The sequence below is a fragment of the Amphiura filiformis genome, chromosome 11 (assembly GCF_039555335.1).
Source record: "Amphiura filiformis chromosome 11, Afil_fr2py, whole genome shotgun sequence".
NCBI lineage: Eukaryota > Metazoa > Echinodermata > Ophiuroidea > Amphilepidida > Amphiuridae > Amphiura > Amphiura filiformis.
In genome coordinates this window covers 30,510,689-30,799,046 of record NC_092638.1, presented here as the reverse complement: position 1 = coordinate 30,799,046, position 288,358 = coordinate 30,510,689, and the positions used below count along the sequence as shown (strand labels likewise).

The 288,358-nt window shown below is 37.5% G+C and overlaps 4 protein-coding genes across 6 annotated transcripts; 2 read left to right on the top strand and 2 right to left on the bottom strand.

The window, feature by feature from the left end:
* Nucleotides 1-21,318: 21,318 nt before the first annotated feature.
* Nucleotides 21,319-51,774, bottom strand: LOC140164716 (large ribosomal subunit protein mL44-like). Its single transcript, XM_072188073.1, has 9 exons — nucleotides 51,663-51,774; nucleotides 43,243-43,363; nucleotides 41,607-41,788; nucleotides 40,445-40,520; nucleotides 29,832-29,916; nucleotides 27,625-27,696; nucleotides 26,735-26,883; nucleotides 24,075-24,157; nucleotides 21,319-23,662 (listed from the first exon to the last, which is right to left on the bottom strand). The coding sequence occupies exons 1-9, from the start codon at nucleotides 51,766-51,768 to the stop codon at nucleotides 23,487-23,489; spliced, it is 1,050 nt and encodes a 349-aa protein (XP_072044174.1). The 5' UTR covers nucleotides 51,769-51,774; the 3' UTR covers nucleotides 21,319-23,486.
* A 5,552-nt stretch (nucleotides 51,775-57,326) lies between these two features.
* On the top strand, nucleotides 57,327-215,991 carry LOC140164715 (uncharacterized). Of its 2 annotated transcripts, none has more exons than XM_072188070.1 (5): nucleotides 57,327-57,650; nucleotides 192,693-193,866; nucleotides 196,051-197,319; nucleotides 212,727-212,805; nucleotides 214,977-215,991. In XM_072188070.1, the coding sequence occupies exons 1-5, from the start codon at nucleotides 57,578-57,580 to the stop codon at nucleotides 215,160-215,162; spliced, it is 2,781 nt and encodes a 926-aa protein (XP_072044171.1). In that variant the 5' UTR covers nucleotides 57,327-57,577; the 3' UTR covers nucleotides 215,163-215,991. The 2 variants fall into 2 exon arrangements, with proteins under 2 accessions (XP_072044171.1, XP_072044173.1); XM_072188072.1 differs by lacking the exon at nucleotides 57,327-57,650 and adding an exon at nucleotides 181,778-182,142.
* A 20,724-nt stretch (nucleotides 215,992-236,715) lies between these two features.
* LOC140164714 (derlin-2-like) lies at nucleotides 236,716-252,442 on the bottom strand. Its single transcript, XM_072188069.1, has 7 exons — nucleotides 252,311-252,442; nucleotides 246,727-246,847; nucleotides 245,682-245,747; nucleotides 244,209-244,376; nucleotides 242,939-243,134; nucleotides 242,227-242,317; nucleotides 236,716-237,026 (listed from the first exon to the last, which is right to left on the bottom strand). The coding sequence occupies exons 2-7, from the start codon at nucleotides 246,817-246,819 to the stop codon at nucleotides 236,861-236,863; spliced, it is 780 nt and encodes a 259-aa protein (XP_072044170.1). The 5' UTR covers nucleotides 246,820-246,847; nucleotides 252,311-252,442; the 3' UTR covers nucleotides 236,716-236,860.
* Nucleotides 252,443-252,485: 43 nt separating this feature from the next.
* LOC140164713 (sin3 histone deacetylase corepressor complex component SDS3-like) lies at nucleotides 252,486-276,448 on the top strand. Of its 2 annotated transcripts, none has more exons than XM_072188067.1 (10): nucleotides 252,486-252,684; nucleotides 262,775-262,841; nucleotides 264,940-265,087; nucleotides 265,910-265,969; nucleotides 267,577-267,700; nucleotides 270,816-270,917; nucleotides 271,964-272,025; nucleotides 273,013-273,040; nucleotides 274,174-274,364; nucleotides 275,024-276,448. In XM_072188067.1, the coding sequence occupies exons 1-10, from the start codon at nucleotides 252,561-252,563 to the stop codon at nucleotides 275,117-275,119; spliced, it is 1,002 nt and encodes a 333-aa protein (XP_072044168.1). In that variant the 5' UTR covers nucleotides 252,486-252,560; the 3' UTR covers nucleotides 275,120-276,448. The 2 variants fall into 2 exon arrangements, with proteins under 2 accessions (XP_072044168.1, XP_072044169.1); XM_072188068.1 differs by having other exon boundaries at nucleotides 252,487-252,684; nucleotides 267,577-267,673.
* Nucleotides 276,449-288,358: the final 11,910 nt, after the last annotated feature.

The window sequence follows — 288,358 nt, the reverse complement described above, 5'->3', positions numbered from 1 at the left end:
TTGTTCTTCCACATGTCCGTGTGGATATTAAAAATATTACTAACAAACACAAGTTAATTTAAAATATAATATATTAGTGTACATAGACTAAAAACTAAAATTAATACGATCTTTTACTAAAAGACAAATATTATAATAAATAAAATAGTAACCCTGCATTCTTCCTCATACAGTCACACTCTCACATGCACTCCTCTCTCACCCTCTCAACACACATCCTCCATACATCTTTCACAATAAAACGTTATAATATGATTTATGTACAAGTTATATTTAAATTATTAAAACACATCATCAAGACCACTATTGCACAAAAACATACAAAATGATAAATTATTCAAAAATATTTTTAGGAAATAAATTATTAAAACACATCGTGATAATTTGCAGGCCCACTATTGCACAAATACAGAAATTTCATATTAATATAAAATACTATAAAAGTAGCACCTACGTTCATCTTCATACAAGCACACACATTCCCACCATGAAACAACATACACTCCACTCACTTACATACACGCACACCCAACTCACCCCACCCTTTCATCCCCTCAACACGCATCATCCATACCCAAGATCCATACATCATATACGATTTATATACAAATTAAATTTAACTTATTAAAACACATCAAGATCACTATTACATAAATAATACAGATATTAAACAATATAAAATATACAAAATGATAAATTATTCACAAATATTAAGAAATAAGTTGTTTAAAATGTTTCACATTGCACATGCTTCTAGCATTGTCATCAATCGAGTTCCACAGTTGAGCACCTCTATAACTAAAGCTACGCTTCTTAAAGTCAGTATTTGGCTTATCCATGATAAAAACATCTTTATTTCTGGTGTTATAACAAGTTTCTTTTTTAACAAATCTATTGCACAGATATTTTGGTGCTTGATTGTTTACAATTTTATGCATTGTAACTGCTTCGTTTATGTATAACTTTCCTTCAAGATTTGTCCAGTTTAAAACATTTAAAGTTTCTGTACTTGACTCATATCTACTTACACCTGTAATAATTTCATAAGATCATTATAGCAAGAACTTTTCGTATAGTTTGAGCAAGTACCAGAAACTTATATTTTGCGCTATATTTTATTGGAAATTAAGTCTAGCTCAGAGAACATCTTACGGCGCAGGTAGCTACAAAATTAAATAAAATGTTTACCACTCACACACGCCCTGCAGATAAAAGCTTTTAGAGTTTTGTTTCTTCCGTAAAGCAAGTTTTGCCTTATATTATCTGAAATTAAGTTCAGTTCAGAGCACATATTACGTCTCATTTCATGTAGCTAGCTGTAAAATTAAATATAATTTTGCTATTACCATACAGATAAAGCTTTTAGAGGTTGGTTCCTTCTTTCGTGAAAAACGTGACAAACATCGTCATGTGGGAATGACAATGAAAAGGTATCCACATATATACGTCTAGCCCTTTTCTATTCACAGATTATCCATTGTATTTCTTTTGTTCAAGGTTCGCTTCACAGACCATTATCTAGAGTAATGGAGGTGGCTAGCAGAGAGTTGATATTCTTGAGAGGGCACTCTATTCACGTGGTTTCTTTTCCAACGCTAAAAGATCACGAATTTTGGTGGTTTGCAAATGAAAAGTGTCCGCACTATCGATTGATTACGTAACTGTTATGAATAATGTATTAGGTTTTCAATGCAATCGCCTCGACCCATCAATACATATTATCTGTATTTATCAAAGTACTTGGAATAGCAATCTGGTGAGTTCACTGAACTACGCCCTAATACTGATGGAGTTTTAATGGCGTTTAATGGCGCTAATCCTCTCCATACACAGATGAACAAATACAATAGGAGAAGGTCAACACATATGACCTCCTATATGACATGTTATATGAGATGTACAACAACCTGAATATCATAAAGATCAGTGTTCGTTTGTGCATATGAACTGCATATTTACAATACTAAATATTAGTCGTTATATATTATGCCAAATATTGGTATTATGACAACACGGTATATGCATTGTATATAAAACAACTAATAGATCCTGCTATCATGGCGTCAGGTCATTGGTTCATCATATCCCGTATGTTTCTTAAAATTCATTCATATTTGAGACAAATTTCTGTGCCCATTTTATAGGCGTACAGGTGGATCCGGTTTTTTTGGTCATTTTCATTTCTTTTTGATGAAAGAATTAAGGTTTTCCACTGCACGGAGGCCACTATGTGATACTAATTTAATGCTATTTGTAAATGAATGCGGATTCCCGGTTGTTGTTTTTCCACAGTGTGACAACTGTCCACCCATCCAGACAACATCATAACATTATAAAACGTCTGTATTTGTACGATGAGTAAATATTAAACTGAACTTTGCCTTGGAACATTGTGTAAGACGGTGTAAGATTTTGTGGGCGCCCTCAACATTATTATCCTCTTTGTATCCGTAAATGACATGGCATAGACTGTGTGAATTCTATGAAGACTACTTATACATAGGGTCATATCCATGGACACAAGTAACGATAATTGACAACACGATACGCGACTGTATTTAGGGGCTAACCACTAATAATTAATAATGCCGGGTAGGGCCTACTCCTGGGCGACTCGTGTGGGCAAGGACGCTTAGGACGGTGACCAAATGAGTCCCAAATTTCACCGGGGGTGGGGGGGCACTCAAGTATGATAGTGTAGGCCTAAACGCATGACGTGTTTAAACACCCGCTAAAACGCGTTTTAGGGGTGGTGCAATAATTATGTGTACCCCGGGGTGAATTCTCAAAATGGTCTGCCAAAATCGCTTGCCCCCCCCTTGGGCCGTGCCAAAAAACCTGTGCCCCCCCCTTTCGACGTGCCAAAAACCTTTGCCCCCCTTTTGACGTGCCAAAAATCTTTGCCCCCCCCTTACACATGCAAGATTTTGGGGAACCCGAATTTAAAACCTTAAATTGTCTTAACATATAATGCGAGCGCAGCGAGCAGGAAATTGCATATTTGAACGTGTTCGTAACGTTTTCCTACGCCTTTTTAGGGCGTAATATAGAAACAGTGCCCAAAATATCTGTGCAAAAAATTGCTTGCCCCCCCTTTCGACCTGCCAAAAATCGCTTGACCCCCCCTTTCGACCTGCCAAAAATGCTTGCCCCCCTTTTGTCTGCCAAAAATCTTTGCCCCCCTATAATTCACCCCGGGGTACACATAATTATTGCACCACCCTTACCCTACTAGCAAATTTAGGATCAATTCAGCATCGAAGTGGTTACGTAATCCTCTTGGTTACCGGATCACGCTATGTTGGTATGCCTTTGAGTGCCATATACTTTGTGTGGTGATCGTTTCGATCGTGGTTCATTACTCAAGAGCGTGATCCCGTTGACATAGTAACATTACGTAACTTTGATACTGAATAGGCCTAAGCTAACTTAATATACTAAAGGAAGTTTTGGACTCCAGCACATGTTAATGACGCAAAGACAGTTGTGGTAACACCATGGTCGCAGACATGCAAAAAAGCTCAAAAACAGATAGTAATGAAACCAGTTTTTATTTTCCTTGCTCTAGCGAATTCACAGAGAAGGTGTTTCTAGTACAATACAGCGTCGGACTCTAGCTGAGAGCGTAGCCTAAGTCCAAACAGACTCCAAGAAGGGCTCTCCATACACAAATGAACAAACACAAAGGAAGGTAGTCTCCTCCGTGACCAGCTTGATTTCGATGGAGCGAAAACAAATTGGCTGCAGAGGAGACGGGTAATTTTGCCATGCAAATGAGGTGAGTGTCATCCCCCTGGTGGCTAGCTGCCCAGAGACCATTATCAACATAATAGCTCAAGATAACGGTCTCGGGCAGCGAGCTAAACAAAAGGAATACTAAGACGCTCTAGAAACACTATGGAAAGGATCACAATATACATGTATAATCTTAGTTATAGTCTTCGGTAGAATTACAACCGGAACAAATGCATTTAAAGCTCGATTTATATGCAAATGTTACATGGCAAGAGAAAATGATAGAGGGCTACTGCAGTCCGTATAACATTTTATATAACACCACTTGTGCTCAATTAATAAACATAAGTTTAATTTATGCAAATTAAAATTTAATTAACATGATGAAGTAATATTCGTAAATTAAAAGTAACTGTTTCATTGAATGTATACTCAGTACATGTATATAAACTTGCCATTGGGTTTTTAGAAGGGAATCTGTCTTTATCCTTACCCAACCCAAAAACGCTCAACGGTCCATGCAAATTAGCTACTAGGCAAGAACCCCCGGGATATTACCCGACCAGGGGAGCTTCGCAACTACTCTGCAGTACTCATTACAAGTCAAGAGGCTGGGGGTGCAAAGCCTTACTATGACCTACCCATAATGGGGAGTACCATTGAACACTGCGTTAATAGGTTTTTGCAAATAACAGCTTAATCATATTTTACTAAGATATAAATTTCATGGTGTTGAAACAGATCCGTACGTAGTCCAAACCAAGGGGGTGACACTAAATTCACGGTTGTTCTATTAGCAACGCAAAATCTATGAAAAATTCAGCTGGTTTACGTAGCTAGAAAGTGAGGCCAGTTATCGATCCGTTATAGCTCGTTATGAATAATTCATGTTCGACCCCTTGGATCATGTTAATTGAGTTTGGCAAATAACAACGTTGTTAGTTTTGCGAACTCTGCCTGTTCAATGAGAGTATAGCGCGCCCCCAATACATCTGGGCACAAAACAGGCGAAAACGATCCAGTTTAATGAAATGGCGGACGGGTATTCCCATCAGGCACCAGTGATATGGTTTTTCAAAGAAAGTCTACTAATTTGATAAGAAATGACATTTTGCAATAGCAAAGTCAAAATTAGGACTTGCTGTCAATAATATGAAGGAAATATGTGACAGAGGCAAGGTGGGAAATACAAGTAGTATTTAAGTTATAATAATAGGGTTGGGCAAATCACCATACTTTTTTTGAAACGAGTGTTTTCTATGGCCAAATTTAGTGTAGAGTCCAAATCTGCTAACCGTTTTTACGTATGATGACGTTTGATACCACTAAAGTTCAAAAATTCAAAATGGCCGCCAAAATCACATTTTTAAGCACTAAATTGCTTATTTTCATACTTTACCAACATGTGACATGTCTTTTCATAGGTTATCAGGGTCAAGAAACACATTTTTATCACTTTTAACATCAATTTCTGTACATGAAGGGTGTTAAGTGGTAAATATTTTTTTTAAACATCCCCAAAACACCAAAAATGTTGTTTTTCCAACATTTTTACACCATTAATATACCTTGTATGATTTTGTACTGTCCAATATTTAGCTGATTACATTACAAGTCAGCCCCAGAGTTTTATCTGGTATTATTGTCCAAACAGCCAATATTATTTTTGGTCAAGATTGCGAAGAAATAAGTGAAAAGGAGGAGTGGGATAGTGAAGATGATGAAACATCAGAAGACGATACAGCAAAGCGTCGGAAATTTGCTAAGGACTTAACTTATGTCTTTCCAAGTCGCAGAACTGTGAATCGATATCTAGAGGATGCTTCCTGCTGAACACTTTAAGAGTGATGATGAAATTACTGTAGATCTTGACGACACAACCAAAGCAGCAGGGCATCAAAATAATGTATGATGTGAAAGCTGATCACATTACCATATCAGGTCCTAACATGTCTCGAAAGACCATGACAACAGTCTACAGAAAATATCAGTCACTCAGGAGCTGATGGTGCTGTTGCATAATGATCTAAAACTGAACTGCCTTGCACTTTGCAGCGCTGGCTGACTGTGACATTGACAACATAAAATGCTCAATAGACTTTTGGATGTCAGGCGGTTGTTCCAAGCTCTGGCAAAGTCTCGGGTGACTAAAGAGAAAATCCTCAAATGCAGTACACACACTATATTAGGCGCGACTCACGTAGCTGACAAAGTCTTTAAGAACAGAAAATCAGCGTTCAAAAACTGTTAAATGTGACAGCTGGTGAGAAGGTCTTCACATCACCAGGATCAAGTGTCCACACACTGGCCCTCATTGCAATATCAAAGCTCCTAGCCATGCTGCGCACTCCATATCACTGTATAACATATATCATGGATGGAGATGGAAGACATCGAACATACCGGTTTCAAGGGCTTCACTGGTAATAGATTCGGTAGAATTGCAGAGATCGCAAAGCAATATTTCCTGCAAAATAGAGCTAAGCTTGTCATAGGTCTGCCAACGAATGCGTATATGAAGATCATCGTATATTCAGCCATTGAGCCACTGCAGGGCAGTTGGAGCAGCCACGCTCTTCCATTGTATGTTTTACAAGGAGGGCCCTGAGTTATTATGCCAGCTGATGCCAGACATCAATGTCCATGACCCCAGGTTGCGACGGTCTGTGAGATCCCATGACCTAGCAGTGGCAGATAAAACCTTGTCAGCCATGAAAGATCATTTCTACCATCTACAGCTCAATTATGGAATTCTCTAACTGCCCAAAATTCCAGCCATTAGATCGAGGGCCAGCTTCAGCAGGGAGGTTAAACGCTTTCTGAGTGCTTCCTCGTCAGCAGCTTCTAAATGATTTTTTTTTTGTCTCTGCTGTTAATGCCCAGTTATGCCATGTCGTAAAGAAACAAAAAAATGCTAGCTAAAAAGCTAGTTTTGGCAGTGTCAACGTATATTCAGAATGACTGGTTATTGTGTTGCGCTAAAATCTACTCAAAATTGGGAGATGCTTTCATTTTCCCTCTCATGGATCGCTTAGGAATAGATGACAGAGGCAGCAATGTTGATAGAAGTGAGCGTACCTGGTTAGGAGTGCGCAAGTTCTTTGAACGAAAGCTACCCGAGCTTAAGCAAGTCAGAGATGAGTCTATGGATAGTGATGATGGCAAGAGTAGACTGTACGGTGCGGTGCTTGATGAAGTGATTGATACGTTAGAGAGACAGTTATCTGAAATGGCATTCTTCCGCAGTGGTGAGGATATGGATGTAGAGATCGATGAAGACAAGATGGAATTTTCACCTCTTACAAATCTAGGGTGTGAATCAGAATTCGCCAAACTGGAGGTACGCATTGTTGCAAGTGGTGAATCTACATCAGTTCAAACCCATTCACGTAAAAACATCGTAACGACAAATTGGTTACTTTCTGATCCGTCTTTTATGACACTTAGCAATGCTGAAAAATGCAACAAGTGGAAATGGGCAAGGACCTATTAAGGAATGTGCTAAAACGCCGAGTTTGGCATGGATTAACAGCCAAATAAGGTGTCCACTTTAAAGTAAACTACCATAGTGACACTAGAAAGAACACTGTTACATCACCTTGCTCTGGTGAAAAAGACGATTTTGGCACAATTTGTGCTGAAAATTGGATTGAATTTAATATAAACTCCACATAACTTGTTACAGGTACATCTATTCACTTTTTAAGCTTAATATTTGGGTTTCTTGACACCAAAAACCTATAACAAGACATACTGGATGCCATATAAGTGTAAAATTTACAATTTATTGGCAAAATTTCGTAATTTTGGCGGCCATTTTGAATTTTTGAACTTTAGCGGTATCAAACATCATTGGAGGTCAAAAATTTCACCAGATTTGTGTTCTACGCAAAATTTCGCCATAGAAACAATATGTTTTATATTAATATTGATAAAAAAGTTGATGTATGCCCAACCCTAATAATAACCTTTGATACCCGACCTGACCTTCAAACATGGCGCCTTATTCGTCTTTATGTATTTCTATTATGCTCTCAAGTAAAATAAAATACCAACTGCACTGAGCAGACAATGTTACTTGGCTCCCAGCATGAATTATTGATTTTATACGGAAGTAAAGAAATGCACAGTGTATGTGCATGATGTGCAAGCATACTCCAAATATTTACGGTAAATCTGAATAGTGGTCACATGATGACATATCATGTGTTCGGGAAATCACGTGGCAACATTTTAAGATTTCAGGCTTGTTTACTAGTTAATTGCCATTTGTACTCTTTATTATTTATCTTTGTTAATTAACATATATTTTAAATGCTGATAAATCGTGGTTGGCTACCCATGATATCTGTTAAATTCAATGTTTTATGAATATAATTCTACCACGCAGAGGGGGTCACGCAGCAGAATTTCACATCACCTGACTTAGCTACATTTCGAAGCTCTGCTCTTCAAATTCATGTAAATTTCAAAGTTTATGCATTTAATATATTTAATATGATACTACTGAATTTTTTGTTATAACCAACTGGCACACGAAATATACTAGCTTATTACCTATACAGAAAGGTGATTATCAGCCTTCACTCAGCAAATTGACATGCCCGGCATATGCAGCCATTCTCCGTCTGGATAACTTGACTGTCGCCCTCAATACGTCTGGGCACAAATTTAAATAACAATACGCTATTTACATATCAATGCGGCCTCATGCTAATTAAAGCTGCCCCATCCAGGAGTTCATCTATGTCCAAACGTTGACAAAACTTTGCATTTGCATTATTCATTAATCATTTGAATAACAATTGTCACGGGGTGAATACACTCCAGCGGATTAACTAACTATGCAAGTGAATAACCTATGTACTGATGTCAATAATTGAGATCAATACTGTATTGATTTGATAATGCTGGCGTCTGAGGTGTTAGTGTTTTTAATTCAAGAAACTAAATTTTGGCATTAAATTTCTTTTTAAACTATTATATCTACATATTTTGATGCAAACAATTTAATTTTGCTCACCGTATATGTAAGATAAACGGTTCAAAACAGACCATTACCAGAAATAATGGGCGTGTTGTTCATGACTGGCTCAATGTTAGTTGGTTTGAGGTTTCGACCCCTACCGGGGTCTCAACCTCAAACCAACTAACATCTCACCAGTCATGAACAACACGCCCATTATTTCTGATAATGGTCTGTTTCTCACCCTTTATCTACTACATAATGAGTGAACTATCCCTACCCTCTGTTATGACAATCATGTTTTGCAAATTAGAATACAATGTAGGTAAATTCTTAATCATGATGTATATAATCTTAATTTTTGATTTAAAAGACTATAAGATACAATTAACTTAAGAATCGGTTATAACTTAACCGGTAATAGATCATCTCTCAAAATGCATGATATTGTTCATAAATTTCCATCAAGCGATCAATATTGATTTAAACTATACATGCTATAAGATAATGACGCATAGATTCGTGCATACTTTGTATAAAGTGCTTAAAAATTCTGCATATTTTGAGATCGTCTTTTAAGCAGTGGCGTATAGCCAACATCATTTGCGAGCACTAACCAAAGCGGTTTTCGTATATAATTACTGCATTAGTTCGAAAGATTAGAATGAATGCTATTATAGACAATTTACATTAAGAGTTGGTATTTTTGACAATTCCTATTGTTTTTTTAATAAAAATGACAATTACTTTTCCGTACGTTAATAATCCAAGCTACAATTGTACTAAAATCAATTTTAATCAGAATACAAATTACATGAAATATTTAGAATTGGTCATTATGGCATTTGAATATAAAAATAAAGTTATAAAATTTCATAAAGTTTCATATTATAATTTGAAATAAAATCATTCCATATTTTCGTGCAGCAATTTTAATCATGTTTGATAGTTCCTATGGGCTAAAACACTGTCAAGATATTGTTACCTAGAGATTCGTGGGTAACTAAAATATTCATGGTTAACACTATATACTTATCTACTGCTGATATTGGTGTTGATGAAGTAACTACCAATTGCTAATTGGTGTTGATGAAGTAGCTACCAATTGCTGATTGCTGCGGAGTTAGCCATCTACTGCTGATATTGGTGTTGATGAAGTAACTTCCAATTGCTGCTGCTGTTGGGTTAGCTGTCTACTGCTGATATCATGGATATTTAGTAGTTTATTGTTGCTGTTTGGTGTTGATGAAGAAGCTGCCAATTGCTGATTGTTGCTAAGTTACCTATCTACTGCTGATATTGGTGTTAATGAAGTAACCTCATATCGTTGATTGTGTTGTTGAAGCAGCTTTCAATTGAATACCTGAGCGGAAGAAGGGCCCAACTCCATCAAAACTGTTTTTGAGATACTAGTACATGTATTAAGAAAAAACTTAATATTTGGAAAAGTTTTATAGACGGAATGTTTTCATCTTCAGGGGACCTTTAATACATGAACATACAATATTACACATTCGAAATTATATATGATGTTGCCATGGCAACGGTACAGGTCTTAATACGGGCTGGAGTTGGGCCCTTCTTCCACTAATATGCTGCAAGTGCCAGTTCTGTAAGCAGATCGATGTGTTATAAATAGCTACAGAAATTTGATAATTATCCATTAATTGCACAAGTAGAAGCATGTAATATGTTAGCAAGAAAGATTATTGTAGTGAAAAACAGATTTCATGGATGAACAAAAGTCCTCTTCAACCCATTATTTATGGAAGAAGGGTCCAACTCCATGGAGTTGGGCCTTTCTTCTCCATTCAAGAAAACCATGGGTAAGTGTACGTGGAAGTCTATTTAGAGAGTGGATTTTGTCTCATCGTTCACACACTAGGAAGAACAGTCTGGCAATAAATTACTGGGTCTAATGCATTTTTGTACAAAATTGGAGTTGGGCCCTTTTTCCACTCAGGTATTCAATTGTTTATTGGTGCTAAGGTAGCCAGCTACAGCTAATATTGGTGTTGATGAAGCAGCTTCTTATTGCTGATTGTTGCTGGGTTAGCTATCTATTGCTGATGTTAGTGTGCAAGTAGCTTCCTGTTGCTGATTGGTGCTGCGTTAGCTATCTACTGCTGATATTGGTGTTGATGAAGCAGCTTTCATTATTGTTCATTGGCGCTAAGGTAGCCATCTACTGCTGATGTTGGTGTTGACGACATAGCTTCATATTGCTGATTAGTGTTTGGGCATATATTTACAGCTGATATTGGTGTTGATGAAGTAGCTACCAATTGCTGATTGGTGCTGGGTAAGTCATCTACTGCTGATATCGGTATTGATAAGGTAGCTTCCTATTGCTCGGTTAACCATCTACTGCTGATATTGGCGTTGATGAAGTAACTTCCTATTGGTGATTGCATTGTTGTTGGGTTAGCTATCTACTGCTGATATTGGTGTTGATGAAGTAACTTCCTATTGCTGATGGTTGCTAGGTTAGCTATCTACTGCTGATATTGGTGTTGATGAAGTAACTTCCTATTACTGATTGGTGCTGGGTTAGCTATCTACTGCTGATATTGGTGTTGATGAAGTAACTTCCTATTGCTGATGGGTTAGCTATCTACTGCTGATATTGGTGTTGATGAAGTAACTTCCAATTGCTAATTGTTGTTGGGTTAGCTATATACTGCTGATATTGGTGTTAATGAAGTAACTTCCTATTGCTGATTGTTGCTGGGTTAGCCATCTACTGCTGATATTGGTGTTGATGAAGTAACTTCCTATTACTGATTGGTGCTCTAATGCTGATATTGGTGTTGAAGTAACTTCCAATTGCTGATTGTTGCTGGGTTAGCTATCTAATGCTGATATTGGTGTTGATGAAGTAACTTCCAATTGCTGATTGTTGCTTGGTTAGCTATCTAATGCTGATATTGGTGTTGATGAAGTAACTTCCTATTGCTGATTGCTGCTGGGTTAGCTATCTACTGCTGATATTGGTGTTGATGAAGTAACTTCCTATTGCTGATGGGTGAGCTATCTACTGCTGGTATTGGTGTTGATGAAGTAGCTTCCAATTGCTGATTGTTGCTGGGTTAGCTATATACTGCTGATATTGGTGTTAATGAAGTAGCTTCCAATTGCTGATTGTTGCTGGGTTAGCTATCTACTGCTGATATTGGTGTTGATGAAGTAACTTCCAATGCTGATTGCTGCTGGGTTAGCTATCTACTGCTGATATTGGTGTTGATGAAGTAACTTCCAATTGCTGATTGTTGCTGGGTTAGCTATATACTGCTAGTATTGGTGTTGATGAAGTAGCTTCCAATTGCTGATTGTTGCTGGGTTAGCTATATACTCATGATACTGCTGATATTGGTGTTGATGAAGTAACTTCCTATTACTGATTGGTGCTGGGTTAGCTATCTACTGCTGATATTGGTGTTGATGAAGTAACTTCCTATTACTGATTGGTGCTGGGTTAGCTATCTACTGCTGATATTGGTGTTGATGAAGTAACTTCCAATTGCTGATTGCTGCTGGGTTAGCTATCTAATGCTGATATTGGTGTTGATGAAGTAACTTCCAATTGCTGATTGTTGCTGAGTTAGCTATATACTGCTGGTATTGGTGTTGATGAAGTAGCTTCCAATTGCTGATTGTTGCTGGGTTAGCTATATACTGCTGATATTGGTGTTGATGAAGTAACTTCCTATTACTGATTGGTGCTGGTTAGCTATCTAATGCTGATATTGGTGTTGATGAAGTAACTTCCTATTGCTGATTGTTGCTGGCTTTGCTATCTAATGCTGATATTGGTGTTGATGAAGTAGCTTCCAATTGCTGATTGGTGCTGGGTTAGCTATCTACTGCTGATATTGGTGTTGATGAAGTAACTTCCTATTACTGATTGGTGCTGGGTTAGGTATCTAATGCTGATATTGGTGTTGATGAAGTAACTTCCAATTGCTGATTGTTGCTGGGTTAGCTATCTAATGCTGATATTGGTGTTGATGAAGTAACTTCCAATTGCTGATTGTTGCTGGGTTAGCTCCCGGGGGTTAGCTATCTAATGCTGATATTGGTGTTGATGAAGTAACTTCCTATTGCTGATTGCTGCTGGGTTAGCTATCTACTGCTGATATTGGTGTTGATGAAGTAGCTTCCTGTTGCTGACTGGTGCTTGGTTATCGGTGCCCGAAGAGGTACCGATGGCACTTTTTTATCATACCCTGAACATTTGTACAGAGCATTTGTTTTTTAATTAAATGAAAAACAATAACAGTTAACACTATGCAACAGTTAATTATTATGTTTGATACAATTTATTATATCTCTAGGGAGTGGTATTAAGAGTCATCGGTACCTAACCGGGCACCGATAGTTCTATGGGACCAAATTTGATGTGGTGCCTAAGGTAGTCATCTACTGCTGATATTGGTGTTGAAATAGTAGCTTCCTTTTGGCATACAATAATATTATATAGGTAAGATTGTGTCAATTCTTCGAGCACTAATCAAAGCGGTTGTCGTGTATAATTACTGCATTAGTTCAAAAGATTAGAATGAATGCTTTATAAAAATTTTAAATAAGAGTTGGTATTTTTGACAATCCTATTGGTTTTTCTTTTTTAATACAATGGCAATTACTTTTCCATACATTAATAATCCAAGCTACAATCGTACTAACATAAATTTTAATCAGAATACAAACTACATGAAATATTTAGAATTGGTCATTATGGTATTTGAATATAAAAATGAAGTTATAAAATTCAAATAAACACAACAAACAGTTTCATATTATAATTTGAAATAAAATCATTCCATATTTTCGTGCAGCAATATTTAATCATGCTTGATAGTTCCTATGGGATAAAACACTGTCAAGATATTGTTACCTATAATCTAAGTAGAGATTCGTGGGTAACTAAAATATTCGTGGTTAACACATGTATTGGGCCGGGATACTATCTACCTGCTATTATACTATATACCTATCTATTGCTGATATTGGTGTTGATGAAGTAGCTTCCTATTAATATTGTTGATAGGTGTTGGGGTATCTATCTGCAGCTGATATTGGTGTTGATGAAGTAATTACCAATTGCTGATTGGTGTTGATGAAGTTGCTACCAATTGCTGATTGCTTTGGAGTTAGCCATCTACTGCTGATATTGGTGTAGATGAAGTAACTTCCAATTACTGATTGCTGTTGGGTTAGCTGTCTACTGCTGATATCATGGATATTACTTTACATCCCGACCTGCCAGGACTGACACGACTGACGAACCTAGGCCTAATGCTACTGTTATCTTGCCGTACGTAGCTGGGACCTCTGAAGCTATATGCAAAGTTCTTCGAAAGAAAAACCTTCGTGTTTACTTCAAAACGACCAATACTCTTAAACAGCAACTTGTACACCCCAAGGACCCAATTCCCAAGGATCTCCAGCCAGGAGCTATCTATTCTATTCCTTGTGGATCTTGTGACCAAGTTTACATTGGCGAAACTGGCAGAACTTTGAATAAGAGAACTAGTGAACACCAAAGAGACACCAACTCTGGCAACACACAAAAATCAGCCGTCGCTGAGCATGTGTGGCAAAACCAACACGACATTGACTGGGACAATACCAAGATTTTGGACATGAACACCAAGTGGTCTGAAAGGAAGTTCATGGAAGCTTGTCATATCCATTCCAATCCAGACAATTTCAATAGGGACAAAGGAGTGGACATTCCTGCTGAATGGAATAGATTATTCAAAAGGACCTCTGACCAAGTTAATTAGCTTTTTTTCTCCACACAGGAAGTTCTCCTTATTGACACTTCCTGTCTATCATTTTGACATCCCTCCTCTTAACATTTTATGTCAATCACTTTGACATGTCCCATTGACAGTTCCCCCTAGTGTATATAAGGCGCTTGTTCATGCTTATTTAGTTGCTCTGAAGATGGCACTCTTGAGTTCCGAAAGCTCAGCCCTCTCAAAAGGACTTCTCTAGGGAAAGATCAAATCTTACTCATGTTTACCGACCTAGAGTACCAAGTAATTTCAAATCGTACCTTCGTGGAACTAATATGGATGAAGTAGCTACTATTGCTGATTGCTGCGGAGTTAGCCATCTACTGCTGATATTGGTGTTGATGAAGTAACTTCCAATTGCTGCTGCTGTTGGGTTAGCTGTCTACTGCTGATATCATGGATATTGGTGTTCATTTAGTAGTTTCCTGTTGCTGTTTGGTGTTGATGAAAAAGCTGCCAATTGCTGATTGTTGCCAAGTTACCTATCTACTGCTGATATTGGTGTCAATTGTTGCTTCGTGTTGTTGAAGCAGCTTTCAATTGTTCATTGGTGCCAAGGTAGCCAGCTACAGCTGATATTGGTATGAAGCAGCTTCAGAGATGCCAGTCAGTTTCACTCAAAAAACCTGAAAAGTGCGTGAATGCAGGCCAAAAAGCCCAAAAACAGGCTGAAAATAAATAAAACCGCGGGAATTTGAATTCACAAAAAACCTGAATTCAGGTTAAAACCTGAAAACTGGCATCTCTGGGCTTCCTATTGCTGATTGTTGCTGGGTTAGCTATACTGCTGATGTTGGTGTTGATGAAGTAGCTTCCTGTTGCTGATTGGTGCTGGGTTTAATAGCTATCTACTGTTGATATCGGTGTTGATGAAGCAGCTTTCAACTGGTAGCCAGCTATTGCTGATGTTGGTGTTGACGACGTAGCCTCATAGTGTTGGGGCATCTATTTGCCATTGTTTACAGCTGATATTGGTCTTGATGAAGTAACTTCCTATTGCTGATTGGTGCTGGGTTAGCTATCTACTGCTGATATTGGTGTTCATGAAGTAGCTTCCAATTGCTGATTGGTGCTGGGTAAGTCATCTACTGCTGATATTGGCGTTGATGAAGTAGCTTCTGATTGTTGCTGGGTTAGCCATCTACTGCTGATATTGGTGTTGATAAAGTAACTCGTCGGCTGTATTCCATAGTGGCGTATAGTAGGCATATCACCTCAAAAATAAGCACAGCTGAAACACGTTATTTAATGTTTCTACATGAATGAGCTTTATTAAAGCATCAAAAATCAAAAAACGGAATTGAAATCGGTCAATGCATTGTGATGTAGTGTCAAATTTTAAGATGCTCGTAAATGGAATTAAAACCTGCCACAAATGGCTATAATGACAAAATTGGCACATTTCGAGATTTTGAAGGTTTATTTGGACGCTTGCTTGAAAAAGCAGCGTTAATTTAAGTATCACAGGTTAAATCTTTCCTAACTTCATTAAAGAAAATAAAATTAAAAAAACCTATCATTGAATAATTATAATAAATTAACCAAATATACTATTTTAGCAAATTCAGCCAATCTGCAGACAAATTAAAGGTGAAAAAATGACTAAGTTCAGCTAATTAATATGCAAAATTGATGCCAATAGAAAACCGTACATGATATCAGGGTGCGGTTTTTTTTGCACACATATGTATACAAAGTTATTTCAATTAATAACAAAAAATACACAAAAAACGTAACACCCCTCTAAATCTTCATTCTGTGTTTTGGCATACAGTCGTATCATAGTCGTATCATGATATGTCGCCATAGGCCACCGTGTAACTGCAGTTGCCTATTGTTTTGGCATACTGTCTTATCACATATTAATACATAGGTTGTCAAATTGTGCATATTTTGGTATACTGCCGTATGAGTTTGCAGATTAATTACTTCTAATTAGTGAATAAATAAAAAGTTTGTATTATGTTGAGAACAAAGACAAATATATTATTGATTATATTCTTTAATAATAATAAACATATATTACTTTGGTGCTTCCAGTGGAAAATTGGAAAAAACTTTAAATGCGATTTTCTCAAAACTGCATTTTTCGTCATACAACAGTATGCCACATCAGCGACGAATTAATTGAATGTGGCGTCTAGTTACAAAGTGAAATTTTATGTTTTCGACTATACACCTCTTTTTATACACATTTTATAATTAAGAAATATCGGAAAAAATGAAAAACATTGTATGTCATAGTGGCGTACACCTCGCTACATGTCATAGTGACGTATCGGACCTATACGCCACTATGGAATGAAGCCAACAAAAAGTAACACCATAGGGATTACACGGCGATCGAGGTGGTGTAAGGTTAACGTTAGGTTAGGGTATTGCGTTTTGCGTGTTTTCCATAGTGACGTATAGTTTTGCACTTATTGTTTTCAGTTTGCCAGCAAAATTATGTATTTATTTCTTTTGAAAAATATATAAAAATTAAAACTATTTAATTTACTACAGATATGTCACATCATTTACAAAATATGATGAATGTCTGATTTACACAACTCGCTTTTAAATTGGAATTTCTTCAAACCCGATTTTCTCGAAAAGTTGTTTATTCGCGGTGCCCCACAATATATGCCACTATGAAATACAGCCGACAAACTTTCTATTGCTGATGGTTGCTAGGTTAGCTATCTACTGCTGATATTGGTGTTGATGAAATAACTTCCTATTGCTGATTGGTGCTGGTTAGCTATCTACTGCTGATATTGGTGTTGATGAAGTAACATCCTGTTGCTGATTTTTGCTGGCTTAGCTATCTACTGCTGATATTGGTGTTGATGAAGTAACTTCCTATTGCTGATTGTTGCTGGGTTAGCTATCTACTGCTGATATCGGTGTTGATGAAGTAGCTTCCAAATGCTGATTGTTGCTGGGTTAGCCATCTACTGCTGATATTGTTGTTGATTAAGTAACTTACTATTGTTTATGGTTGCTAGGTTAGCTATCTACTGCTGGTATTGGTGTTGATGAAGTAGCTTCCATTTGCTGATGGTTGCTGGGTTAGCTATCTACTGCTGATATTGATGTTGATGAAGTAGCTTCCTATTGCGTTGATGAAGGAGCTTTCAAATTGTTCATTGGTGCTAAGGTAGCCATCTACTCCTGATATTGGTGTTGACGAAGTAGCTTCCTGTATTGATTGGTGCTTGGTTAGCTATCTACTGCTGATATTGGTGTTGATGAAGTAGCTACCAATTGCTGATTGCTGCTGGGTTAGCTATCTACTGCTGATATTAGTGTTGATGAAGTAGCTTCCTATTGCTGATTGTTACTGGGTTAGCTATCTACTGGTGATATTAGTGTTGACGAAGTAGCTTTCAACTGCCGATTCCTGCTGGGTTAGCTAACTACTGCTGATATTGGTGTTGATGAAGTAACTTTCTATTACTGATTGGTGCTGGGTTAGCTATCTACTGCTGGTATTGGTGTTGACGAAGTAGCTTTCAATAATTATTGCTGATTGTTGCTGGGTTAGCCATCTACTGCTGATACTGATGTTGATGAAGTAGCTTCCTGTTGCTGACTGGTGCTTGGTAAGCTATCTATACTGCTGATATTGGTGTTGATGAAGTAGCTTCTTCATTGGTGCTCAGGCACAACATCTTTTTTGGTCCTATAGCTTTATCGGTGCCCGAAGAGGTACCGATGGCACTTTTTATCATACCCTGAACATTAGTACAGAGCATTTGTTTTTTTATTTAAATAAAAAACAATAACAGTTAACACTATGCAACAGTTAATTATTATGTTTGATACAATTTATTAAGAGTCATCGGTACCAAACCGGGCACCGATAGTTCTATGGGACCAAATTGGATGTGGTGCCTAAGGTAGCCATCTACTGCTGATATTGGTGTTGAAATAAACTGAGCTCAAAAAGAAACTTATAATTTTTACAACTTGTGAATCACAAGGTCATATCTTAAAATACTGTCAATCAAAATGAACCAAAATTACACACAGGATTACCTTAATACTCTACTCAAAACACATGTCAGTAACCAAGCAGTTGTCCAACTGACACAACAGCAAAATGCACTGTCATGGGACAGCTTCCTGGACTTCCTTCACTTTCACAGCCCAACATTTGGCACCCAGGACAAAAAAATTGTGAGAATGCACACAAGATCCTTGCACAGATGATAAAACGGTGCTGCTTTCTGCTTCTCATACACTTTTTTCATGAAACAGGGCTGGGCTGTGAATGTGGTCCAGGAAGCTGTCCCATGTCAGTGCATTTTGCTGTTGTGTCAGTTGGATAACTGCTTGGTTACTGACGTGTTAAAAGTAGAGTATTGAAGTAAATCTGTGTGTAATTTTGGTTCAATTTGATGGACAGGATTTCAAGATATGACCTTGTGAAAAATTATAAGTTTCTTTTTGAGCTCAGTTTAGTAGCTTCCTGTTGCCGATTAGTGCTGGGTTATCTATCTACTGCTGATATTGGTGTTGATGAAGTAGCTTTTAAATGCTGATGGTTGCTGGGTTAGCGATCTACTGCTGATATTAGCGCTGATGAAGTAACTTCCTATTGCTGATTGGTGCTGATGAAGGAGCTTTCAAATTGTTCATTGGTGCTAACGTAGCCATCTACTGCTGATATTGGTGTTGACGAAGTAGCTTCCTGTTGCTGATTATTGCTAATGTAGCTATCCACTGCTGATATCGGTGTTGATGATACACCCAACGATAATCTTTATTATAGATCCTACCAAATAACCCAAACGGAACGGTATACCAATTGAAATGACAGCCATGTTGGTGGGCAGTTCAAAGTGTCAGAGGGACAGGTCTCTAGCTTGATTCCACAAACATGTATACCTAACACCTGTTTTTATTGTACTATCATGCAAATTGGCCTGTGGCAGCCTCCTGGTGGACAGAATTTTATGATGAGTTGACGTAGTTCGTATTCGATAGGGTCTATACAGTTTTGATTCATTTTCATTCCTACATTCACATTAGTACACAAAAGTACTTTCCACTTCAAGGTAGCATAGAGGCAAGTGCATTTTCAGTGATTGCAGCACTGAAGATTGTGTGTTGACCAAAATGTAGATGCTCACATAAAACACCATAGAGAAGTACTGTACAATTTAGCAGAGTGATTGTATTTTATTTACATTGATCGGCAAATCACTTCTGAAAGATAAAGTGTTACACTAGGTATCTGTAATAGATTTCTGTTAACATTGGGGCTGAAGTTGGTCTATTTTTGGGAGGGCGGAGAGTGCTTAGAAATGATGAAATGGAAATCAAATTGGAAATTTACACACAGAAACATTCGAAATACAATGCATCCGAGGTTGTAATCGGCAATAGTCCTAAGTTACAAGGTGTAAAGGGTCAATGTATATTTATCAAAGCCCATTGAGAAGGGGACATTTAGACAATTGAATTCCTAAGTGGAAGAAGGGCCCAACTCCATCAGACAGTTTTCCGGGGTCTCCCAATCAGTCTGAAACACCGTCAGTCCGAATTTTTAGGGTTATGGTTAGGGTTAGCATTAGGGTAAGGAACCGTAGCCCTTAAAATTCGGACTGACAGTGGTTCGACTGATGGTGTTTCGGACTGACGGGGAGACCCCGGAAGAACTGTCTGATAGATTTGGGCCCTTCTTCCACTTAGGAATTCAATTGCCTAAATGTCGTTCTTCCTTGTGTGTGAAAGAAGGACTCAAATCCAGTCTCCTAAATAGTCTTCCAAGTACACATAATTATGGTTTCCGTGGAAGAAAGGCCCAACTACGGCTTATATTAAAACCTGTACCGTTGCCATGGAAACATCATATATCATTTCAGTAATATTTAAGTAATAATGTATATTCATATATTAAGGCCAGAGTAATGGAAGACACATTCGTCCACGACCGAATTTGAGATTTTTTGATATTTATCAACACTAAGATGTATTCTTTCACTCGAAACTGATAAAATACAACTTGCCAATATTTATTCGTATTTTTGCTTGATTTATTTCACTCTTTTCAACTCTAAAAAGTCACATGGCTCAAGACAGCTTAGTAAATTGGCGGAAATAATGAGTCAGAAATGCGCGAATGCAAAATATTGCGATTACGCGCGCGATTCGCGGCGCGTGACGCGGCACAACTCTGCGCGTATATCCAACGCAGTCAAGGCGCATTCGGTATGTTGTTAACGCCAGCAAATGTGATGTAAACAAAACAAAAATTTGTAGTGAAAAAGCCACTTAGATTTGTTAATTATTTTGAATTTTGGCGTACTAAAACCAGACATTATAGATTCATTGGTGCAAAAAGATGCATATTTAGACCATGCACCAGATGCATCTTTTACAAGCGTGAAAGTCTTACCGTTTTAAAATATACGGACGTTTTGTGCATTATTTTGACATTTTTTTACTAAAACGACGATTTCTCAGAGTTCATTTTTGACAATATTGCACGATTTTTGTGACAAGATAACTCGAAAATATGCAAGCAAAAGGTAAACTTTTGCACTATCGCTTAGAGCACATCAAAGTCTGGGGAAGGTTTTCTCATTTTTTCAAAATATTTGTTTTGAACAAAATATACACCATTATGTGCAATTTTTAGCTTAATAGAGTGACAAAATTGCTTTTTTCACATGTTTTTGCAATATTTCAAAAATAAGACGAATTTCAAAAAATTAAAAAACCTTCCCTAAGTTCATGTCTCTTCTCCATGAAAAACTAACTAAAATTTTTTACTCGAGCGGATTTTTTTTAAGTTGTCACAAAAAATTGGGGTAAAAAGTGTATTTTTGTGATTTTCTCAAAAACTCGATATTTTTGAACAAATCTGACGTCACCATGGGATTCCTTGACTCATTTCCTTTCCAAAAATGTATAGTTTTATATACTTTGGACATACAATTCAAAAATAATGATGCTCGAAAAGGTCCATGTTCTCTCCCATTACTCTGCCCTTAAAGATCCCCTGAAGATGAAAATATTCTGGCTCTAAAGCTTTTCCAAATATCTTTTCTCAATACCTTATCTCAAAAACAGTTTTGATGGAGTTGGGCCCTTCTGCCTCTAAGGTATTCAATTATCACTTGCAAAATTTCATAGTGGCAATTATTAGGGGAAGGGTACTAATTAGCTCAAATACAGTGCTACTCAGGTCTTCTAAAAAAAATCATTATTGCGAGGGCCAATTATACCATTCAGCAAATTACTTCAGCGGTGTTCGACTGCCCTGTCTGATTATCGCGTAAAAATGACATGGTCACGCGTTGCTACGCAGCTTGACCAGCAGGTGCCGATGTGATGATGACATGATTCAATTAACCAATCAAAATCCCACTTCCGTAGTACGCCATAAACTGCGCGAAATTTACTGACCGCTTAAGTTTTCTGCTGAAACCTATAATATGACATTAGTCCATGAAAAGCTGTCAGCGTAATCATGTGCATCAGCACAATCTACACATTGTACTTCTCTAACATGATTCTAAGAAATAGTTTTCTAATTAATTTACGCAAGAATGAACAACAGTTGTTATAATTTGCCTATAATAATTAATTCCTATTAAAAGGGCATTTTGTGATCCACAGCATTATCCCCACTTTTCTCAAAAAAAGTTGAGTCTTTTATACCACTGGAAACCTCTGGCTATATAATGTTCATGCACAAAAAATTTCTTTCAGATTAATTCTTTTAACAAAAATATCATGAAATGTGAATTACGTTCTGGTACAACAGAACAAAATTACAACACATTGCCTATGAAGAAGTAAAATGCACATACTCATGCATAACATGCAAATCGGAATCAACTGAAAAATGTTATAAAAAGAGGATGCTAGGATCACGAAATACTCCTTTAAATAGACCCTTTCATTCATTTGAAAACCAATCTAGCTCCCCACTCAGTCACCTTTTAAAGCTTATAAGGCCCAAAAAAAGGTTTGTCTCAAAGCTCGCTTGCACGCATTTGTAAAATCAGAGTTTTTTCTCAAAACACCACAAGTCAGGAATAAAAAAAATCACATTTTGCATTTGTTTTCAAACCACTTGTGAGCTTTGAGACAAACCTTTTTTTTTTTGCCTAATCATGATAAGCTCCCGCAACCCTCCCCCCTAAATCTCGGTGATTGTTGACAAGTTATAGATGATGTGACATCCGTTTACACTTAAAGCGCCCTCTGTTGTTTTGTAACAAGAACTGGCAGGCATAATACACTGCTGAATACATGGGGCAGCGGTATACTGACTTCGTTGGGCAGGAAAAACCTCAAATGTGTCTTTGGCCCCTGAGCATGTTTAAAGCAAAACCTCTTCTGTAACCTATTATATAACCTATTATGTTGGCAGTTTTGTTTAAAACATGTTCAGGGGTCAAAAGCACATGAGAGGTTTTTCCTGCCCAACAACAAATTTATTTATAGACACTATACAGTGTTTTCCTCATCAAACGCTTCCGAGTTGAAATACCACCTGACTTAGGCGCACAAATTCAAATGTGCGTAGACAGGGATGATGAACCAGCTGGTGGTTGAAAATAAAGCAAATCCTGGGAATAAACGAGCAGTGATATGAGGTACTCCTTTGAAACATGCAGCTTGGAGTCTCTGACAGAGTCATCCTTCATCAACCTGCCATCATTGCATCCGGCCAAAAAAAAAACCAATTGTTTGTTTGTCCAAACCTAACCTTGAAATTCAAGGGGAAAGTTTTTAACGCACAAAAGAATATATGACCCTAGTTCGGAAATTTAAGAAAATTGTTGTTTTTTTCTTTCAGAATTTTCCAATCCCAAGTTATAGGACACAAAAGTTTCTTTGAACAGAACTGTTACCTTTCTATACTGTTCAGATACTTTTTTCACATTTCTACACTGTTTCACACAATTTTTGATCTGATCAACTGACCCTACCTCTTAAAAGGGTCTATGGACAAACAAACAATCACTATTTTCACGGCCTCACAGACTTGCAACAGACTTCATTTTACTTTGAAGAGTTCTAACTACATCAGCATTTACACATCGAGTTCTAGGATCAAGCGGCAGAGGTGGTGTGTTTTCTGTCGTTCCAAAGTAGTTCTTGAGAGCAACTCTAGTGGCTTCTTCTTCTGCTTCTGGTAATGTGTTCCCTGGTGCTGTTGATATAGACAAACAATAACATAGTACTTTGTCAAATTTCACATTTTTAAATCTTTTAAATTTTTAAATACCTATTTTGCTACTTAGTCAATAATAAATGTGCACTATCTATTTTGAGGTAATTGTGTGAAATCAGATCAGGTCGGAGGTATTTTTCCGAAAGAGTGGTAGCTCCAGAGGAAAAATATTAAGGGCCAAACCAAAACCGACAATTTCACATGACATTTTCAACAAATTACTATAACAGCATCCATGACATGCTACTTTGGTTTTTAATATTCACAACTTACTTCTAGGTGATGTTCCATTACAACTACTTAATGGCATTTAAAACCATTTAACAGCATTTTGGTTGGGAAAACATATTTTATGGCTTAAACAGAATTAAGTAGATAAAATAAAACCTACCCCATCCTAATAATTTCTGATCGCTGTATATTCCCACCATGTACAAAGCCACCACAGTGTTCCTTCCTGTCTCTCTTAATAATCTGTACAAAAGAAGAAGATATCATCAAAAGATATGTATTTATTTCTCTATAATCAAAGACCGAATTAAAAAGACTAGTTTGCATCTGACGTCAGGGTAAAGGTGCGATGTGATTGGTTACTGACCTGCGCAGTAGAGCATTTTCGGTCTGGTTGACAGGACATCATACGCAAACTAGTCTTTTTAATTAAGGCTTGATTTATAGCCCAGTGGTCCCACAAAAGTCATAAGGTGCGTGATTAGCACAGGGCTGAGTTGCCAGTAATTGGTGCAAAGCCTTCCAGGAAGAACAAAGAAACAGGAGGATTTTCTGTCCAATTAAACCATTTATTAATATTTTTGGCCCAAGTCTTTGGCCAAAACAGGAACAATGCTCTACTTTGCTTTTTACTCTTTACATCCTACCTGAAACATAATGCACAAAGCAGAACAAAAGGTATGCATCGTAACACCAAATTTAGGTAATTACTTTATGAAGAGCTTTGTTGCAAAACCCCTTACATCCACTTGAGTAATTTTCAGAAAACATCAAAAAATCAACAAAAAAGTACTGATATATGGGGGTTTCCTACAAAAGCAGTTTTTGGCGGATAGGATGAGCATCCCGCCCAAACTGATTTTGTTGAAAACCTACTTATATCAGTGATTTTTTTTTTGATTTTTTGATGTGTTCTCAAAATTGTTCAAGCGGATGTAAGGGGTCTTGCATCAAAGCTCTTCATATAATTATCATCCAATTGTATTAAATATAATCATTATTATGAGGAGAATCAAAATGGGCTTCTCCAGTTGAAATCCATACACCCTGTATGGAATACATGACCACAAGGTGTCATTCAAACCCTGCATGTTTTGGGTAAATTTTGAATTTTGTACTGTATCCCCCCCCCAAACACACACATCCCAACCCCCATATACATTTGTTAGATTTATGAGTGCTCTGGGCCAAAATAAAGTTGGGTCACCAATTCACAACTTCTGTTGGCCAAAAAATTTTCGTTGGTACATTTACAAGTTCCAAAAACCTGGCTACACCAAAAAGATGCCAAGTAGCCCTGCATATACCACAATATTTTTGCGTAGTGATAATGCCCTCATCTTCTGTTTTGTGTTATCCATATGCAATATCATCACGATAGAGGGCTCAGTATCAGATTGTGATATGTGCAAAATGAGAATGTTTTGTGTTGTCCAGCACCCAAACCAGAAGTGAGCCCTCTATATATCTGAAGTTCCATCAATATAAACACAGCCAAAAAAGAAAGTCTCCAGTAGTTCCATCCCCATTTAATCAGATTCTGATGAGTTTATGGCAAAATAATTTATATAATAATTTTTTATACACTTTCCTTCGAAGATTGATACCAAATTTGATATCAAAAGTTTAATCATCATGAGCAAAGGAACCGTTGTTTGGAAATTCGTGCAATTTTAAAAATGACAAATTACTAATTGACCACGCAAAAGTCAATGCATGGTATCAGCGTATTATGTGGCCCAAGCAACCCGTTACAGGAATCATTATACACTTGCCATGCTTGCTCATGCACAATAAAAAGAGCGGGTATTTGATTTGCATTTTGACATGCATGGGTAAACCTTTAATGACAATGAATTTAGACCTCTCAGATGCGTGTAGATGTGTAGATGTAAAAATACTTTTTTATAATGTCGTAAAAGAAGCCATTGCAGATAATGTTGTATGAATGCTGATAATTTTATATTTTATGTTGATGATGCTTACAAGAAAACGTATTGAAAAAAATCTGTCTCATTACTTATTTTGAAGTCTGCGCACACTGTTTAGAACTTGAACTCAATAAATCTCCCGGTAAAGAACTTTACAACAACGCCGAAAGGTGTGTAACAGCTGCACATACAACCCGACATGTTATACCCCATTTGAAATTCCCGCAGTCACAAACAGTCACGCTTTATCGATTAACCTGCCGCCTATTCAGGCGACGTAATTCTTAGGCACACACGCTAGCTCCGCCACGCGTCCATACAACTCCCTATGTCATTTTAAAATTGCACGAATTTCCAAAGATCGGTTCCCATGCTCACGATGATTAAACTTTTGATATCAAATTTGGTATCAATCTTCGAAGGAGAGTGTATAGAAAATTATTATATAAATCATTTTGCCATAAACTCATCAGAATCTGATTAAATGGGGATGGAACTACTGGAGACTTTCTTTTTTGGCTGTGTTTAGTATGAGCATTGATGATGAACAATCTCTAAATGTGACCAGCTCTGACAAAATCATGAACAAGTCGCATTTTTGACATTTCATGAATACAATGTACGCACCAGACAAAAAGCTTCAAAATGATACAAAAATTATATAAACAGCATCAATACTTTTCAAGATATGGATAATTTTGTAAATGATACCTTGATATTCTTGCCAAATTGCTATTCTGAGTAATGGGCCAATTAGTTTCCTGCCTTACACAGGATTGAATAGGGATTATCATAGTTCAACTGGTATTTATTGATTATATAAACCTCTTTTTAATAAGTACTACAAGAATGACACATTATTTGCACACAAAAAATTGCCTCAACTTACCTTGCTTCTGGTGGTCCCCTGTCTTCTTTCTTCAAGATATCACTCAACAGACCCATAGGATCCTCATAGTGACACAGGGCACCAATATCTTGACTAATTAGATGTGCTATGATGAAGTCACACACAAACTGTCCAGCTTGCCCCAAATCCTGGCAACAAAATGTAAGAACAAGAAAGCATGAGATATATCAAATAATATCAAGGCTCTATGTGTTACTTTTAAACCACTTGATATCAAGAACTAGTTTAATGTAGGCAAGCACTAACATTAGATCTCCAATTAGCCTTTTACATGTATGGCAGACACACCAGGATAGCGATGCACAGTACAAACTAATACATAAAGTTCTTACCAGGCAGTTCACAAACCAATATATCTCCACCCTCCCCGGGTCACAGGGAGGAATTCCACTGAAATTGCTGGATTAACCCAGGACAATGTTTAAGCGATTATTGACCCTAATTGACCCCATTTGACCTTTACACACTTCCAAACTCAACCAGCGCCTACTTGAGATACATCTTTGCTGCAAGATGGACACCAACACTCCCTTAGATAAAATAAATACCACGTTATCAGGCATGCAAACAGAGGGACGAACATACGCATGCAAGCACGGATATACACACTATAGCCCCCTTCACCAATTCTTACCGGGGGACTAATTAACCCTTTGGGTAAATCCCATAAGACTTTGTGAGTATACCTGAGGAGTTGTCATTTGACGTCACATTGACTTGCAATGCACAGTAACGATGTTCGCTAAACAATGTGCACATCAGCGCAGATCGGCGTGACGTCAAATGACAACATCTCAGGTGTACTCACAAAGGCTTATGGAATTTACCAAAAAGGTCTATTAAACATGTATATTGAACTTTGACCTTACCTGATCTTTAACAATAGCACCTATGACTGCAAGAAAGCTCCTGTGTAAAACAGCATCAGGAATAGGAAATTCCTACAAGGCGGGAATTAGAAAACATATACATAAGATTTCAAACCACCATAAACATGACAATCACAGTATTCTGGTTTAAAACAAAGCATTACTTGCACCATACTTACAACAAGTTACTGCTTGATGCAATAAAACACAAGATAAATATGTTTTAAGGTAAAGGGCATGATCCTATCCGATGGCCTCATCCCTCATTTTCTTCATAAAAATTGAAATTTTGTAAGGCATGTTATGTTTTTTCTCATTACTCAAGTAAAATTAGCACCGAAGATATGTTTTGTTTAGATGGTGTGAACAAACACATGGTGAATTGTGGAAATAACCACAACCGGAATATGTACTATCCTTTGGGGAATTGTTGCACACGTTTTTGCTTCCAGATCAAAACCGCTTAAACAAATATACAGCTCAAAAATTTGGAATCATATTGTTTTACTACTGTAAAAACTCAATAGTTATAATGTGCTTACTATCAAGCACTTTGGAAAACATGAAATTATACTAAAGTCTGGTGCTTTACCAACTGAGCTAGTGGGGTTGAGACACAAATTTGCAGGTTTACTTGTTTGTATGTATCGATGATTTGCTCAAAACGCTTTACACTTTCGTGGATGGCGCACTTCATGTTTGCATGTTTTAAGAAAAGCGCTCGATTGTAAGCACATATGCTATCTATCAAGTTTTTACGGTAGTAGGCCTCAATTTAAGATAGAAAACAGAGCATTAAACACTCAGACCACATCCCTTTAACTAATGTACACTGAGGGCTCAGTGCAAAACTGCCTTATCTCCATCTTCAGATTTCAATCCCACTTGACCTGTGTTGGCAAAAACAGTCACATTTTAATATCTGGCCAATTTTTGGACATAAGGGCCAAAAACATGCGTTTTTTGGGTGCTTTTCGTATACTGTGACAATCAAGCCCAATTTGTAATGCTCATAATTTTAAAAATTGCAAATTATCATAAAAAAAACCCACAACAGATACACTATTGAGCGACAAAGTGGCAGATTTACTATAGCATTATAAACTAGGCAATTTTGAGTTGGCACTCTTTGGGTAAAATCTATAGGCTTCTGCTATATTTTGTTCAATAGTTAATAGGCAGCACTCTTAACGATTGTGGATTGATAGAGAAAGAAATATGACACAGTGTCATGTGTGCTTTAGATTTTGTGTAACTGATGCATACATTTATGTGTATTCACACACACATTAAGGGATCTAAAATGAGCATTTATTATGCTTTCGACAGTATTTTTGTGGGACATGAGAGCACCTCGGACCTATCGAATTGCATTCTGAATACGAAGCATGTCTTTCTGATATCAAATAATTTTCATTTTTTGAAAATCACAATATAATACAAATTTTATGACAAATTATTAAAATTTGATATTTTTCAAATTTTAGATATATAATTGTCCTCAAGTAAATTATATAAATCTAATGATATATTCTTAAAGTGTATGTAGCAGGGAGGAAAAGCCGACGGTCAATTGAAAATTTTGACCTTTCATATTGAAGATATGGATTTTTTCCTAAAAAGACGTAATTTTTTTTGGTGTTTTGAATTTCAAAAATCAAAATTATTTGATATCAGAAGGACATTCTTCGTATTCAGAATGCAATTCGATATGTCTGATGTGCTCTGATGTCCCAAAATAAATACTTCCAAACGTTCATACCCCAGCCCTTAAGTTGGGACTTTATGCAACATTGCAAGTAATTTTCATACAATTTATATAGGATATAAGGTGGGTTTATTCTGGTTTCATACTTTATGCCGCTTCCCGCGGTGTGATGCTTCATCAAGCAGCTTGCACTTGTCTGCAAGCTGAGTGGCACAACGCTGATGAGCAGCAGCGGCATGACTCTGAAAGCCAATGTTGCCACAAAGCACCGCTCCAAAATCGTATTTTGTTCTCATATGTCAGAGCGGCACCACTCTGGGTTGACTTGAATTCAACTCCCAGCGGTGCTGCCGCTTGGGCAAAGCGGTGGAGTGATCGATATATCGGCTTGCTGCTGGTCACCGTTAGCGTTTCTGGTGCGACTGCGCAATGAAGCAAAATCATCTTCAGAGCGGCAAAGCGGCAAGCAGCAGGAAAGTATGAAACTAGCATTACTTACAGCACACAGGATGAGGTCTACAAGTCCCAGATTCTTGGCAATATGTAACATTACATCTTCAGACATCAGATAGTCATGGATACCACTGTAAATGACAAATATGTCAGAAAAGAAAATGGTATAAAACATGAATAATTGAATAATGAATAATGAATAATTGTCAGAACAAAACCAATGTACATTATATACATCATTGCATGTACCCAAACTACAAATGTTACACTGCATGAGCACATAAACAAGCATATAGTACATGACAACAAATAAGAGGGGACTTTGCAAGCGAAGTCAATTTGGAGTTCAGCATTTCTGCATTTTCCAAGCTTTAAAATGACCCCTCATTTGTAAAAATTGATCTAGGCATTCAAATTTTATAAGTGAAAAAGCATCCTAAATTCTCATTATTTTCTTTTTTAGCTGTCAATTTTAATCTACTAGCGGTCACCCATCTTTTGCGGTTCATAAATAAATGCAATTTTACCACAGAATTGTCTCTAATTCCGTGAATTTTACACATACATCACCATCCTCCAAGTTTTTATTGCGAACAATTTTACCAACTCCCTAATTAATTACCGATTGACAGTCTTTCATTTAATTCATTTTAATCAACTTCTTCTTTGTTTCCCCCCCTGTTGTCCCCTATCCTCCCGCTCTTTCCACTGTTCCCCTCTTTAGCTCATATCCCTGTTCTCCCTCTTATCCGCTCTGCCTTTTACTGTCCATAGTATCATGGTTTTAGTACTTCTCTTGTGAATGTGAAACATAAAATGTACAATTTTTAAGTGAGTATAAGTAGCTCCTATGCAAAAATGTTTGAGGGTCACCCATGCATCGCGGATTGTTAAATACATTTGTAATATCGCCAACCCATGGCACTCATGCACTCTCCTCACTCATTTTGATATTCCCATGTTTATTATTCCCACTTGCTTTAGAAGCAGCGTGTTGATACGCGATGTCGCAAACTAAATGATACGCTTTTTTTTTTTTTTTTGTGTGTTGATACGCGAAGACGCAGGATTTTTTTTTGTTTGACGCGATGTAGTTGTTAGGCGGACATAGTAACTCACTATTTTGAGGTCCCTGGATGTTTTTTCCAAGGTATTTTTGCTCATTTTTAGACTTTAGTGACTTAGATTGAAAAAAATGAGGTGAATATGCAGCGTAACACGGTGAATGATTAGGTTTGCAAAAGTGAAATTTGCAGTTGCATCAGCACCGTTCGAGTTTTTATCACGAAAAGTTTTGCAACTCAGTAATTTATTATAGATATCTTGAAAAACAATTTGCAGCAAAGTCCCCTCTGTTGATGTGCTGCATCACACATAAGTTTTTAAGATCCTCTTCCTCCTGGGCCACTAAAACTCAAGTCACGTCACCTGTTGCCTTCCTCCACAAAATACATTTAAGGGGTACATGTACTACACCCCTTGATAAATTTGTGACTATTTTTGCATTTTTCTCAAAAACTAATAACACACTGGTAACAAAAGTTATGTATATTATAGGTGCAAGGAATCCAGTTACTACACTGGAATTTCAGTGACTCAAGACATGTAGTTATTGATTTATTGATCAAATATTGTTTTATTTTTACTGTAACTCCACAACTGTTGTCTGTGCCAAATAAAATTTCCAGTGCAGTAGTTGTAGTCTTTGCCCCTATAATATACATGTACATATCTTAACTTGTCACCAATGCGCTAAAATTTTTGAGAAAATGTAAAATAGGCACAAATTGGCCAGGGGTGTAGTACCACCTTAACATGTCTATCTCCACACCCCTCCCTCCCAGTGTTGTAGGACAAACAAACATAGCCCTTTTGCATGGTCTATGTGCTTTGAAGCACATCCAAATTATCATGATGACTATAAAACATGACAAGTTGCTTGTAATATCAGACATGTTCACAGGGTCATTTTCAACCCAATTCAATGAAGTTTACAGTGGTGTGATTCAAAGCTTGTGTTCACTCCTGAAAGTAGTAGACAATTTTGATAAGCAAGTGTGAAAATGGGCTAAAATACCCCCTACCCCGAAAACTGGCTGAAAATCAATACAATTGCATAAATTTTTGCCCCAAAAAATCCTGAAATCAGCAAAACAGCAGAATCACACCCTGAATTTTACGCTTTTCCTTGTCTCAAGCAATGCTAGGCTTGAGTCTTCATGTGGACACTGCATTTTGCAGGGAATACCTGAATTTGTATACTTGCCCATGCCATTTGTCTTTCGGTCTAGTTTAATCAGCTCTTCTCCTAATCACAAGCCCAGCTAAACATAGCATCCCTTCCCTTCCATAACTTGGGTGCAGTGGCTCGAATACCCTTCAAGCCCTGCACCTAATTTTGACCATCTTTTGCCTAATCTTCTGAAACCAAGAGGGGTAACCCCTCCCCTCAGGTACCCCTAGAATGGGTCCTCAACAAAATTTAGTTTTGTCATCCCCCAATTTCGAAAATCTTTCAAAGCCACTGGGGAATATCCCCCCAAGAGTTTGTGTACTTACTCACACCCCAGGACCATAATCATCTGTATTAATTTAGCTTTCCCTAGACTCAAACATAGCTAGACTTTCAAATAGTCTTTGTGTACACATCTTTTTTTGCAGTGCAGGGAATACCTGGGTTTGTGTATTGGCACATGCCACCTGTATTATCAGTTTCAACCTCCTGAGCACTACCTTCCGATCTAACACTGCCTCTAATTGGTCAATTACATGATATCTTCAGTTTAATCACCAATCAGAATGGAGCTTTGCAAATAATTCACCCCAATTTTTTTGCGTGGTGAAATTATTCTAACAATGTTGCTGATTGGTCCAATTGATAATGAAAACTTCTTTTTGGCCAATCGGCGGATGGGGTTAACCTGCAATAATTCCGACAATCTCAAAGAGTAGCTAGACTTCAGCCAACCGCCATCATGTGAAAACCACTTTTTGCAGGGAATACCTTGGTTCGTGTATTTGCTCATACCATCTGTATTAGATTATCCAGCTTTCCCCTTGATACCCAGAGTTGTCTTTGGCAATTATGTTAACACCCCATCAACACAACAGAGAAGTAGGCCAGGGCAAATCAACAAGAGTTTAACTTCAGTTGAAAATTTGCTAATAATAATACAGGGTATTCACAACAAATCTGTGTGTTGCTTCCAACTTCGGTCATGGTTGCCAGAAATTTTCAGCCCAAATTGCGGGTCAAATAATCAAACAAGTAGCCCAATTTTTTCCCTTAACCACTGCTTATAATGGGACAGGATGTGATTGCCAGAAACTTTCAGCCCAAATTGTGGGTCAATATTAATCAAACAAAATTCCCCTGCTTTATGGGACAAGACACTTATGGTAAATCATGGCAGCCAATCCAGCAGGAGCTCTCAGCTTTGGTTTGCTCTGGGATCCTATGGGCAAGTAGCATAGGCCCCCCCCCCCAATAACTTGGACCAGGTGCCATTCCCCCCCCCAATATTTAAAATCTTACGGAGTCTCTGTCTGATGTGTGGTTGGAACTCCGACAAATGACCAGACTTTAAACCAAAACAAAAACATGACCCAAAATTATACCAATTTTGGAACATTTTTAACAATTTTGCTAAAAAACTACGAGAAATTTACACTTTTTGAGAAAATTTGAAAAAAAAAAACACCACCTATTCTTAAACCAAATTTTCATAAAATTTAGGGCCATCAATAAACCAAAATAGCTGAAAATGCACCCCAAATGTACACTTAATTAATGGCTGAAATTGCACCCAAATCTGCCACATATCCCATACCCTCATTTCCACTAAGAACTCCCATCCCCAGCCAATCTCTTAAACATTACTTTCATATTTCAATGAGACAGGGAGTGATCAAAAATCATCAAGAATCACCCAATTGGGCCCTCATTTTGTCAGTTTAGCAACCCTGTTTCTGGTTGTCGTAGGTGTCACTGCAAAATGTTGTGTCAATTTCCGATTTGTAGAATTGAAGTCAAATTTGACACCTTGCTGAACATTTCATTAATAGGTTTTGTGTACAAAGGTGGGAAAATTGGGATGTAATTTACAAAGGTACTGTATTCTGATTCAAATTTCACTGATAATTTACTTCTTTTCTCTGAAACTGAAATATTAAACTAGTATGATCATGTCTTACTAATGGGCTACAAGGCAATTCCACTTCAGCCATCAAAGTGGGACTTAGCCTTCAAAATATTGGTAAAGTTGTAGAACTCCCACCCCACATAATATCAAATTGACGCGAAAGCTTCATTCCATGAAGCATTTCTCTTGTATTTGATCATCTTCTACTCTTCCCTAGAAAAAGTCATTATAATACCAAATCTAATCACCATGGAATTCACCATATCACGTCCAGCTCACAATGGGCGCCCCATTCCTTTTTTAAAGGAATTTTTATTTTGTTTATAATTAATGTCATGAGGAGGCAAATATATACCAAATAGATTGGTTTTCAAAGTCAATTGTTTTTGCGCAATTGCAACAAAAAACTAGACCGATTCTTTAATGTATTAAGTGTAAATCTAGAGGCTAAACACAGTGACTTATGGTGCAATTTCTAGGGATACCCACCCACCCCTTTGCTGACAACTGTGACCTAAAATATACCATAATTCGCTGTTGTAGTGCATGTTAGAATATGACAGTTACTAGGTCAACTGGATCACGCTTTCTTTGTAATGAACCACTGATCGAAATGATCACAACACAAATCCAATGGCATATAAAAATTTGGAACAGGTGTATGAGCCCATGCTTGGAACAGTAACCAATGGTTACTAATGTGCACTACGACAGCGAATACAAAGTGCACTGGAACAAGTGATGAAAATCACTATGCACATAAGCAGACATGAAGAACCAAACAACCAATGTAGGTACAGGCAAAGTTTGAAGGCCAGAAATGGCCAATTAGACCACAGAAGTGTCTGGAAAACAGTACAAAAGTGTACTTGTGATGAAAATCACTGTGCACATATAAGCAGACCAAACAGACAACAACAACAAAAACGATGTTTCGAGCAGATAAACTGCTCTTCTTCGGGGACAGACAACAAAATGTAAAATCAAGCAGCGAAAACTACATGCTGTAGTTTAAAAACAAATTCAAGTCAAAAACTGAAGGCAAGTTCAAATAGATTTCAGTAGCAAACACAACAACATACCATAACATAAGGAAGCGCCCCCATCACAACCCTGTGCGGGACGGTGTCATTCAGAGAGTAATGTATCAGTAACTAGAGCGGTTCTCGGCTTGCGCGGTTCTCGACGCAAAGCGTCGGCCACAATGCCTCCACCTTGAGGCGTATCATGTTGAATGTACCCAACCAAGTGTCATGCCCATACGACGGTTTTTAGTAATTTGACCTCAGATGACCCCTGTGTGAACCCAGATGACCCCAAAATGTCCATCCAAAAATTTAACTTTAAATGTTGACTGTATCCACCAAGTTTCATGCCCATACGACAGTTGTAAGTTATTTGACCTCAGATGACCCCAAAATGACCTTCCAAGAATTTAACTCTAAATGTTGACTGTACCCACCAAGTTTCATGCCCATACGACAGTTTTAAATTATTTGACCTCAGATGACCCCTGGGTGACCCCGGATGACCCCAAAATGACCGTCCAAGAATTTGACTCTAAATGTTGACTGTACCCACCAAGTTTCATGCCCATACAACAGGTTATTTGACCTCAGATGACCTCTGGGTGACCCCAGATGACCCCAAAATGACCTTCAAAAAATTTGATTCTAAATGTTTACAGTACCCACCAAGGTTAATGCCCATACGACGGTTTTTGCTAATTTGACCTAAGATGACCCCTAGATGACCTTGGGTGACCTGGACCCACTAACCAAACCTACTGGAATTTGAAGACCGCCAACGACCATCCCTCCACCAAATTGCATCACTGTACACCAAGGTTCATGCCCATACGACGGTTTTTTTTTTTTTGACCTCAGATGACCCCTAGATGACCTTGGGTGACCTTGACCCACTAACCAAACCTACTGGAATTTGAAGACTGCCAACGACCATCCCTCCACCAAATTGCATCACTGTACACCAAGGTTCATGCCCATACAACGGTTTTTGCTAATTTGACCTCAGATGACCCCTAGATGACCTTGGGTGACCTTGACCCACTAACCAAACCTACTGAATTTGAAGATCGCTAACGACCATCCCCCGTCAAATTGCATCAATGTACATCTTACCAGTTACAAGATATTGCACCCGCAAGCTCGGACGGACGGACGGACGGACAGATGGACGGACGGACAGATGGACGGACGGACGGACAACCAGGAAACATAATACCTCCGGTGGAGGCATAAAAATGCACAATACATATTCAGTTGTCAAAAGGGGCATTCTATTGCAGATAATGCTCATATGTGGACTACAGACAACCTACAAAACATGCTACTAAATCACATATTATTATGATATCTGTTTACACTGACCTCGTCATGTGCAATGAACAATTAGCACAGATGTCAGGCCAGGAATAAATAACTTGTCGTTCTAAATTGTGATGTGTGATCAAATGAAATTAATCAGTATTTTATTCAGCGGAATAAATTCTTCTTTTGTCTCCTAAAATACTATCTCATTCTGCAGTTCCTCTGAAAAAAGTCTCCCCTCTCACAATTTCAAATCAGTGTTCCTGAAAACAATGAGATACAGTAAGTGCTAGTAGCTGTGAAGCCATAAAGTAAAGGAGACGATCCTGTATATAAACAGTGATCGGAGTGCCCATCTCTCTTTCATTGGCGATTGGGCCAGATTCCTCCATGTAATGTTGCTATAGGGGGATCGCTACACCTCATCTACAGCGAGTCTGTTACCTTCCCAGCATTTAAGAATGCCGGTACCCATTTAAACACCTGGGTGGAGAGGAGTAATCGAGATAAAGTGCCTTACTCAAGGGCACAACACGATGGCGTCACCGGGGCTCGAACCCGCAACCTTCCGATTATGAGTCAGTGCCCTTTCCGCTAGGCCACCGTGCTCCCGTTCTAGCATCAAAAGCCTCATTTTGCACCTTTACATATTCCATCTTCACTCCGGCGATGATGCCTCAATTTGTTCACACCAAAGTCCAAAGGCAAAGCGGCCAAAGCCTACTTGAAATCAACTTTCCTGTGTATACACACCCAAAATCCTAATATGTGACCCATCACATCGAAGCACGGCAGTTGTCGTCAAAAATGAACTTACAGGTTTCTTTACCAGACTAAAGGACTGCTTTTAAGCTTTAAAATGACACCTTATCCATTGATGTCGCATGTAGAATGGTGATTTTATGGGACAAATAGAATTCAAATTCCTTATTATTTCCTTTATTTTTCGGGGCACATTTTCTTTATTATCTTTATATGTGGGTTTCCGACAACTGCTGTGTTTCGATGTGATGGGTCACATATAGAACTCACCCAAATGGGTGGATAACACCTAGATTTGCAACACTTCCTACAAAAACTGATCGATCAATACAATGGCCATAAAATACTTAAAAAGGGAATGTAAACTTTTGAATTGACGTTTCCAGGGGGTGGATATTTGATATACGCACCCAAAATCCTAACGTTGGGTGTATTTAGTCATTATACTAGTAAAGAATTCACCTTATTGGGTGGATAACACCTAGGTTGGCAACACTTCCAACAGAAACTGATCAATCAATACACTGAATGGCCATAAAATACTTTAATAGGAAAATTCTTGAATTGACATTTCCAGGGGGTGGCTATTTGGTACACACACCCAAAATCCTAATATTTGAGTGTATTTAATCATTATAGCGTAAAATTTGCCCAATTTGGTGGATAACACTTAAATTGGCAACATTTCCTACAAAAAGTGATCAATATAATGACCAAACAATACTTTATAGGGGAAAATCAACTTCCAAAATTAACGTGTCCAGGGGGTCGTCTAATCGTATTTTCATGAATTTATTTTGGGCCCAGCTAAAGGCCCACCACATACACACACCGGGCCCCACTGCACAGGGTAGCCGGTTTCTGGACACGCTTATGTTTTGGAGGCACCGGGGGAGAGACAAAAGGCTGTGAAAATTAGCAAAACTAAAGAACCCCATCATGTCTTGATACTGGCTGTGATTTGTCACAAAAATGCAATGTTACAGTTAGCCCAATTGGGCTCATAAGGCACTTTGTGGCAACACTGCTCCACTCTCACCTTAATCCACATCCAACATCATTCAACATAGTTACACACATAAAAAATGTACAGAATTGAAAAATACTTGAAAATGACAAATTGAGATTAAATGCTTTTTTCCTAAAGTGTGACAAAGCATTTAGAGGTGACAAATTAAAGCCAGATGGAGCCTGGGAGAGAAGTAGGCCGGTATTCGGTGAGTTCACCAAATAAAACATCCATCTTGACATTAGTCTGGCAATCATGATATGTGCCCTGTTGTTGCGGTGAGATATAGACCTATCTTTGGTTTTGAAGATATGAATTTTAGTGAATATACTAAATTTAGGGTACTTGCACCCCCCCCCCCCACACACACACACCAAAGTTAGTGGGGGTGCCAGGCCCCCTCTCCTTACCCCAGTTCCAGAGCCACTGATATATATGAATGAGATATGATAACCCTAAGCAAAAGTTTAAGGATAAGACACATCAATTGGGGCGAAAATACCATCTTGGCTATAGCAACATAAAATACTGCTAGGCCTATGTGGAACCCCCTTCTCTCACAGTCACACCCCATCCCCCACCCACCCACACACACAACAAAGTGGACAAAACCAAAAATGACTGCCAACTTTAAGGTTTAGGAAATGGAGGAGACAAGAGTGCAGCAACTGATCCATGTTCAATAATTACAAGTCCATGTAAGGAAAAACAAATACTGGGGAAGCATCACAACAAACATACAATGAAACAAGAAATAATTTCCGATTCTAACCGCTATTAATATGACTTTCATGTGAGCACAGAACTGATGAAAAGATGATCGGTGTTCGGTTGTTGTTACCGCTATTAATTAAACCAACCCATGCATATTAAACCAAAGTTTACTTTGATTAACAAGCCCAAACCACTGCCCCCTGGTCTGCACTAATTGGGTGTATCTAAGCATACCATAATATGGACATAACTGTTGACCTTCGGTGACAAGCTATTGTGTTTTATTAGTGGCTTTATCAATGGGTCATTATGAATGAGTTGACCTTGGCGACCTTCCCCCTAACCTCTGTCACTTCCTGCTCTTTGGGGCGTAGTGAATGAATAGAAATACCAACATGTTTTGTTGTGGCTTTTTTTACTTGTAACGAAAACACTTGTGTATGGAGAGGGGTTCACTCCCCTTCCCCTTGTTGACTTAGTACATTGATGCCATGGAGTCTATGTATTGTGAATGTAATTTGATTCACTTGAACAAGTACTGAGATTCTATATGGGTGTCTTTATTACATGTTGCTCATTATAGGGGTAGAGTTCATCTACCTATGCACTTTTCTATGAATCAATTTGATTGCCCATTATTTTGGTCTGCGATTCCTACAAACTATTCAAACTGATTGCAGTATTAATGATTTTTTTAAATAAAAATAAAGACTATATACTTAATATAGATGGATGTGTCCTTGCTTTGAAGAATGTAAAGACAATTGATTTACTTAATTTAATTGTTACGAATAGTAATATTTAACAGAAACATGCAGCAATCAGTTGATCTGGACCTTCACTTTTTTCAGGCCCATACCCATACGCAGGATTTTTGGGGGTCCTGATTTTGAAAAAGTGGGTCTTTTTCCAAGGGGGAGGCGCTAAAGGCATTAGTTAGACATGGTGAAGGGGAGATTCCCTATTGCATAGTATAGAAGCAGGCGATATAATATACACACATCTGATTCCACAATATCTAACTGGGTAATACACACATGATTTTTTCCAGCAAAGTGGGGGTGTATCCACACATGCATAGAAACATAGCATGGTCACGGTTGGATAGTCCCAGTTGAACTTGATGCTTCACTATCCTACTGAGAGACCTGACTCTAATTGGCAAAAGATACATGGTTTTTTAAAAGCATTTTATACATTGTTTGCAATACAATTGTGGGGGGAAAGGAAGTGAGGATGTCCACAGTTGGTTTGTGTCCGCGGTTATCAGAGTGTATCCTGGTGTGCGTCCTCATATGGTGGTGCTTAAAAACATATACAATGCACCCACCCAATACCCCAACATACTAGGCACACACACACCTACTTGTAAGATGTGTGAGTCAGGTCTCTCAGTAGGATAGTGAAGCATCAAGTTCAAGTGGGTCTATGGTCTGGTGCACAGTTTAAGCTGTCCATAGAAAGTCCTCATTTCACTTAGGAGTCACCTCAAAGGTCTTCAGTTTGAAAATTCTAGGTCCTCATTTGCTGTGTTTACAAGTAGGGGTGTGTCTGTCCCGGCATTCAGAGCGAGGACAAGAGTGAGTTTCACACATTCAAAGTGAGGACACTTTGTCCGCACACACGTAGGTGTGTGTGGGGTGGAGATGGGGGAGGTGGGGGTGCACACAAATGTGCATGTATGTGTATTTATTTTGCTTACTTGATGCCTTCCTCTGGTAATCTTGGATAGACCACTCTGAAATATTCCCTGATGTAGTCCGACATAAACACATCACCTGCAACAAAATATAATACAAATTGCATCTATTCAGTGGTGACATTCATGAGTGGGGAGACAAGATGCAGAGTCCCCCCCTTCCCCCAAAAAATAAATAAATAAAAGCACTGTGCTTTGCACATGGCAACACGTGGGGTCCACGGGCCTGCCTTATTGCACCCTCTGAAGTTCCAGGATTTTAGCTTTTCAAAACCTTGAAGGAAATCTGTATATAGTTATATATCCCTAAATTAAACATACCAGACGGTCTATATGAATTTCGGAATATTCCTAACAAAGAAAAAGCACTTTTAATCCTTTGTTTCTGCGATTCAAGGAAGCCGCCATGATAGCTGCTCGCGAATCCTTTATGCCACAAGTGGTAGTGTAACCTTTCACACAGACCTGTGTCACCATGGTCACCTTCGGCTACCTTCGGCGAGCGTGTGTTGACTGTGTTGCTGACAGTATGGCATTCGCGACGCCACAGCGAATTTTGGTTTTTAGTGCTGTTTTTACACTTTTCGTTCTCAAAAGACATTGTTAATCATAAATATTACATTTTTTTATGTTCTTCTGTACTTTTATGGGTAAAAATTGTCACCAAAGTTCACGAGGGACGAGGCTTGTGGCACGGATTTCGCTGGTTTCAAAATCGGGGACCGTTACAGTGTAATAAAAAAATACATCGGGTATCAATATGGCAGCCACCATGGATTGCAAACTTAACGCTGATCGTCGTAAGGAATTAAGAATTTTTCCTTTATTTGGGCGTATAAGCTTGGGACTTTTACTGTTTGTCGTTTTTATTATTACTGCAACTATATAGCCATTGATTAGTTTATGGTACAGATTTCCTTTAAAAGTTGGCTACTTTGATAGAGCTTCCAACTATTTGTGTTGAGACTTGAGCCCACATTTTCATAATATACATGTAGAACGTTTAACCAATATTTTTTTACATTTTTTACATTTTTTACCGACTTCATATGAAAGACCAGTCCCATTTTGTCCAACAGATTCATTTTTCTCCTTAACAAACCAAATCTTCCCCAGGGTAACTGACTAAAGGGGGGGGGGGGCATTACACTTTGGTCCATCATACCTATCTGTGCTAGTAACTGGTTGTCTTCTGCAGGTAACCTGACTTCCTCAGCTTTGTCTTTCACTCCTCCAGTGTCCATTCTCTCTATGTGACTGATATCAGTAAATGCTGTGCGTATGGTAGCTTCATTAAAGTCCTCTCCTATTCTCTTACCAAAAGCAAACAGTTCACTCTGATAATTCCTGCAATAGGATGGATATCTGATCAGCTTGTAATAGATGTGGATTGATATAGAATGGTGTACACACAGCTGGGCCAGGCACCTACGCGGACTGCCCTTAGCGTATCGCATGACTGATGCGCGCTTATGTGAATTTATGCGGACGTAAGTTGGGACTTATTTGACTCGCACAGTAACAAAAACTGAATAATTCTCGCCTATTACAAGCTGAATATCTCTGTGTTAAACATAGTGCATATCTGCCGAATTCGGCAACCTTAACCAAAAACTTTCAGAGGCTATGTACAGGGGGGTTAGAATTTTTTTTTCAACCAAAACTTTTGTTTTCCGTGTTTATAAGTAGTCACATATTTTGAGGGGGTTCTCAAAAAATTTGGGTTAATACACCCCCCTACCTATATGGATAAAAGGTGGTATTTGTTTTTTTCTTCAATAAATGGACAAAATGTGGAATTCACAAGTGTACACCCTGTGCAGTGTGTGAACAGGAGCTTCATACACTTAAAGCAGATTTTAGCCAGTACTTACAAGAACAGCCCATTAGTCATTTGTCCAAAAAGGGTTAAAGTTCGGGTTAGGGCATTTTAGGTTAGGGATAGGGATAAGGTTAAACTAAATTGTGGTTCCTCACGCGAATGTTGAGGATTCCTTGGACAAGTCACACCACAAATGAGACAGTATTACATAGAGCTGGCAGTCAACGGATGCTCCTGAAGAAGATCCGGAAGCTGCCACTTAATTTCCTAGGCCACTGTGTGAAGAAAGAAGATCTGGAGTGTTTATTTCTTACGGGGAAGATTAATGGAAGGAGACACAGAGGGCGCCAGAGGACAACATATCTTAGAATTGCATCCTGGACGGGTGTGGATATTAAACATCAAGCTGTTGAGATTGGCAAAGAACATGATGGATTGGCATTCCATGGTCGCCAACGTCACTGGATATGGCACTTACATGTAGAAAGAGAGAGGGGGATAAGGTTCGGGTAAGGGTTAGCATTAATTAGGATTAGTGTTAAGAATTAGATTAAGGTTAGGACAAGTATTAGGATTAGAGTGGTTAGATTTTGGGTTAGGGCTATGTTTAGGGTTAGGGTTAGGGTTAGGATTAGGACTTACAACATCATGGACTGCCTTTTAAGGAGAGCGAGAGCAAGCGCTCTCTACTGCTCTCCTTAAATCTAATATAGGAAGAGTGATTTTTAGCTCTCCTTAGTTGACCATTCTCTATTTACGTTCTATTGTAAACTGCGCTAAACAGCTTTCCTTGCGGTTCCAGAAGAGCTATTTAATGCTCTCCTGCAAATTCAAAAAGACAGTCCCTGCAACATGTAGGTTATAGTTAGGGTGAAGTTAATATGGTTAGATTAGAGTAAGGTCAAAGAGTAGAGTCTTTAACTAAGCTATAATGATCCTTCGGACTATGGACTTGCAACCATACTTACAAACAACTTACCAGTTTTCTTTGTGTGATCTTGGTTTTGGAGATTCTGGTCCATATTTAGTATCAATTGACTTAATCTGGTTGCGGAGCTTAAATAACATGGGTCTAAACCATTGTGCATGGTGCCGCACACCTGAAATACAACAGAGTTGATCATCAGCATTTCAAGGTTCAACTTTCAGATATATCGTACGGTATTCAATTTAATTAGCACCCTGAGTGCATGAGACCCAATCCACACTAAAAATGTAGTATATTTTCGTCATCGTGTCGTAAAATTTACCCGATTATCACACAATTATGATATAAATGAATGATGAGAGCATTCATGTGAGCAGCACCTCATCATCAAACGGCTCGCCAAAAATCACTTGCCCCCGCCCTCTCGCTCGCCAAAAATTCTTTCCCCCCCCCCTTCTTGGCCCCGCCAAAAATTCTTTGCCCCCCCCATTGTGCATGCCAAATTTTTGGGATCCCAATTTACAAACCTTAAATGGTCTAGATACATGTTGCGAGCGCAACGAGCAGGAAAATTTGCATATATTTACGCGCTTCCGTACTGTTTTCCTTTTTAGAGCGTTTTATGTAAAAGGTGCCGCATGAATGTGTGCCAAAAATCGCTTGCCCCCCCACCTCTTGGCTTGCCAAAAATCGATCTCAGGCAAGGGTAAACACAATTACAAACAGCAAATATACACATAAACAATGAGGAAATACATCATGGCGGTGAGAAAACAGTTATATGACTTCTTGGACATTCCACTTTGGCTCATGTCTCGAGTTGAAGATCGAGTACAATGTAAGATGACATGAGAACTGACTTGGTAATTTGGTCTTTCAATACCTTGAATTTTTTTGGGGTGTTAAGTTGTTTTGACAAACGAGTCAGCCTATTTTTGTTGTCGGTGTCAATCAAGCCTCTAGAGCCGACTTCGATGGCAATTAACGAGCAATCATACCCGGCGTCGGTAATGTCGGAAACAAGGGAAGCGTACCGATCATGTTTGATAGAGTTGGCTTTACCAATGTTCGGCTCACATCAAATGGCATCGACAATTCAAACAGAATGACTCGCTTGTCTGTAGGCCAAAATAAAACAATGTCAGGTTTTTGGGATGTGGCAATTATGTTGGGCGGTATTGTACCGCCACCGATGGTATTATTTTCAATGTCGGCATAGACTTGTAGATTGCCACACTTAAACGATCCAGCCTCTTTGAATGTGGATAGAAATATACGAATAACATTATTATGTCTCCATAAGTACCGCCGATCAAGCATATTTTGGCAATTATTGAGTATGTGCAGTAAGGTACCTTTACCTTTACAAAGAGGACGAGGAAGGTAGGATATCTATGGAGGCGTTAATAGCGAACTTTAACACACCTTTGGGTAAAGAATATATCAAAGATTTCCAGGTTAAATCGGTTTCACATTTTTCCAACAGCTTAGGGATCCCGGGGGTGCCACTGTAATGGTGAAGGGGGGTATCAGGCGCCATCTGTGGACTCACAAAAAGCACCCTAAACAAGTATTGCTGAGACTGAAATTTGCACCCCTAAACAAGTATAAGTAGCGTGATTTGCTACCCTAAACAAGTACATGTAGTTGTCTTTTCTCTACCCCTAAACAATTGATGCAATTATTACCCCTAACAACACTAAGAAACAGGTGCTTTTAACCATAAAATAAGTAAGAAGCTGTTGCCTTGGTCAATTTTGGAAATAACTTGACTAAAAACGTGTTTTTGCTTCCTTTATTAAATAAATGCATGTTATGAAAAGCTTGAACATGTTGAATGTAAAAGTGTCAACTTCAAAGGTTCATAACTTGAAAACTGAGCCCCCTACTGTATCAAGAGATAGAGCTCTTTAAAATAAAGCTTTTCTGAAAAAATTGGACAGAGCTCCACTGCCTGACAGAGAAATTTAAGGTTTCCAAGAGCTTGCTTTTTAATCACAAGTCACTTATTCACAGAGCTTACCTATAGTACTAGTAGTAGCCTCCATTAAAACAATAGTTTAAGGGTGCATGCCACTAAATCCGCGTGTGAAGCGGTTTCCGGTAAAAGTTTATCACGACTATAGTCCCAACTTTGCATTAAAAATGTGCAAAATCGGTACAATATTAACAATTTTAGTGTTGCAAATCGTGTTTTGCTAGAACTTGTGAATGTGATCTCTACTAATTTGAACAGAAAACGCGAAAATTTGAGTGATGTTTACGATGATGAGCGCATGAACACACGAGGTCAAAACGCGGTTAGCAGTCGGACGTAAACAAGGGAAAATCGGGTCTTTTTATATAGCGCTATTTTTCTCAAAAAGTAGACCTAAAATATGGTGTCATTTTCAGATATGTTATGCAGAATTTTGTTCTGATTAAGATGATATCAAATATACATGTATATTTCTAAGTAAGACGTAACTCGACTTATAGCCTAAAACGTGACCCCTATTTTGCACGTAAAGTCTATGGAAAGCTATTTTGTGGCATGTACCCTTTTAAGGATGCACAACTATGTTTTCTCAAAATTTGAGTTGGCAAAATCGCTAAAAAAGTAAGTCCTAAATTTATTAATTTATTCAATTTGGCAACTGCGTTTGCGAAAAAACAAACAACCAGGTTTTGAATTTGGAGTTAATAGGACATCAGTAAAGTGGTCAAACATCGCTTTTTGGTATTTATCAATTATTAATTTAAATTAATAAGACTGGCAACCCACTAATTTCAGAAAATCATTGATCAATACATCATTAAAACAGTCAAGTGTCAATGTCAATTAGAATACTACTATGATAAGCACAAATAGACCTAAATAGTTAACTAAATACCTTCAGAAGACAAAGCATGTGTAGCAGTTAGATAGTTAATAAAAAATATTAATGTGCATGAAAAATCGGCAAGTTGGAAGAAAATCATTTCGAAACCATCTTGTAGGCCTATATAGTTTTTTTAATGTGCATGCATCATGCGAAAGTCGGGAGAAAAACAAAGTCCGAAACCATCTTGTAGGCCTATTTTTTGCACCGATAGAGCTAAATAGTTAACTAAATACCTTCAGAAGACATAGCATTAGATGGTTGAGTAAAATATTAATGTGCATGAAAAATCAGCAAGTCGGAAGAACATTATTTCGGAAACCATCTTGTAGGCCTAGCCATATAATTTTTTAATGTGCATGCATCATGCGAAAGTCGGGAGAATAACGCAGTCGGAAACCACCTTGTAGGCTTATTCTATTGCACCAATAGAGCTAAATAGTTAGCTGAATACCTTTAGAAGACATAGCATCAGATGGTTAAGTAAATATTAATGTGAATGAAAAATCAGCAAGTCGGAAGAACATTATTTCGGAAACCATCTTGTAGTCCTAGCCATATAATTATTTTAATGTGCATGCATCATGCGAAAGTCGGGAGAATAACGCAGTTGGGTTAAGTGTCTAGCGTCGAAAGAATTGAGTCCGTTGGCAAAGCCCCGGGGCAAAACTACCCTAAGTACGTAAGAGCTCCAAAAACATACCCTTTTACACCAATTTTACATGGATTTGATACCCTATTCGCGTTACGCACGTAACGTGCCCTAGTCTGAAAAAATACCCTTTTTACGTGAATTTACGGACGCGCCTGATACCCCCCTTCACCATTCGAGTGGCCCCCCGGGTTAGGGATATCCCCAATTAATAATGATTAATTAGTGCATACATGTAGGTGGCAATGTAAATCTGAATGCATTTTTCTCAAAATGGACCTTATTCACATAAAATACCCCACAACAAATGTCTGAAGTTGGATTTTGTCCAATGTGCCAGGATATGTTCACAACATAGTGATGCATCAGTCTCACCCTTCAAAAAAAATTTATGTAATCGCGTTCACGATATACAGGGTGCGCCAAAAAAGTTGATATTTTTAATTAAAATTTAATTAATCATTCATATTTTCCCAATACTACTTCCTACCATTTTCAAAATGCAAAAATTAGTTTCCTTGTGCAATTTCCTTTCAGAAAATACATACCGTATTCATTCCAATAAGCGCCCATGCCCCAATAAGCGCCCACCTGGGGTATTTTCAATGGGTAGGCCTTAGACGTCGATACAGTGTCAAATAGCTGGGATTAGAAAGTCCTGTGTAAACTAGCAATACATTTTCTGCATCAGTAAAGCTACTAGAACGTCTCAGGACCTTTTTTACGTAAATTTGTTTCTAATAAACGCCTGTTGGGAAAAAGTTAGGCAAACCATGTAAAAAAATAAGCGCCCACCCAGAATGAATTTGTTAAGCGCCCTGGGCGCTTATTGGAATGAATACGGTACATTTATTATGATACAGTGAATATTAAAGGAGATATGGACTTTTGCAGTTTTTACACGTGATTGGTTTGACTTCTGTGCATTTAGAGGCAACCCGTGGACGTGGCACAAAATGTAATGAGAAACTAATATAATGTGGAATATGAAATTGATCAATTTTGAAGTCAATCTTGTTTCTTTGAGTAATTGGCTCTAAAATGAGACATTGAAAAGCTCAATGGATGACAAGGGGTCATGAAGATAGGCCCTACAATAATTTATTCAAACCAACACTATGGAATTCTTACATTTTCCTATGCAAATAGTTCTGCTGATCCACATGGTCCTGATCCACATGCTCCTCCACCCCATCAATTTTCAATTCCAGCTGATGCCATTTATTTTTATTCTTTAGCTTTAAAATGAGACCCAAAGTAGCTCAATAGGACAAGGGGTTATTGATATGACATTTTTCATTCGCCTACAACTGTACATTCGGAAAATTGTAACACCTCCACCTAAATTGGGGTACCAACTTGTGACATACACCCATCGAATGTGTGTCATCGGCCTGGTCATCAGCCCTCAGACTGTAGGAACCCATGGATTCGATCCATGTACTTGTGACATGCGACCAGAAGCTACAGTATTTTGGACATGTTGCCAGGCGAGAAGGAATCATTCTAGAGAAAGTGATCATGTTCGGAAAAGTTGAGGGAAAAAGAAGCAGAGGAAGACAGAGACTCAGGTGGACAGATGGGATTATTTCGTTTAACCAAAATGTCAATTTACAGCTGTTACACCAAAGCACAAGATCCACTTGAATACTCAGAGTAGATCGACGACGATGATGAAATACGTAATCTTTTCACGTTTCAGTGAAGCGACCTCGATGGCCATCATTGCTATTCATCATGTCCATTGGAATGAGAGGGAATTGAATAGATGCGTGTTCGACTGTTCGGCACAACAGAAATTAAATGTTAAATTTAAAATTAACACAAACACAATCATGAATAGAAATTAGCATCTCATGAATGCGCCACCAATCTTTAGAAATAATAAAACCTGCTTTTAGACGGAATGAGCTCATTTGGACTGGACTTACATCAAATCACGAGGGCTCCCAGACACAAGCCAAATTCTACCTAAAAGCGGGCAGCCTTATTTCTATAGATCTGCTGCGCATTCAAATTGCATTGTATTGCATCGTAATTACAAGCCGACGACGAACGTCGGCTTGTTCTGTCTCTTCCCAATTCTTCTTCTTCTGGCAACTCGTGACATTTTGCGTGACTTGCCACGTTTCGCCCTAGCTCTCTTATGCTTTGACAGATTTCAACCATACTTGAGCCACATGACCACTGGGCTAGATCAAACCATCCATTTGACTTTGACCTGGCTTTGACCTTTGAACTTGACCTTATGGCCAAAAATGTTGATTTCACAAAAAATGCTACTCCTTCCACAAATTTCATGCGATGTGGACATGGTTATATCATGTGATTCGACTCAAGTCGGTGTCTATAGGGTGTGCTCAGATAAGGGGTCAAAGGTCATTAAGGGGTCATTTCCGGTCAAAGTCTAAAAAATATTCAAAAAATCACTGTCTTTACAAATTACATAGCAGGGAATCGCCATTAGCACACATGCATCTCTACTAGCCAGGGTCTTTAGGATGCCTACAGTTTTGGGGTCAAAGGTCATTAAGGGGTTACTTCCTGTCAAAAACCAAAATGTTCAAAAGATTTTTATCTCAAAATGTAAACAGACCAGAGTAATATAACCATCAAACATGAATCGGTGTTACTTGATGTATACATGGTATTTTTATTTTGGGGGTCAAAGGTCATTAAGGGGTCACTTCCTGTTTTTAGCTGAATAACTTCAAGAATTTTTATCTCAAGCACTGAACATGTTAGAATTTTTTAATTAAAATTGGAACAATGCATTTTGTCGGTGTACATCAGGTTTTTTTTTCATTGAGGTCAAAGGTCATTAAGGGGGTCAAAAGGTCAATCAGAAATTTAAAAAAAAATCAAAATCCATGTATAAGTTCCGATTAAGCTGAAATTCACCAGGAATAGTTCTTATGACATCCTAAGCACAATGCAATAGCAGTTGACCCCATCCGTGACCTAGGGGTCAAGTTAAATTGACTCATTAATGTTATATTTACTGCCGGCGGCTTGTACTCAGAATCTATTGACTCTAGTTTCATTTGTGTCTATACTATGCTATGTTTTCAAGCAAATATATTTTGCACCTGTCTTCAGTTTCATGCTACGTTTATTGTTCCGGCCCATGCACACCACGCAGTGCGCCTGTTCTCACTCATGGTCGTGCGCCATGAATTGGGGGCCAAATGCGTTACATACTAAAAAATTCAACAATTGACATGTTTTTATACTAAAACTGATCTAATTCATATTCTGTTCATCAAAACCCTATAAAATTATACATCACTGTAAAGCTTAGAGTACCAGGAATACACACATACAGATATTTGGTCAATATACAGGGTGCCACAAATGTCATATAGGGTGGAAAAGTTAAATTTTGGTTCAAAAAGTATACAATTTTGTTCCTCTCTTATTTACTAACATAAACACCTGGTCTGTTAAAACCTTTTTAGATGTGCTAATACCATTGTAGACTTTCAAAAAAAGCAAACTTGTAATGATGAGTTATGTTGCCTAACTGAGATACAGGGTGTTCAAAAGTCGTACAAAATTTTTATGATTTTTATTATATTTTCAATCAAAACTTTTTTCCTTCATGCCCTACACAAAAACCAATGGCATATTTGAATTCCTCATCAAATTTCCTTCTAAGAAATGATAACTTTTACGGAAGTAGGGTAACTTATTCAAGAAATATGACATTCAGAACGTTTCGGAGCAATAAATGCATGCTTAGTACAGTAAGGTATAGGAAAAGCCTAGAACCCATGACACAGAATGCAGCACATTTACAACAAATTAAACTAGCTTGGAGTAAAATTGGTCACATTACCTACTAGACATAAATACCAAAACAATGGTACATAATCCATCCCAATACCTTGCTGGGTTACGAAGTTAGAGTAAAAAATAAATTCGAGAGGCACTAATAATCAATATTCCCTATACTTTAACACATGCCTCAACCGTATTCGCCTCAACCGTATTCGCCGCCACCCCTGACAATACTTCGTTTGAATTGCAATATCTCAAGAAGGAAATGTAGTGTGAAGTTGTTACTTTCCAAAATGTTAGCTAGATAAATTAGAAACAAAATGAGACCAAAACTGGTTCAGTACCCCTCTCCATTCTTGAGATCTGGTATAGAATGTCCTGAAAAAAATGTAAAAATGTAACACCGCCACCTTTTCCTATACCCCAATTCATGACGCACGACCTCATGTGAGCATTGCACTTTTAAGGAAGGAAGGAAGGAAGGAAGGAAGGAAATTCGCCGAAAATAGGTGATCAAAAGCGATTGGAATGTTACAAAAACTTGTACAGATCGCATTCAGCTTACTTCATATGAGATGATCTTTGGAAAAATATGGCATAATTTGTCATGGTGCTTGGGGAATGCCATGTAGTAAAATACTTTTAAAAAACGTTGTGGCAATTCATGATTGACAACTAAAAATCGGTGTGTCGTTCGTATCCTCCGCTGTCACTCAGTTTCTTATCCACTCACTACGTCCTCACAAAAGCTTTGTGTTGATTACGTAATGTGTTATGGCAAATTGCAATTTAGGTACAATGAAATAATGAGTATAGGGCGGGTTCCGGGGCAGGTTTCTTCTTCGTCTTACGTACATGACTACATGTACATGTACATGATGTAACACTAACAGTATTGTAAATAATTGTTAAAAAACGGTTTCTCTACCTATGGCGCTCTAGCTGAAATACAGCAAGATAATGTAAGATAGTAAATGTAAACCTGTATTTTAGCTAGAGTATCTCAAGCTAAGGGCTCCGATTTCTGCGTTGAACTTGAAGTTGGTGTGTATTTCATGATATGGAGCAGAATTCGGCAGCCTGATAATTAAGTGGCAGCGGATATTACCAGCGTAATCTACACCTTTGGTTGGGGTTACATCACCAATATCATATTAACAGATCCAAAATATACTTACCTATACTCCACGGTAACCGTCCTCCTTGCTCTGTGAGCAAAAGCTTTGCAAAACGGCAATAATTTCTGCCGTGATGTATCGCATGTTTTGCAATGTAAGTCGCCATTGCGGTTTGCTTCCTTTCCAAATAGGAGAACCATCAGCGCGATCGCACAGGGAACCAGCGGGAACCTCTATGGCATTCAGCTTTCGGATCAATACTCAAAAGATAGAACTTTTATTTAATTCTGAAAACTCAATGGAGATGAAAAATCTTGCAAAATTTGCAAAGAGTTTAATTATGTACTCTAAGTAATTTCCTCTTTCTATTTTTCTCATTTAACATTTCTTCTCATCTACCTAAACTTTAGGCCTACTTCTCCCCCCCCCCGTCTCTCTCCCATTCTTTTCTCCATCACTTTCGTTTAATTTCTTGTAAAACCCTTTTTCATGTTCTTGATAGATTTTAATAAATTTTGTATTTAGTAGTAGGCCTAATAGATTTTGTATTTGGATTTGGGTCATTGGGTCATTGAGTGAGAGCATGATTTTTGGCATTCGGTGACACCCGAATGTAACTCGAAAAATATGGGGTGGGTGAGAACTAGACTCTCCGTAGTCCACTTGCCCATTTTGTATACTTTGGCTATAATTACATTTAAGCATAAAACTCTGATTTGTATTAATTGTGTGCAATTGATAGAATTTCACATCATTCTGATCTTTTCAGTCACCGTACTCCCTCTGTTTACTAGCTTCCCAATTGGGATTTTAACTCGGGCTTTCGCGATTAATAACCTGGTAGATTCTAAAATCAGAATTGTTCAGTACTGAAATGCCATTATAATAATTAATATGTTGCAAACAGTTGCATTCAATAATATAAGCATGCATGCCATTCATAATATGTTGCATTCAATAATATAAGCCTACGTATAGTTTATACTGTTACTGTCACTAATAATATAATATAATAAACCTTTTCATACCCATTTATTAGTATTTTGATGTCATAGATATAAAGTATAATTTCGAGTTCAATGCGTTCATCATGATTAATATAATACTGAACACATCCTACATGTTTATTTTATCAAAAATCGACTATGGCATAGTCTAGGTAAGGTGAGAACATGACCTTTTAATGGAACCTTTGGGTCAGCGGCGTAACTGGGATTTTTTTTCCAGGGGGGGGCAAGCCTGTATGGGGCGGGGCCCAAATCCACCAAATTTCCCTGCACTTGGGGGGGGGGGCAAATAGACAATTTTGCCAGGCTTAATAATCGTACTTGGTATTGCATGCGCATATCGTATCTCTCTGCCCATCCTCTCCCTCTGTCCCCCCTCTCTCTCCTCTCTTTTTTCCTCTTTCTCCCTCCTTTTCCTCTTTTTCCTTGCACTAGGGGCGGGGCCCAAATAGGCACTGCCCCCCCGGCACTGCAGCTACGCCACTGCTTTGGGTGTGAGAGCCGAAACAGCGCCACAGAAACCTCGAACATCGAATTTCTAGTTCGAAATGGCTCATATCTTTGGGTTTTTTTCCAACAAAATCAGTGATAAATAAAAGTTGCTGTTCAAATTGAACTTGTAAGGGCTTTTGGATGACAGATCAAATGGAAAAAATCTTCGGGTGGCAGGGCATATTGGGGTCTTTGTTGACAGCGACGCTGAAAAAGGGGTCTTAACAGCCCTACATACGCGTCACCTCACCTCCAAAGTGGAAATCCCCCGGGGTCGAGATCGAGATAATTTGAAGGGAACCCGGGTATAAAATTGTTGCCAAATATGGAAACTCATATTTTTAAACAATTACAAATGTCATCAAATTTTACCCCCTTCTCCCCTGAAAGTAATCTCTCCCCTCAGTGGCGTAACTAGCGGGGGAGGGTGGGGGGGGGAGGGGGCAGGGGCGGGAGCAATTTGAACCAGGGCCGTTCCTATAGGGATTTTGCCGCCCTAGGCAAAGCCTCTCCCTGCCGCCCCACCAAAGCATACCAAAAGTGTTAAGGCCGGGTTTTCTGTTTCTCTTTTCGCCCCTTTTTATTTTTCCTCCCATTTTTCTTTTTATCCGCCCTCATTTTTTTTTTCCCTTTCTTTCTCCATTCTCGTTTTTTTCTTTTTTCGCCTTTTTTTGCGCCCCTCTGCGTTTGCCGCCCTAGGCGACCGCCTTACCTGGCCTAATGGTCGGAACGGCCCTGATTTGAACCCTTAGTGCCCCCTGCTTGCCCTCTCCCCTCCCCCCCCCAATGAAAAAGGTAAAGTAGGCCTCTGAGGGTTAACCTCATAGTGGTCATTTTACTAACAAAACCCCCAATTTTTGCGCGCTTCGCACACATTCCACTTTTGTGCCATATACCGTAATTATATAACCAGTATAGCTTCCATTATTCCTTTAATTATGCCAATTTTTTGCGCGCTTCGGGCGCATTTGTACCATAAACTTCTAGAAATCTACGCCACATTCCACTGAGCAGAAGACTCCTCAGACCTTCTGTCGCCCAGTGCGACGAGGGTGTTGATGCGCTTCACAAACTCAAACAGCGTGAACGATGCCTGCCCCCTCATGTTTTCCCCCGCTTGCCCCACCCGCACCCCGCCAAATGAAAATGTCTATAGTTACGCCACTGCTCCCCCTCTGATAAAATCCTGGCTATGCCATGCACAGTGCCACTGAATTGACTCATTTTATTAATATTTATGAAATTTGAAAAGTAGGCCTCTCATGGCAAAAGGGCCTATAATATATTAACTATAACATTTTTTGAGAAATGGCACCCCAGGAAGGTCCATGGATAGGCCTACTATATCTACCTATTAAAATCATAAAACACAAATATGCCAAATTAGGATGTGTTATGGCCTACAAGTATCTCGAAAAAGTCAATTATTATAGTTAGGCCCTTTTGCCATGCTATGATAATTTTGCAGCATTTTATACGGTATTTTGAAAGAGCTTATATTTTGGCAACATGCAACACAGGATCTATCATAGATGAATGCGATGAAAGGTCATAAAACTATAAATCATGCATGGGTACCAAACATTTTATTTATTTATTTATTTATTTATTTATTTATTTATTTATTTATTTATTTATTTATTTATTTATTTATTTATTTATTTATTTATTTATTTATTTATTTATTTATTTATTTATTTATTTATTTATTTATTTATTTATTTATTTATACCCCTTAGCTTAGACACTTGCAAGTGCTGACTATTAATTTTTTTACATTAAAGCATTAACATTTTTACTTTTACTTAAAATTTTATATGAAAATTGGAAAAAATGGACTGATTCCAGATAGTGAGGAGGGAGGCCGATGCGAAACTAAGGCCAAAAAAATATATTGTTGTGTTGCCCTCAAGTAGGAAAATGGGAAATTTGGGTCGGACAGTCGGATTTTTTTTAACCTTCAGTTTTTAAAATAAAAATCCCCTCAAATATTAAATACGGTGATGCTTCTTCAAAGGGACATTTGTCAATTTTGACTTCTGGATACCTGTTAGACATCAATTAAAGACTAGTCTTTCAATAAAATATTAATTTTAAGTGAAAAACATTGAGTTTTTGAACAAATCTGTAAAAATCATCATTCAAAAAAAAAAAAAAAAAAAAAAAAAAAAATGCGACCCTGATTTTTCAGGATTTAGGGCAGGACGGTTTTGGCCTAATTATTTATTCGCCTTCAGCCTATGGCCCAAGGCAAGGGATGCGATAATGACCCGGGATATGTAAATGAATCTGAATCTTGAAATGTAGCCTACCGGTAGGCCTATAGAGACACCACAGACCAGAAAAACTTTTTTCTGTGGGTCTGTGGACGCAGACACCGGCATCACAGACACTCAAAATAATTTTACACAGTTTTTGCTTTCCCTGTTTAGACAAAAAACTATGTAGACAAAAAGCAAACAAAGTAGCTTCATGTGTATTGTGTAGGGCCTGGGGCTGTAGGGTTCTGCAACTGCTGGTTCTGCAGAACTTTAATTCAACTAGAGGCAAATGGTGGTCATAGACCACAAACCTAGCTGGGGCATGTTGGTGTTGTGGAGGTATCTGACCCCTGCAAAATGTTCCAAAAATGTTCCCCTGTCATGAGGCTTGTTGTCACCGAGTTTTGAGTCCGGTACTCCTCACAGATGTCCAGAAAATGCAATTCTAAGATTTGACCCAGATGACCTTTGACCAGACCCCTGCAAGATGTTCCATAATTCACCCCTGGTCATGAGTTGTCACCGAGTTTGAGCCCTGTACCTCTTACAGATGTCCAGATAACGCAATTCTAAGATTTGGCCCCAGAATGATGTCTTTTGAGCTGACCCGTGCAAAATGTTCCAATATGTTCCACAGGTCATGAGGTTGTCACCGAGATTGAGCCCCGTACCCTTACAGATGTCCAGATATTGAAATTCGAAGATTTGACCCCAGCTGACCTTTGACCTGATCCATGCAAAATATTCCAAAATGTTACTCTTCTCATCAAGTTTATTGTCACTGAGTTTGATAAAAAAAATTCGGGAAAAAAAAAATTCGGGAAAAAAAAAAATTCGGAAAAAAAAAAATTTCGGAAAAAAAAAATTTGAAAAAAAAAAATTTCGGAAAAAAAAAAAATTAGGAAAAAAAAATTTTCGGAAAAAAAAAAAATTTCAAAAAAAAAAAAATTCGGAAAAAACAAATTTCAAAAAAAAAATTTCGAAAAAAAAAATTCGGAAAAAAAAAATTTCGGAAAAAAAAAAAATTCGGGAAAAAAAAAAATTTCGGAAAAAAAATTTCACAAAAAAAAAATTTTCGGAAAAAAAATTTCAAAAAAATTTTGGAAAAAAAAAAAAATTCGGAAAAAAAAGAACAAAAAAAAAAATTTCGGAAAAAAAAGAACAAAAAATTTCTATTTCCCTTCATTCTCTTCAAAAAAAATCCCAATTTCCCTTAATTCTCTTCAATTTCCCTTAACTTCCCTCAATTTCCCCTCATTTTCCCAAATTTCGGGACTAAACTCTTTTCCAGTATGGGGCGGTATAGGCCCTCCCCTCACCAAGTATCATAGCCATGCGACAAACAATGTAGACGTAACAGCATTTTTTAGCGTTTGTTACTAACGGACTAACGGACGGACGGACGGACTAACAGACGGAGAGACATGGTGACTTATTAATAGAGCTGCTACCCGCAGCTAACACCCGCAGCTAAAAACAATGATTCAAAAAGGCCAAACCATATCTTCACAAGTCAAATAATTCTTACATAGCATCAAGTCAGGGTTTCACAGTGGTTTGTTGCCAGCGGAAGAACCCGAACGATAAACCCCCCAGCTAGGTAAAAAACATGTGCAATTTCACTTTGTTGCCAGCGGAAGAAAACGGGAAGATTACAGTGGTTTGTTGCCAGCGGAAGAACCCGAACGATTACAATACCTAGCTGGGGGGTGTAAACCCCCCCAGCTAGGTAATGAATGACTTGTCGAAATCCTCATACAAGTTGGCAAAAGTCCCAGGCAAAGCTTATTGACACCGTTGTTATTATAATTCAGTCCCGGAATTCAGTGTCCAGTCCTGCAGTTCTGGGAATGAGGTTAGCGCGACCTCTTGCTTGATCAAATATTTAAATACATTTATCCATATTTGGAATGTAGAGTCCGCCCTCTTTCCTTATGAAGAAAATTGATCAATCAATTATTATGATGTACACCGGTGAACTTGTGATGTATTTTACCTCATCATTTTCATGATCATGAACACATAAACACTACAACTCAATGTGGATCCGTATCGACGGTAAACAAACTGTTTTTGTCAAAGAACCCCTCGTGTAGAGACTTTTCTGTGCAAAGAGACGACATTTTCGGACGGTGTCAGTGACGAAAAGCGAAGGGGGAAACGGTGTTGAATTTCTCCCCATTCATTCGGCGAGCACGCAAGTCAGTGGTGAATTATGGAACAGGAAAAAGGCTCATCTCTCACGTTAGGGGAAGGGGCATATTCAAGCGAAGTGACATGTTTATCAGGTAAGTGGCAATGCTCAATTGTGGGGGAAAATTCTAAACTAACCTGTACAGTACATAATTCTAAGCAAATATATTGGAAATCATCATGTGAAATATAGTTTTAAAACCTGCCTTGAAAACTGGGTCACATTTCTTTGTCCGTGCGTCAGGGCGATATCGCATGTCGGGTCCTCCCTGCTCAAATAGCGAAAATAAAACCCCGATCCCTGTTGTGATTGAGAGTTCGTTTTACGTATTCTTCGTGTTTTATCAGACTAGATGACGAGACGTGGGCGAGTAAAATGTGAAAATGGCAGTATGTCTGATGGAATTGATTTAGGAAGGGGGAAAATAAAAGGGAAGATGAGCAGTGAGGAACCCCGTGAGGGGGCAACACCCAGGGTTTTTACTCAGTCGTCCACCCGATGGGGCGTGTTGGTTTATTTACCTAGTGTCGGTGTCAGGACGTTTCGCCCCACACCAGTACATACCACTACCAGTTCGCCCCAATACACGTACATACCATGACAAGTTCGCCCCAATACACGTACATACCACGACAAGTTCGCCCCAATTGACTCACTGTGTAAACTGTAAAGTCAAGTGCCGTGAATGCAGTGCATGCGGTCACACGGCCAATCAATACAACTTCCCTTATTGTTTGCATTTATATTCATGTATTATGGTATAATCAATACAACCTATTCATCATAATAATAATTATGATAGTAAAAATTAGAGTAGGGCCTATTATTATTATTTTCATATGATAACAATAAAAAATAACTATTATTATTATTAATAGTACTAGCATATATTTTAATCATATCTTAATTATTATTATATTATTGAATCACTTTACATTGTGTTGTTTATTATGTTTATTTACTGTATATCTTTGTAAACAAATTTGACTATGAATGTTATGCCATTAAAAATGTATCTATGTATTTTATGAATTTGTCATGTTTTTACAATCCATTGTTCGTAACTAATACAATTTGTATTTTCAGTATGCAGTGCTGTTATAAAATTGTTACCAAAAAGTTGAGTATTTGTAACAATTTGGCTGGTGCTGTAAACATGTTTTGCTATGAATTTGTTTAGAAACCCGTGTGATTCAGCCCCGAGATTCAGCTGAGCTGACTATGTTTATGTAATGAAAACATTTTATCTTTGATCAGTCATGTACTTTTCCATCCATATGGGGTTTTCTTACTTATGTTTTCAGCCTGTAAAGCATTTTTGCATGGTTATTATTAATGGTTATTTTGTTTTAATGTAAAAATAGTGGTTTCAGGTACGTGGTGAGGAAGTTGCATCATGTTTAATGTAATCTATTTTAAATCTTATAGGCAGTGGTGGTGCCAGTGTCGGAATGCGGGTGTGGAAATTCCCCCAGTGCCCCCCCCCCAGTAAAAAACCCAAAGTTTCCACTTATTGCAGCAATTTTGCTCGAAATTTGTTGATTTTGCCCACGATCTCCATGTTTGTCGACCAAAATAGCCAGTGGGGGTTCTTTTTATTTTAATACCTTGTTAAGTGGGCACGGATTTCATCAAATTGTCCAAAATTTTCCAATGCAGCACAAACAGGTGATGACAATCTTACGCAGCTTTTGGGGAACTTTACGTAACATTAAAAAAATGTTGTAAAATTTCAGGCGTTTTGGGAAAATTTTGGCAACTTCCCCTGTGACATGTGGCCTTAGATGGTCGTATCAGATGATGGTAGGGTCTTTAGGTGACAAATGCTCCCAGTCAGTATAGTTCTTCCCCTGAAGTACTTCCTTCTTTCATGAATTTCTTGGTGACAATTGACAAGCTCAACTGAAGTCTTTGTGTCCTTCCCCTACATTCTTATTAAGTTTCTCTCATTCTTTTTTTCTAGCTCCTCTCCAATATTAAATTATTTAGTGTGCCGAAATCTGAGGACAAGCTTTTTCTTCATTTTTTTAAACTTAAAAATGTGAAAAAGTGCCGATATGCAATGTTTAAACATGTCCAAGCTTACATTGGAGTCGGCCAAATTCATTATGTTTGTAAGATATTGGCTATTAAAACAGTAGTGTGTAGGGGAAGGTGGGGCATAACGGACCCCCGGGGCAAAACGGACCCATGGGGAAAATAGGCCTTGGCAATTTATACTGCCGTCTATGCAAATTATATTGAGGAACACAAGTATGGTCACGCAGATTTACAACAAAAATTTGATCTGAAACAATCTACTGACATCCGAGCAAGATCGAGTCAAAAATTACAACCTGTCTGACGTAAAGATATGTAGATGTTTAATGCGCTGAAATTTTACTTCATTAATATCGGATTCCCAAATAATTGTGTATATTGTAAACACTAAGGTACTAGCTTTGAGCTGTATGTACTGCATGGCCTATATGCTACAATGTATTATGCATGCAACCTATTTCTAAAAAATCGGGTATGGGGCAAAACGGAACCCCTAGTGTGGGGCATAACGGAACAGGGTTCCGTGTTGCTCGGGCGCTTTTGCCCCACAGATGGGTTCCGCTTTTGCCCCAATTGGACATAATACGCCTTCACTCAAGGAAATTTAGGCGTTATCTAGGGGCCTACTCGAGCATGGTAAACACTTCGCTGAAACATAGGCATATTAAACTAGGCCTAGGCCTACAGATAGAATAAATGATTAAAAGTTAACTTACTCCACAGAGATGGGTAGGCCTACTTAATATTTCTTTCTAATCAAATATTGGTCATACATATTATAGGCCTACTAGGTCTATAAGAAGTTAACCACTCACTCCACGAGATGGTAGGCCCACTTAATATTGTAACTGATAGGCCTACATATAACCCGGCCTACGGCCTACCAATGGAACTACTGATATAAGTTTACACACAGGGTGCCGCTTTTGCCCCATAGGGGGTTCCGCTTTGCCCGATAGTGGGGCAAAACGGATTTATTTTTTTTGAAAATATTTCTTCATTTTTATAAAAAATTGTAAGATTCAAGTTATATTGGTTAATGGTATATTAAAGGTAAACATGGTAAATACAAACTTCAACTGAACATATACTTTTTACAGTCATATTACTTATGGTGACGTCATAGAGCATCCTCGAAGTTAAGTGTTCCGTTATGCAAACACAAAACACGGCCAGTAATTCTCGGGGTCTTAATCGAATTGAGAGCATACTACTTGACCCGGGGACTTGTCAAGCAATCGATCATGCTTCACGGTGTGCAAGGCACGCAGCAAGGGGCCCGGGACTTGTCAGGCAAGGTACGCCGTCGGTGTGTTCTGGCACCGCTTTGCGTGCTTTGTCAGGGTACCGTTGATTGAACACATATCACACCCGGCGTTTTCGTGGAGGTGACAGCCAATATCCGCCGCTAATACCCGGTGCAACAGCACAAGGGAGCGAAAGTCAGTGCACACTGCACTGCACAACACAGAACGCACAAAATATCTCAAAGCTGCTGCTTGCGTTTGTTTTGCTAGCTGTGAGCATTTGTCTTTGAAAAATTTGCCAAATATTTTTTTTCAGTCCTTTTAATAGTTTCATTGGTGAAATGTCAAAGACGATCTTCTCTGATTTAATATGTTTATAGGACTGCTAGTTTTGAACATCTCAAACTTTTGAGTCGGTAAAATAAAAATACACGAATTTAAGAGTTTTTATTTATTGATTTATTTTTTTATATAATTATTACATAGACATACTGGCGATAAGTAATTTACATGTTTAACACTACTAATTATATACAAAGTATGAAGTTAACATAAGTTGTAAAATAAGATAAATCCTTTGTTCGTGAAAACATAACTATTATTTAAAATAAAGTTAAATGATTTAATATTTTATAAAAAAAATACATAATCAAGGCCTAAATTTCAGACATACACATGTATTAAATTAATTAGGCCTATTGTTAATGAAAATATAAGCTAATATAGTGTGACATCAAAAATGTATTTTGCAATACGGATGTAATCATGCATTATGGTTTTGTTACTTAATACCAATCTTCAGCCCGTCAGCAATCAGCATACCATTTGCTTATACATAATAATACACGGCGGGCTTCAAGTAATTGATCAGGAAACACATTACCCCAATACCCGCGGTATAAAGTGCACAGGAGTGTAGGCTAATTGCACGTGTGTGTATATTGAATGGGCGTGTAACGGAAGTGAAGAGGTATACTGGTGGCCTGTTTCCCGCACAGCATGAGATTTCCGTGGTAGAAAATTAGCGAGAAAAGCACTAAAAAGCGAGTTTCACGGCGAGAAATTGCGTATTCTATTTGAGCCTACAATGATCTCCGTGATGAAACTATATGGTAAACTATAATTGACCGTATTGATTGGCATTGGTCGCACGCACACTACGGCAACGTTACACAGTGAGTCAATTGGGGCGAACTGGTCGTGGTATGTATTGTGTATTGGGCGAACCTTTTTGGGGCGAATGTGTTTCGGGGTGAGACGTCTCGCATTCCTAGTGTCACATAGCAAACGTAGGCCTATTGTGTAATAGTAATACACTGCAATTGCACAGCCATATTCATTTGCATGTAATAATGAATGTTCACTTGAAATGTTCCATCCGTTCAGCCATAGTTCACAATATTCCTGTGTCCTTGTACAATGCAAATTCACATTGCAAAATAGACAATCACTTGACATGGGTCAGTAGATAAGTAGAGGAAAGGTCCCCTACTGTTTGTCTAGAAATAGCATGTAATACGTGCATACATGTAGCAGGAGTTTCCCCTCATTCAGATTGAAATCTCTTCCTTTCAGATTGGTTTTGGGTTTCCTTTCTACTCGCATCTTTCTGGGTTTGACCCTTCCATATCCTTCCTGATACCATAATACCATTGAGTTATCATTACTGCTGGTATCAAATCGAGACTAACTGGCCCCGGTCCCCAGTATATTGTAACCACTAAACTTGACAATAACTTGTGATCATATAACATGACCATGTTAAAAATGTTTAATTCAAAAGTATTATTTGCCTTAGAATGAACATAGTTTTTTGGTGTAAAAAACCCAAAAACATACCCCTTACAAATATCCCGTAGTTTTCGCAGTGAGTTTCAGTGAACGTCTCCCCAAGTATAAAACTAACTAATTATTATACCAGAAATGACTTTCGGAAGTCAAAAGTCGCACTTTGTCCTATTTTTTTATCAAAAATTCTCCAAAATAAGATACAGTGGGCATGGAATAAGAAAATTTGATACCCCTTTGGAGACGAGGTGAATTTGTAATCCCCTACTAGAAGAGACTTTTGGAATATGATATTATCACTTGTTGGCCTTGATTCCCTTCTTTGTCTTTGCCCAGTGGCCTTGAAAATGAGTGGCCCAAAAATTAAAATTTGAGGCCTGTTCTCTGTAGCTGTGTAGGTAAAAATTTTTTTTTTAAAAGGTCTACTTTTTTATACCAGTCTTGGCAGTATGATTTTTCCAGGGGGTACTATGAGGCAAATAAAAATTGGGATGAGGAACTCTCTCCTGAAACTGGGTGCGCCAAATGAAACATTTTCTTCTCAAATTGGCCCAATTTTGGCACAGTTATTCCCCTAATTGACTAATTGATTGTAATACAGCATTACAAATTTTTGTGAGACAAAAAATAATTTTCACTGGGCCAAAATTGAGACATACGGCCTCTGAGTAAACACTGGTGAGGAAGGGAGAACACAATCTGAAAAGTTTTCTTACAATTATTGCACTTTTTTTGCCCAGAATAGTGGCATTTCTGTGATTTTTTGTTTGCTGACTAGGGGCAACCAGGGGAGAGATAAAGCCCTAGTTTGGAGAGGAAAATGCCCCACCCTTGTTTGATATATCTTGCTGCATCACATTCTTTGCATTTACTTTGCTCAGCATTGTCGATCATCTTCTGCCAGTCCAGCAAGGTATTTAGGGTCCTGCCTATCAGCTGATAAATGTCAGATCTTAAACAATGGATTTCCCTCCCTCAGCCTTCCCTCCCTTCATTCCTCCCTCCCACGCTCACTTCGTCCCTCCTTCCTCCTCTACTTCGCTCTCTCCCATGTTCCCTCCTTCCTTCTCTCCCTTGTTCCCTCCTCCCTTCCTTCCTTCCCTTCATCACTCCCTCCCCTCACCTCCTCCTTACCTTGCTCCCTCCCTCCAGCCCTCCTTCCACCCCTCCCCCAGCCCTTAATGTAACTATGCGCTGAAAAGAATGAAATGTTATTTTCTTCCCACTTCCAGTTGAAGTGATATTGTTGAAAACAGTGTCCGAATTAAGAAAATAAAAGGGGTTGTCCCACGGACAACCAGGTTGTACTTTCTGGTTGTCCACCAAAGTTTTTGGTTGTCCGTAAGCTGCCACAATCTGAAACAACTACATGTGACCAATAAAGTGGAGTGAATGTGGTCAATTTATGAACAATACTCTTAATTAACTATTCATCAGTTGTGTCAGGATTGAGCAAACTAACATGCTGAAAAGTGACTTTTGGCTGTAGATCTGCGGACAACTAGAGCATAATTTTCAGTTGTCCGGTGCATGTTTTGGATAACCAAAATTTCGAACACTGGTTGAAAAGCATCTGAGAAATATGTAGTAACATTTTACCCCCTCCCTACCACCCCCGGCCCCCAATGAAACTGTGGTGTGTTCATAAGACTTCACCAATCTTTTTGGTTGGTTCGCCAAGGTTGATACACAATATTGATATTAAATAAAAGTTGGCAACAAACCAAAGGTGAAATATGAAAAGGTGCTTATTTTATTTTGACCTTCACTGATGTCCTATCTCTATGATCACTATTGATCATTGGGTTAGCCTTGCTTTTAGGTATTTGATGAATTCATGCTTGGTCAAATGGGGTAAAGGAATTTTAAAGCTGGAAACTAGGCCAAGTTTGTTCACACAAATTAAAGTTCATCTTTGCAAAGATTTTGATGAATATATTGAAAAGAAAAAAGTGACTAACCAATCTAAATTGACCTGTGGTCAGTTGGAAAATTAAAAGAAAAATAATTGAAAAGAAAAAAAAAAAATGATAAATTCAATGCCCTGTGGCAATACTGGTCATTTCCCCAAATTCTTGCAATACAATTATTTTTTCTGAACAAGGGAAAACGGTGTACTGTATTGCCTCCTGCCATATGTGTGCCATTTTACCCTCCTGTATAGGCCTATATTATGTATTCTTGGGCAAGATTAGAAAGGGGGTTAGGAGCAATTTTAGAATAGGATTGATGAAGAATGGGCAAGTACATTAGAAAGAGGCAGTGGCATGGGGGCAGGGCAAAGAAAATTCAGGGAGGGGGGAAAAATCAACAAATTTTGCGTAAAATTGCTGCAAAATTTGGGGTTCTTACAATTGGTGCCGCCACTGGAGTGGAGAGGTGTTACATAGTACATCAGAGTCAGGAGCAATGGGAAGTTGTAGTCACAAAATACATTGTCCTTTTCCATACATGTTCCACCTGTTGTTGTCCAGTGACCATGGGCATCAATGGGGGGTGGGGGGGGGGGCAGGGGGACGTGTCCTCCACTTGTGGGCAAAATGACCCATTTTAGGTTCTTTTTAGCCGCTTTTTGACAATTCAGGTTGATTATCCCTCCCCCCCACATTTCAAAACCTATGTAGACAAAAAGCAAACAAAGTAACTTCATAAATATGTAAAAAAAGGGGGGAAATTCAGCCAAATACTATAATTGTGATCTATTGCGTGGTGGTTGGTGGATCTGAGTGCAGTCATTTGGAACTTGTGAATTGTATCTTTCAATCAGTCAATCATGGCAAACACCCCAATTTTAGCTACTGAATGATGTTTGCATCATTTTGCCATCCCTCAGGCTTAGAAAATTGTGACAATAGACCCCATCTCTAAATCAGCCTCATGAAAATTGCACCCAAAGAGCTCCAAAGTTACACCAAATTGTCCTGAAAATGTACACCAAACATGCTGGGGCTACTGCACATCAACCCTGTATATCCTCCTCTTTCGAGTACCCTTCTGGTTTCGAACATTTACAAATTAAACGCTAATTTAGTGTAAGGCCTAGGTTTAAAATGTGATTACAAAATGCAATGTTTTGCATTTCCAACAAATTTCCAACAAAGAACAAATTGCATCAAATAAATAGCTTTGTTACTATTTTAGTGGCAATTTGAAGCCTCAAGGACTGTTTATTGTTATATTGCCCCTTCCTGGTAGCATTCCAGTGGTGATATATGGATCAATAAGTGTCAATTAGTCAGGTGCAGTTAGCAGAGGTCATGTGTTATGTGTAGCTACAGTTAAAGGTGTCAATATTTTGTCAACAGTTATTATCAGGTGTGAAAGATGTTTATTTCTTGGGAAGTATAGGCCTAAAGCTTCTCTTTCAAACTGTTTAGGCTGATGAAAGTCAATTTTGAGTTTCCCATCACCTCAAAGTGCCCTCACTTAATTTTGTGACCCCTTATTTGAATTCATTATTGTGGTTTTCAAAAAATATTAACAAAGATTTATTGCAAAAGCAAAGAATAATATCCATTCAATTTTAGTGGAAAAATCAAAACATATATTTAGCTACCAACCTTGCAATTGCAGCCTATTTTTAGTAGGCCTATACAATTACATTTTAAATCTCAATTGGGCTAAACAGCCATCTTTAAGGTTAGCAACTATTGTAAACTGTTGCGATTTGGTAGTTCACAACATCTTGCGAATGGTAGTGAGCTTTGGCAAAAATTGTATTGATCATTTCATAGCGAGTGTGTAGAAGAATTCAAATATCACAGATATACTTTTGTAGGTCTTGTGATTCTTGAGTTATGTTATAAAGAGGGCTGGAACAACAACACTTTTGTAAAACGTACATAACTCATTAACAACAATAAATTAAGCAAGTTTTCAAAGTGTATGATTTGTAGAATGAACTTTTGCAAAACATCAAAGTGTTTTCAATAATATATTGATTTAGATATTGAAAATCAATATTTTGGCTGCTTCGACCAACAATAACGCGTCTACCCTTAAGTGAGTGAGCGGTAAATAACAATGCGTTTTACACAATTTGCATTTTGGTCATATAAAAAGTCACAAAAATAATAAATAATGAAATAGTTTACCTCACTTGTTTTCAGAAATTAATTGTAATAGGAAACTCAAGATTGATTGTCAATAGGAGAAGTGCAAAATCTATGAAGGTCCACTTTTTGCCAGTTTCTTTAATACCGTATTAAAAATGTCCAAAAGATGAGGAAAATTGACAAAAGGTGCAAAAAGGTGCAAAAAAAGTGCAACTGCACTTTTCACTTGGCATAGGTCCACAAAGTCCTGCACCCCTAAAATGAATCCCGGGTGATCGTCCTGGTTTTGGACAAAACAATTTTCACCCAAAAAGGGGCTATTGTACCAGACTTCAGGTTGAACTAGAAAGGCACTTGCTACCACATATCCCTGTTGTATTGTTTTGTTCTGACAATGAGCAAGTTGATTCAACTTCAAGAGCAGTTAGTAGGATGATGCATCCTTTTGACTACATTGTACCAGTTTATACAGGAAGGTTATGGAATATAGGCCTACAAAATATGGAAAATAAAGATATACCAGCAGTAGGACCCCTAATTAACAAATTTGCCCTTTAAAACATACAGAATTTCTGGCTCCAAACAGATAAATGACTTTGACTAAAATGTACTTGTACCACAAAATCATATTGTTAAAATTAACATTCTTTCCCCTTGAATTCTCTTTATCATTACTCATAAAAATGGGCTGTTCCAGATGAATTCCATCCACCCTGTACTGTAATGTATGGAAGACATGACCTTAATTAGTCTCCTACACAGCCAGGTTGCGTCGGTCTGACACTCGTCGATCCTGTATGTTCATGATAGCCACATACAGTCTGGCCTGAGACTAGACCTTAATCTCTCACACAGGACGTGTGAATTTCAAAATGGGGCTACCTGAGAATGGATGATTCCAATTTAAAATCCACAACCACTGTGTGGGAGATTAAGGTCATGTCTTCCACAGGGGGTGTATGGATTTCAGATGGAATTGGCCAATGTTAGCCTTGACTTGAACTGCTTAGCCAGCCATGTTATAGCAACCAATGTGTTGATTAAGTTCAGGGGTAAATATTGTAGTCAAATTATGATTGCCACTGTTATGGTTTTATTATGACCCTGAAAAGAGAAGGGGTCATGGTCATGTAGGTAATGCCTGCTACTGGGTATGAAGAATGGTGTAGCTGTAATTACATGCATGTATGTTTCATTTATCATTTTTCATGCCAACTTTCGTTTCTGATATTAAATATCTTTATTCGAGAAAGACCACAAATAGAAATTCATGTTAGTGAATGTTGGCATACATGTAGAGCAGCCTATTTGTTTCATTTTGGGATTTGACTCCCCCAAATCAAAATGACTGGTGGTATTGAAACATAGATAAATGTTAATTTAATAAAAATATTTTAAAATTATTCATTGTAGGCTTCAGAAGATTTCCAGTATTTGTTATCCGGTTCTGACATGACACTCTGTGTATCTGAGGGTAGTCATGCTCATCGGAAATTTTGTGAAATTAGGGGGTATTTTTAGATAACGAAACCCGATTTGCGAAACACAATAAAAAGGGGTCATTTCCATACCACTTGTTCACAAAACTGAAAAAGGGCGAAACACAATAAAAAGGAGTTATTAGAACTGGAATAATTAGCATGAAATATTTCATTTCATCAATAGGCAAATTATGATGGTTCTATGATTCCATTGATATGGGAGTATGGGGGTGAACTGGGGGTAGGACACACAAAATGATTGAAATTCCAAAACAGCCATATTGTTGTGTAGGAAAGTTTTCACAGAGTTTTAATTTTGTGATTTTAATGTCTGCGAAGTGATTTCTTGTCCACGTCCCGGGTCCACGTACAAATGACAGCCATGCATAGAGGGCCACAGAGTGCAAAGGTCTGTGACTGTGTTCGAGGGTCAAATAGATCTTGTTTTGATGTTTACTGTTTAATGTACATGAGCTGCACAAGGGCCAACTGAACATCGTTCTGTGGGCCTAGGATAATTCCAGCTCTGATCTGCAGATGGACGAATAGCTTTCAATTCAAATCTTGCATTGTGAATCGCTACAAACAAAATACAGCATGCCACCATGCATCATCAGTGGATCAGAAAAGGTATGTTTTCATTGATAATCATGGGAGGAAAATTCTGCCCATTATATTTGAATCCAAATTATGTATTTAATATGGGGCAGGGGCAGTGGCGGTGGAAGCATTAAAATTTAGGTGGGGGGGGGGAGGTCGTAGGATATAAGCATTTTGTGTTCCGGTTTACTAATGCTTTTTTGTGTGGGAAAAATCCTAGGGGGTGGGGGGTCAAGTGCTAACCACCTGTGTCCGACCACCTCTGATATGGACCCTTAATGGCATATTACCACATATCCAAATTTGTAACCCTTAATGGCGTAACACATGCAAAAACATACCCTAAATGGCGTAAACTCGGAAATTAGCTAATTTGATACCCTAAATGGCATAAACTGGAATTTGATACCCCACTGTCTTTTTGGTGTTGCAGTTGTTGAAAAAGTACCTCCTTTTCAAAAAGACGTAGATGACGCCGTGTGGTGAAAAACATACCCTTTTCGACACTTTTCTTGGACCCGGGTGTGTCAAGTGGTGAGTGACCCCCGGGGTGGGGGGGAATTTAAATTTAAAGACTATTTTAGCCCCAAGTGATGGTGTGTTTTGGTTTTTGATGTGCTAATGCAAAGCATTTTGCAGTTTTGCCCCATTTGGGCCTTAAGACATTTTTTTCATGCCAAGAAGATGCACAGGGCAATTATTGCTTTGTTTTTTCTTCTATACAGGATATGTAGGGAGGGGGTTATCCCTCTTGCAAAAATTTAGAGGGGATCCCACTTTAAAGCTTATTGGCATGGGTAGCACAATCCTTAATGTCTTTTGGGGGTTTGGGAAGGGTCCACACTCACAGCTTACGACATAAAAGTTAAATTTTTGGGGTCTAAAATGGTAAAATCTTTAAAAAGATGCATGTTAGCATCTACCCCTGGTCATGCTGGTGTAGGGTACCCCTGTTTGAGTGCTTGTAGGTGGTGGGGTGTGTGGGTTGGGCAATGGGAAGGGAGTGTAGTGGGTGAGTAGGCCTATGTGATTCCATAAGTTCCTTTCTTATGTTGTGTTCCTGGTTATTTGTCTCTAACTCCATGCATGCTATGTTTTAACACAATTTGTAAAAGACATGTTCATTATCAAATGTTTTTATACTCAGATGAAATTTATGCCCATTTTATGTGGGTGTACGTAATTTGTTAGTTGCTCCTGTCATCGATGTGTTACCTTGTCGTTTTCAAGCAGATACATGCAGCGAGATCCATGTCACTCTTCAAGTCTTCACATTATATTTTATATTACATCCATACATGTCTGGAGTACCAAACCCTTACTTCTCACTTTCCTAAGTCAGAAACTCTTTTCACAAGTTATAATAAAATATTGTGAGTCAAGTTACCAAAATTCCCACCATGTATTCTCAAAACAGTTTTCTATTACTGTTTTTTTAGTCATCTTATATGTTTACCAGAAAGGCCAAACTCTATCCTGTGCATCAAGGCAAGCCAAACCCCTTGTAATCACTTTGATTATCCTAAATTTCCTCCTCCACCTGGTGCCCCATTGAAAAGATATCCGTTAAACTCCGTTGCCTAACTACTCTACTCCACAAAACGATACTCCTCATAACTCAGGAAATATATCCTTGTCATTTTATGGCGAGCTTGCATTTCCTTAACTTGCGACAGCGAAGAAGAGTGAATCCTTGTCAAGCACTATCAATCACACGGTCGTCGTGTCATCAGATACACGACGTGGAGTCGCTTACCATCCGCTCCCCCGATCCTCTTCACAATTAAGATCGCCTTGTTCGCACTCTTGACGCCGTTTTTAGGGAAAACGAGAAATAAAACTAGCGGTAACATTTCCAAGTTTGTCTTTATTGCCACAGTGCGGGTGATGAATTTCGTTTTTGTCGTATATAAGATACTAATATTAGTTAGAAGATTTTATTGCTACTTGCATGGCAGTACTAGTCTGGGATATATTTTGCGCTAATTTTGAGGAAACCCAAGCTTGTTTGTGGTAGAAATTACGGAAACGCGACACAGGGGGACCGGCAATAATTTGTCATGTGATGTCAGGGGATGGGATGGAAACGACAGCAAGATATCGGACTACGGGATTCCCGGGTTTCAAATTTGGATCAGTTATTGTCAAGCACCCTGGACCGCTCTCTTTTCAATCGCGCGCCTTGTGCACACTATATCGTGCATGATGTCGCTAGTATTAAATACACTCAAGACGAAATAACAATACTGGTGCGGTATCCGGCCCTATGTCGTTGCTACGGGGGTTTGGTTTTTTGTATCACCATATGAATTCATGAATCTTGCATTGAACCTGCAGAAATAAAAGAAAATAATACTGCGCTACATGTTTATTTGTTAGGAAAATTCACCAGGGGGTTCAGTTGAGAATAGGGGGAGTGTGGGGTAACTTGGCTTTTGTTGTTCGGTAACATAAGCTGGCTTTTTGGTTGGATGCAAATAAAAGAGGGGAATTTTGATCACTACTATAGGTTTGCCGTTCTTGAGTATAGTGATGATGATGTAGAAATCCAAGCCTGGGTGAAGATGATCCCATCTTATAGTGTGGCTAAAATTTGTCATTGATTTATTTGTGTGAAAAAGCAGCGAATTCTATACACGTATCTGCAAGTGTGTGGTAGATGTATTTCAGATTATAATTTCAATCATGGAATTAGATCTTTTACTTCCATGATTCTGATCTTCTACTTCCATTATTCAATGGAATGTCAAAAAATGTTGAATTTGATATCTCAGAGTGTCACAAAAACTTTCCATTAGGTGACAAAAAAAATTCTATGGGCGAACATGCTTGCCAAAGTTACAGGCCAGGAACTAGTGGAAGAGGCTGATTTTTGTCAAAACATTTCAGTCAAAATCAATACATTTCTGCCAAAAAAACCTCAAAATGTTTCAATTGCCTGTACGCGTGTACAACATGTGATGTGATCAAGCAAAATCAGTTGGAACTCAAAAATATTACATTTTCAGTTTCTTATAGGATAGTAAAAAGCATTTACAAAGCTGCATTTTGCAGAAAACTCCTTTGAAATTGAACAACCAGTTGCAAAGATATGAGCAATTAAAGAGTTTCCAAAACAACTGAAAACAAAAGGAAATATTTCATTTGTTTGGCTATATATCTCAAAATCATAATTCCGAGTTCCGACTGATTTTGCTTGATCGCATCACATATAAATGGACACCTCTAAAAAGACAATCAGATATCATGGTCCCCTATTTTGTGTAAAAAAATGACTCCAGTATATTTATGACTCCCATTCTGTAGAAAATGACAGCCCCCTAAAACCAAATCACTTATCATTCAGTTTACCATTTATACAATTCATCATGAAGAAGTCTGCATTATGCCCAAAGCAGATTTGCAGTAGAAGTAGTGATGTAACAGGATTATCATAGAGATAGGTGAAAACAATTTTTGAATGTATTGCCCTGCACTACAAGTAGGCAGGGACTGTCTTTTGGAATTTGCAGGAGAGCATGAAATAGCTCTTCTGGAGCCTTTAAGAGAGCTGTTTAGAGCATTTAGAAAGTAGGGAGAGAATGGTCAACTAAGGAGAACTATATTTTGTAAACATCACTCTCCTAGACCAGATTTAAGGAGAGCAGTAGAGTGTGATTGCTCTCGCTCTCCTCAAAAGGCAGTCCCTGAGTAGGCTGCACTCATGTCTGTGTACGTGTGCAATCATAGGTTGAACACAATGCCACTCTTTTCGAAGACGCTAATCGTACAGGTGTGAGTGCAGCGTACTTTGACTCAGCATAATGTGAAATTCAGTGGCCTAGCGTGGGTCATCCGATGGGGGGGGGCACCGACCATGATTGGGGGTACCGGTCTGATTGGGGTGGGGGCACAAGCCCCTTTTTGGCAATTTTCCTATGGGATTTTCTAAATTTTGCAATTGATAGGGGGGCATATTTCCCCCGTGCTCGTATGACGCTACGCCACTGGTGTAATTTCCGTAATTACGATCCAGGTCCATGTCTGTTCTTTGATAATCAATGGTGTGATGCAGAGTGTGCATGGTAAAACATTCAAGAATTGTTTCACCTATTGCTATGATAATTAATCCTGTTACATAATTCTACGGCGAATAAACATGATAAAAGAAAAGCAAACAAACACACTTCCTGTCTGACTTGGAATCCATTGCATAATTATTGAAGGAACATGTAGCAGATAGGTGTGAAGGGTTTCACATTTACTCTTTTGTGTAGTTGTACAGGAGGGTATAGGTGGTGGTGGGATGGGGGAGGGTGGAGTGGGCATACGTTATGCATCTGTGATTGAAAAATTGAAGAATTCCCTTGTACTGGTATAATTATTTGTCATGTAGGCCTAATAAATGTGGCTTCTGAACCAGGGTGGAGCTGGGAGGGGGAAATATTTTTGGTAGCCATAGGCAAGTACCATAGAGGCACCACAGGCCGGGCCACATTCCCCACCCCTTATTTAAAATTTTATAGTAGTAGTATCAGTATGCTATAGCCCTACATATTTATTGTAGGCCAATACCACACTTGGAAATGAACCCCAGCTCAGTCAACTCAGTCAACCTGCTGTTGAAGTGATTCCCTTGGAGCCAGGGCTAATAAAGTCAAGTGGTGGGTGTGTCACTCAGATCAAAGGTCATCACGGAGTCAACCCCCAAACACCTGAGTAGATCAGAGCACACAAAATAACATACCTGAACCTGTGTGCACTTTGTGGTGTGGACTAGTAATATGGAAAGAATATACATTGTATAAACTGGCAACCTACAATGTATAAATTGTGTTATTTCGTGTGCAGAGTTTTGGACTCATGGTTGAAATATCTGTTTAGCATATTGTTATCAATACATGAAAAGCAAGCTTTAAAATAGTAGATAGAGCACATATCCTGGGGAAGAGTAAGAGACCGATAAAATGCTATGCTATGGTATGTAAAACATAAAGTAAAACATTATATATTAGCCCCACGCATAAAGCTGCTAGATAAACACACATGTGGAGTTGCAATTAGTCATAGAAGGGACTTCAACAATGATTTAAACATGCAGTATTGACAGCTCAATTTGTGATGCTAACATGGTGGATTTTGACGCTGAAATCAAACCATCAGCCTGAATTTCCATTTTTATCTTCAAGTTCGTATACAATGTAGTGGCATTTAACCAGACCATAGAGGCCCAACCTTTAAATGGGGAGAGGGAAAATGAAGTGTCTGAAGGGGCAAAATCTGGACCATTTCCACTGACACCTGTAAGGCTGTATGAACTGCCAGTTGGGGCAGGAGGGTGTGGGGGAAAAGTGGGATGAGGATCATGACTGATGCATGGGTCTCACTGCACTTAGAGCTCATTTGAGCTGTGTCATCATTAGACCAATGAGTTTAGTTAGAGAAGAGATACTTCTTGATTTGCATTCTAAGCAGGTGAACTCAAAAAGTTCTGACCCTCCTGGATTTACATTTTAGTCTGATGATGACACAGCTCAAGAGAGTCCCATGCAAGTGCAGTGAGCCCCATCAGCCATGATCCTCATCCCACTTTTGCCCCACACCCTCCATACCACAACTGGCAGTTAATACACACTTTAGGTGTCTGTGGAAATGGTCCAGAAGTTTATCCCTTTTTTTCTCTTTCCCCATTTAAGGTCAGAGCCTCGGGGGCAGGGGTAGCATTAAGGCCCGAAAGTCGGGGGTTGTTTTCCCGTGTTTTTCACTCCCGAGCTTGCAGAAAATCCAAATACATGGGGTGAAAATTAAATCTCAGGGGTGAAAAATATTTTGCAGTGTAGTCAGGGGTAGGAGTAAGGTCCAAAAGTAGAGGGTCAGAGTTCACCCCCGAGCTTGCACATTCCCAATATATGGAGGGTGAAAAATTAATATTTTTTAAATTTAGGGGTCATTCACCCCCAACGCAGGGGTTAACGCCCCCCCTGCTCGGGGGGGGGGGGGATTAACTAGAAATTTTCTAATTTTTTCCGCTCCTGATTTCACTTAAAATATTTGTTCCATGGTACCATGGCCCTTGGTAGCTCTTAAAGTGTTGAGGCTAATTGTATGATACCTTTGGGATTCCTTCATCAATGCACATAAAGTGCCTTCATGTTCAGAGTCGGGATTTGCTATTACAAATTAATTTTGAACTCAAAACTTTGGGATGAAAAATTGATAATTGTATCATTCTAGCTTGTGTTTTTTCTCATAAAACCAGTGAAATTCTAAGTATGGATAATGATGTTAAATTTGGATGGTATGAACAAAAACATGACAGTAGTTTCACTTTGCATTTGGTGGTTCACCCCATGCCCGTATGCAGGATTTTTTTTTTGGGGGGGTGCTGATTTTGAAAAAGTGGACTTTTCAAGAGGGGGTCCTGGGCAGTGTTGTGAAAAGTGGACTTTATTGCCAAAATTTGGACCTTTTTTGACCTAAAAATCTCATTTTTTTTCTAGCTACGCTTGCAAATTGTGGTATTTTGGGACTTTTTGTAATACTCTTGCAAATTGGAGGGTGGCTGGTTCACTCAGATCGTGTGCAGTTGTGTACTTATCTGTGAGCCACCAGTGATACACATGTTTGCTTCTAGAATACAAATTGCTTGAGCAATTTAATTTATTAATTCAAAACTTAAATAAGAATGTTTGGTGATGGACCTCATGTTAGATAGAAAACACTCATGAATGTGTAATTAATGGACCATCAAACTTTGATGAAAGGAAAAAATTACCAAATTTGGGTTTTATAAATATAAGACTGTACATTTTTTGTGAACCTACCAAGCGCTGCTATATTACCACTTCTAAACTTGAAGATATTCATTGCTGTACTTGTAAGTCAGCCGAACTTGAAACCCCCCAGGCTTAAGGACTCCACTATCAATAGACAATGTAAGTGAAACCTGAAATGTACAATTCCCGCACAATGGTACTTGTACTTATTGTTTTGCATGATCCATTGTTTTAAAGGGTCACCCTTCCCAAGTGTTGATTGTTTTAAACCCCTAGCAATTGCGACTACTTCACACTGCCCAAGTAGCACATTACGGTAAGTGCAGGGTTTAGGTTGGCTACTTGATATTACTTTACAGGTAATGTGAAGAAGGTCTTTATTCAAGAGCGTATTTTAATAATGCCGTTACTTGATATCTCTGTGTATGCTACGACTCTCCTATATCAGTAAAGTCGCTGGGTTTAAAGCTATATTTGGCCAACGTGCAGGTGGTGGTGATGGTAATTGTTGTATTTCGCTGACAAAAGATTGCGTCGGACAGATGTTATTGTTGTTGTGGATTGTTGTATTGTCTGACCATCTTGACCTCTTCCTCACTATCATCATCATCATCAACACCATGCTCATCATGATTTATAATCATTAATTTTCATAGTCATCGTCGTTGTTATCGTCATCATCACGATCATGATCATCATGATCATCATCATCATCACCAAGCTCATCATGGTTATGATGATGATGACCATTATGACATGATGATGACTATGATGTTGATGGTGTTGTCATTGTCATCATGTTCATCATTCTTTAATCATGATATTGTCATTGTCATCAGTATCATCATTATCAAATATTGTTGTAATGCCGGAGGATTGTACTCTCTTTGATCATAGTTCATGTTGAAAGTTGTCTGATTTCTATATTTTTTTTCACAGTTCTTTCCTGCGAAAGGGCAACAAAACACAAATTCAAGTTCAATATTTCTAAGACTTATATGGCAATTCTTTGACTTTTCTGCTGGAAACAGGTCTTGATTTTTTTCTGCCATTGATAAGATAGCATATGATTGTGAGAGGCTAGCTTGCTTGATGACTTTCACACCCTGTATATTTTCACACCCTGTATGTTGAACAGTGTCAAAATCCACTTGCTAGCATACTTGTGCAGGCTCTTCTTCATTTCCATTCAAGAATAGCACTATATACTGTATGGACCACAATAGCCTCATCCCAATGGCATTGTTCAATAACCTCAATTACATTTATCATAGTGCAAAATTTGACCTCAAGTTGCAGAGTATGAGTTTTTGTACCCAAATCTTCAAAGGTCATTCAATGAATGTACAAATTGATTGGGGTTTAAGAACTAACTGTGCCCTTGATAGATGAGCATGTTGTGGATCCTAGTGATACTCTTTGTTCAACAATTGGACCATATTTAGGGGGCCATTCTACCTATATACTATCACCAAGTTTATCATATGATATATTCCCTAATACAAAGGTGTGATGTCCAAAGGTCATCAAGTTATAGCCCCCAACAACCTTTTCTTTATATTTATTCTTTGGTTATTATTGACATGATTATTTTCATGCATCACTTTTTTTAACATCTTTAAGTTTCAAGAATTTGTCACTATTCTATACAATTTTACTGACCATTTCAGATGCATTGTAAATATATTGATCTATAATGCATGCAACTGTTTTTATGATTCAAATTTGACTTTATAATTTGATGTGAAAAAAACCCACGAAAATTATTAATGTGTGAAAAAATTTTATTTTCGAAAACCCTTGATATCAAAACATGGGGCTGGCGAGAACCCAAATAGCCTCATACCAAATACAAAATTCTATTTGTTGTATAAAGTATATGACAAGAAGGACTGGTGTCTTTAGGTATGGCATCTAATTCAAAGTGCAAGGTTATGATTATGCATATTAGGGGCTCTGTAAATATATGCCATATTTGTGGGCTGTAGGTGAGGTTAAATATTAAAGGGGCAAGTGCACAAGAGTCAGTTGATCTATGGGGCTACAACAACTTGTACTGCGTTTTTGATAAGCCGGGCATTATTTAGGATTACTGAATACATCACTTCTATGATCCTCTTCTGCTTCAATATCTGAATGGACATCTACATGTATAGAGGTAAAAAGTGAGATACAATTCGCTGTCATAGTGCACGTTAGAATATGACAGTTGCTAGGTCAAGTGACGCACGCTTTCTTTGTTACGAACCACTGATCGAAATGATCACTACACAAAGCCTATGGCATATGAGCCCAGGCTTGAACCAGTAACCTATTCATGCACTACAACAGCGAATGGGGTAATGTATAACAGTGGATCTTCATGATTTTAGGGATTGGAGGTAATTTGTGTCTCTTATTTGAGGGGATTGACCCCCCCCCCCATAAGGACTGCACTGCGTACTGCATGGTGATAAGCACAGAAGAACCACCGTGTGGCACAAAAATGTGTTGATAAGTGGGTGAAATTGTCTTTTAGTTTCTCAAGCGTTTAATATTCTTAGTCATTCTGCAAGATTTACTTGACTATTTCTCAGAACTTGCCCACAGTAGCATAGCCAGAGGGTGGGGCAGGTTTGTTTTTTCACAGAATGGACAGAAACCCTTTCTGATGTACTGCTAACATATGTCGTCAGCATTTTGAGTTTAACATTTGCCAAAATGCCTGTCTTGGAACTCCTGTGTATTTGTGAGTACCCGTACCATGATTCTCATTCCTTCATTCTGCTACTTTTTGAATGTTTTAATTAAAATTTTGTTTGAAAAAAGTTCAAAAAGTAAAGAACTTAACTCAACAAGAGGGTTTTTAACAATTAAAAAAGAACCCAAAAAATTCTGATCATATTTCAGAGTTGGGCATATCATTACACTGTTCACAACGCTGTGAACCTTTATTGATAAACTTCAGCAACACTCCTTCAAAATTGGTTACACAGGTTCCTGGGATATCTAAGAACACAGATAAATATATAAGTGGTATCATTCTGAGCTTCCAAATATAATGTAGTTCAAATGTATGCAATTATCCACTCCGGTAACATTGCGAGGAATTTCTGGGTCCTCTTCAACAAACGATTTGAGAGTTTGCAATATTGCGATTGAAAACATTTCGCATCTTTCAGCTTTTGACATCAAGTTTCAATCAGAAAACATATCAATGTTTATACAGTTGTTTATGTCGTTGGGAAAAAACTGCTACAATTTCCAATTCAAAAAATGTCATCAATACACATGGAAAGATCCAATATCGTGTTACTTCCGTGATTTTGCTCATTTATCCTCGCTCGTGCACGATTGGCCCAAAGTTACATTTGTACGGGAAACGTATATGCGGGCCCAAGTGGGCCATTACGCTGGCAGATTTAATATTTAGTTTGAAGACGAGCCATCAAATCGCACGGCTCGGGTTCACCTTCTCGCCTCCTGCACCCGCCACTCATCGGCGACAGCAAGCTGGCACATGAGCTGACGACGTGGATACATGTACATTGCGACAGAGTATAACTTGCAAACCAATAACCCTAGCGAAAAGCCAATTTGCTGCGGGCAAGCCTATCGTGATGCGCCCATCATCTCCTGTGATATCGCTAGGCCCAGGGGTATGACATCACGATAGCATAACAATTGTAACAGTCGTAGTATAACTGTATTTCAATTGCTTTCCTTCTCCTCCTTCTCATGGTATGATTCACCCGAATACTTATCCTACTTGTGTTATATAATGTGTGTACAAATATCCAGTGGCTACAGCAAGAAGGCCCTATCTGCAAAAGCTGCCGGGTGCCATATGTGTACATTGTAGTATGCAGGAATAGTCAAATATCTATAAGGCAGCTATTGTAGATAGGCCAACTCCTCGGTATCTAAGTAGAACGGTTCACAAAGAGGATGATCTTACCCAAAAGAGCTAGGATCAACATCAAGAGGTAACACTTGGGCATTTTTGCTAACTTGGGAAAAAGTTAAACGGAAGAAGATGGGAGAAGGAGAGAGAAAGAGAGAGAAATAAAAACTAACGGAAGAGTGACATTTCAAAATTTGTTGGCAATCTGTATTTTGTCAAATACAGATTTGAGGGATTTAGCCGATACGGGTTGATGCGGGTAGGCGTTTACTATCTATCAAGTAGTGTAGGCAGAGTCAGGAATGTAATCCTCATGTTGGATTTAGGAGGATCTGAAAAGGAAATGGGTGTATAATATTGGGGCACTTTTTGCACCCTCAAAGAGTAACTGGTGTGCCCTACTTAACAAATTTTGTGAGCATTTTTGACTTAATTTAGATCATAATGATATTGTATAATAACTTTAATTACAATTTGAAATGATCAAATAAAAAAATGTTATGACCTTTCTCTAGATATCTGTCGAATGTGTTTGAATTTGGCTTGCATATATGTGTATACCTTCAGTACCGCAACAGAATTTATAGGACCTGAAGAGAAAAGAACAATTCATGTTGTCTTGCAAAAGGCATGGCACTTTGTGGATGAAGACCTTAAATTGTCACTTCAGTTTGTAGGAGAAGCACCATATTTTTCATGCTGTTAATGCGCAGACTCTCTCGGCTGGGCAATATTTTGATGCTGTGACACGGGCATCAATCCGGGGGTGGGGCTACCCCACCTTTTGGCAAGATGACACATTTTTTGTTGTTTTCAGCCACTTTTTAACAATTCAGGCCAAATGTCCCCAGTTTTCAAGCATGACACCACTGAGCTGTGAAAGATTGTGCTGTTTCAATTCATTTCTTTAAATTCAAGAAGTTCTTTTTCCCAAAATCATATTTTTAAAGTAAGGCCAAGAAAAAAATATTGTTGTGTTGCCCTCAAGTGGGAAAATGGGAAAGTTGGGTAGGACGGTCGGATTTAGTTTTTTTTTTTTTTTTTTAACCTTCAGTTTATAAAAATCCCCTCAAATATTAAATAATACTTCTTCAATTAGGAGACATTTGTCAATTTTGACTTCTGGATACCTGTTAGACATCAATTAAAGACTAGTCTCTCAATAAAATATTAATTTAAAGTGAAAAACTTTGATTTTTTGAACAAATCTGTAAAAATCATCATTCAAAAAAAAAAAAAAAAAAATTGCTCCCCTGATTTTCCAGGATTTAGGGTCGGCGGTTGAGGGCAACACAACAATTTTTTTTTTTTTTTAAGGGTGCTGACATATTTTCTTTTCAGTTTGGCTGTTTTTATTATATAATGAAATCTATGTGGTGTGTGTTCAATTCATGCCTTGCTTTGCAGTATCATATTCAAATAATATTTTAAGATCTTTTACAAATTGTGGTGATTTAAAGGAGTATTTTGTGAAGCATCCTCATTTTATGACATTTTTCAGTAGATATCCACGAAAAAAGCTTATTCCCAAAATTTCAGTTGATGTTGTTCAGTTTGTGTTGTAATTTTGTTCTGGTACATACCAGAATGAAATTCAAATTTCACGATATCTTAATCTGCAAGAAATATTTTATACATAAACATTATGCAGCCAGAGGTTTCCAGTGATATCAAATCTCAACTTTTTTGTGAGAAAAGCGGGGGGATGATGCTGTGGATCACGAAATGCCCTTTTAAAGGGTCGCTTGAATTTATAAAGAAAATCATCTGGCCGCCTATACTTGAAGGTCTGTGACCAGAGCACAGAGTTTATAAATGAAAGATATTGATAACAGTTTTGTATGATTGATTGATTGATCAATCAATCAAATCGATTGATGGATGGATGGATGGATTGATTGATCAATTGAACGGGTAATTATTAAAACAATTTGATTTGCAAGGGTTTCAGCATAAAATACAATGAACTAAGACCATGGAATTCTACTCTTAAATTTTATTCTTTTCAAACAAAATTCAAATACCTCATGGCAACATTTACCAAACAACAGTAAACCACAAAAGTGCCTTGCCCATAAAATGACTCCATGAATATAGTTCACCTGCATGCAAAGTTCACCACAAAGTCCCATATTTACCTCTTTTTCATACTAGAAATAGCAATTTCTCTTCCCCATTATATCCATCAGGCTTATACAGAAGTCGATTCCCAAATCGCAAGCAACCCGGAATATAATATAATAGAATAGCTACAAGGCGCTTGTCAGAACATGGACAGTCACACCAAGTAAAAACCACGCCTGGTGTGCGTACGTACGTGTGCGCAAGTATGTATGCGTGCATGGAGCTCTTCATACACACTGTGTACACCTGTAGCCTGGAGGGCTTCCGTGTCCATTTTCATTGTCTGCCAAATGGTGAGATGCAATATTTATAAATCACCTTACACACAAGAAACAAGCCATCAATCACTGCCCTGTTATACCTCCCCAATACGCTTATGACTTGAGGATATCTGTAGTCAAAACTGACTTGACTTCTCAAGCGTTTCTGTTATTTTTTTTTTTATTTAACTTAAGTGAAAAATATGATGTGAAGGAAGAAAAAATGAAATGAGTGGGGATGCAGAATTCTGATATTTCTTGGTATTACACTTTGATTGTATTGCAGAGGGAGGGGTGGTTCTAAGTGGAAATTAATGTACAGGGATGTACGGCACATTCAGGGTGTATTTTCAGCCATTTAGTTTAGACTCAGGCTGCATTTGCAGCTATTTTGGTTTATTGATGGCCCCCAATTTCATGAAAATAGGGTTAAGAAAGGGTGTTTTAAAAATTTTTCTCAAAAAGTGCCAATTTTTCATTGATTTTTACCTAAATTAGCGAATATTTTCCACAAATTGGTATAATTCAGGTCTTTTTTTGTTGGTCAAATTTAGTTTAAAGATTAGTACCGGTAGTTTTTCAGATTCCCAATGGCCCATCCCCTCCCTCCCTCCCGACCCAAAGTCGAGAACCACAGGTAATCCATGTTATGCATTATTGGTATGGTTTAAACCAGGTTAATTAAGAGAGAGGATAGATTTAGAGAGAAAAAAGGTCATACTAATTCTACCATTTGGCTCTAGTATTGGATCAATACTTTGTTGTTTTCAAAACCAGATGACATGGGTATTAATTAAAGGTGCATTCCGTAGTTATACAAATGAGCAGAATACTGCATTTTGAAATAGCCCTCTACACCACTCATACAGTGTTTACCATGGTACTCATACAGTGTGACATTTTAATATTTCTGAATTTAAATCGCCCCATGGTGGACGCACCCAATCGACACCTTGCGTCGAAAACAGCAACATTTCTATTTTAATATTGCAGTGACATCAGAATATTTTTAATATGGTGGTGGGGGTGGGGGCTGACAAAACTACACTTTGTTGATGATCTGTTCTGGGAGGTGCCTGAAGGGCTGGGGTCGGCAAAAATTAGTGAAGAATAAGTTTAAGCCCCTGTATCCAATATTGATAGCCCCCCGGTTCTGAAGCTTGATGTAGGCCTATTCATAGACCCTTTTATTTTGTACCTCATATTGAGGCCTGAACCAAAATAATCTGATTCCCAACTTCCCAAGTTGTGAATTAAATTGCACTGGTGGTTTTGATATTGGAAGCAAACACTATGTTTCAAATTAATGGCCATAGAACTGCCTGGGACCATGCATGCTAACAAAGCTATCACTTTTTCTTTCATAACTTTCTTGACAGAACATATTTCAGGCCAAAAATATCATTGGATTATGAGAAATAAGAGCTTTCTTCTGATGCCAAAATATCCATTTTGATAGGATAAAGTGGGGGAGGGGGGGGGGGTAGGCTATAAATCAGATCATACCCCTTTAAAGCATACTGAAAGTAGCAACCATAATAGAGTTGTGATAGCAGATGTGAATTGCAGATAATTGGGGTCACTTCTTGGTCACCCCACAGAATGATTATGAATGCAACAAACAAGTAAAACAATTAGTAGACATAAGGAAACCAATAGGAGACAAAGAAACAATTACTGCCCATTGCAAGTCATGCCCTTTGTACTCCTATTTTGATTATACAGAGAAGATATCTTACCCTTCCCAAAATCCTTTGCAACATGATGCATCACCTTATTACATCACATATGACACTCCCATTTGCTTTGTACAGGTTCCCTTTGTTTTCAACATGGGTTGATAGTCAAGAAATAAACATTTTTTGCAAGATCTGGATGTGCTCTGTTCATTGAGGTACTTGTCACTATCGACCCATGTTTCACTAGGTTGCAAAACAGTATACAGAATATTGAAATGGAAGAAATGCATTGTGGGAAGTGTAAGATATCTTCTTTAGTCCTATTGAAATAACTTTTGTAACACAAACTAGGGTACTCACTGCATATTGCTACTGTATAGTAGTGGCCCAGCTAGCACTTTTTCAGATGGTGGGCAAGGGAGGGGGTGGGGGGGGGGGTGAAACTATGATGAAAATGTGTTACAAAGTCAAAAATGGCTGACAAATCGGGGCAGCCAGGGTCCCACAGGGGACACAATTGGGTGGAGGACTTCTTGCAGAGGAGGGGGCTGCCCCCTGGCTACACCACTGTCCTGTCCCCTTGGCTACACTACTGTTGTATTAAGTTTTGGGTCTCCTGTATCCAGTGATACCAAAATAAGTACAAACATTCCCTACATTGTAATGCTGTGATGTCATAATGTTTAATAGTGCGCACTCACACAATTGCCAATTTGGGAAATTCTGGCAATGAACAAAAGTATTCCAAAATCGATGGTAAATATTTCAACAACTAGAGTCAATTTTAGTTTTTGGCAGCCAATTTCAACTGAAAAGTTAAGTCTTGGGTATAGGTGTTAGGCCTACATAATTATTGACACTTACAAAAGCAGAAAATTGACTTGATGTTCATACAAAATGTCAGGCCCGTACGCAGGGGGGGTGCGGGGGGTGCGACCGCACCTCCCCAAATTTGCAAAAGTATACAAAAAGTCCCAAAATTTAAGAATTTGCGAGCGTAGCGAGCAAAAAAATCAGGTTTTTTACGCTTTTTGGTCAAAAAATGTCAAAATTTGGGGAAGAAAGTCCACTTTTCACAAAATTGCCCCCCCCCCCCTTGGAAAAAAGTCCACTTTTTCAAAATCAGCACCCCCCCAAAAAAAATCCTGCGTACGGGCCTGCAAAATGTAGATGTATGCACAAGCAATAGGCTATACAATTAAGGATAATATTTAGCTTTTAGGGATAGGCGTATCGATAGATTGTTTTAACCTTTATTTTTACAGGGACACTTCAGTTCAGGCTGCATGATGTAGGCCTACATTAGCCTTTTAAATGTTTTGTTTGTTCGACCCAGTTATTTCCAACAAATTATTCTTTGAGCTCACAGGGTTGCCAAACCCACGATTTGGTAGCCCAATTGGGTGACTTTTGAAACATTTTCCCAGCTACTTTTGACAATCATTCCTGTCGAAGAAATTGGGTGACTTTTCAACATCGGCTCCTGCAACTTTTGGTATTTTCCTGTAAACCAATGGTTAAGAGAAAAATTGGGTGACCTTTCAATTATTTGACCTGTGATTTGGGCTGAAATTGTTTTGGCAACCCTGTGAGCTCATCATTATATTGTGCTCACCTCCTACTATACCTAAAGCTACAAGGAAAATTGTACATGTTTCCCATTAAGTCTAGCATGAAATAATTTTGATGATTATTTGCTTACTTCTAATCTACAGAAGCTGGTTTAGGGGTACCATGGGGAAGGTTTATATTTGTCTTGGTGTGCTAGATATTGGAGCTGCCTCTTGCAATATTTATAGCAAAACAGTGATGCAAAATAAATGATATTTGACCTAAACACGCCTCAGATTCTGAAGCAAGTATTAAGGATGTCTACTAGCTTCTTGCTTAGATAGAACAAAAGTTTCTCACCCCCAGCTGACCTGCCAAAAAATCCTTGCCCCACCAGCATATGCCATTTTTTTTTGGGAAATCCAATCACGAGTATTGCTAACATTTTGCCTGGCTGGTAGGGGTGGGGCTTGCCGTGTCGGCCGGGGTCTAGGCTGGGACTTGGCCGGGTGGTTTAACCCCGGGGGATTTAACATTTCAAAATACAACTCAAGTGCAAGGCCCAGTCATCCCTGGATACCCAGGGGCAGGGACTTCACGCAATTTGCTGTGGCTGAATCACAGAGCAACATGGTTGATGCATTACTTGCTCACAAGCACTTTGTTTATTTATTTATTTCCCTGGGACTTGAAAGTTTAGGAAAAACAGTTAGCTGATAAAAATGGCACTCTATTCATACACCATGCACCATGGTCACTGGATGCTATTAAAAGAAAGTCACAATTTATTTAAAATTTCTTTACTTGTGCCTACAATGATTGTTAGGTAGGAAACTTTGACCACTTTTCGCACTTTGACCATTTCTAAAATAATATTAAATCTTATAAGTTGTAACCTTTGACCTACTTCAAGTGCTAACTAGGGTATAGGTCATTTGAAGAAGATTAAGATTTACTTACTTCATATGTAACCCATACCATGTCTATGTGGCAGACAGTGTTCAGGTTTCAAATCATTCTATGTACACATGATATGTTATAACACATCTGCAACTCCTATTAATGGGGGAGACTTCTTTCATTCCATTATCAACATATATCTTCTTTCTTGGACCATGTCAGCTGACCAAACTATAAATTTGTTCTTACACAATGTTAGTGTATGGAGTAAATGGCCCTCTATGTAAGGGAGTACCGGTACCCCTTTGTCCAACTTCATTCAGGCTTTCTCTGCTCAGCTAGCGTTAAACCATTGTAAAGCAACTTTTTGATGAGGCTATGAACATTTTTGCGTATATCCCATATCACTATAGACCACAATAGCCTCACCCCAATGGCATAGTCCAATAACCTCAATTACATAATCATAGTGCAAAATTTGACCTCAAGTTGCAGTTTTTGTACCCAAATTTTCAAAGGTCATCCAATGAATGTACAAATGTATCAGGTTTAAGAACTGTGCCCCTGATAGATGAGCATGTTGTGGATCCTAGTGTATCTCCATGTTGACAAATTTAGCAAATTGCCCCCCTCCCCGGCTTTAAATACCGAAACAAAATTGAACAAAGGCTGTCATATTTAGGTCATATCTTTCTTTTGACCTGTTTTAGGCCACCATTAATCCACATTGGCAAATTTTAGCATTATAATTGTACCTTTTTGTGTGCTTCATGCGCATTTGTCCTGGGGTCAATTTGGTAGCATTAGCTGCAGGATCCTGCAATTTTCCCTACTTGGAACTTTTGCCCTGTAAAGTCAACACAGGGTCATGATGACAAAAGTTGCTGAAAGTAGGATCTTGAAGTCTTTCTCTATAATTGTGCTGTTTGGTATCATTTTCCATTAACAGATTTCAGATAGTAGGTAGAAAGTGCTGTGGTCTAAATCAGAGATACAGGTTGTGAAATGTGAATTGGCCAACTTGTTATTAAGTGGGGGTCTTTTCATAATTTCAAAATGTTATATTTTGTAATTGAGAAATATTTCATCGCAAATCTATATGCCAACCTCTTAATTTTCTTTCAAATTTGTTCATGTTTGTTTGAGAGCAGGCAAATACAGAAGCTGGGATCACCAGTCGAACTGGCTAATGGATGGAAGCAGGTTTAATAGCAATATATCAGCATCTCAAAGCTTTTATTGTGATAATCCTGTGTGGGATAATAATCAGTGGATTGTTGTAGTCCCTATTATAGCATAGTATTTGCAAGGGGGTTGGGAGTTGAAACCCCAAATCAGTTGGTTTGCTAACTCAACCATCCCAAAAAGAAAATTTCAACCAATCCCACCAAAGGAATTACAACCTCCCTTAACCCCCTCCATCCAAAAATAGTGTAAAATTGAAAATAACTGAACCCCTTAAAAGAAAATTTCATACCTAAAACCAATCCTCCAAAAGAAATTTATCACAGCAAATATCACGGTAACACAGGACCAAAATGATGCCCACCAGGAATTTTGTTGCAGTTACTTGTTGCCCCCTCAGACAAATGACCCTGATGCCACTGAACATATAAAATACTAGGGTACGGTATCCCCCAAAGACCCACCAAAAATTGATGATGTGCCCCCCCCCCCCCAGACTGGTCCCTATTATACTTTGTAGGCCTTCCATCCATATTCAGCATCACTCAGTTTGTCCCCAGTCCCATCCTCTTCACCCACCCATAGGCGTAAATCTCGGGGATGGTCCATACAATCACCCCCCCAATGTTGATGCCTGTATGTGGATTTCTGACCAAATTAACCTCATATTTGGTCATTTTAGCCTAAAAAGTGCAAATTTTTGCACTCTTTGCTGTACGTTGCACCATATTTCACCATTTTAGCTTTTATATGGTAAAATATTGTATGTGCGCATTTGTACCATCAACTTATTCTGTCTCCAAAAAGTGCTGGATTCACTATACTTCAACAAATATTTTCATCCCCTCATGTCAAAAGAAAAATCTACACCACTGCCAGTCCCATCCTCCTCTCTCATCCGATGATGATATCATCCCACCCCCACGATCACAAAAGGCAGCTATACCATTTCCACTTTCTAAAAATATCCTGGAGGAGATCAACTAACCCAGATTCCATCTCTCATTCATGAATGCATTCTGAAAAGTACAGTCTACTTCCTGACCCAACACTAGCCTAGTTTGGCTCTCTCTATCCATCATCCATGCATGCATCCATGCCAACCAAAGTAAACCAGCTGGGGACATTTGTGTCCCTAAGGGACGTCGACCCCCTTCCTTCAAATATCACCTCTGGCCTAGATAACAAGAAGTATGATGAGGAGAGCAAAGAAGTAGTGCTCTTTTTTGATCAGGATGATTATTAGTGTGATAAATATTCAGTGATATGGTGAGATATATCTGGGATGGGGTCTTGATGAGGAAACTAGGTCAGCAGTTAGATTATTTGTGTAGAGGGATTGAGGAGGGGGAGAATGATGATGTGGCATTGATTGTGGAAAATGATGTCTTCCCATGATGCATTGTGCATTGCACACAGTATAGACCATATAAATGGCCTCATCCCAATGGCATAGTTCAGTAACCTCAATTAAACAATCATAGTGCAAAATTTGACCTCAAGTTGCTAAGTATGAGTTTTTGTACAGGTCTACATTTTGAAAGGTCATTCAATGAATGTACACTAGGGTTAAAAATGTTCAAAACAATCATCTAAATTTTTCAAAATTACTGTACAGCATGATATTTTTGGGGCATTAAGATTTCACATTTTGGAGAGAACCCATGTTTCTGCAACATGAAATTTTGGGGAATTTGTACATTTCCTTAAAGAGGAAGCCCTGCCAGTGCAGTTCTTCTGGGGTGAACCGAACCTGCCTGGTTATCAAATTAACCAGTGACAATAGACAAGTGACTAATAGCTAATGTCTATTTGTTTTGGCAACATTTTAACACGATCAAGGACATTTCACTCCCTGAAGGTTTGGTTCACCCAGAAGAACTGCTCTGGCGGGGCTTCCGCTTTAAAGGCCTAGATATGAAGATGCAAATATTTATTTGCATGAAAATGTAGCGATTTGAGTTTACTCACAAAATTTGCGAGATTTTCATGCACATGAAAATTTCATTCTTTTTACAGTAGGTGTTATCACTGGTTATGCACTGGTTTATAGAGACAGCGATGCATGATGGGATGAAATTATTATCTGATGTGTGTTGTGATGAAGGAATATTGCAAACACTTTATCATTTTTTGCACCAACATTATTTCACAAAATTAAAAAACCCATTAGTGTTAATATTGTTAGTTATTATTCGGACACTTTCCCCAGATAGCTCAATCATTTAAAATAATAGTTAACAAAAATGTAGGATTTTCTTTTCTAACATGTTCACTAAAAGAAATTCACAAAATTAAAAATTCTCATGAAAATTGAAGATATTTCCCCGAAGTGTGCTACATCTTTTAGATGTCTTACTGCCAGATATCCTTTGGGTATTAACTAGCACATCAGTGAACCATATCTTTTGTCTTTTGTGTTTTGGGCAAAAACAAACAAATTTTTTCCACTTCAAAATGGTATTTATGTGGCTAGCTATGGGGATGCTTTTGTATCGAGTTGGATACAGATCCTAGTATGTGTAGAATTTCACCACCAGAGATGATGATGCGTGATATGAACAAGTTAAATGAGTCACTTGTTACGGAAATTGATTTTAAGTTATGACAAAAGAAATAGATAAATTTGTCGGAGTGTGGTCAGTTGTTGAACATTTCAAACTTCTTGAGTTAAAGGCCACCAACATACATCTGCCTTTAATGCTCGCTTCAAATGGACACCCTAATGTAAAAATTACAACATCAATTAGTGAAATTTTATTAATATTTTCTTTATGTTTGACAGGTTAAATTTGCCTATAATTATCACAAATTGATAAAATGGATCGGTTTTTGTATCTCTTCAATTTCTGATTGAATTATCGGTATGATATAATTATTGACCTAAAAATAGAACTGGAAAGAATTGGAAAAGATGTTTATTATTTTTGTGTGGCAAACTGACTCAGTCTTTTTGGGATGTCATTGTACATTGTAACAAAATGGGTTTTTATGAACTTAACCCAAATCTTGTCCAGCTCCAACTAGATTCAGATCCATCAAATGATTGCGGAAGTAAATAGCCCTTCGACTTTGTAGCACCAAAACCCCCATTAAACCCCTTGCCCTGCATGCTTCTAGCCAAATTGAATCGTGATTTTGTTCATGATAAGTTTACCAAAGTTCCTGAGGCAACAAAAATATGCATTTTAATTTGTTTCAGCCCCCATTCCATTTCCAGCACCATTATTGGGGGTGTTTAAGGGCTGTGGTATGAGCGTTTGGACAGTATTTATTGTGGGACATTAGAGCACATCAGACATATCGAATTGCATTCTGAATACGAAGAATGTCCTTCTGATATCAAATAATTTTGATTTTTGAAATTGCAATGTAATACACATTTTATGGCAAATCATTAAAATTGATATTTTTGATATTTAACAGTACTTGAAGTAAACTTTATAAATCTGATGATTTATACTTAAAGTGTATGTAGGTGGGATGAAAAGCCGACGATCAATTGAAAATTTTGACCTTTCGTATTGAAGATGTGGATTTTTTTCCCAAAACACACCAAAAAAATAGGTCTTTTTGGGAAAAAAATCCATATCTTCAATATAAAAGGTCAAAATTTTCAATTGATCGTCGGCTTTTCCTCCCAGCTACATACACTTTAAGAATATATCATTAGATTTATAAAATTTATTTCGAGGACTGTTATATATCAAAAATTTGAAAAATATCAAATTTTAATAATTTGTCATAAAATTTGTATTATATCGTGAATTTCAAAAATGAAAATTATTTGATATCAGAAAGACATGCTTCAGTATTCAGAATGCAATTCGACACGCCTGAGGTGCTCTCATGTCCCACAAAAAAATACTGTCGAAACGCCATAAACGCCATTCTAGATCCCTTAAGGTTTCTTACAAAATTTATGAAAACATTGCAGATAGGAGGAGTTTAGGATTGCGAAAGCAATTAAATATTTGTCACATTTTCCCATTATGATAGCTGAAAGTTCAAAAAAAATCTGATAAAAAAGCACTGAATCATATTTAGCCTAAAGAGATGCTTTCTCTGGTTCTCAATATCATTATAGTTCCACTTTTATGTCTACAAGTGAAGAGGAACAGTTTCAAGGGTTGAAAATGTAAGATGTAACATTTGAGCAAGAATCAAACAAACAAACAATCAAAAAAGCAGTGAAGGAAGATATATACCTGACTTAAATTTTTATGATTTATTGTGTAACTAATTGGTTTCTTTCTTTCTTTCCTTTTTTTTTACATGACCTGATCCATGCTGTGGTCTTCAAAATGTTTAACATTTGACTTCACATTGACAGGTAAGTTCAATTTGCTAATCCAGGAAGACTCACATCTTGGGCTTTTCCAGAAAATAGATGCACACCTATCTTGGAGTTTGGATTTCCTGACTTTCTGTCCAATCATGATTGTTGGAAACCAAAACTTCCAATCCAGCAGAAAGTTGTTCAAAATCCGTAATTGTCAATTTGAGAGATTCATTTAGACTGACAATTACCTGGATCTTCATTCATTTAATTGCATTTCCAAGCTTTTCCAGTAACACTGGGAAATGAAATACCCAGTTGTTTCAGAAAGCAAACTTGGAAAGAAAGTTACTCCTCTATAGGTGGTGTGCACTTATTTTCTGAAATAGCCTGCTGTTATTACAATCAAGGAAGGAAAATTAGGCCAAAAAAAAAAATTGTTGTGTTGCCCTAAATCCTGAAAAATCAGGGTCAGTATTTTTTTTTTGAATGATTTTTACAGATTTGTTCAAAAAATCAATGTTTTTCACTTAAAATAAATATTTTATTGAAAGACTAGTTTTTAATTGATGTCTAACAGGTATCCATAAGTCAAAATTGACAAATGTTTCCTAATTGAAGAAGCATTATTTAATATTTGAGGGGATTAAAAAAAAACTGAAGGTTTGAAAAAAAAAAGAAATCCGACTGTCCGACCCAACTTTCCCATTTTCCCACTTGAGGGCTACACAACAATATTTTTTTTGGCCCTATGTTGGGACACTTTGACTGTCTTTGGTGAATTACAACTTGGGGAAATACCAAAAACATTTTTTTTCCTGAAATTTTCAAAATTTTGGTTCATTGGTTCAGAAAAAAATGTCTCCCAATTGTTTTAATATCTGGGTCTGTCGGGCCCTTAAAACAGTTTTTCTTCTCGTTGCCTTATCAATCTTCGTGTTTCTTTCTACCTTCATTTTCCATTTCTTTCAATTTATACCACAACTTAAAAATGCCATTTTTATTGCAAACTGGATAGAGTCAAAACCCTTGTTCCATCAAACAATGGATTTGTATCAAGAACATGACGCATAAACAAACTATTCAATGAGCTTTAAAAATCTCTTTCTTGGACAGAATCTCTATCTATTACAGTACACATGTAAGTAAGTAATGGAGCCCCCAGTCTATCCATCGTCTGTAATCATTGTAAACTGATCCTCGTGCATATTAGCCCAGTTTTTGCAGTACAATGTAAGCACCTGTCTAAAACCAGGCCAAGCTGATCAACTTCTTAAAAGAAATACGATCCTGAGGTTTCTAGATTCCCCTACCCCCTCCCAGTTGTGGAATTCAAACCTATGATAGCATGCTCGGATGCCTGTACTCTTCACCCTCGGAACACAAGTTTCTATTATCATTTACCAATCGATTGTAAAGTGCTTATTCAGTTGCACAACTCGAGTACAAATAACCTGATTGAACCGGCGCTTCTTTTTGCTCCCCTCCCACGTTGTCACGGTAACCTACATCACATTGTGCGTACATTCATGTGTGTTAGGTTATAACAATGCAAGCCAACCCAGTTATCGTAATTTGTAACATAACCCCCTTCTAAGTTCCCCCTGTCCCAGATTCCTTAATCTGATAACATTCACGCCAGTTTCTCTCTGTCTGCACAGATACAATGCCAGCCAGCCCCAATAACGACAGCGCAGTTTAGATTAGATTAGCCCCATATTTTCTAAGACAATTTTCCCCCTAGTATATCTCCCCGGGAATCTTTTCTTTCTAGAGCACGTACTGAATCCTTAATAAACTTTATTGCGGTACAAAGCACTGAAAGCAGGACAGGTTTTCTTTGCTGTTACCCCCATTGCACCTTGTTTATTGTGGCTGCATTAAGAGTGGGGGCTGCATATGGGGACTTGATTGGATTGTAGACTTTTATTCAAAGCAATTCAAGCAAGAAAAGAAAAATAATACAGGTTTACGGGTTTACCCTTCTGGTTATTGGTGCGCTATGTGTGTTGGGATTTTCCCCCACCGTTATGTATTTCTTTGTCTGCGTACGATCTTAAAACTTTCTGACCCTCGGGCGCAATGTGTATTACTCAATTAAACTGTAAAGATAATCATCTCAAAATTTGTGTGACAAACAACACAATGCGGTAATTTGGGAATCAACAAGTCACAATCGGTGTGGGAAGTAAGTAGCGAAGGTTTGGATTTGATGTTATAGGTATAGCTGAATTGCAACGTATGATGGTGATTTTCAAGCAGAATGTAGTGATGTTAGTACACGGAGATGATTATTTGGCGCCTATCTGTTACCTGTACAGCATTCAGTGATCAAATTTGCTTGGGGATGATTGTTAGCTGTTGGTGAGTTGACTGTGTCTGAATATCATTGTATGCTCTTTCAGGAAATGGTGTTTTGTGATGTTAGGAATGATTGCAGCTAGCCTTGTTGTCAACGTCACATACACAAGGCAGCAACTTCACACAGCAAGTAACGTTTGTGTAATCAGGGTCCAAGCACCTGTGAATTAGCAGTGATGTGTACCCTATGTAAAACTACACATCTAAGGTTTGGTGGGAGAAAGGCTTATCTGCAATAGCTGCCTTATAGACAGTTTGACCATCTGCATTCTATAATATTGTACACATATGACACTTGGCAGCTATTGCAGACAGGCCTTTATAGCACTACACTCTCGGCATATATGTACAGTGAAATTGTTTTAGTGAATAGATTCACAGGTTTGTTCTTCAAATCAAGCAACAATTTTTGTGTGACAAAACCAGTAAATTTACTAATATTTTGTCCATCTCATCGGAGGACTTCATCAGTTCTGAACATCTCATCCACTTGTGTGTAGTCTCTTTTACAGTTGTCAAAAGTGGGTCACATGACTCATGGAATGAGTATCTTCTCTCTTCATGGTCTACACTACAGAGACTACACACAACTGGAAACCAGATTCTTTGGAAAGTGGATCAGATGTTCAAATCTGATGAATAAGCCTCAGATGAGATGGACAAAAATATTTGTGAGTAAAAACTTGTCACACAAAAAATATCGTTTGGGGTGAAGTTGCTTGTCATTAAAAATGTATTTTGAGATATGTTTACAGCTTTGATGCATATATGATTTAGCATAAAATATAATAAAAGTCATTGCTAGTATAAATAGTAAAAAACAACAACAACTTCACTTGAAAGACGGCAAAAGTTATTTCAACATTGTGGAACATAGTCTAGTTAATCACCGATAGTCTAATATTTGATACTGTAAGATATCAGTGTCATGAATTCAATGCATTAACACATTAGACAACTGAATGCATGTGGCCTAGTTGACATAAGGGAGTAACATAGCCTACATTAACTCATCATATTCACACACATCCCAGTATCTGCAGATATCACACCACCAAATAAATCCCCATAGAGATATGTACTAAATTCGCCTCAAGAAAACATCATTTTTTCTTCGCAAGAGCAACTCATCAGTTCTTAGCGACAGCTATGATGGTTGAAATTAGCCCTAGCCTGATCCCTCTGACTGCGAAAAAATATAGGTTGACCGTCATTATTTTTTACGACTGGCCCTCGAAGTCTATGTCTGGGAATTACCTAATTTACCTGCAAAAACATGCAAGTGTTTCTGTACAGAAAAGACTGCTTAAAATCATTAAAAAATACTCGATCTCTCCCATCTGTAGTCGGGTCTGTAGTACACTTGCAGGAGTTGATATTACTAATCATGACCAATCCAAATTTAGCCCAAGTTACGCAAATTTCTGCTCATTTTAATACTTACTTTAGGCCATCCAAGGTTTTTTCTGAGAAATGCATTCAGGGCGCACGACCATATAATACTATTTAGTGGTGTGAAATCTTAAGGTTGACTGAAGGTACATGAGACCTGGATATGAGCCTGGGATACGAGGTTACAGCTTAAAATGATAAAGTTAGGATTTTTATTGCGACCAATTTTTAGTTTGACTCCAGAAGTTAAACTGTGGAGCTACAATCATGTATGGCAATTTAGAAAGATAACATGGCGAATGCCTGGGGGTAAATATAACAAATAGGGGGTGCCTGTATCTATATGCAAAATTATTGCCCTGTGAATTACATAATCATGGGCGCTATGCAATGCTGTAGCCATGCGGGAAGGGTTGCATAGGTTTCCTTTTATTCTGTGTATAATAAACATTCAAATTTTTAGGAAAAATTCACAAAGGGGGGGGCAATTTGAAATTAGCCTTTTATGAAGGAAAAATTCACAGAAGGTACACTTTTTGGCTCCCACACCCCCAATTAATCCTGGCTATGGGCCTGGTCCTATATGACTCGGGTGGCACTGATTTATAGTGGGAACTGACTGAACCCTATTCACCCATTGCATGGTTCCGCCATGTGCGAGGAGAGCCTCGATCTGGCAGCATGCAAGAATGGGGACTGAACAAGAATGGGAATTGAACCAGTCACATAACACTGCGTAAAGTTATGTAATTCTTCCTTTCATGTCATGCCAGTTTGAGGCTCTCCTTGCATCATGGCAGAACCATGTAATAGGCGACTGACACTGATTCTAGCCAATGTTGAGCCGGTGTACTGAGCTAGCTGCTTCATGGCCTGCTTGCTTCACAATCAACATTGGGATTACGAATCAAGGGAACTGCGGGCCATTTATAGACAAACAAAATCCACCAGTCCTCCGGCGCAAGCTCCTCGTTGGCCGCTTCGCACGCACCTCCCCCCCTCGAGGAACTAGAACTAGTTCTAAGCATGCTTTGGAGAGACTTCAATAATGAAGTAAAAAGGAATCCTTGTGATCAGTGAGAGGCAATTCTTTTAAAGCAAAACAACTGGATGGGTGCTCGGTATGTTGGGACTCGGGCATAACTACACTTAATGCTCGCTGTGTGTATTCCTAAATATTGTATCCACATTGCAGAAATCAAAACATAACATATGCAGCTTGGGTTATAAGGGCTGGGGAGGAGGGAGGGGGGGGCATTTATTTTCAGATGGCTCTAAAATGCAACAACAAAATGGCACTAAAAATGCCTAAAACCCAGGCTTTTCCTGGGGTGTAAGGTGCATGGCCCCCTGGACCTCCACCTGAATGGCCAGGATTGTATCCCGGATTGTATCCAGGCCTCGGCACCTCAATGGTGCGAAGCCTGTTTGGTGTGCCCCTTCAAAGTAGTGCATGTGTCACAGCTCTGTTGCAGCTTCACGGCACATAGAGGGCAAATTAATGTAGGTGAATGAATGAATGAATGAATGAATGAATGGACCACTTTTCTAGGGTGATTAAGTGAATTGGTTTGTAAAGGTGATTGAGTAGCACATAATATTCCCATTTACTGTTGACTTGGGTTTTGTTTTACTGTTAGGCTTACATATTGGGGGATGAGGCATTGTTTTTAACCAGAGAGAGTAGAATTGGACTGAGTAGTATAATGTATAAATTGATTGAACTAGATAATTTGTTTTTTTCTTAAACTTTTGCACCATATTTGACTCTTTTAGGGGGCGCTTATTTAAACGATGAAAGTTCCAACTTTGGAATTTACACACATCATACATGTACACATACACTTTTTAAAAATTTAAAAATTGACCAAAAGTTAGTGGTGGCTGGTGGCAAGAATTTTTGCACCACATACATCGACATTCACTTTTCAAAGGGCTGTTGTTAGGAAGACAAAAACGACTGGTAACAAAATCTACTAAATGACCTCAAAAGGTCAAGTCAGCTGTGAAAATAAAAATGGCGAAATTGCGGACAAGAACTGTCACGGTCACCCTTGCGAGTGAAATACAGCTTATTTAGCCAATGTCAACATGGGTCTAATTTTTTGGTCTAAAGTACATAAAAGTATTTAGAATGGTGAACACTTGATGAATCCATCTGTGAGGCCAACAAAATTCTGAAGTAATTAATTTTTTCAATTAATTTTCAAATTATAGGAATTTAGGACATGATATACTGACATCTAGGGAACACTTTTTTGTTTCAAATTTTGACCAACTTTGATTCAATTCTCACCAAAAATGGTTGAATGAAAATGCTCAATTTTGTCAAAAATCATAAAAAATTTGCCCAAATCTGGTCAAATTGCTTAAAAAATATTTATATCTAGTTTTTGAAAATTAATACAAAATATTACTGAAGAATTTTTTTCTTGTGTCGCTTTTCAAAACACTTTGTTACCAGCTTTACTCATATAATTTTTTCAGTCAAAATCAGTCACTTTTATCCCCCCAAAAAGCTGATTTTATATGCATACATACAATAAAACAATCCTCAAAATGCATAATCTGGGTCAGTCTGTGCCTGTAGAACATTTTTTTTCCATTGCTTTAAAATATGCTCTGCAAATGATATCCAGAACTAAAATACTGTAATATAATTTAGTCTAGAATATGATACAACATCCTATTTTAAAGTTTTCTTGAAATTTTTTATAATTTAGGAAAATTGGGATTTCCCCCACACTCAACTCCCCATCTTTCCTTTAGTTTAAAATCCAGCGTCAACTAAATAACACCAGCATCTTATATACTATAGAACCTAACCCCATAAAAGTACTAAAACAAGTTTAGATGCAACAAGAGAGAGGGACTTCTCATCTTTCGTAGTAAATTTGAACAGCCCCTTTTTACGCTCCTGTCTCAGACAGACAGTCAGTCTTTTCATTTAATTCTGTCTGACAGTGAAGCTTGTGTTTCATCATAAAATACGCTAAATATCCAGTATGCGTTTTTTGCCTCCACGCTATTTCCACTACACTCGAATCAACACCTTACAGATGATGAGTCTTTTTTTTTCTTATTTCATTCACTCCAAAATGCCCCTTGCATTTATTGCTCTGTTTAATAGACCTACATCAAAAAACTGACCCTCTCTGCAGATTGACATAGTTATGAACAAAAAAACCTTAAATTGACATACTTACTGATTTTTTGTTAACATAAAAACATAGTTGGAAAACACACACCCTATTTTGATTTTTGCCCTTTCACTATGGATCCACAATGGGCTCATCCCAATGGCATAGTTCAATAACCTCAATTAAACAATCAAAGTGCAAAATTTGACCTCAAGATGCAGAGTATGAGTTTTAGTGCCCAAATTTTCAAAGTTCATTGAATGAATGTACAAATGTATTGGGGTTAAAGAACTGCGCCCTTGATAGATGAGTATGTTGTGGATCCTAGTGTTTGCAATCAAGTAAATTGTGCTCTGCCTACATGGTCACGTAGATGGCGAACACAAACCTTTTGTCAACTGCCCATTTTTCGGAGTATGTGGGACATGTATAATAAACCCACAGGGGGAGTCATCAGGAGCCATGGGGTAACAAGTATCTACGCTATTATTTGGCCACATCGTCTTAATATTTCTTTTTATTTGATTGAGAGGGACATGTCTTAGAGAATACCTGGCTTGCTTGGATTTGTAAAGTAGGTAACATGATAAGTGCCCCCGCCTGGCGTGCATAGAGCGAAATCCCTTCAAGCCAATTCTCTATTCTGTATACTACTAGGCCTGCTCGCCTGCATTGCAGCTGTAGGTCGCGCTTCGTGCCCTACTTTCTAGGGGCTCCCAGTAGAGCAGCCATAACTAGTGCAGCGAGGTCATTGGGGGCTATGTTGACCCAATTACGACTACATAAAAGCTATGGCAGAGAGCAACTGGGGAGAAATGTGGGGATTTGTCAGTCGGCACTAGGGGCCTCGCTAGCGCCAAATTGTATATGCAAAGAGCATCTTAATGGTGTTAGGGAGCAGAGAGAGATGATGATAATGCCACATCAAAGGCAGAGATGACAACTTATGATGACGCTTCAAGACGAAGTAGATTTGTAGGTATCGCTTTTCTCATCTTCAACTTTAATGGGTATTTTTTTATGCATGTCTATTTGATTTGTGATTGTAAAATGAGCAAATAAGATAGGTGTACTACTATAAGGGAGGCAAAATATTATAAAGGAAATAACAATCATTAATACGATCATATTTCATGCTGATTTCAGGTTAGGTTTACAATAGGAGTTTGTTATCTCATCTCCAGGTAGTCATTACGGGTGACCTATATTCGTGAACAGTGTGCAAGCAAAATGACCTGTTACTAGATGGGGATGAGATTATGATACCTAGAGTTGATGTGAACACCTATGATACATGAGAATTTTGCAGTAGATTTGGAAAGGTGTGTTTTTGAGGATTATGATTCATTTATATGTTGAGATGTTTGATGCTACTGATTTCATTTATCTATGTACCTGTGGTAGAATATATTCTTCTATTTACTATACACAGGGGCCTTTATAGTGAACACTAGTATATCAGATGCAGTTCGCATCTTAATCTTACTGTTTAAAGTGAATGTATTAGAATCATTTTATTTCTAAACCAGTGTCTCGGCACAGATTATTTTTCTAATAAGATTGTGAGTATCCAAACAGTGAAAATCAGGGATTAACCCTACTCTTTTTGAAACTGACTGTAATTGTATACTGCTGTCCAATGGCAGGCCTAGCCCCATCTTTGCTGTTCTTAGTTAATTGCCATTTAGTCGTCAGCTGTATGCACCATATTGTATCACTATGGACCACAATGGCCTCATCCCAATGGCATAGTTCAATAACCTCAATTAAACAATCATAGTGCAAGAGTTTTTGTGCCCAAATTTTCAAAGGTCATTCAATGAATGTACATATGTATGTGGTTTAAAGAACTGTGCCCTGAATGATAGATGAGCATGTTGTGGATCCTAGTGTGTATGCACCAAATGGTCTAATTTCCAATGGCTAAGGTCAATGACCTGCATTCAACAATCATAGCTCAAAGATTTAATTACCTGAGGTGTTGAGGTATGAGTTTTTGTACTCAATTCATCCAGGGGTCATATTTTGAGTGTACAAGCCCATAGGGTTGAAGAACTGTGTCCTGTGAGATGAGAATGATTTGGAATCCTTGTGTCTCTTGCCCTGACCCATAAATACACTCAATTTACACAAGTGTGGAATTATCATGTAAGAATGTGACAAGTTTATAAAAAAAATCCTTATTGATGACAAAACTCTTTATTTTCTAGATTCATCAGTAGTTAATGTGTGCCCTATCAATATGTGCCCTGATTTTAAGCTAACATCTATTGGAGAATTGCAATCTAGCCAAGAGTGTCAAAAAACAAGTTTGAAACTGTTTTGATACTTAAATAAGGAAACTTTTACACCTATTTGAAATGCATATTGGTGTAAATGGCGAGTGCCATGTTTTAGGGAAGAATGATAATGAATATTTGGCATTCTTTTATTTTTAAGGTACCAGAATTAGTGATGACCACAAGAAAACTTGTTGGATTATCTGCTGGCGTATTTTAAATTTCCTTAAGTCTTTGGTAATTCCAAAAATTTTAATAACCAAGCTTCCTTGCAGAACATGTCGCAGTTTTCACCATAAGATCTACTTTTGTATTTCAAGGTGTGGAATAAATTTGAGAATTTGAAAGGGATGGAATAAGGCATATTCCTTCAGGCCCATACCAGGGATTATTATATAGGGCTAATTATTTTTTAGGGAGAGGGGGACATCAAAAATAATGACTTGTAAAAAACCAAAACAATTGCTTTTTGTAGCAAAATTTCAATTATTGAATGGCTTAAGCCATAGCTGCATAGCTTTAATAGTTTAATTTTCCGAAATTTTAACTCAATATGATTGCAATACAAAACCATTTTCATACATTTCCCCCATTTATAAAAATACACTGCCTGACAATTCAAGATGATCATGATCAGCGAAATAATATAATAACATATAAAATTGCTATCAGCTGGCAATACGTGGCATTCAATTAAATTACCCCAATATAGGCCATATTATTAGTCTCACTCGGTTATCCCTGCCGTGCTCAATCCCGCTTCCATAACCCTTCCTCCAAGCACTGTGAGTGCCTGAACATGAAAGAACGGCTACGCATTATTAGACTGTGCCAATTTTTAAAGTGGTGCTTGTCACGCAATGCCTAGCTGTATTGTGTTCATACCTGTTTATACTACACTGTGGTGATTGTTAGTCCGACTAGGGAGGACCCCTTTTTTCCCCATTCCACCTACAAATACCCACAACACCATGATGCATGTATGCATGACTGACCACATTATTACTGCATGTATTACATGTAGTTCCAATAATGCTTGCATTTGCAAAGATGGAGGAAGGAGATTTTTGGTCCGGTAAATTAGACTAGGGATGTAGGGTACATATTACGTTGATATCATGGGTCTCTATATTGCTGCCTTTCCAAGTAAAACAGCGGTATCTGTGAATATATAACAGGGTAGATACTGTATTTGGTATAAGAAGTAGCAGGTGTTTTATGTGCTTATATGGAAGTAAAGCGACAGCAAAAGAATGGAGATTCAAGATACTGCCTTTTTGCATTGGGCTGTTCCATTTAAAATCCACACTACCCCTGTGGAAAATGTTGGAAGTATCTTCCACAGCGGGAGTAGGATTTTCAAATGGAATGAACACATTAGGCAGCTCCATTTGAAACTCACCCTCCCTCTGTGGAAGATTCAGGTTGAAACTTTCTTAGAGGGTGTATGAAATTCAAATGGAGCTATTTAAAGGTCCGTAACCCGATCGACAGCATCATCCCCGATTTTTTTTCATTGTTGATGAGGTTTTGGTATCACATAATAGATACTATTTTTCTCATTACTATCCTGAAATTTGACGCCCAAGTCGATGTATTTCCGAGAAATCATGAATCACAGCGGTTTTACAGGTTACCAGTTTGTAAACAATAAAAATTTCTTCGGATCATGGGAAGAGAAAAAAGCGAACTACGCTAAGTGTAGTCTCGCGGCCAGACTGTATGTGGCTATCACGAGGATCGACGAGTGTCAGACCCTGTCAGACCGACGCAAACTGGCTGTGTAGGAGACTACGCTAAGTGCTGAGGAGACAGTCCGCCGTATATAATTAAAACAATTCCTTAATTATTACAGTTGGTGAAATAGCTCAATTGGCTAGCGCGCCGTTCTTTTACCCGAGAGGTACCCGGTTCAAAACCCGGTATCGGAAGGTTTTTTTCCTCTCCATTTTTAACCCAAACTTTTTATATTCATTTGAAATGTACATATTGCAAGGGGAAATATATTTTGTTTCCTTTTTTTTTTTTTTTGTACGAAAAACAAAAACAAAAAAAACAAAAATATTTTCCGCTCAATACGGGCCGGCATTGCAGCATGTCAGCATTCGCCATAATGAACGGGAATTGTTGTTGTTGCATGCCTACCCAGAATGCAATTCACGTGATACAAGGTATTGATTGCAAATTTGGCTATTTATTCACATTTACGCTGAAAATGCTCTCGTTTTTCACAAAGCAGCATAAAGGGGAGATATTTGATATTATTATGTAATTTTAAAGACAATCCATATCCAAAACCAATAGGGTTACCCCCTTTAAGTGCTCATTACATTTGAAATTCATACTCTTTCTGCAGAAGATATTTCCAAAATCTTCCACAGGGGATTTGTGGATTTTAAATGGAATAGCCCATTGAAGGTAGCTTATGTATTTGAATCAATGTGACATGCTCACAAAGTAGAACAATGTATCTGCTGGCAATTCAATTCCTGAAAAATTCGCTAAAATCAGATTTTTTTTTTCAAAATACCATAAAATACCAAGTCGGGAATAAAAAAAAAAGTTGCATTTCGCATTTGTTTTCAAACCACTCGTGAGCTTTGAGACAAACCTTTAATTTTTTTGGCCTAATGCTTTTTTTTTTTTTTTTTTGGAAAAGGGCAGATATGTGTTCATGGATTTCTGTAACACAAAAATCAAATCATTTTGGATATAAATAAAATCTCATGTAGTCATTAGCTTAGGAAGATTTTCAACATGGTTTGGGGGCTTACAAAATAAACATTTGTTGATGACCCATTCTGGGAAGTGACCCTCGGTGTCGGAAAATTCTGCAAAAAATATGCCAAAAACACCCATTTTTCACTTTGACTGTGTAGGCCTATTATTACTTGGTATACAACACATTCACACAAACCAGAGTGTCTTTGATAAAGACTATTTTTTTTGAAAAATATATGCTATTGTGGTTTTGCCCATTCACCTAAGTCAAGGGCTACATTGGATCAGATAATTCTGATGGATTAAAAGTGTCCAGTAATTATCTCCAAACTTATAAAAAAAACCCATTAAAAGCTTGCATATTTTGGCATTGTCAAAATAAAGGCCAAGTTAAATAAATAACATGTATATCGTCCGGACTTTTTCTCAAAAGTCGGTGAGGGAGGCCGTTTTAATTATTATTTGTTTAAATTTTTTTACCAATTTACTATTCATTTCTGTGTAAAATTGCAATTGCAAAGGCTTTGTCAACACAAAAAAATGAGGAGGCCTCTAATATTTTTGTTATTTCCCCAAAGCCCTACTCTAGCTTGAAGAAAGTGTTTGCAAGGGGGGGGGGAGGAGGGAGGGGGAAGGGGGATGGGTTACACGTTACATTGTAAGCATGTGTTCTTATTTTAGTAGCCCTTCATGGGTAATTACACAATGATGAAGACTCTATTATCCCAAATACACTTAATCATGCTAATAGTGCAGTGCTCGCACAAATATTGCTAACTCTACATCTACCCCGCCCCCTCGCAAGTCCTTTAGTTTGCTCAAAGCTCCCTTTAGGTACACACTCATCTACCATACTACCAAACACAGATTGTTTGACCAGGGGTTTTGCCTTTTTATCAGCTTTGAATTCTTTACGTTAGTAAATATCAGCAATTTATGCTTTAAAAGATTCATATATCCTCCAGGAAGAAACTAGAAAGGTTTGCTCGCTCTCTCTCAACTAGGAATAAATGACCATAGCCATAAGGGTCTTGGCTAGTGTGCCTCCATTTATAGCAAATCCAGTTTTTATTTTAGTACAGAAAAATATGCGCTAAGCCTTTAACCTTATTCGAACTAGGTCAACTGCGCAGTGATAAGTCTAATCGTCCAAAAATGAAATTTTAATTTATTTTTGCAAATGTGACATTTTCATGGAAATATATTTTGATGTTGGCATGAAAATGGACATAGATAACGACCAAATATGCTTGTTTCATTCATATTGATAGAGAAAGAACATCGGAATGGCTAATAATATCCATAAAGGTACTGGCATGCAGATAAGTACAGGGGTGCTGGGGATGGGAGGATGAGACTGGGAGGGAGGCTATGATGAGTAAGATGGTGTTGTGTATGGTAATAATGCATGTGTGTTGTTTGATGTGTATTTGTATGTATATGCTATGAGCAAAAAAGGGTGGTGGATGATGATGCAGTAATCTCTGAGTGATAGGTTGCTTGTAAATAGGGAAAAAGTTTGGATTCAATTGGTATGGCAATTCATGATTTGTCCCTTTCAAAAAGATGTGTGGAGAAACCACAGAAGTAAAACTGGGAACAGTCCATTTCATAGTCTGAAGGGTCATAAGTCTGAAAATGGTTAACTTATGGTTTAGGGCATTTTTGGTTAGGATTAGGGTTAGTGTTAGGAATAGGGTTAGGCTAGGGTCAGAGTTGTGATTCAAGTAAGGGGTATAGGCTTAAGGTTAGGGCTTAGGTTATGGGTTATGCCCCCATCAGACTTTGCGGCAGGACGTATCAACCAATGACAAGCCTTGATTGTGTCCATTTGTCTGCAATGTGCCTGCAATGGTTCAGCATTAGTTTCACATGTTCAGTTCAAAACATTTCCGGGATAAAAAGAACACCATTCTGACACAGAATGCTGGTGTTCGTCCTCCTCCCCTGATAAACAGCGATTAACTTGAACTTAAGCAGAAAATAATATTTTGCGCAAAAAGTAAACGCCAAAACGAAAATAAAATATCATATCAATAGAACTATCAAATATATCAATTCTCTTAAGGACTTGGAAGGTGTCTGTTTACCATTTCATAAGAAGCTATAAGAAAGGGGATGATGGATGGTATGACAGTTGCTATAATACATCATGCATCCCATTGTACCTAATTCTTACACTGTCTAGTGCTCATAATTCTAACTAATTAGGTCATCTATGTTGTCTCAAGCACATTTCCCAAAATATGATCTATGGCCCACCAATACATCTTTCATGTGTGAAGATGTCATAAACAGTGTCACTGTCTTAAAACATTCCCCTCTAAGTCAAATTGTTGTCCACCAAACTAATTAATTATAGAAATTTGTGGTTTCATCCAACAAGGTGCTTCTGTTGATTTGAACTATACTAAAATGCAGCAAACCTTTTACGAGCGCGACTACCGTGATGTTGCAAATTCGGCGCTAACAACGCGTACGGCGCACAGTTCATTCATAAATTTCCACTCAGCAACAATATATCGCCTTAGCAGCCAATCAGAGACAAGTGCGTGCAACGCAGTATATAAGCGATGTATCCTTACAGCACGCTCGTCTAAGGTTTTCTGCATTTTAGTATAGGCCCTACTTTGAAGATGGAAAGCAAAGACAAACAAACAAACAAACAAACAAACAAATACTGCGGTATATAGCAAGCAAGTAAAGCAACAATCAAAGAAGCAATTATTGAAACAAAAATTAATAATACTTGTCAAATTGTTGAAAGTTGAATAATGATGAGGCCAAAAAAAAGAGGTTTGTCTCAAAGCTTGCGCGCATTTTTAAAATCCCGAGACAGAAATGCGGAAATTGTTTTTATTTAAAAAAATTATAGTTTTTTCCGGAAAAATTCAGTGAAAATCTGACTTTTTTTCTCAAAATACCATAAATACCAAATTGGGGAAAAAAATTGCATTTCGCATTTATTTTCAAACCACTCGTGAGCTTTGAGACAAACTTTTTTTTTGGCCTGAGCACAAAATGAGCTGGTTTTTTGTGCATAAACAGAAGGGAGGCGTTCAGATGGGGAGCTCCCCTTAACAAATGGTTTGTGTAAAAAAATGAGAGTTGAACTTGACCCCCGGTTGACCCAACCAAATTGACTGGAAATCATTTGGTCAAAAGACCTGCAGTTCTAATAGTAATATAAATGATAGTAAAAGCATCTGCTTTTACTGGTATGATAATTTAATATGGTAGTTAGATGTGGTGCTCAATTTGTTAAATGTACTTTTTAGTGACAATCATTTTATGTGTTATCTTAGGGCGGTGATAAATGAATGAATTACCCAAATTAAAGGTTAATACAGTTGAACTGAATTCCATTTTGAAAGAAAAAACATATGTGAGCTAGCAATGGCTGAAGACTTTTACTGGGCATTGCTAAAAATAGTCATGTAACCAAATTGAGAAAGCAGGAAAGTGGGTCAATGAACCACCTTGGAAAATTTACTAACAAATAAATAGCGACCGGTGTGATTAGTAATAAGCTTTTGTCATAGCCGTAGCAGAGATCTTAATAAACAAGTTGTGACAAGTAGTATGTAGCAGAGACTGCCATCCGCCTCCCCCTGTGTGTATTGAGTGTATATTGTGTGTATAGTAGGGGGATGAAGGCATACAATATGATGGAGTGATGAGTTAGTGCAGGGAGGCAATTTTGCTGGGGCTGTATGACCTGGCGTCCCTACTTACATGGGGATCTGCCATTTTCCAGCTGCTCACGCTTTCACCCGAACCTACATATCCAATGGAATGCCCATATGGAGTGGGAAGCGATGGGCAGGAGGGAAAAATATGTTGATGTACTGTGATGTACATTACATTTAATAATAGGAATTGATGATAAATAGAATTATCTGTATCATAGAGAATTATATCTCCATGCGGGTGGTGAAAATGAAATGTAGGGGAGGTATTTTATAATTATCAGTGTGATTTTTTGTTTGTTTGGAAAAAGCGCATTGATCTATAGTACATGTAGTACGTAGTATATACCATGGTGGGGGTAAATGGTCTATTTTACATGCATCGCTAGCTGAGCGTGACCAGAAAAGCTTGCCTGGGGGTAACATGGCATATTACAGCTAAACTAGGTAGGGGTGGGTATAAAAAAAGGTCACACAAACAAGTTATTGAATGGTGGATTACCTGCTGGCCTGATGCTAGCAGATATTACCTTATAGTTGGTTGTGGTATAAAGTAGAAAGAGACATAGGTCCAGAGGCAATCAGAAGTAGGACAAATGTCATACTAGGTGAGGGGAAACTGAATGATAAGGACCTGATATGTAGGGCAGTTTTCTGTTCATCGGTTTTAGCGGCCCATTTGCCCCCAGAGGGGCGTCCGAAGGCAAACAAGGCATGTATTGTAGGTGTTTTCTGTACGTGTGCAGAGTGTCACGGAGTGTGAGACCGGTCCGATGGTGTCAAAGTTGTATCATATGTTAGTGTAGCGAGGCTTTGGATGAATGGCAATGTACACTCATGGGGGACGTTAGGGCTTAATTAGTATGCATAGTTTGTGCAATTAAATTGATATGGTAGACCTTTTGACACATTAGTAACTTGTGTTTAAAATCTTGTTTGGTTGGGAAGCTGTTGGGGTATATACATGTGTGACAGGAGGACAGTGATGTCAATGTGTGCATAGGAAGTATTCAATTTAATTTCATCACACCAATTGTGAATTCAGCAATATCTTATGGAATTTTAATGTGTTGGAGATTAAAGATATCGCTCACTTGGAAGTTGACTATGGCCTGTATTATATAGAGTCCTTGGTGTATTTCAGAAAGCAAAAGAACTAGGCCGATTCTTATTTACGCCATAGCTGCATCATGGGGTACAAAATCACAATGAAATAGTCCCAAAAATATAATGTAAATAAAGGGAAATCTTAGTACCCCTTTAAAGAGGAAGCCATGCCAGAGCAGTTCTTCTGGGGTGAACCAAACCTGCCTGGTTATCAAATTAATCAGTGGCAAGGTTATCTTTGATTTTGACAGGTGCTAATTGATGCAATAACATTAAAACATCAATTTAGCACCTGTCAAATTCAGAGATAACCTTGTCACTGATTAATTTGATAACCAGGTAGGTGTGGTTCACCCCAGAACTGCTCTAGTGGGGCTTCCTCTTTGAACCAAAATGCAAAATGCATCATGGGTAGACATTGAATTGACAGCTGTGAATGACATGTCAGATCTATACATGAAATCTTGAATCTATTCGGCGATCGCATGGTCATCTCAATATGAGATTCTAGCCACACAAAGTATGTGTTGTGTGTATGCCTGTGGTCAAACGCATGCTTTAATTACTGCGTATTGCAAAAAGCTATCTGGCATCTTGCTAGAAAAGCGCAAGAAATAAAAAAATGCACTTTTTGCACATACGTTTGCAGGGAGAACCTCGTTTTGGTAGCATGATGGCGGATCTGTGCTAAGAGCAAATAACAAAAGATGCCTGTCAGGTTGTGAAAGGCCAAAAGGCAAGTGAGTTTAAGTGACATATGCTTTCATAGGCTGAACTTCATTGGACCGGGGACACCCATCAGTTCAAAACACTGTCAATCCGAACCCCCGTCAGTCCGAAAATCTAATCGAAAATGACGTCAACCCTAGCCCTAGCCCTAATCCTAACCCTAACCTAAACCCTGCCCTAATCCTAGCCCTAACCCTATAAACTTCAACTAGATTTTCGGACTGACGGGGCTTTGGATTGACAGAGTTTCGGCCTGACGGGAGACCCCATTGGACCAGCAAAAAGGACTGGATACTCATTGGTCTTCCATCTTTCAGATCTGTTGTGCGAATATTAACAGCTACTTATTAAAAATGCCTGAATTCGCCATAATTTTATTTCTTGTTAGCGAGGAAATTGATCTTGTAATTGTGCACAATTCTAATCACAGTAACATTGCAAGACGTTTGATTTTCCACAACTATATGAAACTTAATTCCTAGATTATATTCAGGCTACTTGTAATTTTCAACATTTTATAATATTGAAGCAGTGAAAACTATAGTACAAAATAAGTATTTATGCCCAAATTTGATACAAAAATGAAGCGTTTAAGTCGTAAGTTTACAGCAACTGACTTCAGGTTGCGGATTAATTACTGTAATTGTAAAACCCTGAAGTCAAATTTTGGAGTCTAATTTTGTAATCAATTAGGGGTTTAATCGTCTCAATTTAAAACATTGAGTAAGTTTAGCAACTTTACAATGTTACAAGCAAGACACTAGTAATGAGATACAGAATGCGCTGTTCCATTTGAAATGCATACACCTCCGATCCTGCAAATGGGGTTACCTGATTGGACGACTCCATCACGACTCACACTCCCTGTATGGGAGATTAAAGTTGTGCCTTCAGTGGGAGTGTGTATGACAGGGTTACCTACAAATTTGAGATCTTATATTTCAAGCTATAAAATAATATTTTCAAAGTGTTTTAGAATTAAAGAGGACAACAACAAATTCATGAACAATTTCTTTGTTTTCCATTATATCGGACGACAGATTTTGGTTATTGACCCTGACCAAAACTCACTAAATTGCACTATGAAAACCACTGTGCATGCATTCATCCCACATGATGCCATGACGCAATCAGCCTAAACCCAGCCAGCGAAACCTCTGTGGCTACCGATCGCTGATCTTGTGCTTGGCACATGAGGGGTCCAAGGTTCAGATACCAGGGGTACCAAGTGACCTCTTAGTTCATCTTCTCAGTCTCCTTTTTCATTTCTTCTTTCCCTTTCGATAGCAAATAAACCATGGGTTGGGTTGAAAACACCATGGTGACTTTAGTCACTTATTATGTGGTAAACTTTCTCATGTTTCATCAATTTCCATTAAAAATTATTTTAAAAAAGGGAAAAAGTTCAACAAAGTCACATGTTCTCTGAATATCACTTACATTTGATAGTAATGAAATATCGGAACAAATTGAAAATAAATATAAAAATTAGCAGAAATTTAATTTTTTACGACGCAAGGAGGCAACTACACTGTCTGATATATTTTTTAACAAATCTGTTCCCATAGGCCTAATGCTAGCGTCTCATCCTGTGTCATATTGGAAATATGTATTTCAAAGAGGGTGGCAAGGGTTTATGAGACTGTTCATACTGACTTTTTAATCCGTTCCAATCTAGATTGCCAAAATTTTGGATCATGATGTTGGTTACATGTTATGCATATGGATACATTTTACTTTAATGGGCAATATGTACTCAAAATTGGCATCGGTTTCTGATAATTTTTGCACAAGTGTATGCATTATGGTGAAACAAATCTAGATCCATTTATATCAATTCAGATTAACTCGGATTAAACGTGAAATGTAAGTAGCTGCTGCATCGATAGCTATCATTCTTTCATGTGCAATGGATCTGTGGCATATAATGCAATAATCAGAATTATGTTCCATCTAAATTTTCTACTATTTTCATCATAACTAAGTTAAACTGGTATATTTGATAGGGCCTATGGTGTGTCTGTTTTGGATACACTTGATAGTTATCAATATGATAAACTAATATCATATTGTGGTGTTCAAATGGATTTGTTAGATTGGATTTGGTATTAATTTTAGAAGGGATGTGACCTGTCGTACGCACAAACATGAAATGCATTAATAGTTATATAAAATTTTAAAATATAGCTTTTTTTTTTTTGTAATTTGTGAATTCATTTCAGTTGTAATGTTTTGAAGGGCTCTGAATAGTCTGATCTACTGTGCAGATAAACATTTATGATACATGAATAGCTATTTAAAAATCTGAATGGAGATTGGGCATCAAAAAAGAAAAACTTTGTTTTAGGGGCAAGATGGACCCAGATTTTATGTTTTGGGAAATTTTTTTTTTATTTTGCTCAAATCAAAAATCAATTTTTTTGCCAAAATTGAAGAAAATTTTGAACTTTTTCAAAATATGTTTGCAAAAAATCATCTAACATTTGCGAGATTTTGAAAGCTTTCGGTGATATTTTAGGGTTATTTTAGCCTCCAGAACAAATAAAAGAAAAATTCCAACTGACCGACCATACATGAAAAATCACTTTGTTCGGGGGTTTTGTTTTCGTTGTTTGATAGAAGCATTTGGGGAATTCATTTCAATTGTGTAATGGGAAGACAGAAATTGATAAAGATCTACCAAATATGAAACTTTTTTTTTGGGGGGGGGGGGGTATATCCCATTTTATACATCAGTCTTTTTCACATAGACATGATTTTTTTTCCAGATTAACGACTCCCCTTTTTGGACCCCTTGGCCTTTTTTTTACAGCATTTGGACACAGTGCACAGGTCATGAAAAGTAAGCAATAATTAAAGTTTGAAGGGGCAAATGTTCTTAATTCCCATAACTCCTATTGTGTTCTATGACCTTAAAGTATTTTATAATGCATGAGAACAAAGGTGTTGTTGCAGTATTTGTATGAACAAAGTTCCAACTGTCCTTGGTTTAGGCCAAAAAAAATAATGTTTTGGTTCTTGTCCCCTGCCACCTCAATTTCTGGAATTTGTGTGTGTTTTTTTCCAAAAATGTAAGACTTAAGAATGCTTTGAGAAAGGCATTTTTCCCCCAAAAATGTAAGACTTTGGAATGCTTTAAAAAAACCTTTATCTTTCAGAATCTCACATTAAAAAAAGAAAAAAGGGCCTCCTTCTTTCCTCGAGCACTGTTGGAAAAGACCAAAAACTACTAACAATGTTAATTTTACATTGAAGAAGAAGAAAAAAACCCTCCCGCCCTCATCAATTCTAATGAAAATCCTTGGGATGAGAACCAAAATATTAATTTTAATACTGCCTTAGTTGCATTCAAATGGAAATGGGGAACTATTGTATGCATAAAAGGCCCAGGCTACATACAGGAAGTGGTAGCTGAAATTTGCAGAACTGCAGTTTGTTTTGTTTGATTCTACTTTGAGAGGGGTAAACCTTTAGATGGGAAAACCTTTAGATGGGACTTGATAGGTGATTGTAAATACCAAAATGCATGATTACTATAATACTTCTTTATGATAATTTGTGGGACAAAAGAAGTGCCTTTGTTTCTTTGTATGGAAATATAGGATTAGGATGTTGATTTCTGTAGGGCTGTGATTTTTGCAACCATTTAGATCAGGAGTTCCTGTTCCTTAGTTTTGGCCCGGAGTTTTGGGTATGTTCTTGCCACAGATTCAAAGATGGCTATAGGAGGGAACCCATGGCCCTGATGCAAAGTATAGTGCATATAAATAATACTACTACTTTCCTGCTACATGTAAATATTGGGGTGGGGGTGTAATTTTCTTGGTCAAACAGGCAGACGCAAATTGTTAACCCTGCGAAAATATTTATTGCACATCAGTGGCGTACCGTGGCCGCCCCAACCCCGGGGGGCTGAAGAAGAAACAATTTTGCCGCCCCTTCCTTAACAGCCCGAAAAGGTTGACCCAATTTTTTTCACGGTCCTTTGAAAAAGTGAAGAGCAAAAAAAAAAAAAAAAAAAAAAAGGATTTTAGGCGCTAGCGTCCCAAAAGCAACCTTTTTTTCAAATTTTGTTATGCTTTATCAATTTTTGGCGCCTTTTTTCTTTGCTAATTGCTTTTGCCGCTCCTTCGCTTTTGCCGCCCCTGTTTTTGCCGCCTTCTTCTTCCGCCGCCTTCGCTTTTTGCCGCCCCTACTTTGACCCGGGCTGGCGCCCCCAAAGCCCCCCCAAAAATACGCCAAGATGCACATAGTGCTTAATGTGAATATATTTGGAAACGTGAATTAAATACCCACTAAAGTGTCCAGAATTGAAAAATCATAAAAAATTAACCCCAGTGAAAATATCCCACTATAAAGTTATAGAGGTAGTGATGTTCTGACCTCAGAACCGAAGGTCAGCTAAGGCCACCAATTCATATCCATAATACTATAGATCTGAATGATTTATGATATTGGTCAATGTTTAGGTATCTCCTGATCAATATCTCATATGAACTACCAGGAATTTAAATATGTCATACATGTAAATTGTCACACCAAAGACCTTCACTGGGATAGCAGATAACCAATAAATCAATAATAAAAGATGACTGGTGTGTATTATGCAATATTGATGTACTGTATAATTGGTAATTTTCGTGAGGGTTTTATTTTTGCGGATTTCGCGAATGGAGTGCCATCCGCGAAATTAACACCTCGCGAATATATGTATAATGTATTGCAAGTATAGGGCAAGACTAGGCAATCGCGAAAATAACAATCTCAAAAATGTCTCTCTCACTCCAATTCGCGAAAATAACTGTACGCGAAAATTACCACTTATACAGTAGTGTGTTTACAATGTACATTCTGTGTCCTCAGTTAAGGACAGACTCAACTACTTTCATGTCCAAAAACCCCGGTGGGGTCACTCCCTGGCAGGGGGGACGCATAGGACCGTTACCACAAGTACAAATTACCCCCTTTCGCAGTCGATTTCAAGGACAAATCATGAAATTTTACCCCCTTTTTTACTCCAAAACAAGGACAAAATGGTAGTCTGAAACACCCCTATTTTTTAGATTCCGAGGACACTTAGACATTTGCAATTTTGACCCTATTTCAACATTTCAAGGAAGGGATTGTTAGGCCTATGAATGTTTTTTTTCCAGTAATTAACAAGCTAGGGCATCACAGAATTCAAGTAGTACCCCTTGCATATAAATCAGAACCGAGAACAATATTGATCACGGGATGAGTACTAAGTAGGAAACCAAATTTATTCCTGTGATTTTTTTATCTGGCCACGGGATCAGGAGAAAATAATAAGAACCCCTTTTTCAATTTCGCAGATATTTGTGCAATAAAACACCCCTATTTTTCCAATTTCACGGACAATTTTGTCCGCGGACATGCCCTAAAAATGACCCCTTTTTCCTTGATTTTGGTAACGATCGTGCGGTCAGTATTGCAAGTTGAGTGACCCCACCGGGCCAAAAACATCTTAAAAATCTGTTGCATTGTCCCAGAAAATATATCTTACCCTTCCCAGAATCCATTGCAACATGATACATCACATCATGTCATCAAATGACATTACTCTGTATAGGTTCCCTTTGTTTTCATTTCGAGAATAGACTAGCATAGTCACAAAAACATATTTGACTATTGTTCCGTTGCCCTATATTTCAAATCAGTAAATGAGAGAAATGCATTATGGGAAGTGCAAGATAACCTCTTTGGCATTGGCCTTAATGTCACTGAAAGTCACATAATTGGGCTATTTATACTATCAAAACACAGGTCTGGCAACACTGGAAAATTTCCCAAAGAAATTTCCCAAATCTAAACTTAAATATTGGCCACTTTTTGAGCATGACATGGGCCACTCTATGGAGGAAATCACAAAACACTTGTCAATTAGGCAATGGCACAGTGATGACAGGCCCTGCCTGACAGTAGTGTCACTCCAGATGTCACTCACCCTGGTCTCTCTAGACAGACAGACAATGAATGACTTCCACATTAATGGATCCTTAATTGGCCTGGAATAACCTGTTTAGATAACTGTCAACTTCACTGGTGAATGGACTATGGTGAAGGTTTGTGGCTGGTGTATAGACAATTGTGAGATACTCCCATTGAGTTATCTGATTATGTTGTTCAAGTTCAAGTTTCAAACATTTACATCCAAATTTCAGTGCTAATTTGGGTGTTGATTAGTCAGAATATTTGAGCAATAATTCCAGATGCCAAAGCAGTTACATTGACTTACAGCTAAACATGTGAATGTAAAGAGTTCTAACAGAGTCCCCCAAAATGTAGCATTTGTGAAGGGAGGAGGGGACAGATTTCTTGACCTGTCAACAACAATAACAACAGCAACAACAACAACAAAGGGGTCAATTTGGGTAAGCCTTAACCCTAAAGCTCCCAGATTGGCCATTTTTGGCAAACCTTTTTTGGAAATCCACTCCTTAAATTACGCAGCCCTATTTGACCCAATCAGGGAAGCTAAAGAAGTTTTGTGAGCAAATAAAATTCTAAATCTCTTACATAAACAAGCCATCTTGCCTTTCTTCTGTTTAAGAGATTGATGATCAGCTCATCCCGTCCTTGACCCCAGCAATCATCCCAGTCAGGCCAGCTATTACTAGTCCCTTCATATAGTAGGCACTCATACTTATTTTGTCCAAGTAAATTTTGAAGACTATTTTTTTCTGGATGCAAAGTCATGTATTTTGTTTGATTAATTCAAATAGTATTGCGATAGTGCCAAGTGGGGTTGATACTATGGATGAAGAAGTCAAAAAGTTCACAGTGTTACTGAGATTTTGTTTTGGGGCATATTAATTAACGTAACCCCAAGATTTTTGGTAAAATCATACAGAAATAGCCTATTGCAAACACATAACACATCCCCCAGTCATCCCCCTTCCCCTGGGTTGGAACTTTTCTGGGTACACCCATAGCCCTGTTCCCATTGTGTATAGAATATGATACAATATATTGCTTGTTTTCTTAGTCTGCCCACCCTTCTCATATACCATGAATGTCATCTTGTCACCCCCTTGCACAGTACCCCTGCGGTAAATATTATGCTTAGTTACAGTATCCAATGCCCCCTGTGCAAGTTCCCCTTCATGTTTGTTTGACTTGTCAGTTACAGCGGACCAACAGGGTGTATCATGTAAGATAAATGTGTAAGTTTTACTTGATTAATATTTTTGTGCACCCTGAAAATTGGGTGTACCAGTATTGCGACCCTTTCTTTAAAGGTTAAAAACTGAGCAGAAGCACGGATTGTTGGTGTTGATGTAAGCTTAATCTGATACCTTTAATTTTCATTTCTTTTCAACCAGGATGCTGATTTTTACCGATATAATGTCACAAAAATTTTAAATTCCTACGTGGCTAAAGAAATTGCTGTCAGACTGGACCCTGCTTTAAACCTCTCACAGTATAATGCTAAATAATGCAAATCTGTGGCAAGATACTGACCCCTGTCGATACTATTTGCATTCAAAATCCCCCAGTAACATGGCAGGTTGCTAGCCTAGCGATTCCCCCAGGGGAGGTCAAACAAACAGCGTCTTGGCCAGAATGGGGGAAGCATTTCAACACCAATTATTATCCGCTTAGCTCTCATCTTTATTTTGACTTCACATTTAGCCGACCGATCATGGCTACTGTGATGTTTACTCGCATGACATCGTGGATAGTATGAATTAATTGTCTCTTATCGGCTCAGAAAAGGGTAAACTTGATAGCTTCTTTGACAGTAGATTTTTTTTCTTGCTTTTTCTCATTCTTGTACGCATATGATTTTTTGGTTACTGAAAATATGAAAGGAACAAACAACCATGGATCCAACAATAAAGAAATATATTAATTGATAATTGAATAATGTAATATAGTCAATCAATCAGTTAATCAATCAGTCAATCATCAGTTGCATGCTGCAGATAGCAATTTTAGGTTTTTTTGGGAAAAAATGTATATCTTCAATACCAAAGGTTTATAACATTTATAAATGGTTGACAGCTTTTCCTTCCAGCTACGTACATTTTAAGCACATATCATTAAATTGGTAATGTTTACTTCAAGTACTGCATACTGTTAAATTTCAAAAATATAAAAAATATTAATTTTTAATAATTTGCCATAAAATGTGTATTATATTGCGAATTTCAAAAAATCTAAATTATTTGATATCAGAAGGACATTTATCGTATTCAGAATGCAATTAAATATGTTTGATATGTGCTCTCAGGTTCTAGAAAAAATATGTGAAAACATCGCTATCTGAGCCCTTAACTTGCATGCCATCCAACATAATTATATTGAACCTGAAAGTCATTGAGCTGTCTTTCAGATAGTAATCTGTTGATTTGGTCGGAAAATAATCATGATATATATAGAGAGAGAGAGAAAAAAGAAGAAAATAAATGAAAGGGGAAAATAATAATCCTGGAATAAAAGCAACTAATTGCCATTTCAGATATGAGCGACCATGTCATCCATAATTACTGAGAAGGTCATCTCTGCTATTTATGCATTAATTGGTATTATTTGGTGGGGCTACTAATGACCAATTCATACTGACCAATACTAGCGCTCAGGCCTTGACCAGTCATATCTTTCTATGGGGTTTTACTCAGGTCATTGATTCCTTGATCACTGACCAATGTCCCCTGGCCAATGTCCCTATGTCCCCTGGCCCTGAAGCCATCCATGGACCGCAAGTGACCTCTGCTAATTTGACCATATGAATGGAGAAAAAATATGAAAAATTGAAGGGGGTCTGATTTTATAATCCATTTGTTGTGTACCTTGCTTGAGTTTGACAGTGAGTATGATTATAATATGCTTTTGTGTGATGTTACTTTTGTAGATAATTATTGATTACAGGGATTAATAGCAGAATACACAAGGCTGTGTTATTGAGCTCATTTCAGAGTTCATGGATATATGGGGGTAATGTTGTAACAAGGTTTGGTCCAAGGGGAGGATAAAGAAAAGAAAATGTAAATATTATTTATAAATTAATTAAAAATGAAATAAAATAAAATAAGATATTTTTATATAACACCCCATGCTGCTTTGTTTTTTAGTAATTGGCATTCAGACTTACGGAAGCTTGAAGGAGGTTCAGTTGTCTAAAATAAGTGAAATTTGTGGATATTACATAAACATTGCTTGGTGTGATATAGGGTCATGCACCTATCACTAGGATCCACAACATACTCATCTATCAGGACACAGTTCTTTAACCCTAATACATTTGTATATTCATTGAATGACCTTTGAAAATTTGGGTATACAAACTCATATAGGCCTACTCGCTAACTTGAGGTCAAATTTTGCTCTATGATTGTTTACTTGAGGTTATTGAACTATGCCATTGGGATGAGGCCATTGTGTTTCATAGTGTATCAGGACTGGAATCAGTGTCTCATGTAACCATAGCAACATCCTTGATTGCATAAGTTTTCATATTTTTCTTTCTAATGAGGCATTTACCATTGCACTCTACCCTATACCCAATTTTCACACTTTTTCGTGCTGTTTAGGCGAGTCGGAGCATTCGGGTAATATTTGTCAAGTTTTGGTTATTTTGCTTTAATAAAATAGTTTATTTCAATAGTTTTACGCTTGTTTCCCATTCAAACACCCCACCACATAGGCCTACATGTCATGCACACACACACACCCACACTATAAATTAGAGAAAAAAAGTTTTTGTAAAGGTAATTGTAATAATTTCTTCACCAGGAATATCACATTTACATTTTGGTGGTATTTATCAATAAATTACACACAAATAATTATATTACTTGCATTCCGAGTCAATGCAAAATTATGCAACATGATCTCCATCAATGGTGTTGTCTTTTTTAAAGTCAGTTCTTGTATACTTCCTGAGGAGGGGTCACCCTGATTATATTCATTATAACCTTCACCAGTGTTACAATATTTTGAATAGAGGATTAGGATGTGACATTGACAATAGTACATTTGCATGAATTAATATTGCCAAGGTCTGCACAGCAAAGCTAGAACCTCAAAGGCATCATACATGGACATTCACACAGACATCACTTCCTAAGATTAGATAATCTCAGTATTTTGTATGTGTTTCCACAACTTCAAGAGAGATCACACCAATGTAACACCAAATTGAGGTTCACTACTGCCTTTAGAAACCTTACATGTCCAGTTCAGAGAGATATAAGTCTTCCAGCACTAAGTTTTTCAGAAAAAAAATTGGTGAAATCCCAGAGTCCTGTTTGATTGGGCAAAAGTGATTCCCAAATGATTACCATTGCTAGCGTACATTTAGACATGTCATATCAAGTGCATCTTCATGATAAGTACTATCAATATATTTAATTGAGGCACACTTGTCTTCAAATATGGGGTGTACTAGCCAAAATCCTGTGTTGGTGTAAAGTGTAAATTTCATATTGCATGGGCTTAAAATTCTTGAGGTTTTTAAACTGTGATGGACCCAGATTGGACAAGTGGAAAATATTATTTTATGTTTTTTTTTTGTTCAAAGAATTTAAAGGATCATTGAATCGGGCGAAGGACACAAACAAAGGGTCAAGAGTTATTGAATGGGGAAAATTGACCTTCAAATTATGCAGTATCAATCTATTGTTCCATCTATGGTCCCATACACAAATCAATAACAAAAATAGCATAAGTCAGTAGAGCGAAATGCACTGGCTACTTTATGCAAAGCCCAATTTATTCAATGGCCAGAGCGGTTTATTTAGTGAAAGCCAAATAAGGGGTATGAATTTTGATTGTCCAAAAGCAGTGATGATCACTGACCCGTTTACCCCCTGAAAACCAGTGTGGGCTTGTTTCCTTTAGTGACTTTATGACATGTATTTGTGAACACAAACTGACCAAGTGTGTCCAGTAGAATAAAAAGGGGTCAGATCAAAAACAGGTGTCCTTGGTGTTTTGTTCAACTCTTGTTTCTTTCCAAAAGGATCTTTAATCAGATGTATGGAATGCTTGCAGCGAGGTAGGCCATAGGGTCAGCAGCAGTCCGGCCAACCCCATTTTTCGATCTGGAATCATGCACCATACAATGTCCCAAGGACCTTTGCTCTGTGAAAACCAGCAGTGTTGGAGTATCATATTATGCCTCTAGCTTAGTTATGCATAGTGACCAGTGGTGATTTTTTCCTGGTTGGTTGAATTGCCCCAGACCTCCTTTCACACTGGGTAAATGTACTGTGGATTGACCGTTTGGACTGACCACATCCAGTGTGGTGACTGTTCTCCAGCTAAGTAATTTCACTTTTGCCTGGTGGTCAGTTGAATGGGTCATTTCTCTGGGGTTGATTTTGTGATCACTCTGTTAAAATTGGTTTGACCCAGCCCCAGATTTTGTTGGATTTTGTTGGTTGGATTATTACTGAAGTACTGGATAGCATAGGAGGAGATCCTTCCAACTTGTCACATGTATAGTACAGGAGGAAAGGGTGCGGGAAGCTATATGGCAAATTCTCATGGTAAGTGGATATTATTAAATGAATATATACTAATAATAAAATTAATTCTTGTTTGGTCAGTTTGAGACAAACAAATTATGGATAGATACATGTAGATCACAGTGGATCTCCACATTTATACAGAACCAATTTGGCAGTATTGTCCACACAGTGTAGCACACACACTGGCGGTATATTCATTGTGCATTTTCATCATTGCGTGATACTATTCACTGAAAATTATGTGGTTGCTGGGCATGGTTTGGAATAAAGTAAACTGTAAAATATCTCTTGGTCATGGTGTGTTAGTGTTTCTAGTAGGCAGAGAATTTTGTCATCAGGAATATTGATTGTTTCACATATTAAAAAAATGGAGGAGGAAGAACAGTGATTCTATCTTTAGGCCACTAACAGTCAATTTTGAGTTTCCCGTCACATAATTTCTGAAAACAAGTGAGGTAACTTTTTCATTATTCATTATTTTTCTGCCTTTCATTATATGACCAACACGCATGTAAAATGTGTTGTTATTTACCCCTCACTCACTTGAAGATGGATGTTTAGCCCAAATGAGATTCAAAAGTACCGGTATAAGAGTGTGCAAGGTTGACAGCAAAATGTATGTTTTGATTTTGATTTTCCACAAAAAATAAATGGATATTCATCATTCTTTTTGGCAAATATAACCAGTTTTTATTGGTATTTTTTGGAAAATCACAATAATGAATTCAAGTGAGGGTCAAAAAATGAAGTGAAGGCGGGTGACGGGAAACTCAAAATCGACTTTGATTGGCCTTATGTAAACTAAACTTGAAAGTATGTTGTCAGTACATGAATAAGGCCAAAAAAAAAATTGTTGTGTTGCCCTCTAAATGGGAAAGTTGGGTCGACGGTAGGGATTTTTTTTTTAAACCTTCAGTTTTTAAAAATCCCCTCAAATATTAAATAATGCTTCTTCAATAATTTAGGGGACATTTGTCAATTTTGACTTCTGTAGACATCAATTAAAGACTAGTCTTTCAATAAAAAAAATGCCGACCCTGATTTTTCAGGATTTAGGGTCGGTCGGTTGAGGGCAACACAACAATTATTTTTTGGCCTAATTGCATGGATACTCTACATATTTTATTCATAAAATGAAAAGTGAAATTGTAGTTAAGATACTTAGGAAACGGTAAAATACAGAATGGTAATATTAGGCCAGGCTTCCTCAAATAGATTTGTTGAAGCGCCACATGAAATAACTAAAAAACTGCAAAGCGCCACTCAATGGTTGCGAAGTCGCCGGGGAGGGGGGTCAGAGGGGGTTCCCCCCTCTGAAGCTATCGATTTTTTTTAATTTGAGGTGCAAATGAGGCCATTTGGTGCAACATTTTGTACTATTTTAGCCTGTCTTTACAATGATAACATGGGAATCACATTGTTTTTTGGGTTTTTTTTAATCTAAAAGGCGCCACGCGCCACTCGGGAAGCCACGGCGCGCCACATGTGGCGCGCGCGCCGCTATTTGCGGAGCCCTGTATTAGGCATTTTAATATGTTTTGATGAACCCAAGTGTGTTAAAATATTGGATCCAAAATATAATAAGGATAAGGATGCTTTTATGCCCAAATATTTATAATTGGTATGAGATGACCTCCCACTATGCGTACATGTGATTGTGAGACCAAATAAAAAAATTCCTTTAAAAAGGGGTTTGCCGACAAAGGATGAATTACAATGTACAATGACTGAGTAACATCAGATTCTTTTTTATCAATTGATAAAATATAATTTTTAAGTGTAAAGATTATGGTTGTTTGAACAGTGAGTCAAAACTCCATGTGTATATGCGATTCTCTCAAAATTGGTCACTTTTCAAGTTCCCAAATTCTAATTTGAGATACCCAAATTCTAATTTGAGATACCCAAATTCTAATTTGAGATACCCAAATTCTAATTTGAGATACCCAAATTCTAATTTGAGATACCCAAATTCTAATTTGAGATACCCAAATTCTAATTTGAGATACCCAAATTCTAATTTGAGATACCCAAATTCTAATTTGAGATACCCAAAATAATTATTGCTGAATGGATTGCAAAATTATTTCTGAACTCTCTAAAATCATTTTAAAGGTAGACAAGGCAAATGGTTGTACCCTGGGAGTGTAAAGTTCAATATACATGGCCCAGAATAAAATTGAAAATACATAATATACAATTATATGTAAAATAATAAATTGCAAATTACTCTTTCAAAACTACAATAGGCACACGTGGACTGGTATTATGATCACTGAGCATTTGAGTATGAATACATGAGCTACCATTGACTTATGTTTTATTTTAAAAATGGTTCACATGTGAACATTTTCAGTTTTATATTCTAAGTTCATTTTTGGTCAAGTTACACTTTATAGTACTGGGGTACCCACATTGTGGTATATTTGTTTGAGCTTTTTAATGCATCAATAATGAATATTTTTGCTTTTCTGCGTATGATACTAGTGAATGTAATAGGGTTTGTTATGTGTAAGCCCCCTTGGTAACGGCACGTAAACACACAACAAATTATGCCAGGTTTATATTGACTCAATTCATCACAGTTTGACTCGCTATTCGCTTGGGTTGGCTTCTTTTGTCTTGAAAGGGGAAAACAGTGACTGTCAATGTTACCATGGGGTGAGTCCATCATGTGTTGCATTCAGATCAGAATATACAATGTACATGTTTTATGTTGTTTATTTCCAGCGACACGCAACAAAAATGGCAGTCATGAGTGAAGTTTTTCAAGACCACAGGGAAAAGATTGCCTCCATGTAAAATTCAACCAGTTTGAAAACCCCAGGAAAACGATTTGCCCCCAAGTCGGACATGCTTATTTTTCAAACGTTATAACATAATGTTAGGCTTTGCTATCGTCACAGGTTTTTTCATGGGGCATGTTTATAGTACTTACTACTGACATTTTGGGACTCAGTTTAGTTTCAAAGTGCAGAGCTGGGGGGGGGGGGGCACACCAATTTTTGGGGGGTTTTCTTACCTTTCACTAAACTAATTACAGCACATCTTCTACATTGAGGCTGGCTTTCCCTTTTAAAGGGAATTTTTATTGACATTTGATTGGATCAGATCAACTTACAATTAGCTGAGGCTTGTAAAAATGTACAAAAATATTTGAAAGAAAAAAATGAAGATTAATTTTTGTTATATCATAGACCGTGGTTACATCACCTTGTAACGCAAATGTCTGGTGACCCCTGCCATGTCTGCAATTTCCAGTCACTGCTCCCAAACAACGAAACCATACCTTGCTATGTGTTACTGTGGTAAACATGGAACTATTGACGTACAAAAATGTGGATCTATTGTTGTGTATGATCAGTGGGGGTATGTATCTGATAAAGAAAAGATTGCTGAACTGTACCAATGTCAAACAGGGTCTTAACAAGGATTTGAAACGCGGCTGTAATATTTCACCAAAATTGCCTGTCCAAATTTTAACCCTGAAAACATACACCAGACCTACCCCCCTTTTTTTTTGGGGGGTGGTCAGAACAATTTAGGGGCTGAAGTCACCATTTGATTTTTTTTTGGGGGAGAGAGGTCCACATTTTTTTAACAATTCTGCACCTCTTCAAAATAATCTTGGCTATATGGGCCTGGGATACCAAGAACTTGTATAACATTTATTTGATGGGTATAGGCTATACATAACTTGAAACAGATTTGTCATTGACAGATATACTTCGCACAAAAAAACCTGTCTCCCCTTCATTATAACGGTGCAGAAAGGGTCTCTTAATTAGCTCCCCCTCAAAACCCTGTCAAGAATAAACCCTACATCTATAGGCACTATACGATGTACTTGTATGTAGACCGGCTCCCTCCCAGTATCTGGTCAGTTGTGAGTACTGTAAAAGGGGATATTTTTGCGAGCAGTTATTTTCGTGATTTAGAGTAAGAGAGACTTTTTCGCGATTGTTATTTTCACGATCGCTAAGTCCTGACTGGCCCTATACTTGTAATACATTGTTGCATATATTCGTGTGGTGTTATTTTTGCGGTTGGAGCTCCAATCGTGAAATTCACGAAAATGAACCCCCGCAAAAATTTCCCCGGTTGTACAGTACCGGTATATAGAACCAGATCTCCTAATTACTAGAACCAATAGGACCAGAATCACTATGGACCACAATGACCTCATCCCAATGGCATAGTTCAATAACCTCAATTAAAGAATCATAGTGCAAAATTTGCCCTCAAGTTTTAAAGTATGAGTTTTTGTACCCAAATTTTCAAAAGTCAAGCAATGAATGTACAAATGTATTGGGGTTAAAGAACTGTGCCATGATAGATGAGCATGTTGTGGATCCTAGTGAATATAGATAGTATATTATGACAATGCTGATTTGAACTTGGAAGGTGGGGTGAGTTATTTATAACTTGTTTTGTAAATAATACTGAAGGGAACAAAGTTCAGGGATGGATTGATTGATCAAAGTTGTTTGACTTTGACTTGTGTAAAAGAATCACTGATGCTATTGTGTATTATTAGATAAAGGGTCCATAAATGGATCACAAAGGGTTGCATTCACATAGTGTTCATGAATGAGCAGAATATCATCAATGCCCATTGATACCAGGAACTTATATACAGGGCATTTGCAATTCATGTACGTCTCATGGATGGTGGAAAACTGGAAGTTTTATGTGAATTTGGGTATGGCATCTGCAGGACAACTTGAAATTCATTGCACTGAATCCCCCAGATCTCATCCTATAGAAACATGGTATGTAAATCCATCTAGAAGGTTGTATCTCTCTTTAACTTATTATTATTATTATTTAAACCTAACATGTTGAGTCAGTTAAAGTCTGACACAATCACACAGGTAAATCCATCAATATTGATGTAAACTACAAGATTCCTATTTATGGTCGCCTGCATATAGGTACACCGTTGCGAAGGTACTAGTACACACAGAGTACCTGCATAGTACCAATGCTGCTACTGCACAGGACCCACCAGCAGTGGTACTGCGCTAGTACTGACACTGGGACTCCAGCAGTGGTACTGCACTGGTACTGACACTGGTACTGACACTGGTACTCCCTTGGTACTACACTGGTACTACCAGTAGCAGAGTACCATGCAGCCATGTGACTTGGTAACCATGTACCTGTGCAGGCAGCCCAATATGAATTGTGTATACTAGTAACTAATTGACTTCTGCAGGGTGGGGGAGGGGGGCACAATTGTGTTTGGGTGGAGTAGGAAAAGGGTTTACTTAAGGGTCATAATTTTGGGGTGCTATTTCAAAGTCCCCCTAGTCCATTTGGCTTCCTCACAGGCATTTCACGCCACATCATACACTACAGATGCGCCACATTTGATCGCGCATGTACCACATATGGTCGTCACTGTGTCGAGGAAGCCAAATGGTCTTTAGTCATGCAATAACATGTTGAGTCTGAATAGTTATGTTTAAGACTGTTAGACAAAAACATTTAATTCAGAAGAAAATTTTAGGGTTCATTACGTAAATAGGCCTATGAAAGCCTCCAAATATTAGCTACCAGTTTACAAGCTTGGGTGTAATATCAAGTTGTATGGTTCAAGGAAATCAAAGTGGAGTCTTGCCTAGCTTCCTGTTAGAACTTCCGCAAAGAATACAGGGTGTACCAGAGCTAGTTTGGATCCTTGAAATATGTAAATTGTAAAAACTCAGAAATAGAGTATGGTAGATATTCAATGTTACACATATACACTATTGTACACAACCATGTAACTAATGTGTGTATGCAGGGGCGTAAATCCATTTTTGAAAGTGGGGGGGGACACAATGAAAATTATAAGTCATTGATACTTCGACGCGACAGCGCCGCACGTCGCGGATTTGCGACGTAGGGGGTGTCTGAGGGGGGATGTTCCGCCCTCAGAAGTAAGAAACTTTTGCAAAATGAAGACCTAATTGAATCCATTTGGTGGACCATTTTGGCACTATTATTGTGTAAAATTTTAGTGAAACAGCTGAAAAATTGTGAAATGATGACCTAATAAGCCATTCGTGGACAAGTCTTCACTAAAACAGAAGCGAAAGCGACCACTTGTTTATGTATACGCAGGGGGGTGTCTGAGGGGGAACATCCCCCCCTGAGAAGTAAGAGCCTTTTGCAAAATGAAGACCTAATTGAAGCCATTTGGTGGACCATTTTGGCACTATTATTGTGTAAAATTTGAGCTTGAAACAGCTGAAAAATTGTGAAATGATGACCTAATAAGCCATTCGTGGACAAGTCTTCACTAAAACAGAAGCGAAAGCGACCACTTGTTTATGTATACGCAGGGGGGTGTCTGAGGGGGATGTTCCCCCCTGAGAAGTAAGAGCCTTTTGCAAAATGAAGACCTAATTGAAGCCATTTGGTGGACCATTTTGGCACTATTATTGTGTACAATTTGAGCTTGAAACAGCTGAAAAATTGTGAAATGACGGCCTAACTTGTGGACAAGTCTTCACTAAAACAGAAGCGAAAGCGACCACTTGTTTATGTATATGCAGGAGGGTGTCTGAGGGGGATGTTCCGCCCTCAGACGTTGGAAAATTTTGCAAAATGAAGGTCCAATTGAAGTCATTTGGTGCATAATTTTTACACTGTTATCATAAAAAAATAAATAAAAAAAGGGACCGAACTCAAGTTGCAAAAGTTTACTTGAGATTTGAAATTCGAATTATTACTAAAGCATGCATGGATTGATGTTGAAGTCAGCATTGAGTCCGTCTTAAAACTGACTTTGGTGATAAAATGTGACGGGCCCTGTATATCGACGGGCCCACAGTACAGGCTTTTGGGCCGATGACCCGCCTTCAAGCAATGCCCAAAATAATCACAGGCCTATAATATATACTTACGATCGACTCGGCTGTGTGGATTTTTAGGTATGGGCAGTGATGGGCCTACTCAATTACGTGCAATTTAACGTTTTTCTTGTCTTTTTCTCCCTTTCTCTTCTCTTCTTTCTTTTTCTCCTTTTCTCCATTTCTCTTCTCCCCTTTCCTTTTTTTTTTTTTGGGGTGGGGACCAAAATGTGGGGGACATTTGATATTGTGTCCCCCCCACTTTGAAAAGTGAGGGGGACGTGTCCCCCTGTCCCCCGCCCGATTTACGCCCTTGTGTGTATGTGTATTAAGGTTTCTGTTCATTTTTTAAACCTGAAATAAGAAGGTAAAAGTGAAAGAGCACCCACTACTGGCTATTGGGCCGTTTTTAAAGTTGCAGTTCTATAGGCGCACTTCGAATGTCTTAAAACGACATAATATCAAAATTGCACAGTTGACCTGACAAACACAGAGCAAATTTGGCTGATTCTTTTAAGGTGTACGTACGTTGGGACATGTGTTAACATTACAAATATCAAATATGCCAAAAAATCAGGTTTGAACAAAATTATAGCCCTACTACAGGGCCTTTTTTTCTTTCTTGTTTTACATGCTATACTCAGAGACACGCTATACCCCGAGAACTGCTTAACCCACTAACCGCTGTCCAGCGGTTAGTGGGTTGTGAGCTATCACTGGGTTTTTAGCAATTCTCAGTTTATAGCATGGTGTCTCGGAGTATACAGTGTGTAAAAGAAAAGGCCCTGTAGTAGGGCTACAGCGGTTAGTGGGTTGTGAGCTATCACTGGGTTTTTAGCAATTCTCAGTTTATAGCATGGTGTCTCAGAGTATACAGTGTGTAATGGCTTTAACTTTAATAAGTGTCCCTTCCCCAGAGTACCTTTCCACTTTCCACCTTTTCACTTTCTGGTTTACCTATGATAGCAAGTAGCATAACAAATCCATCTGATGAAGATGTGCTTGTCACTTCATCCCTACTTGTCATCAAATTTTCATAAGAAAATATGATAGAGGCCTGTATGTCAACTTGGTGATATATTTGAGAAAGCTGTCCAGAAAACAAGTTAGATTGCTGTCCAAAGTTAGAGTGTGGAAATGTTTGAACGTTTATTATGTGTTACAATCATAAGATTTCCTTTTTAAAAAAGGGGCATTTTGTGATCCACAGATTCACCCCCCCCCTATTTGTCTAAAAACAGGTGTTCCTAATGTGGTGTATTACTACAAAATGCTGTTGGCTCAATATTTGGGTCCCAATGTACCAATCCAGTGGCAGATTTCTTATTATGCGATGTATGGGGCTATGTCCCTAGGGGCTGCAGTAGTCATTTCAAGGCACCCCAGGTTATAAAGCAAAACAAAAACAACTTTAAATTCTAATTATTCCCTTTTCTTATGAATTAGTGGAGGTGATATCAGGCTGGGAAATAAGTGGGGGCCAGGGGCCATTTGGCTCCCGTAAAACACCAAAAGGCCCCTGGATCTCAAGTAAATACTTGTGACCAGGGGCCACCAATTTTGCCCCTGGCCCTAACGGTCATATTCTATCTATCTTGCGGACGCATCCGAGAAAGAGTTTACAATTCTTTTCCAGGAATCTCTATCAGCCATCAGATTTGGGAGGTCATTAATTTCTTGATTGACGTCCCTTGCCACACAGTCGATGTAGTTGAATGGTCTTCTTCCTCTACATGTTCGTGGAAGCCTCATACAGATGACATCTGAAATTATTTGGTCTTTTGCACGGTAGCAGTGGCCTGCAAATTTGGCTCGCCGTTGAGCAACGATGGAGGACACCTGTGGAACACCATCATAGATCTCTGCTTTGGTTTTATGTTCACGCCAGGATATATTTCAACCCTCATCAACAGCCGGGTGTAGGTACCATCAAGACGGTCCTGAAGATCTTTCTTCATTGTCCAGGTCTCACTTCCATATAAGAGGATACTCTCTATGCAGGCTCTAAAGAAGGCAAGCTTGGTATTTCTTGATATGTTGGACTGCCAGATGGTGTGCAGTTTGTTGCAAGCTTTCCATGCTTGAGCTTTGCGAGTCAGAAAGTCTTTCTTGCTGTCGGCAACAAATGAACCAAGATATTTAAAGTCCGACACCTCCTTGAGTTGTGTGCCATCCCGAGAAAGGATTGGAGTTGGGTTCTTATCTCCATTAATACACATATATTCTGTCTTCTTGGAATTGAGAAAGAGGCCAACTTTGGCGGAAGCATCTTCTAAAGATGACAGAAGATCTTGGGCATCTTGTGATAACGTAGCTGTTAAAGCGATGTCGTCTGCGTAGTCAAGATCGGTTAAATACTTGTTCTTCTCTCTGCTCGTCTTATTGGGCATGATGTCAATCCCTTTGGACTTGTCGGTGTCTATCGACTGTCTGAGGAGATAGTCTACCACTATCACAAAAAGGTAAGGGGCCAAGGTGTCGCCCTGCAGGATTCCAGCAGTAGAGAGAAACTCTTCAGTTGGTCCATCACCTGTTTGTACAAAACTTGAAGGATTATCATACATTATTGCAATAGCATTCACAATCTCCTGAGGGATCCCATAATTACGAAGAATATGCAGCATGGCCTTCCGGTTAACACTGTCGAAAGCTTTTGAGAAGTCAACAAACACAATATATGCCTGCTTCTTTGTGATTTTAAGCTCTTCTATTATCCTTCTAAGGGCTAGAATCTGTGGTGTGGTTGATCTACCCTTGCGAAAACCATTTTGGTTACGTCTGAGAATAGGATCTAGATGAGGAGAAATCCTGTTGAGCAGCATAGTGTTATACAGCTTGGCAGCAAGTGCTGACAGTGTGATACCTCTATAATTTGATGGTTGTGAAAGATCCCTTTCTTCGGGAGAGGTATAATTGTGGATCTTGACAAGGCTTTTGGCTTATTTCCCTTCATGGTTTCATTACAGAAATCAAGCAGTTGCTGATGGAAGAGTGGGTTTTTCCAAACAATGGCTGGTATGTTGTCCGGACCAGGTGTTTTTGACTTGTTGAGCTTGCTCAGACCTTTTTGCAGTTCCTCCATAGTAAATGGACCAGTGTGTATTGGGAGATCGTCAGAGACATTGCTGTTAAAGAACGTATCTTCAAGGTTTACGTCTTGCTCTGGTTTCCCTAGTAAGTTGGAAAAGTGTAGAAACCAGTTGTCACGACGCTCTTCAGATGTATTGCCTTTCACTCTAACCACAGGAGCAGATTTGGTGTCAGTTATCTCCCGGAGGAGTTCCCAAGAAGCTGCATGTTTATATTCATGATGGAGGTTGTCAAGTTCCTCTGTCTTCTTTTGAATAGAGGACTCCAGAGTTTCTGTGTAGGCTTTATCAAGAGTAACTTTGGCCGATTCGAGGAGCTTTTGTGATGCTCGGGTGGATCTAGCATTGTGTTTCATAGATGCACTCTTTAAGACATCTCTTGCCTCAGTGACTTTGTCTGATGCAGCAATGTTGTAGGACTGCTTTGATTTTTTAGGGAGCATCTCCAGTGCAACTTCCTCATTAGCCGCAACTAAGGTATCATAAGTGGTGCTAATATTGGGTTCTTGTAGCTCATCGTGTAGAGAACTGAAGCGGTTATAGACTGCTACCACAAACTGCTCACCCAGGATGGTGTCTCTGGTAACCTTCTTCCAGTCAATACGTTTCATTGGGTCTTTCATGGAAGTTCTGCATTTCCGGTAGCTGATTTGACATTTGCATGAAACAATCCTATGGTCCGAGTTCACACCCTCGAAGGAGCTGTATGCACGTGAATTCTTGATTGAGTTGATCCACTTCTTTCTTACCAGGACAAAGTCTAGTTGAACTAGTTGGCCATTAGGACGCCTATGTGTCCATAATCTGTTGATGCGGTTTTGAAACCTTGTGTTTGTGGCAATGAGGTTATGTTCCTGCAGGAAGTCTTTCATGTGGTTGCCATTTCTATTGGTTTCTTTAGCAGATGTGAAGAGAGCATCCAATGGCCCAAGCTGAGCATTAAAGTCTCCTCCAATTATAAGTAAGTTATGAGCTGGGATGGCATTAACTGTAGAAGAGAGTTCTTGGTAGAAGGAGATAACAGCTTCTTCAGGTTGTTCGTTATGTGGACTGTAGCAGCAGAGAACTGTGGATGTTGGATTGCCCAGCAGAGAAATTTCCATAATCCGTTCATTATGACTAATAATGGACATGCAGGAATTGATGGCTCTTGGTGAGATTAAGAAGCCTACTCCACCAGTGGCAGCATTCCTTTGGTTCTTCCATGCTGAAGAGGTGACTAATCTGTATCCATTCAGATCTTCCTGCAAGAGGGAGTCATTGTGACAAATCCGGTGTTCCTGCAGACATATGATGTCAATGCCATAATGTGCGGCTTCATGAGCAAGTTCTTCTTTTTTGGCTAGTGAGTTGAGAGTTCTGATGTTGAAAGTGCTGATGGTAAATGGTTTTTTCCTTTGTACAAATTTGTCTTGACCATCCTTATCTGCATCAGGTTTGGTCCGTCCAGGATGGTATCAACTGGCTTTGAGATCAAACCGTCATTGATGTTAGCATAGTCTAACGGTGACTTAGATGGTCCAGACTTCATAGCAGGGGCTTTAACCCTGGTGCTTAAATGTAAACTCATATTTCTTGTCAATGGCTGAATAAGACAGAGGTCGCCACTCCTTCTGTCATAGAGGATATGAAGGAAAGGTTTCAGCATTTAGTCCAGTTGCCACCCATACTAAATCATATGGGGATACACCTGGTCGCCTGCCGAGGAGATCTGTGTGTATGTACCCCTCAGCTGCATCGGTGAAGTCTCGATTTTCCCAGACTCAGGTGTCTCTACCCTACAGAAGTACCTGAAACAGGTATTCTGTCCTACCATGCAAACGAAGCTGAAGACTAAAACTAAATATTAGGCCCTAGACAACTGGATGCTGAGAAGGAGGAAGAACTAGTATAAGCAGGAAAACACATGGAGCACCCAAAGGATGTTGAAAACATCCAGTGGGAAACCCAGCCCCTTAAGATGGTAGTAGGGTGCTGGTAAGGGTAACTTTCAGCTCCGCGGCTATAGCCTCGGCTATAGCCTTCCCTTATATTGACTAATCAGAATTGTGCATTTTCTTCATAGAATTTAGGTTATTTCTTGCATTCTCTGCGTGTTCATCTGTTAAAGCATTTATAATAATTTTTTATTATAACATTGTTGAACATCAGTAATTATGTGCTTTCAAAATAGCCCCTGGTTCATTGAAAATAGCCCCTGGTTCCCTGTAAAACCCTGTGAACCAGGGGCTATTTTTTTTACAAAGTAGCCCCTGGTCTGGCGCTTCTTATTTCCCAGCCTGGGTGATAGATATCCTCTTATTTGCACAATTTTTGATCCCCCAGAAAGTGGTAGATTCTTCCTTGTGTCAGTACCCATATAGTATATGGAGGCCGCATTAAGTCCAACCTTTGTCCCCCACTCTGTCCATGTTGAGCATGATCCCCTTGACAGCGACCTGGCTGGGCACCCCTAAAATGATGCGTTTGCTAGAGGGCAACCTTGATATGTTTGATATCCTGATTGCAGGTCTCCCTTCCGTAGCATTGATATGATAAGTGGCCTGTTTTCCTCCTCGTCACTTTGGTCTATACTTCCTTTCATTTGCTGTCCAGTCGTGTAGTCCTCATGTCATCAATGCTGCAGCATACCACTCTATACAGGGTAATGTTTTCATACATCTTTTTTGTCCGCAATGTAAGGCACATGTTATCCTTCACAAATTCTGTATCTTAATTTCATCCCATTGAAATTTTTAATTCTGTTTAAGTTTACACTAAGCACAAAATTACAGCAGCAAATACATTCCAATTCAGGGGATGTGCAGGCAGGGGGATTTCCAATTTCCAATTTATGCAATCTAGATGTGGGAGTGGTAAAGCGAGCAGGAAAAATTGCATATTTCAATGTTTCTTTACTGTTTTCCTAAGCCCTATTTTTAGAGTGTGTTATTTAGAAAGGGTCTGTAAATGTGTGGCAAAAATGGCCCCCTTTCAATCTACCAAAATTGCTTCCCCTCCCCTTTCGCTTGCCAAAAATGCTTTGCACCCCTCAAAATTAACCCTTCAGGGCTCACTTATTGCACAGCCCTTAAATAATGGCACCTGTTTGGCTTCCCTTTGGCTTCCCAGCATGCATTAGTGGCAATTTGTGCAACTTATAGTATACACTTTCAAACCAGATAAATAGAATATTGCAGTGAATTGTGGGACGGTGCCAATTGTTCTAGTGGATAGACATCCTTGATATGCCTGTAAAATACCTTGAACAGATAGTGGGTGTCCATCTTGACTCATCATGAATGGGGCTAGCTACCCTTAAAATAACATCAGGATAACCATGATAACAGAATTTGGTTTGTGATGCTGATTTTGTGAATACAGGAATTCCCTTATAGAATATAGCCTAATCATAGCATAACCCCCAATTATAAACACTATTCATAACCCCTGCATGTCTAACCTGTCAAGGATGGGGCAAGGTGATATCTTGTAGATAAATGAGATTGATAGCTAGTGCAGGCCAAAGTGTGGGAAGGGATGATATTGTGGGAAGGGATGTAAAGTGTTACATGTAGATCTGCATTATTTGCAGTCTGAAACCAAGCTTATTCGCTGCCATAGTGCACGTTAGTAACCATTGGTTACTGGTTCAAGTCTGGGCTCATACACCTGTTCCGAATTATGATATGCCATAGGCTTTGTGTTGTGATCATTTCGATCAGTGGTTCGTAACAAAGAAAGCGTGAGCCAGTTGACCTGGCAACGGTCATATTCTAACGTGCACTACACCAGCGAACTGACCTCCTAGCGCAGGGCCGTAGCAAGGTTGAAAAAATGTGGGGCGGCCATCACAAATGTGGGGCGGCCAAATTACAAATAAATGCCCAAATTGAAATAAAGATATAAAGAAAAACATAACAAATTTCTAAAAAAGTGGGGCGGTCATGGCATCCCCGGCCGCCCCGCTTGCTACGGCCCTGTCCTAGCGCTAAACAACATTGATAGATAACGAGTGTTGAACTTGTTATCATAATGCATCAAGCGTATGATATTATGTCCCTCCTCACAAATAAGAACATCTAGCTAGAGCAAATTGGAAAATAAGTGTAAATGATACAAGACATCGCTTTCACATGGCTTGTTGCAGAATAATGTTACCACAAACTAGCCCTAAAACAACTGTGATAAATGGTGTTTAAATTGTATCAAAATGTATCAAACTTTTGATATTACTAAAAATTGGGATGTTCCATTTAAAATCCACATTACCCCTGTGGAAGATTTAGCTAAAGTCTTCCACAAAGGGAGTATGAGTTTCAAATAGAATAAACAGCTGAGTAACTTCTGTTTGAAATACTCACTCCAGTTTTGGGGGATATATATAGGTATTAAAGCCATAATGCAGGGGGAGTATGGGTTTCAAAATGATTAACCCTGACCTATTACATTTGAAAAACATACTCCCTCTGTGGAAGATATTGCCAAAATCTTCCACAGGGGTTAGTGTGGATTTGAAATGGAATAGCCCATTAGAACATCTAGCTGGAGTATTCAAATGATATAAAACATCACTTTGCCAGGGTTTATGCTCCTATTTACCTAGAAATATATGTCCAAGTCCGTCTGGCCAGAGACAATGTTAATTCTGCAAGACCACACTAAATAGAACATGGGACATACAGCTGATTAATTCTGACAATCGTAAGGGTCCACTTCTCGATAATGAAAACAACAACAAATTAGGTTTTGGCCTGTATGATGGGATCCCCACGTTTCTGTGGACATTCCCCTACCAGTTCTATACTAAGAACGATATATTAAGTGAAAACGGCAGATTAGAAAATACGCTCTTGCCCCAGCCGCCAGACGCTATTTGATGTAATTGTACTTGTCCAGTGTAAGAGACACAATCAGATTTCGTCGGCTTTTACATCAACAATTTGAACAGATCTAATTGCCTTGCTGATGACAAGGTTTACAAGATCGTGTAGAAACTTGAAAACGGTAGATCGTCAAGCAAGGGTAGAGAGATGCTAGCATGCTACGGCCAGACATGGGGCTGAAGCGCAAACAGATATGTCCACTTGATAGTCTTGAGAGAGTTGAAAACCCCAGACAAATGTGGTGCCAATAAGAGATAGTTAATTTAGTCCTAGTGTTTGTGGAACAATTGTTTTTCAAAGGTACTATAATAGGTTTGACAGTTTAAGAAAGTGCTTTTGTTGAAACTTGTGATTTATCGTTTATCTGACTTGACAAGCCAGATGATGGCTGGACAAATGTATGGAATCTTGGAGGACCTGGCTGGGAAATTTGGGTATTTGGAAGGGAATTTTGTTTTCCCAAAGACTTATACAGTACAATGTATAATGTAATAAGAAATTTAGGAACGTTTGGATTACTTATCTTCTTGGTAAATAGAATTTTGTCCAGTCGAGCGAGGAATGGACAAAAGTAAGGATTCCAGGGAGCTCCACTCTGGGAAATACGGAATTTGGAGCCCGGGTCATTTCCTTTTTCCCCAAAGATACATTGGGAAGTGGGAAATGTTGCCATCTTTGTGAGGAATTTGGATTATCCAGGCCTGGGCAAGATGAGGAGGCTGGACAAAAAGTATAACTAGGATTCCCAAGGACCACTCTTGGAAATGTGGGCATTAGGATGGGAAATTTGGTTTTCCCAAAATAAAGAAAATGAAATAGTGGGAAATATGTGTCTTTGTGGGAATATGGAATATTTCTGCATGGGAAATTTTGTTCAGGTTTGGTGATGAGACTAATCCGCTTTGTGGCAATAGACGGTTTCCTCATTAAGTTGATTGTTGTACCAGGTAGCGATGAGTCCTCTATTCCTCAAACATTATATCTCTTCAAAATGTGTTGTTGAAACTATTGTTACTGTGTGAATTCATGTCAAAAGGTAATGTTTGCTCTGGATAAATCAGTAATGTGAATTTTGGTCGGCTTAAAATACCATGGGGAACATGAAACATTTGAAACTCTTTGTATAAGACATTACTCTGGCATATTACATACTTCGGTTTGTGGGAATTACAGAGTCTATATAAACAAATTCTTCCAGTGGCTCAAAATAAAGCACATTGTGGGGCCAACTGCCATATATTCATGTATGGTTGTCACGAAATTTTCAAGAAATATTGGCACCCAATTGAGTTGTTCATCTTAACCGTGGATATCATCAAGTGTTTACTATCCAAGTGAGGACTCATAATACCGGCAATTGTGGTCATTAGCTATGACACTTTCTTATGGCGTTTTCCATCTAGAAACACCCTTTAGGAACCATGGACATATGTGGTTCCTGCGCAGTGTCCATTGTTGTACAAAATTGTTGTACAATGATTTCTTGTGTGGGGGTGTGTGTGTGTGTGTGTGGGGGGGGGTATTTGCCGATGTATACAAACACATATCCCTACCCACCCGACATGATATCACCTCCAAACGTGGATGCCGTTTAGGATTATGCAAATGCAGCCGACTGAATCTGTACTCAACGAATCAATCAACAATCTGTTTTTTGTGTGTATAAAATTTTACCTAGCAACTATGGACATTACATCTCCCCTACGATAGCGATGCGGTCATTTGCAGGCCTCCTCATTGATGCCCCCCCCCATTGCAGAGAAGTCCATGGTTCAAATGTGAAATTTTATGTACATGTCCTCACACATACCCCAGTAGACAAGATAGATGAACACATATACCTCCCCCACCATAGCCCCATTAAGCCCCTTCCCAAAGAAAATTGCAATCTATACTTAATGCCACTATATGAGAGGGTGTCATCGCTGTAATCTATCACTGATAGGATTTATACTGTTTGTATAGGCTTCTTACACTGACATTCAGGGGGCTTGCGTTCAGCGCAGATGTCAACAGAGAAAAAGAATGCGAGGCCTTTGAAAGATGCACTCGCTGAAGGAAGAAAACAAAATTATTTTTGCATTATGAGAATAACTGCCTGAGGAAAATTCCATGAGGAAAGATACGTGTGAAAATAGAATTCTGGACAAGTCAGAAGTTTCATCAAATTATTCAAATTTCTGTTTTACAATATTATTGTAAAAAATAACACATGCATGTATGTATGGATTTGAAGAATAAAATACTATAATGACAATTTCGATGACTTATCCTTCACTTTTAGGCAATTTATAAACAATTTTAATGTTTGTACACATTCACTGGGTCACTGAATAGGCCTTTAATATTTGACCGAGTATTGAAGGCTTTTATTTTCCATCTCTCAATGTATTATATAGACCAGGGTTGTAGCTACGCTGGGCGGTGGCGGGCGGACGCGCCCAGCACTCTTAATTTCCACTCGGCACTCATGTTAATTTTGAGCCTAAATACCCGGCACTCCAGTCTCAAATGTTTCAAAATCAATGAACAATCAGTATAAAAATTAACAATTCTTATCAAAATTTCAATTTTTTTTACCATTTCATATAAATTTCACCCAGCACTAAAATTTGCCTAGCTATAACCCTGATATAGACATGGAGTAAAAGTGGTTGGAACACACAATTTGTATATAGAATTTCATTTTCTTCCCATAAATATTACTCCCAAGTTTTAGAAACAATAACGCGATATTTTTGGTTATTAAATTCTGATCATGTTATTCAAATTGTAGTTTTAGGAATCTATATCTGTAAATTGGAATTCAAAAATGTGTTTCGCTAAAGATTGTTTAAAGCATCAGCAGTTGACAACTTCATGTATTTTTTGTTTGGCTTGTAAAGCTAGACCACGGCTATGATAACTGATAGTTGATACTGGAGATTAAATTTTATTTTTGCAGACAAGTCAACCCCAGGTTAGGATTAATATTTAAAATGATCTTGAATCATACTGCAATATTCAGGTAGGTTTGCCTGGCGTATGTAGTTCCAAATTTCATGCAATTTTGTGTGGTGTGATTTCGATCTTATTTTCATATGCTGGATTCATGTACAGGTATGAACAGATATCATTGTCTAGCATTGTCTAGAGGATGGTGGACTGAGCTCTAGTATTATCTGATGTGTGCAGTTTTTATCCGCTCTCCCATTCTCAAAAGACATGATTTTGGTGCAGCTATGGAGTTTGGCTATTCCAGTTGCAATCCATACACCCCCTATTGAAGACATGACTTTATTCTTCCACACAGGGGGTTTCTATTTCAAATGGGGTTACCTGAATTGGTGTAACTCCATTTGGAATCTATACTCCCTGTGTGGGAGATGAAAGTTATGTCTTCCACAGAGGGTGTATGAATTTCAACTGGAGTAACCTAATATTATTATTCATCCAAATTCAAGACTGAAGCATCCAAAGCATTTGACAGATAAGATCCTCTTTTTATTCCAAATTGGATACTAAACTCACATTTTCTGGTCATTTTAGAAATTACAGCATACATTTTAATTAAACCTTACAATGGACAAATCCAACAAAATCGAACTGTAATGTTAAGCGACTGCAATTGCAAGTACCTCACATGATGCTATTACGTAATCAACCAAGCATAATTATATAGGCCTACACATGAAAAGCACTTCCCTTATGGCTTGCTATCCCTGGTCTTGTTCTCCGCACTGGAGAGGTCTGTGGTTCTTAACCAGACCGAAACAATCAATTTTTTACATCATCTTCATTCTTTCTTCCTTCCATTCACCAAAAAGTAGAAAGGGAGTTAGGATTGTAAGTATCAAAATAAGGTCCCTCAGGGTTCTGCTTTCAAAAATGGCTGCCACACACTGAAATGAAAGTGGTATTTAAATATTTCTGACAAACCTCATGCATAATTAGTATGGTCATATAATTTGCAAATAGACAGCACTGGCAAAAATACCTACACTGTTATATGTATGTTCATTATGTTGTAAACTAATGCAAGTTTTATGAAAGAGAATGTTGCAATTTGTGTTGCCTTGGCAATGATGAGGATGCAATTGGTTGAATGACCGGTAGGTGAACAATTATTGGAGTTGCTGTGTTTTTGCTTTATTCACCATGAAATGGAGGAGTAGTTTTGCATTGTACATGTATAGCTATATTTAGTCCACTGGATAGAAATTTCATCAGAACAAATTGCTCACATTTAATAGATTTTCTTTTGTTCGTGGGTCATAAATGGCCGTAATCATTTATTTATGTTTGAGGGCCAAATACCCCTTGGTTTGCTATGTGTACTGTGCATTTCAGAGATGTTTAAGGGCTAATCACAATTGGTTGGCAGGCCGAATCTGGCCCCTGGCTACCTATTAAGAACCCCTGTTCTAAGATGCTACATTTGTTTACCATCTACAAAATGCAGTGGCTTTATCGCATGTGCTTATACCACAATTTGGTATCACCATTGTTATAATTCTCATTGTCTTGTCTTAATTATATTGTCACCATTTTTTTTTGTCATTATAATGGCCAGTGTCATAGTGATTGTCATTATCATCGGCATCATCATCATCATCATCATCATCATTGTTTTTGTGCACATGTGAGTCCAGATGATTGCCCAATTGGATCATATACTTGCGGTTGCAGCCGCTTTGTGCTGTACCCTTAGTAGCCTCCGGGGCGTTTATTAGGGTAGTGTTCAGAGTTTCCTCGCTACTGTACATGATCATAAATATGTGCTATTTTTGATGGAAAATATTTTGCCCCTTCCTCTAGTATATTCTGGGACTGTATATATAGCACAAAAGTTCAAATGTATGCATAAATTGATTCGTTAATTCTAGTACAACGTAATTGTGTCAAAAAATTAAACTGGGGCGCTGAGTAGAGGGCATAGCATTTCCCAGGGGGAAGAAAACAAATCTAGGTATAAATGTTACATTTGAATCATAATATAGCACTGAATAGAGTTCCTCTGAAATCGAGCATTTGTTCCATAAAAGTGCAATGAAAGTGATCATAGCTCTACCTGCTAAATCCTTCAGGCTATGAAAATTTGTTAAAATCGTGACCCCTTCTATAACCCCTGTTTACTTAAGGGTGTATTTAATATTACTTTAGTTTACATTTACTACTTTAAATCCCAGCCCCCATCATTTGATGAAGGCACACAGAAATTGACCTTAGCTTATAACACACAGCCAGATCAAATACCCTATTGTAAGCTTGACCAAATTGAGTCATTATTAGTGGAATAAAGAAAATCTCCATCAAACAAAAACATTTCTCTTTTTTGTAACAACAAAGAGTAGTGAAACCATTCATTATGAAATTGGAGAGTTTAATGTATAAAAGTGCAAAACGAAACGCATCAATTCTCCTATAGAATCGGGGCAGCTGAACTGAACTTCGGCGCTGTGAAGGGAGCCGTCGCGGTCTTGTATCGTGTTCTACTCTATGTATTTCTTTGTGATTTGCAAACTCACAACATGTTGTCAGTAAATGAGTGACAGTGATGGAAAACCCGGTGGCCGGGGTTCCCTCACGGCATTGGGGGAAAAGAATAACTAGATCGGGTCATGGATGGATGCATGACGGTGATTCGACGAGGGTTTTAGAGATCGGAATACTTGGGGTTTTGATGAATATACTGATTTATCAAAACAGATGATGATTTACTTAGGCTCCAATATTCCATATTTATTATTCATAAGAGCTGTGCTTGGAATACTTATTGTAGTCATAAGAACATCTTCTACTAATGAAGAAGTACTGAACACAGACATATAAATCTCTGGCAGATGTCAAGAGCTTTTAAAAGGAAAATTTATTTTCATTTGTCTAAGTTGCTTAAAATAAAAAAATGAATAATATTGGCAGTTGTGTTAATAATGCTGTAGACTCAGTATTTAAAAGATATTAGGCACACAAAAAGGGTTGTCTTATAAACCAGCATGCATAACGGTATCAGAAAGCTGCCTGAGGCGCGTAGCAGGGTGACAAAAAGTGGAGCACCCAAAAAAGTTCAAAACATTCCCCAAAATGCAAAAATTGCACACAAAGTGCAAAAAAGTGGGGCGCCCCCTTGCGACGTGCCTGTGCAAAAGCCATCCAGTTGCGTATCCGTGCATGGCTTTTGTATTTTAGTTTTTGTGTAGTTTTTATATGTCAGAAAGACAAAAGTGGGTTAAAAGCACATCAACAACAACAATGAAATTGTCTATATTATGTGGGACACAAATTGACTTTTCTTGGATATCTGCCTGGGAAATATCGTACGGACACGCTCATAGAAATGTTGTCTGAAGGCACTTTGATCAAGAAACATCCTGAAAAGAAATGAGCTTGGAACCACCGTTTACACTTTCTTTTGTAAATGTTAACATTATTGTCATTGCCTCTTTCATGTTGCTACATTATTGCCTTTGTTGAGGAGAGTATGGGTCATTATAAAGATTTTACTCATATTTTGTTCTGGTATCTTGAGGGTCTTTTTCACGGGGTTGAAAAGGTCATTTGGTTCCTTGTAATTTCTTTCTTTGGTGTGGAAAATGCATGTGCCCTAAAGTTTGTATGAGTATCGTTGAGGGTTGGAAACTAAGAAAAAACATCTGAATTGATGATGATGCCCAGAATCATTCAATCCCAGAGGCCAGGAGCCCACCTATAGGGCTTAGTTCAAAAAGTAGCTGAAATGTGTCCCAAATAAGGCTAATTTTGCATTTTTACCCCTGGGCACACTGTATAATTACAAGGAAAACAACAGTGTTTTTTGTAGGTTGACTTACAAAAATATAATTGAAAAGAAAAAAATGTTCAAATTCATGACTAAAACGACCAAAGGTGCAATGTTTTAATACAATGTATGTAATATATTACTCATAGCTTTATTAGGACAAATTTACAGCAAAAAAGTGTTGCAAATCACAGACTCTTGAGGCTGTTCATATTAAAATTACAATTTGTGTAACAGTTTGCTAATTCATCTTGACTTTCTGTGTGTCAAAAAGCTTGTGGCAATTTGATGATATTTGCAAAGAGACCAAAAAAGGGGATGAAAGGAAGTCGCAACATCCTCAGAAGGCATCCTCTTCCTTAGTTACTGCATCAGAACTGGTAACAGCCACAGTAACTAGCTAAAAGCAAGCAAGAGAGCGCTCATCCCATCTTAGAAAAGAAAGCATGTGTGGAAAAAAGTGGGTCGGGTGAGAGGATCTTGGGCTGTGCAGGGGAATATGGGGCACCAGGGAGGTTTTGCCATGTGTCTTACAATAAACCCATTGATAATGATTAGCTGACATAGCCAGGAGGTCATGTGGTGACCCACAATTCAGGGTGGGGTAAAATACTGGCCAATAGGTAAATTGAAGCCAATTGTGGAATTGAGAACTAGAAAGAGGAAAAGTGGGGCGGGTTAAGCCAGTGAGCGCCTGCTTTCCCCGACTGCAAATCGACAGGGGCTATTGCCCTTTGCACAAGTAGTAGAATTTCAATTATAAAGTGCTAATCCCTACCATTCATAATATTTTTACAAGTTTACATGTAGAGCAGATTGTTAATGGTAATGTCTGTTTTCTCAAATTTTCTTGTTTGGTTGGTAGAGTATCTTTGTACTTTTTTTTTTTTCTTTTCTCCTGTTCTATCGTGGATATATGGTGCTGGATATATGGTGCGGCACAGTTTCAAATATGGTTTGATCAGTCGGTGATTGGCCATTTAAGATAGCATGTAATCGCATTGTATAATAAACTATTGGTTACTTCACTGGTTTGGCTTAGCACTTCAGGGTACTTTAACTGGCACTTATACCGCATGTGTGCTATGTTCAAAATTTTGATGGAAGTTGAAAATGTGAAAAACTTGTCGTAAATTATAAAAATCCAGATAGGGATGTTCAACAGGGAAACTTGTACCTTTAGTATGAAAAGAGAGAGGGGGGGGGGTGCGGGAGCATGGTTGCGCAACTTTCATTGTGGTATGGTTGTGCAGCATGTGGCACACGTTTTTTAGTATGGCCTTACGGAATTGATAAACAGATGATTGGGAATGGGATGCTCCTAAAGGACCAGATTATGAAATTAGAGGAATAGAGAATGGATGACTAATTAAGATTCATTTCATTTTGCAGCCTGAAAACACATGCAAATATTTTGCTTTTGTCAATGTTTATGAATTTGAGATGTTGGGGATGGTTCTTGATGAACTCAGCTGGTTCATTTTACTACTGAGATGGGGAGGGGGGGGGTAGCTCATAATCAGAGTCCTCATGGTTCATTTAGCACTACTTTCGGGCTCTGTTGCTTTTATATACTATCCAGAGAGGTTGCGTCAGCAACGCCTCGCGCTACACGCTCTCTAAGTCCGTGAGGGCCACAGACTGCGGCTAGGTTCATTTTGCTAGATGGGGGAGCTGACAGCTCTTAAATCAGAGCCCTCATGATATCAGTGACATAAGTCCAATCTAGTGATTAGGGCACAAACCATGCATAAACCCGTCACTACAGGTCCTGAGACTGCCCCTCCCTATGATCGCAAAATATTTAGTGACCACATCAGAGCATACAGTCCAGTCTAGTGACTAGGGTACAAACCATGTACAAACACTCTGATCACCACTGAGACTGCCCCTCCTCTCTGATCGCGAAATATAGTGAGCACTGCCAGCCCAGGTACATCTAGTCGATCTAGAACAGCTCAAAGATGGTTTTCACATTTCGTTTTTAATTCACAACTTTATTGAGGACTCTTTATAAGGCTCAGAAACTGAACTAGTGGATGAGCTGCCAAGAGTCTATGCTGCCAAAGAGGCATGACCTGATGGGTGGGTGTAGGGGGAGATGTGTTTTAACTGCAGCACTTGAGTACCTGTCAATAATAGAATCTGCCCTCATCTCCCACCACCCCCTTGTGTATAGAAAACACTTTTATGTTGCTTGGCTCAGTCTACAAAATACCAAGTGGAAGGGTATCAGATAAAAGCATGTAACATCCCATAATACTCTCCCTTATAGTTCACCGACCTACTTTGTAGAGGTCACAGACACAAGATTGATCTGTTGGATCATTTGAGGTATCAACTTTAGCTCAGCAATGAACCAGCAGACTGGACGGAACTACTCAGGTGACACAAATGAACCAAAATGTATGGGGGAAGCAATCGGTTGGAATGACACTCTATAATATAGAAATCATTGGAAGGGTCTATGTGGGCATGAATTGGGCTATTACAGTTGAAATCCACACTACCCCTGTGGAAGATTTTTGAAATATCTTCCACAGGGGGAGTATGAATTTCAAATGGGATGAACTCATTTGCCAGCTCTATTTGAATCTCTTACACCCTCTGAGAAAGATACCACCTGAAACTTCTACAGAGGGAAGGTGAGTTTCAAATAGAGCTGCCTAATGTGCTCATTCCATTTGAAATTCATGCTCCCCTGTGGAAAATATTTCCAAAATCTTACACAGGGGTAGTGTGGATTTCAAATGCAATAGCCAATTGTATGTAGGCCAGGTAAAGTCAGCCATAAGACCTGAAGGAATTCAAACTAAATCCAAAAGGGACCAGAGTGTCAGTTTGGAAGTCTCATGCTACAAATCATCCTACACAACAAGGGAAGGGGGACCAATAGGTACAAGCTAGCTCACTTTGGTCCACCGCTCTGCTATGCCGGTGAAGCAAACCAAAGTAGGCCGGGTGAGATGCCTACAAAAGACGCACACAGAGTTGAGACTGGCAGCTAGAGACTATCATCTTATAACAGAGTGGGTTGGTTTTCAATAGAGAAAGAAAAGCAACCCTCGGGTGTTAACATGGGGCACCAACAAAGCATCCTTAAAATACACAAAAGGTATATGATGTTGGTCTGCTTCGAGTTTTTTTGCCAAGATGAAAGTATAGCTTAATCCTTCCCCTTATGCAGACTGTTATCAAAAAATCAAATTTCCGCTAAAAAAATTTCTGCTATCAAATTTTACCTAGTAAGAAGTTGGTAAGTTCTAACAAAACTGCTGATAAGTAGCAGGTATGTTGTTTAGTTTTTAAAAATAGTGTCAGGAATAATTGATTTAATGTAAAGGAAACTATGGGGGATTTATAAGAGTTTTGTCAGCTTTTATATAGAGAGAAAGACAGAATCAAGAGTGGGAAAGAACTAGGGCGGGTTACAGAAAAAAAAGCAGGGAGAAATGATTGCAGGGACTGGTGATTAAAAGGGTGGAAGTTGACCCTTTGCTGGAAAATATGACACTCCTTGGGGTCACATTCTAACCCACTTCTCCGAGTTGGATGACGAGGGGGAAAGAGCAGAATCAGCAGCGACTGAGCAGGCATTGCAAGTGCAAAAATTAATTTCATATTTTTGTTAGGTACAGTAGTTGGGAAATTAAAGGTGCGGTTTCAGTTTACTTAGGATGTCAACTTGAGTCAATTGTCAGTAAACGGATCTATGTGGCAATTATAGGGAGCTGTTAATAGTTGATGCTGATGCTTTGTGAACTCAATATCAGGAGTTGCTTGTGGATGTGTGGACTGTTATTTGACGTGTGTTGCTTGTGTTGTAATGGTAATACTTTGGTAGGATCTATATGGCAGTTGAGCTTCAGTGATGGTTAAATGAAGAGTATTATAATGAGCTTTATAACAGGTTGGTATTTTTTTCAGAGGAATTTTAACTGGACAAGACTGTTTATGTTTGTACTAAATGTTCTATGTGAATATGAAGAGTGCTGGGATAATATTAGTTGATGAAGCATCTGTCAGAGAACTATACTTAATCCTAACCATTGTCGGTGTTTGTTTCTATTAATGGAAACCTGTTTTCTGGGACCGAACCGGGGGGCCGAAGAGGCAAATGGACCAGGTGTCAACTATACAATATTAAAATGACCAATGGTTTGGATGAAAACTGGGCAATTTGACTAAAACGGGATTGGGTGATGCTGGGGAAATTTCCAAATGGTACAAGTTAATCATCTCTGATCTTTCTTTTTAGTGTTTTAAACCATCAGTTATAATATCCAGAGTGCACAGACCAATGTGCAACGAAGGTGATCTTGCAGTCCTGACGAATGAGGAATAATGATGTTGTTTCGAACAGAAAGACAGTTCTGCTAAAGCATGGCTATGCTTTAGTTCTGATTTGCTGTACAGAACATATTAGGCCAAATAAAAAATAAAACATGTTTCACGTCCCCTCCCGCTTCCTTTTTTGAGGTTTCTTCAATTTTATTTTTATTTTTTGAAATTCAGTTATAAACTTTTCAAAAAATATGTCTAGGAAGGAGAGGTGCTTTCTATAGCCTTGCTAATATACAAGAAACACTTTTATAAGGTTTTGTGATAGTTAGAGGGGGCCTATTACTCAGAACAACAAATAAAAAGAGGCCTCCTCCTCTTTCCAGGCATTATTGTATACGCTAAAATAGCTCTAGTTATGGGTATTTACACCAATTTTACAATAAAAAATAAAAAATAAAAAGCCCCCTCTTCCTCCTTTTTTTCAAAAACCCGGACGTGAAACATGTTTTTTATTTTATTTGGCCTTACCAGTGTTCGAATTTAGGAAAAATAAATGGTTGTCCCACGGACAACCAGATTACAATTTCTGGTTGTCCGTCTAAGTTTTTGGTTGTCCGTAGGCCTACAAATGTGACTTTTGACTAGATTTATGGTTGTCCGGCGGACAACCGAATCAATATTTTTGGTTGTCCGGCGACTTTTTTAGTTGTCCCGGGCAACCGGACAACCAAAATTTCGAACGCTGCATATTACCATCATATATAATTAATCTTTAAAAAATATATGCAGTGAAACAATCTAATCATAATTTTCTCTTCTTTTCTTTCCACATGTGCCATTGCCGATTCACATTTGCTTCACACACAACAGGTAAGTGCCAACCACTGAAACTTTAATTCAACAAGACTGAGTAAAGGTGACAGAAAAAAACCCCAGTTCTATGCAAGCCTTGAAATAAGCAGGCACTGGGAGCAAATTTCCCTATTGTTTCCAATCTTTGTAAGATTCACATAAACCAGGAGCAATTTTCTAAAACAAATTGCTCCTGGTTCCAGTTGTGCACTTGATGCAGTAGTGCTGTATTGCATCTATGCAGAAAAGGATTTACTGCATGAAAATTGCTCCTGGTTCTTGTAAAATACCAGTGAACCAGGAGAAATATTCAAAAACAAATTGCTCCTGGTTCCAGTCCGCTTTAAGTTCAAGGCTTGGTTCTGTGGGTGGATGGACATTCTAAGTATTTGTTTTGCCTACTAGGTTTATTTTTAAATGAGGCTAAATCCACTTCAGTCACAGAAAACAGTGTTTTTATTTGCATATACAGCTAAAACAGTCCCCAAAAAGCAAAATCTGGGTAAAGCGAGTGGGCCCATAATTGTGGGCCATATTTTGCATGCATAAAAAACACTGCATTATCCATTATTTTTAGTGATATTTTGGCTCTTGGTTTTGTGCTCAAATGACTTGGTTCTTCATTCTTCACCACCTCGTTGTATTGTTGCTGCAGCAAAAATTTGCTGTAGTGCCAGTTTTTGCTATGTACAGCATATGTAGCAATGGAAAAAGGTACAATATGGTCAAACTACACGGATATCTTCAAAAGTGAATACGCTAATAAATGAAGTGAATATGCTGTTAGTCTTAGGTACAAACGGAAGGCGATATCTTGCCTCCCGTTCTATACATGATATATTGTGGTATGAATGAATCTTTCTTCTGGCTTCTATAAACTCCTCAACAAAAGTTTGGAAAGTTTTTTCAAGCATCTGTATCTCCAATTATTTGTGACATATTCATATCGTGTTGCATATCACCGGATAGCTACAATACTCCCCTTGACAATGACCAGTGTTCGAATTAAGGAAAAATAAATGGTTGTCCCACGGACAACCAGGTTACAATTTCTGGTTGTCCGTGTAAGTTTTCGGTTGTCCGTATGTACAAAGGTCCATTTTGGCTACAGATTTATGGTTGTCCGGCGGACAACCGAATCAGTAATTTTGGTTGTCCGGTGACTTTTTTAGTTGTCCCGGGCAACCGGACAACCAAAATTTCGAACCCTGACAATGACACCCCATTTGAAACAATAACATTTTTCACGGCTGAGTATGCGCCTTGTGAATGTAGTGGGGTCTCAAACAGAATTTGCCAAATTGACCATTATTCGTTGCTCAAACAATGCTAGCCACTAACCTCAATAGCGGGTGGAAAAACCACATGCAGCCACAATAGTCAGGCACCTTCTCCTCATGCTGCTCACCGACCTGGTTACACGTTACTGTGGGATGGAATTCCATTCTTCAACAAGGATTCGTCACAGGTCATTCAATGTGGTTGCATATGGCTTCTCTGGCACGCACAGCACGATCAAGCTGGTCCCAGATGGCAGGCCATTTTGACTCTACTCCCATATTCTGTAGGTAGTCGTTGACTACCGTGGCTATGTGGGACGAGCGGTGTCATCTTGGAGGATTGCATTAGGTCCCAGATTGTGAAGTTATGGGATTGCAGCTTGCTGCACAGAATAATGATCAATTTGGCAAATTCTTTTTGAGACCCCACTACATTCACAAGGCGTGTACTCAGCCGTGAAAAATGTTATTGTTTCAAATGGGGTGTCATTGTAAATGGGAGTATTGTAGCTATCCACTGATATGCAACACAATATGAATATGTCACAAATAATTTGAGATACAGATGCTTGAAAAAACTTTCCAAACTTTTGTTGAGGAGTTTAGATCACATCATAGACCTACATGTAATCTTCCTAAAAAATGAAACATGTAATTACATGTTATAGGGCCTACATTGGTGTTTTGAGTCTTATCGCACGGAACTTCACGTGCATTTATCTGGACCCTAGGATGGGCTGTTGTAAAGTCGGTTTGGAAGCAACACAAGGAGACAACATGACAGTTTTATCCCTGGGAAATTTTGCCTGGTTCACATACCACATAGTACAGCATTGTTTTGAGGAGAGCATGGACCAGAATATAACATCAGGGAGATAGCATCTACTACTTTCATTGAGATGGATGAATGATGGTTAGATTTTGAACCACAAAATAACCTGTGACAGATCAGCAGTTCCACCACAAATAACTGATCAGGGATTCCCCTAACCACTGTACCATGCTAACATATTAAAGGCTCAATATCTGTTGATACAAAATGCTCTTTCCCTCCAGTTATCCAAGGCATGGGGAACAAAAGAATCATCTAGAATTGGGATTTGAACCAGGGGCATGCATATCAGGGGTCAGCTGTCAAGGGGTGCAAAGATAAATATTTTCCCAGTGTGCATACAGCAAATTTCACACAATTTTGGCCCATTTTATCAAAGTGAATTTTGGTGCTAAACAGGTAAATTTATGTAAAGATGTGTAAGTGGTCAGATTTATGCCCAGCAGATCAAGCAAGCTGTGGCTATGTGTGTACCTCTGCACTTGCTTAATACCCTACTGATTTGAACCCAGGACCTTATGGTCTCTAGTCCTGATCCAGTACTCCCTGGGTTTGTCAGATATGTCATATTCACAGTCAGTTGCTTTGGTATTATGTTTCTTTTCCAAAGGGAACATATATTTTTTTTCAGAAAAAAATGCACTTTTATTATTAAAGTAGAATAAATAGATTGACTCATAATTGTAGTGACAGATAAATATTGCTGATTCAAAATGGAAAAATTGTGTTTTCTTCCAATAAGGGGAGATGATAAAGATATTGATTCTCAGGCCTTGGTGCGGTAGTATCAGATAACACAAGTTGAACAGCACTTTGGCAGTCAGAGCAAGCCTTGCATTAGCTTAGAATAAAACCACCCTGTTTGTGCAGGCAGGTCATGCCTGCATTGTGTAAACTGTTTTGTGTCAGATGTTGTATTTTGATCCCTGTAAAGTAGACTGTGGCAATGGTTGAGTGATTACTTTTGCCCCCTGTGGGGGAAGGGGTCAACTATGCTATGTGTCCCCAAAGCTCAGGGCAACACTGGGAAACTAGGTTGGGTTCACATGAATGCTTGATGAGATACTGGAGAAGTGGAAATTTTTGTGGGATGTATTTTTCGCACTTTGTTAAGTTTTTCAGTTGTTTTAAAGTTGCAATTCTGTGTAAGCTTATTACTAAACATTAACATTGATTTATGCACTATATTTGCAGGTTGTTATTTTTGCAGTAGTTGCTTAAAACAGGAGGTGTGCAAAAATTAATTGTGTGCGAAAATTTCCACTTTTGCAGTATACCCCCAGAGGGGGCCTGACATGGTCAAAAAGTGTAAACTGAGTTGAAATCAGAATGCACACTTTTTATTGTGGCTTGATGTTTTTATTGTGGTTTGATAAATGTGTTTCTTGGAAGTAGCAATATCTTGAAGATGCAGGACAAAGTGATGCTGCTGCTGAATTTTTTCCTATTGTTTATTTCTCAAATCTAGTGGGAAATTCAACTGATATTCATTGTGTATTATATTTCACACATGCAGTGATACTTTGATGAGAATTAAGAAGAGAAGGAGGTGTTTATTCATCATGTTCATCTAAGGTAGTTAATAAATTAGGTTGGATTATTTTGAAGTCATTTTTAAGTATGCACAGCACAGGTAGTATTATGTATCAATATTAGCCCATCTTACCATTCCTGTGTAAATTTACAAGCAAATAGCATATGAAATATTTTTGAAATAGATATCTCTATCAATCTAGTTGCCAGTGACCTAGGTGTAACTCAATATTACAGCAGTTTGGATATGACAGTGGTCGGAGCACCAGATCAAATTTACCTAGATTTGTGAAACCTGGACAACTCCGGGTGGGTAGAAAATTTGTGCATTTCTGGAAAATTTATTTTGTGCGTGGGGGTGTGTAGGCTATTTTCCACATAGGCCTACCTCATGCAACCAGAACTTGGCAAAAATAGAGGAGCTATGCTTTCTTTTATAGTGCATGTCTTTTAAAGGAATAGTTACAAAATCTTAAAAGAAGCAAAGAACCAAAAAAATGACACTCATAAAATTGAGCAGTTTAACAGCATTGAGAAGGTAAGCTTATCCACCAGGATTTTCCAAGATTTTCTGATGTCTCCATCTCCCAGGATGCTATTTAATTGTCTTTCACACATTCTGAGAACTTTTGTTGTAATTTTCCATAAAACAAGCAATTCTCAGTAAATTGAAGTCCTTAATTTCAGGATGTTTGCAAAGCTTTTTATACTATTTTAAAAGGAAAGAAAGATGGGTAGTCATTCATCACAATGAGTGAATGTTTTTTCAGCATGGTACTGACTGTCATCTGTGTTTTACAAACAAGGTGGTGTGTCCTTTGATATGAGGTGGAAAGCTGCAAAAAGATCTCATCAAATTGCTGAGGAGAGCTAATTTAGAAGAGCTATTTGGACCCAATAGGAGATTAACACAACATGGCTTGTCCTTTGAAAGGAGACAGAACTGTTATAAACACTCTTAAAGCTCCTTCTAGGAGAGCTGGCCCGTTGTGGACCAATCAATCCACCAAGAGGAGCTTATTATCACTCTCACATATGCTGAGGAGAGCTTAATTGGAAGAGCTATTTGGATCCATTAGAATAGGAGATTAACACAACATGGCTTAATTGTCCTTTGAAATGAGGCAGAACTTTGTTACAAACACTTCTAAAGCTTTTTCTAGGAGAGCCATTAAAAATCACTGAAAAGGTACCCCAAAACCAGGGAAAGACCCCCCCCCCCCACGGTACAGAATTCAAATGTGCCAGAAGAATCACAATGTGATATTGTTTACAAAAACACCTCATCTTCAGAAAAAAATAAAACATGCATATAAAAAAACCAACAAATTAATCTTTGGGCTATCCGTCATCTTCTTAATTGTAAAGTTCTGTATTGAAATTGGTCTGATCAGGCTACTGCATAGACAAGAGGAGCTAGACTGCTTTACAGTCCCTTATTGATAAACAATTCACCCAAGCTATGCCTTAATTTCCATAAAAAGTAACACATCCGTAGTGACCGCTCTGCCCTTTTTTTCTCAGGACATTTTAATCATTGTGAGATGAGTTGATATCGGTCACTTTTCCGATGGTCATAGCATTCTCGAACATTGCGATTCTGAAGTTGATCCAGAGTGCATGTCCACATGACTCGGTCAATTGAAACCTGGAATCCTTGAGTTTTGCAACATTTGATACCTGATGATTTCAGCTCTGAAACTACAAAAATCGTGAAATCCTCTAAATTCCTTGGAGATAAATTGGGGCAAATTTAGGGATTTTAATCACACAGCGGATTTCCCCAAGTTTTTGCTTCAGAGATTGCTTAAGCAGGATGAGCCCTCTGTGTGAAGGTGTCTATTAAAGTATCATGAATTTCAAAAAGGACTACGAAAGTAGACTAAAGAGGAGCAGGAGGTGACTAATATAAAGCAATAACCTTTGGATGAATCCATCACACAACTGAATAAGGTTCTATAGTCAATTTGTCTTCAAGTAACAAGGCTTTTTTTTATAAGAACCACCGAACCACTGAACCGCTATGTATACATACTTATCTTGTATGTACAAGACATCTTTGTAATCATCATCTTAAAATATTTGAAATTAGTGTAATTAGTCTTAAAATTGTTAGAAAAAAAGCTTTTGTACGATGTATTCATCACATTTAGGAAAGGGATAATCATGGTGAATGAATATGAATTGTAGAGTCTTCATTAGGATCCACAACATGCTCATCTATCAGGGCACAGTTCTTTAACCCCAATACATTTGTACATTCATTGAATGACCTTTGAAAATTTGGGTACAAAAACTCATACTCTGCAACTTGAGGTCAAATTTTGCATTATGATTGTTTAATTGAGGTTATTAAACTATGCCTTTGAGATGAGGCCATTGTGGCCCATAGTGAGATTCTTCCTATTCAAGCCTGACTTGTTGACAAAAAATTGATTTGTAGAAAAACAAAATGCCAGAAGTGAGAATTAAGAGGAGACTAATTAAAAAACGAAGCGTTTTTGCATCTTACGATACTAAGGCGAGGAATCTTCTCATGAGTGAGAATTGTCAGACTTTTTATACATGGTGATGGAAAGGGAAAAGATACTGTATCGAATAAATATCAAAAGTGCTATATAAGAGGGAAAAAAAGGGTCAGGTTGAAGCCAGCAGAAGCAATATCATTTTCGCAGCGCATCAATACAGCCGCTCAAATTACTAGCCAGGCATTGCTTGTGAATAGGTCAGTAAATAGCGCCTTCAGCATTAAGTAAACTGACAATAGCAAACACCTGTCTGAGGTCGCATGAGGACTCAATAGGGGGTAAGGGGGTAAGCCGCTGGGTCAATTCCTGACAATTAGACTGGAAATGAACCAGTTGAAAGTAGGGCGGGTCACCAGCGAGCTTGCTAGTTTGACTGTCAGATGAGATGTGTGGTATAGGTGATGGTTTTTAGCTTGCTAGCTAAGCACAAGGATGCCTGGGGCTGGGGGGAAAACCATGCCAACATTGATTGGGTGGGTGTGTTGAGGTATTATGTGCTTGCTGTGTTGAGTGACTTGACATGGTGGATGGAGAGATGCGTGTAGCTCGTGGATATGTATGCAGCATTGAAGGAAAGGCGGACGGGGATACAATAATGCCGGCTTGTTTGTATGTTTGTGTGCCTTTCGGTTTGATATCAATGGAAATTTGAGTGTTTTGCTGGATAGCCTGGTTGACAGGGAGGATTGATCTGGTAAGATGTCACAGTTATATGTAGTTGTGATGATTCTGTGATCGTGAGTTTAGAATCTATTTTTTGTAGCGTAATTTATGATAATGATGTGATAATGGAATAGGATGGGATGAATAATATCAATATCTCGGCAGTCCAGCTGATTCATAAGTCGGAGAAATTTTAAAATTTAATGATGCAACCCTAATCCTATCTGCTTAATACTGTGCATTTTCAGCCATTTAGTATATTTTCTGGGTTTTGCTTGGTAGTATTGATGGCCATCAATTTCATGAAAATTTGGTTTAAATAAGGGCATTTCTTCAAAATGTTCCTCGAAAAGAGTGTAAGTTCTTCTTTGATTAAAATTAGCAAAATTTGCAAAAATTTCCTAAAAAATTTCCTAAATAATTTTGGGTCTGTTTTTCATCAAATCAAGTTTAAAGTAGTTATGCAGAGTCCCAGGCACATACATGTATCCACACTCAAACCAAAGCTTTTGACTCTGGTTCTCCTGCATATCTCACATTGGATTCTAATTACCCTAATCCTAACCCTAAAAGTTAACCATAATCCTAAAAAAAACTATTTGGTAGCATCCCTTTGGTCCTGACAATGAAGATACTATTTCACTAAGATATAGATAAATCTGATTTCATATGTTTATAATCCCTCAAGATTGAATAATTTTAACACTATCTTAAACACAAATGAGATGGGCTTCGTGTGTTGGATCAAGCAAAAGGAGTCAGATGTCACCATCCAATTTTGATAGCCATTATGATATTTTATGCAATATTAACATGGTTATTTGTTTATTTTTTTTTGGTTTTTTTTGAAATCCGCATCAAAAATTGACAATTGCTGGTAGTGGTATTAACTATCACCAAAATAATAGAAATCAAAAGAAAAGCTACATACATACATGGTTTGGCGTTTATTTTATAGTGATTGAGTTTGATCACACGTCATAAAAGACTCAACTAGATAATGAGATAGGCAAGGGCATAGCCAAGGTGGAGATGAGGGGGGAGGGGGTTGCAAAGAGTAAAGAGTTATTAAAATGACTAAAAATGGGATAAAACATTGATAAATGGGGATGAAAATTTGCCCCCCCCCCACCCACACACACTTAAATCCTGGCCAGTGTTTTTGAAAAGGTGCAAAACCCCTTGCTTTGTTTTCTTGAAGAAACTCGGCAACAGTCTTAAATTTACAGTCTTGGTACAAGTCAAGCACAAGTTTATACTCCCTCTTTATGTTTGCCAAATATTCTTACTGAAATTAAATTTTTTTGGGTCAATTCCCCACCCCCCCCCCACCCCAAAAAAGAAAAATTAGTTGAATATTGAATTTGCAATAAAGGACTATGTTTTATCAGGCAGGACATAATATTACGTGAACAAAAAAAATGCACTGAACCTAAAGCGTGTTCTGAAATTGTTTAAATCATTCTATTCCTGACTTTTTCTCAGAATGCCATGCATATACCGCTTTCTTTTTCTATTTAAATGAACTTTTGTCAAAGGGCAAGGACAATAACCCATTGTTATTGCTTGAAATATTAACAAAATTGTCTTTATCAAAATACAGGACCAAGGATACAAGAGTGTTGTATGCTCGTAGGCCACATTATAGTCACATAGGTCTGTGCTTAATTATGTTCATTTTCTGAATTTTTGTTTGTTTGTTGGATTGTAAACAAACAAACAAACAAATAACCATGAAAGGACAAGGAACTTTGGAGAACCGTGAACAATGAACATGTTTGTTCATTATCTGACTTAGGTACACAGAATGGAATGGAATACAAGTATGACAATAGTAATGTAGTTAGTGATCTAGTGAAAAATGATGGCTAAAAGAGCATATCCGGTATTCTTGTGAAATGAAATAAAAGAAAAGAAAAACAATTAAGTTGTCAATCTGTATTGGAATTGATCTGCTGAATTGATCAATTTTTGACAGTTCTTTCCTGGGTTCTGTGTACCGATACTGAGAACTGTGACTATTATTTAAAAAAAATATTGAAGTAGTAGTTCAGAAAAAGCTCACAAGTGGTTTGAAAACAAATGCGAAATGAGATTTTTTTTTTAATTCACAACTTTTTTATGGTGTTTTGAGAAAAAAAAATCTGATTTTCGCTGAATTATCCGGAAAAAATGTAAAACGTAAATTTTTTTTTTTTTATTAAAAAAATTTGTGCATTAATTTTTTTTTTTTTTTCCAAATCTTGCGATTTTACAAATGCGTGCGCGAGCTTTGAGACAAACCTTTTTTGGGGGGGCCTAATATCACAGTGAAATCATGATAAGTTTTGATGAAAAATTAATCAAATATTATATTAAAAAAAAGAATGGTATTCATGTATAGTACATCTTTCATGGTAGGCCTATTCATGTAAGGCAAAAAAAAGTTGTTTTCTTTTTTACCTCACACAATATTAAAAATGCAAGTTCCCCCGCACAATACCATGGTAAATGATGATTTATATGGTTTAACACGGAATGTCTGGTAGAAGCAGACAGACCGGGGAAAACGAGGGTAGGCAGATTTCTTTCATGCTTTGATGGTTGAGCAAGTGTCCCAAGTTATGCACACTGGTGACATTGAAAAAATCTCACGACCCCTCTGGTACGAGATACAAGACCCCCCTAAAATGACCCCTTGCCTCCCCCTTTCCAACAACAAAAAAGCTAGAAAATGGGTATTTTCAAGATGATCAAATATATAGAAAACCATTCACAATCAAAAATATACTCTGCAGGTATTAAGTTGGCATATTAATCTTAACGGATATGAAAGAAAAAGTACAAAATCTAATTGGGTTGTTCCATTTTTTAGGAGGGGTGTTTTCCTATTTTTCACTTTTTGAGAAAAAGTGAAAAATTCGTGTATTAACCACTTTTTGACGGAAAAAATAAAAACCTTCATACCTTTTAATTTTTTAATTTTCACATGTAAACTAGTTTCATACAAGACTAATCAAATAAAGAAATAAAAATCATGGAGAGTATTTTAGTTTACGAGATAGAAGCCCCGGAAGTGGACTACTTTTTCCATATTCTAGCATGCAGATGTTGTAAAGATATTGAGTTTAAATGGTTTTTTGAAGTCTTGATTGTGTATTTTCAATAAACAGAAATTGTTTTTCCTTTATAATGTCTAAGATGACAATCAAAGGTATTTTGAAGCCCGGGCTATTCCATTATAATACAGAGGTATCACCCTAGAACATCTCAAGTTTGCTTATAATAGGGCCTAAAAAACTAGAAAATTAAATTAGTATTTTCACGATGATCAAATATATAGAAAACCATTCACAATCAAAAATATACTCTGCAGGTTTTAAGTTGACATATTTATCTTAACGGATATGAAAGAAAAAGTAAAAAATCTAATTGGGTTGTTCCATTTTTTAGGAGGGTGTTTTCCTATTTTCACTTTTTGAGAAAAAGTGAAAAATGCGTTTTACCCACTTTTGACGGAAAAAATAAAAACCTTCATACCTTTTAATTTTTTAATTTTCACATGTAAACTAGTTTCATACAAGAGTAATTAAATAAAGAAATAAAAATCATGGAGAGTATTTTAATTTACGAGATAGAAGCCCCGTAAGTGGACTACTTTTTCCATATTCTAGCATGCAGATGTTCGAAAGATATTGAGTTTAATTGGTTTTTTGAAGCCTTGATTGTGTATTGTTAATAAAAAGAAATTGTTTTTCCTTTATAATGTCTAAGATGACAATCAAAGGTATTTTGATGCCCGGGCTATTCCATTATAATACAGAGGTATCACCCTAGAACATCTCAAATTTGCTATAATGGGTCAATAACATCTAAAAAGCTAGAAAATGAGTATTTTCACGATGATCAAAGATATAGAAAACCATTCACAATAACAAAATATACTCGGTAAGTATTAAGTTGATGAATTACCATTAACAGATATGAAAGAAAACATAAAAAATCTAATTGGTTTGTTCCATTTTTAGGAGGGGTGTTTTTCTATTTTTCACTTTTTGAAAAAAAGGGAAAATGTGTTTTTTACCCACTAGAATGCAGATGTTGTAAATATATTGAATTAAAATGGTTATTTGAAGTCTTTGTTTGTCCTTTATATTGTCTAATATTACACTAAAGGGTATTTTGATGTGTGGGGTATTCCATTATAATACAGAGGTGTTTCTCAAGAAAGTTAGCTTATAATGGTCCAATAACATCAACAAAGGTAGAAAATTGGTATTTTCATGATGAACAAAGATATAGAAAACCCTTCTCAATCAAAAATATAATCTGCATGTGTTAAGTTAAATTACTCTTAATAAGACTACGAATATAAGAGAAAAGGTAAAAAAATCCGAATGGTTTGTTCCATTTTGTTGAGGGTGTTTTCCTACTTTTCACCTTTTGAGAAACAGTGAATAATGTGATTTGTAACCAATATTTTGATGCAAAAAATAAAACCTCCATATATTTTAATTTTTAATTTTCACAGGTGAACTAGTTTAAGGGCTCGGATAGCGATGTTTTCACAGATTTCTTTGTCGGAATTGAGAGCACATGAACCTTCTGATATCAAATAGTTTTGCTTTTTTGAAATGTGTGATATAATGTTTTTTTTTTTTTTTCAAATATACCAAAAACATATATGTTATAATATGGCTAATATCACATGTTTGTGTCAGCGTAGTCATGTCGTATAGAGAGAAAACAAAATGTTGCAGTTTTGAATTGAAGTCATCACTATATGCAGTGATATGGAAGTAGAAGTGTAAGTAACAAAAATGCCTCATTTGACTAATTGTTAAAAGTGCCCTGAATTGGTGGATATGTAAGTAAAATACTAAAGAAGTCTCCATGATTTAGAATGCATTTTTGTAAACATCAAGAGTGGGGTAATTTATGACAAAAAAATAAAAAATAAAAAAAGGTATGAAGGTTTTTATTTTTTCCCTCAAAGATTGGGGAAAATTAGGCATTTTCAAAATTTTCAAAATACAAGAATATAGTCTCACCCCTCATGCTGAAAATGGAACATTCCAAACATTTTTAAAGCTTGCTGTGCATTTTTATATTGTAAAAATATGTAATATTACATGACAGAAAAAGTAAAGTGATAAACCATTGTGTTATATTCAAACATGTCATCTGGAATGTGTGCAAAATTCAATATTTTCAAATTTGTCAGGGGTTAGCAGAAGCCAATTTTAGGGCGGTTTTAGGGGGTCTGGTATCTTGCTCAGGGGGATATGAGAATTTTTCATCACCATTTTCATGAATACTTTAGGGAACCTAATGAAACTTCAAAATATGAGTAAAAAATGCTGACCCCTCTTTTCCTAGATTTTGCTATATTGTACTGTTTTCTGAGATATGTAGTGTTAACAGGCTTATTTTGGGAATATATCAGAATTATCAGAATTACAAAATGGAAAAACATTTTGTGGAATTTATAAAAAATATGAAAATTTATATTAAAAAAAATGTTACCCTAGATTTCCAATTTTCGGATAAGTCGAAAAAGGGCAATATAATATGACACAATCTGGTCCATGGGGGCTCAAAGGAGGCATTTTCGAAAATCGAGTTACTGTAATTATAACATTATACATACAATAGGCTATCATTTACTGAAAACACCAAAGGTCTAGCATACTTGGTTCTAAAGTTATGAATTTTTTTGATGCCTTTTTTTCTTATGTATTTTATTGTTTTTTACTACATATTTTTATCTTTATCTCAGTTTCAAATTTGACGCCTTTGGCTCCCATACACCAGATCGTGGCACATATACAACTTTTTTTATACATTTATGTTGATTTCATATATTTTGATTCCATATCCAGGTATAGCTAGCTACATTGTATACTACATACATACGGTATGTACATAATCAGTTGCTTACACAAAATGGGAACATAATCCAAAAAGCAAAACAAATGTAGCTGCGGTGGCGATAACTTAGGTGACTCTAACATGTTATAAAGTAGCCATATCATCATTGACATTTCCACGAGTATTTAGGGTAATGAAAAACAGAGGACTAAATCAATTGGTCTGTCAATGGACGACAAGCGAGCCACTAAAGAAGTCATTTCTGCTAATGGCCAATTGCCTGAGCGCTTTGACTCTATACAGCAACCGAAGCAAGCATTATCACATGAATGTGTTTATAAGGAGAAACACGCCTCCTAGCCTTCTGTGCAATGGCTACTTCCCTAGGATAACGCAAAGCTTGATTTAAGGTCTCTTAATCTGGAATGTTTTGCCTCAAGAAATAGGCGGTTCAATTTCACTTTGTATGGGCCCTGTACACAAAAAGAGGCCTCTCGTTAGAAGCTGAAAGGGAGAACCGAGGGGACATTGGGTGAGAGGCTGAAAAGGAGAGCGAATGCAATGCACAGAGAGAGAGCTAACGGGAGGAAAGGACAAAAGAGAATTTGCGATCGTTGGAGTGACAAATGTTTTGTGACTGACAAACTTTTGCAATTACAATATTATTTTATCGAGCACCAGTGCTAGAGTTAGTATTATGCACAATGACTAAACATACACACTGCATAAGAAACAAGCTTGTGTATGATATCACTAGACACTCGCTTACTCTCTCTCTCTCCAGTTCACCCAACTCTTACTGTAGTGGAAGTTATCTCCCGGAGCCGGATTTTTTTTTTTGAAAGTTACCGAAAGGGTTGGCTGCTGTTACATCAAATTTGGTATATGTGATTCCTTGTTGAGTTTTGTGTTTCTGCCCGGGCACCCTTCACACGCTTTTAATGGAGGAAACGGGGTGTCGCATCATCGGAATGGCGCTGTATTGTTGGTATCCGAACCGGTATCGAGATGGTATCATTGCTTGTTTGTGCCCTATCACTCGTAAGAAAAATGAAACTGAAGTGGGTATGTAACAGCTCATGTTGAGAGTGGCAGAGAAAGACAATACAGGGGAAAAGCATCTACATCTGCCCTTATTCACGGATCAGCGCTAGCAAGTAGAGACGGATGACGGTTTCTCGTGTCAAGCCACTTGAGTAAGCGACACCGCGACGCGATATCGTTCCACCTCTTACGACTCTATATGGTGTAAAAATGATACTTTAAAGTATGAAAAGCTATATGAGTGGATGGGAAAAAGAGTCCGTAAGTAGATATAGTGCTTCTTTATGTGCCCGCAGGACAACCGAGCAAGGCTAGGTGTTAAGTTTACTTGCCAACTCAGTCACTGACCTAAATGTGTAGCAATATCTCCACATCATCTCGGCCACAGTTTGGATGGCTACAATCTTCATTGCTAGTATGCTCACAGGCAACACTGACTGGGAGAGGTAACTACATGCTGGGGTATTTTATTGTCTGATGTAGCTAGCTCATAATGTTTGAACAGCAGTGTTTTCCATTGTTATAAAGACTCGGGATCATTGTCATTATTTACCCCCTGGTTGATTCTCGCTCGAGCGTGGCAAAGCAGAAAGGTGGTCATTTTTGATGGTGAGTAAACGACCAACTGTTGGAATTTCTTGGTTTTGTTTAGTTTTCTAGGGTGGAAAATATCTAGAAACACTGGATTTTGAAATTTATTTATGGAGAGTTTGGAAATAAGTTGGTGGAAGTTTAATTACGTCAGAGGGTGTAGTTTTTTAATATATTTGAATTATCCAAATTATTTCCACAGATGTGGCAAACTTCAGCAACTCTGTAAACAAATTGATATGAAATATATTTTCATTAATTGTATCGGGCTGAGTAAACTTTGTAATTGATCATTATAATCTTTACTTGATCGTCTCAGTTAGTCTTCAGAAATCTTAATGTATTTCCCCACTACATTCAATAATCAAGCCTGCGCTAATCTGTAAGAGAAAATATTATGATACATGCATGCATACTTTAATATCTTGTCCATTGGTGTCAAAATGCGGCATCTGAGAGGGAACAACATTACAGATACTGTATGCTTGATATGGCCATGTAGCCTCTTCTCAAGTTATAGGAGCCATTGATGAATACACGCCAAATGAAACTGAGGGTTTGGAGGGAGGCTTACTATATTTTGTAAAGATGAGAGTATTACATTTCTATGTTGTTGCAGTTGAGGTAAACCATGAGCAAAATACAAATATGCTATACCTTGATTATAGGGCTAGGTGGATGAAATTTTTAAGGGGGAAACATTTGGATCGTGAGTTTGAGAATTTGTTTTGAGGTACCTGGGGTAGGGTGAAAGGAGGGTTTCATTTGTTGAAGGTTTCATTTCGCTAAACCAATTTGACACTTTACAAATAAATCATGACAGTATGTAGCTTAAAGATTGTGGCTATATGTGTAGCTGTAGGGGTGTGTGGGGTGGGGTGGAAGTGTGTTTGTTTAAATGGTTTGCATACTGGCCATACACTTCAACATAAAAAGGCCAAGTTTTGAGATATTTTCTCAAAATATCAAGAACTATCTAAAGAACCTCCAAATCAATACTAGGCTTGTTTGTACTCATTTCAATGCATTTTTCATGCTGATGCCAAATATGATCGTGAAAATGTACAAATTTGAAACTTGTCGTCAAGCTGCAGTTGACACCTGTGTGGAGAGAGTTAGGACATGTAAACGAAAATGCTCACTCAAAAATAGCCAAGTAATCAATTATATATTGAAAAAAGATATAGAACCACATTTCACATTCAAAACTGCAAACAAGTCCACACAAAATATTATCCATCCTTCAAAATTCAAAAACCCTCATGTAGGGATAAAAACTTTGTGGTGCATGACCCAGTTGCACAGATTCCTACACTCTTTAAGTATTTTCAATGATTTTTCACAGTCTGTTAAAGTCCAAATGATTTCTTGATAACATAATGTCATGGTTGACAAACCTTTTTACCTTCTATCTATAGCCTTCTGTCACCGGGGCCATGTAACCTGGGTATAATGTTTGCTCAGTCAACTGGAAAAACTAGAAAATAATAAAATATCATTATTGTTGTATGTCTGTGGGGGCAATAGGACATGGTTTTTAGCTTTCCAGTGTGTGCTATCATGTATTGTATTTATGCATTGGTTCTAGACAGTACTCTTTTGTATAATGGGGAATTCATTTGGAATAATATGCAAATCTCAGATTGTGGAACATAGGGGTTGACATATGGTGTATGTGCTGGATCTCATTGCTATTTGCAGGGAAGGTGGGCGTTGTATGTGAACAGGTAAGGCCACCAAAAAAGCTTTTGACATGAATTTAAGTTTCTGTTTTGATTCTAAGAAGTTATATATTCTTTCAATTGTGTACTGTGGATTTTAAGGACTTTAATTAATGGTGATGTGAGTAACATTGCTGCAGTTTACATTTATCTTGACTCAAAATGGAATCTACTGGTGGAGGAATAATTACAGCCTGAAAGTTAACACTGTGAGTGCATAGAATTTTATACCATATGCCAGCATAAGTATTTTATGTTAAAAATTAAGATATAAGTGATTATTTTAATAATCGTAACTTCTTAGAATCAAAACAGAAGCTTAAGACAGCATTCAAGCTTTGACTTACATTTGGCGGACACACGTGTGAAAAAAAATATTTAGGGGTGAAAACAGTCAAAATTCTTGATTGCTTAAATGTTTCTAGGGGTAAAATGTAACATATTTTCAGATTTTGGCACTTAAAACCCCTTATTTTTCACTGATTTTGAGAAAAATTCATTTTTGGTCCAATTTTGGCGAAAATGGTCGTTTTAGGGTGACAAAAATTTGACTTGCTAATTTCCTGTGAGTGTATGAACATGAAAACTACTGAGTAGTGCCTAATTTTTTATGCTAATTATGTGACAAAGGTACATTTGTGATATTCAAATCATTAAATGGGATAAATCTGTTTCTTTATTTTTGTAACAGGGTTAGAAAGTTGGGGGTCAGGGTGACAATTGATTTTGGAAAAAATGAAATTTGCACCTAATTTTGAGCTTGAAAAAGCCATAACTCCTCAATGGTATGAGCTATTGAGATGCTTTTTGTGTCTTTATGTTCAGTATTTCACTAGCTAAATAGTGGTATAAAACTTGACACAGTTTAATGTACTAACAAAAATTAAAGTAGTAATATGTTACCCCTACCCCTAAAAAAATAAGTCCTTCAAAACTGTGAGGTTTAAGGCTAAACTCAAATATAAACTTGCTATAGCCAAGACCTCCCTCTAGAGCAAGTTTATGTTTGTTTAGCCCTGAGAGTCCCAGTTTTGAAGGACTTATTTTTTTTTCGCCAATTTTCGCTCAAATTTGAGGACTTCGGGCAGAAATATGCCTGTACAGTGCTATGGGGAAAATTTTCAAGTTGACAAATCTGCATTTTTTATGTCAGATTCAGTTTCTACACAAAATTTCGCCCCAGAAAATGTTCCTTAAAGTAGGATATCTTTCACTTTAAGTTCCCACCATTCTGTCCGCCAAACGCAAGTCAAAGCTTGAACGCTGTCTTAAAAGCATGACACTTTTGTTTTGGCTGTTCAGTTGTAAATAAGAGCTTGTGTCTAAATGTCAGATGCTACTGTCAAATTTGACGTTTTATTTAAAATTTTACATAATACTTCACTAATAAAAAACACAAGTTTTGAATGGTTATGTAGTTTTTGTGACCCCGGCAAATTGACAATATGGTTCAATTGAATGAGTTGTCACTATCTACATTTTGGCAAATTGGTCACAGTGCGTAAAATGCACATGAAAAATTTTCCGCCCAGCGACTACATGTACTATATCTATACTCTTTGATTACTACATGCACAGTAAATCTAGAAAGTGTATCATTAAATGTGCACCATTTCTGTGCCATACAAGAAAACATTTAAACAAAATGTGCAACTTGTCATCACAACTTCATGTTGTCTCCCAAGATTATTTTGAGTTGGTCATCTACCAGATGTATTTGACAAGCTTGTCAAAATCTAAAATTTCAATTAAAAAATATTGGGTTTTACAGAAAACCAGTGAGCATTATGATCAAATTTACATATGGCTGCAAATTATGATAGTCAATAAAAAGTTTTTCTGTACATTACGCATGACTCAGACTACATTTGTGGTAACAAAAGGTGTCATATCAGTCGTAGAAAAGGCCGTAGTTCACCAATTTACGAATGACTCAATATATCCAATATTATCCGATATTCATGAAATCTGATAATAACTAGTAGTAAAATCCAATAAAATCATAACAAGATAATGCAATCAAATCATGAACAGATTATTTTAAAATCACATTTTTTCATAAAATTGTCTGTTCACTTATGTTTTGCTGATTGGAAAAGCAGAAATCATTTTGGATTGGTTGAATGTACCTTGATAAATTACCTTGTTTAAGGTTTATTTCACCCTATTTTTAATATGGAATGCACTGAATGGTTTGGAATTCATAGCTGTCTTCAGTAGATAGCAGAGGTTACCAGCATTCAGGAAATATCATGATGTCATCAATAAATTTTGCTCAGTTTATTGAAAATTTTCATTTTTGATGGTTTTAAAGGTAGCAGTGACTGACAAACATGAAAAGAGACACATCTGGTTTTGAATTCAGAGCTGTCTTCAGTAGATAGCAGTGATGCCAGTCTTCAGGAAATTTCCTATTTTGGGAGATATTGTTCATTTTATCCGGCACATATATATAGGAAAGGGTTCATTTAAAATAAAGATTTTTAACAAGTTTAAGGCAATACTGAGTGGTATATTTGATAGTAACCTTTAATACTCCCTTAGTTTGCATTTGATACAAATATAGCATACAAAGTGGTCCTTTGTGTTAATGGGATGCATGATGCTAACCTGGTATTGATATGAACTACCATATTTAACCTTATTAGCACCTCTGCCCAATTAGCATAGCACCCTCTGACATCTTTTCTAATTTGTTTTTAAGCACCCCTTGCAATTAACTATTTTACATGAAACTCATAATTAATCACTGAAAAATAATCTGGGCATATAGTTAGTTGACTGGAACATTATTCTACAGTTCACATTCATTAATTATATAAATGCAGCAGTATTTTTTTGCATGTAAAATGCCCAGATTGGATTTCATAACACTTAAAATTAGCGCTCCTCAAAAATGATTTGCCCAAGTGCTTGGGGTGCTAATTAGGTCGAATACAGTATTTGGGAAAAGCAATGCCATTTTTTCCGAATATTGTTCCCCTTGCAATTAGCATACATACATGGAAATTACCAGGTTTAAATTTGAGCAGCATTTTTGTCACCAAAACGTTTCAATGTACAATTTTTGTGCATCGTCACCTTAGAGAGCAGTTTGGAGTTCAGCACCACTACTTAATAGCGCACCAATGTTTTTACCTGGGGGAAGTATCAACTATTCATCATGTACTGATCCTATGAACCAATATATAGTACCAATGACTTACACTGCACTTTTTGGTTAAGAATTGCCTATATGCTCTCTGGGTTCATACATTTGGGGTAAAAAAATCTAAAGAAATATAAATGACTGGTTGTTGAATTTAGGTCCTTTGAGAGCAATGACCATTTACAGAGCTTGGATGTTATATTTAGTGCTTTTGGAATCGGTGTAACATGAATGGGTAATAACATGAGTACAGACTCTTGATGTGCACTTTCTGGTAATATTTTTTACATAGAGCCTTTGGTGTTGCACGTGTGTGGTAGGGTGCATGCTGCAGCTGAGAGGGGGAATATTTGAAGCTTGCTTTGGGCTACATATACAACTTAATAAGCATTGTGGTTCCATGCATCATGAATTTGTGATCATTGAATATGGCACTCTTTGTATTGATCAATTTGTATGAAATAATGCTAGTTATGTACCTTAATTTTTGCCTTGATATTTACAAATGTTCAGCAATTCTTGACAATTATAGTTCAAACACATATCAAAAATGATATTGCTGTTCATTTGCACCAAATCAAAGGGGCCCTAATTTGTGAACTATATCTCCAAATGGTATGGGCCCTTGCCCTTGGGAGGGGGAGGGGTTATATAATTATTCATGATGATATTAATGAAACATTTGATAAGACTAAGTAATAGTTACTGTATTCTTTAAGCTTATAGGAGTATAGTGATGTTATAGGGTTAATATCAGGTTTATGTTAGCAGGAGTTCAAAATTCAAATTTTAATTCCCATGTTTTCCACTGAGGTCATACTAAAGCCTATTTTTTGCTCCGTCAATCAGTTTTAAAAGTAATTGCCTTCACATTTAGTGAAGAATTTACACCACATTCAAGTTGTTAATAGCATGCTCTTATAAAGCTCTTTTACCATGTTTATACATCACATTATGTATTCCATAAAGGGGTAAAGAAACACACTTTCTGTATCCAAAACAAGAACAAAATTCAAACTGTTTTCTTGAAATTTGATCGAAGACGATACTACAGGCTTTTCATTGCACATCACCTACGTAAATTTGAGTCAGCTCCCTAAACCCATATCCTCATTCAAATTCTACAAACATTGTTGCTTACTGTATTACCTGTGCTTTTATATGAACATTGTTAACAATTTTATGCAAACAAACAGGAAAATCAACAGCATCTGCGTATTTAAGTTCTGTTGAAATTTGATCTCGGAGCCGAAGATACGCAGGCTTTTCACCGAACTATCGTATTTAAGCTCCCTCCTACCCAACACTCTCTCTATCTCTCCTTCTCATCCAATCCCTACAGAACATTAGTTACGCATTGTACTTCCTGTATGGTTGCAATCAACATTGGTACAAAAATAAAATAACAGTGAGTGAGCGTTAGCGAGAGAGAGTGTTCTCTCCTCCGTGTGACTCTGTCATTCGTCCTACTTCTTCGCCCGATCCAGGTCAGATGTATCTCAGCTAACATTTTTCAAATGACACAACTGAGACTACTCCTCCATTTCTTGAGCTGCCTAGCACTGTAAGACACACCATAACATTAATCTACTACAGGTCTATGCCATAATACCAAAATGTGATATAGCGTTATGCGCTAATGCCACCTCTGCCCTACTTCTGCTTGATAAAAATTGGGTCTTTTTTATTTCTTGGTTATTCATAGGTTGTCAGTTTTCATACTAATTGGGTCACATGATTGCGTGTCATATCATATTGCGACATGTCTTCATGTTAGCATCCACATTTGTCTATGTTCATCTTTTGTTTTTGCGCCAGTCCCCGTGCCATTATAGTGTCTTATAACGGAATCATGCGGCACTAAATGGCATTAACACAACGCACAACATGGGTTGACGGGTTAGCCTACCTTCTATAGTGGTAGTTAACGCGGTTACATTTCAATCGGCAGTACACAAAATGTCATTTCCATGATATGCTTTTGAGCTTCAAAAACTCTTAAATCGGACTGAAATGTAAGAATGAGACCTTAAACCTAATCCAAATTATGCTCAAATTTAGATGTCAATATGCAATAAAGTGAAATAGTAGGCAAAAATGACAAGTACTTGACCCCAAGTTGAATGTATTGGAACTTTGAAACGGAAATCGGGACTTTGAGGTGGAGTCTCTGGATGTGTGTAATCAAAACTTTTCCTGAGTTTCTTTTTAGTAAGATCGACGGGGAGCGATTTTTTTGTAATGATGAGTTGGTATTTTGAGTCAGTTTCCAGATTTTAACAGGCAAATCCTTTCCAACACTTCTCTTAGTGCATCCTCTGGTCACCATTGAAAACCTTGTAAAATTCACACTCCTTTTGTGGAAAATCTTGGAAATATCTTCCACAGGACGCATATGAATTTCAAATGGAATGAGCTCATTAGGTAGCTCCATTTGAATTTCATACACCCTCTGAGAATGATTCAACCTGGATCTTCCACAAAAGAAGGGGCGAGTTTCAATTAGAATTGGTGAATGTGCTAATTCCATTTGAAATTCTTAATCCCTCTGTGGAAGGTAATTCCAAAATTTTACACAGGGGTAACATGGATTTTAAATGGAATAGCCCAGTATGGAGGCACACAACATTTCCCACTTTCCCACTGAAAGATATTTTACTACAAATGATATACCGGTAGTACTGTATTATGTAGGCAATATTTTCCCCTCCACAGAAAGGGACAAATGAGAAGGGTGAGCAAGACAGGAAGGGATTTAAACCCTGAACCTTGTGGATACTAGTCTTTACTCTTCCATGTATATATCCCCTGCCAAGAAGGATAGTACATGTATACATGTCATAAGTGGCATCTACCTTTTTACAGGAATACTTGTTTAGAAAACATTTTGACACTCTGATTTAGGCCCAAAGCAATGAAGTCCCCCAAACTTTCTCTGCAGCGATGCTCTGGATGATGTTGTTTTCGATATTTTCATTGGATCCGGGATATCAAAATAAAATGTTAATTTTTGCAATGTTGTTTATATTTTAGAACCATGTAAGTCACAAATGCTATAATATCCCATTTTTAGTAGGCTACACAGATAAATACACTACACTATACATCATGTTGCAAGTTTTATACTCCTTTAACGTTCAATCTGTTGAAACTATGACTTATTATTGGTTCTTTAAAGAGCATTATCATAATGTTACTCTTCTAATTCTAGGACTCACTTAGTCTCCAGCTATTATATATATCTAGGTCACCAGGTCTTCATTGCTTCTCAAATGGGGATCTATCTTTTGTAACCATGGTAACCCTTAATGGGCAGAATTAGTATTTTGAAGCTTATTTTTTCTCTTATAGAAGAATGATGTATTGATAGAATGTTGTAGGAATGGTTGTCTAGGGGAGAGCAACAATTTTTCTAGAGTGATCAATTCTGGAGGTCTGTGAGGGGGAATAGAGGTTATATGTTTCCTTTCAAGATGTTCAAGATTCTTGTTTCTAGTGGAGCAAAGCAAATGCTTAAGTGTCATTTGTATCCAGAATGTTGATATTTTTTGTTTATTGTTGTTTTCTCTTTTTTGTGTGCGCTCTGATCGCTCTGTAAGAAGCGCCTTATAAGAAATTTTTGTATGTATGTAAGGGTGGACGGACGCCGGTACAGGGTGCGGCTGCACCTCCCAATTTGCATAAGTAAAAAAGTCCCACAAAATCCCAATTTGTGAGTGTAGCGAGCAAAAAGAAATCGGGTTTTTGAATGCTTTTTTGGTCAAAAAAGATACGAATTTTGGTAATGGACCAATATTCACAAAATTGAACCCCCTGGAAAAAACACCCTTTTTTCTAATTCTACACCCCCTTAAAATCCTGCATACAGGCCTGGACAGACGAATGTGTTATTGGAGGAGCAGGAGTGCAGTGCATGGATGAAGGGGCAAACAGGGTGGATACTTAGATGAACCAAAGAATAAAATATTAAATAGATTGTGTGGGCAGGGGGGGGGGCTCAAGAATATGAAAGTGGTCAGATATCTTAGCTCTCAAATTTCATGCATTTTTAGGATGGTGCAAGTAAAAAGAAAACAGATCATGTAAATAACCGGACATGGTCTATATACTACAGTGGGGTACCGGTATTTTTGTAGTGTTAATTTTTCACATTACTTGCATTTATCTAACCAGTTTACAGGTTGTTATATATTCACAGGTGCAAGTTATACATTAAACTCAATGGATTCAAAGATATTTTTGTTGGCTTGTAAATTCGTAGAACTTAATTAATTAATTAAATATGATGAGTGTGAAAATAGAAACTGTGTTAAAATTTCCCACTTTATACTCTTTCAGTTCTGGACACTTCCAGACAAAATATAGGTCAAAACAAAAATGGAACTTACTTGGACAAGATCATTTTCAAATTTGACAAAACAGGCTTAAAAATGCGGATTTTGTAACAAATTTCCTTCTACAGCAAGTTGTATCAAATTTTATCTTCAAGATTTGCATAAACAAGTTTATTAAGTTCTTTCTGTTTAAATCCAATGAACAAAATAGCATTAAGAGATATTGAAAACAAAACAAAGAAATTGTCATTTGGTTTAACTTTCATTGCTTTAAACACATAGATTCTAGCCCAATAGTATCACATGTACCCTGGAACATCATCAAGCAATTCGCCACTATGATCCCCATACAATGTAACAGATACGGCACTGCTAATCCCAAGCGTTACACTATACACACCGCCCTAATCACAGTGTTACTGAAGATGATATCAAGAGATAAAACCAAACAACCTTAGTCCTAGTTTTTCAGCTCCTCATTCTAAAACCGAAAGAACGAGCGACAGCCCCAGCTGTTTACTTGCTAATTCTCCGATATCCTATCACCCTCCCCTCCTCACTTCCCATCGTGGTTCGTTAAGGAGTGACATCGTTAAAATCATTCATAATGTGTGCTTCTGGTTAATAACTTATGAGGTTATTTTTGTTAGCTTCTCTCATTTTTTGGTTGCGTGCAGCGGGACATAATCAGAGCATGAAACAGAGATGAGCGAGCGGTGTGATTGGTGCTAAAGTGCAATGAATCTGATCTAGTTGTTGCTTTATAAAATTTTATAATTTGTCTTGTGTATTTCTGTTACTTTTCAACATTTGAATTGGTTCAGATATTAAAGTGGAGTGAACTTTACAAATCGTGGAGATTGCTTCATTCAATTATTTCTCATGAGTGGTATGCGTAATGTGTTTATTGGTTGTGTATATACCGTGCATTTTGGCTTGAAATGTGTGTGTGTGTGGGGGGGGGGCATCTGGCCAAAATTGTTAAAAAATGGCTGAAAAGAACAAAAAATGGGTTATTTTTGCCAAAAGGTGTGGGCCTTCAGGATTGACGCCCATGTTAGGTAAAAGCTATGATGAAGAAAAAAGTGGTTTGAAGTGACTATCCCCAGTGTTGGCTCAATTTGGCGGATTGCGTACCACAGCTTCCGAATTCGATAGCCTCACTCAAAGTGATAAATGTTGTATCAATGATTTTCCCTTTATAAATATGTAAGCAACTAAAATATCAAATCAATAATGTGATATATAACTGGTCAAGATTCATGACTAAATTTTTAAACCAGAACAAAATCTGCTAAAACTTTCAAGAACAAAAACTGGCAAAAGATAATCTTTCATTAGCATAGCTTGCATAATAAATGCTGTGTTGTAAAGTTTGAATGATGTGTGTTTTGTCAGACTACAGGGTGATATTTTTTGTAGAAATAATGTGAGAATTTCAGATGAAAATTTTGGGTATCCTCTGTATTTAGGGAAAATGTAGAAATGTTCTCATAAAAACCTAACAAGATTAGCACCTGAGATTTTCAAAAAGATATTTAATTTACATATTATACATATATATAAGTTGTCATTGTGATAGATGTCATAATGTAGCTGCCATGTGTAGATGTGTACAATATACTGGGCATAAATTGCCAAATGTTCACAGGGCAGCTATTGCAATTACCCACTTCTGGCACTGAGCAGTTTATGTTTTTACTAAATTCATCTCACAAGAAAAAGTTCACTGTGCACAACATACCCCCATCATTGATCACTTTACATCTTCACCTAATGTTGCTCTCTTCAAATTGGAAAACCTCTTTCCCCCCAATTTGGTTAAATTCCAGAATCTATATCATGGGTCCAATGTAAAAAGGTAGTAAATGTGTTGTAAAAAACAAAGCACTTGGGACCTACTTGCTTGATATCGACTGCTCAGTGCCAGAAGTGGGTAAGTGCAATAGCTGCCATGTGTAGCTGCCATATGTAGATGGCTATGAGTATTATATGTAAATTTGCCAAATGTTCACAGGGCAGCTATTGCCCTTACCCACTTCTGGCACTGAGCAGTCGATATGGAAGTGAAAAGCCTTAAGAAATATCTACATTTTGATTTTATTTTTATGTCGATTTGTTACACCCTATGAGCGCCTTGCTATAGACTCGGTATAAAAAAATCTTTGTTATTTGATAACTAGTTTCATTTTGATATAAATCCAACAGGTTTGAGAGAGTTGCAAAAAGAAAAGCAAATCATGAATTGATTAGATCATATTGCCTTTTTAGAAAATAACAGTATCAATTTTATCCTTGAGTGGAAGAGTAAAAAAAGATATCGGGGCATAACATCTCGGGAGAATGGAAGATACATTTCCCGTCCTAGCCAAAACAAATCTAAATAAGCCATCATAAAATGCACAATGATATAGACTAAATATTATATATAAGATGGAGAAGTTGGCACAGGGGGCACAGAGAATAGAGTGGGAAGTGGGAGGGTTTGTGGGTATCGGGTTGCCACTAAGTATGGAGCCTCACCTGAAGACGGGGAACTCGGGTTGGAATCGTAGTATCATCTTCACGGTGCTCACAATTAGACGGAGATAGGATTGACAAAAAGCCAGCATCGAAAGGCTATCCATTACATGACTGTGATGTAACTCGGGAATAGCCGATGAAATGGGGTAGTATCATTTTGCAGCTTTACAATGCGTGCTCAGTATAAGCATGACCTGGATAGAGACTAAAAATTAGGCCAGCGGTGAAAGTCGAGAAGGGGCAGAAATAATATCGGGATGTTTGCGCGCTAGAAACAAAATAAGGGTGATGTTTGTGCAAATAAAAAACTGGGAAATGGAGAGAATTGGTTGCACTCTTCTGAATAGAGGATAGACGTGTGGTGTTGTTAGTTACGATATTGCAGTGGAACGTATTGCAGGTTATTTTGATGTTGTTGTGAGAAAGTTGTGCTGGGATCAGTGCTTGGAAGATGTGTCATTACTGGAGATAAGATTAGGTATAATAATAAAACAAACATTCCACATGGGAATACTTCATTAATGAAACCAATTTGTTGAAAAGCATAGCAGTAGGTAAGCGTTCTTGTGAAGATATGTGGGGTAAGTAATTTATATAATAGATCTACTGTCGATATCTTAGCACATTTGTGTAGTAGTATATATTGTTTAAAAACACAATGGCGTAAACAATAATAATAAACTTGGGCTGCTTTTATTGTTTTTAAGGATGCACAGATAATTATTATAATCAGGTGTATGGAATCAGCAAAGGCAATAAAAGTAGGACAGAGGTTGATATATAGCTGTATCATATTTAACCCATCTCAAGCTGTAGCAGGACTCTATTACACTCTCCTGCTAAGACCATCCTTATTTCATCCATATATTGTTACACTATAGTTTTATTATCTTGTTCAGATTATGATAGCATCGTTTGGTTGATTTTTCTTGGTTCTTTATCTCATTTGTAACAAGAACATTTCATAAAATTTGCAATGCAATGCTGTCAATGTATATCTGTCCTCCAGGGGTCACAATTTTCAGAAAACTGATTTAGAGATTGGTATTTTTCAAATTTTCTCAAAAAAGCTGGGAAAAGTGCAGATGCCTTGTTTTTCAGCAAACTTTTTCCCAGATTTTTGCAAATTTACCTTAATTTTGAAGCAAAATAATGAAAATTTAGTGTATTTTGAAATCCCAGCTCTGCACTGCATCCCCTAGACAATCCACAATCAAGTACCCCCAGGTTTATCCCGTCATCAAGTGTGTCTCCACATGGAGCGACCGTTCAAACAAACAAACAAACATGTATTGATCTATTTACTCATCTTTTCTGTTTATCAGTCCATCTCTCTCCATGTGCCAACTGGCAACTGATAGGGGGTGGGGGGTAATTGGGCATAATAATTATCACCTGGGCTTGGAGCTGTCTAAATAAGAGGTCCTTATTACAGCATCTGTTTGAAAAAAATTCTTTTGGAGGACTATTTTGATGGAAAAAATAATCTTTTGTACCCAAAATAAGGTTTATCTTCCATTACTAATGTCCAGTATATTATGTCAAACATACAGTGACACCCCAGGTTCAGGCCAACTCTGGATGGCCCTGTCTGTCCATCGTCCTGTCTGTCATCTGTCTATATGTCTGTCTTTCTAAGCTCATCACACTGTCAGTGTGATTATTTCGTCACTTGGCTGACATTTTGTGCTTTTCAATTTCACTGGAATAGCATATCTATTTAAAATGGTGATGATGTGATTCGGTTTGGGTGCTGAAGGTTCATGTATCAACACATTTACTCTTTGGACAAATGACCGGTGCTGTACACAATATTCAATAGTCATGACTGGACACACTTTAAGTTTCTGGTCAAACTTTATAGGACGACTCAACTCTCTATGACTTGTGACTTGTCTGTTATGACTTGGCTGTCATGACTTGAGTACAGGTAATATGAGTAGTAATATGACATGTGTATTTATACTTCTGCATCTTCTTTAATGTAAGGACTCATGTTCATTTTCATTGTTGTAAGATTTAAATTATTTACAATGACTCTCAACCAAACCCGTAGCTAAGGGGTACCCCTCCCCCTATATTGACAAAACAGTCCACTTTTCAGGGGGTAAATGTTAAAATATACACCAGGAGGATCAAATTATTTTTCAGTATAAACTGTTCAAAATGAGCCCGAAAAAGTCCGAGGGTAGTGTGGTAAGTCCAATTTTTGCATGTAAGCAAATTTATTTTGTAGAAGTCCACATGTTGGACATTCTGCACCCTTCCCTCCAAAAAATCTTGGCAATAGGCTTATTCTCAACTTTCATGACTCGAGCACTAGCCCAAAGGCGGGACACATTGTGTATGAGATACATGTATTTCTAGCATTGTGTCACATCTACCAACATGATATGTTATACCTTTAAAAGTTTTGTGTATTTACTATATGCTTCTTTATAGTCGGCAATATTGCTTACTATCTGTCCACCATGGTTAAAAGTAGGGGGAGCTTGCTGAAAGCCGACTTATGAGCCTGACCTAGAAAGCAAAACTGTGTACAACGATGACGATAGCAGTAGGGTTTGGTTTAATATTGGAAAAGCTTGGGGGCCAATACAGGAAAGAATACCAAGTTGCTGCATAAAGTAGTTTTAAGTATGATCATGATGATGACAACGCACTGTTTTTTGCTCCTTAACCCTAACTCTCCATGTGCTCTTTGACGAAGGGAAGGGAAAGTAGGGAGCAATAAAGAGAGAAGATGAACAAAGAAGTTATTTGTTTGGAGTGGGATTCGAACCGGAGACCCCTCACATGCCAAGCATGAGGTCGCCCACCAGTAGCTATTGGTGTTTCACTGGACCGGCTAATGAATCTGTGCATATATATGACTCGGGTGATTGCTTCATCACATCACATGGGTGGCATGCATGCGCAGTGGCTTTCAGTTGGAGCATGTTGTAGCATGGGGTGTAAATCAATGTTGGCATTTGTACAGAGCATTTCACATGTATCAAAGCGTTTCACATTTATTCCACTGTCGCTAGAATATGTCAGCTGCCATACAATGCCCAAGGCATGGTCATACCTTTGGGCAGCGCTCAATGGACAATATTCATAACAGCTCCCCATTTCACCCATGGGTAGAGACAGGCAAGTAAGGTAAAGCGCCTTGCCCAAGTGCATAACATGATGACACCGCTGGGGCTCGAATCCACTGATTGCAAGGCAGCACCTGTTCCGCTGCGCCACTGTGCCGGGCTACAGTTTGCTTGTCTTTTATTTGTTTGGTTTAATTATTTCTTTGTTGCTAATTAGTGTTCTGTCTGTTTGGCAGCAAGTTTTAGTCCCCCCTCCCCATTTTAGGCAAATTTTGGGCAACATTCCTGGTATTGCCAATGGCAGAGAAATAAGGAGACCAACCCATCTCATCCCAAAGTTGATGAAATATATAGATGAGTTCAATAGTTCATCAGTTAATCAGTGGTTCTTCCAACGTTTCTTGATAGTTATTTAGCAAAAACAATAATGTTAATACCTACTGCACAAAAAGTATAAGCTTTCAATATCCAATAAATAGTTTCCCCACCTTACCCTACCAGGAACACTCCATTCATTTCCCTAAAGGTGTTTCTAGACCTAAGTTAGGCCTCCTCAAATCCTGCATGCCAGAATTCAATATAAAGACCCACATCTTTGCCACTGAGCTAGCCTAGCCTAGTAGTCATGTAAGGCAGGCAAGTAAACCAAGTGCGATGTGATACAAAGCAACTTGCTATCTAGTTTTTGAAGAACTAGGCCATTTCGCAGGCATGGTGTGCAACTCTATACCAAGCGAGGTATCACATTTGCCAATGTTGGTTTATAGTGAAAAGGATTGATAATGTGTGCACAATATCAGGTGATAGCAAGGAATAATCCATTTCTGGTGAAGAGGATCTGAAAAAACAAGTAAAAAATTGGGTTGTGGACCACTAGATTACCTGATTAAAAGCAGGAAAGACAGATACTTGATATATAGTAATGTATCTTTTGCTTGAGACTTGCCTGGATTCCACAAGATCGTTTTCATGTTTAACAAAAAAAAAAGTTGTGCCTGTGACTTGGTTTGTATCATTGATCAGCAGTTATCTAGTTTAATATAAGAGATGGGCAAGATTGTAAGTATTATGAACTCACAAAAGTATACTTCTTATAAAAAAAAAGTTATATACTTTCTGTTTATAGGAGAGATTCTGAACTTGACAATAATAAGCAGAAAATGTGGTTACAGGTGGATAAAACTGAAGGGTGATTAGTCTGAAAACCTAATAACTTGGATAAATCATAATCTTTCTTCTTACTCTAATCTTTACCTTAACCATAATCTTCATCCTAACCCTAACGTTCAACCTAACTCTAACCTTCACCCTAACCCTAACCTTCACCCTAATCCTAACATTCATCCTAACCCTAACCTTTACTCTAATCTTAACCCTAACCTTCACTGTAACCCTAACCCTAACCTTTACTTCACCCTAACCCTAACCGTCACCCTAACCCTAACGGTCACCCTATACACTAACCCTAAACCCTAACCCTAACCTTAACTTTGAACGTAACCCTAATCTATAACTTGGCCCTAATCCCAACTCTAAACATAACTGTAACCCAATACCTAACCTTAACTTGAATCCTAACATTAACCCTAATCCTACCATAACCCTATCCTTAACACTAACACTAACTTATAACCTCATCCCGTACCCTGATTCTAACCTAAAAATGCCTTAAAACCAAATTTGAACCCTTTTCGGACTAATGACTCTTCAGAATAATGAGCTGTTCCCGAAAATATGAATTTAATTACTTTGACAGGTTAGTTGGTTATTTTTGTTTTTAATATGTTAACTGGGTCAAAATGCTATGCTTAGGACTGTTAAATCTTGCATGTGACAATGCTTTAAAATGGGATAATGAATTATGTTATTGAAAAGCATTGTAGTACGATTTTTGACTCCACAACTCTCTTGTTTAAAAACTAGAGCGATAACCGCACCATAGCTGAACCATGTGGCTTCGGCAGTATATTGTGGTAGGCCTATACCACTGTCACCCAGAGTCTGTAACAGACATAATCTCCAAATGCTACGAAGGTATGCACGAGGTAAGTTAGGCGGATGACTGTGACGATCTAATTCTGATCAAGCAGCAATACTGTGCTGGATAGTATTAATTTGAATAAGACTGTTTCATTAATTGCCGTTTCAATATACCTTGATCGTGGGAAGCTGGCATTTTGAAAACTTGACTTTTGACCTTGTATGACCCCCCTTAATGACCTTAAATGAATTTTAAAATATTAAAAACATGTTAAGAATGTCATAAGGATCATTGCATTTAAATTTCAGCTCAATTGAAGCATTTTGAAAACTTGACCTTTGACCCTTTTATTGCCCCTTAATTACCTTAAATGAATTTTAAAATATATTTTAAATGTTTAGAATGTCATAAGGACCATTGCATTTAAATTTCAGCTCAATTGCAGCATTTTGAAAAACGTGACTTTGGACCCCTTAAAGACCCCTTAATGACCTTAAATAAATTTTAAAATATTTTCAAAATGTTTAGAATGTCATAAGGATTATTGCATATAAATTTCAGCTCAATTGGAGCATTTTGAAGAACTTGACCTTTGACCCGTTTATGACCCCTTAATGACCTTAAATAAATTTTAAAATGTTTTAAACATGTTTAGAATGTCATAAGGATCATTGCATTCAAATTTAAGCTCAATCGGAGCATTTCCGGTTAAAATGACCTTTTTTGACCCCTGTGACCCCTGGATGACCTCTGACGTTTGGAAATATTTACATTATATTCTTTATGTTTTCCTCTTTCATATGACACCACTCATGGGGTCATACCTTCGTGGCATTTTGAGATATGTCCATTTCAGACCAAATGGTTAGTTAGTAACCTAGTGAGCTAGTAACCTAGTAAGGAACCTAGGAACCTAGTAACATACACTAATATATTATAGGCTGATACCATTCCATGGTTCAGCAAAAATAGACCAAGGTGGGTTATACCGGTGTGGATACAATACAAATTAATAAATCAATGAAAATAACTTTCAAATTAGTATTTAGGTTAATTGAAGTTTACCATTTAAAAATTTAAATGTATTTCTCCGTATTCATAATCAATATACATTCATGTATTTGTGGCTAACTTTAACCTCTGGTTTCCAATGAGCCCTGCCCCAATCACCTGATCTAGTTCCTGAATTATGAACTATCAGCCTACCCAGTGAAAACAAAGGAAATGGGGACATCAGAGTTGTCACGCACATGATGGACCCATGCATGCACATATTGCTTAAAGGGATCATAATACAGTCAGTCAATTTTTTAATTACTATATGTTTTGATTAAAACAAACCTGACTCTGCTACTGAATTCAACTAGTAATTATTAAGGGCGCTGTCAAATAAAGGCATGTGTAAAATTTTGGTGTAAAAACTGAAGTTGGAGACTTTTAAAAGGGAATTAAAATCTGGAGGGTTGATTTTCATTCAAATGATGACTTGAAATCTATTTTGCTGGCAAAAAACAGGAAGCAGGGGAGAGTTGGCCAAATGATTCGGGTACTTGCCTTTAGTGCATGAGGTTCTAGGTTCAATTCCTGGCGATGGAGATTTTCTGGGATATTGACTTGGGGAAACAAAATGTCTGAAATTAATTAGCAACCTCTGTTTGAATTTCAGAATTAAGACACCGGTCAGGTGTACATAGCGGTCTACCTGTACATGTATCTTGTAGCCAGTGTCGAAAAGAGTAGGGTGTTACTGTTAACCCCTGACTATTCCCAACCCATCCTGGTGTTCAAATGGACCCTAATGGAAATAAGCATCAATAGATGCTTAGCTTGGTTATGGGTTGTCAAAACCCGAACAAACCAAATCAAAAACTTAACAAGATGTTGGTTTTGATTTGCGAAACCCCAGTCAATAGCGGGCATTAAAAGGGCACATAGATGTCTAGATGTCGTATTATTTGTGTGTACAACTACAAGTTCATGTCAATCCCGGGTTGTCAATGTGAATTTTGGTTTCAAAGCCATAAGGTATGACATGTTGTTTGACTTGCAACAAAGGCCAGCTAACATAGCCCAGTGACCTGTGACAAAATGTATATATATGGGGGAGGAAGGAAAAGGGAGTGAATGCGCATGTAACGGATATATGCAAGTCACCTCATATTTATAGACTTTGAACACTATTGTTCGCTGTCTGGTCCCTAGGAATCAGTGGGGTTGTTATTATTTGCGCAAATATCAATGTCATTGAAATTTTGGGTGCAGTGGGATGAACTGACATATTTTACATTGTAACATTTTACTGTTTACTAAAGTTTTGTTTAGGGTAAAGCCTTGAACTGTTGTTCGGGAACCTGGGAAGAACCTCATCCCAATGGCATAGCCCAATAACCTCAATTACATAATCATAGTGCAAAATTTGACCTCAAGTTGCAGAGTATGAGTTTTGTACCCAAATCTTCAAAGGTCATTCAATGAATGTACTTGGGGTTTAAGAACTGTTCCCCTGATAGATGAGCATGTTGTGGATCCTAGCGAATGTAAGGCTGTTATTGAAAGTCACCAAAGCGTTGAAACTAATTCCTTTTACCTCCCTTTAAGTTCAAATGTATACTTATATTTATTATTATTAATCATTATCATCTCTTTAGACTTAAATTGGGGCAGAATGTAGGAGTCCCACCTCCGGGGTCCTACCCTGGGCCTTACAAACTAAATGCATTGATCAGATCAAAAGAAACTTTATGGTGGTGTAGGCCTATGTTAAACAGCCTATAGATCAGTCTGAATATTGAACTTTGTTCCCAGATAGATGGTGGTATGATTTCTACCTGTTCTTCACTGCAGCGTCAAAACGGTCCTGTTTTGTCGCCACACTTCGAAGGATAGGCCTATGCACAGTTCTCTAAAAGGACATTAGGGTTAGGGTTAGAGTTAAAAAGAAAAATGAATATGGTTAGGGTTAGGGTTAGTTAGGGTTAGCATCTTTTTAAGAACTGTGCATAGTCACTTCCCACTTCGAATGCCTGACATTATGAATATGCGCTTGTTAATGAATGTAATCTTTTGGTTTTGTTTATAATGTAGTCTGGGGGGTTCTTAGTGAAACTGAAGGTAGGGTGATGAGCTGCAGATTTGTGGTGCATTTTCAGCCATTTAGTTTACACTCAGGGTGCATCTTCAGCCATTTTGGTTTATTGATGGCCATCATTTTAATGAAAATTTTGTTTAAGAAAGGTTGTGTTACCAAAAACAATTCTCAGAAAAGTGATGATTTTTCACTGTTTTTTAGCAAAATTTACAAAACTTGCAAAAATTGGCATATTAAAGTCTGGTAGTTTTTCGGAGTTCCAGCCTCACTTTCTCACCTAAACCAAAGTTGAGACCCCCCCCAGAATGTAGTCCTTGAAATAGAAATTGTTCACAGAAAAGTCTAGAACCAATCTTAAACCACCATATGTGTACTTTCCTTTCCTTTCCTCAAACACTTCCAACATCCTTTCACTCAGGAAGTCCTGTTCCATGAGTGTTTCGTTGGAAGCGATGTGATATCAGTACCTCCCATGCCTACCAATCTAAGCTTACACAGGGTGTTAGCTTGCCCTTGAACCCTTTCCCCATGTATAGCCATCAGGTATCCTATACCATTTCCTGCTGGCCTAGCTAGCCAGGCAAACTCTGCTGGCTAGGCTACCCCAGCTATCAGTTTCCTCTCCAGCAGGGATCAGACCACTTGCACCAACGACATCGGCTTTATCACTACGTATTGTTTTACTCGGCACGCCTTTATTACCCACGCTTTGATTATCGTATATCGGTAACCTTGCCTGCTTTTTCCCCCTGTTTTTGTAGCGGTGGAAATTAATCTGGTGATGTGACCTCGTATTGTAATGAGCACGCAGTGGTTGTGAGTTCGTTAAAAATAATCTGGTTTCATTTTTTGGTGCTACATGGATGGGGTCGTCGTAATGAGCGAGCATGTGGCATGTTTAGTGTTCTGTTGTATGATTCATAGAACTGAGTTTTGATTGTAAGGGATCGTATATTGAGAGGTAAGATTTCTGTGTATCATTTATATATCTGTTATATATGTGGTATTAAATCGTCTTTGACGAGAGACGAGGAAAAGGAAAAGCACATTGTTTTGATGATGATGGTTAGACTGATAACTGTGCTATTGGGCATTCTAGTTGAAATACATACACCCCCTATGGAAGACATTACTTTAATCTTCCACACAGGGAGTGTGAATACCAAATGGGGTAATCTGAATGGGTGACTTCTTTTGACATCTACACCCCCTGTGTGGGAGATTAAGGTTATGTCTTTCTTAGGGGGTGTATGGATTTCAACTGGAATAGCCCATTTTATGACCAGTGACCACTGTAGGCCTATAACTTTCTGATACATATACATGTAGGCCTACATTGTACTTTATAGATATGACATTTAATCATGGAAGGGAAGTATAGTTAAGTCCTGTTAGAGCACTTGTCTGTGAGCAGGTGAGTATTGTAAAAGAACCGGACAAATTGTAATATGGCTCATATGCAACTTGCCCAGGTGTCCAGCAGTGGCATAGATTACTTTGTGACATCGGGGGTTGGTGTAAACTCCACAAAACAGGGTGAATGGAGCATCTTCGCTCGCAAAATAACTTTCCTGGAAGAGATGTGCATGAAGCTAAAATTGTCAATTAGGAAGTTAAACTTTTACAAAGGTGTGCAAAAATAGTAAAAATTTTAAACCTAAAATAGTTAAATTGTATAAGTAGGCCTAAATCATAACTGTTAAACACAATTTGAATTTTGGGAAGAAGGTGCACTTTTCATTAAAGTTTCTCCCCCCCCCCCCCCCAGAAAAAAAGGTCCAGAATTAATTGAGCTCCTTCTTAGTTTAATGTTCTGCTCGTGTTGGATTATCATAATTTTAGCATTTTGAAGTTAAAATTATACAAACAAACACACAAACATACTGGTTTAGGATTTCTGAGCTATCTCAAAAGTAGGGCTCTCAACTCTGTAGCTTAAAAGTCTGCCGTATGCGTACTCATGTAGGCACGTTGTTATGTTAGGTGGGATGCAAAGTACAGAGAAATAGATGTCGTTGTATGGAGCCCATGCCTAGAGGGGGTACTGCGTGTGTACATAAATCCCTATTGTCAATTCCAGTCAGTGTATTTGGTCAAAGAAAGAATGAAATGATCCCACAATTCTGTTCAGGATTCTACATTTGTGAAGTGGAAATTTTTGTGCTCCGGTATGGTATTTTTGCACTCCTGTACATGCGTAGGTTGAGAGTATATAATAAGTCCATGCCGAAAAGAAGTATTTTAAGCTCTTTTTATTTTAGGGTGGCCAAAACTGACAAGCTTTATTTTATATGCTGAAATTTTGGAGATAACGCTGACAAAACTTCGGCCAGGCACAAGTGACCTGGTGAAGGGGCTTGCCATAGGTAAAGCCTTTTCCAGGTGAGCCACATGGAGAGCGGAAGTGATTTTTGATTTTTTTTTGTCGTGCGGAGATTTGAACCCGGGACCTCTCACACCAAGCTTGTTGTTTACTTTTGAGTTGCATCACACAAGAGAAAGAAAATTTAATTAAAATAAAGCAAAATGTTGCAGCACAGTAGTATACTTCCTCCACTACCACAATTGCACTTCATAGTTGAACTGCATTATGGGATAGCTGCAGGATGTATAGTTATGGTCGCATTCTGTCTCAGTATGTTTGGCTATAGAACGGACCTGTATGCAGGAAACCACTGTGGAACAACCCAGGGTGTTTATATTCTTATGTATAGCCTGGTTATGAGTTGTTTTTGCTTGATAGATAGACAAAAGAAACCTTTATTTTTGCAACAAGAAATTTTTGTGATCTTTTTATGGGGAAAAAGCAAAGAATTGATCAATTTAGTAGCTTCTTCACAATGCTAATTAATGTGACTTTGAAAAACTCATCTGACAAATATGGCCAAAGCAAAAATAAATTTTGTCTGGTGAATCTTACACATTCGGTGGCAGCACCAGGAATTTTTGGGGGGTGGGGTGGGCATGGGGGGGGGGGGAAGTGAATTTCAGGGGGGGCAAAATCTATGAAAAAGTAGAAATTTACGTCATTTTGGGGGGGTTTGCTCAAAAGTGGGGGGGGAGGCAAGAATTTTTTTTGTTTTTTTGAAAATGCCCACCCCCTGTAGTACCGCCACTACGCACATCCATAATATTGTCCAGATAGTACATTTTTCCTCCTTAGAAGATCATATCCAGCAAATTGTTAAAAAGTTCGCACTTCCTGTGAGATGTGAGACAGATCTTCTTTTTACTTTAGCCTAATGCAATGATGAACAGTCCAACTGTGCCATCGTATGGTAGGACAATTCATTGTTTATTTATTTATTTTCTCATTTATTGTATATTGTTATTGTTATGCAGTTCTGTACTTTAAAATTTTGCACCAATTTTGTTAGCCTTACATTTATATAGCAAGCGGTAATGAAAATTACAATGATTACTGAATGTACTAAAAAATAACATCAATGGAAGTGGTGGAAACCACTTAAATTATTAGTCTTTGTGAATTGTAACAATTGAATCAAATAACCCTCAAGAAGTAATCAGCATTTGACCGGGGCGTCAATTTTATCATAAGATTTTGTCGCCACCGGATACGATGCTTGCAAGTTGCAAGCAAACCCAGCAAATCAATGGATTATCAGATTGAGATTTTTATCAATAAAAAAAAGCAACACTAAGATGATCACAATGGTACAAAAAAACATTGGGTGGTTTGAAGAAAACACGGAGAGCAATCAAATTTGCTTGACTCTGCCACACCAGGTTTAAAGGTTGGGCTTATCTTATTCTGTGTATTTATCACAAAGTTTAATAATTTGCATTTCTAAAATACATTTTGCTGTTAGGCGACGAAAAAACCCTGAAAAACCACCATTTTATGGGCGGACGTACTTTTCAAGTAGCGTTGGTCGATTGTGATTTAAAAAAAATTTGTATGGAGGCTAACATATCACCACAAACTTAAAAAATCTGGCAGAAATTTGATGATTTTGTGCAAACATATTTTGAAAAACTATATGAATTTATGGCCAAAAAATGGTTGATTTTACATGATTTTTAGGAAAACTTAAAAAAATCAGCCAGTAAAACAGGGTTTTGTTTTTCATCACCATTCTTAAAATAACATGCCTACTGTTTTTTAAATGAGAGGTTTTAGAATACCTGTTCTGTTGCACGGTACAAAATGCAGATATTTTTCCAAGGGTCGCTGTTCACCTGTCAATCACTTATGATTTGTTCATGTATCTCAATGTACGATTTTAGGAAATTCCTCTGGTGGTGTAGAACTTGACACCTTATTGGTAGGTCAGTGTACATGGTGTACTGATATTTTGTATGACCAGTGATGATAACTTCAATTGGATGACAATTTACGTAATTATCAATTTTTAGTCATTTTTAACCCCAGACCTTTTTCTCAATCAATCAATCTATATATACACCAAATTAATTAGTATAATCATGATGATGATTTCAGGCATATAATATTGATTCATTTTGATGAAAAAACAAAACAAACTTGAAATCCACTCATATAATGCCACTAGCTTAGCAAGATATCATATACAGTCTATACATATTATATTGTTGCTTTGTACTACAAAGTTACATTACAATAATGGCAGCACCCCTATCGGGTTCAGCCCACTAAAAGCAAGCAACTTCCTGGATCACAGTATCACATTGCCGATACAATTTAAACTAAACATATCCCGTTCTATGTGCAATCAAAAATGTCATTTTAATGGAAAATTTGGATGGCAGTTTCATCCGACGATGATAGATTTTCCGCTGTCTCTATAATGATGGTTTAAATTACTGCAGACATCATTTTTTATGTGTGTTTATTTGTTTCCTTCTAAATCATTACATTTCAGTTATTTTTTTGAAGTCGTAAAAATCATACGTCGATGCTAGGATTCCGGCGATGCAATTTCATACGCATCCTAAAGGGGTCATTCTCATATTCTCAAACATCCGTACATCTTTATAAGTAAAAAAAGAGATACTCTTAAGTCTATTGTGTTTGGGGAAGATATGGCTCATGGAGGATGCTAAACTAATGACTAGCAACCATGTAATAAACTAAAGTGGACGTATCATATATCACGTAAGAAAAGATAATGGGGAAATAGATGAAATTGTCTCAATGGTTGGTGCCCCCTATCATTTGGAGCCGTCTTGTCATAGTGTCATCTTCCTCTGACTGTTTTCTCTCAAGTAAGGGTCCATTAGCCATACGAAGGGAGCATGACGCTCAGGCTTGACTTGACGCGAAACAAGTGATTTGTTACCACACGCTGAAAGGGCTCAAATTCTGCGGTGTTTGTTTCACAAACTCGCCATAATCCGATCGTGTTACTTGGACAAGGTTTTACTTAGGTAATACGGTTCCCGATGATTTTTCATCACGTTAAACTATCCCTATTTTAATACTTTCGCTTACGAGTCGGTTTAGTAGAGTTTCATGTAACTTTAACGCTTTACTGAATTGGGTAAAGTGGTGAAGCACTCATGCACAAATGATAGATTTGTTTGTCTCGCAGGATCGAGAAAACCAACCCCTCTACTCATCCGCACACCGATCTGGGGTCTTAAAGTAACAACGGATATCGCGAACAAATTTGACAAGATTGTATGATGGAAAGTACTCTGCAACTGCCGGTGTTGGTTTGCGCTACTCTTTGCTAAGTTTTGTGGTGTTAATAGTGATTAGTTATGCCATAAATTGTTCTCGAAGGAAATGCCCAATATTATCGGCAGTGTCTTTAACATGGGATAAGAGTGGATGGATGGATGCACTTCGAGCTGTGTGATTCTAAGATGAATATTAGGAGAAGGAGGCATGGTATATTAGTAAACTAGCTCTCTGTTTTATTTGCAGTGCGGGATTTGAGTATTTCAAGTTTATGTACAATATAAAAGTCATGTAACTAAGTTTTCATGGAGTTAAGTTGAGTTAATTGTATTCATGCTTGCATGGCCTCTCCCAGTTTTTCAGGCTCTTGTAGTTTTGTTAGGGTGTTTGGTATCTTAAGGGGATTTCTGAGAAGTATGAAGTCGAAGTTTTATTTGATTGAACTTTTGTGTAATTGTTGTAAAGCTTTTTGCATTTGTTGGCGGCATGACTGAGTTTTACTGTTGTGTTTTAATTGTTTACATGATGCTTGTAAACATTGTTAAGTAAATATGTATGTGCAGAAGACTCCTACAAAAATATGGACAATTTTTAGCTTTTGAGGATATTTTAATATTAGAAAAATGTGTATCTCTATATTCTTTTATTCACCTGCAACTGTGGACCTTTTAAGTGAGGACTGAGGACATAAACATTGTGACATTTCCCCATATAAACTGTGGCCCTTTATGCACAAATCTGAGAATCACTGTGATCAAATCAAATCAAAAAGTATGAATATAAAATTCATTCAAACAACATAACTAGAGGTGTTCACTGACACTAAAATGTGATGAACATATAATAATTTAACAAAAAACAAAAATGTATTGGCACACCTGTGGACCTGACAATACACCTTCAATTGGGGACTTGTAGGCTGAATGATTTTTAGGTTTGGCGCCCTCTGGATCAGTCTTGGGACCATAAACATCCACGTTTCCTTTAGGCACTTGAAACTTGATTCTGAGTTTAGCGTCCGCCGCCCGCGTTATGAATTTTGTGCCGCGTTTGAGATGTAAAATCTGAAAATAATTCATTATTGTGCAAATTGCTATAAACCAGCAAGAAAATTTGTTCTGAAAATTTTTGAAACCCCTTTCTTTTGTATTTTAAGCCTTCAAAACTATTAGAAGAATTCATCTAAATATTTGAGCATTGAAAATATACCAATGTTTGACCCTTGCTCTATCCAATTATTTCAATTATACCTTTGGGATATACCAGGGTAGACTAAATTTGAAACGAACCTGACCAAATGTTTTCACCAGAAGTGCAGTGGCATAGATTTCTTTTTGACATGGGGGGGGTTGGAAAATTTTCTTAGCGCACATTTTTTTTGGCATATTGATGCTAAATTGGTGAAATATGGTAAAAAAAAAGTGTACGGTAACAAAGGTTTTTTAGGTTAAAATGGCCAAATATGAGGTTAATTTCGTCAGAAACTCACAGCTTCAACATTGGGGGGATGATTGTATGGACCATCCCCCTAGCAGAATATTGGGGGGTTTATCCCCATCCCCCGGATCTACACCTATGTTCACCAGATGGATTTATGTTGTAAATAATTTAACTAGAAGATACTATTGAAAGACATGTATATTTTTAACAAATTGGTGACGATAATAATTATTTCATAATGTTCTGCATGATTTTGTTATTATCATATAAATGAGTCACCCCCCCCCCCATTTTCCCCATCCTCAAATGTATACGGAGAGGTCAGTGGAAATCGGAGACTTGATTTAAAGTTTGGAAAAACAAAAAGCAAGATATATTTTTATGAATGTTAATGTGTGTTACTGACATTATATTGGGACCCAAGATACCCAAATAGAATGAACAGAAGCGCATAATAAGCATTGCATTGAGAAAAAAGGCCGTTTATTATGAATATAATGAAATCTGGAAAATAATGAATAATGAATAATGAAATAGTTGCCTCATTACGAGTTGAAAAAAATGGGACGCTAAACTCAACATCAAGTTTCATTAGCCTTATGTCCACCTTTTACGAGTGTAAATTCATAAGAAATTATGTGATTGACTGTGAAAGTGGACCCATCACGACACACATACATGTATATGCACATATACACCCCTACACACTCCCTCACAGACACCCTCACGCACACCCTCATCACCAACGAGAAAAAACCTCCTATAGTCCCTTTAATGTACATTTCACCCTTTCTGGACACATATGACAAAAGATACATCGCAATATTTGACCCCAGTATTAATGTAATACAAACCACTTATCGGTTTACTCGGTAGTGGGCAAGGGGTCACGCACACACAGGATGTGATCGGTGTCATCATGTTTCATTGTGTTATGAGTTATTGATATGTCCTATGGACTCGCATCATAGACCAGCAAGATTAAACATGCAACCCTATATAGGTGTATTTAACCACTACAAATATCATCATCAAGAGGATCTTAAAAGGGAATTGTATCAGGTTTTGGGGATGGTTTCAAGGAATTGCTTATGACATGTAATATCTGTTACCATGAGGGGCCAATACAAGAAAAACCCTATCTGCAATAGCTGCCGTAGAGCCAATATGACAATTTCTGCATTCTATATCATACATATGACACCTGGCAGCTATTGCAGATAGGCCTTTCTTGTACCACATCCTTGATATTATTGTATCTGCTTTGAATTGAAACGATACATGTTTATTGATCAAATTGGACAGCATAGATTTTCAGCATATCTCTGATTCCCATAAAATATTGGTAAAAGCCAGAGGTTGATTAAATGTAAGCCCAGAATACATTGCAGCCACTGACAGCATGTTTAAAAACACATGGTTATTTTCAGAAAACATCATGCTGGGCTCCTGCTGTGCATGGTCAAGGTTGTTATACAACAAGATAAGCTATGTGTCTGCATGCATGCATGTGCAAGAAAACTTGGCTGGTTCCACCTTCTTTTCCCAAGCATATAAAATATCTATCATTGTTTTAAAAACACACGACTTTTTAACTTTCTTGGTAGCAATGCAGCAACAAACATTACCCATACCCAATTATCAATTCAAAACATAAAAGTCGCGATGAATATTCCATCAAAACTACTGGTTCTTATTTTGCACATAAATTTTAATGTGAAATGGTGTTGAAATGGCTCCTTTATTACATTGCACCTAATATCATACTGCATGCTGGGATTACATTGAATCAACCTCTGGGTAAAAGCAGGTATATTCTCTTGTATCTTTACTCGTTCTGGTAATTTCCTTGTCTTTCATGAAGGCTGCTGAGCAGTTTTCATCTTTAATTGGTCTGTTTTCATAAAATACCTTGTTTTGTATTTATAAATACATGTCAAGTTTCTGGATAGCCATGAAATTAAATTTCAGCGGACAAATTAACTGAAATTTGCATGAACAATGTCAAAAGATTTTAGTCCAAGTTGATTTTTCATCACTTTAACAGGGATAAGCTTAATTCTATGGAATCACCCCCTCCCATGCCTTTTTCTAACCCTTCATCACACATGGCCCACATACGCATGAATAAGGGGTGCAGGACTTGCAAAAAGTGGACCTTTTCGAATGATATAGGCCTATATATAAACCCCCTAAAAATTGCCCTTTTTTAGACTGTTGCACCCCTGCACCCACAGCATGTGATACCACCGATAAGTACACACCCCCTATATAGGAGTAACTTTTCAATAAAATGAATGTCTGGATTTCCAAGTTTGCTTTCTGACAACGACTGAAATTCCAGTTGCCATTGTTACTTGAAAAAGCTTGGAAATGCAATTAAAATAAATGAAAAATCTCGAAAATGTCCCAAATTGAAGATTTCTGATTTTAAATTATTTTTCTGCAGGAAGTTTCGCCTTTGGACACTTTTAAAAGTCTGGATTTCCAACAATCAAGATTGGACAAAAAGTATAGGGGTGTGCATGTGGCGTAGCCAGCACTTTTCAGAAGGTGGGCAAAGGGGGGGGGGGGAGGGCAAGGCAACTTTGAGGGGGGGGCAAACTTTGATGAAAATGGGTTTAAAAGTACAAATAAAAGCCTATAAATCTTAATTATCAGGGCGGCTAGCATCACACAGAAGGGCAAGCGGGAGGCAAGACTTCTCACAGGGGTGAAGGCTGGTGTCCCCTTTTCCCCCTGGCTATGCTACTGGTGTGCATCTATTTTCTGGAACATGAAGTATACATTTTCCCCAAATATCTTTATGGTTCAGCCCTATTTTGGCCCACTGTTTAGCACATTTTGGACCTGAAATGTTATTCCTCAAATTGACAAGTTGCCTTTTCTTAGTAGATTACCAATATAGCAAACTGCTATCTTGTTTAAATTTTGCATATTAAACGATATAAGTCAATAATTCAAACATTTAGCCTTGTCTGTAGAAGTAACACCAAACTTCTTGTCATAGTAAACGTGTCCCACCCACCAATTGAAGAAGTTAAACACCATAATATTGAAGCAGATGCTTTAGATGAAGTTACGTTTACTAGTGGACATTAACAACATGTTTGCGATGGCAGTTTAACTAGTCGTAATAACAAGTTTGGACAAGTATTAGCGACACTAGTTAAAACCAGCCAATTGAGAACCCGCGATGAATGAAAAAGCGTGTGAATTGCTTGACAAACGAAACTTGTTCGACATACTGTAAGGTTGGAGGTCAGTGACTGGATATGATAGAAATGAAAGGAGAGAAATGTTATCACACCACAAACGTAGCAAAATATTGCGCAAATATTGCAACAAAAACACCGCAAAATTTGATCAAGTTTAATATCGTTTCACACCACGCGAGGAGATAATTACGATATAAATTTGAAAATGTGTTTGCGATTTGTGAGTCCGTTAAGTGTCTATTTCTTCTTGCCCCAATTTTTTTCAACACATTCATCTTTTCACACATATTGGTTTCCCACTGACCATGTCTGTACTGGCTGGACAGTCTTCTCTATCTACGAAAAAAAATTGATTGAATTCATTTTACAGACCTATGTATCGTTTAACAGGAATGATGGATTGATACAGCGATTGATGGCATGCTTGATTGACAGTAGTTGGCCATTTATGAAACTAAATCATACGTACGGTTTCAGCTTATAGGGATGGTATAGAGGGCTAGTGTTTGGCTCACTATCACTCTGAGGCATATGGGATGTTGGTCTCGGTGTCGGTGATGGGGGAGTTGTCCATTTCAACGACAAGCGGCGTGTGTTGGGAAATTTTTCTGTAACCAAATCATACATGAGCTCCTAGCTTTTTACAGGGAGGGTAGTTGTGTGGCTCAAAGGTTTCACTATCACTTTGGGATGCGAGATGTTGGTATCTGAGATGAGGAGCAAGCTATCGTCCATCTCAATGGCAGGCAGAGTGTGCTGGGAGTTGGCTACATCGGATCTGGGTATGAGCTAGGCTTACAGTATTGGTTTTAAGTTTGGAGTTGTACTAACTCAGTTGTGGTTCAAGGCATTGGATTGCAACCATCCGACAGGAATAGCGTTCCGTGTTGTGATACACTGGTGCGAGATTTGACGGCTTGAAATACAGAGGAGCTTGGCATTTCTTGATTGCTATTGCTTCAAGTTAATTTGTTTTACATTTGATGATCCGTCATTATACTCGGCATCTACTGTGATGGTAAAGAAGAGATCAAGAAATTCATTGAAATTAATTGAAACCATTACTATGTGTGACATTGTAAAATGTATCTGCTGATGTTGCAAACTGTTATATTTTACATATTTTGAACTTCATGCTTTTATAATTTAAAATATTTTCATCCATACAGCATTTGCTACATTCATGTATAGTACGGTACTAATGAAATTATTCTCATTTGTATTTTACAGGTAATAACAATATAGAAGAAACAGCCGACAATATGGATCTATCCAAGAAGCAACCTGACAACAAGGATCCTCCAACTTCTCAACCAGAAAACACAAGTTTTATCAAACCAGAGAACACAAGTTTTATCAAACAATCCGGACTATTTGATGATTTTAAGAAGTGCATCGAAGGATTCGATGAAACCGCAGATGCAAACGGCTACGCGGATGTGTACAGCAAAGTAGAGGAACTAAAGAGAAATGCGAAAGCTGGGAGAGAAGGTGGTGCAATCAACGGACTGCCCAAGAAGGACGAAATGTCATTCCAAGAAGTAACTAGATATAATATACTCGATGGTACTATTATGCACTGTCATGAGCAAAGTTATTCGCAAGATGGCAGGCTGGTAAACGCAGAACAGAAGTTGGCCACTGCGGCTTGTAGCAATCAGAATGAAGGGCCATTTCTCAGGTCGCTACTGCAGAAAAAAGCGGGCGAAAGTGGCGATGGCGAGACAAGTTCAGTGGGCAGTCCGAGTCAAGCGACTGATGCTGATAACAGTCAAGATAAGTCGTACCTGTGTAAAGTATGCAAGAAGCAATACGCGTCAAAGTCAAGTTTAAGAAAGCATTTCTGTTTTCCAACCAGTGAGGAAGCTAATGGTCAGCAGCTGCCGCAAATGGGCGATGCGCAAAGAGCGCCACCGCCACCACAGCTCACTGGCATCAGAATCAAGCAGGAAATACCGGAAGGACAAGTACCAAATGGTATCACCCCTTCCCAGCCTATACCCACTTTTTTCGTCAAGACTGAAAACGGGACAGCAGCAGCAGCAGCAATGCCTCCTCCAATGTTAGGGGATCGGCAATTTGTCGTACCGACACCACCGGGGGTACCAGGGGTACCGGGGGAAGATGGGGAGGAGATCTTCACGTGTCCGGTTTGCAGTATGACGTTCAAGCATTCCAGTCACCTGATGCGCCATCGCCGTACACATACGAACGAGCGTCCGTTTGAATGCACAGATTGTCACCAGGCATTCCGTCGTAAATGTCATCTTAAGCGTCATTGGCAGCGGATACACAGCGGAGAAAAGCCCTTCAAATGTGCAATATGTGGGAAGGCCTTCAGTGATCGCGATCATCAACGGCAACATGAAACCATTCATGGACCAGAAACCTACCCCTGCTTCAGGTGAGTTACTATGTCATTGTATTTTAAAATGATATGAAAAAGCAAATTTCGACTTATCACAGTCACCACGTGGTGATAAGCAATACTTGATCTTCTGCTTCTATATTGAAATTTGTTAGGTTATTAGCAAATTTATGAATATTAATGAGCTTAATTTGCATAATTTGCCTGAAATTCCATTAATCCACTTGCATCCTACATTTCACTTCTACCTTGTTAGGATGATAACTGATCACCTTCTGCATTGTATAATTTGTATCATGTTATTTGCATATTTATGAATATTATTGACCTTATTTGCATACATGTATTCTTTGTATATCAATTACCTTTGCATATTCTTTGTATTTTCAAATCTTTGTTGTGGGGTTCACCTCAATTATGAACTAATCAGTGTTGGGTATATTTCCAGGCCTGTACGCAGTATTTATTTTTGGAATAAAAATAAAAAGTGCACTTGAACACATTTTTTGTCAAAGGTAGACCTAAATCACTTAAAAATGGCCTTTTTTATTTTTATTTACAATGGTCAATTTTTCAGTCAATTTTGGTGTAACTGGTGCTCAAATATCTTCCTGTTTTGTTGTTGAAATTTTGGAAAATTAATTTTGTGAAATTGTGTTAAACATATTTAGGCCTCAGGTTTGAAAATAAGTCATTTTCTTGGAAAAAAATGGTTTAATTATGGGTCCACTTTCAGATTCTTAACCTCATGAGAACTGCCTGCCTATTGGTCAAAAAGAGGTTTTCATTATCAAATGGACCAATTAGCAACATTGTTAAAATAATTTCACCACACAAAAAATTGGGGTGAATTATTTGCAAAGCTCCATTCTGATTGGTGATTAAAATGAAGATATCATGTAATTGACAAATCAGAGGCAATGTTAGATCGGCAGGTAGTGCTCAGTATGTTAAGAGGCAAATCCCAACACAAACCAAACTTGAGTTGTCATCATAACATTATGCTGAATGTTTGAATCAACTGAACATGAAAACAAAAATTATACTTGACATGAAAAAACATGTGGTAGCTGATGAAGTACTGATTGAGACCATCTTGTATTTATGTACAAGTCTGACAATGTCTCGTAAAATATAACTCAGGCTTTGAGAAATACCGACCCATCAAATCATCCACATGCTTTGCAAGGCACTTGGGATGTTGTGTGGAACGAGTAACTATGTAAAGAAACCTGATTGGATAGAAGTAGGATGCATGGGGCTTAGTAGCAGCTTCTAGGTTGGGCTATTCCAGGTGAAATCCATACACCCCTGGAAGACATAACCTTATTATCTTCCACACAGGGAGTGGGAATTTCAAATGGGGTTACCTGAATGGGTAACTCCCATTCGAAACTTCACCCCTCTGTGTGGGAGATCATAGGAATGTAGTCTATAATAAGGGGTGTATGGATTTCAAATAGAATAGCCCAATTTTATGTGTTCAAAAGTGTGGGTTTATTTTGTGCATTGAGAATGGGTTCATCCAATAAGGTAAAACCAAAGAGTACCAACTCTGCCATTTTTGCATGGCTGTTTACCATAGTGTTACACAGGGGGGATTTTGGGTTAGTACTCTTTGGGTATAATCTCTTTGGGTTCATCTTATAACCTCTATTTTTGTGAAGGATGATTCACAATTATGTCCATATGGTATATGATTTCCATATCAAATGTTTATCACACAAATCTTTGCAAGGTGGCTTATCATAGATTGTGTGTGATAAACGTTTGATGTTGAAGTGAGATACCTTTTGGACATAATTGTGGACCATCCTTCACAAAAATTAAGAATTAAGGTTAGAATTAGGTGGGAAGAACTACTTGGCTGGAAAAATGGGGAATCCAGGATGCTCATTCCAGAGAAATTTGGATTTGGAAGGAAATTTTGATTCCCAGTGTCAAAAGTAAAAGAAATTAAGGGATGAAATTTGGTTTCTCTTCCAAGGAAATACACATTTTTTCCAGCTCTGGGAAGAATGTAATAGATTAGGACCCACACCCATGACACCTGATTCTCAATTAGGATATGTATTAACCAAAAACATCTTGGATTAAAAATGTGATCAAATCAAATTGTTATATATTTTGATATCGATTCTAAACTGTTAAAAATTTTGAAGATAGTGATAGCATATTTTAAAATTGTTTTTGTGATGTTTTTCCTTTCAAAAACTACAGATGCCGCAGCGTCTTTCCATCTGAGAACTACCTCCTAAATCATCTGGCAGATAATCCTGAATGCAAAGCAGCCCTCGCTCGCGATGGAGATATCAGTCCAAGACGCATGCGAGGAAAACACAAAGGTCAGCCGACAGCCTACAAGTGCGGTCTTTGCGGGGAGCTCTTTAAGAAGCTACGACAGATCCAGACGCATCAAAGAGTCCGTCATCACGATGTGTTTGAAAAGAAATACAAGTGTAATTTATGCGGTAAAGGCTTTGATCTCATCTCCGATTTGACGCATCATCGCAATAACCACGCAGTCCGCAGCAAGTTAGACGTGGATAAAAACGGAGAGGTTCACCATCCTCCAGGATTCCGTGCCCCAGCGCACGGTCCCCACGGTCCTATAAATATAAATACAGCAGGGATAGGTCCTCTTAGTACTAAAGGCGTACAGAATAAGGCGCAACTGTTGGACATGCTTCAGCAATTAGAGAAGCGTATACAGCAACAGCAACAGCAGGTGAAAAAAATCGAAACGCAGCAAGAACAGATGAGCCAAGAGATGGTAGACCCCGAGGTTAATAATAGTAGTAATCTCTTACGGCAGGTAGTGAATAGCCACCCTCAATTGAACGGCACAGAGATACGCTACATGCTGGAAACCAGAGGACCAGATATTGGCCATGATCTATCAATGGCGGCGATGCGAGCGAAGGAGGCAAGGAAAGCTGAAGGCATGGAGAATGGTGGAAGTCCGGCAAAAAGACCAAGACAAGAACCAGAAGCCATAGATCTGTCGACTAAATCGTCTCCGCCGATCCGCGATAGATCTCCCGATGATGCCGGTGGCAAACCAGCTGTACTATCCGGTGCTGAAATCTCGGTGACCGTCGCAGCTCATATGGCGAAAGAAAACTTTGACCAATCGCAGACTAAAGCGATTTTGAACTTGATGTCTGATAACCGGCATAAGTGCGAACAGTGCGGCCTGTCGTTCTTACTATACTCCGAGTTCAGGGCACATCGCAAGCGTCATGAGCGGGCTAGGGCGGCCATGTGCAAAGAAGAGCACTCAGAGCATTCTTCAGAGTTGCTGGCAGGGAATCCTGAAGCAGATCGGAGCCTTTGTCGCGATTGTTGCAGTCAGGACGCTCCAGCTGTGTCTCCTAGAACAAGTCCTCAAGGTGGTGCTGGCTCCCAACCGAATGGGGATGGAAAAGATGTGGTGAGAGAAGCTAATGGGGACCACCAAAGACATTGTGCCAGGGGACATCATAATAGGTAAGTGTGGATACAAATTTATATTAAAGAAGTTTCAAACTTAATAAGCACTATCAGACTATCGGTGAGCCCCATTACCTTTATTAGGCTGTGTTTGGTCTTTACAAAACTGCAAGAATATTAATTTTGGTTGATTTTTTAAATATTTATAGCGAAGCACAGGGTAAGGGCTGGTGTCCCAGGTTTCCTTCTTCCATGACAAGTTTATCCTCAATGTAGGTAATGGTAGGTCTCCCAGGTTTCCTTTTCCTGTGAGAAGTTAATCCTCAATGTAGGTAAGGACGGGTCCCCCAGGTTTCCTCATCCCCAGGAGAAGTTTATCCTCAGTGTAAGTAAGGGCAGGTCTCCCAAGTTTCTTTCTACCATGAGAAGTTTATCCTCAATGTAGACAGGTCTCCCAGGTTTTCTTCTCCTGTGAGAAGTTTATCCTCTAAGGGAGGGTCTTCCAGGTTTGCTTCTTCATGAGAAGTTTATCCTCAATGTACAAAGTGTAAGTAGGGTGGGTCTCCCAGGTTGCCTGACCTTCTGGTGGACCGTCCATTTTGGACACTGGCTACTCCTGGAAGAATGTTCCACAAATCTGGTTATAATTAACTCTGGTCACAATGTTTTTGTTTCCATAATTTAAGGGGGTACTACAGCCCTGTGGTAAATTTGTGACTATTTTTGCATTTTTCTCAAAAAATAATAACACACTGGTAACTAAAGTTATGTATATTATTGAGGCAAGGAATCCTATTACTACACTGAAATTTCAGTGACTCAAGACAAGCGGTTCAGTATATATGACAGGAAATGAGGTACATCCTAGCGGTACCTTATTTCTTATCATAAATAACAAACCGCTTGTCGTGGGACACTGAAATTCCAGTGTAGTAATTGGATTCCTTGCCCCTATAATATACATAACTTTTTTTTACCAGTGTGTGTTTAGTTTTGAGAAAATGCAAAAATAGACACAATTTATCGAGGGGTGTAGTACCCCTTAAAAACTTTAAATTTATATGAGCAGAAAAATGTAGGCCAGAACAAAATGGGTTACTATTGATGAACTGAATTCATCAAATGGCATATTGATTGATTCAAACAAAAGTAAGAAGTTTGGCCTGAATCACCTGCAGGATTATTTTAGAAACTCCCTCTAGCAAAGCAATTGTTGCCATACAACAAGTGAATAAGAATGACAAGGTATAATGGTAATTTTTACAAGCAGCTTTGTATGTATATCAGGCCCATGCAGTGATGTATCCTGAGGGTGGAGAGTTGACTTCGCATTGATCAGTGCGGGTTGATGATCAGTACACTGCTCCATACCATTTCAAATTGGCACGTTAAATGTACATAATTTCTTAGGGGTTTTGTTAAAATTGCATCTAATTAGCAACAATCTTTTGTTTTTTACTTAATTAAGCTTTAAAAAGCCCATTCTTACATGTAGTGATGACTACAGTGCTTTGTATCATTCAAAATTGTCACCAAATGATACAATATTTCAAAAATTTTCAAAAAATATTGTTGTCTGCTATCAACTATTTGTGTATAAATACCGTATTTGTATTTGAGTTCCCTGTGGAACAGTTCAACATTTGTTGATGTGCTTGTAAAAGTATATCCACTTTAGGAGCAAAATCCCCAAATATCCCAAAATTTTGTGTTTGCAAGAACCGGACAGGGATAAAATTGGGAATTTTTCGGACGCAGCATCCATACAAGATAAATCGGGGATATTGCTATCAATTCACAGTCTTTTGAGATTCACCTACAATGTATTTGGTGCCATTGCAAACAAATACTAGCTGGTGACTAATCATTATGCTATAACACATTAAATTGCCGCTGGAAAAAAAAACGCCAATCCACATCAGATGTTGGATATTAGCTAATTTAAGTACCAAATTTTACCCAAGTAAGCAATTTATAGTAAAACCCTACAGAGACATCAATGCACAGAAAGGGTTATTAAAGCCAACTGTCATCCACATTTCCTAAATCATGATGCCAAGGAGAAGTTCTGCTAGCTGCTCTAGCCACCGCATCGGCAGCTAAGCAGACTAGCGAGGGCTTCATGCGTGTATGTAATATTGTGCAATCGAAAAATAACTCTGCCAGCGGAGCGAGCGAGCGCTTGCAGCTGAGCAGCCTAGTTTAGCCTATCCAATGCCTGTGGGGAGAGAATCCCTGTATGCATCTGTCTACCACATGTTTGCCCCCACCCTACTTCTCTCTCTTAGTCTTTATAATTTATTGTGTAGTAACTTAACAAGCATGCATGTAACTAGAGAACGCTTGCTCACACCATGTTATCTAGAGTAGTTAACCGTTGAAAGGGGAGGAAAAAGTCACTGCAAAACGCAGAGAGATATAGGTAATTGAAATCGGGTGTACTATACATGTAGGGGTTGGTTGCTGGCAAGGGGAGTAGGAGAATTTGTGTTCACTTAATTAGTGTGGTATGTTGGAAATTAGGATGATTTTTTTTCTCTATTTTTAATGTGAACATTGCCATGGTGTATTCTTCCTGAAGTCAGCATTTTCTGTATTGTTGACAAGTATGGGAACAGTAGGGATCGTTTTCAGTGTTGAGGAGAACAGATTTTCTCCACATTTATTGCTAGATAGCATATCCATGGGGTAACATTATACAATGAAATTAAAATCAAATCAATTTATATATTTGTATTATTTTTACTTGGAAAAGTCAATTTTACTTAGAACTTCTAAGGGTTGCTCATTTTAACAAAAAGTGAAACTTCTTTTATTATTTGAATTTAATCATATTAGTAGGTTACCGGTAATGAACCAAATTCACAATTTTAAAGTTTCAGATATGTTTGTAAGTAACATTTTTTTCTTCAATGCAATTGGTTCCTATAGCATTTATCTTCTTGTTAATGCTGTTAAATCTTACTGCTCTTGAATGTAGGCAGTCGTGTAATCATGTCCATTTCCCAAGAAGATATGCCATATTCCCCATAAAAATATAAATATTTTTCACAATGTATATGAATTTCTTTGCTTGGGAAAGTAAAGTTTCCCTCAAAAGAGTACCAATTTTCTGCATTCCCTGCTTTTTTCAGCCTGAATGTAGGTACATGTAATTAAATTTGACCATAGAAGTAAGTGTAAATTAGAGGGTTTATAAATTCCATTAAAAAATATGATCTATAATTGAATGTATAAATTTCTTAGTTCTTAGGTTAGTCAAATTCCTCCATATTTCAAATCAACATTTTCTACAATTTATTATGGTATGCATTTTTTATTTGGGAGATGGCAAATTATGGAACATCAAGGAACATTATGGATTTTCTACTTTTTCCTGCACAAAATCAATATTTCCAACATTCAACTCATTTTGCTTGATCACATCCCCGGTCCCCGCACTCCGTGCATCAGCGGGTATTCATGCTCGTCGAAAATTTCGCGAAATAAGGGGTGTATTCAGATGAAGAAACGCGATTCGAAAAACACAAAAAAAGGGGTGTTTTTTCAAACCACGTGTTCGCGAAATTGAAAAAAAAAGGTATTTCCATCGAGCAGCCGACACGTTTCTGTCAGAAAAGAGTATTAGAAATATCATTCGCATTTTAGCGAAAATAAGGGTATTGTCGAAGGGCAAATAATTCGCGAAATCGCTAAAAAAAGGGGTGTTTTCCCCCTGAAAAACTTCGCGAAATGAGATGCAAAAGGGGGTGTTTTTAAAGTTCACCGACAAGCATGAATACCCGCGGATGCACGGAGTGCGGGGACCGGGATCACATCACAAATAGGTTTCATTTCTTTAGAGGCTGTACCATATTATAACCCTAAAACTAAGCCTAAATTACTGTACATAGGCTTAGGAACTGGGGGAGGGGAGCTCAGCCCCCGCAATAATTTTGGTGCAGGGGCTGGAATACCTTTCAGCTAATGCTGTAGTATTTGGCAAGGTCCTTAAACAGTGTCCGACTGCTATTTCTGATTATCGCTTAAAAACATATGTCACAGGTTGCTATATGCAGCTTGATCTGCGAATGAGGTGCCGATGTGATTATGACATGATGATTCAATTTATAGCCAATCGAATCCCACTTCCGTGTTTAAGCCATAAACAGCACCAAAGCGGCAGACTGCTGAAGAACCTTTCTAAAAACTATAAGGGGATATGATTTCTACTGTATGTCATAATGTTTCATAATCTGTGATTGCATTGATCAACACATCAAGTGTGACTGGTATACATCTGGTTTATGTGCTGTGTGTTTGGAGGAGCGGAATCACGCCTCATCATCCACCAGCCATGATATTGGCTTTAGCACAGGGATCGCCAGAATGCGCAATTTGTGTGGATTACAACAAAAACATGACGCCCAAAATGACGGCTTACGGCTTACACTTAAATGCAAAGTTGACAATTTTCAGGTTTTCGCCTCAATTCATGTTTTTTTTTGTCAGTCCAAATTTCCACAGCTTAATTTGTTTTACCCATTTCAGGACTTTCCAAAAATTGCACATTTTTTGTTGAGAAAGATATTATTATTGTGACTACATTCCACACTATTATAACTTAGTGGGCCTGGTAGGGGATGTGAAAATCAAAATGTTTGAAAATAGTATTGGCACTCCAAAGGCATGCCCAGAAACCCATCAGCCCAGGATCAGGAGGCTGAGTGGCAAAAAAAGAGGCTGATTTTTCATAAATTTTGGCATCATTCGGAGGGCTCGGACCCCTGAAAGCCATTGTTGGGCATGCACCAGGACCCAACAAACTGGGTAAATGAGTTCCATCGAGTTGGTGGACGGAGTGAGTTTGGAAAATTTCAATTCGGGGAAGTCACACAGAAACCGTGATCATGCTTTCTCCCTGTCTCTCAAGCTTATTTAATGGGCGGTACCCATTGTCATATTCCTTTAGCACCAATTGATATAACAGTGGTGATTTCTAATCCGTTGATGGCTATCATATTACGGGATTTCATTTGGTAGCCAAGTATTAAACTATAAAGGCAGAAGCATATGCGTATCGTATGTTGTATAACACGGCAGACTTTTCTGTTATTTTTCCCCATCTCGGTTTCCCCAGTCGACCATTATATTATTTTGCTGTGTCAGATTACAGTGCCTTGATTTGTCAGCAGATGATATGTTTTTAAAATATACATTTTATGTTCTCCTCCCCCTTCCCGATGCCCAATATCAAGATGGTAATAAATAAACGTTGGGGACAAATATAAAAAGGTATGCACGCATGCTTGATAAATGGTATTATTTTATCTTAAAAGAATATGTTAACTTCAAATCATCATTAGATTTCTTCAAATATTCTAACGCACATTTTCTTTAAATTATTTGAGGTTGAGTGTTTTATTGCCTTTTCTCAATTTCTTATTTTTTTGGTATTCTTTTCTTAAACTTTCTATTAATTATTTACTGTTTGAATGGTCATATAAAGAACCATAATTCTACTGTATTGAAATCATTTATAGCTTATCAGCTGATGAGTAATGATACTCCCTCTTCTGTGATGCAACTGAATGTTTTTACATCCATACCATTTACAATTTAGCCAAATGGTGTCAAATAGTGTTTCCTCTAACCATATCAAGCTTGAGCCATGACAAAATTGGCCCAATGACTAATTAAAGGCCACTATTTTGTTATTATTTTCTTTGTTTTCTTCCACCAATTCCTCTGGGCTAATTTGCAAACTCACTGGACCAAGTTTGGGCCATATACGGCCTAAGCGGTAACACCGGTGTCAATTAAAGGTTTTGGACACTTGACCAAACCACTTGATGAATGTGGATGCTATTCGTTAGAAACAACATCAGCGAAAACTAGAGACATACCCGTAGGGTCAGTCGGGCGGTCATCAGTTATATCCTACTGACTCTGATATGCATGCCTCGGTATACCTGCTGGGCTGTTCCGTTCAAAATTCATACACCCCTAAGGAAGACATGATTTTTATCTCCCATACAGGGGGTGTAGATTTCAAATGGAGTCACCCATTTAGGTAAACCCATTTGAAAATCACACTCCCTATGTGGGAGATTAAGATCATGCCTTCCATAGGGGGAGTAATGGATTCAACTGGAATAGCCCAGTAACAGCAAATCAATTTTCCATGCTAGCAATGTCTGGGATGACATATTTTTTACCTGAGATATAGGTTGAATTCAATTGTGGATTTAAGGTTTGTCTTTAAGGTGGGTACAGGCATGGGGTGCATTTCAGGCTGTTAAGTGTAGGTTTGGGTAAATGTGAACAATTTGGTTTAGAGAAGGGATGCTTTTTCAATTTTTTTCCAAAAATCAGGAAAAGTGGCAAATTTTCTTAGTTTTTTAAGTGAAGTAACAATTGGTAAGTCTTTAGCAGGTTTGCTGTCATAGAAGTTTAGAACTGTCAAGCTTTTGTCAGGAGTAGCTCTAACTTCTTCGGGACAAAGTACCTAAGTAACCCAGCCTACTGGTGGCTCTGAAAAGAGCCGTTCACTGACAACGGCTCCTTGTCAACAGAGAGCAGTAGCACATTGATTTCAAAGTCCACAAAATCAGTATATTGGTCTCTGTTTTTTTTTTCAAATCTGGTATATTATGGGGATAAGTTTTCAAAGAGTCCCAGGCATACATCTCTCCCAATCCAAAGGTTTGTTCAGAAGCCTGTAATGCTATGATGACAATGTGACTATATGTACACCTGATTTGGGTTGTTGTTTTTTGGTACCTCTAAAATTATGCAGATTTCAGGTTCAAATCCATTTTTCTTAGGCAAATATTACTTTTCAAAACAAATATAAATCTTGAACATGTGCTTGCTGGTACGCTTGGTATTGATAAGGGAAGCTGAGAGTCCGAAGTAGAAAAATGGTATGCTGTCAAATCATTGGGAACATGGAGGATTTATGATCTGTAGTTCTGGTCATTATTAGTATAATTTGATCCGTTGATACCCAGGTTTGGTACCTGTAGGATGGATGAACCTTGTTGTTTATTGTCATGTCACCGTCATGATCTAGTTGATAATAATGAAATCAAATATGGCTTTATATGATTAATAGTTACAAACACAAGAAACTAGATCAGTATGAACATATGGGGTGCAGGTAGATTTTTGGGATATCTGTTCCGTATAAAAGTGTCAAATTTATTGTTAAAAAGATTGAACAGAAATTAAAATTACATTTTTTATTTATTTTTTTTTTAATTTTAATTTTTAATGAATTTAAAAGGTTTGGTTGATTATAGATAGTGAAGTATGGGTTGATTAAAAGGGTTTTGTTTGTTTTTCAAACTGTAAAAAGGTTAATCGAACTTTTAAAGGTTGTTCCAAAGGTCATTCTGTACATAGTTTGCAGTATCATAAAAGGATACAGACCAAAACATGATAAAGAGAAAGACAAGTCTTTTGTTGCTTTGCAAATCCTTTATATAATTATGGTTTAGTCACAGGTCCTTGTAACTTTGGTGCATGACCTCCATGTACACACAAATAATGTCCTATTGTTAGCCGAGCATTTTTGACACGATCTGATCCGATTCATTCGACCAAAGTTGGAAAGTTTTGAAAATTGAGTTATTACCATTTATATTAAAGTCTTGCTCCTGAAGTATCTTCTGTATGCATATTAATGTTAAAATCCCTTTAAATGTCCCTGGCATACCTGGTTGCACAGTTACAAACTTTTACGATCTGAATTTCATTATTGCCAACTTTAGTCTGATCAGATCAAGTCATATTTGATGAATTTTTATGCAAAATGTCCTGAATTATTCAATGATAATATTGGTTTATTATACTGCTAGCAATATATATTTGAAATTTCTGGCATTAAATGCGATTATGTAACCTGTAAAAGTTTCCAAACTAAATTAACTTACTCTATATAATTCCTCAAACATCTGAACTAAAATTCTTCTATTTTTTTTTTGTTACAAATATTGATGTTGTTGCCTAATTGTTATTATTGTATATTTATTTCCTAATGTTTTTGTTTATATTTATTTAGTGCTATTGAAAACATCGCCTTCCTTTAAGCTTATTAAATTTGCTACACATATGACAGAACTTTCCTTTTGCATGCAACTAGGAAAAGGGCTCGTTTGAAAGAAAATGAATCTGAAGAAAAATATATTAAAATTTCAAAATTATAATTTATATATTACAAAATTGTTCAGGATTTCCGTTTATTTAGTATTAACATAGTGTGAAAATGTTTTTGAAATGCATTTTTTGGGAAATATTGACCAGAGTAATGCCACCTTAATTATGATATTCAGCTTTTAATAGTAATACCCCAGACAAATATTGATCTAGGATTTTACTTTAAAAAAGTTCATTTACAAACATATCATATACAAATCCCAAGGCCGGGCACACATGATGCCCAAATGTTACTTTTGTACTAGCCATTTAAAAAACATGGTGTAATTTACCTCGGAAAGGTTAACAACTGGGCACCGTTTCCTCCACGCTATGTTTGCTCAGGCATATTGTATTTCACATCTGGTTTGGTTTCTTTTGAGCTGGGGGAGAATATCAAGTTCCCGCCTTGCATGATTGACTTCAAATAAGAGCTCCATATCCCGTCATTTAGCATTTGCCCCTTTGCCTTTTCTTCTCTTGTAAAGCGGCAATTAACGAGAAAGTCAAGTCTCGGCCGACCTGAGTTGATTGATAGATGGGGGAAACTGCTAATTCGGAAATTTGTTTGGTTCTTTGTTGATTGGGGGTTTGATGCCAATTAGTGTGGGTGGGTCTTTAATTTTGTGCCTAAGTAAGTGTATCTTGTATCTTTCCAGCAGCTGGATTGGGAGCTTTTCATTTCTAATTTAGTTTTACATCCAGCTGATGACTATATGTTATACTGGTAGAAAACAGAATGTGATTGTCAACATTTGTGAATAAATAATGGGCTGCTATTCCATTTAAATCCACACTACCCCGTGGAAGATTTTGGAAATATCTTCTACAGGGCGAGTATGAATTTCAAATGGAATTATAACACATTAATCAGCTCCAAACTCGCCTTCCCTCTTTTCAAGATTCAGGTTGAAACTTTCTCAGAGGGTGTGTACATGAAATTCAAAATGGAGCTGCCTAATGTGTTCATTCCATTTCCATTTGAAATTCATACTCCCCCTGTGGAAGATATGTCCAAAATATATCTCAGGGATAGTAATTTTAAATGGAATAGCCCATTTATTTGCATGCAAAGTCATCACTAAGAGCAACTAGAGTGGTTACCGCACCATAGCTGGACCATGGGGCTTCAGCAGTATATTGTGGTGTGCATATTTGATGTGCACCCTTGAAGATGGCTAGCTTGCTGGCTTAAGAAACCGGACCTAAAATTCATCTTTTTTGAAAACTTTTTTCAGTGTAACTTTCAATATAATAATTTTTAATGATTTTAATACCACCTGTGAAGGCTGTGATATTTAGCTATACTTATTCTCATCAAATTCTACTACTACTGGTGACCAGTCTGGAGTTAAGCTTACACATAGCAGAATTCTGCAGCCTTGCCTGCAGCTACTACTGTCTTCTAATAGGCTAGCATCCTTTACTGCTAAGTATGAATTTCATCAGATATTTAAGGTGAGATCATTCCTTGTTTCCTCATCAAAGATGTTTACGGCCCTTAATATCATCATCCTTCTTATTGGGACAGCGTCGACTACCAGTCTTTGTTTACCTGGTTCTGCACATCTGTCTGTAACTTCGGACACATAGTCATAAACCATTGCAGTATTCAAAAGCAGACTCTGCTACTTCACGAATTGTACACCAACCTTTCAGCTCATACTCAGCGGGGATATAGAAATCAACCCCGGCCTAATTTTCAACAATTATCCGACTCTTTATTTAATGATTCTCATGCATCTGCATCCGACTCTACATTCAACTCTTCTGCATCAACCTCATCTACAATACCATGTAATCGAATTACATCCCTTTTCTTCAACTCCCGCAGCATCATGAACAAGTTACCAGATTTCCATACCTTACTAGATGTGGAATCTCCTGATCTTGTTGTTATTAATGAAACTTTCCTGGCAGAGCACATATTTGATGCTGAGGTTATCACTTCCCCTTATGTAGTTTTTCGCCGTGATCGTAACCGCCACGGTGGGGGTGTTATGGTTGCAGCCAGAGACTCTCTCAAACCTACTAGGGCTCCGAACTTGAACATGATAATCTCGAGCTCATATGGACCAAGATCACATGCCGCAAAGGAACATTGCTTTATGGTACTCTATACTGCCACAAAAAACCTAACTTGGCCTTTTTCAATGATTTAAATGAATGTGTTGAAAAAGTTCTTGAGCATGCCAGTTCGTATTTAGCGGTGTTGCTTGTTGGTGACTTTAATATTGATATTCCACATACACAACCATCTGGGAGATTCTCAGAAGGAGATACTAGACTTTTTAATCTCCTTTCGCAAACTTTAGATCCATTAAACCTTACTCAATATGTTGACTTTATCACAAGAAGATACTCTGATGTAGATGTGGATGGTACCATTATTGATCACCTGTACTGTAACAACCCAAATATTATTCAAAGGGTCTTTCCTCATGATGGTATAACTGGCAGTGATCATTCTGGTATTCATCTCACTCTCAGTGTTGTTACTCCTAAACCTGCTCTTCCTCCTGGCACATTTTTTCAATATTCCAAGGCTGACATTGATGGGCTTAGAAACGATCTTAATAAAATCAATTGGCATGCACTTATCGAGGATAAATCCATCAATGATGCTTGGTGTGCTTTCCGGGACAAATTTCTTGCATGCATTCACAACTTTGTTCCAAAAAGGAAGGCTAAGAGGAATCCAAAGAAACCTTGGATAACATTGGAAACAATCAATCTTGCCAGAAAGAAGCGCAAGCTATACCGTTCTTACCGTAGATCACCTAATAATGTTACCAAACTCAACAAATACAAGCAGTGCCGAAATAAACTTAAATCCCAAGTAAGAAAAGACTATCATAATTATCTTGTTGATATTGCTGCTGATGACTCCAATAATGGGACTAAATTCTGGTCCTTTGGCCGGGCATCCAAAGCTAAACAGTGTGCTAACTTCGTTTAAAGTTGATAACAATGATATCACAGATCCAACCTTAATTGCTAACACTTTTAATGAATTTTTTGCCTCAAACTTTACAGATGCTGATTCTGATTGCAACACCATTTGTGAAGGACACATTGGTTCTCATCAACTGTCATCCATTAGCACTAATGCCAATGAGATTTTTTGATCTCATTAACCGTCTTAAATCTGGTAAGGCCCCTGGTTCTGATGGAATTACATCCACCATGCTTAAGATTACAGCCGGTGAGATTGCTTTGCCTCTTACGTTGCTGTTTAACCGTTCTTTAAGAGAAGGTATTATTCCGGAGGACTGGAAGAGAGCCAATGTTGTACCGATTCACAAGTCAGGTGACATCTCTAGTATCAAGAACTACCGACCTATTACGTTGTGCTCTGTGGTTGGAAAGCTGCTGGAGAGGGTGGTTACAAATCAAATGATTGTTTACATGCGTGACGTTGGTTTAATTTCTAAGCAGCAACATGGCTTTGTCGCAGGTCGATCTTGTACAACCCTCCTCAGCTCAGTTTGCCACCACTGGGCTCAACTGCTTGATGTGAGATCCCCTCCAGTTGTTGACGTCATCTTCCTTGATTGGAGTAAGGCATTTGATAAAGTCAGTCACTCAATTCTCCTCAGTAAGTTGCACAATTATGGTATTTGTGGCCCCATGTGGCACTGGATTTCTTCATTTCTCAATCAGCGTTTTCAATGTGTTCAGTTTAGAGGGTCTTCTTCCAATTGGTTGCCTGTTTTATCGGGAGTCCCTCAGGGTTCTGTTTTAGGTCCCCTTTATTTAACTTGTTTGTTCTTGATTTACCCAATTTTGTTCAGTCTAACCTCCCCAGTATGCTGACGACACTCTGCTTTATAGGCCCATCCACTCGAAGATGACGTCACCATCTTGCAGAATGATCTTGATTATATAATTTCTTGGTGTACCACAAATAAAATGTGTTTAAATGCAGCTAAATGTAAAGTCATGAGGCTAAGTAAAAAGGTTACGTGTGATGGCACTTCTCCTTCATACAAAATTTCCAACTCAAATTTAAGTGTTGTTCAAAATTATAAGTATTTGGGTGTTATTATTTCTTCTAATCTCAAGTGGAATGACCATGTTAATCATGTTGCCTCTAGAACATCTCGGCTTGTTGGTTTTATTAAACGCATTGTCCGTTGCAATGACCCTGTTATTTTAACTAGGCTTTTTAAGACCCTGTGCCGCCCCATTCTTGAGTATGGTGCTCCTGCATGGCTGCCCTATCAACAAAGTCAGATAAACCGTCTTGAAAATGTTCAGAAGAGGTTGGCACGTTCATGCATTCCAGCACCTAGGGGGGAGCTTACTTACCAATTCTGACTGGAAAAACTAGGACTTTCATCACTTGAAAACAGATTTCATTACTTAGCCATAGCTTTTGTCAGTAAATGTCTCTATCGTGTGTATGATGTGGATCCTTTTGTTTATGTTCAAATTAACACTCGTCATACTGACACTACAAAATTTCACCACAATTTTGGTAGGACAGATTGTTTCAAATATAATGTTTATACCCGCTTTTCCGTGCAATTCCAATCATTACCTCTCCACATTAGAGATAAGTTGAATATCAGTCTTTCTAGCTTTTTATCTAACTGTAAATTACATTTTAAACAATCCAGCTGGCTGGTATGATTCGTAACTAAATGTAAATGTAAATAATTTATTATGTGCAATATCATTATTTTCTTTTTCTTTAGATTTGGAGCCTTTGGATGAGATGGTTGGAGAACAGCATGCATGCGCTTTTGTTCTGTTTCTTCATGGAGTGCTTTTAGGTTGACCACTTGAAAGTGGCATTTGCTACTATTTGGTCTTCCTGCCAGGGCACTCTCGTTCTTTGTTCGTCCCTGTGTTCTTGACTTGTATCCTGTTCATCTACACACCTCACCCAAATGCTCCCCCTTTTGCTGTTGATATTTTATTGGTAGGAATGTCAATTTATTGTTTAATTAAATTTAATGATTGTATTTAATTTAAAATCGATTTCCCTCATTATTTTCATTTTTTTTAAATGTATTTTATCATGATTGTATTGTACTTTTATATTGTATGAATTTTGTTTTGTATTATGTGTATTTCTGGCAAATAAAATGAAATGAAATGAAATGAAATGTGGTCTCAGAGGCTTAGTTTAATAACCTTCATTCAACAACCATAGCTCAAAAGTTGACCTCAAGTGGTGGTGTATGAGGTTTTGTACCCAACATTAGAGGTCATTTTATGAGTGTATAAGTGTATTGGGGTTATGAACCATGTCCTGGTGGATGAGAGTGATTTGAGATTCTAGTATCAGGCCAAATGGTGCCCTGGTGTATGCACTTTTGTTGTTAATTAATGTTGAAAACGTTGGATCAATGTTGGCTACACCTTTACATTAATGAGGAAAAATTAGTGTTTGAATGGTTTTGTATAAAACCATGCTCACCTACCTTATCATTTCTCAAGAATATTTTTCATTGTAAAGTCTGATCCTGACTCCATATCGCAGCACGATGCGATGTTATAAAAACTGTAATTTGAACCAGGTTTTTACGAGCTTAGCGGTGAAAATTCTCATAGCACGGAGTTGGACAAATTTTTGTTTCATTTTTTTTTTCAAAAATAAAAATTGGGAGGATAGTAAAAATTTTGCAAAATGAAAATTTGTTTAAAAAGTACATCATGATTTTTTAAAGATTTGTGTATTAATTTCTTTCTGATATCACAAAGGGTCGCAGGTTGACCTTTGCGTTTGTACAATTATGCAAATGTGTGTGGTAAATAACAAGTTATTTTCAAAATGATCATGATGATCTCAAACAGTGAACTCCACTCATTAAGATCGTTGAGTGTTAAAACCATTATAATTAATAGGTTGTAATATGCTGTTAACCTTGGCCCTTTCTAACCATATTTTTGTGGGGAATTTTTATTGTGGGTTCTTTTGTTGCTGGCTATAGAATTATAATGTTGTATTTGCTGGCATTTTCTATTTTGAGTACAGGATACCAGATTAGCGCCTCTGGCATTTAAATCAGTAACTTGGGGGGGGGGGGGGGGCTTACTAAAATTATGAAATCCCAGACAAAATACACATATAAATCACATAATAATGTTTTCCACTTTTTTGTCAAATATTGCCCCACACACTAATAATACCCCAAATATAATGCCCCCTAAATCAACAACCCCATATATCATAATATTCCCTTAAATTGGCAACCCTGTATAATTTATAATACCCCATATATCGGCAAAAGGTCTGGTTTGTATGTAAAAAATAGCAAAAGTTTAGATAATCAAACAAATCATAAATTTTGTGTGAAATTTATCTAAAATATATAGGCTCAAAAAATCAATTGTAGAGGGGGTAAATATCTCCTTTGGGGCCAGAATGAAGATTTCTCTTGGAAAATCAGTGTGGGGATGAGGCTGTGGATCACAAAATACCTCTTTAAGATATATCTTAAAACATCAGATTTGATTGAAATGTGGTACAAAGTGACTGGGTTCAAAAGTGAGAGTCCCTGGCTCCCTTGTTCGCCCATACAGCAATGTATGTGTACCAAACAAACCATGACTAGACGCTATACAAATAAAGGCTGCGTGGTATATTAAAGAAATTTGTATAATGTGTGTGACTATGTATAGTATTTTATAGAAAAAAATATTTAAAAAGACAAAATATTGATACCTTTTTAGTAGTATGAACATTGATTATGAATAAGGATCTTTTATAACAAAAGAATTATGAAAATAATTAAAAAATATGAAACAAAATCAGCATACAGGCATTGCTTTTATAAATGGTAAACTATTGGATCCAGATATATATGCAGTGACAATTTCTAATCATTTTACTTCAATTGAGGGGTGTCAAGATAGAGAGGGGGCCAAACACCATGATACAAGGGGATTGATTGGGACATTTGCTCTCCGGGTTTGCTCTATCCCCGTTTTACCAAAAAAAATCTTGGGGGGATTTCCCCCTCAGCGTACCCTTGGCTATGCCTCTGTTAACCACTGAAGTCTGCATTTTGCTTTAATTTTGAAAGCAAATCTAAATAAGTTCTTGTCAGTAAAATTGATTTTGATATTATAAGTGGATCACAGGGAATAATTTTTATGCATTTTATCATTTGTAGCAGAATACAAATATAATGTCAAGACTTGATCCCCAATATCAATGGGACAATTAGTAAACATCATTAAAATGGACACAACAATCACTGTGCAATGATATGCATGATCAGTCCAACACTTATATATTCACTATGAAGTTTTTTGTTTCCTTTCTTTCACAGAGTTCATGAGTCCACCACCCCGGATAATCGACCTAGACCTTGCGATGGCTGCCTATTGCTGAGAGAACAACTGAACAAGGTAACAATATAATGCACAAAATAAAATTTTGAAGTATTGCAAGGGTGGGAAACAGTGATTTTGGAGTTCAAGGTTTATAAATTATATGAAATAATTCTTTTAACTGGGGAAGGGGGTTATTATAGTCCTGTGATTATAATCAGTTGTGATTAGGGGGGGGGGGGGTTGAAAACGAGTCTATGGCAGGTGTGCTGCAGTGAAATGACCAAGGAAAAAGACCCGGGGAAAAAGAGCCTATTATCCCTATCATCATGATCATTGAAATGTCTGTCCTAAACGGTGACCAATTTTACCATTAGGGGACAAAAAAGAACCCTGCTCTATAGGCGAATGGTCAGTTGGTCGATGTGATTGAAATCCCTACCCTTCCCCACAAATTCCTGCTCCATGTGGAAGCACATTGGGTTTGAGTGCCCCCCCCCACGGCAAAGGGGAGAGAGAGTAGTGGAGATAAAACAAGGAAATATTACAGGAATGAGAAAAGGAGAATGATATAAAACAGAGACAGCAATCTACATGTAGTTATTAGTTAACTCAATCGGTAAGGCGTTGAGATATGTCGGTGCATTAGGGATGCAAGTCCTGGCGCAATAATTGAAGCTAACTTGACATTTCCCTGGGCAAACAACTAACTGTTATTGTCTTGGTTACTGGTATGTGAACTCGAAGAGCTGATCCTGGCTGCGATGGTTTATTGTGGTATGAATAGGGTGTGTGCTTCTTAACTACAAGTCTCTGATTGTTGCTATATGGTTTATACGGCGTGTCTAGAGCCACAGTTGTCAGTGAATCCCTGTAAAGTGTGATGAGCAGTGTTCGAATTAAGGAAAAATAAATGGTTGTCCCACGGACAACCAGGTTACAATTTCTGGTTGTCCTTCTAAGTTTTTGGTTGTCCGTATGTACTAAGGTCCATTTTGGCTACAGATTTATGGTTGTCCGGCGGACAACCGAATCAGTATTTTTGGTTGTCCAGCCACTTCTTTAGTTGTCCCGGGCAACTGGACAACCAAAATTTCGAACGCTGGTGATGAGGCTTGTGGCTTTATGTCTGTGCATAGCGCACTATAATTCAGAGGATTTTTTTAGTGAGAGAGAGAGAAGGTCAGATGGTGAGAGGGTCAGAGATATTATGAATGGGATAAAAAAACACAGGAAAGAGAGAGATGGAGAGAGAGACAGACAGATGGACAAGAGGAGAAGAGGAGAGGAAGTTGCACTTTGTTAACAGCCAAGATTAAAACACTTGATAGCAAGAGGCGCTATTTACTTTTCCCTCTCCTCAGACACTCGATTCCATCTCGAACAATGGATACAACACAATACCATTTGCCCCCTGCATAGTAGTTATATCAAGTGGGGTTATTTAGAGGCAGTTTTGATTGTCCCACGTTCATTTATTTCTTTTCATTCATTCCTATTAAACCTGAGTCACCTATAAATCAGTGATTTTGCACTCTTCTATGGTGCCCAGATGTGGTCACAGACAAGTTGTGCATTTTATTCTGAGCTAGTAAGGCTAAGTACACATAGACCTCCCCTAGTTTGTATTCATTTATGATTGAATATTACACAAAAGATAAAAAATCAAATGGGGAAATGAAAAATAAGTGGCTTGTTATAAACTTTGTAGTTGTAACTAGTTTTGTTTGAGATTCAAGTGTGTATTTTATCCGTAAGGTTGTTAACAGTTGCATCGCCAAGTGTGTGGCATCGGTTTTCTGTGGCAATGTATTCTCATTTTTGTTAACTTTCATCATATGGTGTAGTGGAAAATCAATGCTTGTGTAAAAAACACGGTAAACATTTGGTTTCATGCGTAAGCCCCGAGGTTAGACCGTGTGCGTTTTCCGTAATGCAACCTTTCAAAGCAATTTAGCAATAATGTTGTTTGAAATATTGTAAGATCTGTCACGACACTCCAAAGTGAATACGAGAAAAGGTTGTTCTTGTTTTAATTGCAAGAGGCAGCTGGAAGCAGTACGGGCAAATCATATTTCAAAAGCTCACCCGTACTTAGTTACGCCAACTGTTTTAATCAAAGGGTCTCCGATTGATTTTTTACTTGAAATTGCACAAACACAGAATAAAAAGTAAATTCTTAGATAATTGAAATGATACACAATGTTGTATGACTGGGATGAATTTCATTTATTATTCCACGCTTACAGGAACGTGAGGAAAAAGAGACGCTACGACAGGAGATCGATCGTCTGCGAGAGGCACTGGTGAGCTACGCGGAGGCAGCGGCCAGTCACGAGTCCCCATTACGGGGCAGCAGTGAATTGACGGCGATGTTCAATCGGTTGACTGCGATACGCACCGTGGAAGAAGCGAAAGCTGCTAGTGTGAAATAACTGGTTTTCTCACTTTTATAATAATACCTTTGGTAAAAAGATCTAATACACTGGTTCAATTATAAGTATGTTAAGTCAAGCCCATGGAAGCAAATTAATTTCATTTTGGTTTATTTGCGTAAACCTATGTCCTATAAGAAGGCACATATTAATATAGTGAAGATTTTAACCAAAGTCGGTGAATTATAATTATAATAGTACTTCACTCAACTCAGTACCAAATGTAATGAAATAATGAATATTTGTGAATGATGGTCATTTCAATGCATTTTCATAAATATTAATTGGATTTGCTCACTCAAAATGGCCGTTAAGTTCTTAACTGAAGTCCTGGACAGGGCTATAATGGATGGTAACACTGTGCGAACATTATTTTACGACAAATTTTATGACGTACAATGTGAAAGTTGCACTTGTCAAAAAGTGATTCATTTACCAATCCTCTGTTCCAATATTTTCAACTTTGACATTTTTTTAAAAAGAAAACAGCCTAGAAATTTAAGAAAATTTCATACCTAATCGGAATAAGTCCTAAATGAGTCCAGGACTTAAGTTGAAATGCTGTTTTAAATGGTTGGAAAGCTTGGGCAGCAGTGTGAGATTAAAATAGTATAAATAAATGTGGAAATCTGCTGTATGAAATGCAGCAGTCTTCCACTTTTACTTTTGCTGTTTTGAATGTGGGACCAATAATGTCACAAATACTGTTTTTGGGATGTCCTACACTAAGTAGTTGAATTAACTGTTTATGAAAAGTTCTTTATTTCTATTGAATATTGACATGTGCACTTGACTCTAACTCTGTCTTAACAATAAGCCAGTCAACTCTTTATTGTAGGACACAGGTCCAAAAAGTTGATTAACCAAAACAAAATGCTGGTGATTGTTTATTTGATGAAACAACTTGGCACAATTTCTAATTAATTATTTGGTCTTGGAAATGGGCTATTCTAATAAAATTCACACTATCCCTGTGGAAGATTTGGGAAATATATTCAACAGGGGGAGTATCAATTTCAAATGGAACAAACACATATTTATAAGCAGCTCCATTTGAATTTCATACACTCTCTGAGAAAGATTCAACATGAATCTTCCACAGAGGGACGGGAAATTTCAAATAGCTGCCTAATGTGTTCATTCCATTTGAAATTCATACTCCCCCTGTGGAAGATATTCCCCAAATCTTCCACAGGGGGTGTGTGAATATTAAATGAAATAGCGCAATGTGATATGATCAAGCAGCGAAGTTCTTGGATACTTGAGCTGGCAACATTCAATTTTCTGTTCATTTTCAGTGGCGGCAAGAGCGGGGGGGGAATGCCCCAGTCAGAACTCTTTCCCCTGTTGCCCCCAGAAAAAACAAAATTACTAAAATGTCCCTTTTGCAGTAATTTTGCCCCCCCCCTGAAATTCACTTTGCCCTCCTAATTCCCCCACGAAAAAAAATTTCCTGGCGCCGCCACTGTTCATTTTATATCAAGACCCAGACTGTCAGGTTCAGTGGTTAAGATTGGCTGAAAACGTCATCAAAATTAGACTTGATATTTTTAATCAGAAATTGTCATGTTTCAGCAAATGATAAAAAGAAATGGGATATATCCCCTTTTGACAAACTAATTTCATCAAACAGCTTGATCAGTTCACATTAAAACCAGTGCATGTGCCTATATTTTGTACTTTTTTTAATGTATTATTTGGACAAATTGTTTCAAAGATTATTTAAAAGTTAACAGTTACTGTTATTAACTCAACCAAATTATGAAATCAGTACTGAGTGATGAGCTCTAGCATGCGTAAAATTGTCATGCTTAAGTCGGAAACAAAAGAGACATCAGTACTGAGTGACGAGCTTTAGCATGCGTAAAATTGACATGCTTTAGTCGCAAACAAAATGGTCATGATGTATTAAAAGATAATGGTGGAGGTTAAACATTGATCAAAAGGTCATTTATTGTTTTGTATATTCTTATTAATTAATATTCTGTTCTGATATATTAAATGAATTTAATCAGTACCAAAGCTGTTAATTTTGATTAGATAATTTTATCTCTATAATAGTGAAAAAAATGAAATGTTATTTACTACTAATCCATAAAATGACATTAATTTGATTCGAAAAGAATTTGGAAATTAAAAAAAAACCTTTATTGAGTTAACATTGTTACACGCCGTAATTACATATTCCATTTCAGGATTGAAAATGTCATAGATCGTCAAAAATGACGACCTATAAAAATGTGCTGTAGCTGCCGTAATTATTTTATTATTTTTATAGCATCAAAGAGAAAGTCACAATTTGCAAAGGGATATTCCAGTTGAAATCCATACACCCCCTGTGGAAGATATGACCTTAATCTCCCACACAGGGAGTGTGTATTTCAAATGGAGTCTCCCATTCAGGTAACCCCATTTGCAATTCACCCTCCCTGTGTGGAAGATGAAAGTCATGTTTACCATATGGGGAGTATGAATGTCAACTGGAAGAGCCCAGAGTGGCAAGTACTTAAAATATATATCTTAAGCCTTGATATGGGTTGTGGTTTAAACTGTCTTCTTTACTCAATTTTTCTTGTACCAACTCTATAAAATTTATAATAATAATTTTTCTTTATTATTACTATGATTTGATAATACGCAGACCTGTATCTCATGAATTTGTACAAATGTACTATTTTTATATTTAATTTAATATTTTGTGTGTGTTTAACTCTGAAAAATTATTACACTACTGTGTATGACTCATTATTTCAAACAACTTCCTAAATGTAACAATTAACTAAGTACAACAAATGTGATATTTATGATGAAAAAGAAACAAAAAAAATGTAGAAATAAGAAACAAACAAAAATATGATGATGTATATAGTTATAATAGATGTTGTTAGTATAACTCTTTGGAAAAATTGTAAAAGAGTTATTATTGTTTATTTTTTAAATTGAAATGATTTATATAACTTGAGTACAATTGTAAAAATGTGATCTGGAAACAGTTTTGTTTTGTTAGTTTTGACATGTTATGTGCCTATTACATGGGATCGAAGAGAAAACGCACATCAGGTTGAAACTGCATTGTTGTCACAAATTTCTACCAAGTTCAAATCAAATTTAAGGAGAAATTGAAAGGAAACTTATACCCTTTAAATTGAGACAATAACCAAAAAGTTACGAAGGAAGACAAAAAGAAACACTTTATTCCAAGTTTCAAAGTCATAATTGCGTAATCACTATTTTGAGCAAAATTACTTTCACTTAGCAGTACAAGAACTTGAAACTAATTAAAAATGCTAATTTAATCAATTTTATTTTCAATATTTACAGATAACAAAACAACACAAAAACAATAGTCTATGTGATTCTTAAGTGGTTAATGTTCCAAAAATGTTTTGGATATTTTCTTTCAGAACTGTCTTAAAATTAATATTATTGATTTTTGACATTGAGAAAAATATCACAATGAATGTCAAATCACAATTTGGTTTCATCAGTGAAATACAATTGATCTTGAATCTAAAAGGCAATTGATCAAGATTCCCTGAATGCTCAGGTCAAGGTGGTATCAATCATGCATTCATACATTAAGATACTAACCAGGTTTAGTTATGAGGGCAGAGTACTACATGGCTGTCATGCATAGAGCATGGTCAGGGTGTTCGGCCAATATTAGCAAGCAAGAGTCCACAAAGTTCTCTCAACTTGATCTGAGCCAACCATGCTATATGTGTATAAAACCGGGTTAGAAATAAGCCCAGATTTCCGAGGGTTATCTATGGGCTATTTGATCAGGCCTAAACTAAAATTTTAAAATGGACAAGTGATGTACAACAGGTCAAGAATTTAGCATTTCATCTATGGGCCCTTCTCATCAGTTTTTACAGACTTTTGGTCAGAGGGTCCGCCTTATTTTTAACGCTCTGTGTGACAATCACAAAGCACTCTGCATCCAACTCTAACTCAAACTTTATTATTACATGGTCATCTTCATTAGTACATACGTGTGACTGACCATTAAAATGTCCAAATGAGTCTAGTAATTAGTTCCATTATATCAATTGTGCTATTGACCCCTATTTGTAATTGATGTAAGATTGGCATAATCAATGGTGCATTGGCTAAAATGGTGTAAATATAACTCACAAACTAAACACACCTTAGTTACCTATACTACTATTTACATCTCATTTTTGTACAATTCTATTTTGCAGATCTATTTATTATTTAATTTTGAAACTTGATTTTGTAAAAAGGGTTCTCGGTTGAATGTTAGACAACAAGTAGAGAACATACAGTACCTCTACGCTGAATTTTTGTAACAAAAAATGATGTCAATTATACTGTAAATATGATAATTTAAATGATTTTGGGGAAATTGATACCAAATGGTAAATGTAGTGTGAAATTTGTAAATTTTTGTATATCCCGTTATTCCAAGTGTCTTGTAAAGTTAACATGAATAGATATTACTGCCATATGGGTTAAAAAAAACGTAATGGGGATCACCAAAAGTGAAATGTAATTATAATATCACATATTATAATAAAAGCCAGTATTAAAAAAACTGTGGGTGTGACAATCATGTCAATCAAACTCCTCATGGCCTGTGATTGGTTAGTATTGCATAAGCAGGAAAGGCACGCACCCCTAGTGCCGCCCTGGTTTATGCGATACTATCTAATTATGGGTTGTGTTGAAGTCTGACATAATTGTCAGATACTAAGAAGATTTTTTTTATTTCTGACTTTTAATTAGGCAATATCCTGGGACAGTGGACACTGAACAAACTGGTGCCAGGTGGGGCTGTACCTCAACTTTTTCTCACCACTGGCAGGCAGGTAGTTCTTGTTGAAAATTAGCAGTCTGTCCACAAAAAAAACCCTGCTGTACTATAACAAATGTTACATACAGATAACAATATACTGATCTAATAAGATACTGAGCAAGTGGATGTGAACTTCTGAAATTCTACACTACCTAACAGAAAAATTACCTGCTATTGGTGTGCTGGTAGGTTTAAGCTTATGTGAACCATGTAACTGTAATAAACTTCATATAGCACCAATCATTGTGCTTCACAGAAAGCCGCTGAACACATTGGCTCAAGGCACACTTTTTAGCATAATTCAGGGATGCATAGCTCTATTCTGATGCAGTACCCTTATTAGCCTAGATAAAATAACCATCACAGCCAGAATCATAATTAAAGAGAAGTTAAGGTACAACAGGATATTGCCTATGATCAATCAGGAATTTGGGAAGAAAAAAATTGTGTATATGAAGAGATTTATGTTATTGTATAATTGAAGAATTTTGTAAAAATTGAAAGGTAACAGACAGAGCATATCCCTGTATAGTCTTCTCCAAGAACTCAAATATGTGTGTAGTTGCTTGGTGACAGCTATTGATGCCAAAGGTTTGGAAATGGTAATGTGTGACCTGATCCCACAAGATCTGCATAAATATGCAAGTTGGTGGTTTCAAGACCTTGCAATTGTTGAGTTGCTGTTCTTTGTTTGAAGACCCTGTATAATCAGTGGTATGTCCTTTGTCAATGGGACATAATATGATGATTCTATTAAATTCTGTCCTCATTCACAAAGGACATACCATTGCAAATACAGGCGCCTTCAAGCAAAGGACATCAACTCAATAGTTGGAATGTCTCGGAACTCTCAACTTGCGACTTTACACTCATTTTGTGGGAGCAGGTCACAGTTAGAATAAAAGCGTAGAGTATCAACTAGAAATGCCAGTTTCAACTTCCATCTCACACAATATGAATATGAAAAGAGTTTGAAACAGATGACCAATGAGTCCAGGATTCGAACCTGGGACCTAGAACTTGGCAACCCAGTGTACTAACAACTGAGCTAAAGATTCAGCTAGTACAAATTATTTTCTAAAAGATAAGATTCTAGAAGTGCTTCCAAAATGCTTTCTGGATAGTACTATGAATGGTTAGCGAAAGTTCAGGATAGAACTCAATTCATTATGTGGTGTGGTAAGAAGTTGAAATCTGCATAATTATGTTATGTATTTAACTATCCACCTTCATGCAACTTTTTCTTATTTATAAACTATTATAGAATTACTTTTCTTTATTTCCTTGAAGCAACAGATGCTTCTGACCCTTTTCCCTCAACGATTATCCTGTTTTATTGAAATTGGGCAATTTTATGAAATAAAGTGTGTGAATGTTATATAGTAAATGTGCAACTATGATTATTAAAGGAAGAAAGGTGTGCACTTTTAAATTGATAAGTACAAGCTAGCTATGGTGTAAGTGGGTAACTTTAAAAGAACAGGCTTGTTCATAAATGAATAAACCTCTGATAATGCTGGGTATATTGACTGACCAACATGTTGTTGTACAGTAAAAAAGAAGTTAATAAATGAATTGGATGAAGGTGTTAGATAAAGGAGACTGAATTAATAGGCCAAATGAAAAATGGTTGTCTCTGAAATATATGGCAAAGTAAAGGCTGTCCGCTATGAAATTTGTGAACCAAACTTGAAAATTGATGACATTTATTTACATTATACCATGCCATGCACCCTTGGAAAAATGGTTCTAAGTAGAACCTAAAGAGGTTCTAAACTGTCCTGTATGTGGAACTTTAAATTGTTTTACAATGAACCAAAATGGTTCTTGGAAGGTTAGAATGAACCATCTTAGACCTGCAAAAAGTTCAGGGAAGGCCACAAAGAACTACCTTGGGAGTTCTTTTAATTTCATAAAACCTTTTTGCTTGAGTAATCCTATAATGTAGAAACCGTAGATCCTTTTTTTTTCAAAGTGTGTGGCATAGATAGAGCAAAAACCTTATTTCACTAGGATTTGAACACAGGACATCTGTAGACTGGTACTATACAATATAACATTGCAAGGAAGCTGGCTCAGGTGTGGCTGCTATATCCATTTCAAAAAGATTCTATACTCTTCAAAATATTTAAAAATACACCCCAAAAGGACTTTGGTTAGTGAACTATTCCAATTTTTGATTTACATTTAAATCTAAAAGATTTGATTAAAAAATCCTCAGGATTTAAAGATTAAAACATTTTAAGTTGTTCCAGTTAGCTTATCCATTTGAAATCTATGGAAGATATGACCTTAATGATCTCCCACACAGTTGCCCATTCAGGTAACTCCATTTAAAATTCACACTCCTTGTGTGGAAGATTTAAATCATGTCTTTCATACAGGGTGTATGGATTCTAACTGAATAGCCCAGTAGATGGGAAAAACACACCTCTGTATTTAACACTCAGCTTGTTTTCAGTTCATCAACGGAGGCCTCGGAGATTGATTTTAAGTTAAAATGAATCAATATCAACAAAATGAACAGAAAAAATGAGTCGACCGAAGGTGTATGATTGTTTTTATATTAAGGTAATATACAACGATGCACCTGACTTGTGTTTCTATGGTTATGTTGTATTTGTAAACGAAACTGTCATCTTAGCAACTATGTTTGCTATGTAACAAAACTGTTGTTAGAATTTGGTTTGTTTTGGGAGTATATTCATGAAAGAAGAACCGGGTTTTGGATATTACAAGATTCCTATTGGGGCCGCCTGCACAGGTACATCATCGCTAAGGTACTTGGCTGGTACTGTGCAGTACCAGTGAAGTACCAGTGAAGTACCACTGCTGGTGGGTCCTGTTCAGTAACAGCATTGGTACATACTGTGTAGGTACTGCTGGTGGATCCTGTTCAGTAGCAGCATTGGTACGTACTGTGTAGGTACTCTGTGCTCTGTGTGTACCAGTTAGGTACCTTGGCGATGGTGGTGTACCTGTGCAGGCGGCCACAATAGGAATCTTGTAGTGAGTGGACAAAAGTGTGTACCAGGCTAAACCATGCATGGTATTGGTCATTATTTGATTTATAGAAAGAAATAATTAACTGATGGCAAAGGAAGCCTAAATGGATTTTTTATAAAACATACGAAGCTTGTCATTAAAATTTTTAAAACAAATTTATCTATTGGTGTAAACTAAGTAAAAAAAGACTTGTTGCCATGGCAACACAACAAGTGTACAACAAATTTGCAGGATACTGCAGTGACCTACAATTGCAATGAAAAACCACAGAGGGAATGTCATCCTGAAATTTGGGCAGATTTTATAGGGGTAAATAGTGTACCACCTAGCAGTACTACATGGTCGGTGAACTGTGTGATTTGCAGTGGGATTATAATATTGCATGGGTTGATCAAGGCAAGCAATAGAGGTGTTACTCTTCAAATTACTCAAATGTGTGTCCCCATAAAAAGACTGTCAGAGATGACACACATGTTCGTTTTTTGCAATGGCCATTTATTTGTCTCGGAGAATTGGCCAATTTAATTGTTTTTTTGCCCAAAGTTGTTGACAAAAATATTGGCAAAAATATGTTTTGGAAGCATTGTTGAATGCATTGTGTGATTTCAAACCAATTTCATTATGTATGTAGTTTATTTTGATTGAATCTGATTTTGGGGAGGGGGCTGCATTCTGACTGAATTTTTAAATATGTGCAAGATCTAAAACGTACTATTTTTTGGCATAAGCACCCTCATAACCTAATTGTCCTTTTCTCCTGTCCAGAGCCATGAAGTCCGAATTACCTTCAGTAAATTTTCCAGCCAATTATTTCTTTTGTACAAATATGGGTCAAATAACTTTGGGTGTCCAGTTTTGTGGAAACTTCAGTGACCTGTGAAAAATCCCTAGTCTTGTAAAGGAATGGGATTGTTTACGGTTTGACCCGTGGTAGGTGTGTCAGATCAATATGATTGTCTTGTTTATAATGGGTGAAATGTCCAAAAATAACAACCAAACAATTGTTATGGTGGGGAAAGGCAGAGGTCATTTGAAAACTATACTGTACACATTGCGTGACCAAAAAAAAACCAAAGTGAGTTTTTTCAAGTAATTTTTTGTGATCAGGAAAGAATGCATTCAGGAGTTGGAAAACACTGATTTTCAACAAAAGGGGAAGTTTTTCTGAGTTAGTTTTTCATTTTTGGCAGGGGGAAAATAAATTGAGTCCAAACATTTGTAGCTAGGCTAATTTGCTTTAGTTAAAATCACCATTTGTATTTTTTTTTTTTTTTTTTATTTAGGGTATTTTGATGATTTGGCAAAACGTGGGGGTGGGCGTTATTGTGAAAAAGTTTGGTCATGCATGTGTTCACTATCATACTTACCACTCCTTTGCCCACCCCTAGGCAGGGGCACTCCCTCGCCCCCACCCCTGGGCAGGGGAGATGTGGTGCTGTAATTGCCTAAATGATTGAGTTGAGTAGGCCTATAAGTTGATTGCATTGTAATTGCATTGTTAATGTGTACTTGAAATACTGGTACACAGTTAGTGGCTTTTTTCCCCCAATGGTATTACAATTGACAGTGGTCAAGTGCACAGTGGTCAAGCCATTCAGTCCAGTACCACAACCAGTCAATACCAAACCCAAACAAGTAGTTACCATGTAGTAAAGTACTATAGTAATATGTTTATCTTTGTAAAACATTGGCCTTTTTATTGGAAAATGGAATTTGACCTTTGGCCCACCATTATATTCAACTATCTGTTTATTTGCAGCAGTTTGATACCCGTTTCGCACAACTCTTTGAGCAATTTAAGTTTATTTAACAGTTAGGCTTCCATGTCCCCAGGCCTCTGGTCAGTGAAAAGATAAATTTGTGTGGCGTCACACATGAGAAATTTGTGTGAAAGCCTTTATTACAATATTATTTGACTGAATCATGTAGGGCTTTGAGTATTATATGACCATTCAATTTCACTAAATGATGTTTTTTATGCATTTGTGCTGTTTCACATTGTCAGATGATGTAAAGCCTCTACAGAGTGACTGTGAAGCCCTAAACTGCTTAAAGCTGTGAAGCCATTCTTGCAATACTCCCACTGAAAGGGTTCCACCAGGAAAGAAGAGAGTACTTTGATAAAATCATCTCAAGAATCAGCAACTCATAATAGAAAAAAAAAGATTTTGTCATTCTTTATTTTTTATGTAAAGCAAATTTCCATCAGAAACAAATACTTGTAGCAAAAGAAACCTCCTAATTTTATGGTCACAACCTTCTCCCCTTTTTCTCTGAAAGCTGACAATTCGGCAAATATTTCCATGCATGCAACTTTCAGTTTTGTCCTTAATATCTGGCAACTGAGCGGTACCAACCGTTTTGACACATGTTCTACCATAAGTTCTGCAAAAAGAACCACTTTTGAAAAAGCGAGAGCCCGGTATCAGAATTTACCATTTTGCAATAAAATGGCCGATATGTTAGTCAAAATACTGGTCTAGTTGTCAACATTTTGTGCAGTCAAAATACATATAAGGTGTATAATGTACTAAAATAGTGTATTATAATGCAAATAACACTGTATAAAAAATACCAAAGAATGGTAGAACCAATTTAAATTGCAATCACATGTTACCATGGTAACACAAATATAATAGTACACCATGGGGTGATCAGTTTGTTTATATGATGATAATTGTGATTTACATTGGTAGATAAATACAAGTACTGTTGAGATATGATTTGGTATTGTAAGAAATAATTTGATATGATAGTAATTTTTTTTCTTTTTTGGATAATATTAATATACATATTTATTTTGTGTAATAAGGCTTTAATTATTGTACTATTGATCTTGCTACTGATCATCTGTTGGTAATTGTAATGGTGTATGTATAGGTGGGATATTATTTGGGATAATGTATGACCAAAAAAATATGATTAAAAAAGAAAAGAAAAAACTTCTGGAAAGTTGAAACTATTGTCTTGATTATCTTTTTATTAGTGTGTATTTTTTCAGTGGCCCATGTTGAAATGCTGCCTTTTGATGTGTATCCAAGGACTTTATACGGGAACCAGTTGTGTTACATAAATTATAGGCCATATGGACCTGTATCCAGGGATAAAAGTCCAAAGCCTGACAACTTACATCCCTGTGTATCACACACATGCAAATCCCCACCCACCCCACATTACCCTTCTTGTATGGGGATATTTCACATTGGAGACCATTGAGTTTCATACACAAATCTGATAATCAATTAATTGCCATACTATGGACCTGATATTAGCCACATAATGAGGATATGGAAAGAAAGTTAAATTGTACCACCAAGTCCCTAAATTATTTAGAGCAACATGCATGGGGAGCAGCCTTTTCTCCAAGAATATTAGTAGGCCTACTTTGGTCTCGCTAGTGTTAACTGACATATATATAAAAGTAGTTTAGTAGTGGGTTCTTCTTGCTTTTAAACATAATTGTATTAGTAGTGAGATATAGAGTGCCTCTTTACGGTCACATAGCTCGCTTTTCAAGCAGAAATTGATGAATTGCACCCTCACATCCCTGAAATGGCCATACTGACCAATGAAACATTAGTGTCAATTCTGACTAACACCAATGGCTTGTTAGTGTTACACCATGGTATATTGCTGGACTATTTGCCAGGTAGTCAGGTAACCAGGGGGATACACTAGTCAAGCAGAAACTTGACTAATGTGGATGTTGCTTGACTAGGAAAATCGGTTAGTCTAAATGGTGTCAGTTTTGACTAGAGCTTTGCAAGAACTCAGTCCAGAACGTTTTGAAATTAGTCCAGCATCTCTGATTAAGACAAATGATGATTCCAATAAGATAAATGAAATCCCAGAAATCAAGTGAGTACACAAATAAGTACAAATTATATTTAACTCTCAGTGGATTAAAGAGCATGTATTTTAGCTTGTTTAGTTGTTTTACTCATGTAGGTAACCTTTTGACTTGAGAAGTACGTCATGTAAGCTTACCTACTTTGTAAGCTTACCTTCATGAGCAAAACAAAACAACTAAACAAGCTAAAATACATGCTCTTTTTAACCCACCAAACTTGTACCTCCTGTATACTCACCTCGTTTCTGGGATTTCATTCATCTTTTTGTAAATGTAGACAAATTCTAATGCTCTATCTTGTCATGAATGTGTTTATGCAGTCTGCTGTCAAGTTTTAGCTGATTTTAACACTTTGGTTCGTTAAGCGATGCATGCTCGTCACGATACTGGTCACGGGGCTCGTCAACTGATCAAGACTAGTGATGCTCATCCAGGATGCTTCGTACCTATCTTGTCAAGATGGGATTTTGCTCGTCAAACCGAACCTGATTTTGAACCACATTTGACTAATTAGTCAAATACAGTTCCCATTTTACTAATCAGGCTTCGGAACTTAATCAAGCTGAAAATTTAATTACCTGGGTGAGAATAATGGAAGACTTGCGTGTTTTGTTAATCAGGTCATCTGGACAAACATGCTGACCTTATTCATTGCTAAGAATTACCAATATGGGATGCGACTACTGCAGGGGCTGAGAGACTAGTTTCATTATCTGCTGACAAATGTACAAAAAATAGCCATACACGCAACCCTGGGGTCTGTTAGAGTCACTAACTACATGTATGTGATTTGCTATGCACCCACGTCCAAATAGTGTTTTAAAAAAGGTGTAATTTTCAGCATAGGGTGGCGTTGCTGTCTCTTGACTTTAAAAAAAAAGGGCGCTTTAGGAAAGAACACATTTAAGGGATACTGGCAGCCAAAAGCAAACACGTTTTATAGGGTTGCTTGGGAAGTATGAAATTTATCATGGTGAAATAGGCATTCTTTGATGTTTTTGTAAGAAAAGTAGTAGTTTCTGCCTATTCATGGCTTCACTTTATCTTCTTCTGGAGATATTGACAGTTTTATCAGGAAAGCTTGCTATTAACTATATGCCATTTAGAGTATTTTTGCAGAAGTGCTAAGTGTTAGCATGAAACTCTGTGATTAAGGTATGTAACATCAAATTTGAATTTGCAAAGCAACAGTGCACCAATTTATTGCTTGGACTTTCACACAAAAATTAAATGAAGAACAATTCAAATGTATAAATTGGATGGTTTACTTGTTGGTGTCCTTCCTGTCAAAAATGTCTGATCCATGAGTTCACTTTAAAGAAATTCTTATTAAAAAGTTGCCAGAAAACTTTTACCCAATGATTTTACCCAAATTTTAACAAGATTATTTTACCATAATCAATCATGTGAGGGCAGCAAACTGCATTGGCTAACTGCATGCTTGCCACAGCTTGTAAACTTTTGGCCCATCCCCCTTCCCATGCGCTGTAGTGAGGAGGCGGGATGAGGCACTTGGTTTCATGTGGATCACTCCATGATTCCGGCCTGGGGGGAAGAGCACAGCCTGCATGTGCAGCGTGTGTTGTATTGGATGCTGAATACCCGGGCTGAATATCTCATACTCAAACCACAGTAAAAAGGGTATTATAGCAATAATAATCTAAAAGAACCCTAGAAAAAGTACTATTATCTTCAAAAGTATGATTGGAACAAATCTTTAAAGCTACATGTATATATTATTTGTCAAGTTGTTCATAAAAGATTTATACAAAAGAGGAACCAATTTTGAAGGGCTAGCCTATGCCTGGCTATCATTACAAAATTTGCATTTTATGAAAACCATTGTTTATGCAATAAAGAAATTTTGAACCGACATTGTATATTTAACTATTTTCAAAGTTCAGAACTTACGACCCTTAGATTCTCACTGGACCCCTTATATTAAATTATTTGGGTTTTGCAGGGCTTAAAGGGTCCGAAAAAAATCAACTGGACCCTTTACATTTTTGAGATTGGGCTATCCCTGTCTCAGACGCCTGCAAGTTTGATTCTAAAAATTGAAATTAACTTTTAGTCTCACTTAGGTCAATCTAAATAATTAGTATTGAGTAAATTTACATATTTCTGTTATCAGCAGAATCCTTTTTAGACTACTTTCAAATTACGAGCATTCAGCTACATTCATTTGACAGTCAGTAAGTAAATAAATTGACGACACACAAACATAAGTACATGGCAGGGGTGGCCACCCCCTTCATAACTTTAAAAAAAAGAAAAGAAAAAGAGATTTCCTTGTTCTTAGGACTGTTTAAATATGCACACATTTGGTAAACACCTTGATTTGACAGGGATGAAGGTCCACTTTTTACAAAAGCATTAATAAGCCTGAAAAACAGTGTGAAAATGACCAGCATGGTCTTAAAACGGACTGAAAATAAAATAAATTGTGTAAATCTGGCTGGACTACAAGAAAACCTGAATTCAGGAAAAAGCCTGAAAACTTTCATCCCTGATTTGGGTATAAAATGGTGTAAAATTGCATATTTTCGCGCACAAAATGAACCCAATGTGTATCGACTTTCACTTCAAATAGTAGCAAACTGAAACTGTTTGTGTGCTGGGCTGAAATAATGCTTACTGGGCAAATTTGCTTTCTTCCCCCCCCCCCCCTCCCAACAAAAAGTCCAAGCATGCCACTGACAAAAATCAGCAATGGCTTCAATTTTCTCCCATAATAGCAATCACAAATATTATTTTCTTTCCCCAATGACACCAGGAATTTAACAATACCAGATAATTCATTTATTGTTGCATTCATGGATGACTTGATGTAACCTTAAGGGGCCAAGGTGATTATTGTTTTCATCAAAAATAAATACTGTGAAAGCTTATTGCCAATAATAATTATTTATTTGTCCAACAAAGGTTTTTAGTGAAAGGGTGCCTAGCCATGAAAGACATGCTTCATTGATTTCTGTATGGTCATTGGAAAATTAGAAAATCTACGGTCAAGCTTTTTTTTTCATATTTTAATTTTCATATTTTTGGGATAAAATTTGCGGAAGAATTTTCCTGTTTGTAATTTGTACTGCTTTTAGTCTGATATAGGCCTACTATAAAAACGAGCTTGAAAAACCGTGTAAAACATGCAGTGAACATGTGTTTTTTAATATTGTCTGTGGCAAAAAAAGGACAAAAAACAAACCTGACTGACCATCCTGATTTTGGAGCTAAAGGCCCTATACAACTTTTTCCCCACTCCACACAAATAAATAAATACAAAAATTAATAATATTGTTTGTTTGTTTATTTCTTTACCTAGGTTAGTCTGTAAGGGGCACATGCTTGGCATGCTTGGGGCACATCAGGGGAAATCCATAGTACAGACCTATGCAAAATGTACACTGGCCAGGGTAGCCTAGCCACTAAAAAGCATGCTGGTCCTTCATATTTAAAATAAAAATAACAAGAAATAACAACCACTCCAACAATCAAATAACAATTTTTCTCTTAGCCCTTGGGCTGAGAAACTGAATAAAAAACTGAATTCTTATCCCAGACCCTGATGTACAAAGAATTTTAATTCTTTGTATCAGGGCTAAGAGCAAAATTGTTATTTGATTGTTGGAGTGGTTGGCTTTGCTGTTTTGTTTCTATTTCTTGCTATTTTTAAACGTGGTCTTTTGTGTGATTTCATTAAAATGAAATCAAACAAAAAGAAATAGGCCTAACTACGTTTTTCCATGAAAAGTAAAATCAAGAAACCAGGGTTTTCAGCAAGAAATCATGTTTCTTGGTCAAAAACCTATTTCTATTCTGCAAAAAAATTGGCCATGTATATCATGTGTATCAGCCCACTATGTACTACAGTACTGTCAGTTGATAACATTAAAAGCCTGCCCTCTTGCTGATTCTCAAGATATACACAACACACTAGTATGATAGAGGGCATCATTACATGTTGTGTTTAGTCAGCAGGTCAGTGATGGGGGCTCTCATGTGGCGTTATCAACTTGATTTGTTTTTTCTTTACCAGATTTCATCATGATAGCAGTGTCACTCACTGGTTTTTGAAATGTGAAAGACAAATTCTATGGTATCATCAAACTTTGATTTTGGAACAGTAAGGTATAAGTAAGGATAGCACACCATGCTCGCCATGCAACCAATGAGTCGTCTGCTCATGGTTGGTTGCTGCCGGTTCATTTGAAATTTAATCCTGAAATGCAATAGCCCACTATGAAATAAAACATGGTTCCAGCCAAGAGATCAACTCTTTTGTGTATAGATAGACGAAGTTGAACAAATTATGTAAACTACTCACACAAAGAAAGTCCACACTTATGAAACCTGTCCACAAACCCTAATCGTGTTATGACAATTTGATTGATAAGTTCGTGTGCAGAATTTTGTTAGCTCCAATTTGATACCAAATTTGCTACCAAACACTCACAAAGATTGATACAATCAGTATATGCATTTAGGTTTCACTGCCTGAACAGAATTGATCATGTCTCACCTCCTTTTTCAACCAAATCGACGGTAATAACTCTTATAGTGAGGGCGGGAGTGAGGGATCAACATTTAACCACAAATTGCCTAAGGCAAAACTCACTTCCTGGGAACCAAATACCACACAAATGTAACTCATTGACCCATGTGTGTCATAGTGCCTCTAGGTATGATGACAACCTGGTGATCTGGTCAATTCCTTGACAGATACCAACCTCATGAGGGAATTCAATTTTGATCAGTTCGCTTCAGGTGCATTTTCAAAAGTTGCAAATCAAAACGATGCCTGCGGTCGAAATTGCTTAGCATGGCAATGTGGTCAAGCTTGCTTGCCCACGAAGCGCACCTGTCGACTATCCCAAATACGCACTTTATTCAATTGTTAATTTAAAACGCATGGATTGTTGCAATGCTTTACTGATGAATAGGGCATGATTCGATCTATATGACCTAGCGGTTGTTTCGAGCTACTATGTCAATGGTCGCGATCTGCCATTCACCTCTACAGGTCTGAGTGGTTCGTTTTTAATTTGCAATTGTTTTACAAATGCACCAAAATTTCATATCAATTTCTGTAAATTTAGAGTATTTGGTAGCAAATTTGGTATCAAATTGGAGCTAACAAGATTCTGCACACAACATTATTAATCAAATTGTCATAACAAGATCAGGTTTTGGTGTAGGGCGGATTACCTAAGTGTGGACTTTCTTGCTGAGTTTAGGAAATATCACCTCAGACCCCAATATATTTGATAATAACGGAACAATGTTGCATAAAATCCGAAATTGTGTCCCCCACAAAGTTCAAATTCCGCCTCCTGAAATTTGCCACGTTAGGCAAATGCACTGTATTATAAGAACCATAATTCATTTTTAAAGCACATTTTCTATCAAACAATTATTTTACACCACCTCCCGACACAATTAATACTTAGCCCCTGTGGCTTATGCAGACAACTACAAAATTATTCTTGGCACTTGGTGAAGAAATATTCCATACTTAATGTCAAGCCTGTAGTTTTTAAATTTATCATTGAGACTATATGAATATGAGTTCTAACTCTAAGCCACACATCCATGTTTGCTTTTGACAGTTTTCTTACAATACACTCAATATAAAGGCTGAAGACATAATCTACTGTTTTCAACATAAAAACTTTAATACAAGATTATTTCAATTTACAGAAATAAGTTAAGCGATTCATTTTTACTTTTGTTCCCAAATATGTATCTTAAAAAAACATGTTCAGCTTGATAATTAGGCTATTTAGGCTGCACATATTTAGTTTTTGGAGCAATTTTACCACAGTTTTTTCAAAACTATTTTCAAGCAAAAAATTAATTTCATTTCTTGTACACTTGCTTTACAAGGAATATGAAATCAAAAATTCCTATGAAAATCAATCATACCGAGGCATATTTTACCACAAATCCTGACTCTAAAGAACACATTTTGCTTTTCAGGCCATCCAAGGTAAACAAAATAACCTTTTTTTAGTCTTGAGTACTTTTAAGACTAGTGCCTCCTCTGGTGATGATGTTCTGGTGAGTGCTAATGTTTAGCAATGACACCAAGCAGTATGCTCTTTTGAATAAGGGATGAAATCAAAACTCGACCGCCGGTTCCGTCCCGTTTCCATCCGGTTGCTATTGTTCTAAACAATGGCAACCGGACGGTACTGCCGGTCGAGTTTTGATTTCATCCATAAGATATTGAACTAGCATGGTCACAGTCACAAAATTTATCAAAGCCACACTGCGCAAGTCTACTCCACACAGTGATTTCAGCACATATTCAGAAACTGATTAGCTAAAATGAGCTAATGTACATGTACAATACATCCCAGAAATACATGCATCATAAACATTTCATTTGCATAATTCATTTTGAGCCAAACAACTGAGGTAAAGCAAATAAAATCACACATTAATTCCAGCGCCTATGTCGCCAATGCATGTTGTAACCGAGGTCAGTCCTGTTGATGTGTTTTGACCATCCTGTACACAATTTGTATACAGTGTGATTAACATCGCGTATACGTTTGACTAATATTTCGATCATATGAATAAAACAATTAAATGGAACACATCGTTTTACTAAACATATCGGATTTTGTCAGCCTAGATTTTTGCCTGGTATGTTAGTTTATTAAAGTACATTACTAATTTACTATTACAAAAAATCAGAATTTGAGAAAACTTGAGGGCCTCCTCCTCAGCAAAATGTGACAAAACGGCTTTAAATTAATGATCAGCAGAAGAATTTGACAGCTCCTCAACATCAGGAGTGATTTGAAACCTTTGAAATTCTAAAATGAATTGCCTAAATTGTACAATCGACAGAAAAACAGGCATACATTTCACCAAAACTTCTGCATTCAGATGAATGCTACAATTCCTGATTAATAACCTTTTAATCTAAAAACAAGTTCAAATACCCAATCAAAATATAGAAACACCGACTATCAGTCACCAATTCATCTATATGCAGAAGTCTTGATGAAAGAAAGAAATGAAATCATCCCGGAAGTTATACTTTGCAATCTTTTCACTTCAACCCAAGGCTATTTTCTTCTCAAACCTCTGGTTTACAACTGAATGATCAGAATCAATATCTGCGGTATAAACCTGTTTTAATAGTTTGATCACTTTATCCTTGACCATGTAAAGGCTATAAAAAAGACAAAAATTGGTTGTAACTTTAATAATTCACAATCAAATTCGGTCAAATTTAGTGCCAAATATTATAGTGTACATGGTTACAGTGCCTATTCAAATACATTGTATGACTTTCAAAGTTGCTATCAAATGTTGTCTGAAATTAAGAGCATCATTTAGAAAGGGCTGCACGACATAGGCTTTTTTAGTGGTCGACTAATGAAATAGTCGCGACTACGACTATTGGTGACTATCAAAGGTCAAAATTTGACTTGGTTGATATTGAATTCCACAGTTTGCTAGTATAAACAATGGATCAAATTGAATTTATGTTTTTTTTTCATGTCTGCTTTTAAATACACATTTAAAGTCCAATTTTGAGGTTGAAATCAAATTACGACTTTTTCCTAGTGTAAACTCGGTCTTTATTATTTTGAAATTTGGAAACTGTTTATTTTTGTACTTCGTATAACCGAGAGGCCCTGTGTAGAGCTGATCAATCAGGGTGTTACCCTTGCTAAAGGTAAATCAAATAAATAAAAAGATACATCGTCCAATATTCCACTAGTAAAAATAAATAACTGGTCTTCTGATTTATGCCAACAAAGGCAACAAATAAAATCTGCTTAACATTTGCTACATGTTTAAGATTCTCAGTTTGAGCCTCAGTCATATTGTAAGACCATTAGTATTTTTTTAAGGATGCATATCACATTTGGCGGGAAATTTTTAAACTTACTTTTCACTCAAAAGTTTTTAAGTAACAAGGGTATAAAAGCTATACAAAAGTTTTTGGGAATTTGGAAAAAATTACTCATTTTTGAAAAAGGTCTCTAAAAAAAAAAATTCCACTCAATATCTTCATCCCCAAATTAGGTAAACAATTCAAAAAATTCAAATGTTGACCTAATTCAGTCCATATTTGAAAAAATAAGCCAAATTTCTGAAAAAAATCAGGAAGTAGTAACTTGATTTTTGACGAGAACAATATTATGTAATTTTAATTATAAGTGTAAGCCTACATATTTTAGGACCTTTTCAACAAAGGGTAATTTTTCCCAATTTCGAAGATACATTTGATGAATTCCTTTCATCATTTCCTTTCATAAAAGGTATACTTGTCTCTTAATATCTTTGTTACTTTACAAGTTATCGTGAAAATAAAGTTAAAAATTTTGCCGCCAAAGACAATCATGCATGGACCCTTTTATATATAAAATATCATAGTGATTTATACACTATACTATATACCGTGGTCCTAATATAACTCATTCATACATACTCACGATATAACGACGTTTCTGATTGGATTTGCGCCCATTTTTGCTGGTCATAAATACCGCTTATGACCAGTACGCAGGGCATAAACAAGCTGCGCCACGCAGCGTTGGAACCCAATTAACACGATCCACGATTTGCTAGTGTTGCGTACATCGCGCATGTCACCGCACCCATCTCACGCTGAGCGCAAAAGATGACGCCAGATCACGCGCTGACTCCAGGCCGTTGACCTCATGAGCCGTGCTGCTTCCTGCAAGTAGGCCTACTCATTTTCTTCCAATTTATGAAGGAAAACGGTATGGAAATGTTATTTAAACTTGTAAACCCTTATTATTTTCATCTGTATTAATTGCTAAGAATGTTGGGTATGTATGAGCGGGGTTCATTCATAGGATTCGAGCATGATCGCTGTTTATGCCCTCGGCTCACGCCTCGGGCATAAACAGCGATCATGCCCTCAATCCTATGAATGAACCCCTAATTTATAAACTTACACTTTCTGGGAACATTTTACCAGCAATTTCTTTTGAGATAAGCAACAGATGCTATGTCACAAGAAAATGCTACGCTCCTAGTGCTTGCCTAGTATGACACACCATTCATACATACTCGCTATATAACGGCGCGCGTGATTGGTCGAGAGCCGGGCATAAACAGCGTTTATGCCCGGTGGCCCGGATGTGAGATCGCCGGGTAAGGAAAATGACGGAAAATCATGTTTTTAATGATGTTACTTGTAATTTTTGTTATTATTTTGATGAAATAAGAATCACAAAATGTTCTAGTATGTATGAGCGGGTTCATTCATATATTTTCATGATAAGCGGTTGTTTATGCCCTCGGCCGCAAGCGCCCCTCGGGCATAAACAACCGCTTAGTCATGAAAATATATGAATGAACCCCTAATTTATACCATTTTTCACCCTGATGTGGCAGTTACGTCAACACATTGAAGCATCTATGCGGCGTCTTTTAAGCATGTGTGTGTGTACGCCAGTGCTATGAGTGAACGCTAGCGATTTAAAGCTGCGCACAATGAAATGCACACTGACTTCACTGCCACATCAGGGTGAAAATGGCATAGTGAGTTTGGCCTCTGACAAAAATCAGTATGTTGATGGTACCCTACAGTGAGTTTTCTGGGACAAATAACAAAAAATTAACAAGTGGTCTATAATGAAGCCTATGCAAACACATGAGCACTGACAAAATACTGTGTCCCAGTATCAAACTCCAAAACCACAGACAAATCACAATCCTCAATGTTGGACCGGTCATACATAAATAGGACAAACTTTGAATATCAAGTGCATGTTTAAGATGTCCTGCTGCAACTCCCATATACTTTGCCAGCTTTGTTGCTCTGCACATTTTGTGCACAACCAACCTCCTTTAAGTTCACATGCATGGTGCTCAAGGCAAGTTCCTTTCAGTTCAGTTCTTTAAATACCACCACCATGATGGTATTTATTTGGTAAAATTTGCTCCATATATTTGGTACGATCAAGTAATGTCAAAACTATATACATCTATCCTGTCATTGTTGGTCCCTGTTTTGATCTCTATTTTGTTCTACATTCTCTTGTGCAGCGGCGTCCTCCCCCTCCTGGTCCTCGGTGGCTTCTGCTGCATCTGCTGCTGGTCTGTCGCCTCGTTCCAGTCAAAGCCACCAGGTCTCTCCTCTTCAGGCAGTGGGTTGTAGTTTGGATCATCTCCAGGATTATCAAAGATCATTTTCCTGTGAAAGGCAAAAGTTGGGTAAGTATTATTCAATGGTCCAAAAATTTGGAATCAAATACCTTATTAGATTAGACAGGCTATCAACATTTCTCTCTTTAAGAGAGGAGTACTTGCATTACTGTATGACAAGTCGATCTAATAAGCCTGTTTTGCTTCATTATTATATTGCAATATTTCTGTTAAATCATTGCCTCATTGTTCATAATTATGCTTAATATCAGTGTTTGTAAATTGCTTTATGGTACATTATGTTAATACTCATGATTATAGTCAAATTGAATGTTTCATTATATTTTTGTTTTAAAGAGGAACACATTGCTAGAGGAACACATTGCTTGTGTTTTTAACCAATGGTATTTATATATTTACTTATTCAGAAAATAGGCCTTTATCAATTATAATGTCTGCCTATATACATAAGATTTGTGATTCTTTCATTTCAGAAGATGTCGTCAAAATAACAGAAGATGTCGTCAAAATAACAATCACGTAGAGAATATCGAAAGCGGTGGATGGCTGAACATCGTGAATTGCTTTATAGAGATAATTGATGATGAAAACGATTCTTCTGATATTCAATATGAAAAAGTTGAAGAATTTTTTTCGAGAGCGCAAAATATTTTAGCTCCCAATTGCTGAGGAAGTTATCAGGAATCCGCTTTTGACGAAGATGAGGATGTCGCTGAACATGCTAAAAGCGCTGAGAATTCTGATGAAAATGCAGATCATGGTTTTTGTCGCAGATATGACTCTGATGATGAGTGGGATTGGGATATTATTTACAACAATGATCAGCAATATCCGCTTTCAAATTCCAATGATGAAGCGGAAATTGATACAGCAGCTCTAGCAGATGAATTAGCAGGTTGGGTGAACAAATTTAACATCACTCACAGCACTACAGATGAGCTTTTAAAACTGCTGCAGAAAATGGGCACACAGAATTACCAGCTACTGCTAGGACTTGAACTGAAAACAGCTCAAACTGTAAGTAAGCTTTAAAATCTGGAATGGAACACATATTTATTGGAGTCCAAACCGCACCCATAAATACGCTGAGACAATATCCTGCAAATGTTACAAACAACGTGCATAGTTTGTAAGTTACATTAAATACAGACGGAATACCTCTTTTCAAAGTTCAGAAAAATGTCTGTGGCCAGTCTTGGGTTTCATTTCAAACCTGAAACCTGCAGTTGTTTCCCCAATTGCACTTACTTAAGGAAAGTCCAAACCATCTGATCTTATCTTCCTTAAAGATGCCACTGATGAGCTCAATGACCTTCTCAGACACCAAATCCCATTAGAACTGGGTATTTTGGTTGCGATAATTGTAACCAGAAAGTATTATACGTTGGAAGGATCACTTTCCACGATGCAAATGGCATTGAATTGCGGACCAACAGACGAATGCAGTTCACCGTCATGCAATACAACCATTCTGCGAACTCCGATTGATATGATTAAAACTTTCCCACTTGATTATATGCATCAGTTATGCCTGGGGTCACACAGAGACTTATAAAGTTCTGCATCTATGGATAAGGGGGAGAAGAGACATCACAGTGCTACAGATGAGCACTCAGGTACTCACAATGCTACAGATAAGCTTTTAAAACTGCTGCAGAAAAATGGGCACACAGAATTACCAGCTACTGCTAGGACTTGAACTGAAAACAGCTCAAACTGTATAGGTAGATGTCAAATCTGGAATGGAACACATATTCATTGGAGTCTGAACCACACTCATAAATACACTGAGACAATATCCTGCAAATGTTACAAACAATGTGCGTAGCTTGGAAGTTGCATAAAATGTAGACAGACTACCTCTTTTCAAAAGTTCAGAAAAATATCAGAGGCCAATCTTGGGTTTGATTTCAAGCCTGAAACATGCAGTTGTTTTCCCAGTTGCACTTACTTAAGCCATCTGATCTTATCTTCCTTAAAGATACCATTAATGAGCTCAATGACCTTATCTGACACAGTTTTCAACATGATGACTTCCAGAATGGCAGGGTCGTACCTGTTAAGGTGAAATACATAGTATGCATCCCATTCAGGGTATTTTGGATGCGATAAATGTAACCAGAAAGGATTAGTCGTTGGGAGGAACACTTTCCATGATGCAAATGGCATTGAATTGCGGACCAACAAAGCATTTCATGCTCAGACGAATGCATGTTACCATTGTGCAATATCACCATTCTATGAACTCCTGATTGATATGATTAAAACTTTCCCTCTTGATTAAATGCATCAGTTATGCCTGGGATGACACAGATACTTCTGCATCTATGGATAAGTGGGAGAAGAGACGTCAAAATGTGCACATTGCACTTGTTTCTGAAAGACTGGTCTCTCTCAAAGCTTCTGTTCCGATGGTATTTGCTCGAAAGCTGTGCAGCTTGTTGCATATGGATAGATGGAAGGCCAAAGAATTCAGAATGTTTTTGTTGTATACAGGAAAGATAGCATTGAAAGAAATTCTGCCACAACACCAATATTGGCATTTCATGACATTAAGTGTTGCCATGTGCATTCTAGTTAACCAAAGACTTGTTGAACAGTACATTAACTATGCATGTGAGCTGTTGATCGCGTTTAACATAAATGGGCACCAAATCTATGACGAATAAATTTTAGTATTATAACATACACTCCACAGTTCACAATGCAGATAAAGGGGAAGAGTATGGGAGCTCAGACAAATGTTCCGGTTTCCCATCAGAAAATTATCTTCATCATTTAAAGCAATTAGTAAGAATCGCTAACAAACCTATAGTACAGGTCGCAAAAGTGTTGAGTTTAAATAATGTGGCAATGTCCTCCAACAGCAAGATGAGGCATCTATAAAAATCCTGATAACTGCTGCATACTGGAGTATTGTGTTGTGAAATCATCTCATTATCAAACAAATTTGATGAGGAAGAACATCAGATGTATTGCTGCAGAATATTATAAAGAGCACAGCCTCAATTTCAATTACCTTGCAACTCCCTTGTAATTGGTGTCCACAAAGTTAACAACAGATATTCAACTATGAAACTTATTTCTTCAACAAAGTTGAAATGTAAAGCAATGAAGCTTGAAAGTGATGAGCTCAAGCTCTTTATTTCTTGCAATTTTGCATGATTTTGGTAAGTATAGACCTTATAAATCAAGGACGATTTTGCAATTGAAGGTGGTGTGTTAGCAGTGATTCCCTTGTTTGTATGATTGATATTAGGAGGTTGGGTGAACAAATTTAACATCACTCAAAGTGCTACAGATAAGCTTTCAAAACTGCTGCAGAAAATTGGGCATGCAGAATTAACAGCTACTACTAGGACTTTACTGAAAACTAGTAGAAGTAGATGTCAAATCTGGAATGGAATACATATTTATTAGAGTCTGAACCACACTCATAAATATGCTGAGACAATATCCTGCAAATGTTACAAACAATGTGTGTAGTTTGGACGTTGCATTAAATGCAGACGGATTACCTCTTTTCAAAAGTTCAGAAAAATGTCTGTGGCCCGTCTTGGGTTTGATTTCAAACCTGAAACCTGCAGCTCTTTTCTCAGCCATCTGATCTTATCATCCTTAAAGATACCATTGATGAGCTCAATGACCTTATCAGATACGGTTTTCAACATGATGACTTCCAGAATGGCAGTGTCGTATCTGTTAAGGTGAAATACATAGTGTGCAATGTTCCAACTAGGGTATTTGTGAAACCAGCCAAATCCCATTCTGGGTATCTTGGTTGCGATAAATGTAACCAGAAAGGATTATATGTTGGAAGGATCACTTTCCAAGATGTAAATGGCACTGAATTGCGGACCAAGGAAGCATTTCGTGCTCAGACGAATGCAGGTCACTATTATGCAATATCACCATTCTGCCAACTCTTGATTATATGCATCAGTTATGCCTGGGGATCACATACTTCTGCATCTATGGATAAGGGAGAGAAAGACGTCAGAATGTCACACAGTGCGCATTGCACTTGTTTCTGAAAGATTGGTCTCTCTCAAAGCTTCTGTTCCGATGGTATTTGCTCGAAAGCTGTGCAGCTTGTTGCATATGGATAGATGGAAGGCCAAAGAATTCAGAATGTTTTTGTTGTATACAGGAAAGATAGCATTGAAAGAAATTCTGCCACAACACCAATATTGGCATTTCATGACACTAAGTGTTGCCGTGTGCATTCTAGTTAACCAAAGACTTGTTGAACAGTACATTAACTATGCATGTGAGCTGTTGATCACCTTTAACATAAATGGGCACCAAATCTATGACGAATAAATTTTAGTATTATAACATACATTCCACAGTTCACAATGCAGATGAATGGGTAGAGTATGGGAGCTCAGACAAATGTTCCAGTTTCCCATCGGAAAATTATATTAATAAGCCCAAGCTCTTGCAATTTAGCATGATTTTCGTAAGAAAAGGCCTTAACTTAGGACTATTTTGCAATTTAAGATGTTGTGTTAGCAGTGATTCCCTTGTTTGCATGATTAATATTAAGCTTGCAGGTATAAGCATCATTAATTGATCTTGTACATTGGTGTGTTGTGTTGTTTGTACATGATTGCTCATATGTAAGTACCAGACTTAAGTCATGTTTATCAGGGACAGTCTGCGGAGTGCTCAACCCATAAGCGAGAGGTCTGGGATTCAATTCCTTGCACAGGCAGGTATGTCCGGAGATTTTTTCCTTTGGTTTATCTGCCTATGCATGTTATGTTTCCCTTGTAATTTCATGTTTGATTGTGCGAGTGTATGGTGTGCAATGCATGATTCTTCTTTCCCCTGTAAACTGTAAGTGTTTGAAATGACCTCAAAACATGTGTAAAATTTGCTCAAAAAGGCAAAAGAGTAGCTAAAATTAGCATCAGCTCAACGCCACCTGATACCCTCTGATACGACCAACAAGCTTGGCATAAATGAGGCTAGTTCTAGCCAAAATTAATCAGCTTAATGGAGGATGGTCCAACCAACAACCTTGTCCCCACCTTTTCTTTATCAAAATGGAGATTTTGGTATCAGTCCAAAGCCCCTATTTTTCTCTTGAAACAGATTCATCAGGATCGTTCATAGTTCATCAGAAGTAGGGGGAAAGACAAGGACGAGGGGGCTTACAGACTGGACAAAATCCTGAAGATGACAAATGACTCATATGACAACAAGTACATACTAATACTTACAAGATTCCAGGAGTTCTGAGGATCTTAAAGCCACCATGCTGCTGTGGAAAGACATCCTCTAAGAAGAAATAAATGTGACCTACTGCTATACCTGCAAGGACACATAGTGAAGGGAGAGAATTGGATTTAAAAATGCTATAAATGACTTTGAATTTATATAAGATTGTCAACTGCTGTCTGAAACTTGTGCATTTTACAATTGCCTGTAAAAGGATACATACGGGGCAAAAACTGTTCTTTTTTTTGTTGTGATTTTCTCCCAAATGGTAGTTTTAATACCAAATCTGTGTTCATTTTTAGATTGCTTGACTCTTTTCCTTTCAAAAAATATGTAACAATGCAGAATATTGGTTGGGGTAAGGTCCTTTGTAAAGGCAATTCTTGTCCCTGTTTCCAATCCGTTTATATCTGGTCAAAACTGGTTTCACGAACGAAATTTGCATATCAATAAAGAGGATACACAATCTCAGCCAATCAGAGCACCAGATTGAGTGGTGTGAGATTCTTATTTGTTGAGCTCGATAGCGTGGGTGAAAATCTTTCTCTTGATAATCAGACAGGCGTAGGGACTTGAGCAACTTGCTCTGACTTGAAATCTACACCCTCTGTGTGAATGAGTAAGGTCATGTCTTCCATAGGGGATGTATGAATTTCAACTGGGATACCCATTTCTTTCTTATTTCAGTAGGTCAAACTGTTATATAAAACTTACCCATGAAATCTACAACAATGGAATTCCCTAAAAGCAGCGAGAATGCAAGCAGCACCCACGGTAGGTATGGAGCCTGGAAATTCATCAACCCAAAGAAGTTCATTCTGATGTAGGGATTGCGTCGACTCCACACGTATACTAACATTATTGTAAAAGCTTGACCAAGAAATACCATATTTACAAAGAACCCTATAACCTGTATAGTGGGAAAGAATGTGTGTTAAGGAATACAACAATATACAGGGATGTAAGTAACCCTGAAGAAAAAAATACGGAAAATACGGAAAAAGCGCCAAATTGGCTAAAAGCCCAAAATGGGCTGAAAATAAAAGAAATTGCGTAAATCTGGACTACAAAAATACAGAATTCTGTAAAAATACAGAAAACTTACATCCCTGAATATAGAATGATTATACTGGATTTGCACTTTGTTAAAGGAGGTGACTCTTTCTCTGCCTAAACTACGGTACTTCAAATTATTTTATTAACATCTGAATCGTTTGGATCTGAATCTTTTGAATAGTTAAGTCTGCAGGGCTATAAAGGAAGATTTTTATTATGCATTTATAATAAAAACCATTGTTATAGGAATAATTCTCTACATTGCTCCAGGCCTCGTACAATTTAAAATTTTGCAATTGTCCGACTTGTGAAATTTATGATAGTCAATAATGTGTAGTCACCAGACAAGGTCCAAGATGCACACTATGAAATTTTTGGGTTTTTTTGAGAGGTGCCTTGTATACATGCAGGAATATTTTTAATTATATACCTCATCTAAAGATTCCCGCCATCTGATTGGTTTCACGGGCATAGTTTTGACTATGCCTGCAAAGGTAACTATTCCCCGGGCATAGTTCTGCATGTTCTTTGTTCCCAGCGTTATGCACGCGTTGCTGTTTTTGTGCCCTATAATTACGCGGAAATTGCAGATTGTATAATCTGTGCCTTTCGCATAATTTCTCTTCCCAAAATCATGCTTTTAACCAAACAGATGACAAGAATCTTAAAATTTGGTATATAAAACAAATATTGACTGCTTACGCCTCGGAGCATAGTCATGGTTTTGAGATCACCTGGGGCATATAAGTTTAACCATGCTCCTCATAGCACAGCCAACTTGGCTATAATTTGGAACTTTTTAAGTCTTCCAAAACTTACTACATTAGCTTGATCAACCTCAATCTGTATAGATCCTATACAATAAACCAACCGGCATGGTATATCAATTATTTCAACAATATTATAATACTGTTCATAAAAAGGATACAATCATAATTAGCCCCCCAAAGAAAAACATGAAAAAGAAATCGGCAGTGCGCCCCCTAAATGACCCCTCCTCCAGCATGCGACAGTATCGGTAGGTAAATATCATGTTGAAGAAGAAGTTGAATCCTATCGTGCCAAAGTACAGAAAGTTGGTCACCAGTCTCCATAGCTGTTTGGATAAACAAAAGGAAGAAAAAAATGACAAAGATATTAAAAACTTGTGTTCATATACAATGTACAAATAACTTTAATGCATGATTGATTGATAGCTGGTCCTAAACAGTGTTTAACCCCAGATAGCAAACTAATTAATATTGCCAAAGATTCATAATTGTTACATAGTGCTATCTACTGAAGATAGCACAATACTTAAATATTGCTATATACTGAAGATAGCACAATACTTAAATACTGCTATCTACTGAAGATAGCACAATACTTAAATATTGCTATCTACTGAAGATAGCACAATACTTAAATATTGCTATCTACTAAAGATAGCACAATATTTTAAATACTGCTATCTACTGAAGATAGCACAATATTTAAATACTGCTATCTACTGAAGATAGCACAATATTTAAATACTGCTATCTACTGAAGATAGCACAATATTTAAATACTGCTATCTACTGAAGATAGCACAATATTTAAATACTGCTATCTACTGAAGATAGCACAATATTTTAAATACTGCTATCTACTGAAGATAGCACAATACTTAAATACTGCTATATACTGAAGATAGCACAATACTTAAATACTGCTATCTACTGAAGATAGCACAATACTTAAATATTGCTATCTACTGAAGATAGCACAATACTTAAATATTGCTATCTACTGAAGATAGCACAATACTTAAATACTGCTATCTACTGATACTTAAATACTGCTATCTACTGAAGATAGCACAATACTTAAATATTGCTATCTATTGAAGATAGCACAATACTTAAATATTGCTATCTACTGAAGATAGCACAATACTTAAATATTGCTATCTACTGAAGATAGCACAATACTTAAATACTGCTATCTACTGAAGATAGCACAATACTTAAATATTGCTATCTACTGAAGATAGCACAATACTTTAAATTATTATTCATAGTACTCTCTGCAAATACTCTCTTCATACTCTCTGCTCATTGGGTGCAGCTTCAAATCACAAGCGTCCCTCAAAACGTTGGCTTACACATGCTGCATAGAACAGGGGTGTGAGAGGCCACAGACCAAAAGAGAGGAAAATCACTAAATATGCTGAAAAACTCAGGGTAAAAATGCAAAATATGGGCTGAAAATAAAAGAAAACATGTAAATTTTGCCAACCAAAAATGAGGAAATCAGCTGAAAAGAGGAACTCTCACACCCCTGATAGATACCCCATGCAAAATAACTGCAGCCTCATCACATTGGCAACACTGACTCACTGAGAGTAAAACTGCTTCAGTATAGAATTTCCGATGCTTACCTGCAAGTGGTTGAAGATAAGGTCTGGATTGAAGTAGAGCTGGAATGGAGTCAGGATATCCAGTTGCTGAGGAAAAACAAAATTTATACAGTCTTGTCAGTGGGGTTAGCATGTAATTATGAGAATCCATTTGGATTATTTCTGGAAAATGAATAAACAAGAAAGAAACTTGACATTCTCTTCCATTTAACTCTACATGTAGTTTTCAGCAAGGTTCTTCAGCAGTCTGCCAATTTGGCACAGTACAAATGTATATGCAAGTGGGGTTCTGTTCGGCTTATTGGATCACATCATCATCACATCGGCACCTCATTCGCTGGTCAAGCTGCTTTAGCATCATGTAACCTAGTTCTTTTTTCGCGATAATCAGAAAGAGCAGGCGGATCCACCGCTGAAGGAATTTGCCGAATACTATAGTGTATAAACCTACAATCAAGTGCAAATTTCCCTGGGACACTTGTTCATATTTCGCGCCCTCTGTTCAATAAAACCGGTCATGTGAAGTTCACCATGTCATGTGATATTTTATTTGTATAGTTTCCAACCTATTTCGAATCCCCTCCCTCCCCCACCAACCAATGTTGGAGCAAAAATATAGGCCATTTAAAAGATGAGGCGTTTGGTATACAACATTGAATAAGGGGTGCGGGGAGGGTCATTGAACTACGAAAGTGTCCCAGCAAATTTGCACTTGATTGTACATCCCTGAAATAATAAAGCACAGTTCACCAGAAGAATTAAAAGTTTTTAATTTTAGGGGTTACTTTTGAAAATAATCACCACTGTAATTTAACTTTTAGGATTTCAGGGGTTGAATCCCCTAAATCCCCATTTGCTTTGAGCCACAAGCCTCAAAATAGTTTCCTTTCAGGGGCTACTTTCTATTCAAAATTTCCCCCGTAAATTAATTTGTAAATTGTAAGGGCAATTTTTAGCATTTTCTGGTCACCTTTGGCCCGTCTATTTTGAGCGCTGGTTCCACAAGTGGCATACCTGACCGTACAACCTTAATGTTTGTATAAATTTACAATTAACATGTACATACCACTGCTAACGTTGTGAGAACACATGCTGTTGTATAGAATCTTGTAATAGGGGGTGTCTGTAAGTATTCTTGTTGGAAGGTCTGATACGCCATTGGAGCTGTCCTCTGGATGCATCAGGAGCTGTTACAAATCAAAGTATACATGTTTTAAATAGAATTATTACATAGTTCATAATAAGGCTGGCATTTTCGGTCGGGTAAACGGGTACCCGCCGAGATTACATTACCCGGTAGGAAATACCCTCACCGGTACCAAATTCAAAAAAAAAAAGTAGTGTCCCTGGACCTAGACCTAAATGCTAGGATCATTCATGGTTGACCTAAAAAAAAAAAAAAAAAAAAATTCAAGATATTTTGTTATTTTTAATATGAAAATTGATCATTTGTATTCATGTCATAGTCTATATTAATGATTTCAAAATGCATTCAAATTCAATGCATTTTGAAATCATTAATAGACTATGACATGAATACAAATGATCAATTTTCATATTAAAAATAACAAAATATCTTGGAATTTTTTTTTTTTTTTATTTTTTTTTAGGTCAACCATGTTTGGCATTTAGGTCTTCCAGAGACACTACAAAACCGGAATTTGTTTTTAAAATTTTTTTTAAAAAAACATTTTTTTTTTTTTTTTTATTTCACTCAAGTTACCCGCCCAAAATTGCGGCGGGTACCCGGGTACAAAATTACCCGAAAATGCCAGGCCTAGTTCATAATGAAGGTGGTCTTCATAATGAAGCTTTGTCTTAATAACGAAAGTTTGTAACTTTTAATTAGCAGAAAATGTTAAACAAAGAAAAACCTGATTGTGCAATGTGCAGATATAGAGTACACAACTTATAAGTTCCCCCTAATGCTTTTTGAAAGAAATCAAAAACTATTTAACGAAATGTAAAATTGTAAAAGGTTATGAGTAACCTTATTTGTGTGTGTGCATGGAAAACAACAGAGTGGTCTGTGCACTGGCTCAGTGACAGTGCGTGGTCTACTTATGGACAAATACTTCTACTTCTAAGGTTATACTGGACAGGACCAGACGGTATAAATATACTTCTTACACACAAAACAACTGAGGGTGCAGAAAATCAATAAAAGGGGTGCACAAATATCAGTGACTGGAGTGAAGTTTAGATGCTTGCAGAGGTGGAACGTCCGGCTGGCCTGCCCATGTACAGCTGTGCCTTGTGGTCGTTCATGTATTTCCATGCAATTTGTGTTGAAGGACTTGGATGAGGTTAATTGAGTAATGACACTGGCTGGGAGTAGACTCCACTGCCTGATGGTCCGGGGGTAGAAGCTGTTCTTAAGAGCTCTGTTCTGGCTGGAAAGGCGATGAATTGGTCAGGTCTATGGCTGCGAGTAACTGGTCTGTCTGAGTCTGTGTTCACTGGTTGGAACTTCCCTGGATACTCGCAGGGCTGTCAACTTTTTGGAATTGCCTGGCGTGAGACACTGTCAAACAGAGGCGTACCGGGACGGAATTATGTTTTTGGTGACATGTCCATTTTGACCACTGATTATTTTACGATGTGTGAGATTTTACTAATTTGACGGCTCTTTGCGTGAGATTTACTACCTAGGCATGAGATTATATTACCTTGGTGTGAGCCCGTGAAAATGACCGAATGCGCGAGACTCACGACCAATGCATGAGAGTTGACAGCCTTGTACTCGTACCGGGTGTACCTTCTAACTTTAGTGAAACAAGCTATCGGTACTTTTCAAACAAGATGCATTGGGCTACATGTAGGCCTATTTCAAAGTCATTTGCCTATATATGATGATACACCCCCCAATTGTAGCCTAATTGAAAAAATTCTACCTAAAAGCAGGCCACATTATTTCTATAGATCTGCTGCGCATTCAAATTGCATTGTATTGCATCGTAATTTCATTTGTGTCCATGCTAATTATGTTTACACAACATGAACTCACATGTTTTCAAGCAAATTCGCCGATCAAAAGCGATCGGAATGTTACAAAAGTACAGATCGCATTCAGCTTACTTCATATATCTTTGGAAAAATACGGCATAATTTGTCATGGTGCTTGCGGAATGCCATGCAGTAAAATACTAAAACGTTGGCAATTCATGAATATGATAGACAATTAAAAACCGGCGTGTCCTTCGTATATCCTCCGCTGTCAATTTCTTATCCACTCACTAGTCCTCACAAAAGCTTAATGTGTGGAGGCAAATTGCATTTAAGTACAATGAAATAATGAGTCATGAGAGTAGGGCGGGCTCCGGGCCGGGGCGGGTTATGCCTGCCACTTCCACATACTTGTGCATAATACGGAAGGTCGATTTGTGCCCATAAATGTTTAGGCCTATGTTAAACTGTATGTTATACAAATTGTACAGCTATCATTTCTACCCTATGACGAACCGACATACCTGTAAATCAAATAGCCCACAAAAAACTGGTCATCGCTGGTATTTTTCATGAAGAAAAATGACACTTTTTTACGCCGAACATGTCCAAAACACGCCAGCTGACGTACAAGCCTCCCCACGCATGTACATAAACAAGCCGTGTTCATTGTTTAATTGTCACCTGCAGCTGTTCGCAAGAAAACTTTCTGCATAAAATTACCTGGGTCGTTATCAGGCCTGAGACACACTGGCGCTAGTTTGAGGACAGTCACTATGAGTTACTAATGTCGGCACATGCAGAAAATGCGTGATGGGTCGCCATTTTGTGACTCGTGCAAGCTAACACAAACAAATTATTGGACTTAATAATCGTTTCAAGTTTTAATAAACGTGCATCTATCATGATAATATTACATTTTATTATTTTATTATTGGAATTACATAAGCTATGTCAATTTTGTGTCCATGTTAATTTTTATATGGATTTACCTGTGTTGATTTTAAACTGTTGTGAACGTGGAGCTACGCAAACTGGCAGGCGATTACCCACCATGCAATGCGAATACACGGAAACGATCCAGTTTAGGATGCATCGCAGTTCCTTGTGTAAACCAGGCGTAAACCGCCCATCCAACCTGATCGTGTGCACAGGATTTGTGCTGGAGGCTAGTTAATGCGCACAACCAATGCGCAGAAGAAGACCTTGATACTAGGCGGAGCTTACGTTTCACAATAATGATTGACAGCTGTGAGTAAGTGAAATTCTGTTCTGTGATTGGTACAAAAATATGGTTCTCGTATAAATGAATATATTATCCATGGCTTCAAAATTAGGAACTGTTTCTTCCACAGAGCCCTATATAGGGCTCTATGGTCTCTACTCATCATACACGACCGTAGAAGATCTGGCCAGCGACGACGCTTGCCAATCAGGCTAGCTATTTGTACGGCGTGGCCTCTCATCCTTTTTATTATCTCTGGTCTTGTCACGCTGGTAGATTCGCCCACCTGTGATTACTGACCTGGATTTGCTCGAGAAACACTAGCCACGAATTTGCTCACGGATGCCCTCGCATTCGTGGCTAGTGTCCCTTCGCCCTGAATATCGGTCGGTAAACAAATTACGTAAGCTTACCGTTACGTAATATCATTGTAATAACAATAGGCAATTCTGAAATATCCCTAAATACCTCCTTGTACATATCTTTACCTACCAATTTGTTACTATGCGTGTTGTTGAAGTAATTCTCAGTTCTATGTGCCATTTCAGGTGCATTTAGGTAGATATTTCATCACTATTTCTGGAAAAATTGCTCCAATATTCTCAGGTGATCGCCTTATTTCACGCAAGTAAAAGGTCATTAGAATGGGAAGAGGTCATCTTGCGAGAGAGTGGCAATGGATTAGTCCATTAAGAGAAATAGGGCGGCGTCAGCCATATCCATTTTATTAGAAGTTGCCGCCCATCGGCTTATCGCTACTTCAGATGAAACACACTGTCATAGAGTGCCTGGATGCATCGATTCCATATTTGACAAACAATTAAAAGCCCAACTTAAAGCAGAAACCAACGTGAAAGGGTACTTCAACAATTGTTTATACGACGTCACATCCTCATCATAGCCATATTCACCCATTTTCAAATGGAATGGTCATCAATGACGTTGTCAGGTTGACGACTGAGGGCAGCAGTCTAAGGTCAGGTTATGTCAAGTAAGCTCACGTGATAATAATATACTCTCATCTATAGAAGCTGTTAGCCTATGACCTTCCAGTCATTATTCATGAACATTTGCCTGCGCCAATTGCTCCCACATGGTGAGGCTAAATTTCTGCCATCTTTTCGTCAGCTGTGCAGCCAGCAAAAATCAGCTTATAATTGCTTCCAATTTTCAGGATCGTAAGTATCGAAAATGTAAAAAGGTACGGCTCAATACATGCAATAGAATAAAGCTTATAATGACACGCTTATGAAGTGTGTTTGTGAACTATGAAGCATGTTTACGTCTCGGTACAATTTTATGCATCGGACTATGCAAAAGCCTGGCATACTTGCCATCTCTAACGCAAATCAAAGATTTGCATTAGAGTACATATGCTCGAACAAACCTGGATCTGACAGAAGATTGTGGAATTTACGATTTTCAGCAGCAGGATTTTATGAAACTGCCAATATTTGCAAGTATTCTGAAGGATCGGTAATAATTAAAATATTTTTCATGGTGTCGGTAGTGCAAGTTGAAGTTAGTGAATTTGTGGTTTTGTATGTTATGTGCAAGAGTGTTTTCAGGAAGCGTAAATAGGCAGGCCGTTATGCTAAGCTCTCCATGTTATGTAAGTTCGGCGACGAACTGGACACATCACACGGTAGTGTGATGTGTCCAGCCTGGATATAGGGGCGGGTTTCTTCTTCATCTTACGTTTTTACAGTATTTAGGTATGCTAGGTGAATTCAAATTTGCCATCAAACTGCATCATTTTACATATCAAATTAACATTTGCTAGTCAGCGAAATTCGCCGAGACCGGGGCCCAAACACAATGCATATTTACATAGAAATTTGAGGAATTCTATACTTCACTTGACCCAAATATATGATTTTTTATGGTGATAATCAAGTCGCACATGGAATTTTAGAGGATTTTGATAGCAGTTCCATTAAAAAAAAGCTGCTATCGCCATGAGACTAAGATCTAGAAACACCCCTAAATGCTGTTTTGGGGAATTTTGCTAGCAGAATCTTTTTGATGAAAGTCAATCTTTGACAAGATGTAACTTTGTTACGGAAAGTGCTATGACAAAAATGTTTTCAGTTTTGGCTTTCTTTACTCAAGGGCTTTAATTTGATATGTGAAATGATGCAGTTTGATGGCAACTTTGAATTCACCTAGCATACTACTCTACATGACCTAGGCTACAGTATTGACTATTGTTCTCCAAAAAAACCCGGAAGCGCTACATATGGCGCTCTAGCTGAAATACAGCAAGATAATGTAAGATAGTAAATTAATGTAAACCTGTATTTTAGTTAGAGTATCTCGAGCTACCCCCCAAAAAAAAAAAAAAAATCCCTGCATGTACTACATATATATGTAGGAACTGCCATGACTGCCGAATTCGGAAATCTAAATTTACGAGCTACTTTTGAACTGCCTGTTTCCATGTTTCTACCGGTAATGCGGGGATAACAGATATACTCACTCTTTAGCTGATCTGAAAATATCTTCTCGTTCCACTTTTTTCTATGAATTAAATGCAGGAGTAATGGTAAAAAACGAAATTCAGGAAGAAACTAAGTCTCTTTCGTGTTGTCCGCAAATAGCAACACGTATCATTGACCTTTGACCGAAAGGTCATTTTATGGTCATTCCGCATGCTCAAATGAGCTGACTCGAGTCATTTCAACAACAACGCATGATAACGAGTAAACAACTGGAAAGGAGCTCCCAAAATGACTTCAAAATTATCCTCTTTTTCGGCGGCGAATGGGTTAGATCCTGGTCATGAATATGACTTCAGTGATAGTGAAGACAAAATCGACGTGTACAAGTATAATGAACAAGAATCGGACGAGGGTAAGTGCAATTTAATTGTCATAAATCATAAATAATCAAAAATCAAAAAAAAAAAAAAAGCACAGAAATGAATCAGATTTTATTGACAATTTATACTGAACATACAGTTTACAGTGTAGTCAAAGTCACAATACCATGATACATGAACATGATGAATGTAGCCTGAATATACATTATATATAAACTTTGTCTTTACTTTAGCATGTTTAGAAATGTGTTAAATTATAAATTAGCGGTAATCAATATTGAAAAAAAAAATTTCGCCAAAATTTTAGTGTACCCTACCCTGGCCTGAGACTGGTAAAGATAAACACTTGTGCTGAGCATCAAATTGGTCACTTATCGCTCACTGTTCAAAATGTGACATCTACACCAATTACAGTCCCCGAAACTGTCTACTTTTTAGCCGACCGCAATTCCGAAACATTTAGTGATACCCTATCAAAAAAAAGAAGTAACCAGGAAATGTTTTCCTGGGCTCCTAAACAATAGATTCCTGCTGGGAGCCTACCAGGTACCTGCCCACATCCTGCCAAAATATCCAAGAAAGGTGAAACAATTTTCACCCAAAAGCAAGAAAAATAGGGAAAATGCAGGACAAAGCAGGTCAAGGCCGTATAAAATTAATGTTTTGGTTCTCGTCCCAGAGGATTTTCATGAATTGATGAGGAGGGAGGTGTTTTTTTTTTTTTTTTTTTTTTTCAATGTAAAATTAGCATTGTCAGTAGTTTTCGGTCTTCTCCAACAGTGCTCGAGGAAACGATGAGGCCCTTTTTTTTTTTTTTTTCAAATGTGAGATTCTGAGGATAAACCCCTAGAGTACCACAAAAAGACTTGGAAGTGATGCTTGTTCTCTAATAAACTTATTTATATGTATGAAGATTTCATAAATCATTCCAAAGTCTAAAAAATTGAAAAATCTATAAAAAATAAAAAAATCTGACAAATCCCAGAAATTGAGGAGGGAGGGGACGAGAACCAAAATATTAATTTTACACGGCCCAAACCAGGAAGCCCAATTACAGCCCAGTCAGAGCACTTGTCAATTCCTGGTTTCTCAATTTACAGTTATATTCAGGTATTATAATAGTTATGTTCTATTCAACACAAAATGTACACAACCAAACAATGGAGTTGTGGTCTAGTGCTATGTTGGGCCAATGTAATCAATATTGATTTAGTGCAAAAGTTTATTGGAGATAGAATGGTGTGGAAAATAATATTGTCCATGCTTGTTTACAAAGGCATAGCACCCAATGAGTCAAACAATCCATTTTTATAGCATGCCTGTAAACAGTATAAATTCAAGCAAGTTGTTTACAACTTAGGTCAAAATCGATGCATGTATGTAAATGCTAGAGCAAATGTAATGGTCGGCAGAAGAAAGAAGATCCTGTAAGAAAAAAGACACACGTCAACGGCTGTGTAAAAAAATCGGGCAAAACCAATTGCCCTATTTCTTAAAGTTTGCTCTGAAGTGCCATATCAGTTTGGGTGCGCCAATGTGGATCATGCGCTAATGAATTTTTATTTATTCTGGATAAATAATGGAGTATTAATTACATTCAAGCATGGGAGTTTAGGCAAGAAGTATAAGAAGCTGTGTAATTAATATTATGACAAACATGCCACTATTTAAGCCTAATTCTCTAACAACTAATTGAAATCACGCAATTACCGACTGAGGACGTTACAGCTTTGCATAAAAAAATGTAGGTCTATGATCTTTTTAAATTTTAAGATTTTTCTTTTTTTCTTCCAAAATGATATACGCAATCATTATGAAAGTTCCCAATACATTTGGACGCGAAAAACATTGTGAATTTGCAAAGAAACAACATCATAAACTTGCACCTTTATCACTCAAACATCTCGCACTATTTGGATTAGGACAGCGAAAAGCGCCCCAGAGTTAAGTCTCCTCTGTTAAAGCCAGTTTGAGTTACGCTCCTCCACATGTGGAGGGAGCGTAATCAAACTAGTTTTGTAGGAGACTACGTTTTGCGATCGTGGCCCCGGTGTCGGCACTTACCATTGACCATGTGTACGCATGATCGCTCCCAATTTCAGCGAAAAAAGGGTGATTTTTAAACTATGTTCGCGAACATTTTATGTTCGCGAATGTTTAAAAAATAGGGTTGTTTTTGACGACGGTGTACTCGAAATTAAAAAATAGGGTATATTTTTGTGAATCATGATAATGTTGAAATCCCAAGAAATCTTATCATTTCTCGCTCAATTTACTCCAGGATTTCACTTTTGTGAAACTTTGTTTGCCTTCCTAATAAATATTCAGCAACACGCTCGACTCGGTTTTATTTGTTTCATGGTTTGTTTACACCGATTACGCCACTACCCAGTTTGGCCGCTGATTCCATGAGATTTTTTTCATTGGCTTTATTAATGACGCGCCCGCCTCCGGAGCCTTGACAAACTGGGTACCCACAAACCGAGCCACAAAGTCTTCGAAATGGCACCTGATCATACTGAATTGTTCCTTCTGAACCTTCTGAAGTTGTAGTCAGCAGGGCGAAAACCGCAAATTTGGTGACCGGCAAGCTAGAGGTTTTTCTTGAAAATATCTAAAGATGGGGCTGATATAGTGGTTTGAGTGAGGGAATTCGTGGCAAATGCCAGATTTCGTAATTTTTGTCAGTCAGTTTATGTAGGCCTATTGGTCACATTTAAGCTTTATTTTGCCAAAAAAAACGGGAGGAAAGATTACATTGTTGATAACTGTATCATAAAAAACACATGATGCATCCTATTGGATGTATTTGTATATATTTTTCTGTTATTTTCCTCATTTATATATTAAACGGACAACAGAGTTCTCCTCAGAAAGACAATGAATCAGAACAAGTGTTTTTGTGTGTGTTCTTGAAATGTTAAAAAAGGGGTACTTTTTTAAAAGTGTACTTGAAATGCAAAAAATAGGGGTATTTTTTGAGGCTCATTTGTACCCGTTTTCGTGTAAAATAGGGGTAAAAAATGACGAAAATGTTCTTGAAACCGCGCAAAATAGGGGGGTATTTTTGACTTAGGGAACGATCATGCGTTACGCCTTTGAATGTTAAGTGACGACACCGGGATCGTGGCCGACATAAAATCATAATCTAAAAAATTATGATTGGATGTCGGACCAACAGAAAATCATCCCGTTTTACTACAAATAGGGCGAATTTGACAGTTTGCTCATAGATTTAAGTTAAAACAAGTGTTAAGTATTTACAAATATGCCAAAAAATCGGGTTTGAAAAAAATAAAGGTAAATTCTGAAAAAAGATCGTACATAAGGCTTTAAAGCCTACACATGTATCTATCTAGCCTATCGGGAAATTGTAAGTCGGCCCCATAAAACCACCAGTATTACTTAAATAATGTAGCCCTACAGGGAGTGTGCAGGGAATGTAGAAAACAACAGAGATAAAAACGGGAAGCTACGGAGATGCGGGAAATAAGCGAGAAGAAAACGAGGAAATAGCAAGAGAAAATGCCGAAACCGGGAAAAAACCGGGAAACTTCGTTGTGCATGAGTGATTCCCGAAGTGACTGAACAGCATCTGTGCTGACTGTGCTGTAGCCCCATACAGTAAACAGTAGAATTGTGTGTAAGGTTACGTCCCTGCCGAATCCACATCACGCACCATTGTATTATAACTTCGAAATGTCGTGACTCCTGGTCATGATCATATCTTGTGATTCCATCTTCCTCTTTTCGCCAGCCCATTCGGGCTGGTACCTGTTTCAGGTTTGGGGTCAGTTTACTCAAGAGATTATATTTTAGTGGTATTGGAATGATTTTTTTTTTTTTTTTTTTGTGGTTAAATTTTTTTAAAAATATTTTAAGTCGATTTGTTAGGAAAAGTAAGTATGTTTTGCCGTTTCAACGAACGAAAATGAGTGAGTATTTCCAAAGTTATATTTGAATTATTTATGGCTTAAATATTATACGTTTATTGGTATTGGAATGACTTTTTGTTAAAACGCTTTTGTGGTTGAATTTTTTTTTAAATATTTTAATTGATGTGTAAGGAAAAGTAAGTATGTTTTGCCGTTTCAACGAATGAAAACGAGTGAGTATTACCAAAGTTATGTTTGAATTAATATGACTTCAAAAGTTTTAGGTATAGGCCTAAAATGTAACAATAATAGTTAATATACAGCATCATATGGTCAGCAGAAGAAAAGTATGTCATTTCAGTGTCTTTGACCCGGGGTCCTTGACCACTGAACAGCGTGATATCATGTTGATAACAGATCTAAGAATCAAAATCTTCATCATATGGACCATATTGATGTCAAAGTAATTATCTATCCTATCCTGTGTCGTTTTATGGATAAAAATGACTCAAAATGCTATTGATGAAATAGTTGCTATCATGAACATCAGTTTTGCCTTTTCAACGGGAAAAATCCGATGCAAAATAAAGTTTTTAGGGCTTAGCTATAATATGGGCATAATTTATGCATGTAGGCCTATAGTATTGAACAATGTACCCATTTGACATGCACTTATAGATAAATAAATTGTCTTACTTTATTAATTTAATAACTTCTATGTTATAAATAAAATGACACATAACGTAAGTGAAGCTACTTTCTATCTTTTTTATTTGATTCATAAACTTACAGTCAAAACACACAAAAGTGAAGATTGCAGTGAGTAATCAGTCCTTTATAAATGTTCTTGCCACCATCTATCATACAGTAAACTATACATTGCGAATTAATATCAAATTATTTTAAAATAAAAAATGTACATGTAAGGTGAGTTTATATTATGTTATATGGCGAATTTAAGGAGTATTTCGTGATCCTAGCATCCTCTTTTTATGACATTTTTCAGTAGATATCCACAAAAAAAGCTTATTCTAAAAAATTTCAGTTGATTCCGATTTTGCCTTTACGAGTTATGCATGGTTATGTGTAGACAAATTTCACGATTACTTTGCTAAACGAATTAATCTGCAAGAAATATTTTGTACATAAACATTATGTAGCCAGAGGTTTCCAGTGATATAAAAATCTCAACTTTTTGAGAAAAGTTAGGGGATGATGCTGTGGATCACGAAATGCCCTTTTAACTAAAACCTGCAGTCAGTGCAGTGTAGTATTTGTGACGTGGTATATCGAAAGCAGACACTTTTGGGCAGGATCGTAATGGAGAAATAGCCAAAAATCTACCCGGGTGATTTTTTCACGATTTGGGTTTATGATGTTATTAATGTTTAAAATATTGTCTGATCGTTTCAGACCGGAATATAACTGGCATGTTGTATTTTTGAGACATTTTTCAAGGTAATTCCTACTCTCAACATTGTCAATAATATTTTTAAAGGCAGCTTATCTATTATTAATATTAAAGGCCCATTCAGTGATTTGCTCATCCGGACGATCGTAAAAATCATCAAAATTTTGGTACCGTACCTACATGTGCTAAGTCTGCAAATGGTTCAGCCAAAAGCCGTGTAGGCCTATTTAAGACAAAATAAGACATTTTACACGAATCTGTATTTTTAGATACTGACAGTATCTAAAATTAGCTACAAGTATTTGAATGGCGGGGCTTGAACTAAGTCAGTACTGCTGTTTTCTTCATTTTTTGCCAAATTTGGCATTTCAAAAATACCAAATGACAATTTGAATGACTTAGGCCTATCCTTCTCTTTTAAGCAATTTATAAACAATTTTTTTTTTTTTGCTCTTGGATCACTGAATGGGTCTTTAAGAAATTTGGCGTATCATGTCAAAAACAGACATCTTTTGGACAGCTTATAAATTTGGAGGCTTTCACATAAAGAGCTATTTTGCTCCACAACGCCGCTTTTCCCCAATAAAATCGGACATTCCTAAGCGAAGAAATTGAGTTCGTAAGTTATGGTATTAAAAATTGGAAATTGAAATATCGTGGGTAAGAAGCTGAAAAGACAAATAAAACCAGAACAGAACAATTTAGAGAACAATAATGAATTAATAATAATGAACAATAATGAATTAAAGAGTTGACAGGAGATTAGGAGTTAATGTTTTCTGCAGTTTCAGTGTACATCTTCTCACCGTTGATGGTTTGGTGGACTGTCATGTAACATGGATGTAGTAAGCCGTGATCCTAAAAATGCCTTTCACATTGACCAAAACTAATTACAAGACCTCTTCTACATTGAGGCTGGCTTTCCCTTTTAAAGGGAATTTTTATTATGAAATTTTTCTAGCAGATATATCTACGAAAAAAGTTAAGTCCCAAAATTTCTGTTGATTCCGATTTTGCGTGTGCGAGTTTATAATTATATGCATCATGATTATGCAGCGAGTCCCGTATCCCTGGTATTTATGTAAATCGAATTTGACAATATTTTTGTAGTGATGTGGTCGACATGCCTTATGTCGACATAATGTCGACGTCGGCACGTATGCCGACATGTCGACATCAAAAATCATGTCGACAAAAAAAAAAAATTTTTTTTTTTTTTTTTAGTTTTCAAAAATATTTTGGCCAGAAAAAGCAAGTTATAGGCCCAAACTGACTTGTTATTCAGGTTGGAAACCAGAAAATACTGCTACTAAAAAAAAAAAAAAAATGCCAATTTTTTTTACAAAGTTGATGAACTTGTACATTTTGATTACCTTTGCTTCTATTGAACAGTCAGGGACACATTGAATTAGTATGCATTGCTAGCTGTTCAATAGAAACAAAAGTAATTAAAATGTACAACTTTTTCAACTTTGTAAAAAAAATTGGCATTTTTTTTTTTTTTGAGTAGCAGTATTTCTCTGGTTTCCAACCTTGAATAACAAGTCAGTTTGGGCCTATAACTTGATTTTCTGGCCAAAAATATTTTTTGAAAATTTAAAAAATTTTTTTTTTTTTTTTTTTTTTTTTTAGAATTTTTTTTTGTCGACACACTGTCGACGTCGGTATACGAATTATATCGACATGTCGACAATAAAAAACGGTGCCGACCACATCACTATATTTTTGCCACCTGATTTTTGCCTAACGAATATATCTGGAAGAATTTTATTGTGCATAAATCTGCGGCAAAAATCAAAAGCCCGGGAGGAAAAGAATGAGGCTGTGAATCATGTATAACAAAGTCTACTGGGCAAATCCCCGAATTTTTGGAAGTTCCTGATTGCTCCGTCCCCCACGGTTTTCACACTATAGATTTCACACTATAGATGAAGTTAGCGAAATGTGGACAATTTGTCTACCCTACCGACGACAACAGAAACTGAAACTGAAACTATAGATTGGTAAATGTGCATCGTCTCTCAAGTAGGACATGCATATAATCCGGGCATAGTACATACCTAGAATTTTTCACAATTTGAATTTTACCCTTTCTAGACAACCCCCTCCGCCAAAAAATCTTAGTCATATAGATCCCTGTAACTATTAAAAAATCCGGGCACAAAATAAATAATCCAACGTGACACAGTCTTCACACAGAAACAAATTAAGTTTAACTCACTATAATTTATAAGATGGAGTAATCCGACCAGCATTTCGTTAAGTTCCTGCAAAACATGTTTACCTACAACAGTTGTGGCATGAAGATTTCTCCTCAAAATAAGTAGTATATAAAACGTATTTCTTATAATCATACTGGGGCCTGATTTCCTTCCATGATCAATTTATGATTTCAATTGTTGGCACATTTCCTTTCCAATTCCAGCAAACAAGTTAGCATCGCTATCCGGGATCGCCATCAACTCGATCAATCCTCTTAGACCTCTCCCCGGGACCTCTCAATCGAATCGTGCATGATGATATATCATTAATTAACCATGATCATTATGATCATCGCATCGTGCCTGGATGTTATGTATGGTTATTGTTACCATAGTTACATGCATGGTATGGGTGCGGTCGTGCGGAAGAGATCCTGTCATCCTTACGTGTTGTCCACCAAGTTCCAACCATAGACCCAGCAAGCGCAAACATCTTCCAAGTTCCCGGAAAAAAATAAATATTCTTGAATCTGATGGTCCGATGAATAGTATTTATTGTAAAACTTTCAACGAAGCTTCAACATGTTCAACTCCTTTGACTCTCTCTCTCCACCTGGAGTAGAAAACGTAAACATAGTGAAGCTCTGTCCATGTTCAATAACAATTAAGGAGCAATCGATCGACCGACCGACGGTGAGAAAGACAGTAGTCTCAACACCCACTTGACCCCGACTTGACCGGATGATGCCAAGATGTATCGATCCGTGCTGCTTTGTGTACAATCAGGAAAGTTGAATTGGTATGGTACAATGCATGCATCATTGCATGTAGAAAAGAAAATTAAAGTGAAACTCATTACAGACAGATGGAGGGAGGAAGGATGATGACGATGGTGATGATATTAAATGATATTAACATCATAACGATTACTTCAATCGGAGAAGATGAGAACGTTAATAAATTATTTTATTTACATAGTATTAGGCCAAAAAAAAAAGGTTCGCTCTCAAAATGCGATCCCCAACCCTTTGGTTACTGGACAAATTTGCAGAAATCTCCGCGGAGTCTCCGTGTCTGAAATTCCCCGGTACAAACATCGAAAATGTAGCATTTCTCAGTCCCGGTGATGATACTATATCCGCATCACTGTTTTCATACATGAATATGCATATCTCTTACCCCTGTAAGGTCAAAAACGTGGCGTTGATTTCAACCAATCCGATCCACCGATTGTGACCTTTTCATGAATATTTAATAAGCAGCTTGATACTGACGCCATATCTGAGGTGACAGGAGGCAGCAGATACCATTTTGGTCAACTGAACTCGACTCATGCGTTCTTTTGGTTGACATAAATCGAACAAAATTTTCAATAACGGGTAATAGTAGGATTTAAATTTTTTATTAATGAAGTTACATGTACTTGTAGTTTTGAGGAATGACAAAGTTGTTTTTGGAAACTTAGATGTTTGTTTCAACTGATGATATATAGGATCGCAAGGTGAGTGAATTCGTGAAGAGATTTGCTTGTTTGAGTGATAGTAGGATACGGGATGTAGGCTAGTCCTCTGTGTTTGACCGGCTCCGATGTCTCAATTCACGCGGAATTATTCGTACCGGTACCTGCTAACCAGACAGCTGTATGGAACCAGACATAAGTGTACCCTGTGTGCATGATAATTTTCTGTCCCTGCATCGAAAGCAATGGGCAGTCTTAGAATTTTGCAATGCATTGCTTGTCGCTTTTGCATTATTAAATCACAGCAATCGCAGACGACAATTAAAATATTCAAAAGGCCAGAAAATACTGTACATCTAACATTAGCCCGAGGTACTCACACCTCCGTCACTACGATTTCCACTGTCCTTCTCCGTACGAAGGTCTGAGACTCCTGAGCATATCTGGTCCAGGGTACACATAAAATACCACTTTTTCTCATAAATACCACTTCCTACCATTCCTCACGTGAAGATGAGACTTAAACAAAGCATATTTGGTGCATGTTCGTAAATTTTGAGCACATTTGAGGATGTAAAAGACCAGACTTGTGACTGTTATCGTTGTCGTGTTTTGAATTCTTCCTATAAATAGATGCCGTCAGTGTGACGTCATCACCGCGACGTGAGTTCACGGTGCCCCGTTTTTACGTACCGGTACGTAGGGCATCCATGGCCCTAGTGAGGAAGGAACAGGGCCATGATGTTTCGGGCTAATCTAATTATAACATGGGATGATGTACATTGCTGTCAATAATTATTTCTTTGAATTAATTCATCTCGGAAAGTTTATGATTGAGAAAGGTAAATTAATTTGCAAAATATTAATAGAACCAGTTGGTAGGAAGAAGAAGGAAATGATTGGTTGATGCATTTACGTGTCACTGTCAAGCAACCTCGTTTAGAAGTTGCAACACTGAGCATGCGTGAGAATCACTTTTCTGTGAAGTCGATCGGAAGTGATCTCCTCCTTTATTTGAGGTACATTGTACATACATACCATTTTAGCATGTATGGTATCAAACTAATGATTTCCATAAACCTTAAAATTCAATAAATGAGAAAAAAAATCACAATTTTATTAGGATCAGATGGCAATCCTGATTAATTATTGCAACTTTTGATATTGTTTTAACAGATACTGAGGATGCTAGTGAGACGGACGCTGCAAAACTGGAGGAAGAGTTCACTGAAATGAAAGAACAGTGAGTAACCAGTCTAGTATCCATACCATACCCAAACCCCTTTTTAGGCAACGGAAAACCCTGACGTCACCAACCCACATTTGGCAATATAAATTGTATGTACCTAAACCAGCGAAAAGGCATGTGACTTCAGGTTTTCTGCTGTTTCAGTTAGTTCAGAAGATGTTGTGCAGTAAACAAAAATACCATTACCAATTGCACTGGTGCCAATGCATTTGATGAGCAAGTGCGTGGTATGATTGTTCACTACAATCATGTACCAGTACCGAATAACATCCAAATCACCAGAAATTGAGATATTGATTTGCTTGACTGTGTTTTTAGGCTAATGAAAGTCGATTCTTAGTTTCCTGCAACCTGCTGCAGTACCTTTTCATTTGGCCAAAACTTTCATTATTTTCATTAAAAAAGTCAGTTATCTGAAAATTGAGATGGAAATAATTAAAATTGATACAGTACCGGTACTCTCAAAATGTCTGACATGCCCTGCTGATCATAATTAGCCGTTTTTCTTAGCTATAGGCAGGGGTGTGGAATCTCCTCATTACAAGCCGACGACGGATGTCGGCTTGTTCTGTCTCTTCTCAATTCTTTCTTCTTTCTTTCTTCTGGCAACTCGTGACATTTTATGCGTGACTTGCCACGTTTACCCTAGCTCTCTTATGCTTCTACAGATTTCAACCATACTTGAGCCAAATGACCACTGGAGTAGGCCAAACCTTACATTTGACTTTGACCTGACTGTGACCTTTGACCTTGACCTTATGGTCAAAAATGTTGATTTCACAAAAAATGCTACTCCTTCCACAAATTACATGCAATGATCATGTGACTCATGCATATATGAATCAACATGTGGCAGTGCTTAAAACTTCCTAAAAGGAATTGAGGTCAAAGGTCATTAAGGGGTCATTTCCGGTCAAAATCTGAAAAATTTGTAAAAAATATTCAAAAAATCACTGTCTGTACAAATTACATAGCAGAGAGTCGCCATTAACACACATGCATTGCTATTAGCCAGGGTCTTTAGGATGCCTACAGTTTCGGGGTCAAAGGTCATTAAGGGGTTACTTCCGGTCAAAAACCAAAATTATCAAAAATGTTCAAAACATTTTTATTTCAAAATGTAAACAGACCAGAATAATATAACCAACATACATGAATTAGTGTTCCCTGATGTATGCATGGTATTTTTATTTTGGGGGTCAAAGGTCATTAAGGGGTCACTTCCTGTTTTTAGCTGAATAACTTCAAGAATTTTTATCTCAAGAACTGAACATGTTAGAATTTTTTAATTAAAATTGGAACAATGCATTTTGTCGGTGTACATAAGTTTTTTTTTTTTTTCATTGAGGTCAAAGGTCATTAAGGGGGTCAAAAGGTCAATCAAAATTTAAAAAATCAAAATCCATGTTTAAGTTCGATTAAGCTGAAATTCACCAGGAATATTTCTTATGACATCCTAAGCACAATGCAAGAGCAGTTGACCCCATCCGTAACCCAGGGGTCAAGTTATAGGGGTCAAATTGCGGCTTGTATTCAGCGTCTGTTGACTCTAGTTTAAGCTGAATCCCTCTTTTTTGGAAATTTCTTTGGGGAAAAATGTCAGATTTGTATATTTTCAGCCCATTTTGAGCACATTTCAGTGCTTTTCCTCTTTTTCCTCTTTTTTGAACAAAGTTCCTCTTTTTTCAATAGAGGTCACTCACACCCCAGTGTAGGGGTAGATGATGTAGAAAATAATGGAAATTTAAGGATTATCTCATTGTGTTTCTGGTGATTACAAAATTGAAAACTCTAATTAGTTAATAAACAAAGCAATTCTTGAAGAAGTTGCCTCATTACATTGCCGAAAAAATGTTACAGGAAACAAATAATCGACTTTCATTCGAGTCTTATATAATCATGAGCCTTATAATGTAGAGTGGAGAAGAAACATGTACAGCCAGCGCAATTTAACAGTGACCAGTTGCTTAAATGTCTAATAAATGCTATCAAACCTGATTTTGTAACTTTTTAAAATTACCGTTTGATGAGCTGTGCTATACATTGTACATACATGTATGTGTCCAATTTAAATTTGTTATTTTGATCCCAGAATCTATAAAGAGAAACTAGCATCACTGAAGAAACAGTTGCAGCAGCTAAACGATGGTACTCATCCAGAACTGAACAGAAAACTAAAGAAGATAGAACAACAGTATAAGGACAGATTACGCTATGCTGAGGCTGTGCGCAATTATGAGGTTTGTGCTTTCCATTTTAATTTTTGTAAAGCAAAGAAAGACATTAAAAGCAGCAGGCATTACGGACCCTGGCGTATCACGAACAGTCCAGTTCGATCCCTCTTTTTTTTGGTTGAAATTTTTTACCTAATTTGTTTCGAACCTCAAAAATGTGACATGGGGAGGGGGCAGCCCAAGGGGTATAATGGACCACTTACGCCTATGTCAGCAGCCCTAAAAAGCAGCAACAGGAACAATACAGCGGAGTATGCAATAATTTGGTTACAATATATAGGTGAGACCAAAACAACTATTATTTTGTTGCTGCCTTTACATTGTAATATACATTAGGCCAAAAAAAAATTGTTTGCTTGTCCTCAACTTTTTCATAATTGGGTTGGTCGGTCGGATTAAAAAAAAAAATTATATTTAAGTTCAAAGCCAAAACATGACTGTATGCCTTCAATTTACTTAAAATAAATAGCCCATAAAGTTGTGAATTGGGATATTTCTCTACTGTATACCACTTCATTCATGTTTTTAAAACAGTTTTAGAAGTGTATAGAAACTGTAAAAAAACTTTTCAGGATGTCAAAAATGTTGAAAAAAAAAGCTTCTTCTGTTCTTCTGTAATTTCCAAAATTATTCATTTGTGCAGTAAACAAAAAAAACTTTTTCCAGATTTTCCAAATTAGGGTCGGTCGGTGGAGGACAAGCAAATAATCTTTTTTTTTTTGGCCTTATAGCAGTATAAACGGAATGTGAGGAAATGTGTTGTGGAAGAGCCACCTTTATGCAAGTCTAATGTGATTCCATTAAAAGTTTGATATTTCTGGTTTTTAGATTGAACTTGTGGAAAGAGAGTACATTAAAGAAAAGAAGCAGTCATCAGTAGACTTTGAGGTAAGATTGAACTAATTTCTCTTCATGATCATTTAAGGGGGTACTACACCCAATTTTGTGCCTATTTTTGCATTTTTCTCAAAAATTATAGCGCATTGGTGACAAGTTAGATATGTATATTATAGGGGCAAGGACTGCAACTACTGCACTGGAAAATGAGGGAAAATCAATATTTGATCAATATATCAATAACTGCTTGCCTTGAGTTGCTGAATTTTCAGTGCAGTAGTTGTAGTCTTTGCCCTTATAATATACTATGTATATTTTACCTGTCACCAATGCGCTATAATTTTTGAGAAAAATGCAAAAATAGGCACAAAATTGGCCAGGGGTGTAGTTAATTAATTAATGTAGCAAATTATTTACACTTTTGTATCTACCCATTCTTAATATATTTGTGATGGAGCACATCAAAAGGGTGGACTTTGCGGGTGAAGTCAATTTTAAGTTCAGTTTCTGCTTTGAAAGCATTTTGCAAGCTTTAAAATGACACCTCATTTGCTAAAATTGATCAAGGCATTCATATTTTGGAAGTGAAAAAGCATCCCAAATGCTTATTACGTTCCTTATTATTATTTTTTTTTGTTGCATTTTAATCTAATTTTGAAAAGCACTTTGCTGCAAAGTCCCCTTTTGGTGTGCCAGAGATGGTGATTGATGATGTAACCAATGAACAGTAAGCCAAAGAATTAAGGTACCAGTTAAGTTCACCCCCTGTATACCATAAACAAAGACAGATATGTCAAAATTGGAACCAGTAGCCAATAGCTGCATCTTTTAGCTGGAATTTAAGACCTCATTCGTTGAAATTGTTCAAGAAATAAAGACTCGATGATCCAAAAACCGAAGGAAGATGCCAATTTAAAAGTTGCAGTTTGCTCCATTGCACGCCCTATTGAATTGTACACAAAATGTTCAAATAAAAGAGAACTAGTGCCGTGCTTCCATTGATTAGCACGTTCAAACTAGTGTCGTGCTTTCATTGATTAGAACACAAAAGTGCAACTTTTGAATTTGTTTCTTCATTAGGTTTTAGATCACCGTTTCTTTAATTCTCCACCAATTTCAACAAGTACATGTAAGGTCTTGAATCAGAGCTAAAGAGTACAGGTAATGGCTGCTTGTTTTAATTTTGACATATTTGTCTTTAGGATAAACAGGGGTGAACACAACTGGTACCTTAATATTTTGGCTTAATGTATATAAGAGCAATAATTATATATTTGACATGATCATGGGGAATGAGTCACATGTCGACCCTGGTCGAAAATGAATGTTACATATATTTCTATATAGAGGACATTTAGAGCTTTCATAAACTGATAACCCTATGTTGATACGACTTTTCTTTACGAAGTTAGGTCAATTTATCAACCGTTGAAAACAATATAAAACAAAAGAATTTTAACGCTTTCTTTGCCAATATCTCAAACTCAATATTAGCGACATCCGACTCATTTCCCTTGATCGTGTCACATATTATTACAGAAGGACTTATTTTTTTCATTCTGTAATTTTCAAGAAATGATTATTTTTCTGTGACTTACCATGTTTTTCAATGGATAACAAGTTCTAATGAAGTACTGGTAATCTTGTATTTATTACAGCGCAAGAAAATTGAACTGAAAGAAAACATCGTCATTGAACTGGACGACAAGAAACGAATGGTAGAGCATGAAAGAACATCACTGGAGCTCACTGGAGGTATGCTCAACTTCTATAAAATGCTAAGTATGTTTACAAAACATTGAGTGCCGCTCGACAATCCATCATTTTGCCGGGGAGTTCCTGAGACTGGCAAAATTGAAGCCTAACTATCCCACAATCCCGGAAAAAATGTGTTCGAACACCCACTCAAATTCCCATGTTCTTATTAGTATAGTGCGCACGCTATATGAGTCACTGGAAACTAAGAATTATAATAGTGTTGTCTAAATGTTCATCTTAAGCATACCCCTTCCCCTTTCCCCACCAAACAATGTTGGGAGAAGATATGGTGAAGATGAGCATATTGGGCAATGCCAACATTGTACGGGGGTAGAAGGGGGATCATTTCCAATAAGGCCTTAAAATTGTTCGAACAATTATTTCTAAGATTGCAGGTGGGTGTACTAACAAACTAACCTGTGAAAGAAAACAAAATGCAGGATAAGGCAAAAAAATTGTTTGGTTGTACTACAACTGGTCCAAAAAGGTAGAGTCGGTCGATCTTTCAGATTTTTTTACCTTTGGCTCAACCAGAATACAATATGCTGTACAGAAAAATATATTTTGTGTGAAATTTAACACACATATATTTTATAAATAAACATTTTTTGTTTGTTTCTTGTACTAAAAATATAGTGCACTAATTGTACTGGGATTCTTTTGTAAAAATGTGTCATTTTACAGTTGCATTCCTGTTCACATGTCGTTCGTATTGAGTATGCTGAAACCCAACGTTGCAAATGTGATAATTTGATGGCCAGCCGGCGGGTGTCGGACACACTATTTAGCATCTTTCTCAGCATTTTTTTTTGTTTTTTCGGTGTAACTTTTGCAGTTTTTGGTTGTGAATTTTGAAAAAAAAAAATTGGGTCGGCCTCAAACATCAGGTCGGTCGGCGGAGTACAACCAAACAATTTTTTTACCTAAGTAACAGGGAGCACCCTGCAGAGACAGACTAAATAGATCCATGTCTAGTTGGATTTTGCTATGAAAAAGGATATAAAACCAAGCCCAATTACTGGTAATTACATCCTTTGGCCAATTTGAATCCCAGCTGGCCAAGCACTCCCAAAAGATAAACCACAGTGAATAAACCAATAGATAAAAAATGTATAATTCTATTATGGAACCTGTTGACAGTTCGACAATAGGGAGTCAGCAGGAGTGATTATAGTCTATATATCTACCTCCAGTCAGTGGCACTAGCTTTGAAGTTCAGCGTGTGCTGCGTTGGCTTAGTGTTGTTTCTTGCGTGTACATACGCACCACTTTGATTGGCAATGATTGCACGCATAAAAGTATGTACACACACCAAGTAACGCTAAGCTAACATTGAACGCTAAGCTAACGTTGGGGTATGTGCATGGAGTGTTTATTATGAGGGTGTGTATGTTTGGAGTGTATGCTTGATGTCAAAATGGTTGTTAGGGTTTTTAACATTTGGTTGTGTAGATATTGAAAATAATGTTTTATTGCGTTGTAGATTTGAATAGTTTAATTTATTATGCTTTGGATAGTATTGCCAACTCATTGGTCCTATGTTTTTTCCAGGGGCGAAGCCCACTTTTTTCAAACTTTTCCCGGGGTTTTTACGTCCTCTTTTAAAAGAGGACTGTTCCACCTTGGGATTTGGTTGCAGGGAGGGAGTTTCGCCCGTTTTGTCAAATGTGTGTTTTATGTTCTTTTATATCCTTTATACACTAAGCCAAAAAAGAAACTTATAATTTTTCACAAGGTCATATCTTAAAATCCTGTCTATCAAAATTAACCAAAATTACACACAGGATTGCCTCAATACTCTACTCTAAACACATGTCACTAACTATGCAGTTGTCCAACTGACACAACAGCAAAATGCACTGACATGCAACACCTTCCTGGACCACATTCACAGCGCAACAGATTTCTTTGGCTGGGTTCCAATTATTCGCCTGTGAATGTGATCCCGGAAGCTGTTCCGTGTCAGTGTATTTTACTGTTGTGACAGTTGGACAACTGCTTGGTTACTGACATGTGTTTAGAATAGAGTATTGAAGTAATCCTGTGTAATTTTTGTTTATGTACAGGCTTAAAATTGGAACCCAGCCAAAGAAATCTGTTGCGCTGTGAATGTGGTCCAGGAAGGTGTTGCATGTCAGTGTATTTTGCTGTTGTGTCAGTTGGACAATTGTGTGCAATTTTTGTTCATTTTTATGGAGAGGATTTTAAGATATGACCTTGTGAAAAATTATTTCTTTTTTGGCTTAGTGTATATCATGTTGATGATGTTGATCTTCACAGCAATTCAGCTTTTAGCTGTGTAGTGTTTGAATAAACCATGAGGAATAATAATAATAATAATAATAACATATATAGCAGGGATGTAAATCTTCTGGAAATTGCTTGAATTCCGGAAATTTAGCCATGGAAAAAAATCTGGAAATGTAAAAAACAAAAATTGGATTAAAATTTTTTTTTTCTCATTTCCGGAATTGAAAAGACCCAAAAAAACTTTTTAGGAGGGGGATGATACCCTGCAGAGTATTTTCAAGCGTACTGTAAAAGTGGAAATTTTCGCTACATTTACACATGAATATATTCCTTTTGTGTATAAGTAACTTAGGAATGCGAATTTAAAAACATGAGAAACAGTTCATAATTGGCAAAACACAAAAAATTTATCACATGAAAATTTCCAGTTTTACAGTTATAAAAGCCTGAAATAAATTAAGAGCCTTCTAAAGTGTGTTCGGCTTTTATAAGAAGGAAATGATTCAGCTGTTGTTACTGTGCGGGTCAATAAAGTCCCAACGCATGCTCGCATGAATTCACTTAAGTGTGCGCTAGTCACACATTATGCAACACACAACTAGCGTAAGCACTGTGTCCAACAGCGTGCATACCATTCTATATCAATACACAGTGTTATGCGCCTTATCAAAGCCAAACAAACTTAAGTTGCGGATTATTGATGAGGTTACGTTCGAACAGTTTAATCCAAGTACATTGTACTGGCTATTTCATGTTTGATGATTTATTGGTTCCCATATTGCCCAAACATTGTATACAACTAATGTGCCCTTTTTACAAACCTTTGAAAAATTGCAACTTAAAAAAACCCATTTAATTTGTTCCATATCTAATCATCTTCTTTTTCCAGCCGACTCTATGGAAGTGAAGCCAGCTATTACAAGAAAATTACGGCGCAGACCAAACGAACCACTACCTATGCAGGAAAGCAAAAGAAGAAAACCTTCACCTGATATCCTTTGAAAGATATATTGAAAGGAATAGAGAACAAAAGAAAAGGGATGGGAGAGTGTGAAAGATAGATAAATAAAGACACCTTTATTTCAAAACATTAAGGCATAGGATATTTCTTGTATTGGCTATAGCTCCCTCTTCGGAAGTATTTAATTTGCTCTTGCTCAAGTAACATTTGATGCAAATTTTGTTACACAATTGAATGGGGTTTATATTTTTATGCTCCTTTCATCGCCATAGCTCTTACATGTACATCTAAAATGAAAAAGATCCTTAATTAAAAAAAGAACCCCATTCAAGTTTGTAGTAAAATTTGCACAAAACAAAATGCTTATTGGGCAAGTACATCAGTATATGAAGAGCTTACTTTCAAAACCCCTTACATCCACTTGCCGAATTTTGAGAACACACCAAAAAATCATTAAAAAAATCATTGATATAAGGGAGTTTTCAACAAAAGCAGTTTTTGGTGGGATGCTTGGGTAGTATGAGCATCCTAACAAAAACTGCTTTTGTTGCAAACCCCCATATATCAGTGATTATTTTGATGATTTGATGATGTGTTCTCAAAATTCGGCAAGTGGATGTAAGGAGTTCTGAAACTAAGCTCTTCATATATGGAATGCACTAATTTTTGAGAGGGAGCTATACAAATTATTTTTTTATGTATTGCATATCACTGGTATGTATGGTCCTTTCAAAAATAAAATGTCCATCTGAAACATAGGTGTGTGAGAAAGGGAGAGATGAAAAAGTATGAGTGATAAACTGATAGAGTGGGATTCAGCATAAACACAGAAGTGGGGTTCTGATTGGCTGATTCAATCATCCCAAAATTATAACAACAGACCAGTAATAGCAGTATTGTGCTCATTATGGGAATACAAAGCCCCACATATGGAGCTCATTAAAAAGATGTGGGATCAGAGCGAGAGTGCTGTACATCTCTTGAAGGTAGTGTAAGGAACTGTAGGAAGTTAATAATTATGGTCATTATTATTTTGACTCTTTAGTGTGTAGTTATTCCCCTTAACGTCTGTGTACCTCAGTTTATGTTCCAATTATCAGAGGAGGAAGTAGCAGCAGATCTGAAAACTATCAGCAAGGTAAGTCTTGATGAGTTGACATGTGTAACTTACGTTTGTTATGCCCTCTGTTGGTCTTGGTCTTGGATTAAAAAAACTGCTGGGCAAAAGATCCTATATAGGAAGAACTCTACATTGAGAAAGATGTTGGGTTTTTTTTTCAGAGCAAGTAACACCAAATATGTTATCATATCAACAAACTTGCTTATCACAGTTGCTGCAAGGTGCATAATATCACAACATTAAAATAGCAAAGGTTTTATAAAAGATTTTATGCCATCTGCCATAGACATTGTAGTATTATTTTGCCTTTTGTGAAATAATGGGAGGGATTCTGAGTGTAAACATATGACATCATAGGTCAACTCATCTATAGTTCAATATTTTTGTTGCAAAAACACAGTGGCAATTTTACAGCAGCACTGTTTCTTTGCAGCGCAATGGACCCAGAGACAAAACGGCAAGAAGAAAAACAAAGCTCTGAATAATGCAAAGTTATATTGAGCCAAAAATTCCAGCTGAGAACAGGATATTGTAGTGGAGAACTGAAAATGCAGCGGTTCTCACAACGTGAAAACACACATACTATACATTAGACCTAAGGTGTTGTTGTCTTATAAGCTGCTGTAACACTAGGAAAATTCTGTCATTGGATTGTCATACAAGAGGACAATGGAGTGTAATCTTGGAGCAATATTTGGCATGCAAAATTGCAGTTCATGCAGGTAGAGAATACACTCAATATGAAGATATATGCCAAATTACCAATTGCAATCGGAACCTATTCATGCACAATTGAGCAAATAAAAGTTGAGCTTACTGTTGGAATTCTTTGGCATGAACTTATGTTCAAAGACTTGAAAGCTTCTTTGGAGTGAAATTAATCAAGTTACCTTATTCAATATCTCAAGTTTCTTTGTAGCCATTTATCAAGTAATAATCTAATCTTTGTATGTGAGGCAATAATCTTACTCATCTTGTTCACTTTTTGTTTCCTTTTTCATTCAGGGTAAACTGCCAGTCAACAAGAAATCAGGTAAGTTATCATTTGCTTGGTTTAGTTACGTATGTTTTGGGCATTTTGTTATTTCAAGCTTTGTACCTGGTTGTACGATATTTGTGATATGAAATAGTGTATTGCCTGTCTCATCTCAATGTGAGAGTGATGCCAGGTTGGATTTTACAATGGCAGGTACGCAGCCAGCGTACGGATAAATCACCCTTTTACGCGTTCGTATACGCTCTGTGGGATTAGGTTAGCGTGCGATTCGAATCTGCAACAACCAAATCCAACATGGCGTTAACTTGAGACAAGACAGACTGTAGCAGACTTTGATTTCCAAGCATCAAATTGCTTATACCATCACAAGCAAATTTGTGGTACTTCGAGACAAACACAAATTACAATTTATGTTTTATGTATACGTGGGAGTGAGGCTCAGTGTGTTGCACAAGGACACACCATGCACAGCTGTGCTATGAGCCCTAGGTGCTCTAACTGACAAAATGGGTTCAGTTTAAGTAAGATTTTAAATGACTTAAGGCTTGTTCAGACGATCGCTTGTAAAGTCACTTGTAAGTACATTCGAATGTAAACTTGCATGTAGTGCCCGTCTAAACACACTCGCATGTAGCTACATGCAAGTTACAAGTGACGATTTTACATGTAAGATATCTTACATGTAGCGAGCTATATTCGATTGTAAGGCCAGTGTGAACAAGACTTGCATGTAAACTCGCATGTAAGCATGACCTTGATGATCCAATCCTATTGTGATTGTGTATAAGTCATGGCATAATATACCAGTGAAGGTCATGCTTACTTGTGAGTTGGCTTACAAGTAAGTCCCGTGTGGACACACACTTGCTTGTAGCGTAATTTAATTGCTGGCTCGCTTGTAAGTTACAGTCGAAAGTAGGCTACCGTCTTAACACACCATTTGAGAGTGATACACATCTCCCTATAAACCCTTCACGTCAACAAATTCTGAATTGTGCGCAATACAAGTCAATTCAGTGGTTTAAGGTAGCCTAAATAGTTTCCACTGACCCATAATGACCCATTTCATATTTTAAAAATCCATCCATCATACCATTCAAATGTTTGATTGGGAGTATATCTTCAATGAGATGTTTGCATAATTGTTGTACCTTCTCTATCATCCACAGCATCAGGTCATAGCAGTGGTTCTGGCAGCGGTGCAGCAAGCAATGCCAACTCACACAAATATGTGGTGAAAATATCAGATGGTAAACTGTTCTATGAGAAACGATGGTTCCACCGGGGCCAGAATATCTACATTGATTCAAAGGATACGGGCAAAGTCAGTGCTGTCATCAGCTCAATAGGAACTAATGAAGTAAGTATATGGGGCTGTAGTTCCTGGTGGAGATCGGCTCGGTAAGTTGCGTCTGAAGTCAGGGCAGAGGTACAGCGTGATTGGTTGCTACCCAGCACAGTACGTCATATTCGGTCCGATTGACAAGACATCAGACGTATCATTCTGAGTTTATCTCTTGCCTGCAACTATCAAGTTTGGGGAAAGTTTAGAGAGCAGTGCATGGGTATAATGCAAAAAGGCATAAAAATAGTGGTGTGGCATAAAAATAGTGGTGTGACATTTTAGAAGTTCATGGTCAAAACTTTGATGGGGCTAATATACACCTCAAGCGGGTGCACTGTGATATTTTTCACATGTTTGACTTCCAGAGTTTTTATATGTGTATCAAAGTTAATTTTTCCCATCACAAGGCACTGCCCCTTCGGGGTCGTGCATTGTTGCGGTGAAAAAAATTCAGGGCATGTGCATTGATTGTCGTAATTTGCACTAAATCAAAATCAAATTCATTTATTAGCCACTATAACATGCCATGATTTATTCTTAGTGCAAGCAATTTCAAAACTAAATTTACAAAAATTGTCTTGAGAGTGTCTTAGCTGTAAGGATTCGACACAAATAGATACCAGAAGTTGGGAAAAAGCATAGTCTTATGGACTCACTCATTTATTTCTTTGCAGATCTGGGTGAGAAAAACAGCAGACAACCAGAAGAGTCGTATCTACATCTCACAAATGCAGAAGGGCAAATACAAAATCCGCAAAAGGTCTACATAACACCTAAGAGGAATTACCAGTATTTGTAAATAAAGACATTTTTGTACAGCATTTTAGCTTTGTATATAATTGTAGTGTTCCTGTTAGTGAAGGAAAAATCAGGGATGCCAGTTTTCAGATAATTGTCTGATTTCCGATTTATTTTCAGCCAGTTTTGAGGCTTGGTAGCCCAAATTTGTGTGCTTTTTCAAGTTTTTCCTGCAAAATCTCTTCAGACCACTAGCATCCTTGATCAGAATAAAATATGTTACCAGGAACATTGTGAATATTGGTGGACTTGCTTGTAGAAAAAAGGATCAATAATATTTTGAACTGTTATAGTTTAGAAATATTTATCTGATAACTTTTTCAACAACTATTATATCTGTACGGTATATTATTCATAATTGTCACAAATGCTTGTTAGTCATCATGCTTTCCAAAGTGTGATAATACCGGATTGAACAAATGATGTCACTCATAGCACAACAGGTTCAACTAGCCAAGGTCACAGGGTCATGGTGGGTCAGACACTGATGTGTCGTAAATAGATCAATAGAGCACAAAAAATGCAACTAGGTTTGCCCTTTTCATGGGTGTGGGGGTATTACACCTAGAATTAAACTTAGTTATGGTCTGAAAAGCACAATCACATTAATAAAAAACATGTTTTCAAAGGGATCCAAACTTGAGAACAAAGTAGAAGGTCAATGAAGTCCTATAAACAACTTTAAACTTAATTACTCTCTCTCTCTCTCCCTGCCTCTGTCTGTTTATGAGGCCAGAAGCTTTACAAATCAGTCTGAAGTTGGACATATTCAATTTTCAGTTTCTTATTGTAAACAGCATTTGCAAAGCAACATTTTGCAGAAACCCCATTGAATTTGGGCAACCAGTTCAAAAGATGTTAGGAAACAAAATATCTGACATCAGACTGATTTTGCTTGATCACATCACCTATATGGGGAACAAAACAAAAGATCAATGACATCCCATCATCCCAAATTTCATGTACAAATAGAGAGCTCCCTCCTCTGAAAATCCCAACAAGAAATAAGGGTATGTGATCTTATTTGCTTGTGGGATTTTTATGGGAGGGCACTTTTAGTTTGTGTCTAAAATTCCAGTTATGTCAAGGGAGCCCATAGCACCATCAGGCAAACGTTTACTGTATATGATAGGGTGCAAGACGTTTTAGTACCAGCTCCCCCTTCCATCAAAAGTAATAAATAATTATTCTAGGGTTCTTTACTTTGCACCTGTTGCAGTTGAACTGTGTACATCTCAGACCAAACTGATGTTTTGTAATAAATTGGCACTTGAGTGCCTGATATGTGATAATATGAACAAGGTGTAGTCAGTGTTCCTTCTTGAATCTTAAAAGTATATAAACTCCTCAACAAAAGTTTGGAAAGTTTTTTCAAGCATCTGTATCTCCAATTATTTGTGACATTATCATATCGTGTTGCATATCAATAGATAGCTATAATACTCTCCTTTACAATGACACCCCATTTGAAACAATAAGATTTTAAACAGCTGAGTACACGCCTTGTGAATGTAGTGGGGGCTCAAAAAGAATTAGCCAAATTCTGCAATCCCACAACTTCACCTAATGCAATCCTCCAAGATGACACCGCTCGCCACGGTAGTCAACGACCACCTACAGAATATGGGAGTAGAGTCAAAATGGCCTGCCATCAGGCCAGACCCGGGGGCCAGACCTCAACCTGATTGAACACTTGTGGGACCAGCTTGATCGTGCTGTACGTGCCAGAGAAGCCCATATGCAACCACATTGAATGACCTGCGACGAATTCTTGTTGAAGAATGGAATTCCATCCCACAGTAACGTGTAACCAGGTCGGTGAGCAGCATGAGGAGAAGGTGCCTGACTAGTGTGGCTGCGTATGGTTTTTCCACCCGCTGTTGAGGTTAGTGACTAGCGTTGTTTGAGCACAGAATAATGGTCAATTTGGCAAATTGTTTGAGACCCCACTACATTCACAAGGCGTGTACTCAGCCGTGAAAAATGTAATTGTTTCCAATTGGGTGTCATTGTAAAGGTGAGTATTGTAGCTATTCAGTGATATGCAACACGATATGAATATGTCACAAATAATTGGAGATACAGATGCATGAAAAAACTTTCCAAACTTTTGTTGAGGAGTTTATTTATAATTGTGATCAGTTATTTTTAAAGAAATGAATAGTATGAAATTAGAGTTGCCTCATGGACAAAAAATTAAATTCGGTATCACAGTAAAAAGACTCGTAAAAATTAAATTGTAGTTGCGATTCACTTAATTTTTTCTCAAAAGGTGTGTGGCTTTCAACAATGGGGAAGTTCTCATGTAAATATGGATACTTTGCCCTATTGCACTATTTTACTCACCCTGTATTCGGCTATTAAACTTCCATATTTCTGTGCCCACATTTATTGTTTTTTGTTCCCCCACATTTTATCTGTGTTTTACTCCCTTGTTTTTCTTGTTTCTATCAGATCAATTGTACCTGTTCCTTTTCTTTGATTTACACCTTAAAGCCTTAATGTACGATTTCCGTCAAATTTGATTTCGTTATTCTTTATTCAAAATGTTGAAATAATATTAGTACTAACTGACGAGAAGGGTTGCTGTCCATTTTAGGTTGAAATAACAAAGTAAAGTGAAAGAAACCCCACTGGGTATTTTGGCCATTTAACATGCAGTTCTATGGGAGGACATATCATATTTTTTAAATTATGATAATATGTCGAACTTTGCTCTGTTGACCTACAAAGACAACAAATTTGGCCGATTCCATTTAGGTGCAAGTTGGGACATGTGTAAACATTTCAAATATGCAAAAAAATCAGGTTTGAAAAAAATTAACCAATTTCATATTATAAGATCGCTTTAAAGGGGCTCTTCGTGATCCACAAAAGTTGAGATTTTTGAACCATCACAAACATAGTACTACATAAATTATTGTATGTCTATACAGTCTGCAAAACAATTAAGGTACCAGTTATTGTTACCCCTGTATATCCTAAACAATGTCATAAGTAGAGCTAAAAACCAATAGCTGCATCTTTCAGCTCGGATTTAAGACCCAATTCGTTAAGACATCTTTGTCAAGATCTGTCCTAGAACTGAGGAAAACTCCATGCTGACATCAGGTCTTGGCATGGAGACGAGCCAGATGGAACAATCTGCCATCTGTCCTAGAACTGAGGAAAACTCCATGCTGACCATCTGATCATGCTAACACCATGACAAACCGGAAAGGGCTCGGTTGTATCACTATCAACAAGAACGGTTGCCTGCATTCCATCATGAAATTCACGAATGATCTTGACAAAGATGTCTGGACAACCATAATGCTCTAGTAGTTGGTGTCGAAAGCTTTGGTGAAGTCGATGAAGACAATTTAAAGTGGTGTCTGTTGATCTATTGATTTCTCCTGATGCTGGCTCTGAACCCACATTGGCTTTCAGGCAGTATTACACTGGAAACTTGTTGTAATCTGGCTAGGAGGATCTTTGCAAGAACTTTACCAGCAGTTGAGAGTAGGGATATCCCTCGATAGTTATTACACTGAGTGCGGTCTGTCTTCTTACAAATGGTGACAATCATTGCATCCATAAATTCTTGGGGCAGTTCAGCTGCACCCCAGCAGTTTTTGGATGATGCAAGACCAAACGAACTTGTACACCCCTAAGGGAATTCTGTCCATTCCATGAGCTTTACCATTCTTCATGGACTTGACAGCATCAAGTTGTACTTGATAGCTTCACAAGGTTGTCCAAGACATTTGGTGCATTGCTAGAGGGTCTGTTAAGGAGATCCTGAAAATGTTCCTACCATTTGATCTTGATGTCTTCTTTATCAGTTAAAAAGAGTTGTACCTGAGCCATTAAGAAGAGGAGAGGCAATTTAATGCCTAGGTCCATAGACTTCCTTCAAGGCTGTGAAGAAAGCTTGAGAATTACCACTCTCTGCCAGATTTGGACGGCTTCTGCTTTCTTATTTCACCATTCATCCCTCATCCGACGTAAAGATCTTTGGACATTACTTTTGCACTCGCTAAGAAATACATTGAAAAGCAGGATAAGACACAAAACAGTCTAACATGTTCTGCAGGTCTTTAATGGATTGAGCCACCAGGGCGGTATCATCAGCATATAGGAGCTCTTGTACATGTACACAGACTTCTTGACATGGGGTCTTGGCACGGAGATGAGCCAGATGCCAATCTGCACCACTCATAACTCTGGTGGAAGTGATATCACAGATATCTCTGCATTGTGAGAGCATAGTCCAGCAAATGGAAACGTTCTGAGCAAGGATGTTGCCATGAGTAGTGCCATTTGTCAGGCATCTGAAAGTAGGTATTAGAAACAGCTTTCTGATTCTCAGCACAGAACGAGAGCAGTAAATCCAGTGGCAACTTTGGAATTGGGTATTCTTGCTCAAAGGACAATTTAGTACCTGACAGAAAACAAATATATTGACAATGCTGTTCAGAAAGGTTTTATGGAGAAGATATTAGGATGTGTGGAACACCCAGAGGCACTCACTGAAATGCTCCAAGATGTCAAAAGGAACCACAAGCCAATTGTTACAACCTGGCTAGATTTGCAAAGTGCATATGACACTGTACCACACAATCTTATACAGTTTACCTCTCATGTACCAGAACACATTAGAAAGATCATCTTCAATTATTATGATGAGCTTTTCATCAGAGGGAAAACTGAAGATTGGATCACAGACTGGATTAAATGTTGTACTGGTGTCTTCCAAGGATGCCAATTATCTTGCATCTTATTCCTAGCAGTCTTCAATCTGTATCTGGATCTTCTTGACCAATCCAGCCACCTTGGATACCGCATGAGTAGCTCAGACCTTACATCGTCAGTCAAGGCATATGCAGATGATCTGACCCTTGTAGCAAGAAGCCCAGAAAGTTGCCAGCAACTGAGTAACATTGTCAACAACTTCCTCAACTGGACAAGAACTATGAAGGCCAAACCATCCAAATCCAGATCTCATGCGATGAAGAAAGTAATTCCAAACGTAGAACAGAAGTTGAATGGCCACAGTACAAGACCCAATATGTAGCTTACAATCCTCCGCTACAAATAGACGGACATATGATCACCTATATTCACAACCAGCCCATTAGATTCCTAGGAAAGCTAATCTATTGGATGATGGCATCAGACAAATGATTAATCAGAAACTGTCAGTCATGCTAAAAGTCAACTGAATGGAATCATGAAAATGTGGATATACATGTACAATCATATGATTATCCCCAAAATGACATGGGAGTTCACTATATATAATCTACCAAAAACCTTCATCGAGAACCTGGAGGCAACCTGTACGAAGTACTTGGAGAGATGGGCATTAGCAGGTGCACGACCAATAGTGCATTGTACAGAAGTAAAGGAAAACATCGCATACAGTTGGAAAAACTCACCACCGTTGTCAAATGCATGCAGGTCATCAAATACCATCTGAACAAATACTCCAGAGATGGAAAGACTTAAACACTATATAGAGATTGTTTGGAAAATAAAAAACCAAGAAGAGGTTGAATGGTAGACGAGGTATTGTTGGTCGAAGCAACCTAAAAATCGATTTTCATTATCTAGATCAATACATTATTTGTTTAGTATGTTTTGTATCAAGTTTTCAAGAATGTTTTTGGAATGTTGTTAAAACGTTTTTATACCCTTTATATAACCCGACATTTAAACGTTTTCTGTAATACATTTTTGTTTCCTCGGCAGTAGATTATCAAAAATGTTTTTTAAGGTTATGAAAACGTTTTATACTCTTAATATACCCTTTATATTACCCGACATTCAAACGTTTTCTCACAACCTTTTATAACCTTTTGCGAATGATGTCGAAAACGTTTTGTGTTTGCTGGGTCGCTATGAATTGAGCAATGCAGTTTTTGCCAAAGCTCACTACCATTCGTAAGATGCTGTGAACTACCAAATCACAACAGTTTAAAATAATAAATAACCTTAAAGAGCTCGAATAGAGAGAGCGCCACCTCATCTTAAATGAGATGATCCGAGGTCAAACTGACTAGGCAGGACTGGGTTTCAAGAAAACCCAAAAGCTTATAAAGGACATAAGTCAGAAAGAACACAGAAAATGCCTCACCAATCTGGTGAAAGAAGTAAATGAAGAAGATATGCTGGTCTACCTCTACGGATGTGCTAAACAAGGACAGTGGTTGAGATAGGACTCCGCCATGCAGACTGACACCTCCTGGAAGAAGCTCCTATATGTCTGGACACCGTACCAGAACTCATGTCTTTCCATATCAATGCCCCATGACCTTCACCTGCTAATCTGAAACTGGGAGAAAACCAATCTTGAACTGTGCCAACTCGCTTGAGAATGGAAGGTACAACTGGCGCCATGACAAAACACTAGGATCAATAGCATCAGACCTGTCACCATATATTGATGAGGCTAACAACAGCAAAACAACACAGTATACTCAGACTTCATCCTACCATTGCTTTCCGTACAGCCGATGGAACAACATACTAGGAAACCAGCTCTACGTGCTCCAAAGACAGAAGTAAAAAAACTTCCTAAAGAAGGCTAGAGACGGGACCTTTCTGATGGATGAGGAGCACAAGCCAATTGTTTTCCCTCCAGAAACTGCCAAGCGGCCTGATATTACGATCTATTCAGCCACCACCAAACATGCAATTGTCATAAAATTGAGAACCTAGCCAATGCGTACGCCAGGAAAAGTGGTAAATATGAAGACCTGGTAGCCGAGTGAAAACAGAGGATGGACTGTGTTTTACTTCCCAGTAGAAAGTAGGAAGCAGAGGTATCTATAACACATCACTAACCAAGTGTTTAGTTGCCTTGGGAGTCCGAAAGGGGAAAGAAAACCAATCCTAGACAATACCTCCAAAACAGCTCTGAGAGCCAGCTACATCATCTGGCTATGCAGAAATACAAAGGCATTCCGACAGATGGAGTTTATACCAACACCATCGATATGCTCTGGAGGAATGGGGAAGGTTGAGATCTCATAAACCGATTAACCCGCCAAAGTCTGGTCCTAAGTCCAGAGACCTCAGTGCACACTATACTGTGAAAATAGGCTTCGATGGTGACAGTGTTGATGTTTTACCAATGATTATTCCTCACCGACACTTTTCATAGCTATATACCAGTCCTGCCTGCTGCCTTACACCACCCAGGTGGACCGTTGCAACGGTTTGGCACTTGCTTGTGTAGCTTAAGCCCTGTTACTCTACTCATAGGCTTAAGTACAAGCTGATTTTGTTTGTTTGTAAGTTAGACTGCAACAAGGTGATTTTTTTCCAATTTTGTCAACTTCCAAGTAAATAAATAAATAAATAAATAAATAAATAAACATGATAAATAAATAAATAAATAAATAAATATTGCAGAATGCAGTTAGTATTTTACATTTTTTTTATTTATAATTTTCTGCTATAAACGCAAAGGAGCTGTGCTTTTAATATCCGCGCCTAATCAATAATAGTCAAACTACTGTGTTCCCTGTAGGATTATGTATTGACCAGGTCCTAAACAAGTCAGTTGTAAACTGGATGCTTTATAACAAATGGCAGTACTTAAAGCCATATTATAACATTTTCAAACAAAATAGATTAGCATTTATTTGCCATAAAATGTTAGCTTTTACTGTCAGATATATCCCCTTTTATTTTTTTGCCGAACAACTACGGCAAAGCAAAGAAAATTGGTATTTACTACCAGCGCACATGTCGCCAATACGTACCACTCCTTCGGTCATGTTATAGTACGACCTTTTGTTGTGTATATCACCGTCCCGCACGCCGTGTACGTACTGTGTGGTATGAACATCGTGTATGCGTTCGACTAATAATTCCATCGTAATAATAAATTATTAAAAATCTCGGATTTTGACAAAACTACAGCACCTAGAGTCTTGATTTTTCAGGGATGCCAGTCTTCCGGATATTTCCGGAAATCCGGACCGCGCGTATTTTTTTACAAATTTCCGGCCGCAAAAAAAATCTCCGGTTGGAAGGAAAAAAAAAATACCGTCGCGTCCGCCCGGCTCTGAAAGAAATAAAATAAAATATACTGCCCTCTTTTGTCAAGTATTTGTCAACTAATCACTCTCATGCTCAAGAGCACGTGGCCCTATGCATGGTACAATACGCAGTGTTTGTAGCTGTACACCTCTAGGGATGAGACGGAATCACGGAAACACGAAAATGTGACTTGTTGTGGCTGCAAATTCGGAAGCCTTGATCGTATGAACGTGCGTTTTGTTTTGACAATAAAATATTAATAAACTTTAAACTTTAAACTTGCGTGTGTGGTATTGAATTACGGGCCGAATTACGATCGGATTTGCTCTTTGCTACCAGGAAACCATAGGTAAGTTGTAATTTTAGCTGTATATTTGTAAATCATTTGCTTTAATTTTTAATCTGTTGACATGTACTGATGTAGGGCCTAACTTCCCCCTAAAAATAGCCTCCCCTGTGGTTTAAAATGTACAGAAACTATCTGGCTTCAGGGGGGCTTCGCCCCTCGATTCCACCAGGGCTTTGCCCCTGATTCCCCCAGGGCCCTTAAGCGGGCCCCTGGACCCCACGCCGTGAGGGGCGAGAGCTCCACTCGCTACGCTCGCTCCGCTTCGCCTTGAGTATTTTATGAAATATTATTTTCCTTCCCAACTTCAGGAGGCAACTGGCATCCCTGATTTTTGCAGTCTTGGTTTAATAAAGTACAATATAATCGTGTAAAAAAATGAATTTAAAAAATTCAGTGAGGGCGTCCTCCTCAGCAAATGTTATAATATGGCTTTAATCAAGCGTATATCAAGGTCAGTCATTGGCCGTCTTGCTGAATAGCAGGGCATTATACAAAGAGATACCTCGTGTATAAAGTGCCAATCACAGCATAGGTTTGATAACGGTTTTGTATAGGCCTAAATCAAAATAATGATCAAGCAACGTATCCAAAAACGTAGACGCAAGCTTTCATGCAGGAAATATAAAAAACATACTCGGCAGTTTTTAAGAGGTTTGATACGGCGCCGAAGTCTACAGACGTTCCGAACTCAGCCAGGAACCCTGTTTCCAGACGAAAATTTGGATGTTGTTACAATGAATTCAAAGTAATTATATCGTTAAGAGACCCACATAGAGGAATATGACATCTATCGTGAGCCCATCTGCATTATGTTGCCTGCAAAAGCCGACGATCAGACATAAATTCGAAAAGGAGCATGTCCAGATATATTTTATGGTAATCTTAAAACGTATTGAAAACTCCAAATTGCAGTCACAAAATATATAATATTAGTAAATCACCAAAGCGAAGGGCAACGTAGGTATGTGGAAAAGAACTGTAGCCTATTAAAAATAACAAAGTGTGTGCCCAACGATTTGTCGTTGGCATGTTGCCTTTTTGAAATAATCACCAAAATATCAAATTTTGGAAAAACGTCCCAAAATTTAAAACAAACATGAACCTTCCAAAATAAATACATACGGTATTCGCACTCGGCGGCCCAGTCACTACCTGCCGCTGTGATTTCGGGGGTAACTCCCTGTCCAGTTATCTGTACTTTACGTTTGCCCATACCCCAGCCTTTAATGTCTTAACTGTCTGACACGTTTCCCTTAGGCCTGCTTTCAGGTCTCTTGACCTTTTGGGTACCTCTTCATTCAATTTTTAGTTATTGTTGTTGTTGGTGGGTGTTTTTTGTGTGTTTTTTTTGTGTGTTTTTTTACTGAATGAAATTAAGGGCTGGGGTATGAACGTTTGGACAGTATTTATTTTGGGACATTAGAGCACATCAGACATATCGAATTGCATTTTGAATATGAAGAATGTCATTCTGATATCAAATAATTTTGATTTTTGAAATTCGCAATTTAATACACATTTTATGGCAAATCGTTAAAATTGATATTTTGATATTTAACAGTACTTGATGTAAACTTTCTAAATCTGATGATTTATACTTAAAGTGTATGTAGGTGGGATGAAAAGCCGACGATCAATTGAAAATTTTGACCTTTCGTATTGAAAATATGGATTTTTTTCCCAAAACACCAAAAAAATTAGGTCTTTTGGGAAAAAATCCATATCTTCAATATGAAAGGTCAAAATTTTCAATTGACCGTCGGCTTTTCCTCCTGCTACATACACTTTAAGAATATATCATTAGATTTATATAATTTACTTCGAGGACTGTTATATATCAAAATTTGAAAAATATCAAATTTTTATAATTTGTCATAAAATTTGTATTATATTGTGATTTTCAAAAAATGAAAATTATTTGATATCAGAAAGACATGCTTCGTATTCAGAATGCAATTCGATAGGTCCGAGGTGCTCTCATGTCCCACAAAAAATACTGTCGAAATGCAATAAACGCTCATTTTAGATCCCTTAAGTTGAATTGAAGTTGTATATATGCCTTCAATTGCAGCTATTAATTGTTGGCGCTCAAAGTAAGTCTATGATGTATTATTGCATTTTACAACTTCTTGAGCCCAGCGGGCTTTTGAGCTAAATAAATGCAATTAAATCGGCGCGTGCGATTATCTTGATTTTAATGTATCGCACTTAGTTCATTATCCTTATCTTTAAATATAACACTCTTAATAAATATTGTTTTCTTGATTCAGAAGGGGAAAATTAAGATTTTACATTTATACCATATATTATGGCGTAATCTCACACAGATTAAATTTGCAGACACCAGTTTCATATACCTGCGTTGATATACGTATAAATAATATTTTGCTTGATTCGTCTACCGAAGTTGTTTGTTTGTGCAAGTTTGTTTTCCTGACTTCGCATCGCATGAATGGATATATTGCATGCAAGTAATTTGAACGTCAAAGTTCGTGAACTGTTTAATAACGTAGCTGAGGTAACACACCACTCCACGCCATACATAAATTCTGCCAGTCACATTTCCCCAATATGAAATTTTTTTAAAGTAAAATTTTAATTTTAATTTTTCTTCATTAAAGTTTGGCGGAGGCAGGGTTCGAACTCACGGCGCACAGTGGGCCAGAATCGCCTCAAAGTGTGCCAAAATTATAAACGGACAATCAAACGTTTACAAACACGGTAAAATGATTATATTAGGGGTTTTTGAGGCTGCAGAATTCAATGGAGGCATTTTTTAAAATGTATGACGTCATCAAAATGCTGAACGGTGATTGGTCGATTATTTTTACAACAGTATTTCAAATGATATATGTTAAAATTTTAATTGAAAAAGCAAAATAGGGGTTCCAAGGGGTGCCAAATTCAATGATGACATTTTGGAAAGCGTATGACGTCATTAATATGCTGAAATGTGATTGGTCAATTATTCCTCCCACAGTTATTCAAATGGCTGTGTAAGAATTATTATAAAAACATCCAAGTCAGGGGTTTTAAGGACTCCGGAATCCAATAGAGCCATTTTCCAAGGCATATGACGTCATTAAAATACCGAGCCGTGATTGGCTAATTACTCTTACAACAGTAATTCAAATGTCCGATTGGAAAAGTATTATCAAATAGCATATTCAAAGGTTACACGGGCTGCAAAATTCACTGGCGGCATTTTCTAGTACGTATGACATCAATAAAATTCTGCCGGACTTCAAAACGTCGCCATTGTCTTTAAACGTAATTTTGGCCCTAATTTGCAACCCATCAATATACCAATTTCCTTGAAAATGCAACCAATTTTGCCCAAATTGGGTGCTTTTACCAATATGTTTCTCAAAATACACAACAATGATACTGGGCGCTTTCGTCTGTGGTAAAAACCCATCCATCGCTTTACCAAAATTGGCGAAAAGGCACCCCAAAAGCCAAGCACATACGTCAATGGGAGACCCCCACCCCGGATATTACAACTTATTTACCCTCAACACCATCACAAACGACACTAAAATGATGTAGGCTAATATGATTCAATTTGTAATTCTGCATTATAAACAAATGATCAGTAATGATACAGTTAGGGCATGTAGTTTTGTCGTTCGCTATGCCCAATACTGAAATGTGAATTAGATTTTTTTAAGTAGACGCGTCATACTAAATCTAGATGTCACGTTTAAAATTGGCAGACCATGGGGTTTTTATGTCTTGAATTTCTTTCATAAATTCTATAATTTATATGAATGTTCAAAGCAGAACAAAAATGTGCATGTAATATATGAATGTACGTCTCAATCAAAAGGCTAATGAGGTTAGAATAGGCCTACTCTAATTCCCTGATATTCATAATTTAAAAAAGAAACGACCACAACTTTATCACATGTCCTTAATAACAGCACAAAGCTCAGAGTTTTTCATGAAACTGTGATATCGAGCTACTTTCATCAAATTGTTTTATGATATCATTATAATGATTAAAAAAGTCACAAAACTAATCCAAACTGTGTGTTTTAGCAAAGAGTTTTCACATTGAATGTATAGGCCTATTTAAATGATATCTGGAAGTTCAATTCTATGGATTTAAGCAGCATAAATAATGTTCTTGATAATGATGATATTATTTTGCTTCAATATCTTGATCAATGATCTTAGGGCATAGGCCTAGTTGTAGTGAAAACCGCAAATTCCCCAGGGTATGTAAGCAATATGAAGGCGCTATGCACATGACACGATAAACCGTACGCTATCCATCAAAATCAGCTGAAAAGTGAGCAAATAGGGTACATTGGATGGACCCTGGAATGCAGGCTGGCAAATATTTGCAAACAAAATTGCCATCAACATAGTTGTAAGACTTGTCTGCAAATGATAAAATTAATCTTTGTACAGGAATCGACAGGAATCCAAACTAAATTTCTATTTTTTCCCAAAAATGCACATTTTTACCGTATTTCACCAAATTAGCCGCCTCATTACTCCTGATTAATACAATTATTTATATTTTGACTTTAATTATTTGGCTTGACTACTATTAGGTATCACATATGCACAATTGCAAGACAACAGTTTCTCATTTACTAACGTTACATTAGTTGTTTTCAAAATTCACACTTTTACCATTTTAAGAGAAAATATTACACTTTTGGGTCAAATTCATGACTGAACGACACTTATGGAATCCATCGAAACATAAATTATGGGTCAAAAATATACTTCAGAATGTTTTCTTTCTTAAACGACTGAAAAAAATTAGAAATTCCACTTTCACCTATTTTGAATTTTGGCACACTTTGATTCCGCCCTG

What these genes read in the sequence shown, in the direction of transcription:
- LOC140164713 (XM_072188067.1), top strand. Translation starts at nt 252,561, where the DNA reads ATGACTTCAAAATTATCCTCTTTTTCGGCGGCGAATGGGTTAGATCCT. An exon ending in GCCAGTCAACAAGAAATCAG is followed by an intron (nt 273,041 to 274,173) that starts GTAAGTTATCAT and finishes TATCATCCACAG; the next exon opens with CATCAGGTCATAGCAGTGGT. An exon ending in GCTCAATAGGAACTAATGAA is followed by an intron (nt 274,365 to 275,023) that starts GTAAGTATATGG and finishes ATTTCTTTGCAG; the next exon opens with ATCTGGGTGAGAAAAACAGC.
- LOC140164715 (XM_072188070.1), top strand. Translation starts at nt 57,578, where the DNA reads ATGGAACAGGAAAAAGGCTCATCTCTCACGTTAGGGGAAGGGGCATAT. An exon ending in GAAACCTACCCCTGCTTCAG is followed by an intron (nt 193,867 to 196,050) that starts GTGAGTTACTAT and finishes CAAAAACTACAG; the next exon opens with ATGCCGCAGCGTCTTTCCAT. An exon ending in GCCAGGGGACATCATAATAG is followed by an intron (nt 197,320 to 212,726) that starts GTAAGTGTGGAT and finishes TTTCTTTCACAG; the next exon opens with AGTTCATGAGTCCACCACCC.
- LOC140164714 (XM_072188069.1), bottom strand. Translation starts at nt 246,819, where the DNA reads ATGGCGTATCAGACCTTCCAACAAGAATACTTACAGACACCCCCTATT. An exon ending in TTCTCACAACGTTAGCAGTG is followed by an intron (nt 245,748 to 246,726) that starts GTATGTACATGT and finishes GTTTTTCCTCAG; the next exon opens with CAACTGGATATCCTGACTCC. An exon ending in TTGGGGGGCTAATTATGATT is followed by an intron (nt 243,135 to 244,208) that starts GTATCCTTTTTA and finishes CCCACTATACAG; the next exon opens with GTTATAGGGTTCTTTGTAAA.
- LOC140164716 (XM_072188073.1), bottom strand. Translation starts at nt 51,768, where the DNA reads ATGGCGACTTACATTGCAAAACATGCGATACATCACGGCAGAAATTAT. An exon ending in CCAGTTACTAGCACAGATAG is followed by an intron (nt 40,521 to 41,606) that starts GTATGATGGACC and finishes ATTTTGTTGCAG; the next exon opens with GTGATGTGTTTATGTCGGAC. An exon ending in TAGACCTCATCCTGTGTGCT is followed by an intron (nt 27,697 to 29,831) that starts GTAAGTAATGCT and finishes CCCGCCTTGTAG; the next exon opens with GAATTTCCTATTCCTGATGC.